At 44.6% G+C, this 271,277-nt stretch overlaps 10 protein-coding genes, 1 long non-coding RNA gene and 1 other non-coding gene across 18 annotated transcripts; 6 read left to right on the forward strand and 6 right to left on the reverse strand.

The window, feature by feature from the left end:
• Positions 1–260: 260 nt before the first annotated feature.
• Has3 (hyaluronan synthase 3) lies at positions 261–8,426 on the forward strand. The gene is made up of 4 exons (XM_034522221.2): positions 261–401; positions 3,164–3,802; positions 6,314–6,415; positions 7,473–8,426. The coding sequence occupies exons 2-4, from the start codon at positions 3,164–3,166 to the stop codon at positions 8,394–8,396; spliced, it is 1,665 nt and encodes a 554-aa protein (XP_034378112.1). The 5' UTR covers positions 261–401; the 3' UTR covers positions 8,397–8,426.
• A 5,291-nt stretch (positions 8,427–13,717) lies between these two features.
• Chtf8 (chromosome transmission fidelity factor 8) lies at positions 13,718–23,931 on the reverse strand. Its single transcript, XM_034522223.2, has 4 exons — positions 23,822–23,931; positions 17,134–17,189; positions 16,753–16,870; positions 13,718–16,349 (listed from the first exon to the last, which is right to left on the reverse strand). Exons 2-4 carry the CDS (start codon positions 17,154–17,156, stop codon positions 16,125–16,127), a joined length of 366 nt encoding a protein of 121 aa, XP_034378114.2. The 5' UTR covers positions 17,157–17,189; positions 23,822–23,931; the 3' UTR covers positions 13,718–16,124.
• On the reverse strand, positions 14,533–16,128 carry Derpc (DERPC proline and glycine rich nuclear protein). Its single transcript, XM_076915834.1, has one exon. The coding sequence runs from the start codon at positions 16,126–16,128 to the stop codon at positions 14,533–14,535; it is 1,596 nt and encodes a 531-aa protein (XP_076771949.1).
• Utp4 (UTP4 small subunit processome component) lies at positions 23,901–52,011 on the forward strand. Of its 2 annotated transcripts, none has more exons than XM_034522218.2 (17): positions 23,901–24,028; positions 24,702–24,862; positions 27,930–28,121; positions 28,704–28,788; positions 30,680–30,769; positions 34,171–34,382; positions 36,664–36,835; positions 36,953–37,044; positions 38,769–38,865; positions 40,109–40,173; positions 41,394–41,516; positions 42,475–42,631; positions 44,810–44,916; positions 46,487–46,582; positions 47,808–47,993; positions 51,096–51,206; positions 51,784–52,011. In XM_034522218.2, exons 2-17 carry the CDS (start codon positions 24,704–24,706, stop codon positions 51,898–51,900), a joined length of 2,061 nt encoding a protein of 686 aa, XP_034378109.1. In that variant the 5' UTR covers positions 23,901–24,028; positions 24,702–24,703; the 3' UTR covers positions 51,901–52,011. The 2 variants fall into 2 exon arrangements, with proteins under 2 accessions (XP_034378109.1, XP_034378110.1); XM_034522219.2 differs by having other exon boundaries at positions 23,909–24,032.
• Positions 52,012–62,762: 10,751 nt separating this feature from the next.
• Positions 62,763–142,964, forward strand: Sntb2 (syntrophin beta 2). Its single transcript, XM_034522839.2, has 7 exons — positions 62,763–63,409; positions 110,246–110,459; positions 120,392–120,602; positions 128,096–128,238; positions 133,247–133,443; positions 141,306–141,490; positions 142,611–142,964. The coding sequence occupies exons 1-7, from the start codon at positions 62,887–62,889 to the stop codon at positions 142,701–142,703; spliced, it is 1,566 nt and encodes a 521-aa protein (XP_034378730.1). The 5' UTR covers positions 62,763–62,886; the 3' UTR covers positions 142,704–142,964.
• LOC117723549 (U6 spliceosomal RNA) lies at positions 141,031–141,132 on the reverse strand. The gene has a single exon (XR_004608662.1). It is a non-coding gene; the product is annotated as a U6 spliceosomal RNA (small nuclear RNA).
• An 18,696-nt stretch (positions 142,965–161,660) lies between the features above and the next one.
• Vps4a (vacuolar protein sorting 4 homolog A) lies at positions 161,661–174,874 on the forward strand. Its single transcript, XM_034522925.1, has 11 exons — positions 161,661–161,994; positions 167,193–167,304; positions 167,400–167,547; positions 168,454–168,515; positions 168,617–168,736; positions 170,188–170,344; positions 171,294–171,442; positions 171,671–171,752; positions 171,972–172,191; positions 173,549–173,689; positions 174,154–174,874. The coding sequence occupies exons 1-11, from the start codon at positions 161,755–161,757 to the stop codon at positions 174,253–174,255; spliced, it is 1,533 nt and encodes a 510-aa protein (XP_034378816.1). The 5' UTR covers positions 161,661–161,754; the 3' UTR covers positions 174,256–174,874.
• A 1,156-nt stretch (positions 174,875–176,030) lies between these two features.
• Positions 176,031–185,431, reverse strand: Cog8 (component of oligomeric golgi complex 8). 5 transcript variants are annotated; one of them, XM_034522922.2, is made up of 6 exons: positions 184,998–185,425; positions 182,741–182,948; positions 180,935–181,762; positions 179,074–179,242; positions 178,005–178,181; positions 176,075–176,384 (listed from the first exon to the last, which is right to left on the reverse strand). In XM_034522922.2, exons 1-6 carry the CDS (start codon positions 185,390–185,392, stop codon positions 176,227–176,229), a joined length of 1,935 nt encoding a protein of 644 aa, XP_034378813.1. In that variant the 5' UTR covers positions 185,393–185,425; the 3' UTR covers positions 176,075–176,226. The 5 variants fall into 5 exon arrangements, with proteins under 5 accessions (XP_034378812.1, XP_034378813.1, XP_076771951.1 ...); XM_034522920.2 differs by lacking the exon at positions 176,075–176,384 and having other exon boundaries at positions 177,720–178,181; positions 184,998–185,431; XM_076915835.1 differs by lacking the exon at positions 176,075–176,384 and having other exon boundaries at positions 177,720–178,491.
• Positions 185,432–185,583: 152 nt separating this feature from the next.
• On the forward strand, positions 185,584–187,780 carry Nip7 (nucleolar pre-rRNA processing protein NIP7). The gene is made up of 5 exons (XM_034522927.2): positions 185,584–185,729; positions 185,835–185,921; positions 186,016–186,154; positions 186,822–186,962; positions 187,137–187,780. Exons 1-5 carry the CDS (start codon positions 185,674–185,676, stop codon positions 187,254–187,256), a joined length of 543 nt encoding a protein of 180 aa, XP_034378818.1. The 5' UTR covers positions 185,584–185,673; the 3' UTR covers positions 187,257–187,780.
• A 2,336-nt stretch (positions 187,781–190,116) lies between these two features.
• Tmed6 (transmembrane p24 trafficking protein 6) lies at positions 190,117–194,602 on the reverse strand. The gene is made up of 5 exons (XM_034522926.2): positions 193,040–194,602; positions 192,580–192,835; positions 191,599–191,725; positions 190,702–190,850; positions 190,117–190,481 (listed from the first exon to the last, which is right to left on the reverse strand). The coding sequence occupies exons 1-5, from the start codon at positions 193,090–193,092 to the stop codon at positions 190,251–190,253; spliced, it is 816 nt and encodes a 271-aa protein (XP_034378817.2). The 5' UTR covers positions 193,093–194,602; the 3' UTR covers positions 190,117–190,250.
• A 1,738-nt stretch (positions 194,603–196,340) lies between these two features.
• Positions 196,341–225,337, reverse strand: Terf2 (telomeric repeat binding factor 2). 2 transcript variants are annotated; one of them, XM_034522971.2, is made up of 10 exons: positions 224,932–225,337; positions 224,742–224,837; positions 223,630–223,760; positions 213,459–213,545; positions 211,272–211,418; positions 209,024–209,124; positions 206,282–206,542; positions 201,775–201,860; positions 198,594–198,634; positions 196,341–197,477 (listed from the first exon to the last, which is right to left on the reverse strand). In XM_034522971.2, the coding sequence occupies exons 1-10, from the start codon at positions 225,308–225,310 to the stop codon at positions 197,319–197,321; spliced, it is 1,488 nt and encodes a 495-aa protein (XP_034378862.2). In that variant the 5' UTR covers positions 225,311–225,337; the 3' UTR covers positions 196,341–197,318. The 2 variants fall into 2 exon arrangements, with proteins under 2 accessions (XP_034378862.2, XP_034378861.2); XM_034522970.2 differs by having other exon boundaries at positions 206,150–206,542; positions 224,932–225,336.
• A 36,901-nt stretch (positions 225,338–262,238) lies between these two features.
• On the forward strand, positions 262,239–268,122 carry LOC143434896 (uncharacterized). Its single transcript, XR_013104750.1, has 2 exons — positions 262,239–262,459; positions 267,501–268,122. It is a non-coding gene; the product is annotated as an uncharacterized LOC143434896 (long non-coding RNA).
• The last annotated feature ends 3,155 nt before the right edge of the window (positions 268,123–271,277 follow it).

A 271,277-nucleotide genomic window follows, 5' to 3' on the forward strand; every position in this document is an offset into this window, starting at 1 on the left:
GCCTTAACCAGGCTGCTGGCCCGGAGGTCGGCGCGGAGCAGCTGAGCCTTAGGCTGCACTGGGGGTCCCCAGTTTCTTAGAGGGCACAGAGGCTGCGACTCTCGAGACAGAGGGGCTACATCCACGACAGACTCCGGATTTGGAGAGCGCCAGCCGGTGGCCAGAAACCGGGCGCTCCCGCGGGCTCCGGGAGCCCTCCCACTCTTGCCAACTTTCCCTGCCTTGGTGCCGGAGGAGGGCGCCTTTCCCGGCGGGTCGCGCGCGATACTTAAGGCGGCTCGGCTGGGCAAGGCGGTCCTCAGTCAGAGCGCCCAGCGGCACCGTGGAAGCAGCGCGCGGAGGAGGGGCATGGAGCCGCCGCAGGCCTGCTGAACACCGGAGCGCGGGCAGCCGGCGGCACGGTGAGCGCATCCAAGGGGTGGGCGCCTCTTACGGCGACCTGGGGACCCTAGGGCTCTGGGTAGCCAGCTCAATGCTTTCCGGTGGCAGTCCCTTGCACCACGTTCTCCACCGATCCCTCCTCCCTTTCTTCCAACATCCTGGGCACCCGCAGCCTCTCCTTCTCCCTTCCTCCCTTGCGGCTCTTGTTTTGTGAATGAATTAGAGGGGGAAGGCTGTGCGGGGAGGAAGGTTAGAGTGCCCCTCCCCCCAACTCACGCCCGCAAGGGCTTCGCACCTGCGGGGACACCAAGATCTTCAGCGATCTGGTCCCTGCAGCACACGTCTGTGAGATGAATTTCTTCTCCTTGCAGGTTCAGAGAGGTCCAAGGGTGCCTAGGAGAGATTGGAGGAGCTCCAGCCGCCAGTGCAAGTTTTTGTACTGCCGTGCGTGGGCCAGCTGCAGGGCGCACCTGTCAGCGGGAGAGTTGCTGTGAACCTTGCAGCCCCTCAAAGTTTCACTGCTGGGTAGGGAGGTGTGCGTCCTTGCCCGGAGGTTTTAATTTCTTTTCGTTGTCGTACGGGACATCGATCCTGTAAAGCGCCCCCACCCTCGTGCCCTTGAATCCGAGTGCCCGTAGCTAGCCTGGGCCGAGCTTTCTTGGATCTCTTTTGAGAGGATGGAGGAAGCAGCCCAGGATATAAGATCACACTCTGGTTAACCGGCTTGGGGGAAATACAGTCCCTTCTCTGGGCAGAGAACCTCAACAAGCGCCCGGGCCAGAGCCTGACCGCACGTAGAATATCCGGCTGCAGAACCTTCTTGGGTCTTCTGTAGGGAGGTGGGTACAAAGGTAGTGCCTCTTAATTCCTGAGGGGGAGGGGGTCCGGCTCCCGGATGGAGGGGGTTGGCAACTGCAGGGATGCCGCCTTTGTTTGCAGGCACTCTTTCGCCAAGGTACCTGAGGCTCTGGGAAGATGAGTAGGGTCTGGGCTGACAGTTGTTTCTTGGCTTTTCTGTTCCTTCCCAGCTGAGTCGTGGGAAACCGGCACGTGGGTGTGGCTGTGTGGCCTTAGCTAGCGGGGTGAAGCTCAAGCTGGGTGAGGAGCGTGGCGGGAGCTTCTTTAGCTGCCTTGGACCTGACCGGACAGCCTCGGGAACTGCACCGAGGCGGGGCGCCAGGGCGCAGGTTGCTGGGCTAGCCACAGCACCTTCCTGTCCCTGCCCAGAACGAGGAGGGCAGCGTCCCCTATGCATCAGCTCTAGGGGGAGACCGGGCAGGGGACATACGCCTGGAGCTCCCTGAGCTGGGTGTGTGCAGGGAGGGCTGGGAGTCCTACAGAGGAAGCATGCGGCGGCTCCCAGGGCTGGTGGGTCAGAGCACCCAAAGGCCCGCCTTCCCGGAGATGCCAAGCTGCCAAGAGCTCTTTCCAATCTACATGGCTGGAAGAATGCGTTTGCGGATATAAGCAGTGACTGTTCCTCACCCATCCTATGTGAGGGATGTCCCTGGCAACAATGTCTGGTCCTATTGGGATGGGGCCGGTTTTCAGGGAGACCAGGATTTAAGCAGGTTTCAAAGTGAGAGGTCATTGTCTGAGATAAGGATTCTCCAATCGGGACAGGTAGCAAAGAGACAGGAAGAGAGGGCAGCCTCTCCTTCCCCCTCTGCCTCATAAACTCTACCACCTTTGGGGGCTAATGTGCATCCATTTCCAGGAAAATTACCTGAGATCTGAGAAGCAAGGGACCATCAGCATCCCTCTTAGGGACAGGGACGCTAAGTCTTTGGGCAAGGTCAGGTAGCCAGGAGGTGCAGTGGAGCTTGTCCAAACCTTGGTCTCCGATGCCAAGTCCTGGGCTCCTCTCATTAATGCACAGCTGTTCCCAACAGGGTGGGGGCTTGGAACCCCAACTTAGTTACAAATGGGAACCTACACTGTTTGAGTGGCTGGGCAGGAAACATGCAGAAGAGCCTACCAGGGCACTAGGACCAAGTGGGTGGAGCTCCCCAGCAGCCATCTCTGCAGTGCCTGCAGCAGTCCCCTATGGCTCAGTGCTGGGCTTGAAGCAGGGCTGCCCACGCCCCAACTCCCCTCTGTCAACTCTTGGCCATTTCTCTGGCCTCTCAAATACAGAAAACAGTGAAAGCCAACCCCGGGCAGTTTCTTACGGAGTGAAACAGGGAAATGATTTATGTCTGTCTGCCTCACACTCCCCTTTATGTCCCCTGCCCCTGTATTCTCCATGGACCTTTTGCTGGGAACTCTCCCCTCTCAGAGTACACTTACCCACTGGAGGTGGTCACTGTAGGCCTTGGGCTGCCCCCGGGCCCCTCCTCTCCCACACTGCCTGTAGACCTGTCTCCTCTATGCTCAGTGAACCCCCTGAAGCTTATATATTAAGAGCTTTGGGTTAGGCAGATCACCATCTACCATATCCCAGGGGACTGTCCTAGCTTTTGGTTTGTCTGTGATCAACGCTAATCTACTTCCCTTATATGTCACCTGCTTGCTCCTGAACATGCTATGAGGTTAGTTGTATAACACATTCTATACAGGTCAAATGGCTGAAAGGGTCAGACAGAAGTGTCACAACTGGGACTTGAACCCCAACAATTTAGGCTCGGAATTTCCAGAGGTCTTAGTCAAGTTCAGTAAGTGATAATAGTTTTTAATAATGCGTCATTTCTCTTGTCCTGGGCCTATTTCTGAGAATGCTCTAGCTCCTTTGATAAGAAATGCTGTCCCTGCCTGACCCATTGTCTCTTTATCTTGTTCTTAGATGCCGGTGCAGCTGACTACAGCTCTGCGAGTGGTGGGCACCAGTCTGTTTGCCCTGGTAGTGCTAGGGGGCATTCTGGCAGCCTATGTGACAGGCTACCAGTTTATCCACACAGAAAAGCACTACCTGTCCTTTGGCCTCTACGGTGCCATCCTGGGTCTACACCTGCTTATCCAGAGCCTGTTTGCCTTCCTGGAGCACCGTCGAATGCGCAGGGCAGGGCGCCCCCTGAAACTGCACTGCTCTCAGAGGCCGCGTTCAGTGGCACTCTGCATTGCTGCCTACCAAGAGGACCCTGAGTACTTGCGCAAGTGCCTTCGCTCAGCTCAGCGTATCGCTTTTCCAAACCTCAAGGTGGTCATGGTAGTGGACGGCAATCGCCAGGAAGATGCCTACATGCTGGACATCTTCCATGAGGTGTTGGGTGGCACAGATCAAGCTGGTTTCTTTGTGTGGCGTAGCAATTTCCATGAGGCAGGTGAAGGAGAGACAGAGGCCAGCCTGCAGGAAGGCATGGAGCGTGTGCGAGCTGTGGTGTGGGCCAGCACCTTCTCATGCATCATGCAGAAGTGGGGGGGCAAGCGTGAGGTCATGTATACAGCCTTCAAGGCCCTTGGCAACTCAGTGGACTACATCCAGGTAAGGCTGCCTCCCTAAGTGTGTGTGCATATGGGCACATGTGACCAGCTGGGTATACTATCCTCCAGCAATGTTAAATCTGATATAGGTCCTGGTATTGTAGCTATCCCTTACAAGGCATAATAGTTCTAAAGAAACCCTGGGATTGACCAAATCTGGGCTGGGGTCCTGTTGATAACTGGGCAGACCTCTGAACAGGTTCCCCTTAACAACAGCAAGAGGTACACGACATTGACTCTATACCAGGCACTGCTGGTGTGTGCTTCAAACATTTTAACCCTTACAGCTCTGCAGGTGAGCACTGCTCTAGGCTCACATAAATAAGGTAAAACAAGTTTAGAGAATCACTTGCCTAATGTCAAACAGCTAGTAATGGTGCAGACCAGAATGCCAGACAGGCTGCTTATCCAAGGCCTGCTTTTAGTTCTTGTATCTCACTGTTAGCAACAAGGTGACTAAACACCATAAAGAAGTTTGAGGAGGGGACTAGAGAGATGGCTCGGCATTAACGAGCTATTCTAGTGGACCCGAACCACCATGGCAGCTAACAACCTTCTAGAACCCACATGGCAGCTAACAACCTCTGTAACGTCAGGTCCAGGTTATCTGATACCCTCTTTATGGCCTTTGCACACAAATGCATGCAAGTGATGCAGACTTCTGTGTAGAGAAAACACCCATGCACAGTCTTTAAAAAAAAAAATCTTTAAAAAATTTTAAATATAATGAGTAAAAGGATCCTGCTTAAAATCACTCCACCTTTTTTGAGTTAGGACCACAAAATCCCCATTCTTCCTAGTATTAAATTCATGTCTGACATGGCTAGAGAGACTCAGCTATATGAATGACCAACTTTTTTCCAGTGTTGGCACAGCTGGAACAGACCTTGCCCAGGTCCTGATCAAGTGGTCACTGGTACCAGCCTGAAAATTCTATTAGAGTGGCAAGATTTACATAGCTTAAAATTTCAAGTAACAAACTAGAAAGAACAAAAAAGATTTAAAAGTATATATTTCAGTACCAACTAGAAACAGACAACTCTGTTGCCCAGATTCTGGTTCAGAATCCCTCACAGCCTCTTGTGCCTCCTACCCTTACCAAAGGATTCTGCCAATTGTTCATAAACGCCAACATGCACTGACCGTCTTCATGTTTAGTCTTAGTTTAGAGGGGCATTTTGTTTGTATGGAGTGGGGGTGAGGGTTATTGTGTTTTGGTTCTTCCAGACAGGGTTTCTGTGTGCATCCCTGGCTGTCCTGGAACTCAGTTGGCCTTTAAACTGAGGAGGCTCTGTGAGTCTGGCTGGAGGCTCCCTGGGACCTTCCAGCTCCAGTAGGCTGTAAGGAGGTCTGGCAGGGAGGAGAGAGGAAGCAGAGCTGGTGCTGATGGCTATGACAGTTCCCACTTAGCCCTCTGCTGCTTCTTTGTACCACTCTTACTTCGAACATGAAGAGAAGCAGACTGGGGTGTCAGAAGCAACCCTCTTATAGGCTAATGGGTGCTTACCCAAGACCCATTTTTTTTTTTTTTTTTTTTTTTTTTTTTTTTTTTTTTTTAGGTTCTGGGAATTTAGTTGAGGGCCTTATGCCAGCAAGCTTTAGTAAAAGTTTTGACGGCACAGGATTGAGTTAGGTTCATCTGCTCTGAGAACAGTGACCATAGAGCCCAGCCATGGGCTTATTAGTAAACCAATTTCCTATCAAATAGCGTACCAGGGCCATATTAGTAACCTTAAAAGGCGGACAGAAAAGGCTGGTCATGGTGGCTCACAGTTTTAATCCCAGCACTCAGGAGGCAGAGGTAGTCAAATCTGTGAGTTCAAGGTCACCCTGGTCTACATAGGATCCCAGTGCAGCCGGCCAGGACTACATAGAGAGGCCCTGTGCAGACAGAAAGGGAGGGAGGGAGGGGAAGAGGAAGAGAGACGAGGGGGGGGGAGAAGGGGAATAGGAAGTCAGCTACCATCATAATTGTTCCCAGAGCTCAGATACAACTAATAGTATTTTAGACCATGAGAGAAGGAGCTGTATTTGTAGGTAAGGTCTGATGCAAGGTGTGCTTCTTGGCAATGGCTGCCAGTTTCTGCGCTTATTCAGAGTAGGTCAGACAAGCGGAGCTGTTGGCTTAGGAGACTTGTCTAAGATTCCAAGCATAGAGTGTTTTATCTCATGGAGGGACTTTTGGGCAGGTAGACTTGTTCCTATCACAGGGCTGTCTGTTCACCAGGAGGCCAGGGGTTGCAATGAGAAAACTGCTAACAAGCTACCTATTGGGTCGCCTCCACAGTAGGCCAACATCATCTGCTGGGCTCTCACCTTAGCCTTGTGGTCCCTGAGCAGTCAGAGTCCTTTTCCTTACTTCCCTTGTTTTTCCCCTCCCTTTGTACCTGGAATTGAACAGTTAGCTGGAAGTGAATGTGAGAGGGGTCAGGCTCCTTAGGCAGTGCAGAGCTTCCTGAAGTGGGATAGGACTTGTCCAGGCCTGAGATGCTATCAGTGCATTCCCCTGCAGGTGTGTGACTCTGACACCGTGCTGGACCCAGCCTGCACCATCGAGATGCTTCGAGTCTTGGAAGAAGATCCCCAAGTAGGAGGTGTTGGAGGAGATGTCCAAGTAAGAAGTAACCAAGGGTTTCTGGGGGTTGAGGCTGGCCTTTTCTGTTTCCAAACCCAGTGGGATTTGCCCAGGAAATGAGTCTCTTGACTTCCTAGTACCTGGGAGGCACTTTCCCTAATAGTTTCTCTGGTCTTCAAGAGGCTCACTTCACTGACTGTCCAACTCAGTTCTCGCTCTTCATGAATGTGAGGGGAGGGGAGAGTTACAAAATTTGAAGAGGGAGCTGGAGAGATGGCTTAGCTGTTAAGGTCACTGCTGTTTCTGCAGATGGCTCAGGTTCAATCCCCAGTATCCACATGATAGCATACAATCTGCTATAACTGCAATTCTAGGGCATCTGATGCCCTCTTCTGGCCTCCATTGGCATTGGTGCCAGTGGCACACAGACATACATGCAGGCAATACCACACATAAATTTAAAAAAAATTTTTTTGAAAGTCCATGGATTTGGAGAAATACAGGATTTGGCCACTATAGGTAACACAAAGCACTTCCTTTTGAGATGACAGTGTAGCAAGTAGCTCCCAAGTTAGTTCCTCAAAAGTGGGAACTCAGGCTAATGAGCTATAGGCAGTATATTAAGCACACAAAGACAGGTCTTTGTCAGAGACAGTGCAGGCAATGTGTCATGTCCTCCTACAAGCTCTCCTAAGACAAGGCTCCCCATACTGGAATGTCTTAACTGGGACTAAGTGCAGGTGCCCATGTGAAGGAGGAGGAGGAGCTGGTGCTGGAGAAAGAGATTTTGTTTTGTTTTGTTTTTTGGGTTTTTTTTTGTTTTGTTTTTTTGTTATTGTTGTTTTTTGGCTTTTCAAGACAGGGTTTCTCTGTGTAGTCCTGGCTGTCCTGGAACTCACTCTGTAGACCAGGCTGGCCTCGAACTCAGAAATCCGCCTGCCTCTGCCTCCCAGAGAAGGAGGTTTTAAATGGCCACCTCAAGCTTCAGATTCCAGGGTCTAGCACTAATGACCAGGAATTTGAGCAGCAGCCTATGTAACTCAGGCTAGAAAGGCCTCAGATGAACAATGAACACAGCATCTCTGTTCCCTTACAGATCCTCAACAAATATGATTCATGGATCTCCTTCCTGAGCAGTGTGAGGTACTGGATGGCCTTCAACGTGGAGCGGGCCTGCCAGTCCTACTTTGGCTGTGTGCAATGCATTAGTGGGCCTTTGGGCATGTACCGCAACAGCCTCCTTCAGCAGTTCCTGGAGGACTGGTATCATCAGAAGTTCCTAGGCAGCAAGTGCAGCTTTGGGGATGATCGGCACCTTACCAACCGAGTCCTGAGTCTTGGCTACCGGACTAAGTATACAGCACGATCTAAGTGCCTCACAGAAACCCCCACTAAGTACCTTCGATGGCTCAATCAGCAGACTCGCTGGAGCAAGTCTTACTTCCGGGAATGGCTGTACAATTCTCTGTGGTTCCATAAGCACCACCTCTGGATGACCTATGAGTCAGTGGTCACAGGCTTTTTCCCATTCTTCCTCATTGCCACAGTCATACAACTTTTCTACCGTGGCCGCATCTGGAACATTCTCCTCTTCCTGCTAACGGTGCAGTTGGTGGGCATTATCAAGGCTACCTATGCCTGCTTCCTTCGAGGCAATGCAGAGATGATCTTCATGTCCCTCTACTCCCTTCTCTATATGTCCAGCCTCCTGCCAGCCAAGATCTTTGCTATTGCTACCATCAACAAGTCTGGCTGGGGTACTTCTGGCAGGAAAACCGTTGTAGTGAACTTCATTGGCTTAATCCCTGTGTCTATCTGGGTAGCAGTTCTTCTAGGGGGTTTAGCCTATACAGCTTATTGTCAGGACCTGTTCAGTGAGACTGAGCTAGCCTTCCTAGTCTCTGGGGCCATCCTGTATGGCTGCTACTGGGTGGCCCTCCTCATGCTGTATCTGGCCATTATTGCCCGGAGGTGTGGGAAGAAGCCAGAACAGTATAGCCTGGCTTTTGCTGAGGTGTGATATAACCTCCAATAAAGTGGGAAACGTGCAATGGGTAAGGGAGGGAAGGGGAATGGAAGAGATGGGGTGGGAGGGAGGAGGGCGTGTTGTGCTCTAGTTTCATGGCTGAAAGGACTAATCTGAAATGCAAAGAATAGTGACTGTGGTGTGGCCTGGGTAGCTCTGCTCAGCAGAAGCATGGCACTGATTCTTTAGGCTCAGGGCAGATGGACTTGTATGTTTGTAGGCTGCTTGACTGCTTGCCCTTGCACAGGTAGTTAGCTCTGAGAAAAGATTTTACTTCTTTCTGGAAACTATAGAGAACCCAGAAGTGTGCTAAACTAAGTGCTAAATTCAATCCTGTGTCAACTTCTGGTACAGAAAGCAAGCAATGACAGCTCATACAAAGTGTCCTCCGAGCCCATCTGAACAAGGTGAGGTATACAAAAAGTTCCTGTCAAATCTGGCCAACTAGTGTCCCATTTCCCTAACCTCCAATTAGCCATCAATGCATTAAGATTGTGCCTGAGAGAACAAGGCTGGGAAGCCTGACCTTTGGTCAAAAAAACAGGGTCTAAGTAATGGTGCTTTATGTAATTAATATATTCCACTCCATATCAAAACATCCCAGGGATGAGCCAAGTCACCAGGAGTAAGTACTGAGTTTGCTGGGGGTGGGGTGGGGGCGGGGTTGTTTTGTTTTGGTGCACATTACAAAGGAAAAGTTTGGCCAGTCATTGTGGTGCACATTTGTAATCAAGCACTTAGAAGAAATAGATCAGAGGTTCAAGGTTAGGCTAGACTACATGAGATCCTGTCTCATATAAAAATAGTTTGATGGGAGGATCAAGGATTGTCATGGTGCTAAAACCGTGGATGCCTTGGACTGAATGTGTTCCAACTGAAAACTGCTTGGTATTTTATGAAATTCCCAAAATTGTCAAGAGAACTTGCTAGGCAGATCAAATGTTTTAGCCATCTACCAGGAAGACTCAACCCCTATGGATTCAGAGAAGAACCCTTTAGTTATGTTGGCTCATTCATACCTGAATGCCTCTCAGATTCAGCTTGCATCTGAGGCTAAACATCCTGCTCGCTATGGCATTTTCTTCAAAGCCATGTCATTCTTAGTTGTTTTCTAGTGCGGGAGAGCAGCAGTTGCCTCTTCATTTTCATGGGTAAATTCCTTCACACGGTAGAGAATAGACTCTTAAAAGACTCACAAGGCTGTTCTCTACGTGCATGGACATAACAACAGCCTCTGACCATACTGTCTGTCATCTTAGGACTGGTCAGTCAGTACCTTGGCAGCTGGTTAGTATGTGTGACTTTCTCGACAATCATCCCCAATGGAAAGCTTTCTGGAGTTGCCCAAAAGAACCCTCAAATCCAAGTTGATCATCTTGAAGAGCATCCATTCGCAATGGCTTCTCCAAGGAAGTCTACAGCTAGGTAGTGGGTGCTCCTCCATTTGCTGCTTCAGTCCAGAAACCAAACTAGGAGCTGGAACTGGTCCAACAGTTTTCAGTCCTCTTGCACCCCTCATGGCTGCTTGATTTTCCTGTTTCTTTTGAGGAATGATGAGAAGCTTTTATACCATTTTGAAGTCAAGACCAGACTCTACTTTGGATTTGAAACCTGGGATCATGACTAATAAGCCTTTGACTTTAAGGGTTGCTTATAATTTTTTCCAAACATTTGTTTTCAGAGGGGCCAGCTAACCCCTCAGAACCAACAGCGTTGGAGAGAAGTGTACACAGGTGCTTCCTACAAAGGAATGAAGTGCACTCCAAACCACGGATGGGCAATCCCTTGTATTTCCCTTCCTCTTATGAACAAAAGGGTTTTTCCAGGTGTAGCTAACAGTTGCCATAGCACACAAACCTCAAGTTTCTAGTAAAACTGCTGGCTGATGTGAAGCCCAACTCACAGTGGTTGGGAAGCAGCAGCCATTCGTCAAAGGCAGTTGTTCTGGGTCCTTCTATTAAGAAGTGAACTATTTGAGCACTACAATGGAGATGATCAGCTAATTCCAGGGCTCAGACTAAGGGCTTGTTTTTCTTCAGCTTTTACTTGAAGGTTACAAGACAATGGAGTCTGGATAGAACTGGCCATCTACCATCAGCTCTGCTGCCTTGCACTGTGGTCAACTCTCCTCAGATTAAAGATGCAGGTACAGTAGTGAGCTTACAACATTTGACCTCGACTGGATTTCCTAATTTATTTTGTAAGTTTTCAGCAGCAACACTAAACTGGGTCTACAGCTGTATCCCTGTTTCTTGCAAGGGAAGAGCTTTATACAATTAGACTCATTTTGGTTTTTCCTCATGGACAATTTCAGTCTCTTTTGTATTATTTCTACAATAATTTGTAAATATTTATTTTTACCTGCTTTTTTATTAAATAAGGAGGGAATTTTATTTACCATTAAGGGTGGGAGGGAACCAGAAGGGAGGTGGCTTTACGTGGGATAATATTCATATCATGCTCTTGGCATAGCCACTGAGCACAATGCACAGGCCTCATGCCTCTTCTGCAAAGTCACAGTGTACAGAAGTTTGCAGCTGGGGCTCATCTTCTTCAGATAAGCCTTTATCCACTGTGCTACCTTCACCTTGCCTATGCCCTTCAAAGTCCAGGAGGTGCTCCTGTTCCTCCAGGTTGCCAGACAGGTCATAGGAACGCCTCATGAAGTATAGAACACCAGGACCCTTCTCAGAATGATCCTTCTGCTTCACAATCTCTGCCATCTTTCTCACCATTCTTACAAGCTGTAGTCAGTGCAGGTCCTACAACCAATGTCCCCTCAGCCACCCCACCCCCAGCATTTGCAGCTTCAGCTCTGTCTTGTCCTTCTGCACCTCTGGGACTCTGATAGCAAAGCTCCCCAACTGTCATTCTCCTCGCTGATGTACATGTTCTTCACTCCAGCATCATCTAGTGGGGATGCAAGCTCAAGATAATGATTGCTCTTTTTCCAGGACCATCTCTCCACTCTGGGAGTTGGTGCTGACCTTTGCCCAGCAGTAGGAAAGCCAAGTCCCTTTCTTGAATCGAATGCGCAGGAGGCTGTATGTCATCTTCTAGCACCACCACCTCAAGTGTGAGATAGAGGTGAGCTGAGGCCCTGTTGAACTTGTAGTTGCAGGATGACCCAGTTCTGTCAATTCTCATTCATGAGGCCATTGGTGGTCACCCTAGTTCATATATAAAGTGTCTAGCCAGTTCCTCTCCAGTTCCCTATCTTATTTAGCTAGCAAATAGCAAAGCTTTTGTTGTGCCAAACCACCTGCATAAGGTTAGGGCACAGTTTCATTCTTCTTGGCCAACTTGTTAGGCACCAGGTTCCCATTCACCAGCAGCACATTCTCCTCTTCTTGCAATACTCCCTTTGTCCTTAAAGGTAAAGATCAGTCTCTCAGTGGCCCTGCAGGTCTCAAGCACTGCACATCAGTGTGCTGATGCCTAACTTTTGCTCCATCTCCTCCAACAGCTTAGTCCTCTTCTCTGCCAAGACCTTCTGTAGCTCCTTACCATCCCAGCCATGGTGTTCCCAGGGCAGGGGTCATCCTCCCCCTTCTGGCTCAGGAATACCTTCCTTGTGGCTCTTCTTGAGAGGCCACGGGGACTGACATTGGATATTACAAGCCCACCCCTCTCCCTCTCCGTCTCTCTCTGTCTCTCTCTGTCTCTCTGTCTCTCTCTCTAGGTTTCTGTGTCTTCTTTTTCCCCCCTTCCCTTCTCCCTTTTGTTCTGCTCGCTCTGGGTCCCCACTCGCTGTAGGTCCCCGCTCACTCATATGAGGGCATCACATCCCATTACAGATGGTTGTGAGCCACCATGTGGTTGCTGGGATTTGAACTCAGGACCTCTGGCAGAGCAGTCAGTGCTCTAAACCACTGAGCCATCTCACCAGCCCCAAGCCCCTCTTTCTTAACGACTTTCAAGAGTTTCAACCTCAACTTGGCTGGAACCAACTGTTTCAATAAGCATCTCCTGAGCCAAATGGCCCCAGTGGTCTTCATATCTTGTGGCTGCCCAGAATACTGTGCAGTGCCATTAGACCTGAGTTCCTGTCACCCACAGCTCCACCTGTTATCCACTGTAGGTACCATTTTAGTGCTGTGTTTTGTACTCCTAATGTTGCTATGGCAGCTTGATGACACAAGATGCAGACAATGTTAGGCGACAAGGCAGCCGCTATCCTGTTGCTGGCAACCATGAGCAGCTGCTTCTAGAACTGTTGCTTTCATTGCCCTTGGAGACTGGCTTTTTTGTTGTTTTCAGGTCAAGAATTTTTTATTGCATTTATCAAAATAAAAATTCTTACATAACTGTGGCGTGTCCATTGCTATGACAAAGAACCAAAGTAAACTTTAAGGAGAGAAAGTCCACCATGGCTCATATTCTTGGTCTCCTGTCAGTTGCCTGTTTCTGGGCACACGCTGAGCAACACGGAGCCGGTGCTCAAGCAAAGCACTCATCTGGGAGCTGCAGGGAAGGAGAGGGTGCAGAGGACACCAAGCACAGAACCTACGCTCAAGACCATGTCCATAGTGACTAACTTTCCTCAGCTGTGCTTTGCCTCCCAAAGTCTAACCCACTTCCCCATTGGCCTTTAAACCATGACTCTACCGACAGAGCTGCTTCTTCCCTCATGTTCAAGAGCCACCTCCAGCCTCTATCAAAGAGAGAGCTGTGCTGGGGACCAAGTCTTCACCACGAGTGCTGCGGTATAGTTCCAATCCAAAAACACTGGGATCTCAGAACTGTGTCCTCTTGTACTTAGTAAGTCTAGCTCATTAGTTTTAAAAGGCTTAGTGGTAGAGATGGAATCCGTGGAATACAGAAGTAGAGTAAGAGGTCAGCAGGACAGCCCAGGAGTAAAAGGTACCTACTCCCAAGCCTGCCGACCGGAGCTCAGTCCTTGAGATCCAGATGGTACAAGTGGCCACCATCCCACTCCTAACTGCCCAACTTCCACACACGCTACCAGCATCATGAGTGTACACACACCACTCAAACATTTTAAATGGTGACTTAAAAGATTTCACAAATAAGGTAAGTTGTCACCGTTGCCTCAACTTGGAGAATTAAGCCATTAGGCCACCAGATAGATACGACACACGCAAGATGGCTTATTTTCTATTGTAGAAGTCAGAATCTCACACTCCTCAAATGATTCTACAAGACTGAGTGAAGGCTAACCAAAGCTTGTTCCCTCAAATGCAAGCATGTTGGATGGAAGGTAATACAGGGTTGTTGTCATATTAAAAAAAAGAAAAAAAGATAGAGTAAACTTACCCACTGTTGAACAGAGAACAAAATGGAATGACAGCAGCAACCCTCCACCCCATTTATTAAAGAAACAGTAAGAAAAGATACAATGCAGGAAAAACACCAACCATCCTTCACATCAGGCTGAACAAAGCACAGTGATTTTCCCTGTCATCCCTCCACCCCCACCCTAATCCCCCAATTCCCATCCATGTCAGTTTAAGTTTTGAGGTTCTTTGATTGGGAGTACCAGTGAGGAGGGAGCTGGATGATTGGAGGGACCGTAAATCTGGTCACCTCTAAGTCCCAGAAGAAAGGAACTGCAGGCCCAGTCAAGCAGAAATGTGGTGGGTCTGTGACGTGGGTGTCCACCTCCCATTCTGTGTTCAAGCCCCAGGGAAGGTCTGGCAGTAGAACATGACTAGGTCCAGGGTGCCCAGGTCAGAGTCACTGAAGCAGTCTGCTCACCAGTGCAGCATCACTAGACAGCAAGTGAGCCAATTCTCCAGTGGTGAGTGGGGAATTAGGACCTGCAGGCCAATGTATCCCTGAGGAAAAGTCCACGAGAACAATTCGAGAAACTATTAAGAAACAAGGGGCAGAAAGCTGTGCGACAAAAGCACAGAGGCTTCTGGAAGGCCAGAGATCCTTTTTCTTGAGGCCAGGATCACCCCTATCTGCCAAAGTCCATGTCTCACAAATAACATTTTGCCTTCAGTCAAGAAAAAAGCAGAGGAAAATGAAGGCTCATTTGAACTTGAGCCCAGCTATGTTCTTCAGACTGTAGTTCCGTATCTACTCTTTTATCTAAGAGATAGCCCCAGCTCAGAACCACAGTGCTTAAATAACAAAGTGGCCCTGAAAAAAAAAAAAGAGAGATTTAAGGGGGTAACATTCCATTTGGGTACATTGCAGCCATTGGACCCCCTGGTCTGGGGAAAGCAGCTGGATTTGAGCCAGGGAGGCTGCCCACCCTAGGAAATGGGACCAAAGTCTTGCCTACAGGGCCATTCATCCTTGGAAAGGAAGCTGGGTTAAGGCCCAGGGTCCCTGTTGGTCTTGCAAAAGGAGCTGGGTTGATACCCACAGGGCCTGCTGGAGAAGAACCCAGGTGTCCAGCAGCTGACCTGGGGAAAGGAACTTGACCCGGGCCTAATGGACCAGCAGACCTTGGGAAGGCAGCTGGACTTGGACCCTGCAGGCCAGCGGCCCTTGGAAAGTTAGCTGGGTTGGGGCCTAGTGGCCCAGAGGCTCTTGGGAAAACTGCTTGATTTGAGCCCTGGAGGCCAGCAGACCTCTGAAAGGTACCTGGATTTGAGGCCAATGTGCCAGAAGCCTGAGAGAAGGCAGTTGGGTTCAATCCTCCTGATCCTGTCCCCCTTGGAAAGACTCCAGCATTTACCCCCATGGGGCCACCTGGTCTTGAGAAATGAGCTGAATTAGGACCCATGGGGCCAGGAGCCCTTGACATGGGAGAGGGATTTGGCCCTGGAAGGCCAAGTCCTCGAGGGCTAGGACCTGTGTTTGGGCCTATGGGGCCAGGCACTCTTGTCATGGCGGGCGGGTTTGTACCCATGTTTCCAGAAGCCTGTGAAAAAGAAACTGAATTTGTCCCTAAAAGACCTGCTGCCCTTAGAATGGGGGCAAGATCTAAGCCTTGAGGTCCAGCCATTCTTAAGTTAAGACCAGATCCTGTACCCAAGAGGCCGCCTGCTCTGTTGTCCAGATTTGGGCCTGGGCCTAGGCCACCAGCTCTTGGATTGGGCCCAAGACCTGGTCCTAAGCCACATGCGCGTGGGTTGGGCCCGAGGCCTGGGCCTGGAAACATACCTGACCTAGGGGCCGGGTTTGTACCTAAAAAGCTTGATCTGAGATTTGGATTTGGTCCAGGACCCAGGCCAATTGGCCTAGGATTGGGAGGACCAGTCCCAGAGGACAAAACTCCTGCTCTCATGTTGGGTCCACATCCAGGGCCCATGGGGCCACCACTTCTAGGATCAGGACTTGCTCCCAGGAGCCCACCTGCCCTTGGGTTGGCCATAGGACCAGGTCCAGGAAGCCCTCCTAATCTGGGGTTAGGCATAGGCCCTGGGCCTGGAAGAGACCCTGTTCTAGGGTTTAAACCTGGTCCTGGTCCCAAAAGGCCTCCTGGCCTTGGGAAAGAAACTGCACCTGTGCCAGTGGGATTCATCCCTCTTGGAAAAGAAGTCATGCTTGGGTCACGAGCACCAGCAGGAAAATGTGCTGGATTTGACGCCAATGAGCCTGCTGGATTTGGAAAAGGAGCTGGATTCCTTGGAAATGGAGCCAGGTTTCCACCAAGAGAACCTGCAGCCATAAGGAAAGGATCTGAGTTCACACCCATCGGGTGGCCTGCATTCATAACAGGACCTCCGTCCAGCCGTCCTCGAGGTGGCAACGGAGCACGAGTCCAAGGAGTTGGCCGCTCTCTAGGGAAAATCCGGGGCTCTTTCATACTTTCTTGGGGACGTTGGTGATGATAGGCTTGGGGCGAGTTTTGAAAAGGATCTTGTTTTTGATGAGTGCTGTCACCAAGTACTGGGTGCCAGTCTCTCGACCAAGCTCATCACAGTCCTGCTTCCCAGGAGTGTGTTTGACAAGGACTGCAAAAGGTTTCTCCAGGTGGATGATTTTCCCATACAGGATATGATGCCCCACGATCAGCACAGGGATTCCCTTTGGCAGAACAGAAGGAGATGCCTGAGGTTGAGGGCAAGGCCATTCTTTTCAGGTGCCTTTGAAAGTTGCTTGCTTTTGGCAGCAATGCTCCAGGCACCTCCAGTCCCTGGTCTGGCTCTATCACTGTTAAAAAACCACATTGGCAATCCACCCTTGTGCCCTTTTCATTTTTTGTAGCCCCATGTAAAGAGCATTTCTACTTTTAGGACTCCTGCAGATTCCCAAAGGCTCCATTTCTCTGCTATTCCAGAAGGTGGGGACAGCAGGCAGATAGCTCTACAGACTGGCTAAACCTGGAGTAACAAACCTGAGGACAGTCCTCACGCTGGGTCCTGGGAGCACCACCTTGATGGAGCTTGCTTTACTGAGGCATAAGGCAGGGAAAGAAAAGCCCCCTCACCTCAGTGGTGTAATGTAGGTCTCCCAGGAGGTTTCCAGCTAATCCGGTGCTGTAGCGAGCCTCGATCTCCCCCTGTAGCTCCATCAGCACCCATTCTGCCAGGCCTTCAGCCCCCGTACTGCAAGCAAAGGGCTGGCGGTTACAATATTTTTGAGCGGTGAAGGATGAGTAGTGTCCTACACCTACACCACCATTAGAAGCCCAAAGGAACTCTGTTGAATACAAGTTCTCAGGAAACTGGGCAGTACTGGGAACTGAAATATAGATCTTAATATAAGAATGTATATAAGATGTACCTGAGGACCCTAATTCTTCCAGAAGAGTGTAAACCCACTATAGCTCTTAACATTCAAGCTAAGTAAAATCTTAAAAAGTACTCACCTGGAAATAACAATTTGCACCATGAGCCTTCCTTCTTTAAAAAAGCAACTGAAAAACTAGAGGAAAAAAAAAGAAAAAAAAACTTTTAGGACAGCAATAATTATAGCTAGTATTTATCACTCAATTGTGCAACTGGCACTTCCCCCTTTGAGACAGGATCTCTATGCAGCTACCCCTGAACTTTCAATGTAGCTGAGGTTGACCTTGAATTTGATTCTCCTGCCTCTACCTCTAGCTTATGTGACGCCAAGGACCCAACCCAGGGCTTCGCAAATGCTAGGCCAGCATGCTGCCAACTGAGTTTTACACTCCAGCCCAATGTGTGGCAGGAACTTAGAATTCTAAGTGCTTCCAAACATGTTACTCGATTGCCTTAGCAACGTCAAAAGCGTTAGGCTTTCTTGCTGACCCTGAGCATATAGACTACAGCCGTTAATGACAATCACTGGACTGGTGATCCACTCAGGTGTATTACAACAAATGGTAAGGCAATTCTTTCCTTTTTTTTTTTTTTTTTTTTTGAGACAGGGTTTCACTATGACTCTGGCTATCCTGGAACTGCGTAGACCAGACTAGCCTTGAACTCATAGAGATCCATCTGCCTCTGCCGCCCAAGTTGTGGGCTTAAAGGCTTGTGTCACATGCCCGGTAGTAAGCTGATTTCTAATGTGATTCTCAGCTACAGACTACCTTTCAATGGGGGTTGGGGGGGGAGTTCCTATACCTTCATATTATACAACAGCACCACCAGGTGGCAATTTGAAGCACCCTAAAAGCTTGCCGATAACTGGCTTCATTTGCTGTATCTGCCGGTCAGGGATACTGGATTGGGGAACCAAAGCTACAGTTTCTGGTTGTCTTTCAAATGAGACAATATATAGTGTTACCAGCCATGGTACAACAAGTCAACAGGTTTTATAATTGTACCCAAACTCAGAAAAATACTAATCAAGATTTGTTCTTTCTTTTTCTGCTTAAGCATAGGTCTTGCCACACAACCAAGACTGGTCTGGGACTTGGTATAGTATATTCTTAACCTCAGCCTCTAGAGAGCTAGGACTACAGCTGGCAGCCTCAGGTTTCTTTACTGGTTCTCATCACTTCGGACCTCCAGTAGGCTTCTATTACCATTTATTCCTATTTTGCAGTTGAGGCTACTGGGTCATATACAAATAAAAATCATGTATTCATATGTGATACACACTCAACTAGATATAGAGTATAGAGAGCCAAGACAAGAAACTGGGCCATCGCCGGGCAGTGGTGGCACACGCCTTTAATCCCAGCACTTGGGAGGCAGAGGCAGGCGGATTTCTGAGTTCGAGGCCAGCCTGGTCTACAGAGTGAGTTCCAGGACAGCCAGGGCTACACAGAGAAACCCTGTCTCGAAAAACCAAAAAAAAGAAAAGGAAAAAAAAAAAAAAAAGAAAAAGAAACTGGGCCATCTAGTTACTTAAAAGTCACTACTTAATTTTTTTCTTCCTAAAGGACAGAAAGAACCAAGTACCAGCAAGAATGAAAAGGAATCACAAGATCATGCAGCCACTGACAATGTGTAAGCACTGTTTCCAGCAGCACAAAGGCACCAAGATTAGAGCCATGAATAAGTGAGTCTCTATACCCAGAGGCTGTGGCTCCACCGAGAAAAGACAATAAATATACCATCTTTGAAGGCAAAGATCTTTGTGCTTATAACAAGACCATTCGCAGCACTTAATCTAAGTATTTTGAGACAAGGTCCATCTTTGAACTTCCAATTCTTCTGTTTTAACCTCCTAACTACTGGATCAAAGGCATGTGGCGCTGAGCCCTGCTTCCAGAGCACTTCCGAAGTGAAATAATTCCAATTCAAAAGGCTGAAGTTCAGGTTTCAGCTTGTAAAATGGAAAGCTACTGTACGATCATGCTCAGGTCACTAAATGACTAGAGCTAACACCTAGATCATGACTCACTAGTGTCATGACTAAATATAACCCATGCAAGACTTTAGACTCCTATTGAGAACAGCTAAGTTTTTAAATTGGGAAGTAAGCAAGTCAGCATTTGACAGTCTAGCTTGGATTATAATTCATAAAGTATGCAATACACAGATTGTAAAAGGCCAGTGCTGCACAGACATAGTTCTTTCAAATATGCTTTTGTTGACTGATGCAGTCAGTGCATGATGAGTGTAAGCTGCAAAAACAAAAACAAAAAAAAAGGTGGTCTAAAAACTGTAATAGAGAATTCACATCCGTGAACATCATATTCTAAGCATAGGGAAGATAAAAACGTACTTGGCAACCTACTGGGTCCAGGAAGATGGTTCAGCCATGCACCTGAGTTCAAATCTCCATTGCCCATGAAGACACTAAACACACAGCATTAGCATCTTCAACTATAGTGGCCTTCTGAGATAGGAGGCAGACAAAGGAAAACCCTTGAAAGCCTGAAGGTATGCAGTGTCAAGACACTGTCTCAAGGCAGAAGACAAGACCTAATGTCCTCCATATTCACACACACATATATGCTAAACACACAGAGCAAAATACTACACTTCTGAAAACTAATTTCAATTTTTGTGTGCTTTTTATCCACAGGAAATAGAGACGGAGTGGTTGCCAAGTTTTCTCAGTGCATTATCTGCTTCCTGGACAGACTTCTATCAGAATTCACAATGAACTAAGAAAAGCAATCTGACCTCTGAGTCAGGGTAGCACTTGCAGGTTCAACTGGAAACATACATCTTTATATACAGATGCCGGAAGCCTTGACTGATTTATTTTTATTGATACTGGCAAACATCTAGCAATAACTTGGAAAACAGTAATTTTGTGGCTTACAGCCTGGCCATTCTGTTACTGTACCTTATCAACCCTGTAAAATTTGTTTTATGCTAAATCAAATTAGGTGGCTTATGTGTATATAAAAAGAAATGCAAGCTCAATGTGTCAGTCCAACTTAGAGATGCCTGTATATTGACATGATTATATTTATGTGATTTGTGTATATGAGGACATATATAGATAAGAAACACTGAATGTTAAGTTCTCTTTAGTAAACTTTAAAAGTCTACTTTCAGGGTTTGAGATTTCCTGTAGCATCTAAACTATATTACTCCTTTTCTTGCTCCTTGAGGTCACCAGACAAGTGTCTATAGGGCTAAATTAAGTACTGATTTGAGAGCACAACCAACAGAGGTGACAGGAGTGTGACCATGTGTCCCAGTTAGCATACAGTTTATTCAGAAGGTCTCAAAAGCCAGATGTGGGGCTATGCATCTGCAATCCCAGCCTTTTAGACTAAGGCAGGATGGCTCTGGGTTCCTACCCAGCTACACAGTAAGCCCGTCTCCAACAACAAAGGTGGACATGAAGGATCGCCTTAAACTACACTTATCTCCTTGTGAATAGGCAGGGGAAAAAAAAACTGAAAAAGAGGTGAAGCCTACTATAAGCAGAACACCTACAATCTGAAAATATGATATGCTTCCAAATAGAAATAAAAACCATATTAGGCCACTAGTGTCAAATTTCAAGATGTCTGTTTTCCGGATGCTCATCTGCTAAGTCTATGCAAATATTCCAATATCTGAAGCACTTCTCCTGTGAATTCTGAATGCTGTTTAAACTATAACAAGCCAAATTCTGTTAGTAGTAACAAAGAACAAAAATATTACAATGACAGTTCTCTGTATGGCATCAATTTTTGAGTCTTCAGTCTCACTTCATGCTAACACTAAGAGGCAACCAGTTCTGGGATTGTCTAAGACTTGGCCCGTTAAGAAAGTAGTACAGTGTTACCAATACAAAAAGAGTTCATCTCGATACTCTTGGACTGCTTACTGGATTATCTCATTCCATTCTGACAACCAGCTCAAGTTAGGCATGGTTATCACACCCCTTTCAAATAACAGGCTTAGAACAGGCTAAGCAACTGGTCACATAGCTAGTAAGTAGTAAAGCTAGATGTGTCCTTATCCATTCCATTGTGTGGTCCAAATGCCAGCCCCTCCTCATACAGAACTTCTCTGAGACCCAGCCACCTTGCAATTGGCCTCATCCTCAGGCACAACTGAAAGCAGGCTTGTACCTTGCAATGAAAGCAGCTAACAATCCAAGCTGATACATCAAAGTAGCTAATGAAGCTATGACCTCATCCATGTTTAGGCTTTTTTTTTTTTTTTTTTTTGGTTTTTTCGAGACAGGGTTTCTCTTGTGTAGTCCTGGCTGTCCTGGAACTAACTCTGTAGACCAGGCTGGCCTCGAACTCAGAAATCCACCTGCCTCTGCCTCCCAAGTGCTGGGATTAAAGGCGTGCGCCACCACCCGGCCTATGTTTAGGCTTTAAAAGTCAAATTCAGTGCTACCTTCAGGATTCAAGATTATACCCTAAACCCTCTGCCCCTCAGCCAGGAAAAAGAGGCCATCAAGACTGAGGACTTTTTGCTATGGGTTCACTTTAATTTCTAATCAAACTCAATTCTCATCCTCTGCTCTCTAATGTATTACATATTAAAAGGATTACTGATGTCTTAGAGAACAGCCTGATCAATGACCCTTAAAATGGGAACTTCCCAAAATAAAATGTGGTGTCAGTATGATATGTATCTAACCATACACACAGAAAAACAAAGGACTGTGATACAATGATTTCAATCTAATGATACAAAGTCTTCTAAATCATGTTTCATAAATGTCCATTTTATTAGCCTGTTCTAGATTGAGTTCCAGGACTGCCAGGGATATACAGAGAAACCCTGTCTCAAAAGAAAAAAAAAAATCCATTATAATGTATCTAAACATTTTGTGTGGTCTGCTGGGGATTAAACCAATGAACAAGATAGGCACTACCTCTACCAGCATTTTTGATTTTTGTCCGTTTTAAAGGAAATATGTTCTAATTCTTCAAAACTATACTTTTAAATTTTTTCTTTAAAAAATTAGGGTAAAATGGCTTAACCATTTCAAAGTAAAAAGAGTTAAATGTTTCTTAGAATCTGTCAAGTAGAACATCACTAATATCACACTCATAACTACTGTGAATGTTTACAATGGACAAAACAGGCTATAAAAACAGGCCATCAAAGTCAACTTTGTACAACTGGAGAACAATTCAAACGCTTTAGTCAGGGCTTACCAAAATGCTTCAGGGCTTAAACTCTGGAAAGTCATTTCTCTAAATATGACAACTATTTCTCTATGTGCCTTTCTAGCAAACAAACACCTCATGAGTTTTATATATGACTGAATACAAATCATTTTTATTACCAGTGTCATGGTGGTTGTGTGACTGAAGGGGATGTTTGATCCTAATTTTCTAAGGAAACCTTGTCTCTTAATAGGGTTGTTACTAAGTCTAAACTGCCTTAAATGAGACACTTTGCTCCCCCTCCAAAATGGGGTTGTGGAGGGAAGATGGAACTGAATGCTTCCGAACTTTTCATTAGTGAAGAATGTTTTCAAAACGTGTTTAGATACTATGCAGACACGTGGTACGCTCCCATCACGTGGCAGGATTCCTCCATTGGAGGGAATCAATTACTGTTATTTGTAGACAATGGGTAGAAAAGATGGCTTCAGTCGATTTGAGTTTCTCCGGTTTTCTCCAGCTTCTGCTACTCTGCCACCCCATCTCAACCTTTCCTCCTCTTCCTGCCATTACAGCCTCCTCCTCCCAACCCTTTCTGGCCGCGCGGCAGTTGTGGGGGAGGTCCTCCTCCTTCTGGAGTCTTCCATTTCTCCTATCTCCTCCACCCTTGAACCCCCTCCCCCGCCCCCATCCTTTCAACTAGACAGACTCTAACTCCCTCTTCCCCGTTTCTCCAGCTCCCTTCAAACTATCCCAAACTACTATTGGAACCGTTTTATTAAGGTGTTTAACCCTCCATCTACCCTCCTTAAGAAACTATTCCCCACCTCACTCTTAAACTGCTTCTCTCCACGGCCCCCACCGATCTTCATATCCCTCATCCTTCTTCCAAAGATTCCTCTTTTCAACTACCTTCCTCTATCACTCAATACTATCCAAAATCGTTCCCAGTCCCGCTACTCTAGGACACCACCCTCCTCAACTCTAGGAGTCACTCCACCCACAAAGCACCCGAGATCACTTTGCAAGCACCCTCCAAATAATGTCTCCCAGCAGCTTCCTCCTCCCCACTACCACGATTTAAAATAAACGTCCCCTGAAACAAGCCTCACATTTCTGTCAGTTCCGCCCCAAGCCCCTTTTGAGCCTCCTGCTGCCATTCCGGCTACTTTCTGGGTTCCAAGTCCGCTCGATTCCAGCAGGCCTCCCGACCGGGGACTGAGCCCCTTCCCCCGCACATACCTCGTGGATCCGGCCCGCGCTGCCCCCTGCTCCGTCCTCCGCCCGCGCTCCGCCAGCCTTTCCGCCCTTTTCCTACCCCACCCAGCTCCCTCGCTCCCTTCCTTCCGTCCTTGCACAGCTCCCCGTCCCCAAGCTTCCCCGGCTCGCGGCGGGCTAGCCTCGGCCCTCGCGGCCCTCACGGCCCTCACGCTCCCTTGCCCAGCATGCGCCCCTCCCCCGCCCGCTCCCCGCCCCTCCGCTCGCCATTCTTCTCTCCGAGCCGCGCGCCCCGCCCGGCCCCGGCTCCCTAGCTGGCCGATCCTCCGCGCTCTCGCTGCGGTTCTCGCCCCCAGCCTCGTTCCCCGCGGCCTCCCGCGCCCCCCGCCCGCGGCCTGACCTGCAATGGCGGCCGCCGAGCGCGGCGCCGCGCGGCCAACGGGCGACAACCGAACCTCCCGCCGCCGTCGCCGCCGCCGCGAGCATTGCCTGCGCACTTCCGGCCTCGCGCCGCCTAGTACTTCCGGGACGGAGCTGTAGAGTGCGCACGCGCGCACGTGGGCCCGGGGCGGAGAGAGGCGAGGTCCCGGGGAGCGAGTGCCAGGCGGTAGGTGAGTTCGGGGAGCTGCCCCCGGGGGCAGCTGAAACAGTGGGTTTGGAAGGGTTGCAGTTCACCCGGGGTCGGGGGCCACCGGGCCTTGGTAGATGCTTGGTTCTGAGGCGGAGTGGAAGCTACTCCGTGGACCTGGGAGAGAGCGGAGCTGGCGGACACCTCGCGCTCTTCAGTCGCTCTTCAGAACGTGCCCGCTCTGCCCGTGGCTCCCTTGAGGGTAGACGTGTAAGAGGCGAACAAGTTCCGCTCCCAGTAGGTGTGTGTCAGGTACTAGATCAGGCAGACTGGGAGAGACCACCAACTTCTGTCGTTGCCCACCCGTGCTCTGGGTTCCCCTCCCCCATCAACCCCTTGTCAGTCTTAGAATGGGCCTGTGATTTGCAAACTCAGTAATGTTAAGGAGAGAAATTATTGGTAAAGTGCCGATTTTCAAACTCTCTTCCTCCAAGAGCTTAGAAAGATGGAGGGATGGAGTTGGCCTTTGGGAGCTAAGTTGCTGAAGCTTCCTATTGAGCTTCTGGAGACTGAAAAGTCTTGCTGGGGCATTATTAGAAATGAACTTACGTGAGAGATCATGGAACCTCCCATCCAACAGTGATGACAATAGATTGAATGCATAGGAGATTCTCCAGTTAATACTTAACAGTGACTCCTTTTGTCCCTCCAGGAATGGGTGAATTTAAAGTCCATCGAGTACGTTTCTTTAATTACGTTCCTTCAGGCATCCGATGTGTGGCTTACAATAATCAGTCAAACAGATTGGCTGTTTCACGAACAGATGGCACGGTGGAAATTTATAATTTGTCAGCAAACTATTTTCAGGAGAAAGTAAGTCTTTTGGGAGCCTGGTGTGGTATTCCTGATGTTAATTCTCTTAACTTCAATTCTACAACTTACGTGTCCTGTCTTCAGATAGATGAAGTGACTCTTCCCGCTGTGGAATTGCTTAGAACTTCTGTAGCATATCTGAGCTCCCTTAATGGGTGAAAGCAGCCCAGGGGTTTGATCTTTCTAACACTGCTTAGACATCTCCTGCCTAGGAATTGTGTCACTATATGCCACTTGAGGACCGAAGTTTGCTGGATCTTTTGGCCACTACAAGAAAAAGAATTGTTGAGATCATTGTGATTCTGGTAAAATAGCATTTCTTGCTGAAGGTCTTAGTATGCCTTCCATTTGTCAATGGAAAGTTTTCAAACATTGTAATAGCAGAAGATTTTACTAACATAGCAGCAAGCAGACTCCCAAGTTCACCTGTCTCCAGGATTGTAGATGTATTTGTCTATTTGGAAATAGAGGAGACTTTTAATTAGGTGAACTGTCTCTTTTGGGTACACATAAAGATTTGTTGGTTTTGTATGTACCAGTATTTTGCCTACATGCATATATGTACACTTCAGATGTGCCCATAGTGGTCAGGAGAGGGCATTAGATCCCCTAGAATTGGATTTAGAAGTGGTTATGAACTGCCATTATTAAGTGCTGGGAACCCTTTACAAGAACAAATGCTCTTAACTGTTGAGCCATTTCTCTGGCGCCAAAGACTTTCTCCTCAAGAACAGTAGTTACTAATATCCTTCAGGTGCAACATGCAACTCAGTTCAAAAGAGAAGTGATAGGTGGATGAGTACTCAGTACCCAGCAATCAGGCGCCTAAGATGTAAGCACTCTGTCAGTGTTTCCAAGAGTGAGTGTCAAGTACTGGTAATGAATCATATGTCAGAGCTTTTGCGTTCCTGAAGAAAGGTCAGTAAACAGTTTCTCCCTTGTATAATCAATCTGGGATTAGTACTCTTGACAGGTAGCATTAGGAGGCCTCACTGAAGAACTACTGTGTGTAGAACAGTTGCAAGTCCTTGCCCACAACAAATGGGTCACTGCTAGAAACACGACAAACATGGTTGGGTATACACCTGTTGCACAGTGTGACTTTTCCGTTTGTCGTTTGTAACCTCTATACTGGCATAGTTTGTATTTTTGCTTAGTGGCTCTTTTCACTGCTAAACTTCAAATTCTGTAAGATCGGGGGCTACATTAGCAATGTTTGTGACTCTCCTCCGGCTCTGTGTCCGGGACAAAGCTACTGCTAAGTCAGTGTTCAGGGAGTAAGTCCTCCATTTCTTCCCTGCCTTTCCTACTTTTAGCAGCTAACTAATTCAGTCTCATCTTCTGTTTTCTCCATGTCTCCTTTCCTATTGGTTAAATTGCTAGCCTCTGGCCAAGTGAAATGGATCAGTGAGTAAAGGTCCTTGCTTCCAAGCCTGAAAACCTGAGTTTAATCTCTGTAGCCCATATGGTGGAAGAAGAGAACAGCTCCTGCCAGTTGCCCTCTGACTTGCATATACACTAAGTAAATACATGTAATAAAAAGCGTAAGGAATTCTGGCACAGTCACATCACTCTCAGAGCAAGACAGCATTAGAATTAAAAGGTTAGGAGCGAGGAGTTAAGAGAGCTGTGCTTCTGTCATTCCGTTGCCTTGGGCTTTTCAGACAAGTCACTTTACCCATCTGTCTCTTGGCTTTGCAAATTCAAATAAGAATTTATTTATCTCTGAGTTCTGGGCCAGCTTGGTCTACATAAAGACTTCTATCCAGGACAGTGAGGGCTACATAGTGTGAGGCCCTGCCTCAAAAGAAAAGTAAAAAAGTAGCCTAAGTTCTGAACAAAAAGCTGGAGTGGACCGAATTGTTTTCTAAGCATCCCTTCCAAGTGAACTGGACATGCAATTGAGGTAGATGGTCAAGTGTACACACTGTCATTTAACATGTCTGCACTCATGAGTCTCTTGATGGAGGACTGTTTTGAGTAATTGGAATCGGTGGGCAGTTGTAACATAGTAGAAAATATTTGTGTGAAAAACAAACCAGCCCCAGGTGGTTTGTCTTTGGCATATTTAGGCAAGACACAATTTGATGAAAACGTATTCTGGCGATAACTTGATCCCAATTTTACCAAAGCATACATAAATCTCCTTGAGGAACAAAGTAAGCTAAATACAGAGCAGACATGACTGCATTAAAACTCTTTGTAAAGTTCATAGAGATAGGTTCTATGGGTAGACTGGGAGAAACAGGCTGAAGAGTCTGCAGGAGGATCCGATGCTGAAGAAGTCCAGTCACTCACATAGCACAGAACTCACCAGACGATTGAGCTCCTAGCCTTCTGGGAGAATAACAGGTTATATGTCCCTTCCCTTCAAGGAACAACCCTGTGTGCTAACATTCCAGGTTCCCTGGTGCTTAGTTGTGAGCACAGAGAACTCCAAGTTTGTAATAGCTTTTAGAAAATTAGATACTTCAATCAGGTGGTGGTGGCACACACCTTTAATCCCAGCACTTGGGAGGCAGAAGCAGGTGGATCTTTCTGAGTTTGAGACCAGAGCAAGTTACAGGATAGCCAGAACTGTTATTTTGTTTTGAGACAGAAAAACTGTCTCAAAAAACAACAAAAAAGAATTTTAGATACTTCATATCCAACTGGACACCAATCCAACTTTTTATGCATGGGGACTTACTGTAGCCCACCCTGGCTTCGGGTGTCCTGGCTCTGCCTCCTGAGTTCTAAGATTAGAGTTATAGAAGCCACCACACCTGCTGAGTCAACCTTGAGTATCCTAATTCTTAAATATTAGTTGAAGAACTTCTGTTGAATTAGTCCTAGTTTAAAAAAGAGAGAAATGTATAACATGTCATTTTAAGTAACTAATATTTGAAGCTGAAAGAGATGAAAGTGTGTAATAGACACAAATGTTTGATAGTGACAAACTAGTAGTTATTTGTGAGGAAATACTTTTCAGGTGCCGGTGACTGAAGAATTCATGGCAAGTTGGGAAGGTATGCTGCTCTGTGGTTTTGAATTCATGGCAGGTTGAGAAATGACGATGCTTCTGTAGTTTTTCCCAGGTCATGAGTCTCGGGGTACCGAAGCCCTGTGTTGGGCAGAAGGGCAGCGGCTCTTTAGTGCTGGACTGAATGGAGAAATTCTTGAGTATGACCTACAGGCACTAAACATCAAGTACACTTTGGATGCCTTTGGAGGACCCATCTGGAGTATGACCGCCAGCCCCAATGGCTCTCAGCTTTTGGTCAGTAAGCAACTATTGGTAATTCAAAATAGATTAGTCTATGGCCACTCAAACCTCTTTACCCATGTTTGTATTATGTAACATAGGAACTGTGGGTACCAGGAATCATAAAACATAAGGTTGGAATTGACACTGAAGCTTAAAAATTCCTGGAGGTGGGCTAGAGAGGTGGCTCATCAGTTAAAAGCATTCCTGCCCTTCCAGAAGATCTGGGATTGATTCCCAGTGCCCATACGGTGGCTCTCTAGAGTCTAACTCTAGTCTGATTATATACTATCCTAAATATCTCCATCTGGGTTTAAAGGTCTTTTATATGTATGGGCCATGGGTCTCTGGCAGGCGTGTGTAAAGCCTTGCTTCTAATCTGTGCCATGTGCAGAAATTCAGGTTGACCAGGAATATACTATCAATGTCTTGATGGTAGGTGCCCCTCCCCCTCTCACAAGCTTTTTTGGTTTGTTTTGATTTTAGGCAAGTCATAGCTTTAAAGAAGAAACAGCATATGCTTGTGTGTGTGTGTGGGGGGGTGTATTAGTCCTGTACAAAGGCTCACTTAGTCTGTGTTCTACCTGTCTCTAACAGGTTGGTTGTGAAGATGGCTCTGTGAAACTGTTTGAAGTCACCCCAGACAAAATCCAGTTTGCAAGAAATTTTGATCGGCAAAAAAGTAAGGCTTGTTTTGGATCGGGCAGTGGACAAGAAGTTATGTTTTTATGTCACTAAAGTAATAGGATATTTTCCTGTGGCTATAGGAAATGCTTTGTGTATACACTAATTTTTTTTCTGAGCACAGGGGAAGTTCTAGAAGGTGTCTCATTTAGCATAGCTGCAATTGCCTGACTAAGCAAATATACAGAAATTCAAAGTAGAAAACCAGTGTTTTGTGAAAATGAGTATGTTGTTTATCACCTGTGTCTTAGTCTGGGTTTGTGTTGTGATAAACTCCCATGCCTAGAAGCAACTTGGGGAGGAACAGGTTTATTTCAGTCTCCAGTCCCACCAACATAACTGAGACAGAAACTCACACAGGGCAGGAACCTTGAGGCAGGAGCTGATGCAGAGGCCATGGAAGTTGCTGCTTGCTTAGCCTGCTTTCTTATAGCACTCAGGAGCACCAGTCCTGGGGTGGCATCACCAACTGTGGGCTGGGCGCCTCCCACATTAATCAACAATCCAGAAAGTGTACCTCAAGTTCACCCACAGGCCAGTCTGGTTGGGACATTTTCTCAATTAAGGGTCTCTCCAAAATGACTCTGTCTTTGTCAAGTTGACATTAAATCAACAGTGTATTCAACAAAACTCCTCTTCTGTGAAATGTAAACACTTTTGCATAGAGTCTTAAAACTGACTTTTTAAGTGATGTGCTGTTTGAGGCTGATTCCACTGTGGGACTAGACTGCCTTAAACTCCCCATCCCGCTGCCTCTGTCTCCTGAGTGTGAAATTACAGGTTTGTACCACAAGAAAGCTGCCATTCCTTTGTTCCCTCTTCCTCCTGCTTTTTATGACATGGGTTCTCACACTGGCCTACACTTGCCTGGCGCTCTGTGTAGCCCTGGCTGGCCTTAAACTCATGACAATCCTGCCTCAATGGTGCAATTACCTCTTAAGTTTTGCTGGCTGTGGTTCTTAACCTTACTAGCCAATTTAAATGCCATGGGGAGTGTCATGAGCAGCTGCTGGGGTTGGGGCTCTGGGGTGTACCCGCACTAGGGTGAAGAGCAGGGGTTGACAAGTACTTTGTGAAATACTGAGCACAACAGTACTGAGGCTTTGGGGGTACTACAGCCTCTGCTAACTCTGGGTATAGCACAGAAACAACCAAAGACAGTCTGCGAACAGATGTGTATGCTGTATGCTGGTAGAACTTGATTTTAAAAACCAACAGCGATTGTGGTTCGTTGGTGCCTGTTTTGGAGAGTAGTGACCATGGTGTGTGTTCTCTGTGTCCTTTGGTAATTTTGTCAGGCTGACAAAAAACTGACCAGCACAACCACCAAAAAAAGAAAGAAAGTAAAAACATAACTACAGCTGGTTAACAATAGCATCTGTTGTGAGAAATAAATTATGTAAGGATCTGTTCTGAGAAATAAATTATCTCATTTTGTGATCATCGTCAGGCAGACATGCCTGCACAAACCAAGGTGGCCGACATCATTGGACAGTACAATCCTATGAGGGTGCCCTCCTATATCTGGTGCATCCATGTTTGTAATGCCAATATTTGTGCATGATCGTACATATGTTTGAGCACTCGTGCAAGTATGTCTCTTTAATCTGTGAAAAGTCAGTGTTTGTGCACACTGAAATTTCCTCTCGTTTACCACCACTTCATTCTCAAAAGAAAACATACTTACACATTTTCCTCATCTGTTTATACATTATTAAAGCTAGTTGTCAGATACTTTATTGTGGGTCCCAGAACAGTTTATCAACCATGGTGGCTGAGGAAACTTAAGGCTGAACTGTGCCAACCCTGTGGGTGGTTGTGGAAGGAGAGCTCAGTTAGGTTTTGTTGTATATTTAGATGGCACTTTTTATTGTTTTCTTACTCCTAAGGTCGGATACTGAGTCTCAGCTGGCATCCTGCTGGTACCCACGTTGCAGCTGGTTCCATAGACTACGTTAGCGTGTTTGATGTCAAATCAGGTGACTGTCTCTCTGTTTAGTACATTTGGGGTGTGCGTTTTGTCAGATTTACATTTCTCAGTTTCTAAATGCTGACTTTGCCTCTTTCAATGACCTGATGGCCCAACTCCTCACTAATCCCTTCACAAGTCCATCACAAATCTCGCCCCTTGTTTTCTACGTGTTTGTTCTATGTGTGTATGTCTGTGTGTCTGTGTCTGCATTTCTGTGTTACATGTGTGTATATGCCTCTGTGGGTACTGTAAGTACCGGAGGGGATGTCAGATGTTCTCCTTTATTGCTTACTCTCCCTGCTCTTTTTTTTTTTTTTTTTTTTTTTTTTTTTTTTTTTTTTTTTTGGTTTTTTGGTTTTTTTTGTTTTTTTTGAGACAGGGTTTCTCTGTGTAGCCCTGGCTGTCCTGGAACTCACTCTGTAGACCAGGTTGGCCTCGAACTCAGAAATCCACCTGCCTCTGCCTCCCAAGTGCTGGGATTAAAGGCGTGAGCCACCACCGCCTGGCTCTCCCTGCTCTTTTTGAAGCAGAGTCTTCTTTTTTGTTTGTTTGTTTTTAATATAACCTGGCAAGAAACTAGTCCTAATGATCCTCCTGTCTCCAGTTCCTCTTTGTTGGGATTGCAGGCATCTAGGGACCAGGCCCAGTTTTTACACATGTTCTGGGATCCAGCCCCCACCCCATATCCTCCACTTGCTTAATAAGCCCTAGTAACTCCTCAGCCATCTCTGGCCTCCTGCTGCTGTGTTTGATTACCACTGCTGCTTTGTAGGGGCTCTCTACCCTTCAGTGGAGGCTGGCAGCACTTTCTATAGGAGATATGACAGTAGCTTTTTTACTCCAAAATAATGACTTTCTTTTCTGGTTCTTGGCCTGGAAAATTGGGCTACTAGACACCTTCAATGTGAGCTTCCCTTTAACTTGTTAGATTAGCATATTCGTGTGTGCAAAATACAGAGACAAAATGGGTCAGACTTGTCTTCTTGTCTTTTTCCTCGGTGCCTGACTTGTGCATTTCTTTATCTGTCTATATTACACATGCCTATAACCAAAGAACTCTTAAAGGCTTTTTACAAAAAGAAGAATCCCCCTGTCCCTTCTCCCACTCCCCAAAGTAAGCCACTGCAAGTCTTAGTTGATTCTTTTAGGGTTTATCTCTGCTGTGCACAACATGTTTACAATTCTGCATTGTGATTTTTATGTTCTGTACATTGTTGATTTCAGCACTGAGTCTTTCTTTCTTCCCTTTGTACCTTGTGCTGTGAGTGTCCAAGCACATAGTCGCTTGATCCTTCCCATGTGCTCCTTTTAACTGGGTTCCACTCAGTAGTCAGCTGTTTTCATCATGGCCACATTGTGCTGCTCACAGAGGAAGTTATTCTCCTTCCTGCCTGCTTCCTGTTTAATATTCTTCTTCTCCCTCAGTTCCTGCTACTTGATCCTTGAAATCTTTCAACTGTATAAGTTGATACAAAATACATCTGAGTAGTTTGGTGGTTTTGTTTGTTTTTTCTGTCATTTCTATGTCTTTAAAAATAAGTCTCTTTGTTTTGACTTCTGGTCTAGCTTAGCCGCTTGGATCCTGCTGCACGGTGTGGGGTTGGAAGACTGGTGTTTCAGTCTTTCCAGGGCCCCTTTTGCTTCTGTGTTGTTTAGGACCCCCCCCTTCCCTGTTAGTAAGTATAATGCCATTCTAATTAGTGTCCCCTTGTGCAGACAGAGAGTTAGGCTTCTGTTTGGTTTCTAGGCCCCTTGAGCATGTGCCTCTTCCCCTTTCCTTTTCCTATGTGGACGGTTTCTTTGTTTCTTTGCTGGAAATCCAACCCAGGGCCCTCTATGCAGAGGTGAGCCCTCTGCCCCCAGGCCCTGTTTTACCCTGAAATCTTCTTTATACTTGCTAATGTCTGAATGTGTTGTGGGTTTGGGTTTGGTTAGTTGGTTTTTCTCTGGTGTCAGTTGTGTTCTGTATCTGAGCTTCTCCTTTCCCTTTCTGGTGTTTTGTTACTTCAGTGTGGGTCTTCTGACTTTCTCCATCACTCTTATTTTTTCATCTTTTCTGACTTCACTGCTTGCTAAGATACATTTGTTGTTTTTATATCTTAATCTTTGTAGTGGAATTTTCACTTAGCCACCTCCAAAGGTCTTTCCTGGTTTCAGCTGTTGGAGATTGAACCTGGGCCTTTGCTAAGCTGTGTTCTGGGACTGAGCCTCTGAGGCTGACCTTTCTTTTTTAAGAATTGTAGTTTGGTTTTTGATTGTGTGTACTTGTGAAGAAATCTGCTAGGACTGTAGTTACGGGTGGTGCTGGGACCCAAACTCCAGTCCCCTGTGAGAACAGTGAGCACTGAACAACTGCGCTGTCTCTCCAGCCCCGATCCTGACGCTCTTAGTGATAATACCTGGCAAGTGTTCTGCACCCTCCTGTTGATCTGCTTGTTAGTTAGTCTGCTTGGCTTTTCTCATTAGAGGAACCTTTCTTCCCATGTGTGCTGTTTACTCCTGTCACCGTAGCGGGACCCCAAGCATGACCTTCCCTGCAGAGGCATCTGGGTGTCCAGTCTGGAGACTTGTGAAGTCGGGACCTTATACTTTTTTTTCTTGAGTGACTTAAAATCAATCAGTTGGGTTTGTTGTTGTTGTTGTTTGTTTGGGGATCAGCCCAACCCTGAGCATTACATGTTCCACACAGAGCTGCATTCATACTCCCCCATTCTCCATCCCTGTGAGCCCTGGAAGTGCAGGCCCAGCTGGCAGTGTTCTGAGTAGTGGAAATCTGGTGTCCTCAGCACTCAGCAGTTTCACTGGACCCTGTGTTCCTTCCAGACACCCCTGCCCCAGCCTCAGTTCCCAAAGCCTTTTGTGTAAGAAATTCTTCTGTTTAGTTAATAGCTGGCCGATTACTCAGGAGATCAGTCCCTCAAGGTCCAGCAGTCTCTCCTTGGGGGCCCCTCATACTTCTAGTCTCTGAAGTACAGGGTCCTGAGCTCCTGTGGCTGTCAAAGTATAAGTCAAGGGCTTCTTGGCTTTCTTTAAGGCTAACCTGCATATTGGTTTCAAGGCACTGCTTGGTTGCCACCCCGAGTCTTTTCTCCTGACACTTTTCTCCCTTTTCTATACACAGAGTGGGGAAGTGTGGGGTATAACATGTACACACAGTTTGCCAGCTTTTAAGTGACCAGGGATCCTTCCATTCCACTTTCCCAGAAGGGATGCCAGTTCTTCTGCTCTGTCTTTCTTTCTCCCTCCCTCCCACCTCACTCCTTCCTCTTCCCATTTTGGAGTTTTAAAACAGTTCAACACAGCTGCCATTTACAGCCTAGCTGTGTTCAGACATCTAACTCCATGTATGCTTGCCTGTGTAGTTTTGAAAAACTAAAACTAAACATGTGTGCTTTTCTTGTTTTTCAGGGAGCATAATTCGTAAAATGGTTTTAGATAGGCAACACCTGGGAGTGACTAAGTCAAGGTGCATAGTGTGGGGTGTTGCCTTCCTGTCCGACGGCACCGTCATAAGCGTGGACTCTGTTGGAAAGGTGCAGTTATGGGATTCTGCTACTGGGACGCTTGTCAAAAGCCATGTCATTGCCAATGCTGACGTGCAGTCTATCGCTGTTGCTGATGTGAGTACAGTCCCAGCCCAGGTTGTCCCTGAACGGTCTTCCTGCCTCAGTTTTTTTTTTTTTTTTTTTTTTTTTTTTTTTTTTTTTTTTTTTTTTTTTTTTTTTTTTGAGACAGGGTTTCTCTGTATAGCCTTGGCTGTCCTGGAACTCACTCGGTAGACCAGGCTGGCCTCGAACTCAGAAATCCGCCTGCCTCTGCCTCCCAAGTGCTGGGATTAAAGGCGTGCGCCACCACTGCCCGGCCTGCCTCAGCTTTCTGAGTAGCTAGGATTACAGGCTTGTGTGACCAAGCTCATCTTCCAAGTCAGTCTTAAGGTCTCGGAGTCTGTCTGTCTGTCTCTTTCTCTCTCCCTCTCTCCCTCTCTCCCTCTCTCCCTCTCTCCCTCTCTCCCTCTCTCTCTCTCTCTCTCTATATATATATATATATATATATATACCTCTCCCTCCCTCCCTCCCTCCCTCCCTCATTTATTTATTTATTTATTTATTTGTTTATTTAATGTATGTGAGTACTTTGTTGCTGTCTTCAGACACCAGAAGACGGAACCAAATCTTGTTACAGATGGTTTTGAGACACCATGTGGTTGCTGGGAACTGAACTCGGGCAGGACCTTTGGAACAGCAGTCTGTGCTCTTAACCACAGAGCCATCTCTCCAGCCCCCTTAAGGTCTCTCTTTTCCCATACATTGCTTATGTGACTTAGAATGATTCATTTTTTTCTCACAACATATTTTTGTTGTTGTTAATTTAAAGCTATTTTTACATATTTCTTCTACTAAGCGTAGTTTGTATATAGTCACATGTCACCTAATGGCAGGATCACATTCTGAGAAATCTATCAGGTGATTCCAGCATTGTACAAACGTCACAGAGTGTATTTAGGCAAATACAAATAGGTAGTAGGGGAAGCTACTGCGTTGCACACCTAATGTACCAATTGTATGTGCTCTTCTTTTATGCAACTAGCAGCAGAGAAATTTAAATCCTAAACCACGTAAGCAGTGACATCATGGAAATTCATACTGTGTTTTTTAATAGAAATGTTGAACTTTGTAAAGGTATTTGTAAGCTGAGAAGATGACGCAGCAGGTAATAACACTTGTGGCAAGTAAGGAGAGAACAAACACATGCAGAACAAGTCGATTTCATTTAAGGAAATACTACCTCTAAGGAAATAAAAATACTAAGTGCCTTATTTGAAAGTGGAAGTTTTGCTTATCTTTCAAGATATATAGCAGAGAAATCCTGTCTCAAAAAGCAAAATAAAATTTAAAAAAAATAATAATTTTTTATTTTATGTATATTGGTATTTTGCCTGCATGTCTGTCTGTGTGAAGGTGTTGAATCCTCTGGAATAGGACTTACAGACAGTTGTGAGCTGCCATGTAGTTGCTGGGAATTGAACCTAGGTCTCTTGAAAGAGCAGCCAGTGTTCTTAACCGCCAGCCATCTCGCTAGCCCTTCCCCACCCCCTTTTATAATATGCGTGTTTTGCCTATGTGTGTCTCTGTTGCATCCCTTAGAACTGGAATTGCAGACAGCTGTGAGCTGACATATGGGTGCTGGGAATTGAACCCAGGTCTCTGGAAGAGCAGGCACCACTGAGCCATCTCTTCAGCCTCCCCACCCCTTTTTTAATATTTGATATGTGCGGGTGGGGTGTGGGTATATACAGGCATGTAGAAGTCAGAGGCTTCAATCCATGTGAAGCAAGAGTTGTGTAGAAGGTTGTAAGTGGCATTACAGGAGTGCTGGGAACTGAACTCAGACCCACTGACAGAGCAGTAGTGCCCTTAACCTGAGAACCAGCTCTCCAGCCCTGCAATTCTTAAAAATCTTCAGCAAGATAAAAATCTCCCACCCAAACCAACCTAGAGTACAATTTAAAGGTATGTTTACCTTTAAATTGCACCACCAGTGTCATTGCAAGTTGTGAGTGATGTTCTATGTACAGCTCTGATATCACTGGGAAATGGGAACTTATCTGATCCAGTAGATGTTTTGGAATGATACTTGGGTTTGTCATTGAATGTGTAGCATGTGACTGGCTGCATAACATAATTGGCCATATTAATTGCTAACATTGTCAGCAGGGGGCGTATTACCACCTATGTTCAAGCTTTCTCCTCTCATGGGACGCTCCTGGGAACCTCCCTTCTAATTCAGGGCAAGAGGGTTTCTGGTTTGTCTCCTGAGCTGCCCAGATAGAAAACCTGAAGAAATATTTTCCCATCTGGAGTGTTTGGTTGACATCTATCCCCTTGTGGTTTTATTTCTCAGCAAGAGGACAGTTTTGTGGTGGGCACAGCTGAGGGCACAGTATTCCATTTCCAGCTGGTGTCCGTGACTTCCAACAGCAGTGAGAAGCAGTGGGTCCGGACGAAACCGTTCCAGCATCACACTCATGACGTGCGCACTGTGGCCCACAGCCCAACAGCTCTGATCTCAGGAGGTAAGTCCTCCCCCAGCCAGCTGCTCGAGACTCTGCCAACTCCCAACTCTGGCTGTTTTCTCTTCATGAAGGACTTCTCTCACAGTGTGTTCCCTCTCTGCTGCCTCTTTGCTTCAGGCACCGACACCCACCTAGTTATTCGGCCTCTCATGGAGAAAGTGGAGGTAAAGAATTACGATGCTGCTCTCCGAAAGATCACTTTCCCCCATGTGAGTACCCCTCGAACCCTCACACCTTTTCTGTCCCTCTATCCAGTAAGACTGAACACAGCTCACACTTGTAAAGCGATCTTCATTGTGTTCTAAGGCAAGCCTCCTTGAAGACATCTGCTATGTGCATGTGTATATGACTACTGTGATAATGAGTTGGGTCTGGTTTAGGTGTTGGGAAGGTCTACTCGTGGGGATAGTACCATCTACCTCATAAGGAATACTGCAAGCCTGGTTCTCCACCTAAACTAAGCTCGCCCACCTTAAAAACAAGCTAACGAGCCGGGCGGTGGTGGCGCACGCCTTTAATCCCAGCACTTGGGAGGCAGAGGCAGGCAGATTTCTGAGTTCCAGGACAGACTGGTCTACAGAGTGAGTTCCAGGACAGCCAGGACTACACAGAGAAACCCTGTCTCAAAAAACCAAAAAAAAAAAAAAAAAAAAACAAAAAGAAAACAAGCTAACGAAATTCCCATAAAGCACAGTTACTGAGGGGAGGGGTGTTTCTTCAGAAAGGAAACTCGGGATGATGTTTGCAATTAACACACACATTTTGGAGCTGGAGATAATGGCCCAGTGGTTCCTACAAACAACACAGCTCTTTTGGCAGCTAGTGACTATCTGTACCTCCAACTCAAGAACTGACTCTGTTCTCGCCTCCTCAGGCACTGCATGAATGTGATGCACAGATAAACATGCAGGCCAAACACCCAAATATATACAATAAAGAATATAGTTTTTAAAAAATCCATGTATTTCATGTATGTGGCAGTGTCTCTTGACTCTCTGAGTGCCTCTTTATCCCTGTTTAGATCAGTGTCTATTCTCATGGATTCCTTTTCAGTAACTTCCTTAATGATTCCCTTAATTATTTGCTTGTTTGTTTTGTTTTGAGATGGGGTGTCTCTGTGTAGCACTGTCCTGGAACTGAGAGATCTCCATGTGCCTCCCGAGTGCTGGGATTAACGACATGCACGCATGACCAGCTGGGTGGTCTTTTATTATCGTCCCTGTCATTCTACCGTTGTCCATGGGTCACTCTAAAAGCTCTCATTCCTCTATGTTTCAAAAACCTTAGCTTGCTATTGTTGTCTTCAGCGTAGAGCCCTAAATTTTTGGTGTGTTTGTTGAAACCCATGTTGATATTGGACTGTCCTGTCTTGGTCAGCTTTTTCCACGGTGCTTTTGCAACTGACCTTGAGACACAATGAGAGGTCACATGCCTTTTCCTCCCTGGAACTTGTTACCTTGTTTTCTCTGCTTGACTAATCTTTACCAGTGAACTACTTCTATTCTGTATATATTCCACAAGTTAGATGACCTTTCTGCTCATCCTGTTTATCCATATTAAATCTTGTGCCATACTCTGTAACATGACTGCCTAGTCTATGTCATTTCTTTAAATAATTCTTTAGGTCAGAGGCTATTTCTGTCACCATTGAGTTCTTGATTCCTAGGACAGTAGTAGGACTTAGGATATGTATATCAAATAAATGAATTTCTGGGGTGTTTGTTTTGAGACTGGGTCTCAGTAAATAGACCAGACTGGCTCTGAACTCACAGAGATCCACCTGCTTCCGCCTCCTACGTGCTGGGCCACTGCACCCAGCTAAATAAATGGTTTTCAACAGTAGAAGAGCTGATATGCTAAGATGTTGAATCTGGAAACAAAGCAGTAGATGATCAGGTTGGCCTACTTATAACTTCTCAATTCTTGGATGCAGCGGCGTCTCATTTCCTGTTCAAAAAGAAGGCAGCTTCTCCTTTTCCAGTTTGCTCATCACTTGGAACTTTGGAGACTAGGATCCACGGCTGCAACAGGTTTGTCTGGATAAAGAGTTTTTATTTTTTATTTATTTTTTTTATTTTTATTTTTATTTTATTTTATTTATTTATTTATTTTTTTGGTTTTTCGAGACAGGGTTTCTCTGTGTAGTCCTGGCTGTCCTGGAACTCACTCTGTAGACCAGGCTGGCCTCGAACTCAGAAATCCGCCTGCCTCTGCCTCCCAAGTGCTGGGATTAAAGGCGTGCGCCACCACTGCCCGGCTTGGATAAAGAGTTTTTATTTTTGCTTTTGTGTTTTTAAAACTGAAAACGTTTTTTGTTTTGTTGTCGTTGTTTAAGAGAAAAAGGGGGGGAAAGTATAGCAAAAAGGGGCTTATGTATTCTTCACAAGTAAAATGCCGGCCTGGGAGCCCAGGTCCCTGGGTGTGAACCACAGTATCATCCAGTACACCCACACAAAAAGAAATTGGAAACGAGCTATAATAGTGCATGCCATTAATCCCAGCACATGGGAGACAGAGGCCTGTGCCAAGAAAAGAAAGAAAATAAATAAGTAAACTGGAAAAAGAATGTACAGTATCAAAATTGCAATTGAAATTCTGCCTGTAGAAAATAAGTCACACATGGTGGCAATTCCCTGAAAGTGGAAACAGAAGAATCAGAAGCTCAGGACCAAGGCAAGAGCATCCCTGAGCTTGCTGGACATGGCTAAGGTTAAGAATGTATACTGCTTTTGTAGGAGTCAGTTCACAGCACCTACACCCAGGTGGTTCACAACCACACATAACTCCAGCTTGAGGGAGCCTGACATCCTCTGCTATCCTCCAAGTGCATACACATGCACATAGACAGCTAACTAAAACAACACAAAAGCTCATAAATGCAAGCGAGAATCAGGCTTTGCCCTGCTCTGGCGGATATAAAAGCAGGCTATTGAAAACTGGGAAGATAGAAGGATGTGTAGGAGCAGTCCTGCATGCAAGCAGGCCACACAGCTCTGGGGTGAATAACTAGTTTAAGAGTAAATTCTCTTCCTTAGAATGTATTGAAATCTGCTTCTACCTAACTGCATGTCTGTGGAGTGGGGCTTCAGCCATGTCAGACACTGAGTCTTAGGGCTCCGTCTGCTGCTCTTAGCCTTTCAGATTGTGCGAGCTTACGTGGAGAAACCAGATTACCCACCCGTAGAAATTCTGTGTTATGTTGGCTTTAGAATAGAAAAATGCAGAATTTTTCTTTGATGAGAAAAAAAAACTGAGGGAATTTTCTGTTTTTAGGCAAGAATGGAGATACTCTTCCACTCTCCAAAAACGCAGACCATCTCCTGCACCTCAAGACAAAGGTGAGGATAGCGCGTACTCCCCGTCCGACGTCCAGAGCACTTCCCCTTGTGAATCTGAGTGCCTCTCAATCTATAGCCCAGACTTTGTCATCAGTCAGATGTTGAGAATTTGATAAATGAATACAGGAAGTTGGTTTTATCCTTTTGGTACTGTAAACATAGTGTGTGTTCTTGTAGCAATTCAGATGGTGCAAATATAAAACTTAAATAAGGATTTTTGGTCATTTATGGTGGCACATGCCTGTAAATTCCAACATTCAGGAGGCTCCAGGATAAGGGCCACCATAAGTCTGAAGTCGGCCATGGACAGAGATTGTGTCCAGTTTACTGTATCATCAGGATTAGCCTTAAATAGTTAGAATCCCTACCTCAGTCTCCCTCGTGCTGGGATTACAGATAGCTACCTCCACACCCAGCTTTATTTTTAACTCTATATAAACTTTACATTGAATTTTTCTTCCCCTTTGAATATTTTTCATTTTTTTATTTCTTAGAGGTATTTTTCGGGAGTGGGGTTTCAGGACAGAGTTTCTCTATGTAGCCCTAGCTGTCCTGAAACTTGTTTCATAGACCAGGCTGGCCTTGAATTCAAAGACTGCCTGCCTTTGCCTCCTGAATACTGGGATTAAAGGCATGCATCACCATATCCAACTCAAAGCAGGTCGTCAGGGACAGAAAGCACATCAGCACTCCCAGCCCTTTGTTGCGTTAATGCCTTCCTGCTTGTCTTCCCAGATTGAGGCTTTCTAAGGTACTCAGAGACCTAACATGAGTTCCCTGTAGACCCATGTTGGATTAGGAAATCAAAGCTGTACCAGTGATGTTTTCTGTCTTGCACTGAGTCATAGTACACACAGCACTGAGTGTTTAAGACTATGTATAGGCAAGGTGGGTGGTGGTGGTGGTTCACATCTTTAGTCCCAGCACTCAGTAGGCAGAGGCAGGCTGATCTCTTGAGTTTGAGGACAGCCCAGGCTACACAGAGAAACCCTATCTCAAAAAAAAAAAAAAAAAAGGCCATGTAGGCCTTTGTGGAAATTAGAGCACTGCGAACTTGAAGATTCCTGTCATAGGAACCTTGTAATAAAGTTTGCCAGCCTTGATGGCATCCTCCTCTGAGCCCAGCAGGTGTCTAATTCCAGGAGACTGTAGTGAAACAATGAGATTTTGTCTGGAAAGAAGTTGGTTTTCTCTCTCACGTTGCTTCCTCCATTTGCCAGGGCCCTGAGAACATTATCTGCAGCTGTGTTTCCCCATGCGGAAGTTGGATAGCCTATTCTACAGCATCTCGTTTTTTTCTCTATCGATTGAAATATGAACGTGATAACATAAGCCTCCAAAGAGTAAGTGAGGGGGGGCGCAGTGTGTTTTTGAACAAGAAGAAATTTCCTATATGTTTAGTTTTTTCTTAGTGAGAAGTTAGAGGGTCATTGCTGTTACAGAACCTACAGGACCCACATGGTGGAAGGAAAGACTCTCAACCTCTGCTCTCTACATACACGGACACAGCACATTTTTTAAACTTTTTATTATTTGTGTTGATGTTTTGCATGCGTGCAAGTATGTCTGTTCACCATGTATGTACTGAAGCACAGCCCAGAAAGGGGAGGGTCCCCTGGGACTGAAGTTACACTTGGTTGTGAGCTTCTGTATGGGTGCTGGGACTCTGACTCTTGTCTTTTGGAAGATAGCCAGTGCTTTTAACCCCTGAACCCAATTTCCAGCCTACGCACAGTTTTTTGTTTATTTTAAATCTTATAGGAGGTTCTGGGTTCAATCTTCAGCATTACCACTTCAATGGTAACATATTTATTGCTATTGATTTTTATACATTTTTAATTGGAATAGAATTTTCCTCCTTTCGTTCCCTCTCAGACTTCCCTCTGACCCCTTACACTCTCTCCACTCTCAAATAGGTAGCCTTTTTTTTTAAACTAGTATTGTTATATACCTGTGTGTGTACATAAATCTATAAATACAGCCTGCTGAGTCTGTTTTTGTTAGTGTGTGAATGATTTTAGGGCTAATATATTTATTGTGTACATGAAAAAGAAATAGAGAAACGTTCCTAGCAAAAATGTTATTTTATTTCCATAGTATGTTATTTCCAAGGTAGAGAGTGGACCCGTTACCATTTGGATGAAGAGAAGGGTGAATAGGCTCTAGGAAGCATTCCAGAATTCCAGGACCTTTGTGGGTCCTTGCTTGGAAATTCCAAGGTTAATGTAATGTAAGCCTGGCTGTGTCGGGTTTTGGTGTGCTACTTTCTCTCACCGCCTTTCACTGTTGATTTATCCAAAGGTTTCCAAATTACCAGCATTTCTTCGCTCTGCCCTTCATATTTTGTTTTCTGAAGATTCAACAAAGCTCTTTGTGGCATCCAATCAAGGGTCTCTACATATTGTTCAACTATCGGAAGGACATTTCAAGCACTTGCATACTTTCCAGCCACAATCAGGTGGGGATTTCTAACTGGCCAGAGGGACTTGTCAGCAGCATCTCTGCTGTGGCCTTTTTTTCTTTAGACGCCAGCGTCAGGTGCTGGTGCTCTTTGCATTCTGCAGCTGTACTCCCTCCCATGTTTGCAGTTTAAAGTAGGAGGAGATATCTGGCAGATGAAGACTCGATGAGATCCGAAATGTTCCTCACACCTACTCTTTTCTCACTGGGTTTTTGATTCCATATTTGGGGCCAGAGAAGTTTCATCATCCTTAGTTTTGTTAGCAGAGTTAGAAAGTAAGTCATCTGCATCTACAGTTCTGACCCCTACTAACCCCTAGTACTTCGCCTGCTAACCCCTTCCCTTCCCCAGGACTTTGGTGTCCCAGCATATGTATGTGGAGATTTTGTGGGCTCACTAACTTTTTGTTATGTGTTTCTATGAGATGTTTATATAAGATAAAAACATTGTTGTGCATATAGTTTTATTTGGGGTCATTTGTGGTTGTGACTTTTTTGTGTTCTGTGAGAACATAGATTGCATCACTGGGTGACTATATACACCAGCGAATGCTGAATTAACAGCACTGGGGAAGTGCAATGTTGACTTAAGTTTCTCATCCACTTTGCATTGGTAGTTGGATATATTCCATGGTCTGTCCCTTGTCCCTAGCCCTGGCATTTAGCTGCTTCTTTACCATTTAGACTCTTATCAGCCTGGATTGTCACCGTTTAAAATTAACTCATGGAAAGCTGCTTCAGTCCCAGAGTTGGGGTGCACACCTCTAGTCCCAGCACTCAGGAAGCAGGAACAGCTGGATCTCCGTGAGTTTTGAGGCCAGCATGGAATTCATAGTGAGTTCCATGGGAGCCAGGGCTACACAGAGAGCCCTTGTCTCAGCTTCCTATCCCAGTCCCCAACCCCCAAGAAATAAAAAGAAAAGCTGCTTCAGAAGGAACCTATCATTTAGGAGTCAGATGAATTAAACCAACAGTGTTTTTAATTATAAATCTTAGACTACCTTGCCCTTACATCATTTTGGTTTTTCAAGACAAGGTTTCTCTGTGTAGCTCTGGTTGTTTTGAAATTCCCTCTGTAGACCAGGCTGGCCTCGAACTCAGAAGTCCTCCTGCCTCTGCCTCACAAGTGCTCAGATTAACAGTGCCTGCCACCACGACCTGGCACCCTTACCATCTTTATCCATCCTTTGGCACTTGGTCTATGGCTTGCTATAAAGCTTTTCTCATTATTAGGGATTGTTAGACGCAGCACACATTTTAGCATATAATATTGATGTCTGATTTTTATCCCATATCTTCATGCTACAAATTGAATCAAAACTTTTTGACAAAGGTGCTCTCTAGTGTTAAGCAGAGGGCATTTAATAAATTAAACATGTGCTTCATTAAAAATGCTGTGTCTATAACTAATTTTAAAACAGTGAGTAGGAAAAAGTAGTTTGAAGTAGCTTAAAAGATATGGTTTCAGTGCTTCTTCAGGTCTGAACCACAGGTGTCTCCAGTTTTATCTTTCTAGCCTCTCTTCACATGAGCGGCAACTGGGTAAATAGTTTTCATATTTGTTTGTTTGTACCACATCTCACAATGTAGACCTAACTAGCCTGAAAACTGCTATATAGACCAGGATGGCTCTAAACTCATATTCTCTGCCTCCTGAGTCCTGGGTCTAAAAATGTGGGCCACCATGCAATAGCTGATTCAGTTTTAAAGGTGAGGAAGGTGTGATTGCCTGACATTTGAGAAGCTGAGGCACATAGACCCTAAATTTAAGACTGTCTTGGGCTACAAAGGTAACTTCCTGCCTCAAAAAAATTTTTTTTTCTAATTTAAAAATAAACAGGTTGCTGGGCGGTAGTGGTGCACGCCTTTAATCCCAGCACTTGGGAGGCAGAGGCAGGCGGATTTCTGAGTTCGAGGCCAGCCTGGTCTACAGAGTGAGTTCCAGGACAGCCAAGGCTACACAGAGAAACCCTGTCTCGAAAAACCCAAAAATAAATAAATAAATAAATAAATAAACAAACAAACAGATTAACCTTTAGAACTAATTTGCAAAACTCCAGTAAATTCTCCTGTAAATGATTTATAGCTGTGTGGGTCGTGTTGGTCTCTCCATCATCTCCAGGGCTGGGCAGGCTGCGGGTGGCTAATTCAAGAACTTGTTCTTCTGTCCTCACAGGGACCGTGGAGGCCATGTGTCTTCTGGCAGTCAGTCCAGATGGGAATTGGCTAGCTGCATCGGGTACCAGTGCTGGAGTCCACATATATGATCTGCATCATCTGAAGGTGAGCCTCAGAGTTCATAGCAGCAGTTTGAGTCATATGGGACGCTGCTACTCCTGTTAAGATTTGAGGCAGATTGGAGTGACCTGGAAATTTACTAGACTTTTTTTTTTTTTAAAGCAAGAATTTTTCCTCCTTTAGATTCCTGTTTTAGAATTCTTTAGAGCCTCAAAGCTGTACTCACATAATATTAAAGTCAGTGAGGACCATGTAACTCGGGGTTGGCGAGGGATAAGTCCATTTCCTGGCGAGGGCTGTAGTTCAGTGGTAGAGGACTTGCCTTGTGTTCAAGGCCAGTCCTCAGTCCCATAAAGCAGGCAAACAAAGACAACAGAATGATTAAAAGACAGAAACACCAGGTATCTCTGCTCTGAGGAAGGAGGGACGTTCTGCTACACAGATTCAGAGCTGGAGATCCTGACAGGCCTTCTTTCATACTTGCCTTGTATATTCAGTGTGACTTTAAGTAAGAGAACCAGAGGGGAAAGCATAGCTGGGCAACCCTTCTGACAGGTACTACCAGGTAGCAATACTGCCAGCTGTGCGTTGAATCGTACCACAGTTCTGTCCCCGGCACCAGCAAAAGGAATGTTTCTGTGAGGTGCCCACATGCCTTATAGTTAAACCCAAATGTCTGTCTGTAGGTGATAATTTTTGACAGGGTTTCTCTGTGTAGCCCTGGCTGCCCTGGAACTCACTCTGTAGGCCAGACTGGCCTCGGACTCTGCCTGCCTCTGCCTCCCGAGAGCTGTGCCACTACTACCTAACAGCAATGTCCTTTAGACCCAGAATAGAGCTGTGTTCTTAGTGCAGAGGTCTACTTGAGTACTCAGATAAAACTGCTCTTCAGTTCTCTGCAAATGCTTCATTTTGTGAACAGTTAAGCATGATTTGTTTGTTTGTTTGTTTGAGAAAGGGTTTTACTGGCCTCGAACTCACTCAAGACCTGGCTGACTACAAACATCCACCTTCCACAGTAGGCGGTTTAAAAATGTGCATCCCCACACTGAACAAAGAAGTTTTTAAATGAAATTAAGGTTTTTTGTTTTTGAAATGCCTGAACTTCCACAGTATACTTTTGCATTCTGCTTCTGAGTTCCAAAGAACAGTATTTCAAGCAGCTGACATAGGGCTTAGGGTTAGTGCAGTCGTAGAGTGCAGGGCTTACTGAGGGTTAGTGCAGTCGTAGAGTGCAGGGCTTACTGAGGGTTAGTGCACTCATAGAGTGCAGGGCTTACTGAGGGTTAGTGCACTCGTAGAATGCAGGGCTTACTTAGGGTTAGTACAGTCGTGGAGTGCTTGTGTAGCACATAGAGGGCCCTGAAAACAACTGAAACAAAACAGTAATGATAACTACCAAAAATCACTGCATTTAGCTTTCTCTTGGGGTAGGTGTGAGGGGAGTGTGGGGGTGGGGATGTGTTTGTTTTTTTTGAGATAGGGTCACACTGTGTAGACCTGCCTGGCCTAGAACTCCCAGAGCTGCCTCTGTCTCTGGAGGGCCACTACGCCTGCTCATCTAACCTTTCTTGAAGGAAGGTGTCCTATAGAGTGTTCCTTTGTCTTTTTCCAGCTTCACTGCACAGTGCCTGCTTACAACTTCCCAGTGACTGCTCTGGCCATCGCCCCTAATACCAACAACCTGGTCATTGCTCATTCTGACCAGCAGGTAGGTGATTCTAGTGCTTTCTAATTCCCTTCTGCTAGACTAACCTGGAGGCCAAGATGGAGAGCAGTTAGGAGGGACTTTCCCTTGGAGATGTTGGAGGATACATAGGCAGGTTTGTTTTGTGTGAGTGAAGCTCCCCTGTGAGTGACCCATTATTGTCCAGCAGTGCCCGTTGGCTCACAGTGCAGTTCTAGAGTTAAACACAAAGTGATAGAAGAATTGTGAAGCACACTGCTGATTTAAAATCTTGAAAATAAACTAAAAATGGATGGTTTAGCTTTATGAGGAAATCAAGCCATACTAAAGTTGACGTGTCTAAATCTCAGGCAGAGTGAGAACTTTAGTCTACAGGATTTATGACGAGGCAATTTTTAAAATTCTTGGGCTGTAGAACACATTAACTCATCAATACTGATGTATCCTCATATCTAAACTGGAGACAAGAGCATCAACCAGACCCGTGGAGCTGCTGGAAAGATTCAGCATGTCTGGAAGCACACTTGGTTAGACTGCTTTGCAAATGATGCCTCCTAAAGAGTTTATCCTCTCCTGCACACACAGCATCTAAAAATGCTTCTCACGTTCATCCTTTACCTAGACTATTGAAAAATGCTGCCTGCCGGGCGGTGGTGGCGCACGCCTTTAGTCCCAGCACTTGGGAGGCAGAAGCAGGCGGATTTCTGAGTTCGAGGCCAGCCTGGTCTACAGAGTGAGTTCCAGGACAGCCAGGGCTACACAGAAAAACCCTGTCTTGAAAAACCACAAAAAAAAAAAAAAAAAAAAAATGCTGCCTTTGTCATTTAAACTGGTACCCTCTGAGTTTAGTGGCAACGTCCTATCATGTGTGATATTGAGACAGGAGGTGTATCACAGGTTTCAAGCCAACCTTGTCTAGTTAGCAAATTTCCAGGCCAGCCAGAGCTTAATCATAAGGCTCTGACTTGAACAAAAATTCCAGGTGACTTATTGCCAGGATAACTTATTGCATATAATTTACCTTTTAACTTTTTTTTTTTTTTTTCCACCTGCTTCTGCCTCCCAAGTGCTGGGATTAAAGGTGTGCGCCACCACTGCCTGGCTAAAAAAAATTTTTTATGTGTTGGTAAAATGTAAGGCTGAATATGGTGCTTAGTGTTTACTATGACTTGTGGTTAGGAAAGGATAAAACCCAAAGGGACCCAGTTGTGAGTGCACATTTGCACTTGTTTGGTGGTGTGTTCTCCAGGTGTTTGAGTTCAGCATCCCAGACAAGCAGTATACAGAGTGGAGCCGCTCTCTCCAGAAGCAGGGATTTCACCAGCTGTGGCTCCAGAGGGATACTCCCATCACACACATCAGCTTCCACCCCAAGAGACCCATGCACATCCTCCTCCATGATGCCTACATGTTCTGCATCATTGACAAGTCCTTGGTGAGTTTGGAGACTTCTTACTTAGGAGTCTTTAGAGAGAGTAAGAGACAGAGAGAGAGAGAGAGAGAGAGAGTGTGTGTGTGTGTGTGTGTGTGTGTGTGTGTGTGTGTGTGTGTTTTGCCCACAGAAGCCAGAAGAGTGTTTCAGATCCCCTGGAGATGGAGTTACAGATGTCTGTGAGCATCCTGACATGGGTGTTGGGAATAGAACCCAGATCCACGGCAAGAGGAGCAAATGCTCTTAATTGCTGAGCTGCCTTTTCTAGCCCTGGTTTGCTTTAGGCTTTTTGAGACATGCTGTTGTTATGCAGCCTGACTGGCCTCACGTTGCATTTACAGCAATCCTACCTCTTCTTCCTAAGTGCTGGTGAAGTGACTCGTGAGTTAGCACACCCTACCTTTACTTATGGATTTCTAAGTATAAATAATGATTGATTAGCTAAGGGAGCCTCAGAATACAAACTGCCAGGGTGTTGATTGGAGGAGAGGTAATTCTGTTTGGCACACTCCCTAATTTGCATTCCTACAGTTGGTTAAGTGGTTAGCCTTTCTGGACTAGTTTTCACTGCTGTAATTAATTCTCTAACTGGCTTTCAATGCATAATCCTAAGTAGAAAAATGATTAGGTTGGCATTCAGAAGGTGACCCTCTTGAGGGAGTACGTTTGAGTTGACGACTTACTTTTAACTTTTATTCTTGGATTCCTGGGTGAAGCGGTTTTGACCACCCTGCTCCTTAGCTGAAGACATATCAAAAGTTGATCTTTGTGTCTTGTGAAAAGTCGAGCTGAGAAGCTCCAGTGTCCCTGACAGTGATTTGGATGGGGATGCAAGTGCTTTCTTTAGTTCGAGATGCTAGCTGCTGTTTTTTTCCCAAATATACATGTCTTTTCTGGGTAGGAGCTTGTTTTCCTCGGAGGCCTGTGGACCACAGCCATGGCTGTGCTGCACTTTGGGTTTCAGTTATGCCCAACACCAGCTGTTCTGCCTGTCTGTGAAGGTGGGGGTGGGACAGCGTGGGTAAGGCAGCAGATGGCTCTAAAGGAGGTGTGCACAGGAAAGTGTCACTGAATTTCATCTCATGGGCCTGTGTCCTGGGGTGTGGGAAGCAGGGCTGGCTGGCAAGTGCCTTCTGTGAGAAAGTGGAGCCATCTTTCTGTAACTCAGCCCAGACGGCTTTCACCCCAGTGATGGTGATAAGTCCTTCATGTCCTTGTCCTAAGTAGAACCAGTTCCCAAGGAAGTCAGAGATGAAGTGAATCATTTACTTGGCTGTCTCTTGAAGTGTCAGTGACATCAGTGGGGTTAGTTTATGTTATTTTCCCTGGGGGAGAACCTTAGCCACTTGACCAGTGTATTAGACTTGGTTGAGGGAGGTGTGGAAAGCACAGTGCCTGTGTAGGCTGAGAACCTGCACATGCCTGATTGTTCCTTTCTGACAGGGTGTTGCTGACAAGACTGGCCTACAGCTTGCGTGTCTTTAATCTTGCCATAGAGTATGAAACCCTTTCTTGCTTCATCCTGCCCATCGTAACCCCTTTTACCTAAAGTATTTTTACATGACCCAGGGTATATCGTTGCCTAGGATAGGTATACAGATGAAACACTTTGTGTGTATGTTTGTGTGTGTCTGCATGACTTTATATGCACCACGTAGGTATAGTGCCCATGGAGACCAGAAGTGGATATTAGATTTCCTGGATCTAGAGTTACAGGCAGTTGTGAGTCATTTACTATGGGTCCTGTGCAGGAGGAGTAAGCATTCATAATCACTGGGCTATCCCATCCCTCCAACTCCCACATGTGTTTAAGAGCTGAAGAATGCTTGCCTACCGTGCTTTAAGCTCTGGCTTAGATCCCAACACATATAAACCAGGTGTGGTAGGATACACTTTGCAAGTAGAGGTAGGATCAGAAGTTCAAAGTCATCCCTACCTCCATCATCAGTTTGAGCTCATCCTGGGCAGGCTAGGGAACCTCTCTCAAAAAAAGTGCCTAGGGTGATGGTTTAGTGGTTAAGAGCATATATAGAAAGTAATAATTTAAAACTTTTAAAGATTTTCTTTATACATGTACTTTTCCATTTATTCAAAACTAAAGAGGAAGAGCAGAGACCCACAGATGAGAACCACTGGTTTAAACTCCTGCCCATCATTCTAGCACTCAGGAGGTAGAGGCAGGAGGATCAGGAGAACTACAGTGAAACCTTGTCTCAAAACAAAGCAGCAGCAGTAGCTGGGTCTGGAGAAGCCAATGAAACTTTTTGCGGTTTTATTTTTGTGGCACTAGAGATCAAAGCCAGGGTCTTAGAAATGCTAGGAGATACAAGTCCAAATATTATGTCTCATTGGGCCTAGTGGTTCAGGCCTGTAATATCAGTTCCACAGGAGGCTGGGACAGGAGCATCACAAATTCAACGACTAAGACCAAAGTTATGGCCAGCAACTTAGTGAAACTCTCTCAAGAAATACTAAAAATAGCATGGCCATAGTGGTGCACGCCTTCAGATCTCTGCAAGTTCAAGGCCAGCCTGGACTACAGAGTGAGTCCAGGGCTACATAGTGAGACCCTGTCTTTAAAAAAAAAAAAAAAAACAGGCTGAGGGTGAGAAGTACTAAAAAATTAAAAGATTAGGGATTTTGTTCAGAAGGCTAGCCCGTGTGTGTGTGTGTGTGTGTGTGTGTGTGTGTGTGTCCGTGTGTGTGTGTCCGTCCCTCCCTAGGCTCAGTCCCCTTTGCTGAAGTCCTTGGTGAGTTTGGAGACCTTTTTTTTTTTTTTTTTTTTTGGTTTTTCAAGACAGGGTTACTCCGTTTAGCCTTGGCTGTCCTGGAACTCACTCGGTAGACCAGGCTGGCCTCAAACTCAGAAATCCGCTTGCCTCTGCCTCCCAAGTGCTGGGATTAAAGTCATGCGCCACCACAGCCCGGCGAGTTTGGAGACTTCTTAGGAGTCTTTAATTTTGTGTGTGTGTGTGTTATATATATATTGCTTTAGTGCGTATGTATGTATACATATATGTGTGTGTGTATATATATATATATTGCTTTAGTATGTATGTATACATATATATGTATATTGCTGTAGTAAGTAAACATCTCTTTTAGCCACTTCCAAATGACAAAACTGTGCTCTATAATCCACTTCCTCCGAAAAATGAATCTGATGTCTTCCTGAGGCGCACGACCCATGGGTTTAAAATGTCTAAGAAATATAAGGTAAAAACCCCTTACTGTATCCTGGTTGGTTGCTTCCCTGTGATATTAGCAAAACGTAACAACTAACAATTAGAAGACAAGTGTGTCTTCCATTTGCAAGTAGAGACCATGACTTGGGGGAGACAACAACCTTGAAGCTGTCTGTAGCTACAGCTGTGTTTTACTGTTTTTAACTCAGTGGGCTAAAGCAGGCAAATCAGACCTCCCTGTGGGAGGGACATTTGCAGTGAGCAATGATCATGGTGCTCGTGTGGGGTCTCTGTGAGAGTGAATACTCTTCTCTGTAGAACTTCTGATTAGAGAACGTTTCAAGGAATAAAAGTAATGAAGTCATTTTCTTTTTTTCTGACTAATTTCACCATCTATAAAACAATATCCTTTGACCTAATGGTACTACAGCTGCCTGGCCCAACTCACGCTCCCCAGTCCTTCTCCTTACGAGCTAACTCCACTCCAGGGCTGCCCCTTCCCACCTGTGCGTTGTCCAAGGGCACGGCAGATTGTCAGGAATTTCTGTGCTTTGAGTCTTGACCAGAGGTGGCGGAGAATGACTCCTGTTACTGTCCTCTCTCTGCAGCCCTTGCTCTTCATGGATCTTTTGGATGAAAGAACACTTGTGGCAGTAGAGCGACCCCTGGATGACATCATCGCTCAGCTCCCACCACCCATCAAAAAGAAGAAATTTGGAACTTAAAACAGGGCACTGTCTGTGTCTTTTCTTGAACTGTCTATCCTGTTTGTTTGTTTGTTTGTTTGTTTGTTTTTTCTTTCTTAAATCATGATAATAAAACAAAGTTATTCTTTAGGACTAGACATTTTTAATTATTTTCCAAAAGAATGGGCACAGATTTTCTTTCTTTGACTGCAGCAAAATGAAGGTCACTGTAAATCTCAGTAGGTCCATCCGGATGACTCTGGAAACACAGGCTCCACGCTAGAACCTGTCGTTGAAGGAGAGAACCATCTCTGGAAAGTTGTCCTCTGGCTTTCTGTGTGTGCTGCGCTAGAGCACACAGTAAAGGTGAACTCAGTGTCAATGTATATGTAGCCGCAGGAACGCTCTGGGCTAGCTTTGTGCTCATACTGCTCTTTTTGAGTCTTGTCTGTTCTTGCACTATAGTCTCAGGGGGGAAAAATAGTCCAGGCTCTCTGTTGTCCTGTCTGTACTGGGTGTCAAAGAACTGGGGTTTCACTACTAGCCTGCAGCCTATTCAAGCCTCCTAGTAGCCTTGGAGGATGCTACTAACAGGCCATAATCCACTTTCTGGTTCACGGAGGAATTCCACTGCAGCATCATGAAGAAGTGCTCCATAAGTTAGATGCCTTTGACGTCATTAAAGACAGGCTCAGGATATAAGACCATATGTCTAGCTTGAACAGGCCTGGTGCAGTCGTCAGTGGCAAACCAATCATCACTAGTCCTTTAACCTGCTATGTGCCAGCTCCAGAAGGTAAGAAAACATTGGGCAGGGATTTTGCTGGAGAGTAACAGTGAGGGTGGGGACCTGAGGAACAGTCTAGCCTGTGGGCCACCTTTTTATTCTACCTGCTTCAACATTGTTACTTCCAGTGTTCTCGACTGACTGGTTATGAATACAATCTTTGAATTAGAAGGTGAAGAGCAGTAGCTAACCTAAACCAAGCAGATTTCCTTGCATCTCAGCGGTTGTATTCTGTTGCATGCTGTGGAAACCCAGCATGTGGAGTTCTGTGTGCCTCAGGATGGAGAGCTGAAGATGTGGGTTCTGACAGTATCAGTACAGAAAGCCTTTTGCTACAATGGATCCCGCTGTCTGGTCTGGAAAGAAAAAGTGAGAATTTAAAGCAGATCTGTGGGGAACAAATTTAACAGAGGTTAAAAGAGTGCATTTACAGTTGATGCAATGAGGTTTGCAATAGTGGCTGACTTCTGCTTTGCCTGCTTAGGTTTAAGGGTAACAGGACTAGTTTAAGCACAGCTGCAACTTCATAGGCCAGTCATTTTATTAAGCTTTCATGGATTTAACTTTCTTAAATGAGCTTCCTGTTAAAAAAAAAGGGGGGGGGGCCTCTTTGTCTAGTCTATGTTAGACTGGGTTGTTGGCCTTCAGCAACTAATCCTGGTCTGCCTAGAAACATGTTTTTGAGTCCATATCTGATAGGACACACCTATGAATCCTGGCAGTTGGAGGAGTGTTAAGTCCAAGGCTAACCCTGGCTACAGTGTGAGCCCCAATCTCACAAAACAGAAAAGATACATAGACATTTCAGGCCAGCCAAGGCTGTGTAATAGTGAGACAATGTCCGCCCAAAAAATTGTGTGAGCCAAAGTTCAAAGCCTAATGTGGTAATACACATCTTTAATTTTAGCATTCGGGAGGCAGAGGCAGGCAGATCTCTGATTTTTGAGGCCAGCCTGGTGTGCATAGCAAGTTCCAGGACAGCCAGGGCTACACAGAGACACTCAAACAAAAACAGGCCAAAGTTCAGATTTTAACTTTGGATGGGAACAGAGTCAAGTCTAGGATGCCACAAAGACTGACTTCACTTGGTTCTCACTGGCTGTAGAGCTGTAAATTCAAGGAGTCCTTGTTAACTGGGGCCTAGTTTATGGCCCAACTTGCTTAACCTGTGCTGGGAATTGGAACCTCAAACAGCTTGGAATGTGTAGTAACTGCTGTGCCACAGAACTACACCCCCCAGCCCACCTGCCCATGACTGGAAACCTCTTAGACTGCAAAGGATATGCTTCTGACTGAGACGACTCAGAAGAGTGGAGTAATACTTCTGAAAGTGGCAAGCATTCCAGAATGCAGGGTTTCCAGCCAGTGATTTGGACTTCCATAAATGGTAAGGGGAGGAAGGGCTTTAGGCCTTGAAAGTCTTCCTAAGTAGAAAACTGGATACAAACAAAAGCCCAAACGGATTGGGACAAGTCAGAGAATCCAGGGTGGGGAGGGAAGATAAACCAGTGTTAAATAACATTTCAGTGCATATTTCTCACATTATGGGTATTTGTGTAGTGGAGCTGCTGGAGCCGGTCCCCTTGGCATGGATTCCAGCTTGCTGCTTTTACTTGAGTTCTACAGAGAAGTTTTGACCAGAGACTGGCCTAGATGGGGTCTTTTCTTTTGCCAACATTACTCAAATGGCTTAATAAACTCATTTCTCCCATATGCCGGCAGTAACCCGATCGATCTCTGCCATGGAAATAACAAAACTTAGACTAAGAATAAAACCTTGGAATACTGAAAGTTAGAAAAAAGGGCGCTTAATTTTTAGCATCCAAACTGTTCAGGTGGACATGATGGTGTACGGGAAACGCAGAAAGGAACATCAGGGGTTCAAGGCCAGCTTCTGCTACATACTGAGTTTGAGGCCTGCCTGCCTGCCTGGCCACATAGACCTTGTCTCCAAAACAACAAAACCTTTTGTTCAATGGCTGGTGTGTGGCGCACTGATGGAGTGAGTACCTGTTTGATATGCAGAAAGCCCTGGGTTCAATCCCCAGCACCACAAAATGAAGAAAAAACATCCAACATCAAATGGAATTTTTTTTTTTTTTTTTTTTTTTTTTATTGGCACAAGTTTAGCCTTGTGCCCAAACTGGAACTTACTCTGTAGACCAGGATAGCCTCAAACTCATCGAGATCTGCTCGCATCTGCCCTCTGATTGCTGGGATTTTTTTTTTTTTTTTTTTTTTAAATTTCTTCATACGCTTCATGCAGATGATCCCCAAAGAGACCCATGATCCTGTTTTGGATTTTTGGGCTTTGTTTTTGTTTTCTATGTCTTGAGTGCTGGGATTAAAAGTGTGTGCCACCACTGCTCCCTGTTTGTTTTCATTTTGTTTTATAAATACTTAAAGCACTTGGGAGGCAGAGATTAGTCAATCAAATCAATCTCTGAGTTCAAGGCCAGCCTGGTCTACATAGTGAGTTCTAGGTTAGCCAAGACTCCACAGGAACCCTGTGGAGAGGGGCACCTTAAAAATCTAATAAATTTTAGATTGATGTGTGTGAGTCCCTTGCCTGCATGCATCTGCACCACATTTCTGCGAGTGCCCACGGAGGCTAAAAGACCATGACAGTTACAGGTGGCTCAGAGCCACCCTGTGGGTGCTGAAAATTAAACCTGGGTCCTTTATTTTTGATAAAGGCTGAACAGTAATGACCCATACCTTTTTTTTTTTTTTTTTTTTTTTTTGATTTGAGACAGGGTTTCTCTGTGTAGCCTTGGCTGTCCTGGAACTCACTCTGTAGACCAGGCTGGCCTCGAACTCAGAAATCCACCTGCCTCTGCCTCCCAAGTGCTGGGATTACAGGCGTGCGCCACCACCACCCTGCAACCTGCGTCTTTTAAAAGAGCACTGCTCTTAACCCTCTCTAGCCCTGTGACCCTGTTTTCATCGGATTTTCCATGATGCCATTTTATTTGCCTTGACAAATATCTTGGAAAAACAGAGGAGGAAAGATGTATTGCAGCCCATGGTTTCAGGCCTCAGCCCGCTGGCTCCATTGCCGTGGGCCTGTGGTGAGGGAGAACAACATGCTGGCAAGAGCAGGTGAATGAACAAGGATGCTCACCTCATAGTGACCAAGAAGCAGAGACCAGAGGGAGAAAGGCAAGTACTTCTTAGAAAGGTATGACCCCGTGACCTACTACTTCATCACAGCACATTGAAGAACTCGCCACTCTCACGATCCCCTCCCCCCATTGCTTCCTAACAGCACCACTAGCTGGGGAAGAACCATCCTCTAACACAGGAACACTTAGTTGGTGTTCCAACTTAGCATACCAGTAACACCCCCAACCATGCCATAGAAACACCATAGGTACCACTAGGTGGCGTGGTACATTCTTGTGCTTGTAATCTTAGTACTGGGAGGTGAAGAGTTCAAAGTCATCCTCAGTGTTATGGGAAGTTCAAGGCCAGCCAGTACTATTAAGAACCCTGTTTTAAAGGGCTGGCAAGATGATTCTTCAGCTTGATGATGAATCCAATCCTTAGGACACACATGGTGGAAGGAGAGAACCAATTCTCAGGAGGTGTCCTCTGGCTTCCACATTCGTGCTCTGGTATGCACATGCCCCTCAGATAAATAAAAATTTGAAATTGCAAAATAGAATCCAGACAAGTGGCTCACACATGTGATCCTAGCATTCAGAAAACAGAAGCAAGTTCAAGGCCAGGAACAGCTACAAGTTTATAGCTAGAGTCTGGGGTTCTTGTTTTGTTTTGTTGGATTTTGTTGTTGTTGTTTTGAGACAGGAGCTCACTATGTAGACCAGGCTGGCCTTAAAGTCGCAGAGATTTACCTGCCTCCCAGAAGCTAAGATTAAAGGCTTGTGGGGGTTTTTTTTTGTTTGTTCTTTGGTTTTTTTTGGTTTGTTTGTTTTCTTTTCTTTTTGCGTTTGGGCCTCTGTTTGTTTGATGTTTTAACAAAAAACAACAACAATAACAAAAATAGGCCATGGAGATAGCTCAGGAGATGAAATGAAGCATCCATGTTGATTCAGTGGCTCCCAGAGGAGAGTGGAAGCTGGGTGAACCTGCAGGCTGCAAAGTTGTAAGGCGCTGAAAACGGTTAGAGCTGATAAGAGGAGAGTGGACATTTATTTTTAGATCTTATTTGAATTTCATGGCAAATTATGTAATTTCCATAATTGTCAATAAAAAGCACTGGTGATTTTCCGTAACTAAGTGGAGTCAACGAAACTAAACTGCTTAGCGTGCCCTTGCTAATATTTTCCTATAAGGAAAGTCACACAGTCACAAAACTGTCCCCAGCTGCTTCCCATTAGGAATGTGGTTAGCAGATGTGGGGTTTCGTAGTCCTAATACAGGAGATAGTTAATCTGTTTTTTTGTGGGGTTTCAGATGGGTAGTGATTTATCTTGGTGGGATGAATTTTTTTAAAAAAAATGTGCCCACAGCAGCTTAAGCATATCTTTCCTCAGTTTGTGTTGAATAAGAAAGATATTGTAGACTATTTCTAGCAAACGACAAAGTAAAACTACCTTAAAAGGGACAGCTGGCCTTGCTGTCTTCTAAAGGAGAATTACAGTGGATGTCGGGCTGGTAATTTCACAAGCTCTTTTCTCCCTCGGCCTCTTAGTTACTTTTGTGCCGCCTTTGCTTTTGTTCTGGAATCAGGGAAGTGACCTTCAGGCTTGCTAAAACGCTGAAATTTAGCCTGGGGCCCTCCTTCCTGATGAAGTTACACAACACCCCAGCCTTGGAAGCAGCCCCAGATCCACTAATTCTTTTCTTTGACGGCTCTTGGCAGCCTGTGTTTCCTTCCAACCAAAATGTAGCTGCAGACCAGGTCTGCTTGTCACCGAAATTAATTTCGCCATTTGTCCTTTATGCCTACAATCAAACAGTGTTGTGGCAGACTCATTCCAAAAGAAGTAGAGACTCTTAGCTGAAGAGTTTCAACCACTGGATTTTAATTTTTGCCACTGCTGAAGACCAACAGGTAAAAATAACAACGGCTGGTGCTTTCTTTGCTTGCCTGCTTGCTTTTGAGACAGGGTTTCTCTCGTAGCCCTGGCTGTCCTGGAACTCACTCTGTAGAACAGGCTGGCTTCGAACTCGCAGAGAGCCACTTTCCTTTGTCTTCTGAGTGCTGGGATCAAAGGCTTGCACCAGCCATGGTGCTTTTTAATGCTGCTCTGGGCTTCCCATTCACATACAGCACCCAAGCATCTCAGCGCCTTTAAAGGCAGAAACTATCCAAATTTTATTGAGATACTAAGGCTTCTGACATCAGCCCCTTTTGACGGGGACAGAGTTAGTAGGTGGCCACATTGATTGATCTTTGTTTTTTGAAACTGAGTCTCACCATGTAGTCCTGGCCAGCCTGGAACTCACAAACTCATCAGGCCTTGAACTCATAGAGATCTGCCCATCTTTGCTTCTTGAGTGTTGCATGGGATTAGAGGAATATGTCACTATATATGTCACTACACTGGTCCAAACAGTCACTTAAACTTCAAGTCCTTAATTATCAAGCTCTGCTTTACAATAAGAGTGGAGAGAGTGGCCACACAACCTATTAAGTTGTAAAGGTGCAAAGAATCAGGCCTGACTTGGAATTTTAGGATGAAATTACAGAATGAACTCCTTACAAGGAGCTACTGACACCCCCTCCTTTTGAAGTAATAATGAGCTCTACCTGTTCTGAAGCATAGTGAGACTGCAGTTGACAACAGAGGTGACAGGAATTACCCCAGCAGGTCCCTGTTTTAGAGGTAGGTAAAATAATATGCTTGCTAGAAGAATTCTCTACGCTTATCTCCCTGTCCTTAGGAACCCATGGAAACAGATGTGTACCCTATTTCAGATTTTATTATCCACAGTAAGTAGATTTCACCGACTACTTGAGATTTCCTAGATGGTAATTTTTGCCCTACAAGGAACCAATAACTCTCACAGGGATTATTTGAGAAGACGCTGGCACCGGAAGCACCGCCGCCAATCAGTCACAAGCTTAATGAGCTTCCTCTCTTCGAGGCAGTAGTTTGCAAGCAGTGGGGAGCAAAAATAATCTGTAGGTGGCCTTCGCCTTCCTGGAATATATAACTTAATTGGCCATTCCAGCCTAGGCATAGAATTACATCATTCAAAGGAAAAGTCTCAAAGAATTAGGGAGTCACAGAAAGCTGGAATGAGGTCTTGCTGAGGAGTTTAAGGTACCCAAGGTATTCTGAAAGCCTTGGGTGTGGATGTGTGAGGCATCACTGGAGGATACTGGCTGGGTTGAGTATCTGAGCTTCAAGTAGTTGGAAATGCAGCAATGAAGATGGATTTTCTTTCTTTACATTGGAAGCAGGAAGATCAATTTAAGGTCACTCTTGGCTACACAGCAAACATGGAGCTAGCCTGGGTTACAATGTCTGGGGAAAGGAGGACTAAGGGTTGGGGAGATGGCCTGGTAAGTAAAGCTCTTGCTGCCTAACTATGAGAACCTAAGTTCGAATCTCTAAAACCGAGATGAAGCTGAACGAAATGAACCTTGCTCCTGCAGCAAGATGAGAGGGAGAAACAAGAACCCAGGAAGCTCCTGGGCCAGCTAGCCTGGTGTATGCAGCAGCCGAGAAACGAGAAACCTGTCCCAAAGCAGTGGAAAGGGGGACTGACCTTGAGATTGTTCTCTAGCTCTGTATGTGTGCTATGGCTTCTGTGAACCTACACACATACACCCGCACACACATGCACGTGTGCGTGTATACACACAAACACACACACACATACACACCACACCAATAGTGGCAAAAGAGTTGAGGTTTCAATACCAACTAGGCCTATGCAGCAATGTCTAGGCCAAAGACACTGCTTCAAAGTAAATTAAAAAAAAATACTCTATTGCCTTCCCTGTGGGTTTAAATATTTTAAATATTTTGTTATATAACTTGCTATCTTACATAAGTGTCCTCACCATTAAACTTGTGACTTCCTCCAACTCTATTGACAAAAAGTCCTTCACACTCTTGGAAAGAATTCCCAGCACTTATAAAGGTGTCCTCGACTGATTGCCCAACCTTCCCTGATGATCACACATGCAGAAGTGTTAAAATTAGTTAAAACTAGTGCTCAGACTCTGAGGAATCCGCTGCCAAATGCTCTCTAACAAGCAGAAATTTCACATAACTCAGGCCTCTGGGGGCTCTGGCTCAGCTGGAGTCAAGCCAGAAATGCCTGTGACTGCAGGTGCACGCGGGCACATTGGGACCTGCTTGAACAGCAGGCCAGCTTTTACTGCAGCTGATTAGAAGGCCAGGGGGCTGAGCTTCCACTCACATTTGCAGCTTGGAAAAACCATACCCCACTCTTCCCAAAGATCTGTTGTAATGATCTTTTTCTTCTGATAAGAAGGCACATTTCTCGTTTTGAAATCTTTTTTCACTCCGATTCCGAATGCTTAACCCGTTCAAACGACTTACTGGAAGTTTCTGTCTGCACATGAATGCACTCTGATGGAGCGGTGCATGGCTACAGTGCGGGCTCTGGACTGTGTGTTTCCTGAGTGATCCTTTGAACTTCCCCCTTTACAGGAATTGATGCACACTCCCTCTGTTTGTTCCCTGTCTCTGCCCAAATGAAAGCACGGGAATTTTACTCTGCTGCTGGAGGGAAGAGGACATCTTGGTCCTAATGATTTTGCTGAGAACTTACCTTCTCAGCCTTGTGGTTTTTGAACTTTTTTTTTTTTTAAAGACAGGGTTGTGGCCGGGCAGTGGTGACACACACCTTTAGTCCCATCACTTGGGAGGCAGAGGCAGGCAGATTTCTGAGTTCAAGGCTACATAGTGAGTTCCAGGACAGCCAGAGCCACACAGAGAAACCCTGTCTCAAAAAACAAACAAGACAGGGTTGTTCTGTGTTGTTCAGGCTAGCTTGATAATTCTCCTGTCTTAGAATCCCAAGTAACCTAAGGACTGAGGTTTGGGATTTTAGCTACAATTCCTGACAAGAGCCTCATTTTTTTGTTTGTTTTGTTTTTAAGTGGGAGGTGGACAGCAGGCAACACTAAACCATGAAGCTGGAGAACACAATTTGTCTTTTTTTTTTTTTTTCTTTGTAGATGTTAAATCAGAGTCTTTAAATTAGTCTTTCCCATTTGTTCCTCTATCTCAGTTCCTCTACCCCCAGGGAGCTGGAAGAAAGTGGATTATCGTGTCATGGACAAGAAGATAGATACAAATAGTATAACAAACTTTCTATTTTGTTATGCTGAGGGTCCTCACACAATGCTCACTCTAAATTCCTAAGCCTGCCTCCCCAAGGCTGCTCACCTGTGGTACATATCTTAGCTGAAGGTCAGGTCCAGTGTCTAGCAGAAGTCTCTGATTTGAGGGTCAGGATCCTGGGGGAGACTCTCCAGCTGCAGGGCAAGTCAAAGTGGCATCTCTCTAGATTAGAAGAGTATTATCTGCTTCCAGTGTCAGTTCTTGGACTGTCTGGTTATCTTGAGTGAAGTCACTGAGTTCTAGTTATCAGGTGCAGCCTTGGGGGATAACTAGTGGGGATCCTGACTAAGCTATTTTTTACATATCTAAAAGGCTTTTTTTTTTTCTTTTTTCCTTTTTTTTTTTTTTTTTTTTTTTTTTTTGCTATGGTTGTTACATACAGTCTTGTAATTGGTTCTACAATTAACAAAATCACTGACTCTTTAGCTAACAAGTCTTTTATACAGTGTCTAGGATGTTCATCTACATATGCTCCGAAAAAAGTGATGGAATTCAGACTAAGACCCGCAAACTTACAAACTTACAAGACGGAACCCTCCAGGATTTGGTTCCATGAAGCTTTTCACAGGCACTACCAGGTTCCACTAACCCCATGTCTTGTTCACATTAGCACTCTGGCAACTTGCTAAGTAACTATCACAGACGGTTAAGTTTTTGTGTCCACTTGACTGGGCTAAAAGACTCCTGGATGATAGACAGATGTAAAACTTTTCTGGGTGTGTCTGTTTCCGGAAGAAATGATTTCCATGGTGACCTGAGTAAAGAAGATTGTCCTCACCAGTGGGAGCCGGCTTCATCCTGTCAGGTGAGGTCTGCCAGGGAAAGGTAAGACGAATCAGTATATTTACTCAGTGAGAACTGGGACATCTCTCTCCTGCCACACTTCAGTGCTCCTGGTTTTCCATGGACTGGGCCAGCTTTCCACTCCCATCACCCCACCCCTCCTAACCCCCCACCCCCACCTCCTCCAGTTTTCTGATATGTTCAGATTTCTACCTTGTCCTCAGGTCTTTGGATTTGGGTCCAGAGCATACCAGGCAACTTTCCTGGGGCTGCAGATGGCAGATTGTGGAATTTAGCCTCATAATCTTGTGGCTAATCTCACACAATCTTCATTAACTATATATCCATTGGTCCGTGGGGAACTCCAGCATGCTGCAGATGTCTTTGACCCTGCGCACTGTGGCTTCCCAGTGCTTAACAAGACAAGGTCCCCTCTAATTACAGGCAAGCTGACAGGTGATTTTTAAAAGCAGTGACAAAGCCTTGGATCCATGCCTTTGATCCCATGTCACTTATGCTGTGTCCTCTGCTTGTGCTGCTCCCACCAAGACTAACCAAATGCTCTTTTTTATCCTGTTCTAGGGACGTCTGCACAGTCTTTTTAACCACAGAGAATCACACCTAGCTGGTTGCCTCTGTTTTTCTTTCCCATTAGACCACAAGCTCTCTCAGCTGTGGTGCATTTTACTCAGCGTGTCTCTAGGGCCTTAAAAGGAGCCCCAGCACACCTCCGAGCGCTCAAGGGCTTTTTGCAATGAACCAATCAATGTAAGAATGAACGCGCCACCCGGCCCTGCAGGATCGCAAAGTGCCTCTCCAAGCTGACTTTGCTCTCCGTGCCCGGGCCGCTCTCGTAGAAGAGGTCAGGAGTTCGAGGAGGTCACGGGGAACCAAAGCGAAGGATTGTGAGGAGCCTTGCTGCACGAGGTGCTGCCCACCTACTAAGAGCTTTCGTTGAACCAGGACAACCTCGCCTCCCGGAAGCGGCCTCGCCGGCCTTCCCCCGCCCCTCCGGAAAGTGGGCGTGGCCCTCATGAATAATGAATCGCCGGGGGGAGGGGAGGGGTCCGCCCCCCTCGGGCGGGAAGGGGGAAGCGCCGAGGCTGCCTGACTGGAATCGGGGGAGCTGCAGCGACGGCGGCTGCGGGAGCAGGGCCGGCCATGGCGGTGTGGACACGGGCCACCAAAGCGGGGCTGGTGGAGCTACTTCTAAGGGAGCGCTGGGTGCGGGTGGTGGCCGAACTCAGTGGCGAGAGCCTGAGCTTGACGGGCGACGCCGCGGCGGTCGAGCCTGAGCCGCCGGCGGCCGCCTTCAACGGTCTCCCGAACGGCGGTGGCGGCGGCGACTCGCTGCCCGGGAGCCCGAACCGCGGCCTGGGGCCGCCCAGCCCTCCCGCGCCGCCCCGCGGTCCCGCTGGAGAAGCGAGCGCCTCTCCGCCCGTGCGCCGAGTGCGAGTGGTGAAGCAGGAGGCGGGCGGCCTGGGTATCAGCATCAAGGGCGGCCGCGAGAACCGGATGCCGATCCTCATCTCCAAGATCTTCCCAGGGCTGGCGGCCGACCAGAGCCGGGCGCTGCGGCTGGGCGACGCCATCCTGTCGGTGAACGGCACCGACCTGCGCCAGGCCACCCACGACCAGGCCGTGCAGGCGCTGAAGCGCGCGGGCAAGGAGGTGCTGCTGGAGGGTGAGCGGGGCCGAGCGGGAGGCAGCGGGTGGCGGCCTGGGCTCGCCAGCGCGCACTTTGTTTCTGCCCACCCTGACGCCTGTGCGGGGCGAGCCGGTTCCCTCCGCCTTAGTCACCAGACCTCCTCTTCTGGGGTTCCAGAGTGTGGAAAAACTGAGGCGTCCAGTGAGGAGAAAGTTGGGCAGCCACCGAAGTGTTACTTTGCCGCCCCTCAGCGAGACTCAGCTGAGATTTAGGGGGGAGCAGCAGCCGCGTGCGAAGCTCACCCCTCTTGCACGATAAGCTGACACTAAGCACCAACTACCGGGGGAGCGATCGGCTCGAGTTCTGTAGTCTCCTTTTTCCCTGCTGGGAAGCATTGCTTGGGCTCTTTCTTTAGTTACCTCGGGCTCCCCGGGCGGGCCGGTCTATTAAATCCATCCACACCGATGCCAGCAGTTTGCTTGGGCAAACCACCAAAGCGCTGGTTAATTTATGGGAATTTAACCCATCATTGGCTCTCAACAATAACCAGAGGAGATCACAGCACTTCATGGAAGGCAGAGAGCTGATACAGCAAGTTTGTGTGGTTAATGAGCCTTGTTTAACAGTGGAGGCTCACGTGTTTGAGCATTTTACTGCCAACTAGAGTTTCGCTCCTTTTGCTAGAGCCTGGTGCCAGCTTCCTCCCTCTTGCAGGCGTGCTGCCGCAGGACCAGTAGGCATTTTATAAGAATCCTGAAACGGTACCATCACACGATATGTGTGAATAGCCTTCTTTACCTTAAATGTAGATGCGATCAGTGTGCTTCGTTTCATATGAATCGATGTAACTGAAACAGAATTCAATCTCATCTCCAAAGACTCATGCATGTTGAAGGTGATGGAGGATTGTAAACGAGAAGCCAGTTGCTTGCTTTAGAAATAATTGCAAGACCAGCTTCATTTCCGCTGTTGAGTCAGTCATTCCAGGAGCATTTATTGCTGCTAGCTGTATAATAGAGAATGTGAAAGGTGCTGTCCCTGTTGTATCTCTGCGAGGGGAAATGATAGGAAATGCAAAACAACTTCTAGGGAGGAATAACATCAAGTACTTGACTCTGTAGTACAAACAAGATGCTAAGGGATTAGCATTTAAGATGCATTTGATGGTAGCACTTGGGTGGTTCACACAGCCTGTATTCAAGAGGCAGAGGCAGGCAGATCTCTGAGTTTAAGAGCCTGGTCTGCATGATGAGTTCCAGGACAGCCAGGGCTACACAGTGGGACTCTGTCAAAAAAAAAAAAAAAAAAGTCGAAAAAAGTATATGATGGAAATGGGCTTAGTCCAGGAGGACTTTCCAGGAAGTGGTGGATGTAAGTGTGCAGAGATGAGTCAGGAGAGATTCCTGGCAGGAGAACTGAAGGGAAGGGTTGAAGTTGGGGAGAAAACCATCAGACTACGGGCAGAATTAGAACTTAGTAAAATAATTTTCATCTTTTTGTTTGTTTATTGGCTAGGATTAAAGGCATGTTCCACCGTGCCCAGCTTGTGTGTGTGTGTCTGTGTGTGTCTGTCTGTCTGAGCGTCTACACATTCAGGCCAGGCTGGCCTCAAAGTGGTCATCTTATCGACTTAGCCTCATGAGTGCTGGAATTAACATGCATGTACCTCCATATCCAGTTCAGTGTTCTCTTAAATTTTTAAAAATTATTTTATGCATATGAATGTTTTGCCTGTGTGTATAGCTGTGCCCCACATGCATACTTGGTGCCTTTGGAGGCTACAAGAGAGTGTCAGATCCATTGGGACTGGAGTTAGAGGTGATTGTGAGCCTGGAGGTGGGTAATGGGAATCAAACCTAGGCCCTCTATAAGAGCAACCAGTGTACCTGCTGAGCCATCTAACCTGCTGAGCTACCTCTCCAGCCCCACTTTATTCACTTTTTTGTAAATCTGTGATACTTGGAAACAGTCAGTTTATAAAGGAATAACATGGTGCCCAGCAGTGTTGGTGAACACCTTTAATTCCAGCACTGGGAGGCAGAGGTAGGTGGATCTCTGGGTTTCAGTCCAGCCAGGTTTACAGAGTTTCAGAACAGCCAGGGCAGAGAAACTTTGTCTCAAAAAAACCAAACAAATAAATAGAGGGATGGATGGCTCAGTGGGTTAAGACCCTGTACTTCTTTTTCAGAGGACCCCAGTTCAGTTCCTAGCATACAAATCAGGTGGCTCACAAACACATGAAACTCCAGTTCTAGGACATCTGACACTTTGTAGCCTCCAACCACCTAGACATAATTAAAGATTGTTAATTTTTTTCTTTTTTTAAGTGCTCTAATTGTAAAACTGCCCCAATTTTATGTCTTATTTATGAGTCTTATTTATATCCCAGTTTTAGGTAGAGCCAGACAAGTACCCAGAAACTAGTGTTAGTGAAAGGAGTAAAAAACACAGCAAACTTGACATAGGTTTGTAAAAATAATTGTTACTTTAAATAAGTACCCTGACACTGGCCTAGGTAAGTATTTGGATATTACTTTTAGGAGAGTCAGAATATTGAATTTCATCTAGTTTTGTGGTATGCAGTAGTGATAGGTAGGTAGATCAACCCTTTATGCCATATTAAAATACAAAACAAGAGGTTCTTGTTTACCAGTGGTTTGAACTTACTGTTCATAGCTATAAAATGACAACCATCTAGTAAATGCTTCCCACTATTCATTAGTTCACTCATAGGCCTTGTGTGCTCTTAGAAACAGGTTTACAAATGGTGGCATAGTAACATTTACTGGGAGCCTTTTTACCTGGCCTGTGGCTTTATTTTCTCATTTTGTGTAAGACAAACAGTTTTTGTCTGTGTAAATGTGGGAAGTCAGTCAGTATATTGAGTTTGTGGTGTTCCATTTTTAAGCCAAGTAAAAATAAAATTGCTCAAATACAAAATCCCCTATAAGAGTCATTTAGTGAGCCGGGCAGTGGTGGCGCACGCCTTTAGTCCCAGCACTTGGGAGGCAGAGGCAGGTGGATTTCTGAGTTCGAGGCCAGCCTGGTCTACCGAGAGAGTTCCAGGACAGCCAATGCTATACAGAGAAGCCCTGTCTCGAAAAACCAAAAAAAAAAAAAAAAAAGTTATTTAGTGAGCCAGACAGACTATTTAAAATTGAGAGCTGTTGTCTCTTCCAGACAAGCTACTTTTTTTTCCCCCCTCCTTAAGCCAGAGTTTCTTGTGACCATGTTCTCCTCGTTTGGTCTTGAACTCCTGATTGTCCTGCCTCTACTTCTAAAGAGCCACAGTTATTGGCCTGTGCTACCATGCTTGGCTCAGATAGGCCACTTATAAGAGTTTTAGTATAGTGGGATGAACCTTTAGGACCAGCACTTGGGAGACAGGCAATAGGATCTCAGAGTTTGTGACCTGATCTACACAGTGAATTCCAGGACAGCCAGGGCTATATAAAGAAAGAAACCTTGTTTCAAAAAACCTGCTACAGGGGAGTCTAAGAAGGATTGCTTCAAAGCCAGCACTGGCATCCTGAGGAAACTCTGCTCTCAGGGTGCTGCTACAAGCCTATTATCCCAGCACTTGATGGGTGGGGCCAGAAGAATTGACAGCTGTTTGATGACAGACCAGAGAGGGGGAGGAGGATGGAATGGGAGGCCATTACTCCTTAAACAATTGTAAGTGATATTGTTCCTCCTTAGATTCCCTGAAACCTTGCTTTGACATAACATAATAATCTTTTGGTGGTGTGGGCAGGGAATTTGAGGCATGTTCTTGCCACCCACATGTCAGGAGCAGCCTTAGTGTCTAGTTGCCTGAGGTTAGGGAATGGTGTTAAAGGACTTTTTTTTTTTTTTTTTTTTAACCTTGGAGAGGTGAAGGCCTTGCTCCTATAGTCTCTGGTGAAACATTGTTCACATCTGTTCTTTTTTTTTCCCCCACCCTTCCTATCCCCAAGGAGAAAGGCCTGTAGTGATTTTGTCTTTGTTTGCTTTGTTGGAGACAGGATCACTACCTGCCCTGGTTGGCCTGTATAGACCAGTCTGGCCTTGGACTCAAGAGATCTGCCTGCTTCTGCATGTGCTTCCGTGCCCAGCTTCATATTTCTTCATTATCTCTTAAAGAACAACCAAGCAGTTATGTTTCTGTGCTTATGTCTTAGCTTCTCTTTGTTTTACCTGTGAGAAGCTATTTCTGAAGTCAGACACTATTACCCTCTTTCATTCTGGGTTTTAAGTCTGGGTCTCATGTAACCCAGCCTGACCTTAAACTTGATATGTAGCTAAGGATGACCTTAAACTCCTCCTGATCTGCTTCTACTTTGCAAGACATTTCTTACAGACACCCCTGCATGCTAAATGTACCCTTGAAATTATTGCCTTGATATAGGAAAGTAATTCTAATGCAACAGTCATGAGACTTCTAAGAACATTTTCTAGGAACCATAACCAAGCTATAATTTAGGTCTCCATGGATAACTTCAACTGCTATTTTTCTACCATGCACCACTGTCTGGGTGAAGGTCACTAGACTTTCCTGTCAGGTGTGTCTTTCTTCATGGAGATGAGGCATAACTGATGGCTAAGGGAACCTTCTGTCCTTCAGAGCTGACGTTAACAAACCAGTCCAGTGTTCTTGGCTTGATCAGTACATTCAGCTAGCCAGCTCAACAACAACAAACAAATCTCCTATCTGTGAGGTGGTGTTTGTTTCTGTTTTTTTGAGACAGGTTTTGTTTGTGCAGCCCTAGCTGTCCTGAAACTGGCCTCTAACTCCTTGCTAAAATTCTCTGCCTCTGCCTCCTTGCTGGGATTAAAGGCCTACGCCACCACCATTGGGCCTTGAGTTTAACTTGTTTTCCATTTTGCTGTCTATATGGTCCTTTTAAAAGGTTTATGTATTTTGAGTGTGTGTATACATACACCATAGCACATGTGTGGCAGTCAGAAGGAGCCTTGTGGGAGTCTGTTCTCTTCTTCCACCAAGTAGGTAAGGGTTGGAGGACTGTCAAGGTTGGTGGCAAGCACTGTTATCTGAAGAGCTATCTCCCTGGCGTTTCCCAGGAACTAACTTTCTGTCTGTCTGTCTGTCTGTCTGTCTTTCTTTCTTTCTCTTTCTCTCCTCTCTTTTTTCTTTTTCTTTTCTTTCTTTCCTTCTTTTTTTTTTTTTTTCTTTTTCTTTGTTTTGTTTTGTTTTTTGAGACAGGGTTTCTCTGTGTGGCTCTGGCTATCCTGGAACTCACTCTGTAGCCTTGAACTCAGAAATCCGCCTGCCTCTGCCTTCCAAGTGCTGGGACTAAAGGCGTGCGCCATCACTGCCTCGTTTAAGGTCCTGTCTTTAAAAAGTAAAAATAAATCGGGGAAAGAGATGACTGTTAGCTAGAGAGTGACTGCTAAATTGTGTAATCTGTAATTGGGGGACGGAATAGTTGACTGTGACTTCCAGAGGGAAGGGGAATTTGATCCCAGGCTTGAAGGGCAGAGCGATTCTGTAGATGGAAGTTTGAACAAAAGCCAAATGAGCATGCTGTGTAGCAGGGGATGGAGTGAGGAGCTAACTGGTACAGACCCAAGGGGAGAAAGTGAAATCAATTAGGTTTATGCAAGAGTTTGAAAGAGCCAGAGGAATTTGGATGTCTTCATTATGTCATCCAGCATTTAACCCATAGCAAACAAGCAGTAGGTGCTGGGAATTCCAAATTGGAAGTGATCCCTACTCTTTAGGCTAATAGGACAACTATAGCCTGTTGTAGTAAGTACTTTGATAGAGATGAGACTGCCCTGGAAACAGATATTTAAAGGAGACAGTGGTGATGGTAAGAAAGTTGGTGTTGTGTACATGTGTACAAACATGTATTCCTTCACAAAGCATGATCAAAGTGGTCATTTTGAGACAAGATTTTGTGTAGCCCAGTTGGCCTCCAATTTTTGATCTTTCTGCTTCAGTCTCCTGACTGGGATTATAGCCTGAATTTAGCACATGAGAAGAAATAGGAAATGTATACTAGGAGAGAACACAAAAAAGAAGGCAGAGGGCAGGTCATCAAGGCTGTGTATACAATGCTTAGTGCTGGTGATCTCAAACATTAAAAGAAAAGAAAGAAATTGAGCGTTATGAATACTTACAAATGAGTTTGAGTCTCTCAGTCTTAAATGATGACATTACACACTAAGTACACAAGGAAGTGTATGCCACAGGAAGAAAGGGTACTTCTCAAAGGAACAGGAGTTGGTTGTAGTGACCTTACTCATTTGCTGGCCTTTTCCTCCACGGTGCTGGGAGTGAAGGTGTGTGCCACCACACCCAGCTTCAGATTTTTATTTATTGTGTATTCCTGTTTTACCTGCATGTATGCCTGTTTACCATGTATGTGTAGTGGCCAAGGAAGCCAGAAGAGGGACTCAGATCCTCTGGAACTGAAATTACAGATAGTTGTGAGCCACCATGTGGGTGCTGGGAATTGAACCCAGATCCTCTACAAGAACAGCCAGTGCTCTTAACTGTCTAGCTATCTTACTGTCCCCTATATCTCTCAGTTTTTTCTTCTCTCTCTCTCTCTCTCTCTCTCTCTCTCTCTCTCTCTCCCTCTCTCCCTCTCTCCCTCTCTCCTTTTGTTTGTTTGTCTGTTTTGAGACAGGGTCTCTGTAGTCTACTAGAACTTCCTGTGTAGACCAAGCTGACAATGCAGAGATCCTTCTATCTTCAAGTGCTGGGATTAAAGGTATACACCACCAAACCCAGCTCCAGTATTTCCCTCTTAATATGAGCTGTTTGCCACATGATGATGTCATTATATCTGTCAGGAAATCTGTCTGGAAGGTGAAATTGTCATGGAGAGCATTTGAAATACAGATGTGCCCGCATTATCATCAATAATGAACTTCATCTTAATATATATTGCACTTTGAGTCACTTAGCTACTGATGCTAGAATAACCTCATGTGTGTTTTGTTTTTTTTTTTTTTGTTTTTTTTGTTTTTTTTTTTTTTTTGAGACAGGGTTTCTCTGTGTAGCTCTGGCTGTCCTGGAACTCGCTCTGTAGACCAGGCTGGCCTCAAACTCAGAAATCCACCTGCCTCTGCCTCCCAAGTGCTGGGATTAAAGGCGTGCGCCACCACCACCCAGCTCTTTCTTGATGTGATAGGTATTGCCTGAATGTAGTATGTCTGTACACCGTGTGTGTGTGTGTGTGTGTGTGTGTGTGTGTGTGTGTGTGTGTGTGTGTGTGTGTGTGTGTGTGTGTGTGTGTGTCTGTGTGCCTGGTGACCACAAGGGGCCAGAAGAGGGTGTTAGATTCCCCTGGGAACTGGAGTTGCAGATACTTGTGAGCCACCACATGGGTGCTGGGAATGGAGCTGGGTCTTCTGGAAGAACAGCCAGTGTTCTTAACCACTGAGCCTTATTTCTGTATGTTATATATGCTTTGTAACATACAGCATTAATGGATACTCACTCTTGAGAGTATGTTCAAATTGTTACTGATTAAAGATGTACTGTGAAACAGGCTTAGGTCTGGGAAGCTGCACATATGCTTAAGATAAGGGAAGGCAACAGAGTTGAGAAGCTCAAGTCCTGAGGCTTGCCTAGTACCATAAAGATAGAGACTGGATGGACTAGTTTAAAACTGCAGCCTGGATATTGGTCAGGGTGGTGGCACACCCTGGAAGTACCAGCTATCTGGGAGGCTCAGGAGGGAGGATCACAAGTTCAAGGCCAGCTAGAACTGCAAAGGGAATCTGGGGTTAGCTAAGGGGTCAGCCTTGACCTCTTAGCAAGAAAAGAAAAAGCAAACCAGGTAAGGTGGCCTATGCCTTTAATCCCAGCACTTGGGAGGCAAAGGCAGGCAGATCTCTGAGTTCAGGGCCAGCCTGGTCCATAGAGTGAGTGAGTTCCAGGACAGCCAGGGCTACACAAAGAAACCTTGCCTGCCTGAGTTGCTCGGCTGGGGTGGGAGCATGACCAACATTTCAAAGAAGTTGGAAATGGGAGAGAAAGAACTGGAGCATAAGTCATGGATTCCTAGCTTGGGAAGCTGGACAGTTGTGAAACCAAAAAGAAGAGGGAGGCTCACTGTAATCTCTGGGAGTCAAAGGTAGGTAGATTGAGACTCTGGGACCCTCTCTTAAATAACACAGAATGTATTAAAGGAGAGAAGCCCCATAACATGACCAGGAAAGAACTAGTTCGAGGTAAGAATGATAGCTTCATTTCAGGGCATGTTGCATGTGAGTTACCTTTGTGACATCCTGGTGGAAAAGGCCAGAAGCTGGTTGGAAGTACAAGTCTGTGCCCAAGAGAAATGTCAGAACAGCAATGAATATTCATGAGACATCAGGGTAGACGTGTTAATTGTGGATGAAGTCATCGAGAGTAATGCAAATGTAAAAGAAATAGAACTAGAGTAGGATTCTATAGAAACTCTGCTTCCAAAGCCACAGTAGAGGAAGACTGGGAAGAAATGGCACAGGAAGATGGGAGGGGAGCGGTCAGAAAGTGTCTTAAGTAGGGAAGAGTTGCAGCACATTTGTTCTCAAGAAGGAAAGGACAGCAGAGCGAGGGAGAGGTTGCAGAGATGGAAGGGGTGGTGCAGTTTGTTTTTGAGCCAGGAAGTGACATGATGGGAACAGAATTTAGGTTGGCAGCAGTGGATGCACTGGATGCTGTGGGAGAGGAAAGACCAGAGGTAGGAGAGACTACAGCTGCCACAGTAAAAATAATCCAAACCAGAGGTGACAGCCATGGGGTGAGGCCGAGGGGACTCTTGCCAAAGGACATAGCAGAACACACTAGGGACCTTCTCTTGCCTAGATAGCCTCTTCCCAACTGTCCCACAGACTTGACCCAAGAGTGTACTTCTGCAGCATGCTCCCCAGAAATGCTGAGGTAGAAAAAGAAAGCTATTGTTTCAAAGGAAGAGGTGACAGGGTGCAGTGACAAGGGACTGTAATGAATTTAGTTGTGAGATTTCTATCCTGGGACAGGAGAGGAATGGTTACTGGGAAGAAATAGGATAGCATGACGGATATGCTAGTCATGCCGTTCAGTCTTTGTTATAAAGCAGTCAGACTGTGTAAGTCTACTGTGTGTGACGTTTGAGAAGTAAGGTTTTGGTTCACAAACTGTACAGAGGAGAGGCCAAAGCAGGAGAATAGCTACAAGTTTACCTCAAGCCTGATCCTCACAGTGAGATCCAGGCCAGTGAGACGCTGTCTCAGGAAGAAAAGAAGCAAAGGAGGCTGGAGAGAAGGCTCAGCAGTTAAGAGGCCTGGTTGCCCTTTCAGAGGATGGGGATTCAGTTCCCAGGACCCACATGGCGGCTTACAACCACCTGTAATTCTAGATCCAGGAGATCCGATGCCCTCTAAAGAGCACTAGGTATGCATATATTGAACTGACACACACAGGCAAAAGACTTATACATATAAAAGAGTATAAAATACTTTAAAAAAAAAGGTTACTAGGCTAAGGAAATGATTTATTATTGACAGCATCTCACTGGATGGTCAAAGCTGCCCTCTAACTTGCTGTGTAGCCAGGCTGGCCTTTTTTGTGTGGTGGTGTTTTTTGGTTTGTTTAGAAACAGCATCTCCTGTAGCCCTGGCTGGCTCAAATTCACTGTGTAGCCAGGATGGCCGTGATCTCTGACCCTCCTGCCTCTCCCTTCTGAGTGCTGGGCTACAGTATGTGCTATCCTGTTAGCTTTTCCTGTCATGTCTCCTGACTTGAGGCTTTTCTGTCTTTGAGAGCACACCCTTTGCAGCAGCTTTGTTCTGGTCTTGTAATGGGACTGCCGCACTGCCAGTTGTGCTAAGGAGGCTCTGTGTTCCAAGTCTCTAAAACTGTTTTTAAATTTACATGTATTTATTGATTGATTTCTGTGTTTTATCTCTGTGTATATAGGCATATGTGTGTAATGGGGAGTGGTATCTGTGGAGTTCACAAACACCTTAGACGTTGGTTCTCTTCCACAGTGCAGGTCATCATTGGGTTTATCAGTTGGTGGCAAAGACCATCTTGCCACCCCTGGCTTTCTTCCTTTCATTGCTTCACCTTTTAGGTTTTAACTTTAGAAAAATGTTATATTAGTGAAGCAGGATAGTGCTTGTAGAGGTCAGAGGGAACCTTGTTAGTCCATTTTCTCTACCTTTACGTGGGTTCTTCACTAGCTCACTAGGCTTGTGAGGCAAGTACCTTTTACCAGCTAAGCACTGTTTATTTTTATGTACTTTTTTTTTTTTTTTTTTTTTTTTGGTTTTTCGAGACAGGGTTTCTCTGTGTAGCCCTGGCTGTCCTGGAACTCACTCTGTAGACCAGGCTGGCCTCGAACTCAGAAATCCACCTGCCTCTGCCTCCCAAGTGCTGAGATTAAAGGCATGTGCTACCACTGCCCGGCTTTTATGTACGCTTTATTTTGTCATAAAGTGGACCAAAAAACTGAAATTTTTCATTTTTTTCAAATAGCCAACTGATTGATTCAGCATTATTTATCAGTCTGTTTGTACTCTTAAGTTTGATAATTGGTGGTGGCTGTCCTGAGTGCCATATGGAGACAGATCAAAGCCATACCTGGATTCAGCTGGAATGACTGACAAACTTAATTAGTGCTGTCTGCTACCCTATGAATGACCTGTCCTTTTGTCTTTGTTTTGTCGTGCATCTTTTATGTAACTTTGTTGTAGGTCATTGTTGTCATCATCATTATTGTTGTTATTTTGAAACAGGGTATCACTATGTTGTCCTAGCTGTCCTAGAAGTCTATGTAGACAGGACTTGTTTAAAACTCTAGGGATTGACCTACCTCTCTCCCTGGGATTAAAGGTGTGCCCCATTGTGTCCCCCTGAAGTGCATCTTTTTATCTTTGTGTATATCCTGATTGTGGATTTTCTATTATTTTTCTTGTTGTTCTTCTTTTTCTTCTTCTCCTCCTCCATTTTTCTATTTGAGGTTGTTTGTTGGTTTGGTTGGTTGGTTGGTTGGTTGGTCCTGGAACTTACTCTGTAGACCAGGCTGGCCTTGGACTTAGAGAACCACCTACCTCTGCCTCCTGAGTGTAGGGGTTAAAGGTATATGCCACCATGACCCAGATGAAAAATAATAATTTCTTCTTGTTGTTGAGACAGGGTCCCAAGTACCCCAGGTTGGCTTTGGACTCACAAGGTAGCTAAATCCATTTTCTACTTGGTAAAATGCCAATGTTTTTGTGATAAACTTTCAGTCATATTAACTGCTAGTTTGTAATATTACTTTTCAATAAAAAACACTAGGCCTTACTCTTTGATCCTTGATCATATGGCCAACTAGTTTTTGCTATGATTCACAGGTCAGGTACTTAGCTTGCACCTAGAAGCACTTAAACTGAAGATGAGAGTTTCTCATAAGATAATAAAGGTGCTGTTACCAAAACTGAGTGGATGGTTGAGGCTATAAACAATAGTTGGCCACTACATTGTTCTAGAAACACCAGATGACATTAGAGATTGAATTAGAAACTATCATATTAGTGTTGAGCTTTAGAAGTCTTATAGATAGCTCTAGACAGAAAACAGAATGCTTTTGTGCAAAAAACCCTTACTGCGATAAATCAGTCTCAGCATTTATTTAATGGTACTTTGAACGTCACTTTCTAGGAATTTCTAGCAGCTTTGAAAATATTCATTGTCATCTATTTTTCCACCTAAGTCAACCAAAATTCGTAGCATTCAGGCCAGGGATATATCTTAGTTGGTAGAGTGCTTGCCTAGCCTAGACAAAGCCCTGAGTTTGTCCCCAGCACTCTGTAAACCTGGTGTGGTGGTGCACATCCCAGCACTTGGAGGTGAGGGCGGGAAGATGAGAAGCTCAGGCTCATCCTCATCTCTATAACAAGTCCAGCCTCGGTGTATGAGATCAGCCAGGGGTAAGGGGTGGGGCCGGGGAGCATGCTTAGTAGGCTTTTAAGTCAGAGATGAAGTTAGATAGAAATATTTGTTTATCAAAATAGGATATACAAGTTTATTTTAATAGAATTATCTGACTGCAGAAAACTAAAGTACACTACTTTAAACTGAAGTGCTGTGTGTTACCTCAGGTAACTCCTAAGACTGGGGTGGCTCTAGGGTTAGGTTCAGCAGAATCCAAAAGCTCAAATTATCTTGGTTGGCCACAGCAGTTCCTGTTGTGGAGAGTCTAATTTTGTATAGTCAGCTAAGATGGCACAAACAGTTTTAGGAATATATAGTCTTAACTTTTTAAAAAAACAGGATCTATTTCTGGGTAGCTCAGGTTGGCCTTTAACTCTCTGCCTCAGCCTCCTGAGTGCAGGGATTGTGGGCGAGAGACCCCACATGCAGCTCCGGCTCATCCTGATTTAGTCACTTCCTGCTTACCAGCTTTAGAGAAGGATTCTAATTAGCTCTACTTTGCCTACCTCTTAGACTATGTCACTGTTACCAAGATGATAGAGACAGTGGTCTAGGTCGTGCCAAGGTATGGAGATTGAAAGTGCATCAGACTGAAATATTAATGTGGTGACCGCTACATGAATTTATATCCACTGTAACAGTGCAGACAATAAGACTAGGAAGCTAAGAGTACTTTTATATCTAAGTTGTTATTTAAAATTTTTCTTTATTGTATATTTATATTGTAAGTTTTTAAGAATTAAAACATGGGAGCTGGGCTGAAGTGGTGCATACCTTTGATCCTAACACTTGGGGGCCAGGTGCAGACACAGACAGAACTCTGAGTTCAAGGCCAGCCTGGTCAACAGAGTGAATTCCAGGGCAGTCAGAGCTACACAAAGAAATACTGTCTCTTACCTTCCCCTCCTCCCCAATTAAAATTCAGGGATACATGGTATGTATATACATAAACCCAGATAAAACATTCATGTATATAACATTAAATATTTAAAAATTAAAGCAGGATCAGTGAGATGGCTCAGTAGGCACAAATGCTTGCCAAACAACCCTGATTGTCTGAGGTTTGGATCCCTGTAGCCCACTGGAAAAAGAGAACTGGCTTCTGAAAGTTCTCTGGCCTCCTCATTTGAGCCATAGCATGCACATTTGCTTAAATGCTTATCATATACACAATAATAATATAGGTAGAAATTAAATGATTTACTGAGAACTTACTACCCCAATCTTGGTATGCGTTATAACAAATATTTAACAGCCCATGGAGCAATGGACACCATCCCCTTTAATTATATCATCATTATTGTTTGAGACAGGGTCTCCTAGATCCAAAGATCACCCTGAACTTCCCTCTACCATCCAAGTGCTAAGATTACAGGCATGAGCCTCCATATCCAGTTGATGTGTGCTGGGAATCAAACCAAGGCTTCCTGCATGCTAGGCAAGCACTCTACCAACTGAGCCACACCACCAGCCCTGGAAATGGTGTATCAGTAGTAGTAGTTGTTGTTGTTATGGTTGTTATTGTTATAGTAGTAGTATTTTTGAAATATAATCACAGGCTGGTCCAAACTCCTTGATTCAAGTGGACTCTCCTGTCTTATATTCTCACATGGCACCATTTCTAGTTCTATGTACTTTAAATATGAGGAAACTGAGTCCTGGAACCTTAAACTACTTATTTAAAGTTACAGCACTTGTAGGTGATAGACACAAGATGCACCAGTTGCATCAGTTCTACCCATTGGTGGACAAGTGTGGATTGAGAAACTCGCAGGAGGCAGTGGATCTGTGGATTCCAGGCTAGCAATGGGTTATCTAGTGAGACTTTATCTTCAAAATACAAAATTTTAAAAAGTAACAGCAGAGTAGCCTCTCTCCAGTGGATGTCTCGTGTGTCACTGTTTTATCTGCAGGCCCTAAAACTGCATGTGGTTACCTTATATTGAATTAAGTATGAGTCCCAGGGGCTTTACTGTTTATTCTTACTTTTTTAAAATTAAAATGTTTAATTGCATGTATTTATTTTGTATGTGCTTGTACAAATGCTATGGTGCATGTGTGCTCAGAGCACAACTTGGAGATGTAGGGTTTCTTCTTCTTGGGTCTTAAAATGAACCGGGACCATCGGGCTTAGCAGCAAGTGATTTTACCTGCCAGAGCCATTTCACTGCCCCTCTCCCTTTTAAAATAAAGTATTATTGTTGTATGTGAGAGCATATGCAGTGTATTTGTACATACGGAAGTCAGCATGTTGTTTTAATATTGGAAAGCACCATGTGCATTCCTGATGCCCGAGGGGGTCAAGATAATTACAGAGAATGTGAGCCACCATGTAAATGCTGAGAACTGAACCTTGATCCTATGCATTAACAGCAAGTGTTCTTAACTGCTTGAGTTACCTCTCCAGCCTGTTTGTTTTTAACCCTGCCTGGCCTGGAACCTACTTCTGCTTCCTGGGTGTTGGGGTTGAAGACAAGGATACCATGCCTGGTGAAAAATATATATATATATTTTTTAATGACGTGTTTTTATTTTATGTGCATCTGGGTGTTTTGCCTGAATGTGTGTCTGTGTGGGGGTGTCCGATCTCGTGGAACTGGAGTTACAGACAGTTGTGAGCTGCCATGTGGTTGCTGGGACTTGAACCCCGCTCATCTAGAAAAAGAGCCAATACTCTTATTTTAATAAAGTAGTATTCTCCAGGTTGCATCTATGTTTACAAATAAATGCATTCTGAAATAAAACTGGTTTTGCTAATGTCTTGAATTTACTTTTTCTCATGTTACTGTTGTTAGCTCTGTTTTCATTGTAGTAAGGAAAAATCTACATTTTCAAAAACACTGTCTGGTGGTGGTGGCACACATCTTTAGTAGGCCTAGTCTACAGAGTGAGTTCCAGGACAGCCAGGGCTGTTACACAGAGAAACACTGTCTTGGGGAAATAAAGAAGAAAGAAAACCACTTAAAGTATATATGACATTTTAAGAGTCCTGAGGATAAATATACTGTGCATTATGCTGTTAGGCCTGTGGGAGTCCTTCTCTGCTTTTACTTTGTGGGTTTGAGGGTCAGGGTCAACAAAACAAGCACTTGTACCCACTGAGCCATTCCTCCTGCCTGTCTTATTTTTGAGACAAGAGTGAATCTTGTGTAGCCCAGACTGGCCTGGAACTTACTCAGTTTTTTGGAGGCTGTCCTTGTTTTGTCTAATTGCTTTTTGTTGAGACACTCTCACACTTTCAAGTTGGCCTTGAACTCTCAGTGAACTCTGCCTCAGCATCCAAGTCCTGGGACTGCAGGAATGAGCCTCCCTCCACAGGCTCCATCTTGGTGTTTCAGCAGTTGCTCCTGATCATTCTTTCAGGACCACTGAGGGCTCGACGTGAAAGCAGAACATTCAGGAGAGCCACAGGAAAAGCCTCTTAAAGTAATAAATTCACATTACATGTGAAGAGAGAATTATTTAATGGATTTTAATGCCTTCTCATTTTTCAGGCATTATATACAGTGTTACATTGTAATGTCAGTGTCACAGAACTAGGACTGCTGGTTAGCTCGATTAAATGAGAAACTCAGTGAATCTGAAAAGTTGCAATCTTAAAAAAAAATTTTTTTTTTTAAAGGCTTCTCTTTCGGCTGGGTATAGTTGCACAGGCCTTTAATCCTAGCAGTTGGGGAGATAGGTAAGCAGATCTCTGAGTTTGAGGTTAGTACTCTGGTCTACATATTGAGTTCCAAGGTTCCAGGACTGCCAAAATTATATATTCAGACCCTGTCTTGGGGGCGGTGGGTGGGGGGCAGGAGGGGGTATAAGTTTTTTTTTTTAGAAGTGTCAGGTGATGGTGGCACACACCTTTAATCCTGGTACTGGGAGTCAGGGGTAGGTGGGTCTTTAAAGTTCAAGGCCAGCCTGGTCTACAGAACAAGTTCCAGTACAGCCAGGGATACCCAGAGAAACCCTGTCTCAAACAACAAAAAGAAGTTATTTCTTATATGAGTGTTTGCTTGCATGTATATATGAGCACCATGTACATGCCTAGTGCTTGCAGAGAAAAGGCTGGAGAAGGGCATTAGAGTCTCTGAAACTGGAGTTACCCGTGATTATGAGCTGCCGTCTGGAGGCTGGCAACTGAACCCCTCCCGTCTTCTTCATGCTTTTGACCTCTGAGCCACGTCCAGCCTCTAACATTTAAAATCCGTAAGGTAGGCTAACTTGTGGTGCTAATATGGTTCCATCGAGGAAAGTTGGTGAGATGAAGAGAGCTCTAGGGGCTGCTCCTGTTAGCTGTAGTTTCTGCTACTCAGAACCCTGAGGCAGGAGGATTACAGTTTTAACACCTACAGAGTAAAGTCAAGGCAAGCCTGGGGAACTTAACAAGACCTTGGGTCAAAATAAAGAAGACTGGGAATACAGCTAAGTAGCAAGAGTCTTACCTAGAGTGTGCCAGCCGCAAGGTCTAAGCTCCCGTAGTACAATAAGTAATGACTAGGGAGGCGTGGACATGAAAATCCTTTAATAGGGGCTAGAGAGATGGCTCAGCGGTTAGGAGCACTCCATGCTCTGCCAGAGGTCCCAAGTTTAATTCCCAACAACCACATGGAGGCTCATAACCATCTATAGTGGGATCTGATGGCCTCTTCTAGTGTGTATCTGAAGACAGCTATAGTGTACTCATATAAATAAAAAATAAATAAAAGAAAATTCTTTAATAGTGTTTGGTAAATGCATATGTGCACAAGTGAGGTTCCCCTGCCCTAAAGGCCTAAGGTATCAGATCCCCTTGGGACTGAAGTCATACTGTTGTAAGCTACCCTATATGGGTGCAGGAAACCGGACTCAGGTCCTCTTAAGAAGCAGAGAGCTCTAGTAACCTCTGAGTCATCTTTCTTGCACTAAAGTATTAATTTCATCCATTTGAGGAAATAAATGAAGGAGTACATTTTTCAACTTGGGGTGGGGAAGGCAGGTAGTGCTGTCACTGGGTACTTTCCAGGTTTAGATAGACTGTGAACTGAAAGGAATGCTAATCCATTCACATTGTACTTACTGCCAAAAACAACGAGCTTCAAAAACCAAGCAAACAGAGGAAAACCAAAAACACCTGAGAAATTGTTCTTGAATTGTGAGAAAGAAGAATATGAACAATAACCTGGAAAGAAAGCTTAAGTCTGACCAAGATATTTATGAGCAGACTTCATCATTTAAGTAAAATTGATCAATTCTGCAGACCATTTCCCTAAGGTATTTTAGCTTCGGCTTCTTTTGGCCTGTGGTTCTGAGTGGAAGATGAGTTGCACAGGCCATGAGGTCAGGTAAGCTCACGGATTCTGGGTGATAGCATTGTTTAAGCACCAGTTCATTAGCCAAGCCAGGCTAAGGCTGACAAAACTCATAAAATTCCTACCACGTAGGTATTTAAAAATACAGACCTCCTTCCTCCTTTACACTTCATTCCCAGATGGAATGTAGCTTTAGAAGTCAGCCTTCCTCTCTGGAGAAACTGCTGTTAGCTAATTGAGGAGCATGTCTGTGCGGTGTGGCACAGGCTGACAGGCCCACAGTTCAGGACTCTCATGTGTACCTGATATTTAAGTCTTGTTACCTGTAACTTCAGCATTTACCTGAATATTGATATTTCAGTGTATCTTTTTTGTCCCCAGTCTTAGTGCCACCCCTGACCAGCAAGCTTATCAAACTGAACCATGCATGTCCTGGCAGGTTTCTTTGTAGTGTAAGTGTGAAGGGCTGGAGTTTTAGCCCTATCTCTGTTCTTCCTCATAAGGAGGTTTTTCTCATTTGCCTTACCAACTTCCACATCAGAGCAGGAGTGGCTTCTCACATCTCTGCAGACGCACTTTGAACACACATTCCTAGTGTGCTGACTAGTTTTTGCCAACCTAACAAACTAGAGTGGCCTGGAAAGAGGGAATCTCGACTGAGACATTTCCTCCATCAGACTGACTCCTTGCCGTGTGTGTGGACATTTTCTATCATTGCTTATTTATAGGAGGGTCTAGCCCACTGCAGCAGTACAATCTTTAGACTGGTAGGCCTGGGCTGTAAAATAAAACAGCTAAACAAGCCAGTAAGCAACATATTTCTGTGATTTCTGCTTCAAGTTGTGAGGTCAGTGCTCTGCGGGGTCTTTGTCTTCTGTTGCTGGGATAAAACACTGACCAAAAGGAACTTGAAAGGCAAAAAAGTTTCTGTAACTAGTCCCCCTTATTTGTTTAATGCAGTAAGAATCTTGCTTATGTAGTCTCCCCTTAATATTCTTTCTTTGGTTTTTGTTTTTCTTTAAAACAAGGTTTCACTATGTATTGCTGGTTATCCTGGAACTCACTATGTAGATCAGGGTGGCCTCAGGTTTACAAAATTTTTCTTCTTATAGTTTCTTATTATTCTATGTTAATATTCTTGTAAGCAAGATTTGCTTTGAAGTGTGAAGAGTCAGACGGGAATGGCATGGCTGCTCAGCTGTCACTGTAGAGGCTCAGCAGGCCCTCCCATCAGACACCAGACAGGCTGTATATCATCAGGTCTTCCCTATATGGAACTTCATTTATTGTCAAACAGAAAAACATGCTGAGATAGCAGTTTCAAACATCAGATTTTGCCACTGTCCCCTTTACAAAGCAACCCCTCAGGTCTTCTCTAGAATGAGTTTAAAATCAGAGACACAAAGTCTTCACTGGAATAATGCTTCATTAATCACATTTTGTGGAAACAAAGAACCTCAGGGCCATCAGCCTAAATAAACCTCTTTGGATTTAAGTTTGTGGAAGCCTAGAACATATTTGAGAGCAGTCTCAAATTGAAGGAAGGTTTTTCAGATGACCCACCAACATGTGGGTTTTGCCACATTAGTTCCTCTAGTCATCTATCTCAATTAGGTGCTCTGTGGCCTAGGCAAGTATTTCCACTCTCCAGTTGCCTACACTATTTCTTGGCATTCTGTATCTTTCTACATAATTTAAATGGAGCTTGTTTGTCCCACTAAATCAGTGGTGGTGGTGGTGACTGTGTGTCTTTCACAGGAGCTCACCTTCTGACTATTTCTGTCTTCTGTAACAAGGTCTCATGTATCCTGTAGCCCAGGCTAGTCTTACATTCCTTACCGGTACCTCCCACTCAGGTCTTACTAGTATACGATGATGATCTTGCTTTCGTCCCCTAAACTTAACTTTAAGTTGGCTAGGAGTACAGTGTAGAAGACTTCAGTCCAAAGGAGAGCCTTCCTATGCACTCCAGTTACTGTCCTTAGAGTTTAGAGGGAAATATCAAGCACTTTCTTCAGTCTGCCCTGTCCAGAGAGCATTTACTAGAATTCCTATTTGACAGATGTGTCTTTGGCCCCTTCTAATACAAGCAAAGGATCTCCTGTTTTCCTTCCCTATCATACCCACTGAGCCTTGTATGAGGTTCTGGCATCTTGTGTGGTGAGTGTGACATCACAACCTTTTATCTGTTTTGGTCTTCCATTTCCCCTTCCCTGCATCTGAAACAACACATTTTATACTATGGCTGTCACTAATTCAAACAAGCAATGTTAAAACCTGGTAACAAGAGATGGATTTGAAAGAGGAGAAAAGGAAATACATAACTTTTACTAAAACAAAAACAAAAGTAAGCTTTCTAAGGATGCTTCCTAACAATGTTTCCGTGCAACCCATGTGTTGCTAAACATAACTCATTGTACACTGGAAAATTCTGTTCACATTCTGTACACAACTGTGCTTGATTTTTGTTTTGTTCTTTGAGATTGGGTCCTTAGCTCAGGCTGGCACAAGCTCACTGCAGTCTTCTGGCTATGTTTTCAGAGTGCTGGAATTGTAGGTGCACCACAAAGCTCTGCCTCAACTATGCCTGATAAGAAGTGAGGAGATCAGGGTAGGACTAGAGAGGCAGCAGATCAGTGAGTTCAAGGATAGTCTGGTTCAAGGACAGCCAGGGCTACACTAAGGAACCCTGTCTCCAAAAAAAAAAAAAAAAAAACAAGGAAACCAAAAGATGAGACTAGCCGGGCAGTGGCGGCACACGCCTTTAGTCCCAGCACTTGGGAGGCAGAGGCAGGTGGATTTCTGAGTTCAAGGATAGCCTGGTCTACAGAGTGAGTTCCAGGACAGCCAGGGCTACACAGAGAAACCCTGTCTCAAAAACCAAAAAAAAAAAAAAAAAAAAAAAAAGATGAGAATAAAAGCTGGATATGGTAACCACTGCCTTTGGGAGGTGGGCCTGGAATGTGAAGCTCAAGGTCATCCTCAACTACAAAGTTGCAGACCAGCAGGGACTCATGAAACCTTGTTCTGACAGACAAACATGCCTGTAATCCCAGCATTCTGGAGGCTGAGGCAGCAAGTTCTCTATAAGTCTGAATCCTGCTGGTCTGAATCATTAATTCCAAGATAGCCTTGGCAAGACCCACAAAACAAATATACACATTAAATTGGCCAACATAAATCTTAGATAAAATCAAATTTGCTTTTAAAAATTTGTGCATTATGGGCTAGAAATGTGACTTAATGGTTAAGAGTACTGGCTGTTCTTCCAGAGGTCCAGAATTCAATTCCCAGCAACCACATCGTGGCTCACAACCATATATAATGGGATCTGATTCTCTTTTCTGGTTTGTCTAAAGACAGCTACATAAAATACATAAAATATTTTTTTAAAGAAATCATTTAAAGCACTGGTGGTGCACAATTTTTTTTTTTTTTTTTTTTTTTTTTTTTTTTTTTTTTTTTTTTGGTTTTTCGAGACAGGGTTTCTCTGTGTAGCCCTGGCTGTCCTGGAACTCACTCTGTAGACCAGGCTGGCCTCGAACTCAGAAATCCACCTGCCTCTGCCTCCCAAGTGCTGGGACTAAAGGCGTGTGCCACTTGGGAGGCAGAAGCAGGCAGATTTCTGAGTTCAAGGCCAGCCTGGTCTACAGAGTGAGTTCCAGGACAGCCAGGGCTATACAGAGAAACCCTGTCTCCAAACAAACAAACAAAAATCATTTTAAAAATCTGTGCTTTAAAATACTCAGAGTTTTTTAAAAATATTTTTCAAGAAAAGTAAAAGGGCATCAATTTTGTTTTGTTTGGGGGGGGGGCCAGCGTTTCTCTGTGTAGGCTGGGCTGTTCTGAGCTTGATCTGTCAAACTCAGAAGTCCACCTGCCTCTGAGTCCTGAGCATGTGCCCAGCTTGCATCAAATTCTTTTTTTTTTTTTTTTAAGAATTATTTATTCTATGTATAGGAGTGTATTGTAGCTGTCTTCAGACATACCAAAAGAAGAAGGCATTGGATCCCATTACAGATAGCTGTGAACCACCATGTGGTTGCTGGGAACCAAACCCAGGTTCTCTGGAAGGGCAGTCAGTGCTCTTAACTGCTGAGCCATCTCTCCAGCCCTGGCATCAAATTTTTTTTTTAAGGTTTTTTGAGACAGGGTTTCTCTGTGTAGCCCTGGCTGTCCTGGAACTCACTCTGTAGACCAGGCTGGCCCTGAACTCAGAAATCCACCTGACTCTACCTCCCAAGTGCTGGATTAAAGGCGTGCCCCATAACTGCCTGGCCTTTTTTTTTTTTTTTTTTTTTTTTTTTGCCTGGCATCAAATTATTAATAAAGTGTTTCCATTAACAGGCATGCACCACCATGTTGTTTTTATGCAGTATGGAGGATGGAAATGAAGGCCTTGTGCATGCTAGGCAAGCACTCTACCAACTGAGCCATATCCCCAGTCATCAATTTATATTTTAATGTATAATTTTCAAATCATACATAAAGTATACAAAGTATTTATGTACCCCTGGGTGAATTTTCACAAGCGGATATCCTTGTATAATGAGTCTAGATAACATTTTAAGGGTGTGGAATATAGCATGTGTGAGGTTGTTGGTTCAATTCCCAACTCTAAGAGATTGATGTAAAACAAGATTGAACGCATGCCCCACCCAGGTATCCACTGTCCTGCTTCCAGTACCATGAATTAATTTTGCTGTCTTTAGAAGGTCATACAAATTGGGAAGCTATAGTATTCACTCCGTGTCTGGCTCCTCTTTGCCCATGGGCGGAAGGCAGTCTGCTCTTGGGACTTGCCGCTGACTCATTCTCATTGTCACATTCCATAAGAGTGTGCCACAGTTTACTCATTCTCCTAGATCAGGGGTCTGAAATAGTTCATTTGCTACAGGCATGAAACTAAGAAAAGGTCTTTAATAAAGGAAAGAAAAATGTAATTACTCTATGGGCATTGTAGTTTTGCCTGCATATGTGTCTGTGGGCCATGCACATGAGTTACATATGGCTATGAGTCCAGTATACATGTGCTGGGGATTGAACGTGGGTCCTCTGCAGGAGCAGTGCACTTAACTGCTGAGCCATCTCTCTAGCCTTGAAGAAAAAATATTTTGAAAAAGCTTTTCCCACGTTTTTTAGGTAATAAACATATCTGGCCTATAAGAAGCACAAACATGTTTTCTCCTGTGCTTCTAGGGTGATACTTTCTATGAATATTTGTTAGTTACATGAAAAGCAGGTGCTAGGGAAACTGAGTACTTTTTCCCCCCCATGGAGGGATTCAACTTTTAAAATAACATTTGTAGCTATATGTGGCAACTCATGCCTTTAGTCCCAGGGAATCTGGTTTGAAGCCCACCTAGTCTTTATATAGTAAATTCCAGGACAGCCAAGGTCACACAGAAAAACCTTGTCTCAAAAAACCTAAACAAGCATTTGTATATTAATGCTTTGTGTGTATACATGTGAAAATCAGTTTGCGAGTTAGTTTGTTCCTAAACACATGAAGGTCTAAGGGTCAAACTCAGGGCATTAGGCTTAACAGTAAGCATTTGAGCTACCTCACTGGAGACAGGCCTCAAAGTTGCTATGTACTCTGCCCTGTTTGGGTGCTTGGTACTGGGGGATGTAGCTCCGTGGATAGTGTGCTTACTCCTAACATACACTAAAACCAGTTCAGTCCCTAGTACCTCATAAACTGGATGTGGTGTCACATGCCTGTAACGCTAGCCCTGGGGAGATGGAGGCAGAAGGATCGTAAACTCAAGACCATCCCCAGGTACTTAGGCACGTAGGGACTTGAAGGTTAGCCTGGGTTAGAGATCCTATCTCAAACAAAAAAGAAAAAACAAACTCTGTGTCTTTGTTAGGGTTGCTGTTGCTGTGATGAAACACCATGACTAAAGCAACTTGGGGAGGAAAGGGTTCATTTGGCTTAGTTTCCACATCACTGCTCATCATCAAAGGAAGTCAGGACAGGAACTAAAGCAGGGCAGGAACCTGGAGGCAGCACCTGATGTAGAGGCCATGGAATGGTACTGCTTGCTGGCTGAGTCCTCATGGTTTATTCTGCCTATTTTCTTGTAAAACCCAGAACCACCAGCCCAGGGGTGATACCGCCTACAATGGGCTGGGCCCTCCCCCATCAATCATAATTAAGAAAGTGCCCTATAGACTTGCCCACAGCCTGATCTTATCTAGGCATTTTTCTCAATTGAGGCTCCTTCCTCTCTAACGACTCTTAACTTGTATAAAGTTGACAATAAAAATAGCCAGCACACTCTGAAGAACCTGCACTTAACAGTACAGTGTATAAAAATGAATTAATGGTGGGAGGGTTTAGAGATCGCCTCAGTATAATCATGGGGTTAGTTTATTTTTTCTTTTTAATTTGCAGTGGCAATAATCTTTCCCCCACCCCAGCTTTTTTTTGGGGGGGGAGGGGGGCAGTGCCCAGAATCTTACTACCTAGACCCTGTCATCCTTAAACTTGCAGTAATCCTCCTCCCTCAGAGTGATGAATACTGGGATTACAAGTGTGTGCTACCAAGCCTTACTTAGTTTCTTGGTTGTTTCTTTTTGTTTGGGGTTGGTTTGCTTTGTTATGACAATTATTTATGTACTTGAGTGTCCATGAGTGACTATGGAGATCAGAAGACAACTTGCACATGTCTACTGTATGGTTTATGGGTGCTAGGGATTTAACTTAGGTCCTCAAGCTCAGGGGAGTCTCTACTTGCTGAGCCGACTCACCTGTCCTGGATTTTAAGTTTTTTTGTTTTTTTGAGACCAGATCTTATTATGTAGCCCAGGTCAGATTTGATCCTCTTTCCTGGAGATCCTCTTTTCTTATGGACAGTTAGCAGCCTTGCTTTGTGTATGTGTTGCATGTTGCTAGGGAGAAACCTGGGAAATTACACATTCTAGTGCTGAGCTGCACCCCAGCCTTTCTTAAAGTCTGTTTCCATAGTTTTTTAAGTTATTGTGTCATGTAAACCAGTGAGTTGGGAAGCAGATTCATCTCTGACTAGTTTTGACATGTTTTGAGATGAAATATCTTCATCAGGGGAGTGAAGATATAAGAAGCTCCTACAGGGTTACACAGTAGATTTAGCACGTTGCACCCTAGCAGAGCTGAGGTCAATTCAGAATCTTTCTTAGAAATGGAAATACGATGACAAGTCTAGAAATACCCACCTTGTTTTATTTTAGTTTATAAAAAAGTATCCCCAGACGGTGGTGGTGTGTCCCTTTAATTCCAGCACTCAGGAGGCAGAGGCTGGTGGATCTCTTGAGTTCAAGGCCAGCCAAGGCTACATGGAGAAACCCTGTCTTGAAAAGTCAAAAAAAAAAAAAAAGTATTCTTTCTTTTTCTGTGAATATGTGTGGTTGTGTGGGCTTTTGTGCCCCATATGCATACTCCTGTGGAGTAGGAGAGGCACCTGATCCTCTGGAGATGGATACAGTTGTCAACTACCGTGTGGATGCTGGGAATTGAACGCTAGTCCTCTGAAAGAGTAGTCAGTGCTCTTAACCCCTGCTCCATCTCTCCAGCCCTGGTTTATTTTCAATACAACTAAAGTGAAGTAGGGAATTCTGTGGGACAGTTATAAGCTCTGTGTTGTTTACATGTCTTTGGATGAGGATCAGTGAATGAAAGAGAGAAAAGACATGTTACTAAGGAAGTTAAGGGTATGTTTTATCAAAATGAGAAGGGACAAAAAGACTACATTGACTGGAGAATGTAGTTTTATTTTGCTACAAAGGATATAATTTACTTTAGACTGAATCTCCAGAGATGTTCTTTGAACCTTAGTTTTATTTTTTAGACCTAAAATATCTATCATGTTTCAGGTCTACTATTCTTCAGAGGATGGGGAGTGATTAAAATAGCTAACATTCATTAAGCATGCAGAGCTTGCTAGGCCCTGTTCCAAGTGCTTTCCAGCGGATGCTTCTGACTCCAAAAAAGAGATTCTTGTTTCCTCCATAAGTAACTTGAGGCAGTGGGATCTGCCCAAGAAAGAAAGGTCTGAGAGACATGCAGGCAGCCTGGCCCTGGAGCCTGTACTGTTTACTATGCTAGCTGTGTTAAGGATTCATCCCAAATATTGTTGATGCTGAAGTAGTCACGTAAGTGGGAATACATGCAACTTTGAAGAACAAAAATATGTAATGTGGACAAGACAGGGCAAAGTGATAAAAGAGTATCTATTCCACCCTTTGAATGTATCTGCAGTACGTGATACTTTGTCACGGAGGTAGCTATAGGAGGACATCCTGTATTTTCCTATGTCCACAGTGATTGTTTAGGTAAGTTCACAAAGCTCTTTCATCTATTATATTATATACTGCTATGGCTACTGAATGCCCAGTTCCTTTTACCATAAAAGAGGATAGAATTGTTTAAATTCTATGTTAAATGTTATAATTTATTGAATCAAATCTTAAGATAATCTTCCAGGACACTTTAGAGAAACAATACTTCTTTTAAAATATGTGTGCACATGTGTTTGTATGTGTATGCATTTGTATATTTGTGTGTGTTTGTATATATGTGTGTATTAGTGTGTGTGCATATGTTTGTATGTGCCTATGTGTTTGTGTGGTTTTGTGTATTTATTGTAAGTTGGAGGGTGGGGCTTTTTGCTTTGCTTCCTTGCTTCATTTTTTTGTTTTGTTTGAGACAGTGTCTTGCTGTGTAGCCCAGACTTGCTGTAGAGACCTGGCTGACTTCAAATTTGCATTGATCCTCCTCACTGTACTTCTTTGTGCTGGGATGAACCACCACATTTGGTTTTTTAAGGTGTTTTAATTGCCATTTCAAATGTAAAAGTCTATGTTAGTTAGCTTTCTAGTACTGTAAAAAGATACTTTAGGCAAATGTATGGTTTAAAATGAGCAGAAGGCTTTATTTTTGCTTAGTGTTTCAGAGAGTTCTGTCCGTGAACAATTGGCCTTGTTGCTTTAGGACCCATGAGGTCAAATACCTAGTGGTTTTTGTGGGAGAACAAAGTGGCATGTGGGAGAACAAAGCTGCTTCTTATTCTGCAGGGAAGCAGAGAAGGGGCCAGAGACCCCAGCTTCCCTTTGAGAATACATTCCCGATGACCTGACTTCCTGCCACTAGAACCATCTTCTAAAGATGCACCGTTTGTCCATTTCAGAAGTGGGACTAAGCCTTAACGCAGTGGGCCTTTGAAGTATGTTTACAATCCAAACTATAACCAGGTGTAGTGGTGCACACCTTTAATTCCAGCACTGGGTAGGCAGAGGCAGTGGAATTTGAGTTTGAGTCCAGCCTGGTCTGCAGATTGAGTTCCAGGAAATACTGAGCTACATAAAGAGAGACTGTCTCAAAAATAAACATCCAGGGCTAGAGAGATGGCTCAGCAGTTAAGAGCACTGACTGCTCCTCTAGAGGTTCTGAGTTCAATTCCCAGCAGCCACATGGTGGCTCACACCATCTGTAATGGGATCTTCTGGTGTGTCTGAAGACAGATTCTGTGTACTCATATACATAAAATAAATAAATCTTAAAACAATAAAAACTATCCAATTTGTAGCAAAATCATAAAGCTGTTTAATCAGTCTTCCATTACTCTTCAACATAAACTTGAGATTTAGGAAACAAAACAATTAAAAAAAAACCAAACCAAACAAACAAACAAACAAACAAAAAACAAAACGGAAAAAAAAAAAACAAAACAAAACGGAAAAAAAGGGCCGGCCAGTGGTGGCGCACGCCTTTAGTCCCAGCACTTGGGAGGCAGAGGCAGTCGGATTTCTGAGTTCGAGGCCAGCCTGGTCTACAGAGTGAGTTCCAGGACAGCCAGGGCTACACAGAGAAACCCTGTCTCCAAAAACCAAAAAAAAAAAAAAAAAAAAAAAAAAAAAAGAAAAAAGAAAAAGAATAAAAACAGTTCTGAATAGAAAAGGATTCCCTGTGTGGCTTCGTGTTTGGTTGGTTGTACTTGAATGTATGGCCTAGGACTAATCTGCAGGTGTTGTTAGAAGGCCTGGGGAGCTCTTGTTACTGAGCAGGAGTCCGTTAGCATGTCACATCTGTATCTCTTCAGCAGGCTGTGATGTGGGGATGAATGGGTGAGACTTGCCTTTTATATACTAAACTCTAAAAATCTACCTTTATCTACTGTCTTGTTTTGTTGTTGTTAGTTTGAGGCTGGGTCTCAGATATGTGTTCCCAGCTATCTTGAAACTGATTTTGTAAGTCTGGAACTCAGAGATCCATCTGCCTCTGCCTCCCAAGTGTTAGGATTAAAGGTGTGTGCCAACAAACGCAGCTGTCTGTTATCTAACATTGCTGACCTCTGTGTTGCAGAGGTGGTTTCAAACTGCTCAGAGGGAACTGCTTTCTGATGTTTGGGGGATACTTCATTATTTTATCTTTGTCTTTCCTTAAAGAGGAAAGGTCAAACAGCCAAAACTACCTTTCTGATATCTGATAACTCTTCAACTGATGCAGTGGATGACCTCTGTTGACCTTGACCCTACATTCTAGACTCCCTAACTACTTGGTTTTCTGTGACTGTTACTTCCTCTTTTCCTGTGCTTCTGGTTTTGTGCTGTAAACTTGTTCTGTCTTTTTCTTTTTTTCTAAAGATTTATTTATTTATTTTATGTATATGAGTACACCATTGCTGTCTTCAGACACACCAGAAGAGGATATCAGATCCCATTACAGATGGTCGTGAGCCACCATGTGGTTGCTGGGAATTGAACTCAGGACCTCGGAAAGAGCAGTCGGTGCTCTTAACTGCTGAGCCATCTCTCCAGCCTTTGTTCTGTCTTTTCTGCCTGGGCACTCTTTCTGTGACCAAGATTGATATGAAATATTTTTATGTTTTTATTTTAACCATATGTATTTGGGTGTTTGGCCTGCACATATGTCAGTGCCCATCAAGACCAGAAAAGCAGTAGATCCCCTAGAACTGGGGTTCAAGAGTGTATGAGGCACCATGTGGGTGCTGGGATTCAAACTTTGGCTCTCTGGAAGAGCAGCCAATGCTCTTAACCGATGGACCATCTCTCCAGCCCCAGTGTTTTGTTTGTTTTGTTTTTTAAAGATTTATTTTTAATTCTGCATATGTGGGGGGTGGGAGATGTGCCAGTGAGTGAAGGCACCACAGAGGCCAGAAGAAGGCACTGAAGCCCCTGGAGATGGATTTACAGGCACTTGTAAGCCACCTTATGTGAACGTGGGTGTCCATAACTGCTTGGCCATCTCTTCAGCCCCTGATAATACTTGATGGAAGGAGTGCCTAACTATTGTGCAATAAACAATACAATAAACACTTATTGAGCAAGTATTCTTTGCTAAGTACTGAACTAATTTCTGAAGCATGTAAAAATATTAAGTTTGCTATATTGGTTAAAAATGATGCTCCAAATCTGTATGGCTTTACAATTTCTAAAAATCTCTCTCAATACATTAATTCACTTAATCGTTGTAATGACTATCTTAAGATAGCTATCATAATTTTACACATGAAGAAACTGAAACCCAAAGAAACCAGATGGACACATAAGATGCACAGTCTCTTTCATGAAGTGATAACCTTTCTGAAGGTAGTACTCCCCTGTTTATGTCTGCTGTGAGTTGGCAGGGTCCAGCTGCTCTCTCCCTGTGCTATTGCCATGATGTCTTTGATAAAGAAAAGGTGCCAGTGACTATTTAGGCTCCTTTGTGCTACTTTTGGTGACTCAGAAGCCATTTGCTGCGTCTGTGGTAGATAGCCTCATAAATTAAATATTGAGCCCGATTGTAAATCTTATGTCTGATACTCACAAGATGAAATGCCATAGGATGAAAAAGCTCTGGCCCACAGGGTTTGTTATAGTAAAGTAATAGTTTGAAGGGTTAGTCTTTGACATGCCTGGTGGTAGCATGTGAGAGACTGAGGCAGGGCTATGAGTTGGAGGCCAGCCTGAACTACACACATAGATAGCAAGACTATCTTATTTTTTAATGAGTTTTTTTTTAAAAAAAACTTTATTTATTTTTATTTTATATACATTGGTGTTTTACCTATATACATGTCTGTCTGAGGGTGTCAGATCCTCTGGAACAAGAGTCACAGAGAGTTGTGAACTGCCATGTTGTTGTTAGGAATTGAACCCAGGTCCTCTGAAAGAGCAGCCAGTGCTCTTAACCACTGAGCCATCTCTCTAGCTCCAAGCAAGATTATCTTAAAGGAAAACAGCACCAACAAAAATGCAGTCTTCTGTCAGATATTATCTTAGATATATGTTTGACTGTTTGATCCACATTATTTTTTAATGTTCACTTATTTGTTTGTATGTATGTATGTATGTATGTATGTATGTATGTGAGTGTAAGTGCAGACATACATGTGTCACACCGTATGTGTGAGCTCAGAGGACAGTTTGCTGCTGGAGTTGGTTCTCTCTATCACATGGGTTCTGGAGATTGAACTCAGCATCAGCCTTCCACCAAAGGACTCTGACCTGCTTAGCCATCACCCTGGTCCCCTTTTACTTTGTGTGTGTGTGTGTGTGTGTGTGTGTGTGTGTGTGTGTGTGTGTTCTTGATGTGGTGATGGTGGAGGACGCTTGTGCCGTGGGACATGATTGTGGAGGCCAGAGAATGGCTTTGTGGGATCTATTTTTTTTTCCTTCCAGCTTTTCATGGATTCCAGAGGTTGAGCTCAAGTTTCTAGTATTGCTGTGCCAGCAGTTCTACTCACTTGAGTCATCTCTGTGGCTCGCTCTTTCTTTCTTTCTTTCTTTCTTTCTTTCTTTCTTTCTTTCTTTCTTTCTTTCTTTCTTTCTGAGACAGGTTGTTGCTGTGTATTTCAAGATTGCCTCAAACTTACTACCAGGTCCAGGTTGGACTTGAACTCTTGATCTACATGCTTTAGTCTTCCGAGTACTGGGATTACAGGTGTGTGCCAGGTTTGCCAGGTTTATGGACAGATGGTTTTTTTTTTGTTTGTTTGTTTTTTGTTTTTGTTTTTTTTTTTTTTGTTTTGTTTTTGTCAGATTCATTCATTGTTTTTTTGAGTCACAGTTTTATACAGCCCAAGTTTTATACAATCTTCTTGTTTCAACTTTTTGGGTACTAAGATTACCGACATGAGTCCCTATTTCTAGCTATTGGTTTATTTTTTGAGACAGGGTTTCCTATGTCACCCTGGCTAGCCTAACTTGACGTCCTCCTGCCTTAACCTTCAAATTGCTGGGGTAACAAATGGCTGTCATTACATCTCGCTTCTTTCTCACATTCTAAAACAGGAGTTAGATGACATGCTCACCTACTCTCACAGATTATTGTGGTAATCTTAGATAAGACCTGAGTTCTTAGTTATAAAGACCCTAGAAGTGAATTTCTGAGTCCTTACTCATGAACTGGTAAATAATCTGTACGTATGGTGATAACTGCATGCTATCTTAAAGATTGGAAAGAAAAGAAAAATAAGAATAAGATTGGAGGCTGAGTTATGTGTCCACAGGGCCCTGACTTCAGTCCAGGAGGAGAGGACAAGAAGAGGAGACAGGGGAGAAGGACAAGGGTTTTCTAATATCCTGGGCTTCAGTTTTCTTAGATTTGTGTTTGTGTGTGTGTGTGTGCGCGTGTGCTTGTGTATGACACTTTATACCCTTCTTAGTACTGGGCTTTGGAACTCAGGGCTCTGCACATGCCAGGCAAGCCTACTACCTCTATATCTTCAACTCCACAATGTACTTTAAGAGTCATTTTATTAACTTCATTAATCTTACCAAATGTGATAATATATAAGTCTATATGGAGTTTAGATCTATAGTTCTTACATCCTTCACTGCAATGGTGCATCTTTCTCCTTTTCTAGAATAATCTCCAGGAAGCAGAGGAGGATTTGCCAACACAGAGATAAATATAATCTCTGGATAAACACTCTTACGGATTCTAAGATTCTGATATTGACACAAATGGGCTGTCCAAGGACAAACTCCCACACATCCAGAGTTGGGCATGATGGTACACGTCTGCAGTCCCATCACTTGAGAAACTGAGGCAGGAAGATAGAAAAGTCAAGACCAAGCTTTATTTGCATAGTGAATTTGAGGTCATCTTTGGCTACATAGTGAGACCCATCTGAAAACAACAAAGTAGGGACTGGAGAAATGGCTCAGTTTGTTGAGAGTACTTGTTGTTCCTTTTTTTCTTTTCCTTTTTTGTTTTTTTTTGTTTGTTTGTTTGTTTTGTTTGTTTGTTTTGTTTTGTTTTATTTTTGTTTTGTTTTGTTTCCTTGAGACAGGGTTTCTGTAGCCCTGGCTGTCCTGGAACTCACTCTGAACCAGTCTGGCCTCAAACTCACAGAGATCAACCTGACTCTGCCTCCCTGAATGCTGGGATTTAAAAAGGCCTGTGTCACCACTACCACCAGGCTTTGAGGTTCTTTCTTAGGACCCAACTTTAATTCCTAATATCCACATACATCAAGTAACTCACAACGGCCTTTGACTCCAACTCTGGGATTCAAAACCTGACTTCCATACACATGTGGCATTCATGGACACAGTTACACACATAAATATATAATATATAACAAAATAAATAACTTTCTTTAAACAAACATAAAGCTACTATATAGTATCATTAGTCTGGAGCTAGAGTTCTAGGCAGTTGTAAACCTCCCAATGTGGGTGCCAGGAACTGAACTCTGGAAGAGCAGGTCATACTCTTAGCTGCTGAGTGATCTTTTCATCTGTAGAGCAAACATTTTTTTAAATTTATTTATTATAAGTGAGTACACTGTCTCTGTCTTTAGACAAAGCAAAAAATGGCATCAGATCCCATTACAGATGGTTGTGAGCCACTATGTGGTTGCTGGGAATTGAACTTAGGACCTCTGGAAGAGCAGTCAGTGCTCTTAACCGCTGAGCCATCTCTCCAGGTCCTGAGCAAACATTTTAAAAGACTTGATGACTATCGCTGATCTGCTTCCTGTGTATTTGTACTTGAAGAGTCAGTATAGATGAATGCTAAAGGTGACATTAGTTTCTAATTTGGGTAACTGGTGATAACTACTGTGTCAAGTAACTTAAACACTGAAGGTATGATTTTATAGAGGAGAATTTGGGCATCATGTAGCGTAGGAGTAACTTGGCTATGAGCAAAAGAAAACTCAACTAAGGATGACTTAAGTGTCAATGTTTTAAGAGGTCTGAAGTACATTCTTACAGGACTGGAGCAATACCTCATGATGTCATGTTTGTTTTGGTATTTGTGGTGAGTTTATTTGTATTATAGTTGTAGGCTCTGACACATCTAAAGCTGCCTTGAGACATAAACTGGAGGTAGAATGAAAGAGAAAGAGTTGCTGGTGGGATCTGTTCTCTGTATCAAGAGATGCTTTCCCAGCTGAGTTTGGTGACTCATACCTGGAATCCATCATTTGTGAGACGAAAGTAGGAGGGTCACCTCAAATTGAAGCTCACCTTTGTCTATACAGTGAGAAGCCAGGCCAGGTTACAGAGTGAGACACTGTCTCAAAGGGAAGGAATAAGGGCTTTCTTCATAAAATATCTTTTTATTGGCTAACAGCAGGCCTGCAGCAACAATTAGAGAAGTATGTGATTAGTTTCAGCAGACAGGGATGAGGATTAGAAACAGGAGCTGGGTTAGGCAGCCAAGTAGGCAATGGACACAGATTTTCAGTATCTGTAAAACCTCAGTAAGAATGAGAAGCTCTTTAGTGTTGAGCCAATATTTAGTGTATAGTCCTATACAAAACCATAGTTGGTTAATAATATGGAGGATTAATTGGCTTCAGGAAAATTATATTAGTACCTGCAAGGGCCAGCGTGGAGGAGCTGGGGTGTAGGGATGTGTTTTGTTTAATGTCTGGATTTCTGCAGATGTTAATTCAAGGAGTGTTCTTATACCTCTGAATTATAAGGTCTCCCTACAGGCTGAATGAGTAATGATACTGCAGTGTGTGGTGATTTACATTTAGCTGAGACTCTTAAGAGCATGTAATATCAATATAACAGTCATTACACAGATGATTATAATACAAGCCTAGAGATTAAGTAATTTGTTTATGGTTGGGTAATGAGTCAGTAATGGAGCAGGGTCAGGGAGAGGAGGATCTCAGGTCTCTGAGGCAGTGGTGTTTACATTCCAGAGGTATTGGAAAACCCTTTCATTTGCTTGTATCTTTTTTCCCCAGTGCTTAATGGTTTGTACCAACCAGGCTAGTATGGTGGTGCACACCTTTAACCCCAGCACTTGGGAGGCAGAGCCAGGTGGATATCTGAGTTTGGCCCAGCCTGGTTTACAGAGGGAGTTCCAGGATAGCCAGGGCTACTCAGGGAAACATTGTCTTGAAAAACCAAAAATAAAGTTTGTACCAACCATAATTCTAAGAAACCTGATCATTTATTTAAACTTCTTGGTGGTTTTTTGTTAACAGATATATATTCTTCTGTAAGAAAGATGGTTAGATAATGTGGGTTTTTGTTTGTCTATGTGTTTGTGTGTTTTATGTTTGACTCTTAATTATCACTGATATTATTATTCTGAAAATTCTCACGTAATCCAGGCTTGCATTGAGCTCACTATGTAGCCAAAGATGACCTTGAAGTTCTGATCCTTCTGCTTTTACCTCCTGAGTTCTGAGATTACAAGTATGTATTGGGGCTGGACCAGGGTTTCATGTATACTAGGTAATGTTTCTACCAACTGAGCTATATCCCCAGCATCCTCTCTGATATTTTTTAACTGGAATTCTTCTGCATGAAACAGATCATTCTTACCTGATTAGTTACTCAGTTGTTCATATCAGTACAGATTCATGGTTTTTATTTTTCTGGGTTATAATCCCTGTCATCCCACTATTAATTTTGATGTTGGAATTGTCCTACTCTTTGTTTTTATTGTAATTTAAACAAAGAAACGAATAAAACATTGTTACTGAATTATTATTTGATGTGAATTGACCAAAATATTAATACTGTTGCTCAAGAGTGTCAGTCTCAGTTGTCCTGCAGCTACATCCCTTAGTTATGTTACATAAGGAAGAGAAGGTGATCTCATCTTTGTCTTTTCTTCTCTTCCTGAACTTGGTTATTCTGCCAAATTGGTCAGAAAATCCCTAATGACAATAAAAGCCTGGCAGTTACAAATAGCAGTCCTTTTGTACAATTTAAAATGTTGCAAAGTGATTGTAGATATGGAAACTTGGATGAGTTCTTATTCCCAGTGTGGCTCCCACTGGGTGTTCAGGATGGAGTGCTTGCTGACCCCATGAAGGCAGCTATTGTGCTGGGTTAATACTGTATTTCCGACTATAGTGTATCACTCAGTGTGCTGATCTAAAACAAACCATCCGGTTTATCCAGCTAGTCCAAGATACATCCACTTAGCAGCAAAGAAAGAGGTGGATTTCCTTGCACTTAAATGGCTAGAACTTTTTTGTTTAATGGAGAACATTTTGCTTAGTATTTTCATAAGTATTTTCCACTGTTTCTTGTTGTTTTGCTAAAACATTCAATCATGTGTAACATTTTGTATCTCTGTATTTCCTATTATGTTTTACATCCCAATTTTATCTGTTGGCCTAGAATCTTTGGGGGTTGGGAGAGTATAGCTTTCTGTTTATTTATTTATTTTTTTGTAGTTTGTGTGGAACAGGGCCTCATATAGCCTTAAACTGCTCATTCTCCTTCCTCTACTTAAGTCCTGGGATGACAGGCATGGACATCTGGCTGATTCTCACAGGTGTGCCATTGGGCAAGTAGAATGGGTGACAAAGCAAAGCTGTGACATGACAAGTGCCAGGCTAGGATGGTGATACACAAAGTTCTGGGGGATCATAAACAAAGAAGGCTGTGTGCTGTCAAAAACCTGGTCCTTGTGAAAGGGAAGACAAAAAGCTGTCTTTGGGGAGCTGTCTGGATTCCCGACTCCAAGTATCAGTTTTATATATTAATCTCATTCTGTAGGTCATTTGTGTTCAGTATCTGCTGTCTTCTAGAACCATTTATATGTATTAGTATATGTATTGAGTAAGCTCTCTCAGTTATTTAGTTGATATTAGGGTTAATATTACATTTTTATGTGCTCTCCGTGGGTTATAAAAAATAAGAAAAAGAATGACTCATTGAAATGACTCAGCAAGAAAGGTGTGTTCTGCCAAGTGAGTTCAGTTCCCAAGTCCCATATGGTAGGAAGACTGAACCAACTCACATGACCTTCCCATGTGAGCTGACATGTGCACACCCAGTTGCATACAAACATACACCACACAAATACACAATAAATTGATAAGAAGAGTATATAGGTCTGGAAAGATGGCTTAGTGGTTAAAGCACCAGATGCTCTTACAGGGGACCTGGGTTTTATTCCCAGCACCCACATGGTGGCTCAGAAACATCTGTAACTCCAGTTCCAGGGGCTCTAACACCTGTAGGCATTGTATGCCTGTGGTGCACAGAAATTAGGAGCTGTGGACATAGCTCAGTTGGTAGGGTGCTTACCTAGAAAGCATGAAGGTCCAGGTTTGATTCCTAGCACTGTATAAATGTGGTGGGGTGGTTTATGCCTGAAGTCCCAGCACTCTAGAGGTAAAGGCAGGAGGATCAGGAACCCCAAATCATCCTCTGATACATAGCAAGTTCAAACCTTGTTTTGTCTCCTTTGTCGAGAGAGAGAGACAGAGAGAGCGAGAGAGCGAGAGAGAGAGAGAGAGAGAGAGAGAAAGAAAAATTGGGGGTGGTGTGGATATTTTCCCAAATTACAAAGTTTGTAACTAGTTCACATTTGTATCTAAGTTCAAATATTAAATTATGGGCTTGAAGGTATAGTTTAGTGATAGATCAGTTGTGTAGCATATGCAAGGCTCTGGATTGATTACCTCCCTAGGGTTGTAAACAGAATATTAGATTCTGTTCACTATACTGTAGTCCAGCAGTTCTTAACCTTCCTAAAGTTGCAACCATTTAATATAGTTCCTTATGTTGTGGTGACTCCACCCATAAAATTATTTTTGTTGCTACTTTATAATTTTAATGTTGTTACTGTTATGAATCATAAAAACCTGTGTTTTCTGATGGTTGTAGGCAACCCCTGTAAAAAGGTATTTAACCCCCTCCCAGGGGTTGCAACCCACATTTTGAGAACCACTGTTACAGTCCTTTGGAAGTTAATTCTGTTATGCCATGTCTGGTAATTCACACCTGTAGTCTCAGCCCTTAGACTTTAAGGCCTGAGAGTTGTGGAAAGGTCCTGTCTGGGCTGTAGCTCCATCTCTTGGGCAGGGAGAAGAGAAGGAAGACACTTAGAAAGCTAAGACAGGAGGAGGATCACTGTAAATGAGGCCAGACTAGCCTACAGTGTAAGATCTTCCCCCCACCCTCACCCCCAGACAGGGTTTCTCTGTGTAGCCCTGGCTGTCCTGGAACTCACTCTGTAGACCAGGCTGGCCTGGAACTCAGAAATCTGCCTGCCTCTGCCTCCCAAGTGCCGGGATTAAAGACGTGCGCCACCACTGCCCAGCTCAATGTAAGATCTTGTCTCAAAAACAAACAGACAAACAAACAAACAAAAAACGTAGGGGATTGGAGCAGTGGCTCAGTGGCTTAGAATAGTGGCTGCTATTTTAGAGGACCTAGGTTCAATTCCCATTATCATGAGATGGCTCACAACCATATATAATAACTCCAGTTCCAGGGGACTCAATGCCCTCTTCTGGTTTCTGTAGGCACCAAGCATGCTAGTGTGGCACAGACATACATGTAGGCAAGATATATACACAATAAAATAGTAATTAAAAATACATTATGTTTTTAAAAGAAAGTATGTGAGCCAGACGGTAGTAGCACATGCCTTTACTCTCAGTACTCAAGAGGCAGATGGAAGTAGATCTCTGAGTTCAAGGCCAGCTTGGTCTATAGAGCAAATTTCAGGACAGCCATAGTTACACAGAGAAACCCTGTATTGAACCCCATACCCCTCAAAAGAAGAAAAAAAATACTGTTCACTATATGAGTGTTTTGCCTGCAGGTGTGTATGTGTATCATGTGCAGCACCCACAGAAGTCAGAGGGCATCCAGATATTTCTGATCACTTTGTGGGTGCTGGGTGCAACCCAGATCCTGTAAAAGAGCAGAAAGCTACCTATTGGGAGGCCTAAGGATTACCTTTGATACCTCAGTTTCCCCTGTTGTATAAATTTTAACCTGAAAGAGTTTTTTGCTCATGGGAACTAAATGAGATAATATGGGAGAGACACATAGCTGAGATTCAGTGTGAATGTAGATGAGAACAATTAATAGGATGTAACCCAGGAACTGGAGCCCCAGTGGCTAAGAGCACTGACTGCTCTTCCAGAAGACCCAGGTTCAATTCCCAGCACCCACATGGTGGCTCATAACTATCTGTAACTCCAATTCCAGAGGATCTGATGCCACCTTCTAAATTCTGTAGGCACCAAATATACACATGGTCAGAGAGACATATATACAGACAAAATACTCATAAACATAAGTTAAAATAGATCTTAAAAAAAAAAAAACAGTTCAGTACCAGTTTTTTGTTCTGTGTTTGCTTGGTTTTAAGTTCCCTTACTGGGGAAGCAAATAGATCTCCATGAATTCAAGGCCTGTCTGATTTACCAGGAGTTTGGGCCAGCCAAGGCTGCACACCGAGATCCTGTTTAAAACTAATAAAACGGGACTGGAGAGATGGCTCAGCAGTTAAGGGCACTGACTGCTCTCCCAGAGGTCCTGAGATCAATTCCCAGCAAACAAATAGTGGCTGATCTGTAATGGGATCTGATGTCTTCTTCTGGTGTGTCTGAAGAGAATGACAGTGTACTCATATACGTAAAATAATTAAGTAAACAAATAATATCTGTAATTGATATAAATACTCTTTAAAAAAAGATTTAAAAAAAAAAAAAAAAACGCAGAGCAGTGGTGGCGCACGCCTTTAATCCCTGCACTTGGGAGGCAGAGGCAGGTGGATTTCTGAGTTCCAGGCCAGTCTGGTCTACAGAATGAGTTCCAGGACAGCCGGGACTATATATATGGTTTTTTTACATGTAAACCAAGAACTTGCATGTGTTCTTAGCAGTAACTTTTAAAAACTTGAATCTTTCATAGAATTTTCCTTCTCTGATTTTATTATTTACTTATTCATGTATATGAGTGCTCTGGTTTTATGCATACCAGAAGAGAGAATCAGATTTCATTACAAATGAGACACCATGTGGTTGCTGGGAATTGAACTCAGGACCTCTGGAAGAGCAGCCAGTGTTCTTAACCACTGAGCCATCTTTCCAATCCCAGCAGTAACTCTTGATAACTCCAGTTCTATAGTGTTTGAGTCATTTTATTAAGTTTAGAGAAATCTGGTAGGCTTCATGTTTTTCAAATCTGTGCTTTTAATATTTCAGCAAGAAATATTTAGGCAATTTGAAGTCCAGGCTCTGTTCTCAGCATGGAAAGCCAGGTGTAGTTCCAGCCCGAGAGCTGTCTCTCTCCAGTCAAACTTCTTACATACTCCCATTGGCTCTGCTTCAGTGAAGAGGGAAGGTCTAATCTTTTACATGATCAAAATTTGTTATTAGGTGTAGTAGCACACATCTATAATTCCCACTATGCAGAAGGCTGAGGCAGGAGGATAGCAAATTCAAGACCAGCATGGGCTATAAAATGTGGAACTCTGTCCCCTGCAAAGGCAAATGAAACAGAAACACATTGTTTTGTATGAAGCAGTGCTTTTTTGTAGAGAAAGAAGCAGGGGGAGCATAATTAACTACAGAAGTACCCCAGGAAGGCCATCGAAAGTTATAAATGGAGGCGGTGTGGGGCGTGCCTGTGATCCCAGCACTTACAAAGACAGGCAGGAAGATCATGCCAAGTTCAAGGGCAGCCTGGGGCCTGCCTACAAACGTTCGAGAGAGGATGAGGCCAGGAAGACCTGCCCTGCTGGAGGGAACAGCAGACCTGTGGCTTCTCCTGCCTCTTCCCCCTGCAAGCCTCTGAGTAACCGGAGTGACCAGAGAGAGTGGGTAGTGAGTGCCTGTGAATCAGTGTAAAAGGAAACTGTTCTTTACTTATGGAAGGGTCTGAAACAGCCATGCTTGTTGTGAGTCGTTCCAAAGGCAGAGTCACACTGGCTGTCCTCACAAGAACACTTAGCCATACAAACCAGGGTGCTTAAAATAAACTCACATACTGTAACAGTTTAAGGGAACTATTGCAAAGAACAGCATTTAAAATCTATTTAAGAAGTATTTACTTTATGAATAACCCACAGCTACTTGACCATATAAAATTAGTAGTTGAAAGTCTTCTACCAAAGAGAAATTATACAGTAAACAGACCAAAGCCCAAATTATTTCAGAGAGTTGGGGGTTTCTGTGTCTATGTATGTGAAGGTATGAAAGCTGATATTTCTCTGTTAACAGATATCTGTGCAGAACCCAACTGAGGACAGAAAAATCTTTTTTTTTTTTTTTTGACAGTTTGCAAAAACTTCTTTAAAAAAAAAAAATTAAAAAGTTCATGTTTTATTTTGAGACAGAGTCTCTCTATGTAGCTCTGGTTGGCCTGGAACTTACTATGTAGACCAGGTCTGCCACTCCAATGGTGCTGGGAGTAAAGGCGTTTGCCATTCTGTTTGGTTATAAAGGCCTCGTTGCTTGTTTGTTTGTTTGTTTGTTTGTTTTGGTTTTTTGAGACAGGGTTTCTTTGTGTAGCCCTGGGTTGGCCTGGAACTCAATGTAAACCAGACTGGCCCCAGATCTACCTGCCTCTGCCTCCTGAGTGCTGGGATTAAAAGCATGTGCCAACATGCCCTATAGGGCCATGTTTTTAAAATCCTCATTTTTGTTTGTTTTGTTTTGTTTTTGTTTTTCGAGACAGGATTTCTCTGTATAGCCCTGGCTGTCCTGGAACTCACTCTGTACACCAGGCTGACCTCAAACTCAGAAATCCACCTGCCTCTGCCTCCCAAGTGCTGGGATTAAAGGCATGTGCCACCACTGCCTGGCAATTTTTTTTTTTTAATTTCTGTTTTTTTTTTTTTTTTTTTTTTTTTTTTAAATTTCCAAGCTCACTTACTTCTGGTTTATTTGGACATATTCTATCACAGCCCACAGATTTAAAAGAAAACGTAGGGGCTGGAGAGATGACTCAGTGCTCTTCCAGGGGTCGAGTTCAATTCCCAGCTGGTGTCTCACAACCATCTGCAATGGAATTCAATGCCCTCTTCTGGTGTGTCTGAAGACAGTGACAGTGTACTCACATACATAAAATAAATAAATGAATAAAAAGAAAAGAAACCCTAAATTGTCTTTCCAGTAGTAATTTGAGATCTAAGAGAACAGCTCTGGATTGAGTCTGGCGGTGTACACCTTTAATCCTAGTATTTGGGAGGCAGGTGGATTTCTTGAGTTTGACGACATCCTGGCCTATAGTGAGTTGGAGGCCAGCCAGGAGAGGAGACAGTGGGGAAGTGGAGAGTAAGAGTGATCCTGCTGCTTCCCATGACTTGGAGAGAGCTTTGATTGCTCTGGAAAGGAAGCACATATAATAAACTGAACAGAAAATTCTGGACCTACATAGACTGCATTTGCTTCCCCCATGCACTTCTGAGCTGCAGCCCGTGCCATTCCAGAAAATGTTGAGATCCTGTCTTAGGGTATGCGCACATTCTGTTTCTGAAGATAGACCTACTCTTCTCATTAAAACCCTTCCCCTCCTGATGCCTGGCATGAACAAGCTATCTTCCAGTGTATTACTTACCTCATTACTAGGACAAAACACCTGGCTACAGTAAGATAAGGAGGAAGGGTTTATTTTAGATTATAGTTCTAGGCACAGCACACAGAGTACATCATGGCGAGGAACTGGTCATGTTCCACACTCAGGAAGCAGGAGATGACTGCTAGTGCCTAGCATACTTTTTCTCTTTTAGTTGTGGGACTCTGGCCATGGACTGATGCTGCCTACAGTTAACCTAATCCAGACAACCCCTCGCAGCATGCATGCGATGCTTGTTTACCAGGTCCTGTCATGTTGACAGTATTAACTGTCTGACCGGACTTAAATGATAAAGGGAGGAGTTCTATGGAAGGAAGGAGAGGGGAGTGTGGAACTAGGAATGGGGTTTAGAGACAATATCATATTTTATCTCATGGAGAGTCTGCATTTAATAAAGACAGGTCAGTCACATGTCTGGAGAGACAGCTCAGTGGTAAGAACACTTGTTGTCACAGAGGACCTGAGTTTGATTCCGTGTGCTTGTTGGTGGCTCACACCCATCTGTAACCCCAGTTCCCGGGATTCAGCAAGCATGCATGTATGTGGTGCACATAGACACATGCAGGCAAAGCATTCATACATGTAAAATAAAATCTATTTATTTATTTATTTATTCATTTGTTTGTTTGTTTGTTTGTTTTGAGACAGGGTTTCTTTGTGTAAGCCTGGCTCTCCTGGAACTCATTCTGTAGACCAGGCTGGCCTCGAACTCAGAAATCCACCTACTTCTGCCTCCCAAGTGCTGGGACTAAAGACTTGCACCACAACTGCCCGGCCGTAAAATAAAATCTAAAAACATTTAAAAAGAAAAAGAAAAAAAGATCTATAAGCCAGGCATTTTGCCCATGCCTGTAATCACAGCATTGGGGGGATGGAGCAGAGATATCGATCATCATAAACTCAAGGTTAGATTGGGCTGGGCAAGATCTTGTCTTAGGAAGGAGGCATTTTGTGTGTGAGGAAAGGAAGGGGGCTGATGGAGAGGATCAGAGGAAGGGGAATGTAGAAAAGGTAGATGAGGAGGATGCCGTGATAAAAGCCATATGTATGAGACTTGCTTTACAGTCAAAGATAAAGGGTAACTCGTTTGCATTAAATTCTGCCATTAGTGTCTCATGTTCTAATACTGCAAAGCACTTCTAAAGTGATTTCTCTGCTTTTAAGAAAAGAACATCTTGGTGGCTGGAGAGATGGCTTAGTGGTTAATCGAACTGACTGCTCTTCCAGAGGTCCTGAGTTCAATTCCCAGCAACCACATGGTGGCTCACACGCATCTGTAATGGGATCTGGTGCCCTCTTCTGGTGTGTCTGAAAATAGTAACAATGTACTAATATACATAAAATAAAATAAATCTTAAAAAAGAAAAGAACATCTTATATTTGTTGATTCATTGGGCAGTTTATGATCTGTTATATAGTAAATATTGTTTTTATTATCGTTTGGTTTTGAGACAGGCCTGGAGCTGATGGCAGTCCTTCCACTTGAGTCTCCCTGCTGCTAGAATTACCGGTGTGCACCGCTGCTCTTGTTGGCTGCCAAGATTGTTTTATATGATTAGTGCATTAGTCAGAGTTCTCTAAAGAAGCAAAACTGATAGAATGAGTATGTGTTACAAAGGAGATTTTTAAGATTGGCTTCCATGATAAGGACTGGATAGTCCAACAATGGCTTGTCTGCATGCTGGAGCTGCTGAAAACCCAGGAGCCTATCAGTCTATAGGTTCCTTGGCAGTTTCAAGCTGTCACTTACAGCCAAGGGGATTTCTGGAGAATCACTCATCTTCAACCCATATGGAAGGTTGAAGAAGGTGGTTCCAGGGTCAGCAGAGGATGGCAACACAGGCAGCCAAAAGGTAGATCCAGGGGCTAGCAAGGGGCAGAGGCCAGCAGGGGAGGAGCATGCAGCTTTCCTCTCATTCCTCCTCATGTATGGGCATGGGAAGGATCTCTTCTCAGCCATCTTCCTGGGGATAGCCTCACTTACTCACTGAGAGGCGACTCTTTACTTGATTCCACATCCAATCAAGGTGATACCACAATTAACCATCACAGCACCACTTTATGAGTCCCGGACATGCTCCTCACAGGATAAAATGATAAAATCTTTCTGTGGAGGAACAAATTGCCCATGTTTATCAGGAGTCTTGAGTGTTTCTCCCTGAAAAAGATGTTCATTGTAGAGCACTAGAACTAAGTACCCAATAATTAGAGAATATACTAGTAAATTATGATGTACATACAGTGGAATTTGATATAATGATTCTTAAATAATACTTAAGAGTTAGTGCATATAATATGGAAAATATAATACTAGAAAGTTTAGAAGGTGATATAGTAGAATTTTTTTATTTTATCTTTTCTTCCTCTCAGCATTTTAAATGTATTTATCTTTGGTGAAAGGATGAGGCCAACTGTGACTGTAAACGGCTACATCAGAATTTGTAACAGAAGGGAAGGGGCGGAGAGATGGCTCAGTGGTTAAGAGCACTGGCTGCTCTTGCAGAGAACCTGAGTTTACTTCCCAGCATCCATTTCAGGTGGCTTCATAGCCACCTGTACCTCCAGTTCCAGAGGATTTGATGGCCTCCTCTGGCCTCTGCAGGCACTACATAGAAGTGGTGCATGGATGGAGGCACGCACACATAAAAATAAAAAAACTTAAAAAGCTATGTGAACAACATTCTTTTCTCCTTTTCTTCCTCCCTCTTCTTCCCCCCCTTTCCTTTTGGAGACAGGCATAACTTGCTATTTAGTCAAGTCGATGACCTCATTTTTCAAAATACATAATGCAGGAATTAAATTTAAAATATGCAGAATTACATCTTTAAAACCAACATATATACAAGCACTACAATGTTTTGATTAAAAATCCTTCTCTATATTGTTACAGATAAGTGTACAGGACGGATAATGTTAATTACACTTATTATTTACTCTGTGTGTTTAGAGGACAACTTGGTGGAGTCCTTCCTCTCCTCCCACTCTGGGACTGAACTCTGGTGCTCAGGCTTGGCGGCCAGCGCCTTCACCAGCTGAAGCATCTCATGTCAGCTGTGCTTTTATCAGTTGAAAACAGGGAAGGGTTAGATTGATAGTTCTCAGGAAGGTGGGGGCCTTTTTCACTTTGCTTTTTCTTCTCACATTTTTTTTTTTCTGGATGGAACCCCAAGTCCTAGGCATGGCTACCTAGGCCCTTCCCTTGGTTTTAGTAAGTGTTGAAGACAGAAACTTAGCTTCAGCCACTTGGCACCTCACGCAGCTGCAGGCATCAGTATGTGGTTATTCTGAGGATAGTCTTTAACTATGAGGAAAAAGGTAAACTGAAAGTCAGTGGGTTGGTTGTAAAGGTGTTTCTTTTCAGGTCGTTGCCCAGGTTGATTCTATGGCAGCTGGGGAGGTCTTACAGGACACAAGTGTCAATTTAGAGGCATTAAACATTATGGATGGCTCATTAGCTGGGTGTACAGCAACACCATAATCTCAGGTGAAATTTTTTTTGAGCTAAGGTTTCATGGAGAACCTGCAAGCCTTGGTATGTATCCAAGAATGACCATGAACTTCTAATCCTCCTCTTTCTATTACTTGAGTGCAGGGACTACGGGCATATACCACCATGCTTGCTTTGTGAGGTGCTGAATCTCAAACGGAGGGCTCCATGCATTTCGAGAGAGCAGTTTGCCAGCTGCTGATCTGGCCCCAGCCCATATCCATTGCTCTTTTAATACAGTGGCCCTTAGGTTGTGTGTCTGCTTTGCTTTTGTTTTTAACATGTTTGCAGTAATCAGATTAGAGATGCTAATTCTGAGTGATCCTTAAGGACTCTTCTAATCACTGTACTTTTCAAGAGTGCTCATTTAGAATGGTTTTGTTTCCCTCAGTTGGTAGTCCAGTAGCTGGCATGGCGCCTTAAGTGTTGAAAAGCATGTCTCAGCCATTGGCATTGATTGAAAACCTTAGGAATTTCTGCCAAGTTCTCGTGACCTAATCCTCTCCTAAAGGCACAAAGCTCAAGTGTGTATTGAAATGCCTGAGTCAGCTGCTCAAGGGACATACTGGCTACACTTCTGCTCATTCTTCCAGGATGAGATAGCTCCTTGGTGACCCTAAGCCAGCTAACTAGCTTTTATTTTCTCCACCCAGAAATGTATTTATAAAAAACAGGAAGGAAAAATATGTACATATTCAAGCATCTGTCCTATATGTAAATGCTAGCATTAGAATTTTATTTCCTACTGTGATTATGCTTGATTTCAGCAGATATTGGTGTGGGGGTTTTTATTTCATTTGTTTAAGACAGGATCTCGCTGGGCAGTGGTGGCGCACGCCTTTAGTCCCAGCACTTGGGAGGCAGAGGCAGGTGGATTTCTGAGTTCGAGGCCAGCCTGGTCTACAGAGTGAGTTCCAGGACAGCCAGGACTACACAGAGAAACCCTGTCTCAAAAAACCAAAAAAAAAAAAAAAAAAAAAAAAAAAGACAGGATCTCACTGTTTAACCTTGGCTGGCCTGGAACACTATATAGACCTAGCTAGCCTTGAACTCATAGGGATCTACCTACCTGTCTCTGCCTGTCAAGTGCTTAGATTAATTTAATGATGCAAGATAATGGCTTCATCTCTTCTACTGATTAGGGTTAATTTTAAATTTATTTTCCAGCTTTCTAAGTCAGGAAGGCAAAAGAGAGGCAGGGGCTATTCACTGTGTGCCTAGAGTGTGCACATGTTTAGAGCCACTTGTTTTTTACATCCTTTCTCAGTGTCTTTGTGTCGTAGAAGTGTTGGGTGTTGATAAAACCCCATTGTTGATTGGTGAGGTTGGGGACGGGGTAGATAATGACTGACTGGCTGCTGTCAGCATTATTAAAGAATACAAGTAGTCTTCAGTAAGCCTCATACACTACCTTCCTGCGAGATTGGTGGATAAACAGACAGATGTGTTGTTCTCGAATTGTGCTTAGCGTATCCAGCACCTCCGAAAGATCACACCACAGTTGTCACTGAGAAATCTAGTTCTTCTGCATCTTGTTTTATATGAATATATATATCAAGCAAAGCTCTTTCCAAAACAAAAACCTGAAGCTTTGAAAACACATACATGATACAATTGGAAAATACACACCTGTCCTAGTACAGCATCCAAATGAAGATGCTCTTGCCGAGCTGCCTTCAAATACATGTACAGTTTATATGAAAATGAACTTCCTGTTCATCTTCCTGGTTATCTTCATGTACATACGGATACTTCAGAATCTGTAAGGCTTCTGCTGGCCAGCAGCCAGGTAAGGGATGCTAAACTGCATTCCGGATTCAAAGCAGATCTTAATGGGAACAGATTAGTTTGAAAGTGCAAGGGGATCAGTTGAGTCGGTTTTGTGCTTGTATATACTTGGACACTTTTTTTTTTTTTTTTTTTTACCACAGTATAATGTTTATCTCCCTCCACCCCATCCATGTGGAGCATTCATTTAGGCCAGGGTCCAAACCTTGTGTCAGTTGAGCTGAAATACTTGTGTAGCATAGGGAGAAAGAGATATGTAGATTTTCTGACATTTGGAAGGTTCTCATTACAAGAGATTGACATTGTTCTGAGTGTTTCAGTAGGTGGAAGCTTTAAGTGTGTCCCCTCAGCGCTGGCTCAGGAGATGCGGAGTAAAGCCTAAGGACTCTGATAGCATTTGAACTCTGTTTTTCACTTTGCTCTAGATGCTGCTTGTATGTGAATTGTGGCTCTGGCTGTCTTGGAACTCATTCTATAGACTAGGCTGGCCTCAAATCCTGCCTCCTGAATGCTGGGATTAAAAGTGTGCATCTCTACCACCCAGTACATGTATATGAATATTTTGGTTTTCATTTGATTAGAAACAAAATTACTAACCTCTTTTAATTTGTTTTTCATAGTCAAGTTCATCCGAGAAGTGACACCGTATATCAAGAAGCCATCTTTAGTATCAGATCTGCCATGGGAAGGTGCCTCTCCCCAGTCACCAAGCTTTAGTGGCAGTGAAGACTCTGGTTCTCCAAAGCATCAGAACACCACCAAGGACAGGAAGGTCATCCCTCTCAAAATGTGCTTTGCTGCTAGAAACCTAAGCATGCCAGATCTGGAGAACAGGTGAGCTGCACCTTCAAGAGCACCACACTGTCAGCCTACAAACTTGACGGTGCGCCACAGTGTCAGTGCCTGCTGTCCAGTCAGTTATCAAGAGCAAAATGACCATCTGAGATCAGAGATCTGTCTTTATTTTTGGAGCCCTAGACGGCCTCAAACCCACCATCTCCCTGCCTGTCCAGCTTCCCATTGTCTTTATAAGGAAGTTTCTTAATTGTGAGTAATGTTACAATTCAGGGGCCCCATTGTAGATCTGGGACATCAACTGGCAAAATGACTGACAAGGTCTCTTCTCTGACCTCCCTGTCTTCTTTAAAATACAAGCAATGGATGGAATAGTCTATAACTTTTCTTCTTGTTCTATAGCTATTTATGTTCTAGGATGACTTTGATTTCATTAAATTCATGTAAAAGCATGGGTTGACTCAGTGTTAGGCCAGAGATTTGGCAAACTGGTGTGGCTTTAAAAAAAAAGAAAAACTTGTTCAAAGACCTAAAGATAGGCTTTGTATAATCTGCTTTCAGTCTTACATTCTTCTCTAATCTGAATACATCAAAGTATCTAAGCAAAGTAGGCTAGACCATGGGACACAGCAAGAAACTGAAGCCAGGCTTTTCTTGTCAGGCATAGTACCACATGCCAGTAATTTCATCAATAAGCAGGCAGAAGGAGGCAGATCTCTGAGTTCAAGGGCAGACTGGTCTACATAATGAGTTCCAGACCAGCCAGAGCTACACAGTGAGAAGGTCTTTTTTGGTGGGAGGGGGTTGTAGACAGAACCTGAATGACCTTGAGCATATAAGGCTAATATTAAAACTTGTGCTTGGTGTTTTTCACATAGTATCACAACATTGTAGGTTATTTTAAAGACTTTAAAACTTGTTTACTCATGAATATGTGTATTTATTTGAATGTATGTTATGTGCCTTCAGAAGTCAAAACTGGAGTTACAGGCAGTTGTAAGCTGCCCAGCATGGGTGCTGGGAACCAAACTTAGGTCCTTTGCAAGAACGAACGTCAGGTGCTCTTAACCTTGAGCCCTGTCTTCATTCCAAGAAGTTGTAGCCTGAGGTGTCATAATTGAGGCACTTGTGGCTCTTACCTACAATCCCAGCTCCTGGGAGGCTGCAACAGGAAAATCTCTGTGAATGTAAGGCCAGTTTGGGTGACATAGTGAGTTCCAGATTATAAAATAACTAAATAAACTAGTTTCAGAAAAAAACACAAGGGGGCAAAAAGCCGTAATTCATTTAGTGCTAAGAGTCACATGCACGCCTTTAGTCCAAAGAGGATAGAAAAGCCCTTCCATTAAAAACCGCTTCTGAGGTGGATACCTATGTTGTTGCTGGTATCGCTTGAAGCTGGAGAGAAGAGCACAGTATAAAATTTCTGGGGCTGTGGGACAGGGAAAAAAGGAAGACTGAAGTGATTACTGAGAGTTCTGCTACCTTTATTATTAAGACATCTGTTAGAACATAGCAACCTTGACTTGCCTTAAAACTCAAGGACTTCATTCTCCTTGGTTCATTTATATGCTGGAAACATTTTCTAGAAACGTATTAATTTTAAGCCTGCCAATCAAGGTATATGCCTTTACTCCCAGCTCTCAGGAGGCAGAGACTGGTGGATCTCTGAGTTCAGGATAGCCATGGCTACACAGAGAAACCCTGTCTCAAAAAACAAACAAACAAACAAACAAAAACAAACAAAAACAAAATCAACAACAAAACCATTTATTTACTTTTTATGTGTGTGAGTTTTTGCCTGCGTTTATGTCTGTGCACCACATACATACTTATTGCCCACAGGAGTCAAAGAGAGTACCTGATCTCCCCGGAACTGGAGACACTTGTGAGAAACCATGTGGGTGAGGAGATTGAGCCTGGGTCCTCTGCAAAAGCAACAAGTGCTCTTAACCTAACCACTTAGCCACCCACCTCTATAGCCCCATATACTGGAAATGTTTGATAATGATCAGATTTGAACCAAGTGTGGACAGCAGTTTGGAAGTACTAAAATTATAGCAGACTCTGTGTGTGTGTGTGTGTGTGTGTGTGTGTGTGTGTGTATCGCTCAGAAAACTAGGGCAGGGTTATGAGAAGGGAAAGTGATCTTCAGGGAGATAGGAAATGGTAATGAATTCCATGTAAAAGGGAGGCAGACTGGGACTCAGTGGGGACAGAAAGGGAACCAGCTGGAGGAGGGAAAGCGGGCAACAGAGGGGAGGGAACAGTTGACAGCAAAGCATGACAATAATCATGCAAGGATGCTATGATGAAGTCCAGGACTTTCAGCCTAGCAAAAGTCAAATGCTGTATAATATTTGGGGGGAGGGGTGGCACACCCTTCCTTCCAGTCACATGATCTTGAGACTTGACCATGGCATGCTGTATGAGGCTTGGTCTTAGTGGTCAAGACCAGGGTAAAGATTTTTAGTCTTGATGCTGAAGAGGAATTTGTTCCTACTCTCACTTGAAATACACTTGAAAATGACTATCGTTTCGTAAGATACAAATGAGAAGAGACGAAAGGTTATGAAAATCAGGTGGCAGAATTGCAAGGAGCTGGTGGGGATCACTGGTAGCTTTGCTTATTTCCTGGGATGTGGGCATCCAGGTCTTCTGGAAGAGCAGACAGTGCTTTTAACCACTGAACCATCTCTCTAGTCCTGTCTGTCCCTTGATGGTCACCTGGCGATTTTCTGTTTAGATTTAATTGTCACAACTCTTTTGTACATCTTTTTTGGCCATGCGTTTTCATTGCACTAGGGTAAATTTGGAGGAATGGAGTCATGTGAAATCATATATGGTAAGACATTGTGGTGCATGCCTTTAATTCCAGAACTTTAATTTCAGCTCTCTAAAAACAGAGGCAGGTGGCTTTCTGTGAGTTCTAGGCCAGCCAACACTACAAGTGAGACCTTACCTCAAAAAACCAACAAACTGCTGGGTGGTGGTGCATACCATTAATTAATCTCAGCACTTGGGGGGCAGAGGCAGGCAGTTCGAGGCCAGCCTGGTCTACAGTGAGTTCCAGGACAGCCAAGGCTACCCAGACAAACCCTGGCTCGAAACAACCAAAAACCAACCAAATAAATAAATGGCAGGTGTCTGCTTGGTTTTAAAAGGAAAGCCCAGAGCTGAAGAGATGGCTCAGCAATTAGGAGCACTGGTGGCTCTTTCAGAGGAGCATTCACTCCATCACCCACTCACCTCACAGCCATCTGTAACTCCAGTCCCAGGGGCTCAGACGTTCTCTGAACCCCATGGGCATCAGACACACACGTGGTACAAACACATATATGGAGGCAAAACATGCATGCACATAAATTAATAAATTTAAGAAAGGAAATTTCCAGACATTCTTCCAATGACTGTGCCATTTTATGCTAAATCCAACAGCAGCCAACAGTATGAGTTTCCACTGCTCTGCGTGCTCGCCAGCATTGTTAATGGCATTGTAACACCACTGCAAATGGTTTTAACTGTTCTGGGGGGATGCAGTAAAATCTCATTGCGGTTCATCTTTCATTTTTTTTATGTAGAGTCTTCACTAAAATGAAAAGGGAAGCCACTTGCTTTTATTCTCACTATTTTACTCCTTTGATTTGGCTCTGTAAAGCTGGTGGGTGTTTATCTGTGAAAATGAGTAAGCGGACGTTACTGCTGTGCCCACCTCGAGTTTCTCCTGCCTCACCAATCTAATTAATTAATGATGTCGTCCAGTGAGAGAACATGAGCCATTCCTTAGCAAGCAGTACCATGTCCTGTAGGAATGTAGCAGTTTTAAATTTGTCCTTTGCGTTGGCTCACAGTACTTCATCTTCATTTTGACTTTTTCTAGTAAAAGGTAAACTTGAGGTTTGTGACATATAAAAATTACATGACTGTTACTAAATTTAACTCATAATTTATGTCAAAGACATAACCAAGCAGATATATTAATATAGGCTGAGCTTACAACTCCATGCTTCTATCTACCTAAATATTGATTTGACTTGTCTGATGAAACTAGAGTTGAATTTCCCAGGAGTTCCTCAGTGGTTTGACTAGAGTCCAAAATCTTTAACCTTGTAGCTGCCTCCTCATTTCTCCCGTGGGCTCAGTTCCTGGAAGACTGCCTCCATGTTTGCTATTAGCAGGGTTCTCATTGTCAATTCTCATTTAGAACAGCTCATTTCAAGCATTACTATGTTGCTTTTATCAATTTAAAGGGCTACTACAAGACTCTGCTGGATCCTGAACTCAGTTCTGCTTTCCAGTTTATTGGTTTTTTTGGTTGGTTGGTTGGTTGGTTGGTTGGTTGGTTGGTTTTAGTTTTGTTCTGTGTAGCCTCTGTGTAGCCTTGGCTGTCTTGGAACTAGCTCTATAGATAATGCTGGTCTCGAACTCACAGAGATCTACCTGCTTCTGCTTCCAAGTGCTGGGATTAAAGGTTTGTACTACCAATGCCTGGCCAAAGATACTTCATCTATTTGAGTCTTTTTTTTTTTTTTTCTTTTTTACAAGTTAGTATTTCTTACTGGGCATGGTAGTGCATGCCTTTAATCCTGGTACTCAGGAAGCAGAGGCGAGGCAGGCAGATCTCTGAGTTCAAGGCTAGCTGGTCTACAGAACAAGTTCCAGGACAGCCAACACTTCACAGAGAAACCATGTTTTGAAAACAAAGTAGTATTTTTTTTATAATTTATTTTCATTTTTCTGTATTAGTGTTTTGTCTGCATATATGTCTGTGTGAATGTTGCGGCCCGAGCTGCCCCACGTTGGGCGCCAAAAATGTCAAGAACTGCACTAGCCTACGTTTGGGGGCCAAAATGTCAGACTGCTCTGTCAGTCTTGGGACCCGCACTGCCAAAAAAGCCTTGGGGGCTAAAGTGTTAGAGACTGCACTGCCCCAGGCTGCTCAGGGTTCAGCAAGAGAGAGAGTGAGGATGGACGTGAGGAATGGAGACCAGACAGAGTGTGATTCAATCCCACTTATTCTTCAGTCTCTCTTCCTAGTCCAAGTCCCAAGTCTTGAGTTCCTAGTCCCTAGTGCCTCCAAGTTCCAAGTTTCCAATTCCAAGTTCTAGTGCCTAATGTCTAAATCCAAGTTCTTCCTCCAAGTGCCAAGTGTTGAATAATTATTGCCTGTCTTGAGTCTCAAGTGCCTACTCCCTGTGCCTAATACTTAATAATAATTTCTCTGTCTGCCTCGAGCCTTTTATATGTCTCACTTCTAAGCCACACCTTTAAGTCATGCCCTTAGGTCTTGTCTCTAAATCTGATCTCTAAGTCACACCCTTAAGTCAAGCCCTTAAGGCCGGTGGAGGTGGCGCACGCCTTTAATCCCAGCACTTGGGAGGCAGAGGCAGGTGGATTTCTGAGTTCGAGGACAGCCTGGTCTGCAGAGTGAGTTCCAGGACAGCCAGGACTACACAGAGAAACCCTGTCTCAAAAAAACAAAACAAAACAAAACAAAAACAAAAACAAAACAAAAAAAACAGTCACGCCCTTAAGCTCTGAATCACACCTTTAAGCCTTACACACCCAAGGGAAGATCTAAACAAGATCTGGGTATCTAAAACAAGATGTTATCAGAGTGTGCTCAGCTATTGTAGGCTGTTGTAATCAAGTCTCTTGTCAGGGTATATGGCTCAAGATGGCTTCAAGGATGATAACCACCTTCTGTCGGCTCCCCACATGTGAGAATATCAGATCTTGAAGTTACAGGTTTCTGAGTGGCCATGTGGGTCCTGGGAGTTGAACCCAGGTCCTTTGGAAGAACAATCAGTGCTCTTACCTGCTGAGCCATCTCTCCAGCTCCTTTTATTTATTTATTTATTTATTTATTTTTTGGTTTTGGTTTTTTGTTTGTTTGTTTGTTTGGGTTTGTTTGTTTGTTTTGTTTTTGAGACAGGGTTTCCAGCCCTGGCTGTCCTGGAACTCACTCTGTAAACCAGGCTCTCCTCGGACTCAGAAATCCCCCTGCCTCTGCCTCTGCCTCTGCCTCCCAAGTGCTGGCTCCTTTTATTGTTTTCTTACTAACTTGTCCACACTCCCTTCCCAAGAAGCCCGAGGTTTCTTTTTTCCTAAGAGCTGATGAGCCTACCTCCAAACGACTTCCCGCCCGTTCCATCGTCTGAGCTCTCCCGCTGCAGTGGCCACCACTGATTACTCAGCCATCGTCTTTTATAGCAGATCTATTTTCACTTTCTGAGAGACTGTCTTGGGACTGTATATGGTGTAAAAGATTTTTGTTGTTGTTGCTCTTTTTTCCTTCCAGGAAGTAATCATTTTGTGCTTAGAGAAGGATCTTCAGTGCTAAGTGGGTCAGTAGGAGGGGTGAGGGAATTTTCTTGCCTGTTTCTTGCCAGTGAACTTTAGCATATGTCTAAAGAATGTTAAGCTGGCCTCAGTGACAGCAATGGGGTGGAAATACATAAGCCCTTCTAGGAACGATCAGCCTGGAGACATGCAGTCTGAACTAAGAGTCGCTTCTCCCAGTCAGTTAGGTGAGAATGAGAAGGACTTGGAGTCTTTTTGCTAGAATGAGGTCATGGTGGTCATTGGCCACTGAGTGTGGGGAATTCTGTTTGTTTGAGACAGTCTCACGCTGTATCCTAAGCTGTCCTAGAGTTTGCTACATAGCCCAGGCTAGCCTCAGATCTCTTGCAGTGTTGCCTTAGCTGCCTGAGCACAGGCTCCAGCCATATCCAACTAGGTGCTTTTTGGTTTGGGGGTGGGTTTTTGTCTGTTTGGAATAGGGTGGGAATTGAACCTTAGGGTCAAGCATTCAACTGAGGTTCGTCCCAGTTTTTGTTTTTATCCTTTGAGTTATAACTCACTAAGTCAGGATGGCATGAAGTTCACAGTCCTGCCCCTCTCTGCAGTATATACTTTATGAGTCTCAGTTTCTGAGACAACCCCTAAGCATTTAGGGATTGTATAGTAAGGCCAGGATTTGGCTTTCTCCAGTAGTTTTAGTATGGGTTTCTATTGTTGTTACAAAACACCATTGCAAAAAAACAGTTTGGGGAGGAAAGCTATATGCCATCTTAGAACTTTCAGACCATCTTCCGTCACTGAGGGCAGGAACTGAAGCAGGTGCCATGGAGGAATGCAGCTTACTGGCTCTCTCCTTAAAGCTTGCTCAGCCTGCTTTCCTTTACAACTCAGGACCTCCTGCATAGGATGTGGCAGTGCCCAGAGTGGGATGGACCCTCCCACATCAATTGTCAACCAAGAAAAGGCCCACATAGACTTGCCTGTGGGCAACCTGGAGATACTGTCTCAGCTGAGGCTCCTTCTTAGCAGATGACCCTAGCATGTGTCAAGATGATTAAACCAACTAAAAGACCACTTTTCTAAATCTCTTGGCTCTTTTCCAGCTTCCCAGTCTTTGTCCTCATGACCTCTCTGAGCTTATAGAATTATTCTTTAAAATGTTTAAATTAATTTATTATGTGAATTCAAGCATGCCACAGTGTATGTATAGAAGTCAGAGGGTGACATGCAGGCATCTGTTTCTTTCTTGTAGGCATCTGTTTCTCTTTCTTGCAGGCTCTCTTACTACCAGGTGGGTTCTTCAGATCAAAGTCAGGCCATTAGGCTTAGCAGCAAATGCCCTTACCTGCTAAGCCACCTCACCATCCCGAGGTTTGGTTTTTGAAAGGCTTCCTTAGGGGAGGTACCTGATTTATAAATGATCTTACCACATGGAACCAGTTGGGTGTGTCCCAGAAGTGTGGAGGTTTCCACGGTAGTCCTGTGTTGCCTCTACTATCACAGACGTGTCTTTTAGGACAAGGTCTTCATAGTGGTCACTTTCTGCCTTCCCATTAGACCGTGGACTCAGTTAGGGTAGAAACTGGACTTTTTTTTTTTTTTTTTGTCTATGTTCACATCACTGTATCTATAACACTAGCATAGCATCTGCCATTTAGTAGGGGGTCAATTACTATGTATTTAAGGAAGGATAGACTGGAAGCCAAACCCTGACTCAGGGTTTGAGAGTAATTGTTCTTCTCCTAGAGGATCCAACTTGAGTTCCCAGCACACAGCTATAACTTCGGTTCTAGAGCATCTGATACCCTCTTTTGGTATCCATGGGTGCATACCAATACCATAAATATAAATACAAATGAAATAAATCTTAGAAGAAAGGATAGACTAAGCAGAATTTGATGAGAATAAACATTTGCCATATAAAATAACAACTTGAAATATTTGGAGCTAGGCATGGTGGTCCAGACCTGTCCTCCCAGCATTTAGGAGGATTGTCATGAATCTGAGGCCAGTCAAGGCTGCATAGTGAGACCTTCTCTCAAGTAAGTAAAAATTAGGGCCCGCAAGATGGCTCAGCAAGTAGAGCTGACTCACTAAGCTGCCTGACAATCTCAGTTTGGTCCCTGGGACTCACATGGTGGAAGGAGAAAAATGATTCCCACAGGTTATATACTCTGACCTCCACACTCAACACTGGCGTGCGTGTGCGCACACACACATTAAACAATAACATGCCCCCCCATTTTTAATACAAGATGAAAAATTAAAAATAAAAATAAATAAATAAAAATAAACTAGCAAGATAACTGCGCTTGTAAAATACTTGGTGTATAACCCAGTGACGAGTTTGAGTCCCCAGTTCCACTGATGAACTAGAAGAACAGGGATGCCTAATGAACGTTAGTAACCCTGGAGCCCACCCTTGGAACTGCTGATCTAGCGTTAGCTTAAACCACGTGTAGTGATAGTAATAGCAGTCAAGAGGCAGAAGCAGTGGGATATCTGTGAGTGTAAGGTTAGCTTTGTCTATACAGCAAGTTTCAGATCTGCCAGGAATACATAGTGAGTCTCTGTCTCAAGTAAATAAATAAATAAATAAATAACAAACATTCCAAATTTTCATAAAGAATAATATTCACTAAAAGTAATGTTCTTCTGCTATTATTCCTTTATTTCAAATAATGCATTTCAGTTCGTTGTGAGGCTTTTTATGGCTTATGCCAGAATTACCTAATTAAAAAAATTATGTGTATATGTGTTTTTCTATGTGTCTGTCCACATAAATGTAGGTAACCACACAGACATCAGATCTCCTGGAGCTGAAGTTATAGGCAGTTGTTTTTGCTGTTGTTGTTGTTGTTGTTGTCGTCGGTCGTTGTTATTTGAACCACCTAATTTGGGTGCTAAGATTCAAACCACTTGGAAGAACAATAAGTGCTCTTTAATCAGTGAGCAGTCTCTCCAGATTCTAATTATTTGTTTATTTACTTATTTACATATGTTTATTTATTGGTTTTTCAAGACAGTTTCTCCGTGTAGCCCTGGCTATCCTGAAACTCACTCTGTAGACCAGGCTGGCCTCTGCCTCCCAAGTGCTAAGATTAAAGGAGTGTGAAACTGTCACCCAGCTATTATTTTTTTAAATATCAGTTCTTTTAGCTTTGTATAGTAAGGTTCATCTATAATCCCAGCCTTTGATAGATGAAGGCCAGAGGAGTGAGTTCAAAGTCATTCTCAGCTGTATAGCAACTCAATGCCAGCATAGAGTACATGAGACCCTGTCTTTTACATATATATTTACATATACATATGTGTGTATATGTACATATGTGTGTATATGTAAATGTGTGTGTGTATGGTGTGTGTGATCCTTAGTAACATCTTACCTGCAATGTCTAGCAGACAGTGGTTTCTTTGACATGGAAATTAAGGGAAAGTGAAGTGCCCCACTAGTGACCATCCTAGTACAAGAGAAAATCCAGCTGTTAGTGCCCATTATTGTTCATCCATTTGTGGTTTTCTCTGAAATAGAACTCTGGGGGGTTAAAGTGTCTCTATTAGACAAACACAATATGAAATATGAGACTGGGTTTGCAGTTAGAATGTTAACTGTGGTTGTGTGAGGACTTCCCACCTAGCTCATTTTTCCCTTTTCTCTCCCCATACAGATTGATAGAGCTGCATTCTCCTGATAGCAGGAACACCTTGATCTTACGCTGCAAGGATACGGCCACAGCACACTCCTGGTTCGTAGCTATCCACACCAACATAATGGCTCTCCTCCCACAGGTACTGGCTGAGCTCAATGCCATGCTTGGTGCAACCAGTACAGCAGGAGGCAGCAAGGAAGTCAAGCATATTGCCTGGCTGGCAGAGCAGGTAGGTGGGAGGCAGAACAAGGTTTACTCATCCCCACTCAGAGTTAAAGTACTTCCTTTATGGCATATTTTTAGACTATTTCTATCTATACCTATCTATATAATCTCCCTCCTCTCTCCACTCCTCTGTGTGTGTGTGTGTGTGTGTGTGTGTGTGTGTGTGTGTGTATGTGTGTAAGACAGGGTCTCACTATGTAGACCAGGCAGACCTTGAACTCACAGAGAACTGCCTATCTGCTTCTCCAGTGCTGGGATTAAAGGCCTGTGCCACCGTGCCTGTCTACAGATACTCATACAGATTTTGTATCGCTCAGTTCCTGGATATCCACTTGGCAATGCTTCTATTTGTCTTTTGTTTTCCTCCCTCATTTCCTTTCTACCATTTAACTCTGGTTTCTAATCATTACCCCTAGCAGCAGAATTAACCTTCATGGTACCATTGTACTATAACTAAAAGAAGTTCCTGTTACCATTTCTCCTTCTAAGCAACATGGGATGTTTTTCATGATTTAGGGTTAGGACCAAGAGACTGAATGATGTCTCAGTGGTCAAGAATGTTTTTTGTACAATCATTAAGACAAGATTTAAATGCTAGCACCCACATAACAAGCTGAGCATTGTACATGCCTATAACTCCTTTTCCAAGGAATTTTTACACCGTTTGTTGGCCTCTGTGCACCATCTACACACACACTAAATACAGTAAATAAATACATGTTTAAATGGAAGTCTGGGTCTGTGTTAATAGAGCATAGCAGCATGCTTTGACGCTGTTGTAATAGCAACAAGCAGTCTCATGAGAGTCAATTGTAGGAAAATTTAGAAAAATAGGTTGAAGGTTGGATTTGACCCAGAGGCCATGGTTTCTCCATCCTTTCTGTAGAGTGTTTATTGGTAGTGTTCTTAGAGGCAACAGTCTGTATTTATATGCCTGCACTAAAAGAACTTAAAATATACAAAATATAGAGTTGGAGTTATAACTCCACAGTAGGGCACTTGTCTGATGCGTACAAGGTCCTAGGTTTATTCCCTAATACCAGAGGGAAAAAATATACAAAATATTTTACAAGACATTAAACAAGATTCAGTTCAGTCCATAACTGAACAATGAGAAGAAGAAGCCCATGTGGGCGCTGCAGATCACGGCTCTCAGATCCCAGGGCAGGCTCACATATAACATCGAAGCACATCCCTCGTTGTCAGCCAGCAGGAGTGAGTGAGTGTTCAAGTCCTGCCCTGTGGTGTTTTATCTCTGAATCCTGGTGCACCTGTGTGCAAAGGGATGCGGGGGGGGGGGGGGGGCGGTACAGTTGCTGCTTTTGTTCTATGTTCTCTTGCTCTGGATTTCTGCCCTCAGCCCCAGCAGAGTTCTAGATTTTTCTCAAGTTGAGGATACTTTGTTTTGTCTAAAAATGATGTTGGTTGTTTCCAAAAAAGTTCCAATTTGGTAGATCTCTGGCTAGGCCTGACAGTCTTGTCTCGTAGTTCTCAGGGAATCAAGCCATAGGACCAATTTTAGATGCTGTTAATCCTCCTTCTCTTCTTCTTCCTCCTCCTCCCTCCTCTTTTAGATGCTGTTAATCCTCCTTCTCTTCTTCTTCTTCCTCCTCTTCCTCTTTTTCCTTCTTTTCCTTTTTTGTTTTTTGTGATGTTTTGCTTTTGTTTGTTTGTTTTGTGTTGTTTGGCTTTTCAAGACAAGATTTCTCAGAGTAAACCAGGCTGGCGTTGAATGAACTCACAGAGAACCACCTGCCTCCAAGGTGCTGAGACTAAAGACATGCACTACCACACCACCATACCTGGCTTTTTTCTTTTCCCTTTTAAACTTTTGAACTTTTCAGAAAATGAATTTATTGTGTGGGTATGCATATCATGGCTCTCAGGGAGGTCAGAGGACAACTTGAAGACATTCTTCTCATCCATCATGTGAGCTTCTGAGGATCAAACTCTGATCATTCTTTGACAGTAAACATTTTTGACCAGCTAAGATGCCTCACCTATCCAACTTCTGAAATTGTTGAACATTTTAAATAAACTAAAACATACAGTAGCTGCTGGGCAGTGGTGCACACCTTTAATCCTAGCACTCAGAAAGCAGAGGCAGGTAGATCTCTGAGTTCTAGTTCAGCCTGGTCTACAGAGTGACTACCAGGACAGCCAGGACTATACAGGGCAACCCTGTCTCAAAACAAGAATAAAACATATAGTAGCCATTAGAGCATTTGTCTAGTATGTACTGTTGTTTTTCCAGAAGACTTGGGTTTGATTCCCAGTGTCCGAACAGCAGCTTATAATGATCTGTAAACTCCACCTTTGAAGAATCTGATACCGTGGGCATGCAAGTGGTATATAAACATAATGTAGGCAGAACACTCATATACATAAATGAATAGAAAAAAATAAGTTTATATCAATTCTTTATTTTTTTAAAGATGTATTTATTTTGCCTGGCAGTGGTGGCGCACGCCTTTAGTCCCATCACTTGGGAGGCAGAGGCAGGTGGATTTCTGAGTTCAAGGCCAGCCTGGTCTACAGAGTGAGTTCCAGGACAGCCAGAGCTACACAGAGAAACCCTGTCTCAAAAAACAAAACAAAACAAAACAAAAGATGTATTTATTTTTAGCCAGGGGATTGTGGTGCACACCTTTAATTGCAGCACTCAGGAGGCAGAGGCAGGTGGATCTCTATGAGTTCCAGGTCAGCCTGATTTCCAGGATAGGCAAAGCTACAGTAAAAACCCCTGTCTTGGCCTGCAGAGATGGCTCAGTGGTTAAGAGCACTGACTGCTCTTCCAGAGGTCCTGAGTTCAAGTCCCAGCAACCATGTAGTGGCTCACAACCATCTGTAATGGGATCCAATGCCCAGTTCTGGTGTGTCTGAAGACAGCGACAATGTATTCATATAAATAAAATAAACAAATCTTTAAAAAAAAAAAGAAGAAGAAGAAGAAGAAGAAGAAGAAGAAGAAGAATCTGATAAAGGCCTTAGCTGGGTAGTTGTAGCCAAGGCTATCTCTGAAGGTACAGTCAAGCCATCAGCCAGTTCGGCACTCATCTGTAGGCTTCAAGTCCCCATCTCAGAGACAGAGAGATTGACTGATTGGATCACAGGGTTTCAGGAAAAGATTAATAATATCTTTCAATAGTATCTAGTGTTGCCTGTTTATTAGAAAATAAAATTTAGAAGAAGCTGGTTGTTTAGCCAGGTGTATGTGTGTGGGTATTGAAACACAAGCGAGCTAAAGCCCCCATTAGCATCCCCATTTTTCCTAGCAGAAGCTTGGAAGTGGAGCCTCAAGGCTGTTTGTGCTGATGCCACACTGCAAATACATACTATGTGTAGCAAGCCGCACTTCAACTCCACTGAAAACAAACAATACCCTTAAACAGTAAGGCAAATGAGCAAACAATGAATAAAGTTGAGCATCCCCTCATCCTGGTAAGTAGAAGACAGTAAAGATGTTCTTTGAAAATTAAGGGCTTCACAAAAAAACAAAACAACAACAACAACAAAAAACAAAGGAAGGGAAGGGAGGAAGGAAAAAACCAAAAACCAAGGCCTTGCACCTTAGGCTTGCCTTTAGTCCTAGCTCTCGAGAGGCAGAGACAGGCAGATAGCTCTTCATGAGATCTACATAGTGGTCTCCACGGTGAATTCCAGGCTAGCCTCAGCTATATAGTAAGACCTGTCTCAAGTCACTAATACATATAAAGTGCTTCAGCTAGTGAGGTGGCTTGGTGAGAAGTGCTTGCTGTAGGAGCCCCATAAGCATGGGACACACAATGGAGGCGTCCTTTGACCTCCACACATATACACAGCACACTCACACAGACTTGAAAGCTGGGCAGTAGTGGTGCAAACCTTTAATCCTAGCACTTGTGAGGCTGAGGCAGGTAGATCTCTCAGTTACAGGACAGCCAGGGCTAACAGAAACCTGTCGCACACAAAAAAACCAACCACAGACTCGGAAGCTGGATGTAGTTGTACATGGCTATAGTCTCAGCTATAGTCTCAGGAGGCAGAGATAAAACTATCAGGATTTCATGGACAACCTCTAGATAATAGTGAGTTCTAGGCCAGCCTGGGCTACTTTCAAACCTATCTCAAACACCTTAAGTGCTCAGAGCTGTGGCTGTAGCTCAGTTGGCAGATTGTTTTCTTGGCTTACATAAAGAAAGCCCTGGGTTTCATCTCCAGCACAGTGTAATCTGGGCATATCTGCAAACCCATACTCCTGAGGTATAGGCAGGAAAACTAGGAAATTTAAGACCTTCTTTGCTACTTAGGGAGTTTAAGGACGACCTGGTTCCAAGAGACCATATCTCTAAACAGACAAAAAATTTAAAAGAACAAAAGAATCAACACTTCTAATTTGTTTTTAATGTGTGAGTATTTTGCGTGTATATATATATATGTCCGCCTGGTGCCTGAGGGGTTCAGAAGATGTTGTATCCCCTGGAACTGGAATTATACAGATTGTGAGCTGCCATATGGATGCTAGGGACTGAACACAGGTTTTTTTGCAAGAGCAGTAGGTGCTCTTAACCACTGCACCATCTCTGCAGCCCCAAGAATCAACACTTTTAACAAATTATAAATTAAACAAAATGTTTTCTCCTCTACTCCCTTCTCTCTTTCTCTGGAAATTAGACATTATTTATTGATATTAAGGGCCTAAAGTATCTTTTTTAGGAAGAAACACATTTAATGTATATAATCTGGTGTAGCCTTCAAATTTACTCTTGTAATTTGGCGGAAATTTTCATTACTAACAATAAGATTATTCGAGTAGCTCAGTTGGTAGACTGTTTGCTTAGCCTTGGGTTTGAACTCCAATACTATGTAAACTTAGCATGATGGTGGCTATCTCTAACCCTGGAGGAACCCTGAAGGTAGAAGTAGGATTAGAAGTTTGAAGTCATCCTCAACTATGTCGCTAAGTGTGAGGCTGGTCTGGGCTACCTGAGACCATAGGAAGAGAAAATTATCTTAGTGTCATTTTACCTCTTTGGGAAGATAAATTGGATGTTGTCTTCTCTATTGGGATATGAATATTATCCAGAACAGTCTTGGGACACAGGGTCAGTACTGGTAATCTAGAAACTACTTTGGAAGCTTTATGATCCAGAAAGTAAGAATCTCTTTTCTCTTTTGTTTTCCAACGTGTGTGTGTGTGTGTGTGTGTGTGTGTGTGTGTGTGTGTGTGTGTATGCGTGTATGTGTCTGTGTATGTGTACATGATGCATGTGGAAGATGGGCTATCTTAGAAATCAGTTCTCTCTTTCTACCTTTGTGGTCTTGGGGACTGAACTGTAGGATTGAAGCAAGCACCTCTTCCTGCTGAGCCATCTTCCTTGCCTTCACTGTTTGTTTTGTAGAGGAAGGATTTCTATAGCTCTAGTCAGCCTTGAACTCTCTGTGTAGCCAAAAATGACCTTTAATAGCTGGTTTAATCCTCCTGCCTTCACTTTTCAACTGCTGGCTGGGCTTATAGACATGGCCCAGTATGCCTAAGAACTGGTATTCTTCTACCAGGTTGCAGCTAGCCAGAGGTGAGACTCTTAGAAAACTAGAGTGCATTGTCCTCTCACAGGCTAGACTTCATTTCCTTCTCCTGGAATCAGCTGTAGCTTTGGCTAAGAGAAAAGAGACCCAGAAGTGTGTGTGGTGGTGCATGCCTTTAATCCCAGCACTCAGAGGGCAGAAATAGACAGATCTCTGTGAGTTCAAGGCCAGCCAGAACTACAAAGTGAGACCCTGTCTCAAAAGAATCAGAGACCCCGAGTTAAATGTTTTTAGTACACGCCAGGCACAGTGGTACATGAAAGGCTGAGGCCAGCCTAGTCTATTCTACATAGTGAGTTCCAGGGTTACATAGAGAGACCCTGACTCAAACAAAATCAAACCAAAGTTACAACTCAGAACCAAATGTCTTAGGCTTTTTCAGACTTGAGGTGTGTGTTTAAAATATTCTGCCACAACTAAATTACCTGCAGAAGTCCTTTCTTTTAAAACATGTGTTTGGATGTTTTTGCCTACATGCATGAACACTAGTGGCAACAAAGGCTACAAGGAGGGAATTTTTTTAATCCTGTGGAACTGGAGTTCCAAGACAGTGTGAGGTCCTCTGGAAGAGTGGCCAGTGCTCTTAACCACTGAGCCATCTCTCCAGTTCCCTTCAAAAGTCTTAAAGAAAGTTTAAAAAAAAAAAAAAAGTGACAGCTTTCAAGAGACAAGTGATTCACCAACTTGAATTTTCCTCAGCTTGAATTGGAGGCGGTCAGGGAACCTGGAAGACTCCACGGGTGACGGTTTTGATGATGACAAGGATTTTCTTGAACAGTCTTTTTCATTTTGGCCCTGGATCTTTGACATGTGAATAAGTAGAAGGTGGCTGTTTTCCTAGATTTTAAAACTTTTCCTAGACAACTGAGCTTTATGCAGATAAACATGTGTATATTTGAAGCCAAAATCTATACTTCGTAAATACAGTGGAGAACTCTTGCATTTGTGTTTTCCAAAATAGAAAGCAGCTCCAGGGGCATAGTTCAACAGTATAGCCATGCCTAGAATGAAGGGCCATATTCAAATCAGAGCATCAGAAAGACAGACTACACCATGGCCAACATTTACTGTTGTGCGTGTGTTTGATGTATGTGTGTGTGTGAGCCCAGTGAAGGTGTGGAGAGGTCAGAGGAAAACTTTGGAGTCAGTTTTTTCTATCTACCATGGGCTCCAAGGGTCAAAGTCAGGTTGTACGGTATATATAGCCAGCACTGTTTAAGTGATGAACCATCACATTGATCAATGGTCAACATTTAAAAGAAATAGGCTCTAATTTTCTGTAACATATAGAGTGTGTTATTTTGGAATGTATTCTATGATATTTTAAATACTAATTAATACAGATCTTGTGTGTTAGATGGCAAAGTACAATGTGGTTTTTAACTCTAGGTTGGATCTTTTGCTTTGTTTCTTGAGACAAAGTCTCACTATATAACTTACACTGGACGAATTCCTAGAGCTCTAGCTGCCTCTGCCTCCTGAGTGGTGAGATTACAGGCACGCACCACACCACACCCAGCTTCCTAACTGTAGATTTTAATCAAAACATTGCTGTACAGATTCTGCAATAGAAGACATGAATTTCCATCCTGTTCTTAAAAGATACCATACATTAGACCTGTGGAAACTTTTATTGTTTTGAACGTAACAGTGTATATTAATTAGAATCGGTGATGCTCAGTTGTTATGGAATGGGGTAAAATTGCCATTGCGCTAGATACTGCGTCTGACCTGTTAGGAGTGAGCTTTTCAAATACCATTTCATACCTCCCAACCTGTGGAAGTAACCGCAGGAGGATGATCCTGGATCTCAAGTCTGTTAGGGAGGGAAGCAAAGGCCTCAGGGTTAGGCCAGTACCCAGGTCACTTCTGCAGAAAACTTACTGTTGTTACAGTTATCTCTGATTCTGTATCTCACCATTGAAACAGGCAAAACTAGATGGCGGAAGACAGCAATGGAGGCCTGTTCTCATGGCTGTGACTGAGAAGGATTTGCTACTTTATGACTGTATGCCATGGACAAGAGATGCCTGGGCATCACCATGTCATAGCTACCCTCTTGTTGCCACAAGGTAAGACAAAAGCAAAAAAATACTCTGTCTGTGAAGAGTCAAAGTGAGTGTTGTTGCCTTTAATGCCTAAAATAGTACTGAAGAAGATAATATAGACAGAATGGTCTTTCCCAACTTACTGAATAAATTGTTTCAGTCACTCGTGGTGTGTGAAATTACTAAAGGCTTGCTTAGTCATGGAGATAATAAGGGGTTCAGGCTTTGGAGGTGGTTTTGTTTTGTTTTTTTATTATTGACTGTGACTAAAAACCACTGAAATTGCAGCAGCCTTTTGAGTAAGTGATGAAATTATTTAAACCAGAATGTGGTACAGTGGATAAACCACTCAAGTAGGCCAAAATGTCTTTACAGTGAAAGAACACATAGAAATGAACATGGCTTTGTCCTGAAGCCACAGAATGTTCCCCTCATCCCAGATGTAGGGAGTGGAGGAGAACCGTTGGGAAGGTTTAGGATGCCCTAAGGGATAGCAGCCACAACTACAAGCATATCCAAAGTTAGGTTTACTTGGGTGTTAGAGTCAGCTGTTGGTGTAACTGAAAGGCCCCATGAGATGTGCATTCAGAGATCACTTAGAAGGTTCCCTCAGTGCAGTAAACCAGAATCTACAAGAAGTCTGTGTTCTCTACTAAGCATGAAGCTACCACCATTTGCCCTTGACAGAAAGAACAAGTGGATGATAATCTGGTGGTTTCATTAAAGGGGATGAAGGCTAGTCAGACAAAGTACTGGTACTGAGAGAGGGAAGGGATGAGACTGTCTTCTCCTGTGCCCCATAGAGAGGACTGCAGGTTTCCTGTGTTGAACAACAAAAAAATTATTTTGTGATAGGCTTTCATTGTGTAGCCCTAGCTAGCCTAAAACACAGTATGTGGCCTAGCTAGCCATGAATGCATAGAGATCCACCTGCTCTGCCTTCCAAGAGCTGGGAGTAAAGATGTATTCTCCACGTGAGGCATGGTATCATTCTTTCCATGAAAATAGAGTTTAAAATTTTGCCAGGCAGTGGTGGCGCACGCCTTTAATCCCAGCACTTGGGAGGCAGAGGCAGGCGGATTTCTGAGTTTGAGGCCAGCCTGGTCTACAGAGTGAGTTCCAGGACAGCCAAGGCTACACAGAGAAACCCTGTCTCAAAAACAAACAAACAAACAAAAAATTTAGTAGCTTTCCTGGAGTTTGTCTCATTCAGAGCTAAAGCTACTCAGCCACCAAATAGAGCTACAGTGCCTCCTGGCCTTCAGAGCTAAAACAGTGTGTTCCCCTTTATTCCTCCCTACCTGGAGTGGAGAAGCATCTTACAGAAGACTGAGTTTAAGCATTGGTTTCCATGCCCTCACTGAAATAAAGCTATCTTGACATCAAAAACTATGAAATCATCTTAGAATGTCCCACTGTGCTTGATTACTGTGCTCCTCACAAAGACTGAGCTTGGGGGAGGGGGATGGCCCACACCTTTAACCTCAGCACCCAGGAGGCAGAGGCAGGCAGAGGCAGGCAGAGGCAGGCAGATCTCTGAGTATGAGGCCAGCTTGGTCTACAGAGTGAGTTCCAGGACAGCTAGGGCTACTCAGAGAAATTCTGTCACAAAAATAAAAAACAAAATCCCCAAAGCTGAGCTACTCACTGCTTCAGGAGCACTGAGTGCAGAACAGGCGTCCTACAGAACGAGAGTATGGCTCCACAGTTACAATTAGACCATAAGGTATATCTCAGCAATGTAGAACACTGTAGATGAGCCTGTGTTCTGTTGTCTAAGTACAGTCATCTCATAAACTGCAGGATCTGTCCTTTGGATGCCGCTCATCAAAGGCCTTTAGTAATAAAGTAAATGGGGCAGTTGTGTACTTAGGAGGAAGTCTGCCCAAAACCTTCTTGGTATGATGCCAAAAACACACAGATAGCCAAGCATAGCAGTACATAGCTATACTCATGGCACCTGAAAAGAGAGAGTAAAACCAAGATTTGGCTGGGCTATATGAGAGCCTATGAGAAGGAAGGAAGGAAGGAAGGAAGGAAGGAAGGAAGGAAGGAAGCAAGGAAGCAAGGAAGCAAGGAAGCAAGGAAGCAAGGAAGCAAGGAAGCAAGGAAGCAAAGAAAAGAAAAGCCACGTGAGAAAAAAAGAGAGTGAGGCATGGTGTTTCTACTTGAAAAACACCATCAGGAAAATGAAGCTAGAAGGGCTGGTAATTCTTATATAAGCAGAGACCTGAATTCAGATACTCACAACCCTGAAAAAAGCCAGTGTAGCTGTAATCCCAGTCCTGGGGAGTCAGAGGCAGGCAGTTCCTGGAGCTCACTACCTGCCAGCCTAGTGGAATCAGTGACTCCAGGTTCAGGAAAGACTCAAAAAATAATGTGAAGAATGATTGAGGAAGACACCGAAATGACTTAGCCACTACATGCATGAGTGCACACAAGCACAAACACATACACATTTGTTCTTTAAAGTGAATAGACAGGGGAAAATAGCAGAAACACATAAGAAAGATCATGATTATCTGCAAAACTAAGGAAATCCTGATAAATTAAGAGTTGACTGTGCTTCAAACTTCAAGATCAAGTAACATTAGAGTGGTGTAAATTAACAGGAGCTACAGTTTATGTTGGATTACATATTTAGATTCTTAGGAATCAAAACTCTCCCTCTCCTTCCTTTCTCCTCTCCTGTGTCTCTGTGTATTTTCTCTCAATACATGACATTTTTGGCCAATGAAGAATTAAGTAATGTCTGGATGTGTTGAAAGGAAAGACATGGATGTCCTAGGTGCTAAGTATGGATTTTGTGGTCTTTTTCTTTTCTTTTCTTTTCTTTTCTTTTTCTTTTTTTTTTTTTTTTTTGGTTTTTCGAGACAGGGTTTCTCTGTGTAGTCCTGGCTGTCCTGGAACTCACTCTGTAGACCAGGCTGGCCTCGAACTCAGAAATCCGCCTGCCTCTGCCTCCCAAGTGCCGGGATTAAAGGCGTGCGCCACCACTGCCCTGCTTTTTTTCTGGTTTTTCAAGACAGGGTTTCTCTGTGTAGCCCTAGCTGTCCTGGAACTCACTCTATAGACCAGGCTGGCCTCGAACTCAGAAATCCATCTGCCTCGGCCTCCCAAGTGCTGGGATTAAAGGCGTGCACCACCACTGCCCAGCTTGTGGTCTTTTTCTATAAGCTGTCTTTGACTGGGAGAGACATGGCTACTGTACCTTGTGGTATTGAGCTTGTGGGACTAATATGGCAAAACTGCTGAAGCTCATCTTGCATGAGCTCATCTGGCCACCCCACAAAAGTGGGGGTGGGGGACATTGGCAGTGTGTCCTAACCAATGGCTGCTCCCCAAATCCAGCAGCTGGTTTGAATTAGATCCCCTTTGCCAAATATTTCAAAATCAAATCTAGAAGGAAAGTATCTCCCTAGACTTGATATTTTGTAATGTCTGACGTGGGGTTAGCAATCAAACTGAACGTGGTACTTTCCTCTTACTTGGATCATGTGTAGAGTAATTTTAAGACTTAACTCTTTCTGAGCTAGCTCATGTTCACCTGGTAGGTAAGTTTCACAGGAAGCACTTTAGTAACTCCATAGGCAAGTCTGTAAGTTCAAATGTATCTCCCAGTAATACTAAAATGTTACTTGTGATTTTCACTGTGCTGACAGTTGCCCTGGGGGTAAATTAAAATGTTGATAATATTTTAGGGCAGTTGGTAACATGCACAGAACACACCTATGTGGGTAATCATCATGTTTCTCCAAATGGACTTTGGGTGTGGGGAACCAGTTTAACTTTAATTTTTTTTTTACTGAAGTAATAAGAACTCAGTTTGGGGGCTGAGGGGGTGCTCAGTTGGTGAGAGTGCTTGTCTTGAGCACACATGGACTCTGATTCCAGCACCCAGATACAAAGTCATCCCACACGTGTGCCTGTAGTCCCAGTGCTATAGGAGAACAATACAGGAGGATTGCTAGGACTTTCTGGCCATAACCTAACTCCAGGTTTAGTAGGAGACCCCATCTCAAGGGAATAAGGTCATAGAGCATGCCATCATAGAACAGAGCAAATGACGTCCCTCCACATAAGTACAGGCACACACACACACACAGGCCACATCCACAACACAAATTATCAGCTTTATTTATTCATCTTAATATTCTACATGATGAATAGGAATTACTAAACTGAGATACTTATACTTCATTCTGAAATATGATTTGATGAATCATGCTGCAAAGAAAAGGACTCGTGTTGTTGAGTCCTCCCTCAGCTCAGCGCCAACTGTTCCTCACGAACTTCAGTTTCCCCTTGGAAGAGGAGCTGATGAATATAGGCCACCATGCTCAGGTCCACGTCTGAAATAACCAAATTGATCTGTCACCTAAGGAAAATACTGGTGCTACTTGTTGCCTGTGATAAAATTCTGCTTTTCAAGGAAAATTATAAATCTGGATAAGGTTTCAGTGCTGCATATAAGGAGAACATGCACATTCTGAATTTTTTTGTGACGTTCATTTCATTTGACATAAAATCCTCAAAGTTCCTCCATGTGGTAGTTGATCATAGGACTTCCTCTTCTAGTCCACTGAATGGAACGTGCCATTGTTGGTTTTGTGTGTGGTGTTTTGTTTTGTTTTAGGCTGGCCTAAAATTTAGTAATTTTTTTCTGTAAGTGAATGTTTTGCCTTCATGTATGTCTGTGTATCATGAGTGTGTCTGGTGCCTGTGGAGAACAAGAGAGGATACCAGAGACCATTTTGAACTGCATCAAACCCTAGTCTTCTGGAAGAGTAGCAGGTGCCCTTAACCTGAGTCATCTCTAACCCCTGGCAGAATTATTTGCATCTATTTTTCTATTGGTAGGTATTTTCTTTATGAAAACAGTAAGTAGTGTCCTGCCTCCTGTGGCACCAGGGATTATTCTGTAGGATTAAAGGATATCAAAATATTATAATTTGGCTTTGAAATGCATTCATCTAAAAACTTGCTTGAAGGTAATGATCACTTTAGCTTTCTGTTCTATTTGTGGCCCTAGGTTGGTTCATTCGGGTTCTGGATGTCGGTCGCCCTCCCTTGGATCTGACCTGACCTTTGCTACCAGGACGGGCTCACGGCAGGGCATTGAGATGCATCTCTTCAGGGTTGAAACGCATCGGGATCTGTCGACATGGACCAGAATACTTGTTCAGGGCTGCCATGCTGCGGCTGAGCTGATCAAGGAAGTCTCCCTAGGTAGATACTTTGGTTTGTTTCGTTTCTTTCTTTCTTTGCTCCCTACTCCCTCCCTCTTCCCCCTTTCCCCCATCTCTCCCTGTCCCTCTCCCTTGCCCTCTCTCCCTCCCTCCCTCCCTCCTTGCCTTCCTTCCTGTTTGTGACAAGGTCTCACACAGCCCAGCCTGGCCTGGCACTCTTGATCCCCTGCCTCCACCTCCCCAGTGCTGCAGTCACAGGTGTACACTATCATTCCTGGCCCTGACCTTGGATTTCTGACAGTATTTAGTAGTTTTTTCAAGCCTTATCTTTATCGATATGTGCACTTTATGCCATGAGTGTACAGGTGCCCCTGGAGACCAGAGAAGGGCAGCCAAAGACATAGGATTTGCTTTTGTGGATGCTGAGAATCAAACAGGAATCCTTTATAAAAGCAAAGGATGAACCTTTTTTTAATTTTAATTTTTATTTATTTATTATATGTAAGTACACTGTAGCTGTCTTCAGGCATCCCATAAGAGGGCATCTGATCTTATTATGGATGGCTGTGAGCCACCATGTGGTTGCTGGGATTTGAACTCATGATCTCCAGAAGAGCAGTCAGTGCTCTTAACTACTGAGCCATCTCACCAGCCCAAAACTATTGTTTTTGTATGCCAATTATATAAGCTGTTAAAACATAATAGCTGTACTGGTGGTGGAGGAAAGAAACCTGGTATCTGTCTCACACAGTGTTAACCACCATACTACCACATGTTGCTTTTTTCACTGTGCATCATTTTAATCTACATTTAATAGTATAAGAACCCAGGATAAGAATTAGATGCACTGACTATAGTTAAGAAGATTTGGTGTCTAAGGGCATTTAGATACCCTTAAATACAAGCGTCTGGCAGTTTGTAGCTATGGAAGATACAGTGTTTGGAATGAGTTTCTCTTCAAAAATTTGAAAATGTCTGTCCAACACTCCTCATTTCCACTATGGACGCTCCCTCTAGTGGCTCGTCCCTACTGGTTGTTTTGTTCTACCGTGGATGTGCCCCCTGGTGGCTAGACATTATGAACTTGGTGTTTCACATATGCTCTGTAGACATACAGGCATTCCAGTTTGCCTTTCGGTTTCACGAAACAAGGGTCAGAGTGGCTGGGACTTGAGTTGCAGGTCTTATATACAGCCAGTGCCTTCAGCCCCTCCTTCCCTCTCCAGATGACTCCTACTCTTGAGCAGATTAAATGCCTGAAGGACAGACAGTATCAATCCCTATCATTCATTAAATCAGCAAACATTTTCTAAGCACTCTACTGTTTACCAAGAGCTAGGCTTTATAATGATAGAGATAAAAGTAAATAAGACCTATTTCCTGTCCTTGACCAAAGAGTTGTGAGAAGAGTATAGAACAGCATCCTGTTGTTCTCGGTAATTAGTTTGTTGGTGAGACTAATAGGGTGGTTTTTCTTACAGCATTAACCAGGAATGCTATCCCAGCCTTTCATATTTGGTGTTTTTATAAGCTTCTGCTTACCAATGAGCATAAATTCGTGACATTTTCCTCCAGTAATGTAGTAATCACCTTAGGTGTCTTCTATTTGTGGTCCTAGGTTGTTTCATTCAGGTTCTAGGACCTACTTCCTTCAAAGTTGTCCTATAATGCTCAAAAGAGCCAGAGTCAGTCAGCTTCTCTCCCCTTCTCTCCCTCCCTCCCTCCCTCCCTCCCTCCCTCCCTCCCTCCCTCCCTCCCTCCCTCCCTCTCCTTCATGCACTGTCTCTGTCTCATGCTCTGCTGCTATAGGGTCAGGTCAAAGGACTCTCCAAAAATACTGAAATTCCCTAGAACTACAAGTTAACTAAATAACTGATCCCAGAGTAGTAGAAGCAGAATTTGTAGACGGTCTCCATCCTCCTAATAATACCAGTCTTTGGTTTTAAGAAATGCAAAGTGGAGATGGGCAGCGGAGCTCAGTATCACCATGGAGAGGCTTCGGATTCGGTCTTCAGCACTACAAAAAGAATAAATAAACAGGCATGGCTGGGAAGATAAAGTGCTCGCCACACTACATGAAGACCCAGGTTCAATGACCAGAGCCCATGTAGAAATCCAGCTGTGCTGGCTTGTATGTGCACTCCCAGCGCCGGGCAGGTCAAGACAAGGATCCCCAGGACTCACTGGCTGGCCAGTCTAGCTGAATCAGTGAGCCCAGACCAACATGAGACCTTGTCTCCAAAAAATAAGGTGGATAGCACCTGGGGAGGAATAATTCCTAAGGTCTTTGCTCTGGTCTCTATACACATGTACCTGTGCATGCACCCACACATGCACACAAACATACAACATGATTGACATTCATTTCAGTGTAACACTGATTGACTCCTGGCTTTAGTATGTTACCTTAGTGTGTCTTTCTATTCAGTAATGCCCTGTGATGTGGAAAAGCCAATGTCCTTTCCACTTATGAGTGTAAGACATAGTAACCAGAGCAGTGGAATGAAAACCAGATTTGCGGGGATGGTGAGTGTCATAGAAGTAAAAGAAAGAGGTGTCAGGGATGAATGGGGGAACCATCGGCTGGTGTGCATTAGACTGACATTAACAGTGCTTTGTGAGGCTCACCAAAACTAAATTGTTTTTAATTTTTCAGCTAACATAATAGCTAAACTAATCAATTTCATTGTGTATGTGCACCACATGGATACAGTGCCCATGGAGGCCAGAAGAGGGCTTGGATCACCTGGAACTGGGATCAGACATGGTTGTGAGCTGTCCTGTGGGCCCTGGGATGGAAACAAGAACAGCCAGTGCTCTTAACTGAGCCATCTCCCCACCAGTCACCATGACATTTTCATGCACACACATCCATGTTCATCCACCAGCACCCTCTCGTCCCAACACTCCTCCTCTTCTCTCCTCAAACAGTCCCTGCCTTAGTTAGCATTACTATCGCTGTGCTGAGACATCATGACCAAAACAACTTGGGGAAAAAGGATTTATTTCATTCACAGTTCCAGAGAACAGTTTATCACTGAGACCAGTGAAGGCAGGAACCTGGAAGCAGGAGCTGATGCAGAAGCCATGGAAGATGATGCTAACGGGCTTGCTCCCATGGCTCGCTCAGCCTGCTTTCTTATGGAGTCCAGGACCACCAGCCTAGGAGTGGCACCACCCACAGTGAGCTGGGCCCGCCCCCATCAATCACTAATTAAGAAAATGCCCTACATGCTTGTCTAGGCCTAATTTTATACAGACATTTTCTCAGTTCAGGCTCCAATTTGTATCAAGTTGTCATAAAACTAACCATTACAGTCCCTCTTCTGGGTTTATGTTTTCTTTAATTTATTGTTTGTGTTGGCTGTGTGTATGTACAGGTCTGTGGGTGTCATAGGTCAACCATGGGAGTTCCTCAGGAGCCACCCACTTTGATTTATTTTTAATTTTTGTTACATTCATGTCTTATGTATGACATGTATGGGGGTCACATGCAGGAGCTAGTTCTCTCCTTCCTGTGGGTCCCAAGGGCTCAGATCCTCAGGCTTGGCAGCAAATTATTTTACATGCTGAGACATCTTGGTGGCTAACTTTGCTTTGGAGATATGACCTGTCACTGCATTGTGGGGGCTCATTGATTAGGCTCTGCTGGCTGGCACTGAGATTACAGATGTGCAGTACCACACCTGGCTTTTGGGGGGTGGAAAGGAAGTTGGGTTTTTGTGTTGTTTTTTGGTTTGGTTTAATTTTTTTTTTTTCAAGATAGAGTTTCTCTGTACAGGTCTGTGGGTGTCATAGGTCAACCATGAGAGTTCCTCAGGAGCCACCCACAGACAAGGCTGGCCCTGAACCCAGAGATCCGCCTGCCTCTGCCTCAGAAGTACTGGGATTAAAGGTGTGTGCCACCTGGCCTAGCCCACACCTGGTGGTTTATATGGGGGCTGAGGATGTAATTCAGGTTCTTGTGCTTTTTACCAACTTAGCCATCTCCCTGGCCCTACAACATCATTTTTGTTTTTTTAAAGTTAGACTAAAATTGTTTCCTTTTGTTTTCTGAGATAGCTTTTTCATAGCCAGTGATGGCAATCAACTCCTGATTCCTCTCCCTCTGCCTCCTGAGCACTGGGGATTACAGGCATGTTCCATCACACCCTCTGAAAACAAATACTAGAAATACATGAAGAGGAGCTGGAGAGATGGCTCAGAGGTTAAGGGCACTGACTGTTCTTCCAGAGGTCCTGAGTTCAATCCCTAGCAACCACATGGTGGCTCACAGTCATCTGTAATGGGATCTGATGCCCTCTTCTGGTGTGTCTGAAGACAGCTACAGTGTACTCACATACATGAAATAAATCTTTAAAAAAAGAAAAGAAAAGAAATACATGAAGAGGCATGAATGCCGAGCCAAAGTGAGGAAGGGCTTCTTTTCCAGCACGGTTCTTTGTTCTGCTGGGCCCTCTGGTCCCCGGGAAAGGCCAGGCTCCAGAGGCTGTCTGCTCTTAAGGTTAGCCTTCCATGAATTTTTTAGGTTAGTGGTAGCTGACGGTGGAGTTCTCAAAGACCGAATGTTTGTCAATTATGCATGAGGACCTGGGTTCAATCCTCAGCACCACATAGGCCAGATATGATGGTGTATGGCTGTAATTCCAGCAGGTTCTAGTTTCCTTTCTGTTGCTGTGATTAAAAACCCTGACCACAAGCAACTTTAGAGAAGAAAGGATTTACATGGCTTATACTTCCAGGTCACAGTCCATCACAGAGAGAGGTCAGCACAGGAGCCTAAGGTGAGAACTATGGAACACTGTAGGCTTGCCGGCTTGCTGGCTTGCTCCCAGGTTCAGGCTTACCTAGCTTTCTTGTACAGCCTGGATCCTCCCACACCAGTCATCAGTCGTGTCCCTCACAGACATGGTCACAGACCAATCTGATCTAGGTAATCCCTTAATCAAGACTCCCTCAGATGACTCTAGACTATTCCAGATTGACAGCTGAAGCTAACTAGGACACAGCATTTGAGAGGTGGACATGGGACACCTGAAATTCAAGGTCATTCTTAGCCACACAGACCAGCATGAGCTACACTGAGACTAAAATAAAACAAGGGGCTAGAGAGATGGCTCAGTGGCTGCCCTTGTAAAGAGATAGATTCAGTTCCTAGTATCCACATGGAGGCTCACAGCTATCTCATTGCAGACCCAGAAGATCCAATGTGGTCCTCTAGGCACTGGGCCTGCATGTGATACACAGATAAATGCAGACAAAACATTTATCCACATAAAGAAAAATAAATAAAGCAAAAAGTATAAAATAAAATAGGGCTAGATGGCTCCGTGTGTGTGAGAACTGCTGACAACCTGAATTCCATCTCATTATCCACTCGGCAGAGTAAGGGAACAGACTCCCAAACTTGGCCTGTAACTTGCACGTGCCCACTGTAGCTTGCAGGTGTGTTTGTGCAAGGCACACATACCACAAAATAGATAAATACTCAGTGTCTAGACATAAACATACTCAGCATGGTCTTCCCTGCTCCTTTTTAAGGTTGAGGTAACTATAAACAAGGCTCTGCTTTTCAAAAGTCCTTCTTCTCATGTACGTTTGCTTTGCCTCCTTCTCTCCTGAGGCAACACGGTTCAAACAGAACATGTGGGAAACCTCGGGACCTAGAAATGTAGCTCAGTGCTTTCCTACCATGTGAGAAGAATCTCACACAAGTCTGGTATGGAGTTGATGGCTTCTCTTTCCTGGCTGTGACTCACCTGCCTGCATGACACCTTCCACAGCCAGGACTGTAAGAACTTGAGCTATCTTGAACTAGATTAGAGCTGACCCTGTAGACCCCAGTCCCCTCACTACACTCTGGCTTCAGAGATGTTAGTAGGACCACACTGTGGGTGCCTCGGTTAGAGTACGCCTGTTTCCCTACCGCAGTCATTTGTTTACAGACAGTGCTGATGTCACCCATGCTTGCTCCTTGGCCACTGGGTTCCTTTTCCGAGGATAACTAACGGTCTGTTGTGGACGCTCACTTCACATGGTTCAGAGAAGGACACCACCACTGTTGATCTGTTTTTCTCCTTCCTGGTTTGTTAAACATACAGCTGCATTAACTCATAGGATTTTTTGCATATACAGTGAGAGAGTATGTTGGCTACATGGGATGACCTGCTTGAAGAGCCATTCTTGTTAAAATGGAGAAGAAGCAAAACTCAGCTCTGATCTTTACATATCACTCGGGAGCCCAAGCTAGCCTTAGGTTGTTGATTCTCCAACCCCAGCCACTTAGCTAAGTGTTGAGATTACAGGCATATGTGCCCACACCCAGTGGCCAGAGTTTCTGTTTTGATTTAGATGTATCTTTGTTTGGTTGATCTTTTAATTTTTTTTATTACATTAGTTCATGAGACTATCAGAGGACAGAGGTCAGAGGACAATTTGTGAGTCTGTCCTCTTCCTCCCATCGTGTGGGTCCAGGGATGGAATAGACTTGGTAGTAAGCACCATTTACCTACTGAGTCATCTTGCAGCCCAGTTTTGTTGGGGAGGGAGGTTCTGGCAGTGTTTGTCTTGTCCTATTTTCTATGGTACTGGGGATTAAAGCCTCTTTCCTGCTAGGTGAGCACACTACACTGGGCGGCATCCCCAGCCCCAGTTGTATTGTTTGAACAACAGCCACCTCATGACTTACTGAGCATAAACTTCTAATAGACATTATCTCCTTCCCAGATCCCAAACCAAAGCGTGTTACAACTCTGAAGGGCTCTCTGCCCTTGCTCCTTCCTCTTGCCCAGGCTCTGAAGTCCAGGCTCACATCTGCCTCCCAAGCACTGGGATTAAAGGCGTGCACTACCCCCTCCCGGATAGTTGATCTTTTCTTTGGGGTTTATCTGAATTCCTATCCTAGAAACCTTTTTCTGACTTCAGCTTCAGCTCAGTTTTGAGTGTGTGTCATTGTGTTTTATATAGTCTATTTCATACAGTTAGATATGTATAAAGTCTTTGAGATTAGAGAATGCCCCTTTGCCTCCACCTCACTGCATACAATTGATATCCAGTTGAATGGAAGTCAAGAAGAGTTAGGCTGTAGCCTACCTCACCTCAGTTAAGATGCTGACTTGGGCCAAAGTAATCTTAGGGGGTGGAGCCTGTGCTCAATTGTTCAGAACAGAACATGTACCTACTCTTGCAGAGGACTTGAGTTTGATTCCCAGTACCCACATCAGGTAACTCACAGTCAACTGTAACTTCAGCTCCAGCAGCAGCACCCGGGTCTTCTTGGACACTGCATGCACATGCACATACTCCACACAGATATATACACATATAATTAAAAACGATACCAGGGGTGGTGCCGCATGCCTTTAACCCCTGCATTCCAGAGGCAGAGACAGGTGGGTCTCTGAGTGCAGGTCAACCTGGTCTCTGTATCCAGTTCCAGGATACCCAAGGCTACACGGGAAGATCTTGTGTCACAAAGAAAACTTGGCCTGGCTTGTGTAGCCCATGTTTATAATCCTACCACTTGAAATAGGTAAGCAGGAAGATCAGGAGCAGTACGTAATTACATACCAACTTGGGGCACATTGGACACTGTCTCTAAATAAAAATAACAACGGGCCTGTGTACAATATAAATCCACTGTTTCATGAATTTCCATGTCATCCTTGCATGGGAGCATGTTAATCTTCCCTGATTTATCCCAATTTTAGTATTCATGCTGTCAAAGTAAGTGCAGAATAATAAATCTTTTAAAAATTTTATTTTAGAAAACTTTAAGCAGCTTAGGCCTCATATATTCTCAAGAAAAGGTTGTTTTTCTTGCTTGAAACCAGAATAATCCTTTTCTACTTGATAACTCAAATATGATCTTTATTCTATCTGAGTTTTTCTTGTCTTTGACAGGCTGCACCTTAAGTGGCCAAGAGGTCAGATTCACCGTCCACTACGAACATGGGTTCACTATCACCAGAGACAACGGAGGCACCAGCAGCATATTGTATCGATACCCCTTTGAACGGCTGAAGATGTCTGCTGATGATGGAATCAGAAATCTTTATTTGGATTTTGGTGGCCCTGAGGGAGAACTGGTGAGAATGGGTCTGAAACTGCGAGCACGGTGATGGGGATGTGTCTGCACGAGCGTCCTGTCTCTCACGTGGCTTCTGCTTTGCTTCTTGCTTGCCTTCCTTTACTGTGCTGATTGAAGGCTGGGCATGTGCTTTACCTCTGAGCTGCATCCAGCCCAGCCTTTCACTGTGTTTTACCTCCTATGGAGAAAGTTATGGCCCGGCATTTGACATTCCATTAGTTTTTAAGTTTTGTCTGAGAACTAACTGGGAGATAGTAAAATATTTGCTCTACATGTATGAAGACATGAGTTTAATCCCCTCCCCCGAAAAATCTACCTTGAAAAAGCTGGCTGTGTAGCACACGTGTGTAACCCCAGCATCGGGGAGGCCAGGACATACATGCCTGGGCCTTGTTGAGCATCCAGCCTGGCTTTTGTGGCAAGTTCTAGGCCAGTGAGAGACCCTGTCTCACAAAAGCACTTGAAGAGAGCCATAGCAAAGGCTCGGCAGGTAAAGGCCATCACCACAGCTCATGATCTATGGTGGATTCTCCAGGAGAGAACCAGCTTCTATAAGCTGTCCTTTGATGTGTGTGCTGGTACTCATGTAGACACACACACCAGACATAAATAAATAATTACAAATACAGCTCAGTTCCTAGACTGCTTGCCCAGCATGCACAAAGCCCTGTGTTTGATCCCATGTACCACATAAATCTGGGCATGCTGGTGCCTCCCCATAATCTCAGCACTTGAAGATCCCGGTGGGCGGATCAGGAATTCAAGGTTATCCACAGGTATGGATAAGCTCTAGGTTTGCCTGGGCTATATAAGATTGCCTTTTTAAAACAAAATAAAAATAAAACAAAAGTGAGGCATCACATCTAAATGTATTTAATACCATTGTTTATAAAGTGTGTATAGGGCTGGAGAGATGGCTTAGCAGTTGAGAGCACTGGCTGCTCTTCCAGAGGACCTGGGTTCAGTTCAGCACAGACATGGCAGATCACAACTGCCTGTAACTCAGGTTCTTGTGGATGTGACTCCCTCACACAGACATATATAGGACAAACACTAAATGTACATGAAAGAAAGGAAAGGAGAGTGTTACAGTCACGACTCATGTCTCTTTCCCACAGACTATGGACCTGCATTCTTGTCCAAAGCCGATTGTATTTGTATTGCACACGTTCTTATCTGCCAAAGTCACCCGCATGGGACTGCTTGTGTGAGCAGCAGCAGCGAAGAAAGCGTTGACTGTCACAGGAAGTATTTCCACCTCACAAGATGAGAATATAAAAAAGCAACAACAGAGAAGCACAAACAGAAGCCCTGCTCCCTCCATCACAGTGCCTTCCTGAGGACCTGCAGACCACTGCTGGACCACAACAGGGTTTTAGGAAGGGCCGACCTTTCCCACACAGCCTTGGTCCGAAGTTCTCGAACTGTAACAAGCTCCGCATCAAAGCTGTTGACTTGTCGTCTTATTTCATAATGTGACCTCTGAGTAATTAGGTTTATTTCCTGGTATGAAGCCTGGCTCTTTGGGTTTCTCTTCCGACAGAAACAAATAGTGAAAAGGGATTCTCCCTTTGTCTCTGTAGGAATCATTGGGACATAGCCTTGAGCTCTTCAGAGGATAATTGTCGCTCCCCAGGTGCTAGTGTGCAGCTGCCGCCCCTCAGGCAGATCCCACACAGGCCACTGCACCGTGGTGTCACTGTCTTCACCTTGGAAATCCTTGAGAGTTATCCTCCACCTACCCTGGCTCTCGCTGGCCCACCCTGCCCCACCCTCCCCACCTGTAGCACCAGCTCTGCCACCCATAAGTGCTGCCTTTAGGACTCAGAACTTGCACAGTCTGGTTGTCTTTGCCTTTGCTCCCCTTTTTGTGGTGTCCAAGTTGAAAAGCAAGTTGGAAACTGCTGCTCTTAAAGAGGAGTTTTGCTTTCTTTAGTTTATATTGAGTTTGTATTTGGTAGGAGCCAGGGGATGGTCTACAGTTTATTTTGAAAGATCCTCACTTTAAGCCAAGCCATTTCTTACTGCTTACCAAATGTGCCTTTGGTTAGTGTCAGTGAAGCTTTATTAGGGACGGTTTGGATGACTAGGTCTCACTGCCATTCCCCGGATCCCCCCAGCTTCCAGGGGTCATCCTTGAAGCCAGTTCATTAATGGCGTCTTTCAGTGGTGATTTTGTGGGTCAAGTTAGCTTTGCAGCACAGATGCCATATCGAGTGGCACAGGGCACTGTGAGGCCAGGAGAGATCCTGGCACTGGTCTTTTGTGGCTCCAAAGTAAGGACAAGTCACCTCCAGCTCAAGGTTTAACATTGGCTTCCTAACATACCCTGGGTGGGCAAGATGACGAGAGAGAGCATGGTAGTCACCTGCATTTTGCTCAGCAAGGCCAAGTGTTGCCATGATTCAATGTGAGTGTGACTGGAAGATCTCCTCAGTTGGAAGGGAGAGAGACATCTAAAAGTGTTTGAAACATTCTCTACATAAAATATCAAGATTTGCACAGCCCCTGAATCTGAACAAAAAGGAAATATCAACTTAGAGTTTTCTAACCTCTCTGAAAACATGTCTAGAAACAGCTCTCATTTTCTAGATTTCTCTGGAGTGCTACACAAGGATATGACACTTCAAATGGGGTAGAGGACGAAAGGAAAGAAAACACGAGTGTCTGCGCAGAACCTGAGCTGCTTTGTTTGACAGGGTAGCCAGAGGAAAGAGCAAATGCCCAAGCAGAGGTGTCACCCCACTGTCCTCCACTGTCTGTGAGTCAGGCCTCCTGTTCTGCAGTCAGACTAACAGGATCCAGAGCTGGGGAGAAAGTCATAACCCTGAGATTGCTTCCATCCATGATACTTATTCAGCTCAAAGGAAACAAAAGAAATGTCCCAGCTCTGAGCACAGAAAGCAGAGTGCTCCAGCTCCTGCCTCACTGAGCTAGGGCTGTGAAAGGCGGGACCACCAGGAAGGCACTTCTGCCACCCTGTTCTTAGAAGAGCTATAAGCGGGTGTGCTGACAGCCAGGTAAGGTGTGCACATGTTCTGGCTGAGGATGGTGGCCCACAGGGTTTTTAATACTGCCATTTGAGTCTTGTAAATTGAAGGCTTATGGGTGATTTCTTTGTCATTAGCAGCCCCAAGAGCAAGGTCCTAAGCTGCTTGTTCCAGAAGCTGTAGCAGCCAACCCCCGTCCCCAGGCAGGTGGTCATTAGGAATTTTTCAGACCACAAGTGGAATGCTTTTTGTGAGTGTGGAACGCCTTGCTACAAACCTATATTATCAGTTTTGTACTCAAATGCCAAAATATAGCAAAATATTTTAAAAAAAATAACTAAAAATGGGTATCATTGATAATTCACCTCTCTTATAGAGTCAGCTATATTGTCTTTTCTTTTTCATCTTGAGCAATGTTGGGGCTGTTGTGGGTTCCCGGTGTCAAGTGGGCAGGAAACTGCAGAGCACTTCCTGTTAAGATGGACCACTTTCTAGGCATCTTTGCATTCCACACAGACCCAGGCCACCCCTTATGATGAGAACTCTCCTCCCCATAAGAAAGAGGACTAAAGGAAGCTGATGTTGTCAACAGGCCTTGCCTAGAAATTGGTATCAAATATTTTATATAAAGGAATGCTCGTGTGTATATGCCATATTTATTAATAATTATAACTAAAGTCACCAACTTATAGACAGTTTCAGGTTAAATACTGGGACACGTATGGGCAATCAGAAGTGTTACTTTAAATGCCATCTGCCTATTTTGAAGCCATGTTTAGCACTTTTTAGACTAGGGTAAGTCTGATAGTGCCTGGTGGGTTTTTGTCTTTTATTTTTGTCTGAACTCTTAAAGTTTGTTACTGGAAATTATTTGCATGGTAAGAGAGATTGAATTATTTATTTTTTATATATAGAACAATCTCTCTAACCAACAAATAGCTCACATTGTTACTGATTTGTTTGTTTTCCTAACTTTTTCTCCTGGACAGAACAGTAGCAAAGCTTTGTTCAGCTGAATAAATGCACTTAGCTGATAAACCAAAATGTATTCTTTCAAAACAAGAAATTATCTGTTAGCACCCCCCACAAAAAATTAGGCTATTCAGAATTTGAACACAAGTACCCCTCACCCCTAGAAAAGAAAAGTTTTACTATGAGTGGTTTTGATAAACAAAATCTGTGGGGAAAATTACCGATTTCTTAAAATTTTATAAGAAACTCAAAGTCTTCTAGTTTAAATGCATGTGAATTTGTTTTCAAAACCGTGGAAGAATCTACCCCTGTGTTTTAATGCAAATCACCGCCAAAGCTGCTATGCAACTTCCTTAAAAACCCTGCCTGCCAAAGAAGTGAGCCGGGGAGAGTGGGAGACTCCAGTACTTCCTGTTCTTTTGTATGTTTTCTTGGACACCTACCTGGACCCTATTTTATTATTCTCACTGGTTCAAGCTATTGATTGTACACGATATTTAAATGTGCAAATATTCTGCTTCCATTCCCACATGGCTGCTGGCAGCTCTAGGTCCAAGAATGAACTGGCTCCTTAGAATGTTGGGTCAGTGGTTAAGAGGGCTTGCTGCTCTATCATGAGGACTGGAGATCAGATCTCCCAGGAAAGGAAGAAATGGAGGGAGGGAGGCAGGAAGCAAGGAAGCAAGGAAGCAAGGAAGCAAGGAAGCAAGGAAGGAAGGAAGGAAGGAAGGAAGGAAGGAAGGAAGGAAGGAAGGAAGAAACTTGTGATCTCTAATGAGAGGGTCAAATGCCAGGTCATTTAGGTCTTAAAAGCACATTGCTCTGGACAGATTTTAATAGGTAGCACTACAGCGTTCGTCTGAGTTTACTTTGGAAGTTACTCCAGGTTTGTCAGGCACAAGGACTACGCAGCAAGACTCTGTCTCAGAACAACAACAAAATTCTAGTGCTTGGGAGCTGCAGGCAAAGAATTCAGATGAGCTGTGTACTCAGTCCAAGGCCAGCTGGGTTACATCTGATCCTGTCTCAGTACAACAGAGCAATGGGAGAGCATGCAAACTTTAGTTGAATCCACACCCTTGTTTTAATTACTTAGTAATCTAGAATGATCTTGACTCTACATACAATCCTCACAAGCTGATGCAGTCCACACTGACCATCTTTAAGCTCCTTCTTCCACTGTCTAGATAGTCACTAAGAGTGTAATCATGGGTAGAAATCCTGCTGGATGTCAGGATTGTGCGTATTCAGTTGACACAGTTGTGCCACACCATAGTGATGGAAGAGGAATTTAGTCGCGCTAGGATTGACTGCCTAAGCAGCTGCTCTGAAACCTGTTTTTTTTTTTTGAAAATATGAGATGGCCTTGAGGTTAGCTCAGTAGCAGAGCATGTATAAGGCCCTGGAATCCTCTGGAACACCACTAAAAAGAGACAGAAACCCATGTCCAGCTAATCAGTGACACAAGTTGGTCAAAGGTGAGAATTTCAGTTCGGGGTTCAGAAACAACAACTAGCCACAGGGAATACATTATTTTCTTCACTCTTTCTAGCAGTGGCCAAGACAAGTAGGAAAAAGAAAATGGTTGTTATATTAACTCATAAGAACACAAGTTCTTTCTTTTTTAATCTTAGGCATTGAAATTGACCCAGAGCCTTGGGTACGCTAAGCATACAGTCAGTACCATTAAGCTATATATTCATAAATTCCTAGCCCCTTTGATTTCAGAATGAAAGATTTTGGTTTTCTTCTTGGTTTTTAGACGTACTCTTATATAAGGTAGACCAGCTTCTAACTGCTGATCTCCTGCCTCTAACTAAGTGCCAAGGATCACAGCCGGGCACCAGCTTTGAAATGTCAGCTTGAACTTCATTTCTGCCACCTCTGTTTTTCCATCCCACTTTGTGTGACTGGATCAAAGCATTTTCTGAGGTTTATTTTTGTTTTATGCATGTAAGCATTTGCCTACACATGCATCATTTGCACACCTGGTGTCTGAGGAAGCAAGAGGGAGGCTTCAGATCCCCTGGAACTGACATCAGAGAGGGTTATGTGACAAATGTAGGTGCTGGGAACTAAAGCCCAGGTCCTCTGCAGGTGCAGCCAGTGCTCTAACCACTGCGCCATCTTTCCAGTCATGGTTTGTGAAGTGCAGTCCAGCCCTTGGGAGGTCTGTGAGGCAAGGGAAATGGGGAGTTCAAAGTCATCCTCAGCTTTGTAGAAAGTTTGAGGTCAGCCTGGGGTCATGCATAAGACTCAGCTCAAGAAATTTTTGTGTGAATTTAATATATAAATATGCCATTTGCAAATTATTCTTTGCCCAATTGTTTAGATGCATATTTCTAAATCTACCATATTTCAAGACACATTGGTTTAAAGCAAACACAAACAAAAGCTTCGCGCAGTTAAACCCTAGAATAGATGTTCCCTTACTCCATTACAGGACGGGAACCCTGGTAGACTTCTCGCCTCAGCCTTGCGCTGACTTCACCTCCATGCCTTGTTGTGACGGGTTCATCCCAGTCATGGCTGTACTCTCAGGTCCTCGTGGCTCCATCACCCTTCTGAAGCCACAGAAGACTGTAGACACACAAAAGGTTCTGTGGGAATGTAAACATTTGAAACTTGGAGGATGGTTCATGGTAGGTATATCCCTATTTTTCATTCAACAAGCATTTTGTGATAGAAGCTTCTGCATCAGGCTTACTGAATGATCAAAAAGAAACTTCTAGGACCTGCGAGATGTCTCTGCAGGCAAAGGCGCTTGCTGCCAGGGTTAACAGCCTGAACTCAGTGTGCCCAGAATCCACGTGGTGGAAGCAGAGAACTGCCTGGCAAAAGTTGTCCTCTGACCACCCTCGTGCTAGAGCACCCAGCCATAGTACGTGGGATGTGCCGCAGGGAGACACTCCATGGACCCAGTTAGCAACCCTCTGTTGCCCAGTCACACTGAGCCATCTCCTTAGTAACTATTCTTTCTCTTCTTGTATGTATGTAGTTGTTTTACCTGCATGGATGTGTGCTACATCTGTGCAGTGCTTGCAGAGGTCAGAAGAAGGGTCCAGATGCCTGGAACAGGACTTACAGATAGTGATGGGCTGCTATGTGGGTGCTGGGAACAGGACCAGGTCCTCTGGCAAAGCAGCCTGTGTTCTTAATTCCAGCAGCCACCTAACATTCTTCCCGGAGTGTCAATGGACATAGCTTGTTCCAGCAAACGATTGTTTGAAGGCATGTTCAGGCCTTGCCCACGTCAGCATGGGACGATCACCCAAGCACGTTAAGGAAGCTAGAGCCTTCATCATACGTCATTTTTTAATGAAAACTTAGACTTTAATTTGGGAAGGAAAATACTGTAGGTCCCTCAATAAGATATATCATAAGATGCAAAATTAATCTTTATTGCCAACAGTAGATTAATAGGGGGAAAGCCTCTCTCAAGCCTCTTTCTTTCTTTCTTTCTTTCTTTTTTTTTTTTTCTCCATTTTTATATATGTGAGTACACTGTCACTGTCTTCAGACACACCAGAAGAGAGCCTCATATTCCCATTATAGAACATTGTGAGCCACCATGTGGTTGCTGGGAATTGAACTCCGGACCTCTGGAGGAGTAGTCAGTGCTCTTAACCACTAAGCCATTTCTCCAGCTCTTTTATTTTTTTAAATAGGCAGCAAAATTTATTTCTGAACATTGCTGGCCTGTTCATTTCCATAATTAGGATTTAAGCGTCTTTGGAGAGAGGGCGGTTTTGTTTGTTTGTTTGTCTTTGGGTTGGGTTGGGTTGGGGTTTTTTTGTTTGTTTGTTTGTTTTGAGACAGATTTTTCTGTGACTGTCCTGGAACAGCTCTATAGACCAAGCTGGCCTTAAACTCCCAAGACATCTGCCAGCGTCTCCCTGGGATCAAAGGTATGCAACACTACTGCTGGCTGCATTGGCTGCATCTTCTTTTCTTTTTTCTTTTTTCTTTTTTCTTTTCTTTTCTTTTTTTTTTTTTTTTTTTTTTTTTTTTTTTTTTTTTTTTTGGTTTTTCGAGACAGGGTTTCTCTCAGTAGTCCTGGCTGTCCTGGAACTCACTCTGTAGACCAGGCTGGCCTCAAACTCAGAAATCCGCCTGCCTCTGCCTCCCAAGTGCTGGGATTAAAGGCATGTGCCACCACCGCCCGGCTTGCATCTTATTTTCTTAAGGTCCTTATACACATCAGAGCTGGACTGTTTCTCCATTAATAAGCAACCAAATTGCATGAAAAATTAGCAAGAGTCCATATGTGAAGGGATGGCTCAGTGGTTAGAGCACCTGGCTGCTCTTTCAGAGGTCCTGACTCCAGCACCCGCATGGTAGCCCACAGCCCTCTACAGTTGTCCTATGGGATCCAGTGCCCTTTTCTGGTGTGCAGATGTACATACAGACAAAACACTCATAGACATGCAATCCATAAATAAGTCCTAAAAATGAGCACAATTGCACTTACTCAGGAGCACACTGGCATTCAAACTCAGTGGACAGAGACCTACAGAAAGTGAGCCAGGTCGGCTGGATTTTCCTGTGGTGACAGCTCCTTTCAATGTATCTTGCTTTTTATTGGCCTGTCAGGTCAACTTTTCAAACACGTTTAATCATTCCCTGAAAGCACCTCTCTCTCTCTCTCTCTCTCTCTCTCTCTCTCTCTGTGGTGGGGATGGCAGGAAGATGTAGTTGCATGGTTCCCTCCCCTTGTTGACAAGTGTATTAGAGTGACCTGTGAGAACTGGGTCACGCCTTGAGTGTCTTGCTCTAAACCTGCCCTTTAAAGTCAGGTGCTAAGGACTGTATATTTATCAAAACCAGCAGATAATACTGCTGCACACCTCGTCCTTCAGGACCAAAGAAGGGCTTTCCTTCTGCTGAGTCCTATTAACAGTGGGCATTTTCACATCTCCTCACTGCTGTTTTCTGCATTAGTAGGATTAGGGAGAGAGAAAAGCTGAGGTCTGTGGAACCCTAGTCTCCAAGATCCTCACTTACTCCCAGGCACTGGGTTCAGATCTCCCTCGGTACGGGATGGCAGTGTTATTGCTAGTCTGTTTGGGCAAGGTAAGCATGCAGGCCCCAGTGCCCCAACAGTCCTTCTTCTTGGTGCCAGATCTGAAGTCTTAAAGAGCATAACCTATTTTATTTTTCTCCTGCGCACACTCTGCTAATACCCACGTATATGTATTCTTTCTCGAACTACTTGTTCTTGTTAAGTGTAATGACTTAGAAAGCTAGCTTAGCTCAGCTGGAAGGATGCTTGCCTCGAATACAGGAAGCCCTGAGTTCTATCCACAGTACCATAGAAAACCAGATGTGGCTGGCCACATCTGTAAACCCAGCACTCATTTGGAAGGTGGGAGGCAGGAAGAAGTCATTCACAGTTACACAGTAAATACCAAGCTAACTCAGGCATGTGAAACTGCCCCTCAAAACAGACAAACACAAAAACCTCAACAACAAAAAAACCTATTTGTACCAATTGATTGTTTTGGTGTTGTTTCTGGTTTTGTTTTGGTTTTTCTTTTTAGAATCCTTTATTTAAATAAGACCTCCATTCAAGTCTTATTTAAAATTTCTCAAGTCTTCTGGCTACCAAATCAAAGACCCATGACATAAAGAGCAGTATGTGTTATTTTTTAAAAAGCTTTATGTGTATTCTCTCAATATAGATGCTTAGACAACACTTCCCTTGGGTTGCACGTCGACATATAGCATTGTATATTACAATGAAAATTTGTAACTTAAGGGTACTATATATATATATAAGTATATATGCCTTTGTAATCTTTTTATTGTAAATAAAAAGTTGCTTTTAGACATTGTCTCTTGTGTTTTAAAATGTGGGCCTAGTTTCAGACTTACAGGAAAGTTTCAAAGATGTCAGAGAATTGGGATGGTGGCTGGAGTCTCGCCAGTCGAGGCTGAGGCTAGAGAACAGCTGAAAGCTTGAAATACATGTTTCAAAAACCTGTATCCTTCCACCACCTTTCCTAATTATTAGTAATTTTCACAGTGTCCCATTATCTTTTGTTTGTTTGTTTCTTTGTTTGTTTTTCGAGACAGGGTTTCTCTGTGTAGCCCTGACTGTCCTGGAACTCGCTCTGTAGACCAGGCTGGCCTCGAACTCAGAAATCCACCTGCCTCTGCCTCCCAAGTGCTGGGATTAAAGGCATGCTCCACCACTGCCCAGCTGTGTTCCATTATCCTGTTTTGGCAGGCACTCTGTTACCCTTAAATTCAGGAATGTCTATCTTACTACAGAAGGCATTTTGAGTGGCTACATCTGACCCTCTGAAGCCACTATTCCCACTTCCCTGTTCACCACTCCGCTCCTCCACCCTTACCCCAGGACACCCCACTGCCTCTTTCTTGGGATCTGAAGTTTCAGTAGTAGTGAAGGTGGACACAGAAGCAATGGCACAGTTGGAAAACAAGAGGATTGATTGATTTATTTAGGTTTTAGCTGTGGGTGGCTGGGAGCCATCATGTGGCTGCTGGCTACAGATTCAGGTCCTCTGCAAGAGCAGCACATGCCCTCACTGCCAAGCCATCTCTCCACCCCAGCAACCTCACTCTCAAAACTAGGTTTGGAGGCAGGCACAGCAGACCATGCCATTCATCCTAGCATTCAGGTGACAGAAGCAGGAGGATCTCTTGAGTTTGAGGCCAAGCCTGGTCTACAGAGTGAGTTCTGCACCTGCTAGCGCTACACAGTGAGACCCTGTCTTAAAAATAATATAGTAAGTGTTCATTGATAAAATTCTCAATCAATAAATAAAGATGTATGTTAAGCCTTTTGTTCTCATGGACCTAGCTTTGGTCCCTGTCTTCACTTAACCTAGCTAGGCCCTTGCTTTGTACAGTGCTGGACGTCAGCCTGGAGGGCTCACTGATGCTTGGCAGGCGTCCAGCACTGTCCTCCATACCCAGCTGTTCTGTTGTTGTTGTGTTTGATACAAGGTCTCTGGGGACCAGGTTGACTTCAAACTTGTGGTGATCTGCCTGCCTCTGGTATTACAGGCCAAGTGTTAAGAGCATTCATCTCAGGATGAATCCTAGGACACTGATGTTTTCGTCCTCTCAGTGGGTTGTATTGGCTACTTGAGGTGGCTCACTGGTCCAAGCTTGGGTTTATGATAAAAGCCAAAACACTCTTAGAACTAGCAGAATCCGCCAGGCAGTGGTGGCGCACGCCTTTAATCCCAGCACTTGGGAGGCAGAGGCAGGCGGATTTCTGAGTTCGAGGCCAGCCTGGTCTATAGAGTGAGTTCCAGGACAGCCAGGGCTACACAGAGAAACCCTGTCAAGAGCTAGCAGAATCCAATCTAGGACAGAGAGCTCTGAGGAGGAAGAAGAAAATGGAATTAACTGTGCGCTTTCTAGTCATTCCTGTTCTGCTGAAGGTGAAGGAGCTGAGCGTCCAGTATATCTGCCCCAGGGAGAAAGAATGTAAAGTTCTCAAGTCTAAACATGTGTTGGCAGCCCCCCAAAACTTAAATTACCTCCTGTTCTCCCCTCGTCCTTTTTCCCATCCCAGCCCTGACTCCATACCCCAGGGTGTCTCCCCATCTGAGGTCAGGCTGTCACCTGAGGTGACACCTGTGCCTCCGAAGCAGCTATGTAGGACGGAGTTTTCTTGGAATGTGCTGAAGGTGATGTGTGTTTCCTGGGTCCTGGAAAGCTCTCTGGACAACAGGCTCTGAGAACAAAGCAAATCACCAGAGAATACCAGGTAGGCCAAACCAAAAGAATACAAACAGCCTGTGGGCCTCCAAGGCCACACTTGTCACTGACCCAGCAGTGTCCTCTCAAAATTCATATGCTAAGTCTCAGAATGTAATTGGAAGGTCTTCAGGGAGGGGATTAAGTCAGAATGAAGCTTTTAGAGTAGGCTCAAGGAGCTAGGGAGATGGCTCAGTCATTAAGAGCGCTCACTGGCTGTGCCTCCTGGAGGACCCAGGTTTGATTTCTAGTACCCACATAGCAGCTCACAACTGTCTCTAACTTTAGTTCCAGGGGATCTGGCAACCTTTGTACCCATGCACATAAAAATAAAATTAGATAAATTGTTTAGAGTGGGCTCTATTCCAATATGGCCTCTCTCCTTGTATGATGAAGAAATGTGGACCCAAGGAGGCTAAAGGAAACTTTCCTGTCAGTGTCTGAAGTGGTCAAAGTGACCTTGTTCTTGCAGTTGTTCTGTAGACTGTAAAGGCAAGTGCTGATGTGGAGGGATTACTGACCATCTCCCTCCTTTGAAGGTATTGAAACAGAGAAGGAAAACAGGCCCTGGAAGGCAAGGAGGATACCAGTTAGAAGCTAGTCGATGCAGCGTCCAGCAAGACTATTTGTATAAACCTGCTGCTGATAGGCAAGATGCAGACACTGGGCATCTCCTAAGTGATAAAGATTCTAAGCCCCCAGAGTCCTCTGAGTCTCTGGTATTTCAAAACAGTCCTCTGAGGCCTTGGATTTGATTGACCAGTGCATACGAGTAAAGGAAAACCGCAGGAGAATGCAGCAGAGAGAGGCCAAAGAAACACGCATGCTCACCAGAACCATGAGAAGATGACATTTCTGTTGCTAAAGCCACTTTGGAGCCAGATGCGACGGTGCACACCAAGCTAATCCTAGCTCTTAGAAGGTAGAGGCAGGCAGATCTTTGTGAGTTCAAGGCCAGCCTGTTCCATACAGTGAGTTCCAGACCAACCAGAGCTATGCATAGTGAGTCCTTGTTACAAAAGCACACACATTCAGTCTGTGATATTTCCTTCTGGTACCTTTAGCCATAACACCACCTCTTTCTAATGACAGGGACTTTTAAATTTTGCTTCTGTTTTCGATTTCTGAGGTGTGTGGTATCGTGTTGTTGCCCCACCTCTCTCACAAGCTCATTCTGTAAGTTACTATGATTGCTTCGTCCAGTAGACAGTGTCTTGTGCTTGACTCCTGGTGCCTATCCAAACAGCAAATAAAGCCCCCACCCATACCCACACTCACCTCCACCCAACAGTCTATGGCCACCCAACCCAGGACTTCTGGAAGAGCAGCCAGTGCTCTCAACCACTGAGCCGTCTTCTACCACTGAGCCATTTTCTCTTGGCTCTCACCGATGATTAATTCGCTCATGTGCATCTTCTGGTAAATTCCATCATAGACAAGCTGCCCTGAGGCCCTTTTGCTGGTGACCAAACGCAGGAATGATACTCTACCTGGTTATTGTGGAAGGTGAAGTTCAGGTGAGGGGTGGGCAGATCTGATGACCACGTTGTCTTCACCATCAGTGCCTAGATGAGGACATTTGGGAGGAAACTGAGAAGCCGTGACAAAATGAAGTGTGTTCCTATCCTCCAGACCCTGCAAGGCCCCTTCCTGTCCCAGTGTCCACAGGGATGCTCCCTCAGACCCACAGCAAGGCCTGCTGGTCCCCTGACTTCATGTGCAGTGAGTACCCCATCTCCCCCATACTTTTGCTCCACAGTTGCCCATGGCCTGTCTTATTGCCTGAAATAGCCATCTGAAGTCAGTAACAGGCACCCTGTTCTAGCAGACTGCGGCATCCAGCCTTGGACCCTCAGCACTGACTGACAGACTTCTCCATCCACTTTCCACTTGCTAGGTGTGGTCATTTCTCCATTTCTCTTCTGATTAGTACCTTTCCCTCTGGAGTCTTCCAGTTCGGCCACCTGGAGCCCCTCACATTGCCCGCAGCTGAGGACTGGGAAGAAAAGCCCAAAGCAAGCTGTGTACACATACAGAGGGTGCCAATTATTGCCCGTCTTTCCCTCAGCTGCTCACTTTGGCTCTCTTGACATGACTTTAAACCACTTGCCCTAGTACCTGTGGGAAACAGTTCTGGCTGAAGTCATTGGTACCTTCCCGGTCGACCTCTGCCTTCCGGACTGCATCAGGTACTATGGTCCCCACCCTGTATCAAGTCTCTCTCACCACCCAAGACACTCCTCTAGCTGTGTTCTCTCTCATCTTTCCCATGTAGATGCATGGTATGGGGGTTATGTCCTATGGCCTCACACATGTGAAGCATCCATTCCTACCTCTGAACACCCCAGTACTCTTTACTTTTTATTCAGAGATAATCTCTCTAAATTGCCCAGGATAGCCCAGTCTGGCCTTGAACTTTCAGCCCACCCACAATCTTCCTGATAGGAGTGTAGATGTTCTAAAGACACCTGTGCCTTTCCTGTCTGTTACCAGATTATTGAAACAATGGTCTTCAGATTATTGAAACAATTTTCCTGAGAATCTCATGCTGAAAGGACAAAGCTGGAACTAACTGGGGTTGGGGGACCAGGGGCATAGGCGTTTATCTCTTCCCAGGGAGAGATGTCACACAGTTCTGATGACTCCAGAAACTAGAGGCTAGACAATATTGGGCGGAACCTGATCTGGACCTGGGCTACTTAGCTATGCATAGCACTACTCTTTATTTAAATCTAAGCCCATGTCAGTACCAGAGGATGGACTCTCAATCTCTCTGTCTGCTCTTCCTAATGTGGCCACCAGATGTGTGTTCCTCCCTCTGATTTTCTACGATTACCTCTCTGTTTAAGTGGCTGTTAAGGACTGGTGGCCAAGCCCAGCTTGTTAGTAGGATTCCTTTGAGTTCCGGGTTTATGTTTTTAAATGACCAATACTTGACGGCTTAAGTTTTTGTTCTACTGGTTTTTGCAGTAGTGGGGATAAGCCAGGACCTTGTGCATGCTAAGCAAGCACTCTGCCATTGAGCTGCACCCACAGTTTCAAGGTAGGATAGGACAGGGGAATTATGGGACCATGAGAAGGAAAAAGGATTCCTTTCCCTGGAGTCTGATTGAAGCCTCTTCCTGCCTGAAAAGCAAGAACAAGTTCTGGCATAGTTAATAACATTCACTGTTAAAAAAAAAGAAAGAAGGAAGGAAAGCCTGCCAATCAGTCTCCATATTCCTCTGTATTTAGACCCCTTATATGGCATGAGCAATGATGTCTGACTGTATTTGACCTTGGGTAGAACCTCTTTCTTGCCTTTCCCCAGACAACACCCAGTAATCTTTGTTTATAGTACAGATGTAACCCTACTGCTGGGGGTCTTATCTGTGATCATGTCTGATGCTTTCAAGAGCTGCCCTGTGGTCTCCATAGATTCCCTTGTCATCTTTTAAAGATACTTTAATCCCCACCAAAAATCATATATATGACCACATAAAAACCAGCTGTGACTCTCTGATGTGAAGTCTGTACCCACACTTGAGAATGTATATAACTTTCTGAAACTTTTTTTTTGGAGACAAGGTAGACCAAGCTGGCCTAGAATTCACAGAGATCCACCTGCCTCTGCCTCTAGAGTGCTGGGAGTGTATACTTCTCAGAGAGAGAGAGAGAGAGAGAGAGAGAGAGAGAGAGAGAGAGAGAGAGAGAGAGAGAGAGAAACAACAGCATTCATGTATTCATGTGGAGGTCAGAACACAACAACTTGATTCTTTCTTTCCATCATGGGTCCAGTGGATGGAATTCAGGTCATCAGGTCACCAGGCTTGGTGACAGGTACCTTAACCTGCTGAGCCATCATGTTGGGTCAGCAGCTCTTTGAGAAAGCCACACTCATGTTCTCAAGTGAGTTCCTCCCCTCTGAGTATGTCACTTTCTCATGCTTAAGCCTGCATTTGCATATTCTTATTGTGGGCCTGAAGAGATAACTTAGTGGTTAGTTGCTCTTGCTGCTCTTCCAGGGGAAATGAGTCCAGTTCCTACCATCCACATGGTAGCTCTCAGCTTTAAAGGGTCTGACATTCTCCCCTGGCCTCCATGTTTGCCCCTTTGGCCTCTGTGAGCCTCTGTGAGCCCTGCTTAGTTGATTCTTTGGGCCATGTTTCCTGATGTCCTCAACCCCTCTGCCTCCTACAATTTCTTCCCCTTTTTCTTAGGGGTTCCCTGAGCTCCAAGGAGAGAGACCCAGTGGGGATTTTCAATTTGAGCTCTCTCTCTCTCTCTCTCTCTCTCTCTCTCTCTCTCTCTGCCTAGTGTTTGACTGTGGGTCTCTGCCTCTGATCCTATCAGCTGTGGGAGACGCCTCTCTAATTATGATTGGACTAGGCACCCATCTATGAGTATAGCAAAATATCATTAGGAATCATTTTATTGATTTTTTTTTTCTTTTATCCTAGGTCCCTGGGCTCTCCAGTTTCTGGTTCTTGGTCATCCAGGCAGTGTTGGGCATGTGCTCCCTCCATGGCTGGGACCTCAAATTAGACCAGTCTTGGTTAGCCACGCCCACAAGTTCTGTATCTCTGTTGCCCTTTAACATTGCTGGCCTTTTGGGCAGGGCAAGTTGTAGGTCGAAAGTTTTGTGGCTGGATTGGTGTACCAGTCCTACCACTGGAAGCCTTGTGCAGTTACAGAAGATGCTCTGAATCCTATATTGCTAGGAGACCTCGCTAGGGTCACCCTTATAGAATCCTAGGGGTTCTTCTGCCCTATACTTTCATATCACCCCCAACTGCCCTCTAATTCCAATCATCTTTCCCCACACTCTTTCTCTCCATCCTTCCAAAAATAAATCTTTACTAAAATCTTTATGTTTTTTGAGGGCCCTAACTTTGTCTCAGAAGCTGACTAGTCCTAAGTAATAATAATAATAATAATAATAATAACAATAATAATAATATATAATAATATATAATAATATATAATATATAAATAATAATATATATAAATAATAATATATACTAATATATTATTATTATTTATTTATTATTATTATTATTTTGCATTGACAGTATTATTTTGCATTATTATTATTTTGCATTGACACCACAATTCCAGTTTGGTCTGACTCAAGGAAACAAAGTCTAAAGAACCCCCTAAGGTTGCTGAGGGTGACAGTGGGAAGCTGTGCCTCCTGACAGCCCAGAATACTGACAGCCCCATTGGATATTTTTAAAAATGATTTATTATGTACACAGTGTTCTGCTTACATATATGCCTGCACACAAGAAGAGGGCGCCAGATCTCATTATAGATGGTTGTGAGCCACCATGTGGTTGCTGGGAGTTGAACTCAGGACCTCTGGAAGAGCAGTCAGTGCTCTCAACCTCTGAGCCATCTCTCCAGCTCCCCACTGGATATTTTTTTAGGGATATTTCAAAAGTCCCTCAAACTCAAAGCCTCCTGATTCGCTGCTGGTCCTTCCCGACTCTGTGCTACATTTGCCTCTAAGTAGCCCAGCAGCAGAAGGAATCTGTCATCCCTGCCAGCTCTCCCTGGAGCCTATATCAGCCCATCTCTCCATCCTTTTGGTCAGGTCCAAAAAGACAAAAAAGGTTATAGTGGTGTCTATTAGCATACCAAGTCGAATGCTGGTCCCAGGCTCTCTCAGCATTGGAAAATACCTGTTACAGAGACCAAGATGGCTCGCAGCCTAACCTGCTACCCTAAACTTTTCCAGCTCATGGCCTTCCCTCTCCTAACCTTCTCATCCTGTATAACCCTTTCTGAGGGTTAGCCACACACTCTCTGAGCCTCTTGGCTTTCTCCATTTCCTCTGTCTGTCTGTCCTCCCCTCTCACTCTCCACCCCAGTTGCTTCTCTCTTGGTCAAGTCCAGTCAGCTGGCCATGTTCAAGCTACTACTTTCCCTCCCTGATCTGGATTCTTCTGGATGCCTCTGGCTACGCTCTCCTTCATTTCTTCCCCTCAACCATACCTTGGAGTGGCCATGTCCTCGGCTTACACAGTTAGGACTTACCTTCTCAAACCTCTCCCTTTCTTCTTCCAGAAGGCCCCCAAATCCCTCCCTATCTGGATTGCCACAGCTACCCTTGCAGGCTGTTTCCTAAATTAAGGCTAGATTTATCTATTTAAAATGAGAGAGAGAAAGAGAGAGAGAGAGAGAGAGAGAGAGAGAGAGAGAGAGAGAGAGAGAAGAGAGAGAAAGAAAAGAAAGAAAAGAAAGAAAGGAAGGAAGGAAGAAAGCAAGCCAGCCAGCCTATACCGACCCCTTGGTGTGGTGTGTGGTGCCGGCTATAATGCCAGCATTTGGGAGACGGTAATGGTAGCAGGAAGATCAGGAACTCTGGTCATTCTCAGCTTTATTAGGGACCAGGAGAAATAGTCTTGCTTTTTCTTTTTAATATTTTTTAAAAGTTATTTTATTTTGTGTGTATAAGTGTTTTGTCTGCACACATGTCTGTGGTGTCTGGTACCCACGAAGTCCAGAAGAAGGCCTCGGGTCCCCTGGAACTATAGTTACAGACAGTTGTTAGCCACCATGTGGGTGACTCAGGTTCTCTGGAAGGACAGCCGGTATTCTTAAGCACTAAACCATCTCTTCAGCCCTTGGCCTTGCTTTTCCAAGCTCAATATCATTTTTAGCTTCATATAAAGATTAAGGGCAAGCCTGGACTACAGACCCTTTCTCAGAAAAAAAAAAATATAGGACAGCTTTGGACAGGCCAGATGGCATAGCATATAAAAGGTGCTTGTCATCAAGCCTGCCAACTTTAGTCTGATCTCCAGAGAGAACTGACTCCTTTGTCTACACACAGGCACAAAGGCAGGCAGGTAGGCAGGCAGGCAGACAGACAGACACAGACCACTAAATGTAATGTTTGGTTGGTTGATTGTTTTTTCTTTTCTTTTTAAAAGATTTATATTTTTTATGCATATGAATACACTGTAGCTGTCTTCAGACACACCAGAAGAGGTCATTGTATCCCATTACAGATGGTGTGAGCCATCATGTGGTTGCTGGGAACTGAACTCAGAACCTCCAGGAGAGCAGCCAGCGTTCTTAACTGCTGAGCCATCTCTCCAGCATCTTTCTAGTCCCCTGACTGGTTTCTTGAAACAGGGTCTCTTTATGCAGTCCTGTCAGTCTTGGAGCTTGCTGTATAGTTTAGGCTGTCTTCAAACTCACAAGAGGTCCTCTTGCCTCTGGCTCCTGAGTGCTGGTTATTAAAAGTATGTGCCACCATAATATGGTCTTTATTGTAGCTATGAGGAAGAAAAGAGCCAGAGGCATCTGAAAGATTCCAGAGCTCAGAAAGAAAGTAGTGGACTGAACACGGCCAGCTGACTGGATCTGACTGTCCAAGAAGTAGAAGCAGAGCAGAGAGTGAGAGATGAAGACAAGGTCGAGAGCACAGAGCTGAAATCACAGGGTTATGAGGAGGAATGAGTAGCTGGGGGAGGGAAGCCCAAGTTTAGGGGAGGGGAGGAGCTGGCTGGAGGCTAGTGTGCGCCTTTGCTATGCTCATAGGCACCACAACCAGCCATTTCCACCTCCCGCCAGGGCAAAGGGAAATGGTGATACAGGGGAAGCAACTTCACAAGTTCCCGAGGAGTGCTGGCTTTCCTCTAACTGCCAGAATTGCGGGGAAATGGAGTTTCCTTTGGACCTGACACAGTACTATAGCGAGAGATCTTGTCTGAAATCAATCAATCAATCAAATCAATCAATCAATCAATCACAGGGCATGGTAACCCATACCTTTAATCCCAGCACAGGCAGGCAGTTCTCTGAGTTCAAAGCCAGCCTGGTCTACAGTGTGAGTTCCAGGACAGCCAAGGCTATACAGTGAAACCCTGTCTTTTTTTTTTTTTTTTTTTTTTTGGTTTTTTTCGAGACAGGGTTTCTCTGTGTAGCCTTGGCTGTCCTGGAACTCACTTGGTAGACCAGGCTGGCCTCGAACTCAGAAATCCGCCTACCTCTGCCTCCCAAGTGCTGGGATTAAAGGCATGCGCCACCACTGCCCGGCGAAACCCTGTCTTGAAAACAAAACAAAACAAAAATAATAAAAACTATCACAAAACGGACTTTAGAGTCATTCCATCGTAACAATTACCAGGGATTGAACCCACAGTATGGCATTCACTGTGTATACCCTAGCTCTTTCATTAAAGCCAGACAAGGGAAATACTAATTAACATACTCTATTAAGTAGCCGGAAAACACAGCTCCAGGGAGCTTACTTTTTTTGGTTAGGTAAGTGGGGTACAGATTCTATTTGTTCCCTCTGCCCTGCCCCTCACTCTCTTACAAGACCTCCCTCGGTCGCCCCCGCCCCACCTGGGTCCTCCACTCTGCCCAGTACTCCCGTCTTTGCCCTCGTCCAGCCCCGCCCCTCGCCCAGACCTATCAGGCTCCGCCCCTGTTGGTTCCACCCCTCACTAGGCCCCGCCCCTCCCCCAAGTTTTACTCGCCTTTGGGCTAGCCCTTCACGGGGATCCCAACAGACCCCCCGCCCCTTCAGGCCCCGCCCTTCTTAGAGGAGCGATGCCTGCAGTTGCGGGCCATGGCCGCAGAGCGGCAGCCGCGTGACTCCGGCTGGGCCGCTCTGGGCCGCTCTCCTCGTTCACCCTCGGACTCGGCTCCGACTGCCAGTGGCAGCTCTGCCCGCTCCGAGAGCCTATCTGCCGGGCTCCTAAGCGGCGGACCCACCACCTCGGCTCCTCCGGGCCGGACCGAGGCCGCAAGCAGCACCGCGGGGTGTGGGGCGGACCCAGGATATGAAATGACAACGTCAACCCTCCAGGTACTTGGGTGCGGCGCGCCGGCGGAGGCCGAAGGCGGCAGGGCCTGCGGGCCGCGGAGCGGGCGGGCGGTGGCCTCCTCGGAGCCCGGCCTGGCGGTCCCAGTCAGGCTGCCTCGTCCCACCCGTGCTGCAGCCTCTCTTGCGCTCGGAGCCCGAAGGGACGTCTTCACTGGACCCCGGCCCAAGCCGAACCGGCGGGCGGGAGCCCAGAACGCCCAGCCCGGGGCTGAACTGCCGCCTTGCAGCAGCGCCGCCTCCCCCTGAGCGCGCCCGGGTCCGGCGGGTCGCTCCGGGAGAGGCGTTCACTTGCTCCTGCCGGGCGCCCTGGCAGCCCCTGAGCTTCTTCCAACGAGCCCCCGGTTTCTCTGCCAGCCACCCTTCATTCATTCCCTACGTCGTGCAGGGCGATGCTGGCTGGGGTGGCGCCGCCCGGATGAAGGAAAGGCTCTTTCTAGATCCGTCAGAAATCGTAAACATGTTCAGGCATCAGGCTTGTGTTTAAATGCCACTCACTAACGTGTCTTGGTTTTGGATGTTGGAATGTTGGATTTCCTCATCACTAAAATAGGCAGTGCCCTTGTAGGGTGGTTGTCAGACGGCCTAAGACTGAATAATTCAGGAAAAGCATTTGTAACATAGGTTCAGCATGTCATGTTCTCGCTAAGTCTTTGCTAATAAAGTAAGCGTTTGGGCGGAACCAGGTTAGACTTTATGAAGGAAAGGACTTTAGCCAGAGCATCAAAGAATGAGTGGTATTTACATACCTGGTGTGCGTATGTGTGTGTGTGTGGGGGGGGGGTGGCTGCTCCAAGAAATACAGGAGTGGGAGTAAATTGGAGTACAAGGTTTGAAATTAGATAGAATTCAAAGCCATAACCCACCATTCACTGCAGAAACTGTTCTGTTTGTTCTAAGGGTTAAACCAACTTCAGTCCACCTGCCTGGTCAGAGTTAACACTACCTGTGAACCAAGAATATTTATCCAACTTTTAGGAAACAGCTTTACGAGGAGATAGCACTCGTGCTATAACGGTCATCTATTTCAACTGCACCATCCAGTGCGTTTAGAGGTTTGAATCATCACCAAAGAAACTTTGTGCCCTTAATCATTGTTGCTCAGCCCTTCTGTCCCATGTAGCATACTCTGTCTGTGGCACTGCCTATCCTAGACACTTTATTTGTATATTGTTGTTGTTATGTATGTGTGCATATGTTTGGTGCGCATGTGTATGAGTGTGCTAGTGCCAGCACACCCACTCCCATCCCACTGCCCATGTGGAGGTCAGAGGTTAACACTCAGGCATCAGCTGTCTTCTGGATGTTGGACTCGGGCTGTCAGGCTCGAGTAGGAAGCAGATTTTTTTTTTTCCCCCAGAATCCCCGTTATTCTTAGACGTTTCATACATGTCAGCAATGTGCCTTGGTTTTGTGTACTTTCAACTCCTTCCCCACACCCCTCAGGCACCGCCAGTACAACCCCTGTTCCTGTGTCCTTGCTCTCTTTTGTTTATTAATACACCACTATGTCTAGTTAGTGCTTCTTAAATGCTGATTGGTCTTAGTTCATCTTGTGCAGGTAAGCTTCTGTTCACATCGCCCCTCTGCATCCTCTGGCTCTTTCCTCCCCTCTTCCAGCTGTTTTCCTTGTGCCCTGGGGACATGGGTTGATAAAGTCTCACTTAGGGCTGAGCCCTCAACAGAGACTCTCATTTAGGACTCTCTGCATTAACTGCTAGCCATTGAGAGGACAGAAGCTTTTGTGGCCTTGATTATATCTGCAGATAGAAGTATAAATATTTAGAAGGCATTTCAGCACCATGTCTTCTAATAAAACAACAGTAGTAGGCTCTTCTCTAGGCCTGTGATCCCTAAGGTTTACAGTGCCAGGTCTGAACTCTCTCCTATACAGCAGGCCTCAGATCCAAGCCAAATACAGTTGAGTGCCCCCATAACCTTTGTTCCATTGTTGGACCAATGAGCATGGCTTGCCTGGCAGGTCAGTACTGTGGCATGCATGGTCTTTTCTCCCCCAGAGACTAGCACCATGAAAGGCAGGCAACAGGTCAGTTTCTGCTTGCTTTTTGTTTTGTTTTGGGGACAGGGTTTCTCTGTGTAGCTCTGGCTGTCCTGGCTGTCCAGAATGGCCTCAAACTCAGAGATCCACCTGCTTCTACCTCCTGAGTGTTGGGATTAAAGGCATGTGTCACTACCAGTTGGCTGAAGTTTTCTTTTCTTGTTTGTTTGTTTGTTTTTTGAGACAGGGTTTCTCTGTGTAGTCCTGGCTGTCCTGGAACTCACTCTGTAGACCAGGCTGGCCTCGAACTCAGAAATCCTCCTGCCTCTGCCTCCCAAGTGCTGGGATTAAAGGTGTGCACCACCACTGCCCGGCTGAAGTTTTCTTTAAATGGATTCATACATTCTCTGTGTGGTTCTCTGTGTCTGACTTGGTTGGCTTAATATAATATCACAGTCGTTTACATTGTTTAAATGACTTGGGGAAAGGGGCTTTCAGGCTTCCATGACATAATTTGAAATTCAGATTTTGATGCCTATAAATAGAGTTTTATCGGATGATATCCTAGCTCATGTTGTCTGAAACTGCATTTGTGCTCATGAAACCTAACATACTTGCTGACTGAGTTTTTACAGAAATTCTGTCAGGTTCCTGGGAGCACACATTTGTTACACTTTCCTTCATCAGCCCAAATCTGCTCTTGGTGTCACTAGAGATGTGGCAGGGCTGGCAGTTTAATTTGTCACCTTACCTCCTGTTATGCAAAACTGTTTCACTCCTTTAAAACTAAGACCTTCTTAGCAAGTGAAAGACAGCATTGGTTGCCAGAAAAATGTAGTGAGCCAGTAGGAGCTCTCATAGTGTTTAAAAGAGATGAGACAGGCCTGCTGTGCTCTATGGGGATAGAGGAACCTCACTTATTGTTCTGAGCCAACTCTTTGGTTTTTTATTTTTATGCATGTTTGCCTGTATGTGTATATGCACCTTGTTGCATGCCTGATGCTTTCAGTGTCCAGAAGGAGGTGTCAGATCCCCTAGAACTGGAGTCACAGAAAGTTGTGAGCCACCACATGGGTGCTGGGAATCAAACAAGGTCCTCTACAAGAGCAGCAAGTGCAGCCATGCTTGGTGGTATATGCCTTTATCTTAGCACCTCTCTGGAGGCTGAGGCCAGCCTCATTTACATTTGGAGTTCCAGGCCAGTCAGAGCCACAGAGTGAGACCCTGTTTCAAAACAAAACAAAACAAAACAAAACAAAACAAAAAAAGAGCAGCAAGTTCCATTAACCACAGACTCATCATTCTAGACTCATACTTACTTTATTTTGTTGGGGGTGTTTTGCCTGCCTGTATGTCTGTGCACTAGGGTTTTGTTGGGGGTGTTTTGAGGGTATGGGGGTGCTTTTTCAAGACAGGGTTTCTCTGTGTGGCCTTGATTGTTGTGGAACCAGCTCTGTAGACCAGGTTGGTCTCTGACCTGCCTCTGCCTCCCAGGTGCTAGGATTAAGTTATGTGTCACCACCCCCACCCACCCCCAGCCAGCTATCTGCCTGCCTGCCTGCCTGCCTGCCTGCCTGCCTATCTATCTACCTACCTACCTACCTACCTACCTACCTATCTATCTTCTGTTGGGGAGGCTAGAAGGGGCATCAGATCCCCTAGCTGGAATTCAAACCAGATTTCTCTACAAGAGCAACAAATGTTTATAATTGCTGACTATCTTTTTGCCTTATTTTTAACTGTTATACATTATTTGTTTGTATGTGTTGAGGTCAGAGGACAACTTTGAGGAGCAGTAGGCTCTCCTTGTATGTGGGGTCTCCTCAGGAATTAGGTAGGTGTCTCCTTCCTCCATGGGTTCTAGGAATTTAACTCTGGGCTCCAGGTTTGCACAGCCAGTGACTTTACCTACTGAGCCATCTCAGCAGCCCTCCAACTCTTCCCACTGTACTTCATTTTAAAAGGGCAGATCTAAACCAGACATACAGAATGGAAAGTCCAAAGAACTGAGGGTGTTGATTGTGGAGAAAAGAAGCCACCAGGACCAGGTCCTGTCTCCATGGTTTATAAAGAACTTCGGAGGGAGACAAGCATGCTCACCTGCAAGATGGGTCAGCTGGCCATGCTGTGCGTAGGCAGCAAGGATCAAAGCATGTCAGCCGTCCACATTCTCACTTTTCTTGTTTTCTCATTCTAGTGAGTTCCTCTCGTGTAGCCTATCCACTCACCCCAGCCTGGCAGTCTTACAGAGCTGTCTGTGTGCCTTTCTTATGGATGAGAATGGCTCAACAAATGCCCTGGCCCTGCCAAGAGCTGGTCAGGAGGTTGTTGTTTGCCGTGGCTAGAGTGGGGTCTGCAGTGGCATCTGCCTGCCAGGCGGCTAGTGCCACACCAGATGGAGAATTCTGGCCAGGCTCTGTGGATTTAGGAAGCTGCAGTTTTTGAAACTGGCTTGTATGGGGCCTCCAGTTGAGCTCAGAGTGTGGGCCTGCAGGGATTGTGAGTGTCTCAAAGGTGTCACTCAGTTCTTAGAGAGCCAGCAGGCAGTTCCCTCCACTGGCACCTTTGTTCCTGGAGCTACTGGTTTATAATGTGGCTGAGCCTCCCTTCTCAGGCATCAGCTTTAGGCAGTTCAAGAAAACTATTGTCTTCTGCCCCTAGAGTGATCTGGACAGTAGAGAAGGCTAGAGGTAGCTTTGAATCTTTCTGTTGGATTGAAACTGTCAGGTCCATGAAGGGCTTTCTTAACTGGCTGCATTTTGGAGGGGAGGGAGGGGAGGGGAGGGGAAGGGAAGGGAGTCTGGACCAAGTATGGTTTCTGGCTTTGCTGAGCAAGTCCCTCTTTCCCTTGGAGCACTGAAATTGACTGGAATAGACTCGGACTTGTTCCGTGGGCCTGCCTTTGGAGCCCCAGCCCCAGACATTAATGTCAGTTTCCATTAGCCAAGCTCCAGAACAGGATGGAGGAAGGGGTGGCTTCTGACTGTTGAGTTCCCTAGGAAAGCCAGCTGTCTTTTCAAGCTCTTCTAGTTGGTTGCAGGAAAGTAGGGCAACGTAATGGCCTGCAACCAATAAACCCACAGACCTGGCACTAACTCCCATCTTATCTCATCCTGCTGCCTGTGACTCCAAAGGCTTTTTGGATCCCTTGGGGAGCATTGAGCTCTATGCCTTGCCTTTCCAGAAAGCCATTGATCTGGTGACAAAAGCCACAGAAGAGGACAAAGCCAAGAACTACGAGGAGGCACTCAGGCTCTACCAGCATGCTGTGGAGTATTTCCTCCACGCCATCAAATGTGAGTCACTGTTGGGGTCACCTGGCCGCAGTGTCCTGGAAGAGGAGGGCAGGCACATGGGGCTCAGGGAGTCCACTGGGTTTCTTCTTTTGCAGATGAAGCACACAGTGACAAGGCCAAGGAGAGCATTCGAGCAAAGTGCATGCAGTACCTAGACAGAGCAGAGAAGCTCAAGGACTATTTACGAAACAAAGAGAAGCATGGCAAGAAGCCAGTCAAAGAGAATCAGAGTGAAGGCAAGGGGTGAGTGTCCTGGAGTGTACAGCTCACGGGGCCAGAGTTCCCAGGCACATGTTCCTATTTCATGGGGTTGCTGTCATTCTTGACGCTAAAGCTGCCTTGGACTTTTCTGTTGCACCCTTCTTATGGGGTATGTATCTACTTGTGATCATAACACCAGCAGCTGCTTTCATTAAGCAGAAAGAAAGAACGTCTGATTTCCCAGAATGAAAGACAGATTAGAAAGGGACAGGAGACGGGTAACCAGGAGGGTTTGAAGATGGAAAAGTGAAGGCTGGGCAGCAGCTGGTTCTTGGCATGAGAACACAATTCCCCTTTAACAATTTTTGTTTTGTGTTGTTGTGAGACAAGTTTTCATTATGTAGTTTTAAATTTATTAACTTTATTTAATTTTAAACTTCATGTCTTCTTTGCCCTTTGAATTCTCTGGAGTGAGGACTCCATGTTGTCTGTTTTTGAGTTCATCTGAAAAAACCTCTGACAATTATCCAGCTTAACTTGGTGTTAAGTTCAGCTGAAGCGGGGTTGGGGATTTAGCTCAGTGGTAGAGCACTTGTCTAACAAGTGCAAGGCCCTGGGTTCGGTCCTCAGCTCTGGAAAAAAAAAAAAAAAGTTCAGCTGAAGCACATTGCCCTCATTAGCCCTTAGGAAAGGCAGCTGCCAATCTTACTCCTTTAGTGGAGAATCAAGAATGGGTTATGAATGTTTTCTGAGGGATTTGGCACTCACATTTAGATAGCTCTTTGCTTGTCCCTCACCAGTGCTCAGCCAGCAACACTCGCACAAGTGCATATGCACAAGTGCACACACACATGCATAGGCACATGTGCTCCTAGAGCTGGCCTCACTCACAGAGCCTCCTTGCTCCCATAATGGAGGGCCAACTTGATCTTCTGTTTCCTTTCTTAGTAGTGACAGTGACAGCGAAGGGGATAATCCAGAGAAAAAGAAATTACAAGAACAGTTGATGGGTAAGAGGCCTGAGGCCCGTGGTAATAGAAGGGATGTGGCATGGGTTCTTTTTCGGGTCTACTTGTGCTCATGGGTCAGTCTGGGGTCCTCCTCCTTGCAGGCGCTGTTGTAATGGAGAAGCCCAACATACGGTGGAATGATGTAGCTGGACTGGAGGGGGCTAAAGAGGCTCTCAAAGAAGCTGTGATTTTGCCAATTAAATTCCCACACTTATTCACAGGTGAGAATGTAGCACAATGCATATCTTTGATCCCAGCATTTAGAAGGCAGAGGCAGGTGGACCTCAGAGTTCAATACTAGCCTGGTCTACAGATTAAGCTTGACAACAGCCAGGGCTATTCAGAGAAACCCCGTCTTAAAAAATAAAAGTAAGTAGAATGTAGTCACTAGCCCAGGAATAAACTACCAGCTTTATTCCTAGCTTGGGGTTCCGCCCTTAGCATCTCAGAACAGAAGGTAGACAGTCTCATGTTCTAACAAGACAGCTCACAGAGCATAGATTCTGGTCTTGCTGCCTGTTGTATCTGTCCTGCTCAACACAGCCATCTATTATGTGACTTGTTGGGTTGTTTATTTTTTCCTTTTGCTGGGATGGAACATGGGACCTAGGCAAACAGTATACCCCTGAACCTGATGTTTTTGTGAGCTGGGAATATAGCTTGAATGGTAGTTCTACCATGTGTAAAGCCCTGGGTTTGGCTCTCAGCATCACAGAAGTTGGATGTGGTGTCATTCCTGTGGTCTCAGCACTTAAAAGGCAGGATGATCAGAAGGTTGGGGCCGTTCTTGGCTAAATTATGAGATTCATAAGACTTGAACTTGGAGTAGACCATCTCAGTGAACAAGCAGAGTCAGGAACCAGAGTTGGCCAATTCCCTTGTCAAGGACAAGGTAAGATGAGGTCTGAATTCCCAACAGGTGTTTGGTTCTCTTGGGAAATCAGTAGTTTTTATGTAACTCTCTTTTCCTGTAGTGACTGTGACTAAAGGCTTTACACTTGATTTTTTTATGTAAATTTTATAACTTTGTTTTTGAGATTTGTTATTTTATGTGTATTGGTGTTTTTGCCTGCATGGTTTGTCTGTGTACCATATTTGTGCAGTTGCCTTGAAGGCTAGAAGAGTGCTGGGTCCCCCGAAACTGGAATTACAGTTATGACCTGCCTGTGGGTGCTGGGATCAAACCCAGGTCTTCTGGAAAAGTATTGAGTGCTATTAACCAAGCCATCCCTCCAACCCCACAGTTTGATTGTTGTATGTGTGGTATGTTCATGCATAGTTCTCTATGTTTTCCCATGTGTGGGAATGCATGTGTATATTCATGTATATGGAGGTCAGAGGATGATGTCAGGTGTCTCTCTCTCAGTTGCTGTTCACCATATCACAGACACATGGGGTTGTTGGGGAAGCAGAGCTAATACTTAACCCCAATACTTGATGATTCAGCTTGTCTAGCCAGCTTCCTCTAGGGATTCCCTAGCTCTGCTCTCCAAACACTGGGGTTATAGGCAAGCCACCACTCTTGCCTGGTATTTTCAGGTGCCGGGGGCTGTAGTTTAGTACTCATGCTTGTAGGACAAGCATTCTCCTGCCCTGCCTTCAGCTCTTTAACTTTCCTTTGTTCCTTTTTCACCATCAGGAAACAGCTGAGTTCTGTTCATTCTTATTACAGGCAAACGCACTCCTTGGCGAGGTATACTGCTCTTTGGGCCCCCAGGCACAGGCAAGTCCTACCTGGCCAAAGCCGTGGCAACAGAAGCCAACAACTCCACCTTCTTCTCTGTGTCCTCCTCGGATCTGATGTCTAAGTGGTTGGGGGAAAGCGAGAAGTAAGTCAGCCATCAGCTATGCTACAGCAGCCTTGGCAGCTGCTGGGAGTCCAGCTTCCTGGCTCCTTGGAAATCATTTCCCAGAGGAGCTGCTGTTGGATCATCAGGGGTAGTAGTCAGAACAGGCTCTTACTTCTTGAGATGCTGTCCTGAGACACATGTCTGGAAACTTGGAAATGATGAGGCACCCCTGTAATCCTAGCACTCTGGATACAGAGGCAGAAGGATTACAAGTTCAAGTTCAGCCTGCTCTGTGTAATTGGACCTTGTCTCAAAGCAAATAAAAAAAGAAAGGAGCTAGGGAGATGGCTCAGGGTTCAAAGGACCTGGGTTCAACTCTCAGCACCCACAACAGCCAGTTCACAACTTGTGTAATTCCAATTCCAGAGAATCTGACACCCCCACACAGACATACATACAGGCAGAACACCAATGTAAGTAAAATAAAAATAGGGAAATGAACCAATTCTAAGTATGTATCATTTCTTTTTGGTTTTATGAGACGGAATCTCGTGTACCTCAGGCTGGCTGCAATCTACATCAGTAGCAGCAGAGGCTTACCTTGAACTTCTGATTCTCCTAGCACTACCTTCTCAGTGTTGGGGTAACAGACATGTGTCACCACATCTATAGTCAGTTGTATATCCTCTTTGGGGGCATTTCATGGGTTTAGCTTATTCCTCAAGATGACCTCCATTCTTTGATATGAATCTGAGTCTCAGAGAAAGGCAAAGAGCTAATGAATGGGGCTCCCCTCCCAAGATTTGAGGCTGATGCCAAAGCAAGTTCTTGATTCACTACTGTTTGAGGACTTGTCTGCCCTGTTTTTCCTGTTCCATTTTTTTAAAAAGCCTTCTTGTGGGAGAGGCACCAGGTCTAACCACTGGGTCTCAGGGTGGGCATATTTGGGTGGAGTGTCTAGGTCTTGACCCCTTTCTCATTCCCACAGGCTGGTCAAGAACCTGTTTGAGTTGGCCAGGCAGCACAAGCCTTCTATCATCTTCATTGATGAGGTGGATTCCCTCTGTGGGTCACGGAATGAAAATGAGAGTGAGGCCGCCCGAAGGATCAAAACAGAGTTCTTGGTCCAGATGCAAGGTGTGTGCATGTGCTTTGTCACTCTGACTGTCTTCTACCTAAAAGCAACCCAGGGCTCCATTATGTAGCTGCATTGGAGGAGAGAGGATTCCGAGGCCTTTGCCATGTCACCTTCCCATTCCTCTGAACAAGTGGTGCTGTAGGTCTCTACAAGACATGGTTTAGTTTCCCATGGGGTCTGGCTGCTCCTGCAGGCATCTTCAGTCACTTGTCTCCCATTCTCCACAGGAGTGGGAAATAATAATGATGGGACTCTTGTTCTTGGTGCCACAAACATCCCCTGGGTGTTGGATTCAGCCATCAGGAGGAGGTGAGTCTCCTCTAGAAGGAGTCTGTTATCTTTTCTAGCTATGGTCAGTTTGTAACTAGCCATCTGCGCTCATTTCTCAAGAATCTTCCCAAGTCTGCATGTCAGAGCCCTTTGGTAAAGCTGGGTATTGGGCCTGGACCACTCATTTCAATATGCATGCTCCCTTCCCACCATTCTGCGATCAGCTCAGCTTTCATTTCATGTCATGCATCTTTCCAGGTTTGAAAAGCGAATTTATATCCCATTGCCAGAGGAAGCGGCCCGTGCCCAGATGTTTCGGTTACATCTGGGAAGCACACCTCACAACCTCACAGATGCTAACATACATGAGCTGGCCCGCAAGACAGAAGGCTACTCAGGAGCAGATATCAGCATCATTGTGCGGGACTCCCTCATGCAGCCAGTCAGAAAAGTACAGTCAGCAACACACTTCAAGAAGGTGAGTGGCAGCAGTGGCTTAGGCAGTGTTACTAATCATGAGGTGTGGGTAGCCTCTTCAACTTTCTGGCTGTTCAAGGGACATTCTCTGTGGGAGAACCAAGGGTAGGTATTAAAGTACCCTTTTGCTCTAGGACTGGAGCAGTACCACACATCCTGCCTGCCGCTACTGCTGGAGTATAATGCTTTTCAGCTATAGGAAACAGAAGATAGGCAGGCAGCATCATGCTGGAGGGCAGAGTGCACACAACCAAGCACTTGACAACCAAGCACTTGCACTGTTTCAGACACAGTAAATGGAAGGGGGACTTGCCCACTCATTCAAGCACATCTTTGCTGAATGTCTGCTGTGGGTTGTTCTGTTTGCCAGCCCTGTCCTGGGTGTATGGAAGGCAATAATGGAGACAACCAATGAGAGAAATGCTAATTCTCCTTTAAATAGTGGGTACCTGTCAACAGAGTGTCATTAGGAGTCTCAGAAGTTTGGAGGGGCGAGCAGTTTGAAGACAAACCACACCGGTCGGTGGTGGCGCACACCTTTAATCCCAGCACTTGGGAGGCAGAGGCAGGTGGATTTCTGAGTTTGAGGCCAGCCTGGTCTACCGAGTGAGTTCCAGGACAGCCAGGGCAACACAGAGAAACCCTGTCTCAAACATTTATGGGATGAGTCTTGGTGGCATTATTGTGGAAGATGAAATATTTGGGGCTACAGGAAGATTCGGAGGCCAGCAGCTGGAAGATCATACTGTCCATTCACCTCTGAAACCAGATCAGCCCTCTTGGACCTCTTTTGTTTATCGGTTGTTTAGTTGTTGCGTGTGTGCACACATAGATCATAAGGAGTTCTCTTCTACTATGTGGATCTGGGAGATCCAACTCGGGTCATCAGGCTTGGTCACAGATGCCTTTACCTGCTAAGCCATCTTACAGGCTACGTACATTTGTTTCTTAAGATGGTTCAGTTAGTCCAGAACAATCTCAAACTCATCCTATAGTTGAAGATGACCTTGAATTCATATATCCTGTACTTGCTAAGATTACAGGTGTTTGCCAGGGTTTCTTGTTTGACTTGTTTTAAATACTGTGGGGGTAGGGAGGGCAGAATACAAAGGTTCCACAGCATGTTTTAGAGGTAACAGGACAACTTTGTGATGGAACTCAGGTCGCCAGGTTTGCATGCCAAGTACCTTTAAGCACTGACTGAGTCATCTTTCCGGCCCTCAGACTATTTTAAAGGTGCTTTTCCCTCCTCCAACTTTGATGACTAGAGCCTCAGTATTCCCTTCAGCCATCCTTAGCTCCTGATGTACACACTGCCACCAAGAACAGCCAGCCTCATGGTCTCTGCTTGGTTTCAGGTTTGTGGCCCTTCTCGAACCAACCCTAGTGTTATGATTGATGATCTTCTGACTCCATGTTCTCCAGGAGATCCAGGGGCCATAGAGATGACTTGGATGGATGTCCCTGGTGATAAACTCTTAGAGCCTGTGGTCTGCATGGTAAGTGACCCAATGGGAGAGAACCACAAAATCCAGAACGAAGATAAGCATCTTCCTATTGTCCTGGCTCACAGCCCTCCCAGAGCCTTTGGGATTGTAGGTTCTTGCTGAGACCCTGAGGGTCTTTAAGAGGAAAAGTAAAGTCAAGCCACTAATTATCATTCCAAGGCCTGGCTTTTGGTCCAGAAGGAAGCCAGTGAAAATCTTTTTTCACTCTTACCTCAACAGTCTAGACCTCTCCTAGTTTTTTCAGCTGTAGCACCCAGTCTCTCCCAGCAGCTGTCTGTACTGCGGAGTGAATTCAGTAAGGAAACTACCGATGGGATGGGGTGGGATGGGTGGAGCTGTGGGTGAAGTAGTCTTTCAGATGGAAGGCAGGCCTCTTGTCAGTTAGACAGCACGACAAAAGGAGAGTGCTGAGGCCCTGGAGTCAGCCTTTCTCAGCTGCATGCTTGTCTTTGCAGTCGGACATGCTCCGGTCTTTGGCCACTACCCGGCCCACAGTGAATGCAGACGACCTCCTGAAAGTAAAGAAATTCTCTGAGGACTTTGGACAGGAGAGCTAAAGCTTCATGTTGCTAATGAAATTGGGAGTTTGACTGGAGCAAATTGATGGGACTTCCTACACCAGTGGCCAGGCAGGGCCTGACGTCGTGAAGTCAATAGTATTCCCTCAACTGCCTGGCTGCCAACCTAGTAGGATGAAGGAGAGGCCTCCGCAGCTGCAGAGATGCTTCACCATGTAGGACACCTGACACTGGTTCTGCATACTTCACTACTGGATGCTCACACTCCTTGCCCTGATCTGTTTTTGTCTAACTTTTGTTCCCCTAAATTAATGCTGCTTTGATTTCTGTCTTGTTTATAAATAAAGAGAAAAACCATCTGGAAAGTGTTAAGGAGTGGGAACCACCAGGCCCCTGCTCTCACTCCTTTCCTCTTAACTTTGGCTACTTGTGAGCTGACTGTGAAAGTAGGAAAAGCCAGCCCACCCTCCTAAGCTTGCATCTGGAGCTTCAGGTCCTCCTTGCAGGAGCTCATGGCTTCTGTGCACACAGTGCCATTTCCATCAGGAGAGATGGCAGGCAGGCAGGTCTTCATCGCTGCCTTCCTTCACTGAGAACTGAGCCCAGCCTCTGCTGGTCCTGTCCTGGAGAAGTCTAATAAACCCTTTTCCCTTCTTGAGCTACTGGAGTCTTCTCATTTTTGATTCTAGTATGGAGTTCTTTGAGAGGAAACCTTACTTCAGGTAAAGCTTCTGGATTGTGCTCTGCTTTCCTTAGCAGGGCAGGAAGCAGGGGTGCTCAGAAGGCCTGCAAACCCCAAGGCTCAGGCAGACCCTACCTCCTGGTCCTCTTGCTTCCAGCTCCAAAGGGCTGGGATTATAAGAACGACACCGTTAGGTCTGAGTTCCCATGGGACAACCTAGTTACTACTGCTAAACAGATGCCACCCAGTTTACAAGGTCCCCAGATAAGGTAGCCCTGAAAATGCTGTGTGACACAGATCACAGTAACCTCTAACAGCTGGTAGTAGTCTGTACTTTACTTCCTGATGTTAGGAGTCACACCCAGGCCCCTCCACTTTAAGTACTGTTCTACCTGCAGCTATATGTGCTCCAGCTAGAAGTTAAAAACGAAAGGGCCAGAATCTGTAGCCAAGATTATGTTGGCCTTTTACTGTTTGCTTTGCTCTGATTTAAAGTGGCTACCGGTAGAAGCTCTGTTTAAATTTTAATTATGTCTCTGTGTAAGTCTGTACAGAGAACAGTGCCTGTGGGGCCAGGAGGAGGCCCTCAAGTCCCTGGAGCTGGAGTTACAGGTGTAGTGAGTTGTCTGAGGTAAATGCTCAGAACTGAACTCGTGTTTTGCAAAAGCAAGTACTCTTTAACCTAACTGCCTAGCCATCCCTCCCATATTTGAGCTTTTTTTCTTAAAATAATCTTAACTATGTACCTTTGGGTGGCCTCCCTCTGCCAACACAGTGCTGGGATTAAAGGTGTGCCACCACACCCAGACTTTTAAGACCCTGCATTTTAAAACAACTTTCAAGTCCAGCAGTAGCGCAACCACCTTCAGCCCCAACACTCAAGAGGACAGAGGCAGGTTTGAGTTTGAGGCCAGCCTGGTCTACAGAGTGAGTTCCACAACAGCCAAGGCTACACAGAGAAACCCTGTCTCAAAAACAAAACAAAACTTTCAGATATCTGGACCACTTTATCAAGCATTGGCTGTGGGGGTAGAGTATACGCCTGGAGAAGTCATTTGTACCGAGAATGTTTACCTGCCCGTTCCTCTCCATGTGAAATTGTCAGGAAATAGCCACTCCTTCTTCAAGGGGATATTTGTACTCATGCTATAATCGTATTCTGTCAGATCTGATTTCAGGGCAAGCATTTCTATCATCTTCATCTCAGCCCAGCACACACCAGCAGTTCACTGTCAGATTGGAACCAATTCCAAGTTGAAGCACAAGAAGATATAACCTTAATCTTAGCCTGCATGCTGGTCTTCCAGATCCTCAATTCAAGGGGAGCTTCAGTCATTCACCTCCATCCAGTGGAGATTGGTAAATGTCCCACTGTCCATTTTGTCGATGAACAAGCAGCCCTGCAAGTGATCCATCTCATGCTGGATGATTCGAGCTGTCCAGCCACTTGCTGACCACACCACTGGCTCTCCTTTTGGGTCCAGTCCTGCAAAGGAAGTTACAGGCCAGCTGAGGTGAGGTTTTGCTAAATTCATGCTCAACCTCCTGTTCCTATTTTCTGTTTCCTGCTATGGCTATGCCTATTTATATCCTATCTACAGAGGCAACATCCAAGAGTAAATGGAGACAACAGCCTTATCCCTCCTAGAAAGGATACCTCCCTCAACTTTGTTCAGTGCCAACTTTTTTATTCAGCGTGATTCCCAGCTCTATTATAGGGCAAGGATAAGAAATCATCAAAACTCTTTCCAAGTGCTGTTTATCAAAGGTATTTCAGCTTGGCACTGTAGTAAATAATAACCATATTCCATAAAACAATGTGGACTTTAGGCATGGAATGGCTTGTTGGCCTAGTCTGGGTAAATCTGGGTCCCACTTTTTTACACAAGCCTCCACCATGACAGATAAACTGGAAAATCGTGTGTGCAATAGAGACACACGTAGATGGAAATCTATATACCTACCTAGGCGAAAGGGGACAGACAGACTCCATATCTAAGGAATCTACCCAGCTGGCACCCTGCGACCCATCTAAGTGGGTCTGTCCTGCTCTTCAGGAGTACCGTACGTCAGCCCCGACTTCCGTGTACTCCCGAGTGCCGCTGTGTTTGCACTGTCTCCAGCCAGAGAGAGCAAGACCACCCTGCTGCCCACGTCTCCTGCACCTGAGATCTGCACCGCCTGAAAGCGAGGCACACACGCCAGAAAGCCGGCCACACTCTCACAGCCCTCCGGGAAGGTGACTAAGCGGCTGTCCAGCACCCTCAGGCTGGGGTTCACCAGCACCCGAAGTGGGAAGGGTTCCATCTGACGCAGCTCGCGCAGACGCGGTGAGAAGGCACGGAAGAGCGTGTCCGGGAACTCGAGCGCCAGCACTTGCAGCGGCACCCCCAGCTGCGGCGCACTGAGGCCCACACAGCGGCGCCGTCGCATCACCTGCACCAGCTGCCCCACCAGCCGCTGCAGCTCCGGCCCCGCCAGCTGCTTGGGCTCCACCGGGGCGGCCACGGCGCGCAGCACCGGGTCCCCGACCTGGCACACGCGCGTGTACGGCGGCTGAGGGGCGCCCCACACGAGGCGCCTCAGGTACCGCCAGTAGGAGCGCGTGCGCGCCGGCCCCTCTAGGCCGGCCCACGAGCTGCAGTTCTGCGCCAGGCTCCGCGGAACCCACGCGGGCAGCAGCAGCCTGCCCGGCAGCGCCATGATACGGGGAAACGCCGCGACACGTCCTCCCGCTAGCGCCAGGGACGCCAGGAAGCTGGGACGCGTATTTCCCACGTGACTTCCGGGCGCCCATCACAGGGTACAGCAACCAGGTGGCGACAATCGGTCGGTTTTTATTAAAGCTGCCAAGTACCACAGGGCCCCACCCCGTTATCTCGGCCACACAGGCGCCAACTGCACCTTCCCGCTGCAGACGCCGCCGGCAGCGCCGTGTCCTCAGCGCTGCTTCCCAGCCCGCGGGCAGGGAACGCTGCCTATGGCTCCTCACTCGGTGGCTCGGCCGGCAGCGGCTCCCCCTCCACGGGCTCCTGAGGCAGCGATTCCCCTGGTTCTCCCTTCTCTGACCCACTCTCGCGGGCCGCTGAAGTAACAGGCTCCAGGCTGCGCTGCTCCGCAGGAAGCTCTGGAGCTGGTGCCACGAGATCCGGCACTAGCTCCTGGTCATCTAAACAGAAAACCGTCTCTCTCTTAGGCAAGATAAAGGCGAGAGGTTCCTGGATGGCGCTGATGTTCACGTGTCCAAGGTTTCCGTACTTGGAGAGCTGGGTGGGTGAAATGCCTGACCCAGATGGTAGGAAAAACGAAATGAAAAAGAAAAAAAAAGTTATTAAATTAAATGCAGAGATGGGGGGCGGGGCGGAGGGAGGGGACACTCAGAGTAAAACTCAGACAAGACACAATTACATATTCCAAACACAGCAAGAACATCTTTACTTTTGGGCGGTTTTGGTTTTTTCCAGACAGGGTCTCACTGTGTAGCCCTGGCTGTGCTGGAACTCTGTAGACCAGGCTGGCCTCTTAACTCAGAGATCCTCCTGCCTCTGCCTCCCAACTGCTGGGATTCAAGTTGTGCCATGCTGGGGGCATCTCTGTAATACAGAAAGCAGTTAGTTATATTGGAGCCCCATTGTAAGGGTGGGCTGGGCCTGAGCCAGGAGACACTCTAAACACTAGAGTCCAGGGACAGATCCCAGCTATTTGGGAGGCAGAGGCAGAAGGATCTCTTGAGTGCAAGACCAGCCTGGTATACCAACTGAGTTCTAGGATAGCCAGGGCTACATCCTGAAATCCTGTCCAGTCTCAAAACAAAAACAAGGGCTAGACAGACATGGCTCTGGTTAAGAGCACTATCTGTTCTCCTAAAGGTCCTAAGTTCAATCCCCAGCAACCACAGGATGGCTCACAACCATCTGTAATGGGATTTGATGCCCTTTTCTGACACACAAACAGGTGTGCATTCAGATAGAGCATTCACATACATAAAATAAATAAACCTTTTAAAAAGAAAAAACAAAAACAATAATAAAAGCCAAGCAGTGATGACAAACACCTTTAATCCCAGCACTCAGGCTTACAGAGTTCCAACAGACAGGGCTTCACAGAGAGACCCCCCGAAGAGAAATCCCATATCAAAAAACCAAAAACAAATTTTTAAAACTCCCTTTTCTTACCTAACGTCTGGGCTATCTGAGCTGGTGGGAAAAGGACTTGAAGACAGCGGTTCAAATAAGGAACAAGGTCTTCCAGGAAGGCAGTGCAGAACTGGACAAAGATCTCATGCTCCCCACTGCTGAACACAGCCTCTTCAGCACGATGGAACGCCAGGATTGTTCTGGTTACCTACAACAATGCCAAAAATCAACCACAGAGGAAGTCCACTGCTGCTACTACCTGGAAGGGCACAAGCTTGCAGCATGAAGAAAGAAAGTTCATCCCAGCAGGGAGGGGGCTCCTTTAATCCCAGAGGTAAGGGGCAGAGACAGGCCAAGCTCTGTGAGCTCCAGGCCAACCTAGTCTACAGTGCAAGTTCCCAGACAACCAGGGATACAACCAAGACACACAAATCCTGTCTCCAATGTCTTGAAAAACCAAAAAACCAAAAACCAAACCAAAACAAGAAAACCACCTTTGTTCCAAACAATGCATTTGGAACTTATTGAAACAATGTGCTTCATTGCTATCTTGTTCAAATTCAGCATGGTGGTCAATAGACACAATTGTGTCAATTTCACTGGTGGATTTATGACCTAATGGTTTGTGTTCTGGATGGTTTCCAGTTCTAGTAGATGGAGTGTAATAAATAATTCAGAAGAGATGCTCTCCTGCTGGTCTCCAGGAAGAAACAGCCATGTTGTGAGCTGCCTGTGGTAGATGGCCTCTAGAAGCTGAGGGCCTCAGTTCTGCAATTTTTCCAGTGCCACGACAACTGAAATGAGCTTCTAAGGGAACCCAGAACTCTAAATTCCAACAGAAGCCTGGACCCAGCTGACACCTTGAATACAGCCTGTGAGACTGAGCATAGAACTCAGGCACTGCACCTGGATTCCTAGCTCATAGACAGTAGCTGATCTATATAAGGGATTTTAAATCCAGCAACATGGCTACTCTGGCTGGAATACTCATTACATACCTTTAATCCCAAACAGTGAAGGTAAAGCTAGTCTGTTGAAGGAAATACCCATGTTTGGAATTGAGTGGCAGACAAAGTGACAAATCAGAGAAAGATCTGACAGAACAGGATATACCCAACTCTCACAAGAACAAAGAGAGTCTACTTAAGAGAGCAGCGGCTACGGGAGGGGAAGGGAGAAGAAGGGAGAGGGAGGGAGAGGGGGGAAAAGGAGGGGGTAAAAGAGAGGGAAAGAGGGCAGTTTTACAGAGTGGTACAGAGACAGGTTACAAAGAGAGAACAAGCTGTAGAACAAGGAGTCAGATTAGAATACATTGCCAAAGTTAGTATGAGGACAAGCAGAGCAATTCAATTAGAAGCTGAGAGAAGCCAGTTTGAATCAGTCAATGTGAAGAGGAGTTTTGAGCAGAACAGCTGAGTTGACCAGCCAGCCAGCCAGAGTTCACAAAGAGCTAGAAAGGGTAAGTGTATTCAGCAGTAAGTCCAGAGGCTGAAAATATTCTAGATCTAGATAAGGGCATACAGCTACTAGAAGCTTCCAGGACTAGGCCTAGGTTAACAGATGTAGACAGTAAGCCTCAGAGAGGACAATTACATCAGGCAAATTTTAGATACTTTTGCCGATACATCTAACTGTTTGAAGCTGCTGAATTCCTGGGAGTTTGGTATCGAGCAATGGACTGTACATGCTGATTGACTGCCACAGGTACTCTACTTCATAGCTTCTTGCAGGATCACCCCATAAAGGGTGAACTATCATCAGAGGTGCTCTACCAGAAAAACCTTTAAGATCACAGTAAACCTCTCCAAGTAGGCAGGCACCATGGTTATATGACTGGTTTCATACAGTAGCTTGGCTGGCTGCTAGCAAGGGCAGCCCAAGGTAGCAGAAAATTACTCACCTTGCTAAGGGCATCCTCCAAGGCCCCAGTCACGTCCTGTGCTAGGGCCACGGGGCAACAGAGACGTAAATCATTGAAAGCAACCAAAATGTTGTTGAGGAAGCAGGCAAGAGGTGGGAAGTCTAAGAGCACCATCGGTGGCTGCAGCGTCCCTGGTTGTGTGGCTGGTACTGTAACAGGCATGTTACTGCTGCCCAGGATGGTTGCGGCTGAGATGAGGGTGTATGAAGTCATCTCATCCTGGAATTTCTCCACTGCTTCCTCAACTGCTTTCTGGAAAGTGCTGATTGCCACTCTCTGGAAAACAGGAGCCAACTGGCCACGGAAATCAGCCCCTACCCGGCTAAAGGACAACCCAAAGTACATGCACTGGCCAAGCAGAGAGTCCAAGCGGCCACCTATACCCCGGTAAAGGTCGGTCTCTAGCACCTGCAGGAACTGTGAGATTTTCTGCAGCACCCATCCATGGAAGATGGCACTCTCATTCACAGTGTACTCGCCCATGGCAGGTGGCAGCAGGGGGTCCTCATCTGAGAAGATGGCACGGTACTGGGTGATGATATCAAAGAGATGGACCCGGCAAGCCTCAATGGTTTTTGTGATATGGAAGTAAGGATCATCATTAGGGATGGCAGTCAGGATGGAGCGAAGCCAAGCATCCCTGGCCTGAAGAAATTTCACCCTCAACTCAGCCTCCGTGAAGACATCCATGCGTCGAAGATAGCCAATGACACGAAGGCAGGCTGGGAGCTGGATGTTGGTCCTCAGTTGTTGGATCAGCTGGCTTAGCATCAGCTGCATGGACTGGCGCACTTCATTCACAATGCCCTGACAATAAACAGTCGGAACACTCTAAGAAAAACACTTAGGAACCCATCCTATTAGCCCTGGACACTGGAAGCCAACATTCTTATGGCTTTCCTGACAGATAACATGGATTTCTAAAGCTGACACCTGTAGGTTTACAGAGATCTGCTTACATAACTAGTTCTCCTGCTCAAAAATCTCTTAAGATTTCCTATCACAATCAACAAACTACCATCTATTCATCATGATCTCCAGGCCCTGCCTGATTCTCCAGCTTCATCTGCTTCCTAATGCCTCAGGCTTTCCTATTACAGTCCAATTAACAGTGGTTGCTTTGGGACCCCTGACGCATTCCAATCTCTTCCCATCTTACCCTGTTTTGCTTCTCCTACTTCTCACTTTGCTGTCTCCCCAGATCTTCAAGTCCTGGTTCTTGCTCATCATTAAGGTCTTGGAAAGGCCGTTCCTGACAATGTCAGTGAAGCAGAACTCTAGTAAACCTTGCCAGCTCTCTACCCGTGTCCCTAGTTCTCTTTGTCTGTTTCTGAGACAGAACTTCATCTAGCTCAGCAAGCTTGCCTCAAACTTACTAAGCCGCTAAGGATGGCCTTGAACTCCTGATGGACCCTTCTGTCTCTTCCTTCCAAGTACTGAGTTTACATACATACCCTAACATGCCTGGCTGGCTTTCTCTGGCTTATTTCTTCAGACATTTACCAATCTCTGCAATATTGTTATTTATCAATTTTCAATTATATTCTCTAGAAGCTTCAAAGAGAACCAAGGCCTTGAATGTTTTCTTCACAAGGTATTCCTCGTAACTAAGTCAGTGTCTGGCACATGAGTATATTTGAGTGCACCAGTATCTTCTGTTCTGCTTACCTACCTGGCAGAAAATGATATGAAATATGCAAAGGTTTCTACTTAAAAGTTTAGTCACAGTCACAGAATTAAGAACTATAAGACCATCAGCTTGAGGGCCCTGGGAAAGCTGGCTACCTGGATAACAGGGATGGAGGAGTATTTCCTTTCCAGTCTCCGTACATAGGCTGCAAGCTCCAGTGCCTCTTCATAATAGCTGTTTCGGACACAGGTGTCCATAAGCTGGGGAATCTCTAGAATCTCCAGGATTTCTGTGTGCCGGTTTAGAGTCAGGGTGTTCATCCGGCGGTTGGAGCTGATCTCCTCAGCTTCCTTCACGAAGTTCCTAGAACCAATCAGGAAAATGTATTTCCTCATTGTTCTGCACAGTAGTTACCAAGCACTTACTCACCTTGAGCTAGACGGTTTACCTAGTTTATTTAAAATCTTCACCCAGGGCTGGCTGTGGTGGGGTACACCCATGATCCCAGCCCTCCAGAGGTTGAGGCAGACCAGCCAGGGTTACATAGTGAGACCCCCTCACTTTAAGCCTACAACTCCTATTACACTTGAAATAACTTTGAACTCACAGTTTAAGAAACTTCTCAACATCACATTATTAATTGATGGCGTGCATGGGAGTCATCATGATGGCTCAGTGGGTAAAGGTGCCTAGTGCCTGTCAAAAAGCCTGCTGACCTAAGTTTGATCCCCATATCCCTCACAATGGAAAGAGAGAATGCACCCCTACAAGCTGCCCTCTGACTTTCACGTGAACATGGTAGTACCCCTCCCTCCATGTAATTTTAAAAATGGCTTGTAGATTTGGATTGGCTGCATAGACTGTCACATTTGGAACTGAACTATTCAAGGTCTCATGAAGGACTGTTATGGCAAGGTACTTGGAGTCTCTGAACTTGTTTTTTCATTGGTGTGAAAGTTAGAGACAGGCAAGATGACAGGTACATAGGACCTTACACAAAGTATGGAAGGCATATACAAATTCTTTTTTTTTTTTTTTTTTTTTGTTTTTTGTTTTTGTTTTTCGAGACAGGGTTTCTCTGTGTAGTCCTGGCTGTCCTGGAACTTACTCTGTAGACCAGGCTGGCCTCAAACTCAGAAATCCGCCTGTCTCTGCCTCCCAAGTGCTGGGATTAAAGGCGTGCGCCACCACCGCCCGGTACAAATTCTTTACTTGCTGAAATTAAGGCTAGAGAAGTGGTTCTGCGATCTGGTTGCTCTTGCAGGGGACCCCAGTTTAGGTCCCAACATACATACCTATTGGTTCACAACCACCTATAATTCTAGTTCCAGGGTATCTGACACCCTCTTCTGGCCTCCTTGGGCACATATGGTGCACAGACATACATGCAGGCAAGACACTCATACACATTTTAAAATAGCTATTAATATTTTCTAATAGAGCACTAACCACCCTATAAGCCACACTCTTGCCCTGAGATCCCTCAGGTCTTAATGTTATATGCTGCTAATGCTGCTATCTAACTTTCCTTCTCCCACTTTTCTTTTCTTTCTTTCTTTCTTTTTTTTTTTTTTTTTTTTTTTTTTTTTTTTTTTTTTTTCGAGACAGGGTTTCTCTGTGTAGTCCTGGCTGTCCTGTCCTGGAACTCACTCTGTAGACCAGGCTGGCCTCGAACTCAGAAATCCGCCTGCCTCTGCCTCCCAAGTGCTGGGATTAAAGGTGTGCACCACCACTGCCCGGCTCCGGCCCATTTTTCTATAGTAATTCCAGAAACTAGCTTTACAAAGTCCTGAATCTCTTTTCAGATATACGGGGTACAAAACCTGTTTTGAATATCCAAGCCTCCAAAGAAAAACTGACCTGCTGGATAGCAGAACTAAGTGTATTAGACTGAGAATATAGAAAGGAAAATTTTTTTGACAACCTACACTGCCTCTGAATAGGATTTGTCAGCTTCCTATCGATAAAAGTTTTGAAGCAGAGCGCCTCCAGCCAACATTTATATAGGGTCAACTATGTCAGGTTTGTTTTGATACAATGTCTCATGTAGCTCAGGCTGGCCATGAAGTCAATACTCAAGACTAGAATGATGACCTTGCGACTCAAGTGCTGGGATCACAAGTGTCAACAAGACTGGCTGAATTTTTACTATTGAATACAACAGCCTATGAGGGAGTAGTGGAATCCTGGCTTCCAATTCTGACTTGGAAACTTACTAGCTGTGTTCTTGGACAAGTCACTTCACTTGGACTTCCTCGTCTGTCAAATGATGACCATACCTACCTAGATGGCTGTTGTGACGTTTAAGTGAATTGATAAGGCAATCAGGAGAGAGCTCTGTGCACTACGTGTGGGTCAGCTAGCGTCCTGTCAGATACAACTATGCGTCTCTCAGCATTAGGCCAGCCGCACCTGCAGCTCTGCTGGAAGCTGGGCAATCGGTCCAGCAGGTGACCGAGGGACGCTTCCACGTCGCCAAAGAGACGGTGTATACGCTCAGTGCACTCAGCACCGCGAATGAACGTCTTGTAATTGGCGAAGGCCAGGTCGCGCGTCTGCTGCAGCAGCTGGGCCCGCTCCTCCGCCAGGCGCTCCGGTTCGCGTCGCAGCCGGTCCAGCCCCGAGCCGCTCAACTCCCGGAGGTAGCGGCCCACATCAGGTTTCTCTCGCCATTGAGCCTCAGGGAAGCGGTCTCGGAACAGCGACGCCAGGAGTCCTTCATCTTCCACCTCCCCTAGCGCAGCTGCTGTAGCTGTCGTCGTGGCCGTAGCAGTCGTAGAGGGCTGGAGCGAGACAGCAGCCGCCATCTTTCCACGGCACCGTCACTTCCTCTCCAGACCCGTGAGGGCGCTGGTTTTGCTCCTGGAAACGGAAACAGTTGGGAATCACTTCCTGTCTCTATGGTTTCTCATCTAGCCGGTTTTCTGTCCCTAGAAGTCCGCCAACGTAGGTGGCGCTAGCTCAAAGAACACGTAGAATTAGGCTAGAGAGACACGCTTTGGCGTGCTCAGGAAGTGGGCGGGGGTAAAGTGACTTCCGCTTCCGGCTCTCCAGGCACGAGGGTCCCGGGAGCCAAGCTAGCGGAAAAATGAGGCCTTTGACTGAAGAAGAGACCCGGGTAATGTTTGAGAAGATTGCGAAATAGTAAGAACCCGAGAGGCGGATGGGGGGCGGGCGTGGCGGGAGTGGGGATGCGGCACTGGGTCGGGACAGTTCCTGTTCAGCTGCTAGTCTTCTTTTTGCCCTCAGCATTGGCGAGAATCTACAACTCCTGGTGGACAGACCCGACGGCACCTACTGTTTCCGGCTGCACAACGACCGAGTGTACTATGTGAGGTGAGGTGGGGTTTGGTGCTGTGTGTGTCGGGCTAGAGGCTTGCATCCATCAGTGGCGGTCACCGGGTGGTACCTTCCTCCCTCGCCCCTGCAGTGAGATGATCCTGAAGCTGGCTGCCAACATCTCCGGAGATAAGCTAATGTCACTGGGGACGTGTTTTGGGAAGTTTACTAAGACCCACAAGTTCCGGTTGCACATAACAGCTCTGGATTACCTTGCACCCTATGCCAAGGTATGTATGTAGGACTGGTCTCCATTTTGCCATCCAGAATGAAGTCATGGATGACGGCCAGGTTAGAACACAGATTTTTGTTTTGTTTTTCGGGACACGGTTTCTCTGTATAGCCCTGGCTGTCCTGGAACTCACTCTGTAGACCAGGCTGGCTAGAACTCAGAAATCCGCCTGTGTCTGCCTCCCGAGTACTGGGATTAAAGGTGTGTGCCACCACTGCCCGGTTAGAACACAGATTCTTTTCCATCGAGTTTCTGACAATGCCAGCTCAAGGAGATATTTTTAGGTATTACAGTTTGGGCATGTTTAGGAAGGCTTATGGCCCTGAGAGGGCCATGGAGCCGCATAGCCTAGTTGTCTACAGGAAAACAGGCCTCCACGGTGTCATCTGGGTATCAGAAAGCAGAGACAAGTGGCAATGGCATGGATGATCCTAGGGTCCAAAAAAAAAAAAAAAAAAAAAAAAAAAGGTTAAGCTATTATGTAAATTGTTTATAGCATGAGCATTTTGATGTAAAGAGGAACTCTCCATGGTGAAAGATCAAAAATTGGGGTCCAAACAACATGTCCATCTCCCCGCCTCTGCTTAAACACGGAAGCAGCCGCCAATCCACCTACAGGGATATAACCTAGCATCTTTGTCTCTTGGTTTTTAACTCTATTTCAGTATAAAGTATGGATAAAGCCTGGAGCGGAGCAGTCTTTCTTGTATGGAAACCATGTGTTGAAATCTGGTCTGGGTCGGATTACTGAGAACACATCTCAATACCAGGGAGTAGTGGTTTATTCCATGGCAGACATTCCTTTGGTGAGTAGCTACGGTAACCAATGCAGAGTACCTACTGAAAAGGATGTTTCAGTCAGCACCTCTGAGACTGACTTCTTGGCCCCCTTCACATTCCTCAAAGACATAACTGTTTCAACATAGTTTTTGTTTTGTTTTGCTCTGTAAATGAGTTAGTGTCTGTTCTTTCGATTTCAGGGTTTTGGGGTGGCAGCAAAGTCTACCCAAGACTGCAGAAAAGTGGACCCCATGGCAATTGTGGTGTTCCATCAAGCAGACATTGGGGAGTACGTACGCCATGAAGAGACACTGACTTAGGATGGTCATCCCAAGAACATTTTGCTGTGTGAGAGGACTTAGCTCTGTTTCCTGTGTGCAGGCCATCATGTTAAATCTGGATGCCACTGAGATATGCAGCTTGGATTCTTATCAACAGAAGTAGCTCAAAAATAGGGTTTCTGGCCCTCTAGAGGCAAAAGCAGGGTGGGTCACAAGTATAAGGCCGGCTCAGGCTACTTGGCAAGTTCAAGACTTGCCTGGGCTACATAGTGAGACTTGTCTCAAAAAAAAAACCAAACCAGACCCTGTGAGTGTCTGAGTAAATAGAGTGTTTCTGTTTTGTATCCGCGTCACCCTTGTTTGAATCAGACTTGCTCTGAGTGATGGTTACTTCACTGGGATAGGAGTAATCTTACTGTTATCTGTGATAACGCTGTTTTCCAGGCTCATAATAGCACAGTAGACTTTCTATTGTTAATTAATGTTATTAAAGGTAGAAACAGCCATATAAGGATAGTGGTTTTACATATGGAATTTAATAAATTTTAATGGTTTTACATTTATTTTTTTACTTTATATGTGTGAGTGTTTTGTTGGTGTGTATATATGTGCACTGCATATGTGCCTGGTGCCCAAAAAAGTCAGAAGATGGCTTCAGATCTCCTGGAACTAGAGTTACTGGTTGTGAGCCACTGTGTAGGTCCTGAGCATTGGACCCAGGTCTTCTGAAAGAACAGCACTGCTCTTAACCACTGAGCTATCTCTCCAGTTCCTAATAAATTTAATCGATGCAGTTTATCTAATTTTCTTTGTGCTATGTGGTGTGCAGTGTGGAAGAGTCTGTATGTGCTAAGTGGTGTGCAGTGTGGAAGAGTCTGTATGTGCTAAGTGGTGTGCAGTGTGGAAGAGTCTGTATGTGCTAAGTGGTGTGCAGTGTGGAAGAGTCTGTATTCAAGCCTCAATTCTGCCACTTGCCAGCTGTGTGGTGTTGGACAAGTTACTCTGCTTAGAGAAGCTTCATTTTCTTCCTTTGTTAAAAGAAAAACCATGAAACTGCTTTTTGGTGGTGCACATCTTAAATTCCAGCATGGGGGTTGGGGCGGTTGGGGCAGAGGCAGATGGTGCTCTGTAGGTTTAAGGCCAGCCTGGTCTACATAAGGAGATCCTGGCCAGTCTTTAAAAACAAACCTAAAACCCACAGAACTGAAGCAACACCTCTAGTTGTCAATGTAACAGTAGAATTCAGAGTTGAAAATAACCGTTGTAAAGCATCTGACATAGGATCTGGCAGATAGCTCCAGGATGGCAAGGGCTGTGTAGAGCTGCCCTGTCTCACAACAAAATTGTCCTGCTCGTGTCTGAGAGGATCTCTTCTAGCCTGTCCTCGTGCCTAAGGCAGGAAGACCCCCTTCCCACAGAATAGCAGAATTGGGTGTTGTGTATTGTGGGTTTTTTGTTTGTTTTATTTTGTTCTGAAATCAAAAGTATGTAAAATAAAGAAGATGCTTTGGGGGGAAAAAAGCCAGGAAAGTGTGTGAGTATATTCTACTTGGATATCAGTGTCCTCAGAGGCCAGGAAACAGTTGGGATTCCCTGGAGCCTGAGGTAAAGGCAGTTGTGAGCTGCCCATTGTTGACACTGGGAACCAAACTCCAGTCCTCTGAAAGAATGCTCTTTAACTGCTGAACCATCTTCCCTGTCTATGCTGAAGTATTTTTGTTACTTTTTTTTATTGGAACAGGTTCTAACTATGTATCTTTGACAGACTTAAAATGTACAGTATAGCCCAGGCTAGCCTCAAACTCAAAGAAATCCATCTGATTCTGAACTGCTGGGATTAAATGGGTGTGCTACCATACCAGGCTCAACTCCCTCCCCCACCTCAACACCCCCCTTTTTTTTCTTTTAAGACAGGGTTTCTCTGTAGCTCTGGCTGTCCTGGAACTCACTCTAGAATAGGCTGGCCTCTTAACTCAGAGATCTGTCTGCCTTCCAAATGCTGGGGCTAAAGATGTGCCCACCATGCCCAGCTTCAGAACAACTTCTTAATAGACTATGTGTTTTAGTCACTTTAGGGGACATTGTTATTTTTTGAGACAGGGTGTCCCATTATAACTAAGTTGGTCTGAAACACTATGGGGCCCAGGCTGTCTTAGCCTCTCAAGTGATGGTATCATAGGTCTATCACCACACCAGTTTCTAAAGGTAACATCTTAAAGTAAAACATTTCCAACTGCCGGGCGGTGGTGGCGCACGCCTTTAATCCCAGCACTTGGGAGGCAGAGACAGGCGGATTTCTGAGTTCGAGGCCAGCCTGGTCTACAGAGTGAGTTCCAGGACAGCCAGGACTAAACAGAGAAACCCTGTCTCGAAAAAAAAACAAAAAACATTTCCAACTGCTGAAGGGCCCTTTAAACTCCAAAAAGTTGTCTTTGTCTTGTTTTCAACTCTCCTTTCAGAGCTCTTAACTTTGAGATACGGTCTTGAACTGGCTGAGGCTGATCTTAATGCTTCTTCCTCAGGAGTGCTGGATTTCAGTCCGATGTATGTGGTGCCAGGGATCAAAGCCCAAGCTGCATACAGAGCAGGTACGCTTACTGAAGCTTCATCCTCAGAACCCCCTTCCAGCGTTCTCTACTAACTTCTACCGGCAACCAGTGAAGGTTAATGGACAGCTGTATAAAGATCAGGTTTTTAGCCTGAGGATGTTGTTACACACCTTGCCAGCAGTGGAGATGCAGAGGCAAGTGAATCTCTTTAGTTTGAGGTGTGTTGAGTCTACTCAGCAAGTTCTAGGCTAGCTAAGGCTACATATTGAAACCCTGTCACAAAAAAAAAAAAAAAAAAAAAAAAGGTACTTTTAACTTTTGGCATTTAATACATATTTTAGGATAATCAGCATCAGAACTCACTTTTTATTACTGCCATTTGCCTTTATTGATGGGCACAAGGAAAGGGGGATTTAAATTAACTTTTTTCCCCAATAACTTTCCAAAGCCCATTTGATCAAAGCTTTGACAACTATGTTATATGTTAGCATCTTGGCTTCTTTATGTCAGTAGTTGAGACAGTGAAAAGACGTTTCAAGAAATAGAGCTGAAGGACCCCGGAAAGAACAATGGCAAGGCTCTGAGCTGTGGACCACCAGTTCACATAGGTGTAGTTAGACTGCAGGAGGAAAAAGTCAGCCACCTTCCTCATCCTGGCAGAGTTGTAGAAGCGCCACATGTGGAAAACATGGTTCTGCACCTTTCGAGTGCTGTCCTGTGGGAAGAAGGAGAGCCAATCTGGCTGCTGTTTGGGTCTCATCTTGCCCTGTGGACTTGATGACCACCCATTGTCTGCCCAGGCCTTGGTACCGGAGGAGCGCCATGTCATGCTGCATAATGATGAGCTGAAAGACTCAGCTCTTTTTGCCTATTTGGTTTTTATTATGAGTCCTCCCTCATTCAGGTGACACCCCCAAGAACACCAATACCATTACCTCGATGGCATCCAGAGTATCATTCAGCTGTTTTCTTTGACTCTGCTTATGATCCATCTCGGGCCCCTCATAGAAGACTCCGAAGTTGAGATACACTTGTATAGAACTGAAGCGATTCTGCTCATTTTTCAGACAAAGCTTATAGAAACCTGTAGGAATTCCTAGATCTCATTACCAGGTCCTCGGTGCTCCACACTGTCTCACACTTCCCCATAGACATAACTGTTCGCCAGTTTATTTTATTTTTTAATTTGAGGCAGGGACTCACTAAGTAGCTAAGCGTGGTCTTGAACCCAGAATTCTCATGCCTCAGCCTTTGAAATGCTGGGATGAGGGTCATGCACTACTACTTTTAGTTTGTTCTCTGGTTTCAAATTACTACTACAGCGGCTGTTTATTTAGGAAGTAACAAGCCCATTTTTGATGCAAAGTTCTTACCAGCAACTAAATATTACAACTACATTTTGCTAAATGATAACTCCTATATTAGATTAAAAATAGTTTTTCTCTTCCAACACTAATTCCTACTTTGTTTTTTGCTTTGTCTTGAGATGGGGGTCTCATTATGTAGCTATGAAGACCAGTGTGGTGGTTGGAGTGAAAATGACCCCATACGCTCATATATTTAAATGCTTGGTCTCTAGTTGAGAGAACTATTTTGGGAAGGATTAGGACATGTGGCCTTGTTAGAGGAGGTGTGTCACTGTAGGTGGCAGGGTATCTCTGTTTAAGAGTCCTGGCTGTCCTGGAACTCTGGAGACCAGGTTGTGGAGGTCCACCTGCTACTCCCTTCAGAGTGCTGGGATTAAAGGCTATTGCCACCACTCCCCAACCCTTATTTCTCAATTTCATAGAAATGTATGACGATTAGTATAGCTTTAGGAGATGCATACATACCCTTCTCTTGTGTAGCAAAGTTAATCTGGCCTCGTACATCCTGGGAAGTGTCAATAAGGAAACCCTGTGGGGTATGTGCCGTGGCAACAATGTGTCGGTCATGTGACATTCCGAGAGTGCGCTGAACCTTCCATCACCATGAAAAAAGAGAAAAGGCCCTACTACATCATTCAAACACCAGCAAGGTGGTAAGACTGATGCTGTATCTCAAGTATGAGGCCAGTGCCTGGGCTACATGAGACCTTGTGTCCCAGAGAGCCCCCACAACCAAAAAAAAGGCAACTGAAGTTACCTCTAACTTTAATATTAAGCTCCTTGGGTGGCATAAGCCCCTTTGGGTGTACTTGCCCAAGGGATACGCACCTTCCAAAAAGAAATAGAATTGTCTGGTTGCATAGACAAGCACTGAACTGGTTATTCTCCAGGTTGCTAGGATTAACACAAGCAGGAGACCTGACACTGTTCCCACTCCATCAACTCAAGTGATTTCATTTGAAATCTAGTATGGGACTCTTACTTCTCTGTCTCTGTCTCTTTCTGTCTCTCCATCTCTCTCCTTTCTTGACAGGGTTTCTCTGTGGTGCTGGCTGTCCTGGAACTCACTCGTAGACCAAGCTGGCCTTGAACTCAGAGATACCCCTGCCTCTTTAGTCCTCTGCTGGGACTAAAGATGTGAGCCCCACAATTATATGACTATTTTAGCAAGTGTTGTCTTTCCTCATATCAGAGGAAAGGTGAAGGTTGCCTCTCCTGAAGGAGCAAGGTTTTGTCCATTGGCTTGTACCTTCTAGTTCTAGACCAACCCATATGTTTTAGTTCCTGTTGCTGGCTATTCTATTCATCCAAGTCTCACCCAGAGTTGCTCTCTGAAGGTCCATTTGATTCACAAGTGGCAGCCACAGCCTCATAGAGAACCAGACCTTGGCTTCATCAAAAGCCTGGCTTACTTTATAAAAGGTATGGCCAGAGGCCTCCACGCACCTCATAGCTGAAGTAGAGGTAACCCATCTGGTTAGCAAATTGCCAGAAACATTCTGTGTCTCCTGGCTGGACCACAATGGCAAAGTCATTTCGATCAGCTCCACGGAAGAATGGCTGGTCCTTGGAGCCAGGTAGTGGATCTGTCTCTTGGCTCTTAGCAGAGGTCACTAGGCTTAGAACCACCAGCTCAGCCACAAGGAGCAAAGGGAGCATGCTGCCTTCCGTGGAGTCTTCTACAGGTGAGTTGCTCACAGTCCTGCAGAAAAGAAGTCAGACAAGCATCTGGCTAATCATTAATCCCACAAGCCAGTTGGGACTGCAATACAGGTGCCATGCACTACAAACCCCTCCCCCACCATGTTGGCCCACAGAAGGATTTTGCTTTCATCTCAAGTAGCTTGCCAGATCTAGATAACGGGCAAGAGAAAAGTACTTAAGCAGAAGAGAGCTATCCATCCACCTGTCCATCCTTGGAGGTGTTTTCTCAGTTCTCGATTCCTGTAGATTAAACATGTGGCAAGTTCATTTGCAGCCATTGTACATAGTGACAAAAGCTGGCTGGGACGAGGTCTCTCTTATAGCAAATGGCTAAGTGCCACTGACAGCCTTATTCAACACCAGGGTGGCATCTGGCTGACACATTTCCTGGCCTAGAGCAAAGCACAGAGCATAAATAGATACCAAAGACATTTTTCTCACTGATGGGGTACAGTGCAGGGTCTCCTATGTAGACCAGACTATTCTTTAAATATTTATTTTATGTATTTTATGTATTTTATGTCTGTATGTACATTGACACACCAGAATAGGGCACCAGATCCCATTGGACTAGTTATAGAGGGTTGTGAGCCGACACGTGTGTTCAATTCTGGTCACCCAGGACCTCCAGAAGAGCAGCCAGTGCTCTTAACCACTGAGGCTCTCTCCAGGCTGGTCTTGAACTCAGAAATCTGCCTGCCTCTGAGTGCTGAGATCAAAGACATTTGCCACCACACCCAGCTACATAAAAATTTTAATATATTAAGTACTGGCTACTTTTCTGTCAACTTGACATAAGCTATACTCATCTGACAGGAGGGAGCCTCAATTGAGAAAATACCTCCTCAAAAAACCAAAAAAAGAGAAAGAGAGAGAGAGAAAGACAGAGACAGAGAAAGAGAAAAAAATACCTCCATAAAATCAGGCTGTAGGCAAGCCTGTAGGGGAATTTTCTTAGTGATTGATGGGGAAGGGCCCACTCCGCTGTGGGTGGGGCCACTCACAGGCTGCTGGTCCTGGGTTCTAGAAGAAAACAGGTAGAGCAAAAACTGGAGAAAAGGTTCGTAAGCAGCCTCTGCGTGAGCTCCTTCCTGCAGGTCCCTGCCCTGCTTGAGGTCCTGTCCTGGTTTCTTTCAGAGTTGAGCTGTGATGCGATTCGATGTGCAGAAACCAAATAAGCCCTTTCCTCCCCAAGCCACTCTTGGCCCTGGTATTTATCACAGCAATAGAAACCCATCGTAAGGGTGAACAAGGTGGTCCAGCCTCCACTGACTCTCTCCTGCCTGGTCGGAAAGCTCTGAAGTTCTCCAAACCCTCTGAAAGATGAAACCTTCCCTCTTCTTTACTCATGACTTCTTTGGCACCCAGGAGGGAGTGCCAAAATCCACTTTTAAACTATTATTTATTCCAATTCTAAACCTATTACACATCCCAATCCCTCATGCCCTGCTCGTGGCTTCCACGCCCGCTGTGGCGGGCACTGGGCTCAGCATCTTACCATGCTTACTTTCACCCTCGCAGCACTGCCATCTACTGTTAGTGTTGGGGACACACACAAACCTGAGTAGCTCATGGTCCCACAGGAATAGTTGGCATAGCTGGAGTCGTCACGTTCTAAGGTGGTTTCTCAAATGGTTAGTTTCTAAACTCTGACTCCTGTAACTTTGTGTGTGTGTGGTGGTGGTGGTGGAGGAGGGTGTAAATAGGATCTCACAGTGTAGCCCAAGATGGCCCAGCATCAGCCCAAGAGGCTAACTTTTTTTTTTTTTTTTTTGTTTTTCGAGACAGGGTTTCTCTGTGTAGCCCTGGTTGTCCTGGAACTAACTCTGTAGACCAGGCTGGCCTCGAACTCAGAAATCCGCCTGCCTCTGCCTCCCAAGTGCTGGGATTAAAGGCGTGCGCCACCACCGCCCGGCACATTTTTTTTTTTTTTTTTTTTTTTAATTTTAGCCAGTCTATGATGGTTTGGGTAATAGTCGCAGGCATTTAATACTTGGTTCCCAGTTGGTGGTACTGTTTGGATAGGTTTATAAAGTATAGCCTTGCTGGAGGAAGCATGCCACTAAGGATGCGCCTCTCCTAGTTTCTCTGTGTATTTTAATGAACTTTTTTTGATACTGGGATTCACGCTATCCTGGAGTTCACTCTGTAGATCAGGCTGGCCCGTCTCTGCCTCCCAAGTGCTGGGATCAAAGCCGTGTACCACTATGTCCTGCTCTCTCTCTGCTCTGTGCTTGTTCAAGATGTGAACCCTGAGCTTCTGCTCCAGCTGCAATGTCTGCTGCTTGCTGCAATACCTTCCTGCCAGGATGGATTCCCTCCCCTCTAGAACCATAAGCCCAAGTTAACTCAAGTAAGTTGCTTGGGTCATGCTGCTTTACACCGACAGAAAATAAATTGATAAAGTCTTTAGGAAACAACTTACAGAACGGGGCAGTGGTGGCACACACCTTCATGTCAGCACTCGGGAGGCAGAGGCAGGCGGATCTCTGTCAGTTCAAGGCCAGCCTGGTCTACACAGCGAGTTCCAAGACAGTCAGGGTTACACAAAAAAACCCTGTCTTGAAAAGCCAAACCAAACCAAATAAACAATAGGGAAGGGCTACCATTCTCCTCAGTTGGTACAGTACTGAAAAGTTGCCATATGGGGAGGGGAAAAGGGGAGAGAGAGAGAGAGAGAGAGAGAGAGAGAGAGAGAGAGAGAGAGAGAGAGAGAGAGAGAGAGAGAGAAAGCATTAAAGCAAAATTAAAGCAAACAAAAACCACTAAACCTATCTATATTGGCACCTTTAAACCAAGAATTTCCCAGAATTCATCCCACTGGCTCCAATGGACATTGTCTCCACACCTGGGAGGCCCGGTGGCTCTTGGGAAGTTTTTAAGTCAGAGAACTCAGGACTACTTCATTCATTCCACATCTCCAGTCAAGTCCCACTGCCAGCACTGTCCTGTCAGGAGCCCTGTATGAGCACACTTGTCCCGTGGACATGACACATGCTGACTAGGGTATTTTGCCTCTCTAATTCATCCGTCTTACCCACCTCCCTAGAATGAGCCTTCTGATGATGGGTTTGAGGTAAGAAAGCAGGACTCTAATCAGGGCTGCAGGGAGGCCACCACTGGTGACAGCTACAACGCACCGCACCAAGCTGCTCTGGGTCTCACTACCTGTGGCTTCTCATGGTGGCTGGTAAGACAGCCGGAGTATCAAATGCCAGATACGGCTGACAGGGGCTAAAGCGCACTCTCCACATGTCAATCAAGTTAAAGACAAAACCAGAAGCTTCCACATGTCTCTAAGTTTGCCTTTCATTCACACAGCAGACAAAGTCAGGATCCTTTAGTCCCTAGATAAAGTGATACCTGGGGGAAAGGGACAAACAGAAGGAAAGTCTGTTACAGCACGTGTGGCTACATCCAAGGGCAACAAAGTGGCTTTGTACCAACTCAACAGCAGCCCAAGCTGAATCCACGCTGCGCTGCCATGAACCAGCTATAGAAACTTGAGAGAAGCAAGACTTTAATGAAGAATGCTACAAGTAGGAACAAGTCATTCTCATATTTAAAAAAAGATTACAGAAAACACTTTACTCAATTTTTTTCTTTTTTGTTTTTGCTAAAAAGACAGTCTGTAAGGATGTCTGAGAGACAGCAAGCACGACACAGTACAAAAGGAGGAGGGTATGTCAGAGTTTGGGGCAAGACATGAACAAAGCAAGACCAGGGAGGTGTGGGAGAAACTGTATCACAGAGTTAGCCATTATACTCAACAAATGATTTTTAAGCTTTAAAATTCCAGCATAAGGAAGAGTTCTGAGAAAGGAATGGGTAGGGGAGTGGGGGGTCTAAGCTTATCTACAATCACCATTTAACCAAAACCCACTCGTCCGACCCCGTGAGAGGTGAACCCGCATGCAGCCCAGCACTTGTCAGCACGGTGCCAAGGCAGGCAGGTCCAGGGGTAGACACAATTGGCTGAACAGTTTTTTAAAAGGAATCTGATTCCATGGGGACTGAAAAATCTCATCTGGGCTCAACACATGGAATTCCTTTGTACTTGAGTCAGAAGCCAAAACTCAAAGAGGCTTAAACTCATTCCCGATAATGCTCACATTTCTGGTTTTCACAGGTCATGAGAGCATATGTGCTCCTAATGGATTCCACCATTTCTTAGAAGATTGGATGGATTACGAGGGATTCAAATTGAAGCAAACCACTAAAGGGAAACACTAATGATATTCTGGCACTGCACAAGCTGTGTGCCTGCCTGTCGCCTCTGCCGCGGCCATGGGCAGGCCTGGCCTTGCTTCTTGGCTCCATGATCTCCATCAACAGTGACGGGAGTGTCCCAGGACCTCCCAGGACAGAAGGAGGTTGCCACAATTCTCATCTCAGTCCAGCTTCTGGAAGAGTCATCAGAGCATGAGGGACGATGGTTGAGAACCATATTCTTGAGAGTCCTGTGGCTATGAAACCCTTTTTCAGTTCATGCCAAGTTTTTTCATGGTCCGCCAGCGATCCTTAATCATCACAGCTGTTCGGTTAACAAAGGGGTAACTTTTAGAAATGGCGGCCCAGTTGCCTTCACCGTACTTCTGCACCCCGTCCTTCACCCACTCGCTCTCTTCGATGGTCCACTTCTGCAAAAGAAAGCCAAACGACTTGTCACAACGTGTTGCCACTTACTCTTTCCCAACATACTAATCAAATCAAACTCAAAAATCCTGAGCATGCTCTGCACCCAATAGCAAGGGTAACAACAAGGTACAAGCTGAGTGTGGTGTCACAGCACAGGGAGGCAGAGCAGGTGGATCTCTGTTTCAAGGACAGCCAGAGTTCCATGGAGACACTGTCCAAACTACAGTACAAAGAGCAAACCAACACTGTAGGTCTAGACAGTAATTATCGATGTTCTGACATATCATTCTTTATTGCTAATCATGGTATGGGCTTGGACAGACAGCTCAGAGGTCAGGAGCACTTGATGATCTTGGAGAAGACCCTGGTTTGGCTTCCTATATTTGCATGGTAGATCACAACCATCTATAAACTCTAGTTTAAGGAGATCTCATGTCCTCCTCTAGCTCCCTGGGGCACTGTATACACATGGTACACAGACATACATGAAGCCAAAACACACAGGAAAAAAATCCCCCCAAACTAAAAAAAAAAATCTCCAAACTCTAAAACCACTGGAACTTAAAAGTAAGGAAAGAAGTAAACGGAGCAGGGCGCAGCTCAGTGCACAGTGCTCGCCAGGCGAGTGTGAGCCCTGGGTTTACCTCCTGTATCAAAAATCAAAACAACAAAATCCAGAGTTTGAGCCTAGCTGGAACTACCCTGAGAGGTCTTTTTGGCAGGTGCATGGGTAAACTGCGCCTGAGAAGGGGACTTGTTTTACTGATTCTTGTAAAACTCACATCAGAAAACACTCTTAAGGGAGGGAAGCAACAGTTAGGAGAGTGCATGGCTGTCTCCCCAGAGGACCTGGTCCCAGCATCCACATGGCAGCTCACAACCATCTCTGGCCTCTCAGACACCAGGCAAGCACATGGTTCACAGACATACCAATTTTGGCTTCCAGCACCAGTACCAGGTGGCTCTCTCTCAGTCATCTGTAACCCAGTTTTGAAGGATCTGACTCTGGTCTGGATGCTATGAGCAGTGCAGTCACATGTGTAAGCCCCCACACATACATAATTCAAAACGAAATCTTAAGTGTAGGCAAAACATCCACACATCAAGTTTTAAATTACCTGCTTTCTTGTTAAATTGGATGACTTGTCTTCACTTGGTGCTGTTGGAAAACATGTAAAGTATATTCAGTTTAGAGTTTACATGAAGAAAACATAAGAGTATCCCCAAAAGCAAACTCGGTTTAAATTTTGAAAGCAGCTGGAAATGCAGCTCAGTGGTAGTGACTGTCTAGCTTCAAAAGGCGGAGCTGGATTCCCAGAACCATAAAACCAGCAAGCAACGGATTTCACTACTGTTGAGAATAGAAAGGACGTCACTGAAGAGTGACCCCTTTTTGTCCTTTGATTGCAGTCACCTGAGGCTCTGAGACCCTGTACAAAGAAACGCTTTACAAAGAGGCTGCCAATAAATTCTGTGGGATTTTGTTTTTTGTTTTATTTCAGACAGGGTTTCTCTGTGTAGCCTGGCTGTCCAGGAACTCACTCTGTAGACTAAGCTGGCCTCGAACTCAGAGATTCACCTGCCTCTGCCTCTGCCTCCCGAGTGCTGGGATTCAAGGCGTGCACCATCTCTGCCTGACCAACACATTATGATTAATGACGAGACTTCAAGTTCTTTACCAAAACTATTATTTTCTAAATCCACTGAGGAACTAACACATAAAAAAGTTCAGTGTACAGCTCAGTGGTAGTGTGTCTGTATAATATGTACAAGGGGCTAAATTCAATGGCCAAATCTCAAAATAAAAATTTAGGGCTGGAGAGACAATTCCTATTTCAGAGTCACCTCAAGTTTGGTTTGCAGTCCCTGCATCAATCATTTGTAACACCAACCTTGAGGGATCTGACAGCTCCTTCTGTATTTTATCACTGAGGTCACATGCACAAGTCCACACACATATACATAATTAAAAATAAAATCTTAGAAAGAATTACTATACATGGGTATCTCTCTCTCTCTCTCTCTCTCTCTCTCTCTCTCTCTCTCTCTCACACACACACACACACACACACACACACACACACACACACACAAATTCTCATTTACAACCTGTTGATAACTACTGTTCAGAAATACTTTACTGTTTTCTGGCTGGTGAGATAGTTCAATGGGTAAAAATGCACCTGGCCAAGTCTGATTACCTGAGTTCAATCTCCAGGGCCCACTTGGCAAAAGAAAACCAGTTCCCCCAATTTCAATCCATGGCATTTTTTTCTTAACCTCTCAATATGTAGTCTTGGCTGGCCTGAACTCAGAGAGAACCTCCTGCCTTTGCCATAGAAATGCTCAGATTAAAGGCATATGTATGTCACCAGGCCCAGTCTAGATGAAGGTATTTTAAAACTTTTTTTTATTACAATAGAATATATTTTCATTTTCTAAGCACATGTGTGTGCACACTCAAATCAAGGCTGGTGTGTGAGAAAGCTGGTACTCTACTTCGACTGTGTGGCTTCTGAAGACTCAACTTGGGTCCACTGGCTTGGCAGCTGGCCCTCTTGGAGGGTAATTCTTTTTTTTTGTTTTGTTTTGGTTTTTTTCTGTTTTTCGAGACAGGGTTTCTCTGTGTAGTCCTGGCTGTCCTGGAACTCACTCTGTAGACCAGGCTGGCCTCGAACTCAGAAATCCGCCTGCCTCTGCCTCCCAAGTGCTGGGATTAATGGCGTGCGCCACCACCGCCCGGCTTGGAGGGTAATTCTTAAGGACAAAACCTTTGGAATTTGGGAATTATTGTTGCTATTACAAGTCTTTACAACCCTACAAATGAAGATTTAGCTCTTATCTATTTCTATGAGAATGTACAATATGAGTCTGGCAGTGGTGGTGCATGCTGTTAGTCCTAGCACTTCGGAGGCAAAGGCAGGTGAACCCCCATAAGTTTGGGGCCAGCCTGGTCTATAGATTGAGTTCCAGGATAGCCAGGGCTACACACAGAAACCCTGTCTTGAAAAAAAGCAAAACCAGGGGCTGGAGAGATGGCTCAGAGGTTAAGAGCACTGGCTGTTCTTCCAGAGGTCCTGAGTTTAATTCCTAGTAACCACATGGTGGCTCACAACCATCTGTAAAGGGATCCGATGTTCTCTTCTGGCCTGCAGGCACAGATGTAGGCAGAATGATACACACACACACACATCATTATATATATACATATATATATGTGTGTATATATTAGGCAGAATGATACACACACACATATCATTATATATATACATATATGTGTGTATATATGTATATATATGTATATATACACACATATACATATCATTATATATGTCTATATATAATACACACATACATACAAACACACACATATATATACATATATATATAATTTGTGAGTTCCCCCACCCAACAAAACAAAACCAAACCAAAAGCAAACCCAAAATAAACACAACAAACAAAAAGCAGACTACATAGTAGGAAAGAGTCTAATGCAAATGCCAAGATCGTCAGAAGTATACAGAAAGTAAAATGTCCTGTCCTGTACACACATGCACAGAAACTGGTAAGACAACTTCTTCCCCCACCCCCTCGGATGGCGATGTAGCACAGCACACACACAAAAGAGGTTTTTATTTAAAAAATACAGGGGCCTGGGAGACGGCTCAGCAGGAAAAGGCACCACTGCCAAATGTAATAACCTGGATTTGATCCCTGGGACCTAGGTGGTGGGAGAGCCCTGCAAGTTGCCCTGACTCCTCCATGCACACACGCTACCTCCACACCCTGAACAATAAACAAACAAACACACAAATAAAATGTAATTACTAGTTTTTTAAACACAAGAGACCTAGCACTCAGGAGACAGAGACAGGTGAGTTCAAGGCCAGCCTGAGTTTTATAGAGTTTCAGGCCAACCAGGGCTATGTACTGAGAGGCCCTATTTCCAAAACAAATAAATAAACAAAAAGGAACAAATAGGTGTGCTGGTGGATGCTTCCAATCCCAGAGGTTTGGAAGCAGAGGCTCAGGAGTTCAAGGTGAAACTCTGTCTCACCACCAAGAAAACAAAAAGGACCAACGCCTGGAAGGCTGAGATATGAAGATCCTAAAATTAAGACCAGCCTGGGCTAGCAAGACCCTCTTTGCAAACAAAACCAAGCAATCTGATTCCAAATGAGATCAGGGAGTCACTGTCTAACCAGGAGGCAGAGGCTTCTGCAACACCAACCTGACACTCAACACATATCACACTTCAGCAAGCATCTGCAAGAGGGCAGAAAGAACCTGGGGGCTTACCCTGAACTTCAAACAGCTGGTCCTCTTCCGTCCAAACTTCTTTTTCTTCAAGCCCGTTAGGGCTGTTCCACTTGTCTTTGGATGCTCTAGGGGAAAACACTGAGAGTGAGCCAGGAAACACTCTCTCCCCTCCACCCACCACATGGAACTCAGCTCACTTTCAGAACATACTTGGGATTTACCATGCAATGCTCAAATTCACTGTCATTTGTCCAGGCATCTCCATACATGGACATGTCCCAGCATGCAGGGCCAAGTGTCAAACTGGGCACTGTGTCAAGTCCAACACCACACTGCCATCTCCCTCAAAACTTTTAATTTTCTCCTTTGTTTAGTTCTTCATTTTGTTTTTAGATAGGGTGGTACTCTGAGCTCTCAATCCTCCTGCCTCACCCTTCAGAGTGCTGGGATCCTCAGCAAGGTATCCATCAACACAGCCAGTCTTTGGGGCTCCTTTAAAGATCTCAGCACGTCTCCAACTTTGAAGGTGCAAGCTCTTCCCTCCCCTTTGCAGGGACACCCTCTACTCCTGTATTTACACTGACTTTGGTAGTCTACTTACTCCTGGAGTCAAGCTCAAGTTCAGTAGCCTGTTCTCCCCACTACGGCAACATCACAAAAGTGTATAGATTAGGCACAGTGGCCCATACCTGTAAGAGTACTTGGGAGACTGTGATGGGGAAATCACAAGCTCAAAGCTGGGCTGAAATACATATACTTGACTATTTAAACAACAAAAGCAGCACACTTCCTCTCTATGGTCTACGAAGCCAGGACATCTCCTGCCTTGTCTACAGCACATGCTACACCTACAGCAGTGGTTCTCAACCTTCCTAATGCCGAGACCTTTTAATACAGTCCCTCACGTCGTCGTGACCCCCAACCATAAAATTTTCGTTGCTATTTCATGACTGTAATTTTGCTTCTGTTATGAATTGTGAATATCTGAGATGACCCCTGTGAAAGGGTCCTTCAACACCCCCTCCACCCCCCAAGAGTTGAGAACAACAGGTTGAGAACTGCCGACCTACAACACCCAGGCTGCTCTGCTCCTATGAGTTACTTACTACCCCACTAGAAGTCTCTTCCTGGCTCAGGAAAATTATGTCTTTCAATGCCATAAAAATCAATCTTTTTCCTTTGTTGGCAGGGTTCAGTTGCTCAAACTGGCCATGAATGTGCTACATCATCAAAGAAGATCTTAATTTGCCAATCTTCTAACCTCCACCAAGGGCTCTAGTAAGAGGCCTTTTATGGCTGAGGACCAAACCAAGGGGTCCATGCGTGCCAGACAAGCACCCCATCAACTGAGCTTCATCCTAACCTAAGCCACCGATCCCAACACAGAAAGCCTCTGCTCCTTCTTATCTGTCAGTCTGAGGCCACACAGCGCTAGTTACACCATGGCTTAAAATAACAAAGCTAGTCAAGACAAGCCCCACCCCCCCTTCCTCTTTTGTAGATTTCCTAATTATCAAACCATGTAGCTGAGACAAATGATAGACAATGTGTATCCTGCTTAATTTGGGTTAAATCTAGAGAATAATTTACTTGAAACAAAGTGACATTTACAAGCCTCTTTCTTTTCCGTTTTACTGCGGATCACTATCTACAGACAGACAGGTAACAGGTTACTAAGTTCTCTACTTTCCCAGCCCTCACAGGAAGTCAGCTTGAGCCTTGGTTCCTTGCCAGTCTCCATTCCCTGGAACTGCTGCTCTGCCCTCTCTGCAGACTTCAAAGACTGGTTGTTAGGAACCTGTCTCCGGCTCTCAGCACTGCCTGTTGTACAGATGATTCAGGAGGGATTGCCTGGAGCCTACACACCCGTGTAACATGCCCTGTCACTGCAGCTGCCCACTTCTCCCATGTGGAAGGGTCCTCCTAGCTGTCAGGTAGCTGTGTGGCTCAGGGAAAGTCAGGCCATTTCTGGATCCCTATGTTCCTCACTGATTAAGTTTCATGAACAGTGGTCTAGCAGGGACTTGTTAACTAGCCTGTGGCTGCTGGGTTTTGCTCTTGAGGCTTTGGTCCCTCTTCTCTTCCAAATGAACAAACCTTAACTTCCCATTGGCCTACATACATTTGGGGGATGTCAAACCTTAAATATAAGAATCCCTTTTATGTGATCAATAAACTCCACGAAAATATCTATCATGTAAAGGTGCTTCAGGGGTAGAAAAAGTCTAGGTTGTAATGGCCTTGCCTTTCAGGCTCTTTCCTCTACCTGCCTTTCCCTGAGTCTTTCTGCCCCTGGTTTCCCCAAGCTTTCCCTGGTTCCCTGTAGCTGTCACCCGCTTCCTACCCTCCCCTCTGTGATGCCTCACAGGCCTGGGAACATAAAGTCTGTAACTGTGACCCTCAGTTTAAGAAGCTGCCTGACTGGGCGGTGGTGGTGCAAACCTTTAATCCTAGCACTTCGGAGGCAGAGGCAGGCAGATTTCTGAGTTCGAGGCCAGCCTGGTCTACAGAGTGAATTCCAGGATAGCCAGGGCTACACAGAGAAACCCTGTCTCGAAAAACCAAAAAAAAAAAAAAAAAAAAAAAAAAAAAAAAAAAAAAAAAAAAAACCGAAAACAAACAAATAAACAAAGGAGCTAGCTGCCTGCCTGCAATGTCCTCAAGATCCGGCAGCTCCTTGTGCTGCCCTCTCAACACTAACACCAGGGTTTCCACGGCCACAGACAAGCAGCGGCACTGCCAGACTGCTCTCCACAATCCACCTGCTGCCTTCCTGCTCTCTCAAGGCCAGCCCCACATTTGTTCCACAGGATGCTGTCCACCTAAGACTTGTATGAGCAGGCTCAGGAACTGCCCCCAAGCTCCCAGGGTCCCTCACACTTCCTCAGGAAAGACTCATGGGACAGTGTTCTCAGCTTTGCAAGCCTTGCTGTTGTCTGTCAGCACTCCTTGTTTCCCAGCCAGAGTACCACATCAGCCATGGACAAGTCCTACCTGCTGGATGTGGCTATGTCGTTAAACTCTACTGCAGGAACAAGTGGCTGGTGGCTTTCTGTCCACCTTAACCCTTACCCCCTTACCGCAGTGTACCCATCCCGCTTCATACCCCGGACATACACAGCACTGGGTATGCCTGCAACCTTCACAGACTCCGACCTATCATCCTACTGCATCCTGCATGTACGTTTCTTCATCTGCTCACGGCAGGCAGTGTCTACAACTCACAGGGGGGTTGTGAGGTATAAATGGGTCACATATCAAGCAAGGATGAAGTGTGAAGGGCTGCCAGTGACTTGTTTCTGAATGTAAGAGTACACACAGCCCAAGGAAATCATGTAATCACATGCCATAGCCTTTCACAGTGCAGGTCAGAACAGGGTCTCCAAACGATCACAATACACAAAAGTGTGAAGAGATGGCAATGGCCTTGGGAGATCAGTGTGGCACAGGACTTACAGCAGGCACAGCTACACAAGAGTTCATGGAGAAGGGGAGAGTTTCAGAAGAGAAACTGGTATATGTGGCTTCAGCTGCTGTGTCAACATCATGCAGCTTAAACCCCAGCTTTAGACCCCAAACACCCATGTTTGCTACTTTCAGCTGTGTGACATCAGGTGAACTAGTAACTTTTCTGAGCCTTCCTCATCTATACAATAGGGCTAACACCATCTCACGGAGTGAGCACAGCAGATTCCATAAGCTAACATATGGAAGTGCTTGAGCCCAGAAAACACTGAAGTTCCTCTCCCCTTGGAAGCACCAATGGAATTGACAGGCAACAATGGAAGGTGACAGTCCACTGTGGGAATGAGAGGAAGTGAATGTACAGCAGGAGAAACAGCATGTTCAGAGAGCACAAGCAAACCAGTGCCTAGAGGGTGGTTCCACACAGGCACAAAGGGCAGCAAGACTCAAAACCTGGGCTGGGAGTCACGATGGCCATAAAATTAATACAGTTAACATATTCTAACCACTGACCTACAGCAGCTAGCAGAAGATGGCAGATTAGAAAACCTTTGCTGAATTTGCTGGGTCTCAAATGCTCATGAAAGGTATACAACTACTCACTGGTCTTTCATAAATAGCAAGTATAATGAGGCCCAACTCAGACAAGTTTCACAAGTAAGACTGGTATTTCATCATTGAGACACTTGGGTCAACAGGCAGAAGGCTTAGAAGCCTTCCTTCCTTACTCATGCCCTAGGGCAGGGCCCTGCAGCCTCCAGCAGGCTCCAGAGCAGGCAGGGACCACCTGCCACACTGTCACTCCCTGCTTCAGTCTCTCTCATTCTAGCAGTCTGAGCAGCCTTGGTGGAATAGCTTAGCTGAAGATTACTTCATTCATGGAAGTAAAACCAGGCCCAACCAGGCCCGCCAACCAGCCCCCAAACTGCTACAAAGAAGGTCTTCATACTTGGGGTTCTTCTCCTCTGTGTGGGGTTGGCTGAGAGCTCTGGACTTGGACGGTGATGCTGACATGGCCTCCCGGGAGGCGTTGAGGCCTGGGCTGGGCTCAGTGCTCTGGCTGTCCTCCTCCAACACCAACCTGCTTATTGTCATGCGATTGTTCCTGGGCTGGCGGTCTGAGCCTCCCTCACCCTCAGCAGGAGCTGAACTTTCATTTGCATCTTTCCTGGGTCTCTTGTTTTTGTGGGTTGGTGATGATGGGGATGCTAGATTAGGAAGTACCAGATCTTTCTGGTCCAGTTTTGCAAAAGCCGCCTCTGAGTCTTGTGCAGTAGACAGAGCTTTGAAAGCTGCCTTCAGAGTCCTGACTCCGATGGTGGTTGGAGGGGTCCGAGGTTGTCTGCAAATAAAGCACACACAAGACAGTCAGTCTCCTCAGTGTGCAAACACACCTTAGAAGGCAGGACTTTTGCCGGGCGGTGGTGGCGCACGCCTTTAAACCCAGCACTTGGGAGGCAGAGACAGGTGGATTTCTGAGTTTGAGGCCAGCCTGGTCTACAGAGTGAGTTCCAGGACAGCCAGGGCTACACAGAGAAACCCTGTCTCGAAAAACCAAAAAAAAAAAAAAAAAAAAAAAAAAAAAAGAAGGCAGGACTTTTGTAAAATATAAGGCTTCAAACAGAGGGCTCCTCAAGATTGTCAAAATAAGAACAAGCCAATACAGAAAACATGGGGGAAGACAGGCTTCTTCCTTTAGACAGACAGCTCTTGTTTATAAAGCCTTTCACTTAATGAGCACAAATCTAAGTTGTATCAAATTTAAATTCCAAACAGGAGAACCTTGCAGGAACCATGGTCACCGTAGTCTGTGTGCTGTCAGCCCATTTAGTCTGTAAGATCAAAGCAATGTTTTGCATCATGTAAGAGCTGAGCAGTGCCTGCCAACCTCATATCTACTTGGGCAACCAACTGAAGGTGCTACAGTCTCACTGCAAATCTCCACTTCCTGCCATCCTGGTCCAGCCCTCATATGAGAAGCAATGAGTAGGTATATTCACAGTATACTTAGAAGCAGCGTCTTGAGAAAGTGGTGGGCCATGTGGTCTGGAAGCAATGTGACCAAGTTTTACAAAAATTTTATTGATTCCTGGGAACAAGTGAGTTTACAGTAAAATCTGTCAGGAAAGGGCAAACTGGCAGCCTGAAGGCCAACCTCCACTGATATGTGTGCCATACTGTCTAACACATGCAAAGTTGTTGTTTAAAACCAACATTCAAAGGTTGGGAAATCTAGCTCAGAGGTTCAGAGTGCTTGCTGCTCTTGCAGAGGACCCAGGTTCAGTTCCCAGCACCAACATCAGGTTGCCCATCATCAGCTCTGTGTAAACCCAGCTCCAGCTACTCAGATCCCTCTCCTGGATCCCACAGGAACCCATATGCACCATGCACACACATGCACACACTCAAAATAAAAAACCGTGTCCAAAACTTGACAACTCTAACCATAAAAAAAGAACATTTCACACACACAAAATCTGAACTCATTGTGGAATGCTCAGACACTCTTCACAAAGTAGCAATTGAACAGGAAACCTTGTCTCTCCTTGTTAGTGTCCTGCATTGGAATGTCTTTTTTTTTTTTTTTTTTTTAAAGATTTATTTACTTATTTTATGTATATGAGTACAGTGTCACTGTCTTCAGACACACCAGAAGAGGGCATCAGATCCCATTACAGATGGCTGTGAGCTACCACGTGGTTGCTGGGAATTGAACTCAGGACTTCTGGAAGAGCAGTCGGTGCTCTTAACCACTGAGCCATCTCTCCAGCCCCGGAATGTTTTATTTTAGGACCCATTTGGCCCTCTGTATTTCAAGCCAGGGTGCTATGATTTAAATATGGTTTCAGTGAGTCACATGTTGACATTTAACTCCTGGTTTAAAGATAGAGCCCCAGCAAGTAACTAGGCTAATCCTAAAAGGCCGTCAGGACACAGCCCCCTAGATTAACGACCAATGTACTCAGGACCAGGGGAGACAGACAGAGACAGACACACATACTCCTTCACCATCCGCTGGCTGCCAACAAGAAGGCCAAAGGCCATCCTACATATGGACCCTCACACCTCTAAAATTATGGCTATATAAAAATGTACCAGGGCTGGAGAGATGGCTCACCTGTTAAGGTTAGGCTCACAACCAAAAACATAAAAACGTTCCCTCTACCCCTGCAGGAATCTACCCTTTGGTTTTCATGTTAAATTACCAGACTTGAGATTCAGACTTGTCTTCCCTTCCTTCCTTTTCTTTGACATCTGCAACCAGTTCTTTTCATTTATTTTTGAGACAGGTCTCACTATATATAGCTCAGGCTGGCCTCTAACTCAGAGCCTCTTGCCTCTGTCTCCCAAGTGCCGGAATAAAGCTATGTGCCACCAGAGGCAGGTAGATCTGAGTTCAAGGCCAGCTTGGTATACAGAGGAAGTTTCAGGACAGCCAGAACTACACAGAGAAACCTGTCTTCCCCCACCAACTCTCCCCACCCCCTCCCAAAAGCTATGTGTCACCATGCCCAGCAGCTATCCAGTCAGGCACTCAGCTCAAACTGAAGTCCTAACACATGAGAAGCTGAAGGAGTATTGCTGAGTTCCTGGCTACAAAGTCAGATGGGGTGGAGGTAGAGGGGGCTGACCCACAAGTTACGGGTGAGGCAGAGAAGTAAAATCAGAACCTTTGGGGAAGTGCCAATCGGGACCGTCACAGACCACAGGCAGCTAGTTTCATTTCCTAGGCCATGTTCTCTGCCTCTCAAAGTGTGGTATGCCAATAACCTGGTAATGTCAGCAAAATGTCTCCCCCACAACCACAAAAGGGCATCCTCACCTTGGAGGCTCTCTGAGTGGTTTTTCCACTGGCTCTGGGTGCTTTTCTTCCCTCACTGTACTTGAAGCAGCTGATTCAGATTTCAAAGCTTTTTTAGCCATCTAGGAAAGGAAGGGAGTCATCAGAAGAGGAAGCCATGAAAGCTCACTTAGTGTCTGCTTCTTTCACCAGTCACACCTGACACATAAGCAATGCATTTACAGATCCAATCCAGGCACTGGCTGGAGGACAGATGGGAACAGCATGAATCGGGGCACCCTCAGACTTCTCTTCCTCATCTTGAAACAGAACAGCAGCATGGCCACAGCAGCCCCTCCACAGATGGCTAGTGCACTGAGAGCTCTTATGCTGCACCCTTGTCCTTCTCACCTCAGTCCCAATCCAGCTCCTGGTTTCCCAGTCTCTTTTGGAGTCTTCCCTTACTTCTTAAAAAAATATTTATTTTCACATATATGTGCACATGCTTGCCTGAGTTCATGTGTACCACACGCTCACAGAGGCCAGAACCTAACCTGGATCCTCTGCAAAAGCAGCAAATGCTCTTAACCCCTGAGCTATCTCTCCAGGCCCCTCCTATTTTGATTTTTTGAGGCAGGGTCTCGGCATACAGTTCTCGATGGCCCAGTACTCACAAGATAGACCAGACTGGCCTTGGACTTGCTGTGCCTTTCCTGCTTGTTTCCCAGGTGCTGGCATTATAGGGATGTGCCACACAATGCCTGGGTCAAACAGGTTTTTAAAACTTAGGGTAACTTTTAGTTTGTGTATATAATTTTTATTAACTCTATCCCCACAAATGTTTTGTCTTACTGACAGCTATATGAAAACCATTACTAACACTACACAGGAAGCTCTAGGCAGGACATTCTTGCCTAACTCTGTCCTTCTGTTTTCCTCTTACTCTACGTGTTAGACTGTTCCATTCATTTCAGATACAATTCTATCCTCATGTAAGCAGAGTATGCCCCACGCACTGCAAATGTAAAGAAATGCATTGGCGCCTAGCATCCAGATACTTCCTGCAAACTAGCCCACCTACCTGCCTTACAAGTGATGGAGATTTGTCAAACAGCTGATAGAATCTATCACTGACACTAAACTACTAGGCCTTAAATCCACCATTACAATAGGCAATTTCTAACATCATCAAAATCCCCTACTTCACTCCCTCTTTTTTGGGGGGTGGGTGGGGGGGTGGGGTGCTGAAGATCAAACCCAGAAACTTTTTACATAACTGCCTTACTGTACAGAACAGTGGTGTGCTTCACCATGCCATCTCTTGAGTTCAACTAAAGGCTGTCTTTGTAAGACCAGTACAGCACAGTGGCCCACACTTTTAATCCTAGCACTCAGGAGGCACTATCATAAAGGTGGATGTATGTGTGTTCAAGGCCAGCCTGGGTTACATATCTTTCCAGGCAAGCCAGGGGTACATGGTAAGACCCTATCTCAGAGGGGTGTGGGTAAGGCAAGAGAATCACTCTGCAGTTAAGAGTGCTGGATGCTGGGCTGGAGAGATGGCTCAGTGGTTAAGGGCACCGACTGCTCTGCCAGAGGTCCTAAGTTCAATTCCCAGCAACCACATGGTGGCTCATAACCATCTAATGGGATCGGATGCCCTCTTCTGGTGTGTCTGAAGACAGCTACAGTGTATTCATACAAATAAACTAAATAAGTCTTTAAAAAAAAAAAAAAAAGTGCTGGATGCTCCTGTGACCCAAATTTGATTTTCAGCACCTATATGGAGGCTCAAAACACTATCTCCAGCAGTCTCAGGGGATCTGACACCTTCTGGCCTCTACGAGCATCACACAAATGTGGTGCACAGGTATCTGTACAAGCAAAGCACAAAATGAGAAGGGGGGGGGGGAACCTCTCAATTTGGCTCGTGTGGACTGTGTCACACTTTCAGCCTCTCCTTCCCTACCTCACACACCAACTCCCATCACCTCTCAGCTCAGACTCCGCTGCTGTAGGAAACTGCTGTAGGAAACGCGTGGATTATAAGAGAATGTGCTACTTTAACTATGATCCTGGTCACATGTAACAGGATATAAACGCAGGTAAAAGAAACCAGGTAAGTCCCATGTGCCACAGGCAGGAGCTCATCTTAGGCCTCTCACAGGCATTCAGGGCTATGCATATAACCCAGTCTCTGTCACACACTCTTTTCACTTCTAAATTTCCATTCCCACTCATGCTCAAGGACCCAAACATGACTATAGGAACTGAGGAGGACAAGGCACACCGTGAGGAGGTAAGGCTCTGTGTCATCCAGGTGGCTCTCCAGGAAGCGCAGCATCTTCTGCTGGAAGATCTCATAGGAAAAGTTCTGGATAACAGGGTGGGCCAAGTTCTTTTCCCGGATAATGCTCAGGAGATCAGTTCTTAGCTTCTACATGGAAGATTGACAATTGCAACAGGATAAAGAAGAGAACAATAAACATCAGGGCTGAGCTGGGACAGTACACCACCAAAACATTTGTAATGCTGTCCAGCAATTCAAAGGACTGTTGACTAGCCGCGGTCCAGCCATGCTGGGTTACTATGCAGCTAGTGATGAAAAGGGAAGAGCAGCTTCACTGTGTGTTAATAGAAAATCCCTTGCTATAGGATCGAGAGGAAGAAGTCTAAGTGTTCAAATCAGTGTAGAATCTGTCTGTGTCCTGTCTGCAGACGAAGGACACAATGGGTTTATGTGCACACATATCAGACTTGCTGGTAGATGGTATCTCTGAAAGGGTGAGACTGACAATAGCTGCCTCTGAGAGCAGCAACAGGCGAAGGCCAGACAAGGGAAGTTTCACTCAGCTCTTTTGTCACTCCTGGCTTTCTTACAACTTAAGTTTTATTATTATATATATGTATATGTGTGTGTGTGTGTGTGTGTGTAATAGCACAAGTGTGGAGGTCAGAGGACAGGCAGGTCTTGGGTCCTGGGGATGGAACTCAGGTTCCCAGGCTTGACGTCAAGCACCTTTATCCAATTTTACAGACCCTTAGAATACTTTTTGAATTTTGTACTACATACTAGCTCTTCAAAAATCAAGGGACTTTTGCCAGGCATGATGGTACTTGAGAGGTAGAGGCAGACAATATCTGTTAGTCTGAGGGCAGCCTGGTCTACTTAGTTCAATAATAGCCACAGCTACATAGAGAAACCTTGCTTCAAAACAACAAAAAGGGATAAAGTGGGCTGTGCACGTGTCTGGTGCAGGGTTCACACCCAGACATGTTAGATAAATGCCTTACCATTGAACAACATTCCCCAACTAAAATTTACATTTATAAAATAATTTGTGGGAAGGGAACACAACTGAGGATGTAGTTCAAAATGACCCCACCCTTTTGACAGGAAATGGAGATATTAAGTCCTTCCCAAAGTGGCCTTCCAAGCCTGCAGGGCTAGCTAGCGTTTATAGTCTCATACTTTTTGTTGAACATCTGGTTATCAACTACTTAAATGTTCTATCACAAAGCCAACAGAACAAGGAAGATAAGTAGCTTGAAAAAAACTGAATCTTGAAAGGCCAGTCTCAGATACTGAAGCCAGAGTCAGAGTCGCCTTAAATATAAAAACAGGACCTGAAACATGTTCAAGCAATCTAACTGTGTGGCATAAACTAGCCTTGAACTAGCTATAGCCCAAGGCAGTCCCCAGACTTGCAGTCCTTTTGCCTCTCTGAGTGACAGAAGAAGGAGAAGCAGAGCAGTAAGAGACATGTGGAGGGACCCAATGGCAGAGAAGTTGGGTTGAGCTAGACACTACCTGAGAGATGGCCCAAGCAAACAGGCCAACAGCCTTATACTATGCAGATGTCTCTGTGTATTTATTATTAAAACCCCAAGTGGGACCCCAAAAGCCCCATAAGCAAAAGCTCTGAGAGCTTGGAATCAGACAAGATGTTGGGTTTTTTTTTTTTGTTTGTTTGTTTGTTTTTGTTTTTTGTTTTTTGAAGACAGGGTTTCTCTGTGTAGCCCTGGCTGTCCTGGAACTCACTCTGTAGACCAGGCTGGCCTCAAACTCAGAAATCCACCTGCCTCTGCCTCCCAAGTGCTGGGATTAAAGGTGTGCGCCACCTCCGCCCGGCCGATGTTGGGTATTTTAAAAGTGAATACTTAGATAATTTCTTCTTCTTCCTCCTCTTCCTCTTCTTCTTCTTCTTTTTTATTTTAATTTTTTATTTTTATTTATTTTTTTTTGGAGACAAAGTCTCACTCTGTAGTTTTCTGGCTCGCCTAGAATGCACTATGTAGACCAGGCTGGCCTTGCAAACATCTACCTGCATCTACCTCCCCAAGTGGTGGAGTTAACAGTGTGTCTTACCACATTTGGGATAGAGGACATTGCTAACAAAGAACCCTTCTTCATTACTGCTCCACAAAAACCAGTGAGAAGGATTAAGTCACAGGAATAAAAATATATCAAATTTACCTGAGTTGTGGGGTCCTTGGACATGTATTTTTTCAAAATTTTTGAAGCCTTTTCAAACTCTTTGTTTTTGATACAAATAATGACAGCCTATAAAAGGGAGAAAAATGTAAAAGTTCAGTAATGACAATTGTCATTAAAATATCAAATACCAAAACACACTCTGCTGAAAGGCTAAATCTTATAACTACCTATGAATGTTTTCACACTATATCAAATTCCTGTATTTAAAAGCCAACATTATTGTTCAAGTACTATCAGGAATCATACATGTAGTTTTTTGTTTGTTTTTAATACTTGAGTCAAAAGTGTATTGCCTGGGCTACAGACTCTTAGCCAAGCTGAGCCGGGCTGCCTCAGGAAAGAGAACAGAGAGGAGTTATAGCAGAGTCTCAGAATTTCAGGTCTATGGAACAATTGATCCCAATCCTTTTTGGGAACAAGAGCTTTGATATGGGTTGGGGCTCAGCTAGAGAAGACATAATGTGGGGATCTGCTGACCAGCCAAGAGCCAGGTAGGAGCAGACACTCCCATCACAAGAGGAGAGAGACCCTGAGAAAGCAAACACAGAAAAGGCAGCGGTGACTGGGCCCCTGAGAGGACACTTTTACATGCTAGCAAGTACAGCCATGCAGGGCAGATGGAACCCGTGTCAAACACCCATCAACAAGCAGGCATGACCATAAATTCTTAGAAGAGGCAAAATTAATCATCTTTTCAGATGACCTTGCTTATGTACATATCATTTCAGAAGAAATGGTATTATACTTACTTAACACAGCTTTTATTTTTTATAAACCATAACAGTTCTGTTAGGTCTAACTACATTTAACTTGTACACAGAAAAACTGTTTAGAGGATATGGCATGAAATATTAACATGCCCAAACGTCTGTATCTGCAAGAATACTAAACTAATACCCTCCTCCATGCCCACTTCCTAAACTCTTCTTTTTGCTATATTGTGTCTTTACACAAAATATTATAAAAGTGGCACTATTTCTTACTTTAGGTAGAGTATCATAATCACATAAAACTCAAATCCTCCTGCCTTAGCCTCCTGAGCTGAGATTACAGACACTGGCCAGCAGACAGAGCCCTGAACCAGCTGTGTCACTTCACACAATGTGAGTCCGTGAGCTGTGCTGAGCTGAGCTGTGCTGAGCTGAGCTGTGCTGAGCTGAGCTGAGCTGAGCTGAGCTGAGCTGAGCTGAGCTGAGCTGAGCTGAGCTGACCTGTGCTGCCAGGCTCCATCTTCTTGCTGCTGAGCACAACTGTATTGTTTGGGACATATTACAGTTTATTCATTTATCCACTCAAGAACAGTTGGGAGGTCACAGTTTTTGGTCATTATAAACAGACACGATAAAACAGGTTTTATCATGTGTGACCAACTCTTCAACTCTGACGTAAATACACAGGAGTTGGATTCTTGGAGCATACTTGTTTAACAGGGTAAGCGGCAGCCAAACTCTTATGGTACAGAATAGGTGTACTACTTAGCATTTCTATCAGCAGTGTGCAACTGTTTCAGTTATCCACACCCCCCTAACATTTGCTAATGACCCCATGGGGTTCACAGTTCCTGGAGGTACTACAATACCAGGCTGATGGGTGGAAGGGCCTAGCCTATCATCCAGCTCTAAAAATCCATTTAACATATTGTCCTTAGATGGAGGAGGAAGTTTCAAATACTAAACTGTTAAGATCAAATACTACAGCCAGGTGGTGGTGGTGTACACCATTAATTCCAGCACCAAGTAGGCAGAAGCAGGCAGATCTCAGAGTTCTATGCTAGCCTGGTTTACAGAGTAAGTTCTAGAACAACCAGGGATATACAGAGAAACCCTGACTCAAAAAATTCAACACCCCTCCCCACCCCTACTATCCCCCAAAAGAAAAGAAAAAATAGACTTTAGAGGCAGGAGAGATGGCTCAGTGGTTAGAGTGCTTGCTACTTTGCAGAGGACCAGAGTTCTGGTCCCAGCACCTGTGCCAGGAAGCTCACAACTGCCTATAATACAAACTCCAGATCAAAGCTCCTTTTTGGCTTCTGTGGGTACCTGGCACACAGTATATATTCACACATTTCATTTCATTCATTAATTCATAGGGTTTTTTTGTACTTTGTTTGTTTGAGATAGGAGTCCTCTGTGTAGCCCTGGCTGTCCTAGAACTCACTCTGAAGACCAGGCTGGCCTCAAGATCCACCTGCTTCTGCCCTTTGAGTACTGTGTGATCAAAGGCGTGCACCACCACTGCCTGGCTTATATTTTTAATTAAAGATGTTTTAATTTTTAATTTTGTCTGTGTTTTCCTACATAGATCTATGTGCCCTGTGGAGACCAAAAAAGGGTGTTGTTGGATCATCTAGGACTGGAGCTATAATGGCAGCTGAGTAGGTACTGGAATTGAACTCAGAACCTTCACAAGAGCAGCAACTGCTCATAAGCACTGAGCCTACTTTCCAGTCCCCACATAGTAAAACAACAAACACATGTGTTAGCCATTTGGGAGGTGGAAGAAGCAGAAGTAGATCAAGGTCCATCTTAGTTCAACAAAGAGCCTAGGTTATAGAATATCATATAGCAAAATAAGATAATATAGTTTCACTGTTTAAATGTTACTAAATCACAGGGCTAGCTCAGTGGTTAAGAACACATGCTGATCTTGCAGAGAAACCAGGTTCAATTCTCAGCACCCACATGGTAGCTCACAGCCGTAACTTCAGGTCCAGGGGATCTAATGATCTTCTGACCTTGGTGGACACCATGCATGCACATGGTCCATAGACATACACGCAAGCAAAACACTGATACATTTAAAAATGAAATAAATCTCAGGACCAGAGAGATGGCTCAGTGATTAAGAGCACTAGTTACTCTTCCAGAGGACCTGGATTCAGATGGCAGCTCACACCTATCTGTAACTCCAGTTCGAGGGGATCTGACATCTCACACAGACATATATGTAATCAAAACACCAATGTACGTGGGTGCACACAGACACAGAGACACAGAGACACAGACAGACACACACACACACTCAATTCACTCACACAAAAAACCCTAAACTTAAAAACTTGACCAAAGGCCGGGCGGTGGTGGTGCACGCCTGTAATCCCAACACTTGGGAGGCAGAGGCAGGCGGATTTCTGGGTTCGAGGCCAGCCTGGTCTACAGAGTGAGTTCCAGGACATCCAGGGCTACACAGAGAAACCCTGTCTGGAAAAACCAAAAAAAAAAACCAAAAACCAAAAAACAAACAAACAAACAAAAAAAACCTTGACCAAAGCCGGGCAGTGGTGGCGTACACCTTTAATCCCAGCACTTGGGAGGCCGAGGCAGGTGGATTTCTGAGGCCAGCCTGGTCTATAGAGTGAGTTCTAGGACATCCAGGGCTACACAGAGAAACCCTGTCTGGAAAAACCAAAAAAAACAAAAAAACAAAAAAACAACAAACAAACAAACCAAAACAACAACAACAACAACAACAACAAAAAACAAACCCTCAAATGGCTATTATTAGCCAAGCATGGTAGTATAGACCTTGAATCATACCAGGTGAATTTCTGGGTTCAAAGCCTATCTAGTAAGTTCCAGGCCGGGGCCTCAAATAGTCTCAAAACAACAACAAACAAACAAACAACTAAACCAACCAACCAACCAAAGCACTTTAGCTCAGTGTGATAGCTCACACTTGTAACCTCAGTGCTTAGGCTACAGAATGAGACTATTGTCTCAGGAAGAGGGAGGTACATAGGTTTGGACATACATACATACATACATACATACATAGTTATTTATATATCATAGCTAAAAGTCTCTTGTCAGATATGACTTACAAATATTTTCTTCCAGTTCTGTTTATCCTTCTATGTAGTGTTTCCCCTCAGAACAAAAGTGGGTTGTTTGTTTGTTTCTCAAGACAGGGTTTCTCTGTGTAGCCTTGGACGTCCTAGAACTTATTCTGTAGCCCAGGCTGGCCATGAACTCAGAGATCTGCCTGCCTCTGCCTCTGAGTGCTGGGATTAAAGGTGTGCCCCACCATGCCCAGCTAGAACAAACGTTTTAACTTTTGAAGCCCCATGTATCAATTTTTCCTCTTGAGGATTTTTTTTAAAGGCTTATTTACTTTTATTCGTGTATATGAATGTTTTGCTTGTATGTAAGAATGCACAAATTGTGTGTACCTGGTGCCCATGAAAGTCAGTAAAGGGCACAGGATCCCATAGATGGTTGTGAATAGCCATGTGGGTACTGAACCAAACCAGGGTCTTCTGCAAGAACAAGTGTTTTTAACTAAACCATCTCTCTAGCACCCACCCCAACCCCATTCTTTGTGTCCAGGTAAGACTCCTTTGTAATGCAGAAGGCCCTTAAACTCCTGTTCTCCCTGCCTCCACTCCTACATGCTGGGTAGCAGACATGCAGCACTTAACTGAACCTGACATGCTAGCTAAAACAACCTTCTTTTATGCTTTCTTCAAGTGATTCATGGTTTTAAGTTGGGTGCAGTGACCAATGCCTTAAATCTTTGCACTTGGGAGGTAGAGGCAGGCATTTGAGGCCAGTCTACATAGCAAGGTCCAGGACAATCAAGGTTACAGAGTCATCCAGTCTCAAAAAAAGCAAAAACCACTAACAACAAAAGTTTCATGGTTTTATATTTTACAATTTCTTTATGATTTATTTTGAATTATTTTTTGGTATGAACTGTGTTCATGGTCATGACTCATGTTTGCATAGTAACATCCCATTGTTTCAACAGCAACTGCTGGAGACTGTCCTTTTTCATTTAATGCATTTAGTGATTGAAACGCTGTCATATTGTCAAAGATCCATCTGTCACATGTATGGCAAGGGCTTCATGTTCTCTCACTTACTCGAACGAACGCACACACGGATGCACGCGCACACACTCTCTAGCACACTCGCTCACTCACTCACTCACTCACTCACCTACACCCGGAACCAGGGTCTCCCTTACCCCACTCATCCCTGTCTGTATCTTTTGTTCTGGTTACTTTAGTCCATTTGCCTTCTCTTACATGTAACATCAGCTGATGAGATTGCAATAGGAACTGGATTAACTAGAACAAATAGAATCTTAGGGACACTGAATCTTCCAACAGCCAAATGTGGTGGTGCTTGCTTTTAATCCCAGCAATCAGAGAAGAGGCAGGTGGGTCTTTTGAGTTCCAGGCCATTATGGTATACAGAGTGAGTTCCAGGCCAGCCAGAAACAGCTACAGAGGAGACCCAGTCTGCACCCTGCACCCCACCCCTGTGCTTTGCCAGTTATCACCGCTCAGCACAGCTGCTACCAGAGCAGTACTGCCTGGGGCCAGAGCAGGAGCTAAAGGATAAAGAAAAAGAAAGACAGATTTTCCTTCTATTATCTCAATCAATGGGAAAGTTCCTGAGGCCAGAAACAGAAGGACTTTTGGGACTTTTCTGTTCATACCTGGAGTACATGTCCAGGTGTTCAGGATGCCTAACTGGAGTCCATTCTAGATAACACAAGAAGAAAATGGTAACCACTCCGCACTAGTCTTGGTCTTCTTCTCCTGCCTCACCATTTACACATCCGACTCTTCAACAGCTGTTCCGCACTGTGTGCATCAATAAGGAGAAGCGGCTCTGTGCTCTACTTGCCCAGAGCTGGAACACAAGCCACCCATAATTTAATTTGTGAGACAGGACAGCAGATGTGAATACTTTCAAAACTGAAGTCTATGCTGTGAGCTTGACTTTATATGTTAATTTCCTACAGCTTTCAGGAAAAGGTCTAATTCCTTCTCTCTTGTATTTATTAAGATTCTTAGACTGTAACCCTCTGAATGGTCTCTGGTTAATTTAGACAAATAGGACATTATAAGCAGACTTTCAAAACAGGTAAGATAGGTTTATAATGGGAAAAAATGCCAAACAACTAAAGCTGACACAAATAAGAAACCATAAGGCAGCAGAAAAAAAAAAAAAATAGCAGCTGGGGATAGTGGTACACACCACCCAGCTCTGGGAGGCAGAGGTATGCGGATCTCTGAGTCTGAGGTTACCCTGGTTTACAGACGATTTTCTCTTTCCTGCCTTCTTTTCCATTTTCTTTCTTTCTTTCTTTTTTTTTAAAGACAGTCTCTTTATATCCTGGCACTTACTATGCAGACTAGGCTGGCCTATGGAATTAATGTCAATCCTCCTGCTTCAGCCTTCTGACTGCTGGGATCAGAGTCTGAGTGTTTCCAGACACTGCTTCATCTTTGACTTCAGCCTTTCCCTTGGGTGTTGGCACTGGGGACTCATGTGGATATGGCGGCAGCAAAGTGTGAGCTGTGGAACTACACCATGGCCTTAGTCTTCAATATTGTCTCATTGTTTACTGTGTATGTCCATGGATGTGGACCAGAGCATGTGCTATGGTGCTCATGAAGAGTTCAGGACACGTTCTAGTTGTTTCTCCCCTTCTACCATGTTGCACTAGGCTGGGGTGTAAGGTGTAAGTTCTGGCTGTCAGGCTTGGCAGCAGGTGCCCTCACCTGCTGAGCCAGCACTCTCTTTTTTAGATAGGATCTCATTAAGTTTACCATGCTGGCCTTGAACTTCCTCCAGCCTCCTAGAGAGCTAGGACGTACAGGCCCTCATTAGTCCTACTCTCACATCAAACCTTAAGAAGCAAAGTCTCATTTTTAAAAAGCTTTATTTTGCTCCCAGCACTTGGGAGGCAGATCGGGAGGCAGTCCAAGACTAGCCTGGTCCACAGATCAAGTTCCAGGATATAGGCCTGGAAGACAGCCAGGGCTATACAGAGAAACCCTGTCTCAAACCCCATCCCCCAAATTATTTTATGTGTATGGGTGTTTTGTCTGCATTTATGTCTGTGCACCAGGTATGTGCAGTGCCTGAGAAGTCCAGAAGAGGGCATCAGATTCCCCTGGGACAGGAACTACCATAGATTGTGAAGCACCATGTGGACAGTAGGGTCCTTTGGAAGAGAAGCCAGTGCTCTTAACCAGGGCACCACTCTTCCCTGACCAATAAACAAACTTAACAACACCCCCACGCCAAACAGTCTCACTACACAGAAGAGGCTGGCACCTGTACCTGCCCCTGCCAAGTTAGTGCTGGGATTAAAAAAGCACACTACCATGCCTGGCTCAGCGGGTAAAAGAGTTTGTCATAAAAACTGAAGAGAATTGGTTCAATCACTATACCCTATGTAGAGAGGAAAAAGACTTCACAAAGTAGTCCTTTGGTCATCATACAGATTACCCACATGTACACACACAGACATACTTATTGATAAAAACTTTATACAAGGAATTGCCATGTTTTAGAAACTTGAGTGTCCTCTGAAAGAGCCTCAAGACCTCCAAAAATTTCTGAACATGAATTGAGAAGTTCTAACTTAGTTTACTAAGTTAAACATTTTTTTTTTAATTACCCACAATCTTTCTTCCACCTTACTGAGGCAGGGTCACTCAATCAAACCCAGAGCTCTCAGATATAGCTGGCTTCCTCAGTTATCCTGGAGATCTCATCTCTGCCTTCTGAGGCTGGGTGATCGCACCTCCATGCTCACCAGCATTGACATTGGGGAGCTAAACTCCAGTCAGTGCTGAGCCGATGAACCATACCCCAGTCCCCGTTTTAATACTTTTTCGAGAAAGGATTTCTCTGTGTAGCCCTGGCTGTCCTGGAACTTGCTCTGTAGACCAGGCTGGCCTCGAACTCAGAGATCTACCCACCTCTGCCTCCAGAGTGCCTTGACTAAAAGCATGCACTGCTACCACCCAGCATATTTTAGTACATTTTAAAATAAATTATTTTGCCCACTGTGATAGTAAATGTCTTTAGTCATAGTACTTGGGAGGCCCAGAGGCAAGAGGCAGATCTGAGTTCCAGACCAGCCTGGTCTAAATAGCACGTTCTAGATCAGCCAAGGCTACACAGTGAGACACTGTCTCAAAAACAAAATAATAAATTACTCTAACAATTTACAGAGCTTAAATGAACCTAGGCACTCCACAGTATTTTCTAAGATACCAACTAAGAGACTCTAGGACACTAAATGAGAAACTCAGCAATTTCAGAAAATTTTCAGTTATTTTGAAAGGAGGATATCAAAGCAGCTGTGGCCCAGGCTCTAAAGTCCTCTGTGAGTCTCACCTCCTGCACAATCCCATTGCAGCTGATACCCCACAGCTGTCTACAGTGACACAGTCCCATGTGTACACTACCCTACAGCTGGTCCACAGTCTAAGTCCTGCTATTAGCCACACCAGATGTGGATCAGAACTTTCAGACCCTAGACAGGATCTTCTTACCTGAGGCTTGCTTGCAACTCAAGACCCTCCCACCTAAGCCTCCTGAGTACTGGGATTTCAAATAAGCATCAACATTCCCAGCACCAGCTGAGTCTCCAAATGACTGCAATCATGTTTATTATTCCTGTAGAGCTAAGGATTAATATAAGGTCTGTCACACGGGAGGCACAGAGACTACCACCAAGCCCCAGCACCTCCAGCTGACAGTTTACTATAACTGTATTTAAGAAAACCTGAGTCAGAGCTGCCCCGGTAGGCCACTGGCCTCCTGAGCTTCGGCAACTCAAGGCTAACTGTCACTGTTTCAAGCTGCTACATCTTAGAGTACTGTGTTATACTGAAGTGACAGTGACAATACAGGATAGGAGTGTAGCTTGGCTATTTGCTACTATTACAGCAGAATTGCTGTTGTGAGCCTCAATGTAGGTGGTGGGAACAGAACCTGGGTTCTTTGAAGGAGCAGTCAGTGCTCTTAACCACTGAGCCATCTCTCCAGCCCCAAGGAGTTTAGGCTCACAAACATTACAAACAAAATGTAGAACATGAATGTAATAACTTAGCTGGTTGTGTGGTGTAAGCAGCACTGAGGAGGCTGAGGCAGGAACACAGAGGTGATGGCTACTCTGTATACAGTAAGACCCCATTTCAAAACAAATCCTCCAAATAAACAAAACCAGAAAGAGACCCATGTACTTAAGTAATAAAATTATAATGTGCACATGCCTACAAGTCTTATACTCCTCTACAAGACAGGTCAGATGACAAAGCTACAGTCCTTATTTCTACAAGGGCTGCACATGTTACTATAACCAGGTAACACTTCTTCCATTCAGAACAATCTGAGCTATTCTCAGAGTACCCCTGGGATTCTACTCCATTGCTAAGGATTTTTCTGGCATTTCCCCCTCAACATAACTTGACTTACCTATACTAAAAACCTACAATGGATTATTCCTCTTTGAACTAAACACCAATTATCCAAGCATTCTTTGAAAGACTAACCAGTAGTTCCTACTCCAGGACCTTACCCAAACAAATGTCTGTTTTCTTTAAAACAGAATATTTGAGTATCCAGTATAGAGCTTGTGAAACAGGGTTTCCTCCCTCTACCCCTAAGACCTCGCCCTTTGCAGAAGTTCTCTTCGTCTGTTAGCCTTAACTTTCCTGCCTCTTCCACCCCAGCTATGTGCATGCTTCCACACCCTCAGCTTTGATTACTGAAGAAAACCAGAGCCACTTCTGTTCTTTTTAAAGCATTCTTCTTGAAGCCAACTGAGCCCCGACATTCCTAGACACTCCTTAGCTTTGTTATTCTGGAGTATTATCTGTGCTATGCCTCTTCCCTGGTTGACTCTGACGCTACTCTAGTGCACGGAATATTCCTTAGTCCTCCCTTCGGCCGTCAAAAAACTCAGCTCCACACTTCTCAAGGTCCTAACCATGCTCTGGCTTATTACAGACATATGGCGACCAAACCCAGGACCACAGGTACTGGGGGAGGGGGGAGAGGGGGCTCTTCCCAGCGCTCCTCAATAGTACAATAATGTCCAGAACAGCAGTCTCCAAAGTCAACCCACTTCCCAGTGCAATGCTCGCTCCTGCCAAGGCCACACAGACAACCAAAACCACACAGCTATCTATACCCTCCATGCCTAGGGGACATGTGAAGAGATGACATGTCACTTGTGCGCTCTCTCTCTCTCGCTCTCTCTCGCTCTCTCTCGCTCTCTTTCTCTCTCTCTCCCCACCTGCTCTTCCCTCTACCCACACAGAAAAGATTCCACAATGAGTCCTCAAAGATCCCTGATTTCTGTTAGACAAAAAAATAAAGTAGTAAATCTGTCTTACAGCCTCTTTGACCAGTTTTCTGCTGGATTCAACCATTGAGTCTGTCAGTGTGAACTCCGTTTTAATCATCTCCAGGACATTGATAGCTGATTCCAGGGGTGTGAGCTCAGCCTCCATATCAAAGGAACAGTCTAGGACAAAACACAGTTTCCACTTTAAGCTCTTTGCTATGGAGCAGCAAGCATGTCCAAAAAGTATACACGGCTATCTATGAAAGCATGCAAACACCGTAAGACTCATTTGTATAAAGAACCATGCAAACCAGACATTTAATCTCAGCACTCAGGAGGCAGAGGACAGAGGCCAACCTGGTCAACACAGTGAGTTCAACAGCTATGGCTATGTAGTAAGATTCTGTCATTTAAAAACAAACAAACAACTAACAATAATATAAAAGGTCCATACAAACCCAGTTATATTTGCATTTATTTATGTACTTGATATATGGTCCAAATTCAAATCAACATATTTCTTTTTTTGTTTGTTTTCAAGACAGGGTTTCTCTCTGTAGTCTTGGCTGTCCTGGAACTCCCTCTTGTAGCCCAGGCTGGCCTCGGACTCAAGAGATCTGCCTGCCTCTGCATGCACCACTACACCTGGCTTCAACGTATTTCAAGTGATTTCAAGTGACTATCTTTCAATACTTTTTAACATAGCTCAATTATAACATATATGTTTGCCTCCAAAATCCAGAATAACACATCTTCCACAGATACAAGTGGCAATTTGTTAAGCAGCCGTCAAGTTCAACTTGTGTGTCTTCGGGACAGGGGACATAGTTAAGTTCACACTTAACTATGAGGGGGAAGAGGGAGAAAGATGTGCCCTTATTGATGTAACTTACTTGTAGCAACAAACATGGGTGTGCAATTAACAGGTGGGAGAAAACAAAACAAACAAACAAACAAACAAAACCACATAAAACCAGCCAAGGAACTTTAACTGGAGAGAACTAGAATTAGAGAATTCAACCACCGTTGAATGAAAAAGCCCTCCGCGGTGAAAACAGTAGTGCACTTTAACCCGGAATCTTTCAGTTCCGGATGTTAAGTTTGAAAATAACAAAACCCTACGTAAGTAAGCCCAAAAAAGAACACAAAAAATAGCCATACCTAAATTTTCTCCTTCTTCAATGCGCGACAGACACTGCATAACCCGCAGCAACCGGGACACGGTATGCTCCTTCCCCAAGGGCCTGACAAGCAACGCTGGGAAAGAAGACATGGTTGGCTCCGCGAGCCCGGGACCCCAAGTCATGCCCCCACAGACCTTGTCCTCCCTGCGGCCCGGGTCGGCCCTCACCCTGCATGATGTCCCGGATCTGCCTGAAGTCTCGGTACCGGCTACTCCTAAAGGCCCGCAGCGCCTCGTGGAAATAGAACTTGAGCACCCAGCGGTTGACCGCCTCCTCCAGCCGAGCTTCCCCCGCGCCCCGCTCTGCCGTGCCTCCCAGTCCCGGCTCGTGCCGCCCCCGTCGAGCCCGCCCGCCGCTGCGCGATGCCCGCCGGCTCGCCGCCCGCCCGCCGCTGTCGCTGCTCCCGCCTCCTCCCGCCATCGTGTTCGACCGCCGCGCGCCCTCCCCGCCCTCCCGGCTGGGCCGTTTCCTTGGCTGTGACGCCATCGGGTCACGCACAACGCCCGGGCCGGAAGCAGGGCCCGCTGTCCCGGCTCCCGCAGCCATGATACCGACGGGGTTCCAAGCCGCCCGCGGGCTTCTGGGAGGGAAAGGACCGAGATGGAGGGGGTCCGCCCACCTCCTCGGCATCCGTAGTTCCCGCTGTGCCTGCTGCAATGCTTGCTGGGGATTGAAGTCCACACAGCCCAGCCAGGCGGGCTATTTTGAAGGCTTCGCTGCAGACTTGGGACCCTGTGAAGAATATGAAAAATAAGAGCATGCGCAGTGTTAGACATTTGGCAAATTGTGAAAAGCCGTACAATAGAAAAAAGTTACTTTGTTTTGAGACAGAATCTCACTATGTACCCCTGCTTGGCTTGAAACTCAAGACATAGACCTCGAATTCCACCTCTGCTTTGCAGTACTGATATTAAAAAACAGTGCCAACATGACCAGTCTTTTTTCTTTCTTAAAAAACATGGGTTGGTTCTGGGAATCAACTCAGGTCCTCGCCATTCTAGAGCAAGCACTTTTATCAGCCGTGCACTGTCCCCAGACCCCAGTAAAAATTTATTATAAGACAGACCCTGCAAAGTTGCCCAGGCTAATTTTGAACTCACTTCAGAGCCCAGGTGCAACAAGGCTTTGGAGCCACTCTCTAAAACAGTCTCTAGCTGTGGTAATCCAAACTGCTTGGTGATCCCAGCCTGTTTGTCTTACTTAACAGGAACTAAACTATCTGCCCTCACTTCCTGACAGGTCTGCTTGTTATTGTATAAACCTTGAGCAAGTTACTTCCTCATTCATGTAACTGTTCCCCTTTCTGTCAAGCGTATATAATAGAGGTACATCAAGGGGATTGTATTAAAATGAGCTGAGTTACTATTTCTGGTTCCTGTAGCTCCTGGTTCAACAAATATTGTGTGTGTGTGTGTGTGTGTGTGTGTGTGTGTGTGTGCGCGCGCGCGTGCGCGCGCGCGCGCGCACGCACAGAGATCCAAGGATAACTTTTAGAAGTTGGTTTTTGCCTTTCATTGTGTGTGTCCAAGGGATTGAAATCAGGTCACCTGGCTTGGTCTTTGGCAAGCATCTTCACCCACTGAACCATCTTGTTGACCTCGGATTCCAAGTGCTTTTCAAGAAGCCATTTTGATGAATTCATCCAGTGCATGCTTGGAAAATCTAATTTGTTCAATGAAAAATCTGACTTTAAGGTTGGTACAGTGGTTCCTGCCTTTACACCCAGTGTAAATGTTATAGCTCTGAGGGGGGAAGTATCCTGGCAGTCAAGAGCCAAGGGACACCACAAAGTCACAGGATATCAAGCTCAGGCGAGAAGCAGCAGGATATTGAGCAAGAGACTGTGTTTATATAGGGTTTCTTGGGGGTGAGAGTGCAGCGTTCCAAGGTGAGTTTTCAAGTCCAGAGCTTGAGCTTTTGACTCTGTAGGGTAGGGGCTGGCTGGCTCCAGCCATTCAAGCAATTAGAGAGTTCTGCGGATGGAACTGTTGGTTTGAGATCCTCAGGGGTGAGGTCTGACTACTGTTTTACAGCTCTTCTCTGGCAGGGGAAGGTTTCCCTAGAAAAAGCATTATAGCTCTGCTTTAGCAAGGGAAGGGTTCCGCAGTGAAGGTGTTACTGCTCTGGGAGGTATCCTGTCCATCAGGGGCCAAAGAATACCACAAAGTCACACTGTACAACAAACCTCACACAAGAGATGTACTGGGAAGGAAAACCCCCAAAAGGTCTTAAAAGCCTCTGCTTGGGATTTTGTGTCCTTCATTATTTGGTGAGTCCTTCTTTAATATAGCTGGTGGTTTGAATGGGTATGGCCACCGTAGATTCATGTGTTTGAATGTACTATTGGGAGGTGTGACTTTGTTAAAGGAAGTGTGTCACTGTGAAGGCAGGGTGTTGAGGTCTTAAATGCTCAAGCTACACCCAGGGTGAAACACGTCCAGTCTCCTCTTTGCAGATCAAGATGTAGAACTCTCAGCTCCTTCTCCAGCACTGTGTCAGTCTGGATGCTGCCATGCTTCCCACCATGATGGTAATGGACTGAACCTCTGAAACTGTAGGGCAGACCCAAATTAAATATTTTCTTTTTTAAGAGTTGCTTGTCGCTACCCACGTCCGACCTGTGGAATAAGGCAACAGCAACCGTGTTCTTCTTCAAGTGGTTTATTCAGCTATCCCTGTACAGCATACTTCCTCTCTCTTCCTTTCCCCGTGCATCCCCTTATAAGCATTGCCTTAATCCTATCAGCAGCTGCCACGAAGTCACTGGTGATTGGCCATTCTCAATGATTCGAGGTGGGGTGATCGGGTAACCACACCTCTCAGCGCATACAACTCCATATATGGAGTTGTCTTTTCTCACAAGCAATGCCTATGCCAAGTGCCACCTTATAATGGCAAGAGCAGAGCCGCTTCCCACGGTTGCTTTGGTCATGGTTTCTTTTCACATCAATAAAACCCTTTAACTAAGACAGTATATGCATGAATTTAGGAAGTCTCAGTGTCAGGGTCCCATATGGGCCCTCTAATGGCCCAGTATGTTAGTCATCCTAGAGTCCTTCCCTTACTCATCCCTTCCACCCTATTCCCCACTTAATCCTCTCACTCCAGTCTCCTCCCTCTCTCCACAACAACATACTCTACTTTTCCTTCCTTGCAAAATCCTCATCCCCAAGTCCTTTATTAGGTACCTAACCCCTGTGCTTACATGGACTATAACACCCATAAAAAAGGCTTAAAAGCTAACCACTGCCGGGGCAGTGGTGGCTCATGCCTTTAATCCTAGGACTTGGGAGACAGAGGCAGGCGGATTTCTGAGTTCGAGGCCAGCCTGGTTTACAGAGTGAGTTCCAGGACAGCCAAGGCTACACAGAGAAACCCTGTCTCGAAAAAACAAAAACAAAACAAAACAAAAAGCTAACCACCACATAAAAAAGAAAATACCCATATTTGTCTTTTTGGGACTGGGTTACGTCAGATGGATGATCTTTTTTCTTTCTAGTCCCATCATTCACTTGCGAATTTCATAATTTTTAACAGCTGAATAATATCCCACTGTGTAAATGTACCGGATTTTCTTTATTGAGTCATCTGTTGATGGACATCTAGGCTGTTTTTAATTTCTGGCTGTTATGAATAGAGCAACAATGGAGTTTGATGAGCAAGTGTCTTTGTCAGGATGTACAAGTCCTTTGGGAAGATGCTCAAGAGTAGTGTGGCTGGATCAGGAGGCAGATCAATATTCCCAGCTTCCTGAGGAAACCACCACACTAGTTTCCATAGTAGCTACACAAGTTCACACTCCTACCAACAATGAATAAATGGCCCCCTTTCCCTGTGTCCTCACCAACTTGAGCCGTCATTTGTTTTATTGATCACAACCATCCTGACAGATGGAAGATAAAAATCTCAAAGCCGCTGGGCAGTGGTGGCACACGCTTTTAATCCCAGCACTCAGGAGGCAGAGGCAGGCGGATTTCTGAGTTCGAGGCCAGCCTGGTCTACAAAGTGAGTTCCAGGACAGTCAGGGCTACACAGAGAAACCCTGTCTCGAAAAACCAAAAAAAAAAAAAAAAAAAAATCTCAGTCACTCAGTCCTTTTAATTTGAATTTCCCTGATGGCTGGGGATGTTAAATGCTTCTTTTTAAGATTTCTCTGCCATTTGTCTCACAGCTTTTGAGAGCTCCTGCTTAGTTCTGCTCCCCATTTTTTAAAACTTGTTTTTTGTTTGGGCTTTTTTGTTTTTGTTTTGGTTTTTGTTTCATTTTTGTTTGTTTGTTTTTGAGACAGGGTTTCTTTGTGTAACCTTGGGTGTCCTAGAACTCACTCTGTAGACTAGACTGGCCTCAAACTCACAGAGATCTGTCGTGACAATTTTGGAATTTTGGTTTTTTAAAAAAAACAAAACTATGAGAATGTGTTTTTGTTCTTAATCCCAGGTGTGGGATGTGCTGGCAAGTAAGTGCAAGCAGGAGAAGGAGGAGGAGGCCTTCCTTCTTCCACTGTCCTTATGTAGGCCTCCGGCAGAAGGTATAGCCCAGATTAAAAGTGGGTACCACACTTGAATCGAAGCTGTGCTTTATGTGGAACTTGCTCTGTCCCAGGCTAGCCTTGAACTTAGAGATCTGCCTGCCTCTGTCTCCTGGATTAAATGGATGTGCCATCTTGCCTGGGCATAAGCTTTTCATGGCCACTATGCTTCAAGGTCTGGATTAAAAGTTTGTGTCTTCCTTCCTCAAGATCTAGATCACAGGCATGTCCTCCATTTCTGGATTGTAGTTCATGCCAGATACAGTCAGGTTGACAACTGGAAATAGCCATCACAATTTATCCCTTGTCAAGTTAAAACAAATTATATCTCATATCCAAATGGAAACAATAATCAGGTCATAAATTCTTCTAACATGAGGTAACTATCCCACGTATAACTATAAACACATTGTAAATTTAGAATAGGTCAATGTTCCTTGGGAAACATCCTTTTTATAACAAAATAAGACAGAAGCACTCATGTCACTTATAATCCTTGTTTCTGTAATGGGTCACATACCCTTAGCTGGTATTTATAACTACCTTCCTCAGCTACCCATTCTGTATTCCCTCCACCCTTTGCAAGCACCTCAGCAGGTCTTGGCTCTTTTCCTGGAGGAGTGACCCACACCTTCATTTCTGATGGGTTTGTGCCCTTTGTCATCCTGCTTGGATTAGGCCGTTGTAATTTCCCATTGACTTTAATCACATGACAAGGTAGTACTAAGAGATGCCCTAAAGGACCTCCTGCACTCCAGACATAATCCTTCCTACCTCCATTGTGGAGAGGCAGTCCAATTTCCCCATGGTAACCTGGATCTATCAACCTCCTAACACTGATATTTCTTTCTGTAGGACATTATAAGCCCAAAATGACCACGGGGAAGACTAAGCTTCCAGTTCAATGGAATGTTTGTCATGGTTCCTGGCAGGAGAACTCCTTGCTCTGAAACTAGAACTTCTAGGCCAGCAGAATTTAGGGTTGCAGGTACAAGAAGCAAGAAGTTTCCTATGGGTCACTAGGAGTGGTAGTAAGTGGAATTATTCCCTTTTCCACCCCTTGATTCCTGGACCCATGAGTCCAGGCTATGGGAGAAACTGAACCATATATTGGACTTTGATTCAAAGCATATTCTGCCTTTTGGAGAACTCTGTCCCACCCCTCCAGGTTCCTGCCACCTAACTGGTGCTGTAACTGTTGTCTTCAAAAGACCATTTCATCTTTCTATCAGGCCAGCTGCTTCAGGATGGTGAGGAACATGGCAAGACCAGCAGACTCCATGATCATGGGCCCACTGTCACACTCCACTGGCTGTGAAATTAATTCCTTTGTCAGAAGCAATACTGTGTGGAATACTTTGATGGTAGATAAGGCATTCTGTAAATCCACCAATGGTGGGTTATGGCAGAAGCATTATGTGCAGAAAAGGCAAATCCATCATCAGAATATGTATCTACTCCAGTAAGAACAAAACATTGTCTTTTCCACGGAGGAAGTGGTCCGAGGTAGTCAACCTGCCATGCGGTTGCTGGCTGGTCACCTCGAGGAATGGTGCCATATCTGGGGCTCAGGGTTGGTCTCTGCTGTTGGCAAATGTGGCATTCAGTAGCAGCTGTAGCCAGGTCCGCCTTGGTGAGTGAAGTCCGTGTTGTTGAGCCCAAGCATAACCCCCATCTCAGCCACCATGGCCACTTGTTCATGTGCCCATTGAGCAGTGACAGGGACGGCAGGGGACAGAGGCTGGCTGTTCACAGAATGGGTCATAGCCACTTGGTTACTGAACTCATCTTCAGCTGACGTCACCTTTTGATGAGCATTTACATTGGACACAGATATCTTCACATCCTCAGCCTATTATAATAACTACTTATGATCACCTTGCCTCTGGCAATTCAGTGCTGCCACCTGGCCTCTGTTACCTTGGGGGCCAATTAAACCCATTGCATTTAATTTATCCAATTGAGCCGCAGGATCTCCACCCTAAGGTCTGGCACAAGGCAAAGGGCAACAACAAAACTCTTCAAATGTGCTGGTGCCCTCTCACCAGTTTTTGTCTTACAGGATTCATGAAGGGCATGTCTTCTGGGCCTTACAGTTGGGGAGGATTGGGTTTTACACAATATACCCACTCTAGTACCACAATTTCCCTGAGCCTGAAAATCCCTTCATCAACACTAAGCCAAAAAAAAAAAAAAAAAAAAAAAAAAAAAAAATCAAACCTCTCCAACCCCTTTTTAGGACTCCATCTTTTGATAAATGCTTCAGCCAACCATTCAAACAAACTTCTGACACCTTTTTTATTGTGCGTGTTTCTATGTTAAACCTAGAATCTAGCCCAGGCTGGGTTCAAACCTCCCATGCTTTCATTTCTAAGTGCTAATATTCCAGAACACTGGAGCTGTTCTAACTTTTTAAAAGTCCTAGTGTCACATGGTTGTCTGTTATTATTGTCATCTCTGTTATTGTTGTTACTTGTCTGTTATTATTGTCATCTCTGTTATTGTTACTTGCCTGTTATAATTGTCATCTCTGAGGCTTACTATGTCAATCTGCTACCCTAAGTCTAGTCCTGGAAGCTTCTAGCTTCCATACAATCTTATCTAGGCCTAAAATGTTCTCAGCCTCTGGGTTTTGCTGCTGAATAAGCTCACCCTTTCTAGTTCTTTCTGAGCTCTGACTGGCTGGTTCAACTCAGCTGTTCTGCTCAAATCTCCTCTCAAGGCTGATTGATTCAATCTGCTCTCTCTCTCTCTCTCTCTCTCTCTCTCTCTCTCTCTCTCTCTGTGTGTGTGTGTGTGTGTGTGTGTGTGTGTGTGTGTGTGTGTGCCTCTCCTGAATTGTTCTGCTTGGCCTCATACAAACTTTGGCAATCTGTTCTAATCTTCTGGTTCCTTCTCATTCTCTGGCTCATTGTGTCTTCACCTGTGTTTAACTTGTCTCTCTCTGCAAACTGTCTCTGTACAACTGTCCCAGTAAAACTGCCTTCTTCCTTTTTCTCTGAGCTTCTCTCTTTCTTAAGTAGCTTCCCTTTCCTCTCTTCTCCTGAGAGTTGGGCGTGTGCTATTCTGTAAAATCTCTATTTTCTGCCACTCAATTAGACCTCGCTTTCAAACATGGGTGCTTCCTTCTACAAACTAATTTTACCTTTGTGGTTTGAGATTAAAGGTGTGTGCTAAGGGCTGAGGCACACACAACTAGAAATTGTTTTTTCCAGTAAACAACACAATCCCTGGGTTCACAGTGTGACCAAACATCCTGCAACAATCTACCACAAATACCCAGAGAAGTCTAGGGAGAACTACTTTGTGGAATTCGGTTGCTTCATGAGCTCCAGTGTTCTCCAGCAGGGGGCAGAGTGGTGCAGGGGAAAGGCCACCATTGCTGGATTAAGAACAGGCAGACCTTAGATCTCTGCTTTACTGGATTGGGTAAAAATTTAAGATTTGGGAGTCTAATTTTTCCCCATCTACTTGAGATGGCCAGTCTACCAGAAAACTTATACAGCTGTAGGTAGGGTACAAACATGAAGTACGTTTTTTGTTGTTGTTTTTGTTTTTCGAGACAGGGTTTCTCTGTGTAGCCCTGGCTGTCCTGGAACTCACTGTGTAGACCAGGCTGGCCTCGAACTCAGAAATCCACCTGCCTCTGCCTCCCAAGTGCTGGGATTAAAGGCGTGTGCCACCACTGCCCGGTAAACATGAAGTACATTAATGCCTGCAAGTACTACTGACTTCCAGAACAACCAACAATGCTTCTTTTTGGTTTTGCCGATATTTAAATGTAACTGTGTGTATGTGTATTTGTATGTATGCAGATATGTATGTGCCTGTTGGGAGCCGACTTTAGCAGAAAGCGGCTAGATCAACTTTGCAGCCATCTGGAACCATATACCCTGACAAAAGATTTGGTTTTCAATAGCCTACAACAGCTGAAGCACACTCTGATATCCCACATATTTTGTGTTGCTGTTTACTGGCCACAGCTGCAAGGTGCACGTGGTAGTCACGCCTGCAAGGCATGCAGTTCACGTGCTGTCCACGTGCTATCTACACCATACATGCTTATAAGGCGAATGTGTTATCCAACACCTGCAAGGCACGTGGTATCCATGCACCTACAAGGCACGTGGCAAAAGCCTATAAATAGCTCAGAATTCCCTTCAATAAATGAGACTTGATCAGAATCTCTGTCTTGTCTCCATTCTTCGCGTCTCTTCCCCTTTATCCCCACTCTCTCTCTCGCTAGACCCTGACCCTTGGACCAGAATGGGCAGTACGGGCTGCAACATGTGCCCATGTGTGCACAGTGTGTGGGTAGGCCTGAGGTTGACATAGGAATTGTTCTTTTACTTTTATTTGTTGTTTTTGCTTTGGAGACGGGATCTCACTATGTAGCCTGGCTGGCCTGGAACTCTCTATGTAGACCAGGCTGAATTTGAACTCACAGAGATCTGCCTGCCTCTGCTTCTCAAGTGCTGGGATTAGAGGCATGGTAACCTGGCCCTAGCAGTTTTAGAAGTTACTAATACCCATTGTCAGGGAAGCTGCTCTAAGACAGGCACTTCCAGCGCCACTGAGGGTGGGACTGTCAATCCATACAACCTTTAAAGAGAGAAACTTAGAAAAAGAACAAGCCATGATGAGCTACACAAATTCCATTTTTAGAAATTATTCCCGGGGGAAGAATCATGAATGGGCACCACAGTTTAAGGATTTTCATCAGGGATCACATAATTTAGAAAAAATACAATGGAAAGGGTCTGATAATAAAATCAGTAGATAAACCACGGTGTGGATCATACTTAGGAATCTTATTCTGTGATTTAAAAAATGGCATCCTTGTCAAACTAACTAACTAAACTGCTCAACAATTATTTCATGTTTAATATGTAAAAGAAAAAGAATACAGCTTTTGGTGGTAACATAGACCATGGATATCAACATAGCCTTTGACTGCAGTAGGGCCACAGACACCAACATGGCCCCTAGTGGCAGCTCACAGACATCATCTTCATGGCTTCAGGTGGTGACACAAACCACAGACATCTATCTACATGGCCTTCAATGGTAACACAGCCCATGCACATCAACAAAACCTCTGCCAGCAACCATGACCACAGTCCCTAACATAGCCTCCATGTTCATAGGACAGACTATGAACATCTACCTGGTCTTCCATGGTAGCATGGTCCTCTGTTGGGTTACCTTACTCAATCTGTGTGAAGATGTGTCTCTGTATTTTCAGTTGTTAATTCTGTACAGGCAGAGAATTAAGTGCTGGTTGGTTGTAATAAAGATCTGACAGCCAATAGCTGGAGCAGGAAGTGGAGGGCAGAACTTCTGGGCAGACAGAATGTCGCAGGAAAAGGAAGCAAAAGTGAGAGGTTTGGGTGTGGACGGAGGAAGGACATGGAGGGAAAGGAACAGACACTGACCACAGTGGAGCAAAGTATAGCACTAGTCACGGGGTGGTTGTACACTAGATAGTTGGGTTAAGTTAGATGAGGTAGCTGGGAGACTGCCCTAGTAAAGGCCTGAGCTTTAAAATATTGGAAACCCCCATGTTATTTATATTTCTGGCCGGTAGAGAAAGTCCCTGCTATAGGCCTCGGGCATTGACATGGACTCCAGACCACAAGCATCAATATGAACCCCATCACACTTGGAGCAGCTGCTGGGACCGTGGACACCAACATGATGTCTGAGAACAGCACAGACCATGGAGACCCTTCAAGGATGTCCAATCCAGAAAATGAATCATTCTTCATCTCGGGCAAGGGTGACCGTGCAGCTGGGCAGTGTGCTCTGGAGCTGAGAGTCTGTGCAAGCTCCAGGCTGTAAACCACCTTTCTGACCCTATTCAACAATGACGTCTTTCCCGGCCGTCTGTAGCTGGAAGCCCTCTCTCACGCTTGTCACCAACATCGATATCTAGTTCCATCTCTCTCCTCCAGGGATACACCAGTTCACTCCTCTGTCTTTCCCACCTCTCCATCATGTATTTGTTCACCGGCATTGGAAATGGCAGTGTGCCGTCACACTGTTCCCCTCCCCTCCCCCCAAACAACTTTACATGCAAATATTCATTGTTTATAAAGAGTCCTTGGTTTGGTTCAAGGTTTCTGGTTTCTGACACATTATAAATACTGAACCATTACTGTGACTCACCCACAGATATCCTGCTGTTGCCCCAAATCAGGGTGATCTTGCTGCTAGCCAGGGCGTCCAGACAGGTTTTGTGCAAGCTCCAGGATGTTGCAGCTGCTCGGCTTCCTGTGGTCTGATGTCTGCAGCCCTGAGGCTCCTGAGACTCAGCTGGACTGAACCTTTGTGCTTGTAGCCTGCAGGCAACACCATTGCCCTGTGTCTTCCATCTCCCAGCAGGGGAGACTAAAGCCCCAGACCAGGCCCAGGGACCAGCCTGAGCACCATATCCTGTAATGATGTCTGCTCTTCCATGTGCTCCAGAAGCTTATAGATGGAATAGATGCTGGGGTGGACCAAATCAAGACACTGAATCTGGGCTGAGATGAAAGCCAAGTTGATCAGCCCAGTGAAAAGTTAAAATTAAAAAAAAAAAAAATTCAGGAGGCAGAAACAATCAGATTTCTGTAAATTTGAGGCTAGCCTGGTCTACAGAGTGAATTCCAGAATAGCCAGGGTTACATAAAAAAACCAAACCAAACCAAAACCATTACAAGGGGTGCTGGAGAGATAGCTCAGCCATTAAGAACACTGGTTCCTCCCTGCCTTCCCAGGACCTACATGGTAACATAGACACCATCAGTAACTCCAGTTCCAGAGGGTCCAAAGGCCTCTGTGGGCTCTGCATGCACATAGTGCAGGCATACATGTGGGATTCACACATATGCACACACACAGACACACACATGCAAAACATTTTTTTTTAATGCTGAGATTTTTTTTTAGTTCGTTTGTTCGAGTTGCTTGCCTAGCATGCATAAGTCCCAGGATTGCAGAAAACTGGACACAGGAGTACTCCGTTTAAACCTTTTATCCATTTAAAAAATCCACATTCAATTTAATTATTGAGAGACAAAAATCTCACTACATAGCCTTTGTTTTGGGTCCCTGAGATTAGAACCCTGGACCTTGAACATGCTAAACACAATCTCTACCAACAAGTCACATTCCCCGACCCTAAATCTGATTCTAAATTCAAACCTGCTTGATAGCAGTAAGATAGGATGACAAGGGATTTGATTAGTGCCCTCTGTTCTTGAAGTTCATAAAAACGAATCTCACACCGAGCACGGTCTTCTGTCTGGCTTGTTTTGCGTGTTGTCTTTGAGATCGATCCACGTGGCTTCTTTTTATAGCTGAGTATTGTGTTTCATTGTGTGAAAGAAATTTACCCCTCCATTCTCTCCTTGATAGACACTTGGGTTGTTGCCAGTTTTGGACAATTAGGAAAAAGATTGCTATGAAGATGCTAATTCAAGTTTAAAGAAAAAAATGTACACGCCAAACTTTTAGACATTAACTGTATGTAGACTGCTTTCGGAGAGGGAGATGTCATTTTAGGTGCCAGTTTCTTTTCTTTATTGGGGAAAAAAGAAAACAAGGCCAGATTCATCTCCCCAGTCTTTACATCAGCCAATGTTTTACTTTTAGCCTAGTGGCAGTGGTGAGAACACACTTGTGGATGTTGATGTTGGTTTTTCGAGACAGGGTTTCTCTGTGTAGTCCTGGCTGTCCTGGAACTCACTCTGTAGACCAGGCTGGCCTCAAACTCAGAAATCCACCTGCCTCTGCCTCCCAAGTGCTGGGATTAAGGGCGTGTGCCACCACCGCCCGGCTGGAAAATATCTTCTATCTGGGTATAGATGGTTAAGAGCAGGTTCAGTTCCCAGCACCCACATGGCAGCTCACATTAGGCTGTAACTCCAGCTCTAGGAGATCCGATGCCCTCACACAGACATACATGCAGGCAAAACACCATTCATAAGATTAACCATAAATAAATCAATTACTTTTAACAAAAGAATGAAAAAGATTTCTATCAACCACTCTGTGGTTTATCTCTAAAACTTAAACTTGTTTTAAAATTGTGTGTGCATGCTTTCCTTGTAAGTAGAGCTGGCTGTGGAGGTCAGTGGAGGGTGCTGGCTCCCCTGGAGCTGCAGAGATAGGTGTTGGGAGTCCTCTGCAAGAACAGTCTGTGCTCTTTAACTGCTGGGCGTCTCTCCAGGCCTTCTGTGCATTATATTTTATTCTCATAGGTTGTTGTGGCTTAGCAGGTAGTGGCAGGAAGCTTACTAGAAGTTCAAGATCAGCATGGACTACATAGTAGGACTGTCTCAAAACAACAACAACAACAACAACAAGCATGGCCCAGAGGTGCGGAGCACCTGTCTCCTGTTGCTCTTGCAGAGCACCTGAGTGACCCCAGAACACCCACAAAGTGGGTTTCAACCATCCCTAACTTCAGTTCCAGAGCATCCAGCACCTTCTTCTGACCTCGCAGAGTATCAGGCAAATACATGGTTTACATATACACATACAAGCAAAAACACTCATACCCACAAAAATATGATAAAAAATGTAAAACTTTTTTTTTTTGTTTTTTGTTTTTTTTTTTGAAACAGGGTTTCTCTGTATAGCCCTGGCTGTTCTGGAACTCACCAGGCTAGCCTTGAACTCAGAAATCAGCCTGCCTCTGCCTCCCAAATGCTGAGATTAAAGGTGTGAGCCACCACTGCCCAGCAAAACATTTTTATAATAATAATAATATAATATAAATAAATACTAAATAAATATAAGCATTAAAATAATAAAAATATAAATGGAGTCAGGCGTGGTGGCACGTGCCTTTTTAAAATTCTTTTCTCATTGAAAATTTTTTTCACACAACATATTTTGATCATCTTTTTTCTTCCCTCAATCCCTCCTAGATCTTCCCCACCTTCCTGCCTTCATTTTTCCTTTTCTCTTTCTCTTTCAGAAACAAACAAAAACCCAAGAAACAAAAACAAAACTCCCCACAAAACACACCAAAAAAAAAATGAAAATCAAAATAAACAAGAAAACCAATAACACCAAAAAAAAAAAAAAAAAAAACCTAAAACAAAGTAAAATAAAACAAAAAGTTCATAAAGATACTATTGACTTTATTTCTCCAAGGCTTGGGGTTGATATACAATGTAAAGCTCCATTGGAGAAAACTCGTTTCCCTTTACCATAGGGCATCCATTACAGATAGCTTCTTGGGTTAGGGGTGGGATCCTGTCCACTTCTTTCAGTATTGGGACCCTGTCTGTCTTGGGATTACAGGCCCAGGCCTTTAATCCTAGCTTTCTGGAAAGAGAGGCAAGTGGATCTCTGAGCTCGAGGCTAGGTCAGTCTGTTCCACAGAGAGAGGACTTGTCTCAAACCACCAACCAATGAACCAACAAACAAATAACAATAAATAGGGGGCTGGAGAGATGGCTTGGTGTTTAAGAGCATTTGCTGCTCTGACCGATAACCTGAGTTCAGATCCCAGCACCTTCTGTGGGAGGTTCGCATCTGCCTGTAACTCCAGTGCCTGGGGATCAGAAGCAGCCTCTGGCTTCCATGGTCATCTCCATGGTGCCATGGTCATGAGTACATACCCACAGGGAGACACATATCTACATACACATAGTAAAAAAAAAAAAAAAAAAAAAAAACTTTCAGGTTGGAGAGATGGCTCAGTGGTTAAGAGCACTGATTGCTCTTCCAGAGGTCCTGACATCAATTCCCAGCAACCACATGGTGGCTCACAACCATCTGTAATGGAATCTAATGCTCTCTTCTGGTGTGTCTGAAGACAGCTATAGTGTGTTTACATACATAAAATAAATAAATTTTAAAAAATCTTTCAAAAGCAAACGTGTGTGTGTGTGTGTGTGTGTGTGTGTATCTGTCTGTCTGTCTGTCTGTCTATACACAGGTAGGTGTGGAGGCCAAAGGACAATTCCAGGAGCCAAAAGGCTCGCTCACTGGCCTGGAGCTCACTAACTAGGCCAGGCGGTGAGCATCAAGAATCCACCTCTTTCTGCTTTCTCAGCACCTGGATTTCGGTCACACCCAGCTTTTTACAAGGGTTTTGGGGATCTAATTCAAGGCTTTGAATTTGCAAGGCGAGCATGTCACTAACTGTTGCCCTGGCTCTCAAACTATACAGTTTGAGCTTTCACAGTCTTTAAAAAAAGACGAGGATGAGCGAGAGGCTGAATGTGAGGCGTGTGAAAGGCACTTTTACCACCCAAGCTCTCTCTCTCTCCCCCATCCTCAAGACTCAATATGTAGCCATGCTTGGCCAGAAATTCACTATATCAACAGGCTGAACTCTGCCTTAAACGACAGGCTCAAAGTGGCTTTCACTGGCCTCAAACTTACTTTGTAGCCAAGGACAGCCTTGGATCTCCTGATCCTCCTTCGTCCAACATCTCATGGCTGGTATTATGGACAAGCATCACCACATTGGTTTTTTGCGGTGCTGGTCTGGAACCCTGGGCCTTACATATGCTAGGCAAACATTCTACTGTCTTGGCCCCATGTGTAACCTTTTATCTAACCTAACTCTGATGTTTGAGGATGACATAAAATAGGGTTCAGGTGCATTTTATTCCTCTCTGGGTATCAGATTCATTGAACTTCATAAAAAAAAAAAAAATCACCTTCTGGGGCTGACAGACCCACACTGTTCTTGCAGAAGACCTGGGTTCAGTTCCCAGTACCTACATGGTGCCTCACAAACTGCCTGCAAATCCAGTTCCAGGCAATCTGACACTTTCTGGTCTCCATGGATACCTGCACATATGTGATACACACCAACTCATGTAAGCACACGCAACATACACATTAAAAAAAAAAACCCTCATTTTCTGAAATGCCACCTTCATTATGGATTAAGAGGCCCAGGTATAGATCTGTTTCTATGACTACAGAAATTAGAAAGTTAATTGAGTATGTAAGAAAAAAAAGTGAAGACTAGCAGACTAAACAGCCCATGGACCTTTAGTAATTTAACTCCCTTGGATCCCTGGACTGGCAGGAGATCAAACAGGATGGCACAGGAAAGCAGCTAGACCTTCTGACCCAGGAGACCTCAGGCAGCAGTAGTAATATTTTTTTCCTTTTGTTGTTATATTTCAAGTGTCGCGGAGCACATGGAAACAACACCCACTTGGGGCAGGAAATGCCAGGGAAAGAGCCCAGAGGACGTGACATTTGGGTGGGTCATGAGTGACGGTGAAATCTGTCATCTCTTTTTATGACTGCAATCTGCTGTCTACGATGCGTTTCCCACCCGGGTTTCACCTTCATTACACCTTATCTGATTTAGAAGGGCCCAGAGGGACTGTGTCCCGCCCCCTCCCAACCCCTCGCCTCAGAAGATCTAGAGCCCATGCCGGCTCTGGGTTTGTCAGACTCAGCTATACTTCGTAAAGGCCTGGGCTGGGCCTTTAAATTTTTCTGTAACTGTAGTGCCACAGGATTCCTGAGTATCACCCACACACGGCTCCCTCCCTGAGCCCCAGCTGGCTGCCAACACCCACACCAACAAACTAACCCCCAGCATCACCGCCCTTGGCTGTGTCGACACTCACACCCCCCACCCAGGTCAATCTTTGCTCTGGAAGAAGAGCACAGGGTCTTGGCGCTGTGCAGACACCCTGATAAGCACCTGGTGAATAACTTAACCTGTGAGTAACGACAGGAAATTAGGAAACAGAAGCTGCCCTGTAGCAAGAAAGGGGAGGATGGATGGCTGTTCACACAGTGGTCTGTGCATCGGATCATGGAAGTGCCCTTTAGTATCGAGATTCCTGTTTCCTTCCCTGACTGGGAGATGAGAATGGGGCTCACAGAAGGCAGCTATGAATTTCCAGTGAAACTCCCTGTTCTCGATGTCCCAGCAGGTTTGGAAATGGTCGTATTACTAAACACCTGGACCCATTCTTCATTAAAAAGATTAAATTGAGTCAGGTGTGGGAATCCATGCCTGTAATGCTGGCACGTGGAGGACGTGGCTGGAGGATGGGTGGGTTTCAGGCAATCCAGAGCTACACATAAAAACTTTTATTTAGATGTGAGTGTGCGCACGCGTGCGCATGCCTGCATACACAGACACATATAGCTCACATTCACACACACACACACAAGAAAGGATTATTAATGATAATTAGCAGAGGAAAACTGAAACAGAGGGAAGTTTCTTGTGCCTTTATGTCTTTTCATGGTGTTAAAAATTTAGCCTCAGATTACTAGTATTTTTTTTTTTTTTTGGCTGGAGGTGGTGGCACATTCCTTTAATTTCTGCTTTTGGCAGATCTCTCTGAGTTTGAGGCCAGCCTGGTCTACAGAATGAGTTCCAGGACAGCCAGGGTTACACAGAGAAACCCTGTATCAAACAAAACAAAACAAAATCAAAAAAAGAAAGAAAGAAGGAAAGAAAGAAGGAAAGAAAGAAAGCGAGCCATTATAAGGTAAGGATGTAGCTCAGTTGGCAGAAGGCTTACCCAGAGTACATGGATTCCATCATCAGAATCACAAAAACCACAAAACCCTTGCAATCCCATCCTCTAGAGATGGAAGCAGAAGGACCAAAAGTGAAAGGTAATCCTTGGTTTCCAGTGAGCTTGAGGCTACTATCCAGAGTCACAGAGCCTTTGTCTAAAACAATACATACATGCATACTTACATACACATTTATACCTTGAGAAAAATTCAATATATCCTCCGGATCCTGTGAACTGTTTTCCCTCCAGCAGAGGGCAGCAATGATTCTCAAATATCCCTGACATCAGTACTAAGCTGCAGATTAGCGTCCACAGGTTTCCAGTTCCAGGCCCAAACACCATCCACCAGATCATAAGGAAAATGAAAGACAATCACAGAAAGCTTTAGATGCCGGAGGAACTGTTGAATAAAACATTTTCCATACGGTTCTCTTATTGATTCCGAAAACCTGTTTTTGCCCTAAAGCTCAGTTTTCTCATCTGATAAATTAATTCTATGCATTTGCTGAAATCACTTTTTAAAAGCTCTTTTTGCATCTGTTAAAAAAACAAAGAACAACAAAACAAAACATTTTAAGCTGGATGTGGTGGCACACACCTTTAATTTCAGTACATGAGAAGCAGAGGCGGGCAGATCTCTGAGTGCCAGGCCAACCTGGTCTACAGAGCAAGCTCCAGGACAGCCAGGGCTACACAGAAAAATTATGTCTATAAAACACCAAATAAGCAAATAAATAAAATAAGACTTTAGCTGGGTGTGGTAGCACATGCCTTGCTGCATTCAGAAGGCAAAAGTAGGCAGATCTCTCTGAGTTCAAGGCCAGTCAGGTCTACTCAGCAAGTTCCAGGCCAGTCAGTACAACGTAGTGATAATCTGATTTAAAGAAAAAACAAACACAAAATCAGCATCTGGAAGAAACAAGCCCCAGTTCCCTCTGACATTAAGGCTTATCAAATTATCTGTTTGAGAGCCCTCAACTGATCAGGATGTTTTATTAGCAGTTTATCTTTAGAATACTATTTTTGGGGGGTGGGGTGGGGATGTTGGCATCTACTCAGATCACTGATGGAGAAAAAAGAGCCCTTTCAATCTATAAATGTTTAGCACGTGTGCAAAGGTCGTAGCTCTAGTGTTCAGGAGCCACACCCAGACTTACAAAAGGATCTTGAGTGGGCTCGCCAAATTAAACAGCCAGCACTTGTAGAGAAATAAACAGAAGTTAAAACTTAACCACAGCTGTTTGTTCTCGCCGCTCTGTTCTCCTCAGTGGGAGGGACTGAGAGAGTGAGAGGAGCTCTGGTCACTCTAACAAGAACCTGAGCCTTGCTGCCTCCTCAGGAAACGCTTTCGATATACGCATGCGCATTCTGTACTGCGTCTTTTATACGTGTGGCGTTTGTTCTCCAGCTTCCTTCATGCCTCAACAGCAATGCCGTTTTTTTACAGATGGCTAAAAAAAAAAATCATAATGCTATCTCCTCTTCGTGTATACATGTGTATGTAGGTGTATGCGTATATGTGTGTGCATGTGTGTGTGCTGCGCACGTGTATGGGTGTGTATATATGAGTATATGTGTGTATATATGGATATATGTACGGGCAAGTGTGTGCGTGTGTGTGCACATTTATGGGTGTATGTGTGTCTGTGTGTCTGTATGTGTGCATACTCGTTTGTGTGTGTTTGTATGTACAAGTGTGTGTGTGTACATGTGTGCATTTATGTGTGTATGTGTGTGCAAGTGTATGGGTATATGTGCGTATATGGATGTGTGTGTATATGTATGGGCTGGCACTAGGAACAGAACTCAGGGTCCATTATATGCGAGGCAATTGCTCTATTATTAAGTACATCCCCAGCTCTTTTAAATTATATTTTCTATTTTTTCTTGAGACAAGATAACACTAAGTTATGGGGGGGGGGGGGTCGGGAGAGGGGGCTTGAACTCTCTCTACACCTAGGCAGGCCTTGAACTTGTGACTATCCTGCCTCAGCCAGTCCTGTAACTATAATTTGATTCTATTGGGATGTCTTGAGGAAAGAGTGATGCTGTAAAGGAGTCTTAGTTTCCAAGATTACACAGGAACTTGGGTTAGATCTCTGGGAAGGAGACCTAAGCATCCAGAATGGTCCTCTGGATGAGATAATTAAGACAGGCCTAAGAATCATCTGGAATTGCTGTGGTCTGCTCTCTGAGATCTCATGCCAGTCCAAAATGAATTTCACTACACACTGTACTCATTAAAAAAAGAGAAAGAGGTTTGTTTTTATTTTGGGGTATATGAGTTTGTATGAGTGTATACCGTGTACGTATGTGAGTGTAAGACCAGAAGAGGGTACCAGCTCTGGAGTGACTCATGCCTGTGAACTGCCAGAACTGTAGAATTGTAGGTACTGGGAACAGAGCTTTGGTCCTCTGCAAGAGCCATCTTAACTACCAGTCCACTTGACTACATTCTGATTTTTTTTCTTAATTCTTTGCTCCTGTGTATGAACTCTTGAACATTTAATTGTGCACACAGGTTAGAGAACAGCTCCGGTGTTAGCCTAGCTGGCTCTCTAGCTTTTAGGGACTCCTTCGTTCTTCACCTGCATATGGTTGTAGAAGTTCCCAGAGGGGCACTACTGTACCCCACTTTACTTGTCTTCCTGGGCAAGCAGTTTCACATACTGAGGCATCTCCTCAGCTCTGAACTAAAACCATCACAAAACTTTAACCACAGGAGGGGCCACACGTGACCTTGTTCTGAGCATTTCCTGTCCCTGCCAGCTTGCTGACTGTTTTTTCCCAAACACTGGCTCACCTCCTTTATTCTCAGTCAAGGGCATTGCTTTGAAATGTTACAGTGTCCTGTGCCCTTCAGCTTGGGCTTGGCATGAGGGCCTGTGAATTCTTTCATCTGAAACCTTCTTTGGTCTGCCAGGCATACACAAGTCAACAGTCCATCTCTATTCTAGAACCTGCTGCAAACTCACCTCCCTTGGAAGCCTTCCCTGCTGATGCGACCTTTCACCTTTTTGCTTTCTGTTCTGTGCTACAGATGCAAAGAGGTAGTGGAGATATAACCTGGGAAGGACCCTTATACTGTGTTGCATGGGTGTTAATTCTGGTTCTTTCCATTTGGGGCAGTATGGCTTTATGAAGCAAGCAGGGGCTCTAGAATCTGTCTAGCATGCACACCTGGGAGTTCTCAACTTCATTCTCCTGTCCCCTGTCACCTTGGAGATAATTCTTCCTTCTTGCTGGCTCTTGTCTTCTACCTCAGCTTCTCCAAAAGTGGAAGAACAGGTTTCTTTTACCTTCCTAAAGCACAATAAAGCCCAAACCACCATCCCATTGTGTTCTTGGCGTTCTCATCTGTCAGTGGAGGATAATTATAGTCCTTTTCTCCTTGTATTCTTGTAGGGATGAAATAAGATCAGGCATGCTTCCAGAAGTGGCACCTGGCAGGTTGCTTTATACTGGGTTGCTCAAAACCTATTCCAACTACAATTCCTTGGTAGCTGTCTTCTTGGGCTGCAGAGGCCACCTTTCCCATAACTCCCGAAGCGATGGCTCTATTTGTGTTTCCCTTCCACGTGTAGCGGGAGAAGGAGGGAGGGAAGCACCTGCTTTGTTGGCACTGATGGAGGCAGAAGCAATGGTATTCTGGGAACAGGAGCTCTGACGACAGCTTAGCAGTTCTGAAGTTTCTGGATAGAGGCTACGCTGTCATTTGCTCATCAGCTGGTTCTACAATATTTTAGGAATCATTCTCGGGTATTTAGTCCAGAGTCTATTTCTTCAACTTTCCCTTATAAATTAGCAAGAGAAAAAAGAATATCTGTCAACTGCAACTGAGGAAAAAAACCAAATCAATTGTTATTTTAAAACTTTGTTGAGGATGAATGAGATAGGTTGGGGGTAAAGGTCCCTGCCACTAAGCCTGATAACCTGAGTTTGATCCCAAACCCACAGAGTATCAGGAGAGAATCAACTCTCAGAAGCTATCCTCTGACCTCCATACTGCACACACACTGCACACACACAGAAAAATATTTTAAAAATTATTTGTTGAAGACTTAGTGATTTAAAAGAAAATCATATTTCAGAAAAGAAAAAAACATATTTGTATTTATTGACTTGTAGGTGCATGTGCCATGGCACATATTCGAGGTCAGAAGGCAACCTTCAGGGGTGAGATCTTTCTTTCTTCCATGTGTGTAATAGGGATCGGGCCCAGATGTCTAGTCTGGCTGTGCCCCTAACTACTGAGCCATCTTACCAGCCCTTCAAAAAAAGAAAAAAATTAAAATAACTACTAGATAGGGTCATACTAAGTAATTTCTAAATTATTAACGGCTCATAGAACTTTTATTTCCTTTTTTTTTTCTTGGTGTTTTGAGGCAGGGTCTCACTATGTAGCCCTGGCTGTCCAGACCAGACTGCTTTCAAACCCACAGAGATCCACCTGCCTCTGCCTCCTGCCTGAGTGCTGGCATTAAAGGCATGTGCTTCCACTGCCCAACCACCATGTCTGGCTCTTAATGGTAGTTTTTCCTGTGTACTTATTAATTTATTTTCTTTTATGTGTATGGTTGTTTCACCTATATGTGTTTGTGCACCACATGCATGCAATAACTACATGGCCAGAAGGGGGTGTCAGATCCCCTGGACGTGGAGTTACAGATAGTGGTCTGCCACGTGGCTTCTGGAGGCTCAACCCAGGTTCTCTGGTAGAGCAGTCAATGCTCCTAACAGCTGAGCCATCTCTCCAGCCTCTTAATGGTGGGTTTTCAATACTATACTGTAAGTCCTAGCTAATGAAAGAAACAGTAAAAGGAAGTGTATGGGTATACAGAGGAAGAAGAAGAAAGAAATCAAACTGTGTTTACAGATGCCATAATTATCTATGCATAACATTGGGAAGAAGATCATGGGAGGGGCGTCCATGTTCCTGGGTAGGAAGACTCAACATTGGGCTGAAGTTGCTGCTCAGAGACAGGGTACCTATCTAGTGTGCCACAATCCTGGGATCCATCTTAGAAAAAAAAGAATTAAAAAGGCTTCTCGTAGGTTCTGCCCAACAGAATACCAACAGAAGTTATTTTGGAGATATTGACAAACTGACTCTCTTCTTTCGTTCTGTTTTTGAGAGACTTTTTTATTGTCTACTTTACTTTATTACTATTATTGTTTGGTTTTATTTTGTCAAGACAGGGCTTCTTTGTGTAGCCTTGGGTGGCCTAGAACTAACTCTTTAGACCAAGCTGGTCTGGAACTCACAGAGATCAGCCTGCCTCTGTCTCCCAAGTGCTGGGATTAAAGGTGTGTGCCACCGCCACCCAGCTGTTTATTTTTGAGATAGGGTCTCACATCGCTTAGGTTGGCCTTAAACTCTATATGCAGTTAAGGCTAGCCTTGAACTTCTGATCTTTCTACTTCCACCTCAGTACATGGAGCTGCAACTCCCAGCTGGGATTACAGGAGTGTATCAACCGCATCTCCCAACAAGCACTTTCTTATCCAATCCAGCAACTGCTCTCCATAGTGGTTACCCCAAATCTATCCACAAACATTGAGAATACTTCTACTCAAAATTCTCAGAACTTGGGAACAACCCAGGTTTCTTTCAGGAGGTTAAACAGACAAACTGTGCTGTATAGCAGTAGTTGTCTAGACCGCTTTGGCTCCCAGCCAAACACGTCAGTTAATTTTTGACATGCGGCGACTGGCTCAAAGGCTGGGGGCACTCCTAAACCTTCCCATGCTAGCAATCGCTCCCTTCCCATACTCCTGAGACTCCCTAGTCTTCCCTAGCTACCCCAGGCCCAATCAGGGGAGTGACCACTTGCCCGAATTCTTACATGGCTGGTTGGCTCTCTTTCCTGCAGCTCTTATGTCCATTCTTTTCCTACTAGTCATGATGTTTCTCTATCTTCTTTTCTTCTAGTTCCTAGCCCTAAAGGTCCTGCTTCAGTCTACCTGCCCACTATTGGCCATTGGCTCTTTATTGATCTATCAAAAACCAATTGGGGACAAGGACAGTGTTTGGACACTCAGATTCCCGATTTTGGGGTCCAGATTAATTCAAAGCATTAGAACCAATCCCCAACAGTGATGTATCTAGATCCTGGATCAGTGCCAAAAAGAGACACACTCATCATGAACTGCAAAAGCGCAGTACTAAGAGAAACAGGACAATCTGAAAGATCTGTATACCACCTAACCCCAACTGGATGACATTATATGAAAGGGAAAAACACCAGTGACTGTCAATGTCAAAGATAAGAAAGATGAAGATATAAGGCATGGGAGATTTTTGGAGCCATGAAACCATACTGTATTATATCCTCAAAAGGGTGGCTGCATGCCATCGTATGCATGTCAAAATCTGCAGGGTGCACCAGTAAGCCAGGCATGATGATGCATGCCTGTAGTCTTCAACTTGGAAGTTGAAGACAAGAAAGAGGACTAGGAATTAAAGGTCAGCCTTGGCTATCTATCAAATTCTATGCTAGCCTGGGCTACAAAAATTTCTATCTCAAAAGACAAAAGCAAAAAGAGAAACAAAAAACGAAGCAGAACACTGGGAATGACCCTAACAGAAACTATGGTCTCTGGGTGAAAATGATTTGTAAATCTAGGCTCACTAGCTGTAGCAGACGAACTACTCCAGTGTCAGAGGCGTTGAGTGGAGAGGGGTCTATACTTCCTGGTTAAATTTATAGTTTTATGACAAGGTACCTGCCTAATGTGTGAAGCTTCAGGCTCAGAACCAAGTACCAAAAACCAAGTCTTCTTTAAAAAAAAAAAAAGGCAAAAATTACTTGTATAAATTGCTTTCTTCTCTGAGCACTACTAAAATGATTCTGGGAAAAAAAATAGTTTAAGAGAGAGGAAGAAACAACAAAGCTTGTGATGTGTTAGTTGCATCTTAGTGGTTCCGAGGGCAAAAAGGTGCTGGTAACTGTTTAACAAACAGTTCTCAGAAATGCAGTGGAGAACTGCCTAGGCCAATTAATATGGTCTAAGTACATCCACCACGAATGACTTCTAAGAGACGATGTTCAACATAGACCTGAGCAAAATTGGCTCTACAAGGTCTAAAATTATCTACCCGAGGCTGGTCAGATCTCCATACAAACACAACTTTAACGTCTAGTCTCTGGGAATCAGTCAAGCTCCGCCTGTGGTCTACTCTGCTCAAGGGCAACTAGTTGGGCTAGCAGAGGAGAAACAGTAACACGGAGATGCCCTTAATAGCTCCTGACTCAGGCAGCCCAAAGAAAAACGGGAATTCTTTTGCACACTTAAGCATTCCAGAAGCATAGCAGAAGTGGAGTTGCGCATATTAATGAGGATTGAACCATTGAAAGGGAGCAGGAGAGATGAATATTTTACAAGTTTAAAGGTCTAGCTGGGCATAGTGGCACATGCATATAATTCCAGCACTTGGAAGGTGGAGGAGAGAGGACCAGGAATTTGAGGCTAGCCTGGGCTACAAGAAAGCCTGTTTCAAAACAAACAAACAAACAAACAAACAAACACAAAATAAAATCTATGTGTGGTGGTACACACTCAGAGAGACGGAGGTAACAGGATAGCTACAAATTTGAGACAGGCCTGATTTATCTAGCAAGTTCTAAACCAGCCGGTCAGGAATACATAGTGAGACCTTGCCTCAAAAAACAAAAATAAAATAAAATAAAATAAAATAAAATAAAATAAAATCAAAAGAAAGAATGAGCTGAGCTGGGCGGTGGTGGCGTACGCCTTTAATCCCAGCACTTGGGAGGCAGAGGCAGGCAGATTTCTGAGTTCGAGGCCAGCCTGGTCTACAGAGTGAGTTCCAGGACAGCCAGGGATACACAGAGAAACCCTGTCTCGAAAAACCAAAAAACAAAAAACATAAGACATAAAACAACAACAATAAAAAAAGAAAGAAAGAAAGAAAGAAAGAAAGAAAGAAAGAAAGAGCTGAATGGTGCACGCCTAAAGGTTCCAGCACTCAGGAGGCAAAAGCAGGCAGGTAGGTACAAACTCTGAGCTAAAATTCCTGGCTGGGTAAGTCTTTGGTCTTAATACTTCACTGTTCTGCATCTCAAATTCCTCATCTTCATAAGGAAACATTGTTATGAAATGTAATGCGGCGAGGGGGTATTCTTGGCCCGCCCGAGACAAGGTACACCTCTGAGAAATTATGAGAAACCATGCAACAGTTCTGGTGTAAAGGGGGTTTAATGGGGGAGGGAGAGGAATGAAGACCTGGGGAAGGGATAGAGAGGATGAGCGAGCGGATGTGTAGACAGACAGACTAATAGGAGCAGAGCCACGAGGGCTGAGAGGAAAAGGGGGGCGGGGCAGAGAGGGAAAGAGAGAGGGCACCTTCAGAGAACACAGAGATAGAGATCTGGAATGGCTGGGGCACTTTTATCTCTGCACACACCTGGCACATCTGGTGGTGGTGGCCTGCAGGTCATGAGGGTTAAGCAGTTGCTAGGCCCCTGAGGCCAGGCCAGCGGAATCGCCTGCACGATAATAGGCATTGGATAAGCTTCAACATTAGGTTTATAAAGCATCTGGACATGTCTAGCACATAGTAGGTATAATGATTAATCTCCACTACCAAGTTGATTGAATTTGGAGTTGTTTAGGAGACACTTTAGGAGATAGATACTCCAAGGGCCGGGGTATTGCTCCTCAAGACAAGGTCTGTGTAGCCCTGGCTGTCCTGGAACTTGAGATCTCCTCGAACTAACAGAAGTCCTCCTGCTCTGCCTCCCGAGTATTGGGATTAACGGCCTGTGTCACCACGACTTGGCAAGGACACTCTTCTTTGAGTTTTGTTTTTTTTTTTTTTTGTTTTATGTTTTTCATGATAAATAATCCAGAGTTTGGGAAATTTACATGGCATTTGATACAGTTTGTGTAATAAGTAGTAGTATATTTTTTTTTGTCGGTTCCCAAAGGGGATCGATTCCAGGACTACTAAGAAACTAAAACCCATGGATGCTCATAAACTGGCAGCGTATGAGTACCTACTGTGCACACATCTTCCGGTGTAGCTCCTTCTTGAAAGGGAGAGATAAACAAACGGGTACTGTGTAAAGACCTTCATCTGCAACACTCTAATCTTCAGAGAAGTCCATTCCTTTATTAACCATTAATTACGTCAAAAGTTGGTAATACAAGAAAAATAATGGCAGGCTTTTAAAGAGGGCGATTTAATCACCAAACAATACACATGACTGTAAGTTTGTTATATAAAGCCATGGGTTTGTTTTTGCTTTGCTTTGTTTTGCTTTGTTTTGCTTTGCTTTGTGTTTTCTTTTCCCAAAACTGGTTGACTTGAGACCACAAGCAGACATTAATCCTAAGGCTGTAGTTCACAGCTCTGGGAACCTTCTGGAACACAGACACTCACAGAGAGTGTAGGCTGCAGGCAAGCTCCTCTGTCACCGTGTGCCACTTTCATGAGGTGGCATGAATAAATCAAAATGATAAATCACAGAAGCGCTGCAGCCCTTCCTTCCCAATGGGCAGCAGAAAGGGAGCTGGGAGGAAAGGCAGAGGTGTCTGAGTTCAGCTCTATTCTGGACCTGGTCTTCCCTTTGTCCCCCACACTGATGTCCCCTGTGAATGAACTTGGCTCCGTTGCCTTCATACCAGAATAGGATGGGTCAACGTAGCTTGGAAAGAGGAACTCATATTTTCTGAACTGATTCTCACTTGACAAGATTTCAGATTTAGGAAAGATCTGTCTAGCCTTTGATAAACACCCAGGATGCATATGTGACTCAGAGACTGAACTGACTTCCTTCTGTCCTCTTTCATCTCACAAGACGTGCCCTGGCTTTGGTTCACAGTTGCCCTGCGTGGCAGCTGGGAGGGTGCCCTTTCTTCCTGCCCAGATTCACAAACAACAGGGTCTTTCCCATAAGCTGAAGTCCCAGGTGCTTGAAAATATTGCAAAAATACTTTCTCCAGTTTTTTTTTTTTTTAAGTTGCAATCGTATCTACCAATTTCAGATTAGAGGATGCATTCACATAATTTGAAATTTCAGGAAATACAGAGTATAAAATGAAGTTTTTTCCCCCTATCTTTGTGGCTTAGTTCCCTTCTCTAGATCTGATAGTTTCTAGGATGTCTTCTGAGTTAGAGATTTTTACACACACTTAAAATAACACATTATAAATAAAAAAATGAGCTCTTCAAGTTCAGGTGGTTTGTGTCGAAACCTGATCATCTGAGTTTGGTCACCGAGGCCCACTTGGTGGATAGTGAAAAGTGACTCCTATAAGTTGTCCTCTGACTACATGTGCACTGTGACATACGTTCACCCTCAAAATAGATAAATGAAATAAAAAACATTTACGTATGTCTTTTTCTACTTTTTAAAAAATGTTTTTGAGACAGTGTCTCTCTATGTAGTCCTGATTGTCTTGGAGCTCACTCTGTAGACCAGGCTGGCCTTGAACTCACAAAGATCTGCCTGCCTCTGCCTCCCAAGTGCTGGGATTTAAAAGTCTACACCACCATTCCTGTTCTTTCTCTACCTCTTATGCTTGTATTACTTATTGATAATACTGGATTATATGGAAACAGTTTTTATTTTCTCTCTTTCCATTATAACAAAGGCACCATTACTTATTTAGTGGGTACGGGGCTTGCCTTAAGACCTAGGGAATGCTTAGTGCTAAGTGCTTCTGGACCCTTCTCTTAATCCCTGATTGCTACCTTTGTGTGCGGGGTGGGATTGGTGTGTTTTCCCTTCGTTCTCCCAGTTGGATTTGTGCTTAAAATGAAACAATCAACAACTCTTCTAGGGACAGGAGAGGTGGCTCAGTGGTTAAGGTAGTTTCCTGATCTTTCAAAGACTAGAGTTCAGTTCCTAGCACACAAGCTGTTGTGTGACAAATATTTTCTTGGGGAGACTTAAGGTGCGTGTCTACTCACCTCAGGCAGGGAGGGCATCATAGGCCAAAGTCCAACTTTGTGAACCCTGAGGGTTTTTTTGTTTGTTTTTTGTTTTGTTTTGTTTTTGCTTTTTGAGACAGGGTTTCTCTGTAGCCCTGGCTGTCCTGGAACTCACTCTGTAGACCAGGCTGGCCTTGAACTCAGAAATCCACCTGCCTCTGCCTCCCAAGTGCTGGGATTAAAGGCGTGTGCCACCACCGCCCGGCTCAAACCCTGAGTTTTATTGGAGTGACTTAACAGAAATATGAATGAGGAGTTTCTTCAATGGTAAAATGAGCCAATTCAAGCCAGGTTAGGTTATATTAACAGCAGGTTTATTGGGAAGCTGCTCTTGGGCAAGTTCACTAGCCCTGGGGATTGAGGCCAGAGGAGTCTCTATAGGAAGGTGGGGTGGAAAGGGCATGCAGAGAGAAAAGAGAAGGAAAAGGAGAGAGAAGGAGAGAAAGAGGAGGAGAGAGAGACACTAAATGTCTAGATTATATATGGAGGAGCCTCTGGAGGAAGGGCAGTCCAGTCTCTGGGTTGGAAAGTTCAGGGTTGGGGGCAGGGTATATGCCAGGTAAGGACTGAGGTATGCTGGGAGAATCTGGAGGCCAGGTCTGCTTTGATATGTAAAATATACACCTCAGTCCCTCAGTCTGGAGTTTGATACCAAACATGTTCCTGCTTAAGGAGTTTACCTTCAGGATAGAATGTTTTAATCTGGGACTCAACAGGAACATAATAACACAACTGCGACTTCAGCTCCAGGGCATCTGACTGCTGCAGGTACCTTACATACATGTGCTCATACATACCCATGTGCTTAGACACAGCATACACACATATACATAAATAAGAATAAGGTAGATCTTGAAAAAGTTTTACAATTTAGGGCTGGAGAGATGGCTCAGTTGTTAAGAAAAATGCTTTTTCAGCAGTTATGGTGGCCCACAGTTTTAATCCCAACACTCAGGAGGCAGAGGTAGGCAGATTTCTGTGAGTTCAAGGCACGGTCTACATAGTGAGTTCTGGGACAGCCAGAGCTACAAGTGCAAAAGGGCAAAAACAAACAAACAAACAAACAAACAAGTAAGCAAACAAACCATCCATGCCCCTTTTGGTGAGGACCTAAGCTGGATTCTCAGCCCTTACTCCACCTCAGGTGGCTTACAACTGCCTGTAACTCCAGATCCAGGGATGTCTAATCATTTCTGATCAGGACCTCTGTGCCTGAGTACAGATGCCCATAGAGAGGCAATACATATAATTAAAAATAATAATTAATCTTAAAAAAAAAACAAACAAAGACAACTCTTCAGATGAAGTTGGTGGCCACAAATTTGGGGGATTTCAGGGTGTTTTGGTAAATCCCTGAGTCAAACCCGGCCTCCACTCACACTAATAACAAAGAATAAAACGGGAGGAGGGGGGGACTGGAGGATGAAGGAGAAAGATGAATTTTTTCCCCCTCCAGCTTCTAACAGAGTTTTCCAAACAATCGAAGTAATTAAAAGTTCTCAGAAGTGGCCGCTGGTGCCCTTTTCACCGAGGGAATGTGGGCCAAGCATGATATATTAAAAGAGAGGGAGCTACTCCATTGAAGTTAAAAATAATCCTCTGTCACATGGCTAATTTGTTGGAATGCAGCAATAAAGGGCATTGGGCAGAGGCAGAGCGGGATGCAGCTGGTAGTTTGCATCAGGCACAGTGCACATCCTGGGGACTGTGTTTGTGTTTGCAGAAAGAAAAACAAAAGTCATTAAAAAAAAAAAAAAAAAAAAAAAAAAAACCCAACCAACAACCAACACTGTCTCAGCTGACTACACACACACACACACACACACACACACACACACACACACACAAGAGGCAGGAAGGAGAGAAAGTGAGTTCAAGTTCAGAGCTGTGACCTTTGGGCTTATCAGTTGAGTGGGTGAGAACCGGTCACCTGTGCTGGCTGGAGATTGAGTCATTAAAGGAAGGCCTTCTAGTTTCTCTGCCTTTGAATTTATTTCAAAGGAATACATGGCCCCAAGGAAACCTTTGATCCTGAATTCCTGGGAAAACCAACCTATAGTGTCTTGAGAGAAAAAGAACTCAGCCCTGACAAATCATGCTTCGTAATGTTGGAGATTTAATGTTTGTTTTTGAGCCTTAGGGATTGAACCCTGGGCGCTGGGCCACCGAGCTGCAGCCTCGGCTCTCATTTTATTTATTTATATTTATTCTGAGACAGAGTCTTGAAATACTGTCCAGCCAACCTTGAAATCACTCTAGCCAAGACTTATAATTCAAACTTACAATTCTCCTGTCTCAGCCCCCTAAATAAAAAGAGTTAGCACAGTAGAACTGAGAGGGAAAAATGTTCTTAGCATGACTCTTGTGTTGGTCATAGGATCAGAGGCATTGACTTGCGCGCAAGGTCGTTCAACTAGCAAACCACAGCTCTATAGTCAAAGGCGGAGCTTTAGCTAGCCAGGGAAGGGGTTAGGGGTGTAAAGTTCACAAAGCTCTTATGTCAATTTAAATGTTGGCACTGGAAGCTAGAGGGCCCTCAGGCAAGGTGCTAACTTTTCCCAATGTGAGTTTACTATCTATAAAATGATTGGAGAAATAGGGCTTGTGATGTAGCTCAGTTGGCAGAGTGCTTGCTTGCCCAACGTCTTAGTTAGGGTTTCTATTGCTTCAATGAAACATCAGGTCCTAAAAGCAAGTGGGGGCGGGTTGGGGGGGGGGAGGGTTTATTCGGCTTACACTTCCAGATCACAGTCCATCCCTGGAGTAAGTCAGGACAGGAACTCAAGTGGGATTGGAACCTGGAGATAGGAGCTCATGCAGAGGCCATGGAGGAGTGCTGCCTGCTGGCTCACTAAACATGGCTTGCTCAGCCAGCTTTCTTATAGAACCCAGGGCCAACAGCCCAGGATGGCACCACCCACAATGGGCTGGACCCTCCCCCCTTGATCACCAATTGAGAAAATGTCTTACAGCTGCATCTCATGGATGCATTTCCTCAACAAGGCTCCTTCCTCTGTGATAACTCTAGCTTGTGTCAAATGGACACACAAAACCAGCCAGTACACCTAGCAAGTGCAAAATTCTGTGTTTCATTTCCAGCACTTCATAAACTTGGTGTGGTGGGCATTCCAGCAGAAATTCAAGGTTATCCTCGGCCAAAGAGTGAGTTTGAGGCCAGCCTGGGGTACATGAAAACTTGTTTTGTTTCATGTATATATGTATGTATGTATGTATGTATGTATGTATGTATGTATGTATGTTTGGTTTTTCAAGACAAGGCTTCTCTGTGTAATATAGCCTTGGCTGTCCTGGGAATCTATTTGTGGATTATGCTGACCTTGAACTCACAGAATTCCACCTGTCTCTGCCTCCCGAGTGCTGAGATTAAAAGGCATGTACCACCATGCTAGTTTGTTTTATTTGTATTTTAAAAAAAGATTTTATTTATTTTATGTATCGGAGTACACTGTAGCTGTTTTCAGACATATCAGAAAATGGCATCCGATCCCATTACAAATGGTTGTGAGCCACCATGTGGTTGCTGGGAATTGAACTCAGGACCTCTGGAAGAACAGTCAGTGCTCTTAATCTCTGAGCCATCTCTGCACTCTTTCCCTTTTTTATACAACAAACAAACAAAAATAAGACCATCATGTAGGATTGTAGCTGTACCTAATTAGTGTCATTCAAAAGATCCCTCCCCGGTGGCACATTCCTGCTCTCTGCCCCAATGTTTTATATTCTTGAATCACACACACACACACACACACACACACACAGTCTTAATTTTTGATATGCCTAAAATAGCTCACTGGCTGAGCCACTTCCTAACCTCCATGTGGCTAATCTACCTTCCAATATTCCCAATTCATCACTTACTAAAATCTATATTCCATCTCAGCTGGCCCTGGACCCAGTTTGACAGCCCTCTTGGGGCTACTCTTCCCTGGCTCCTATATGGTGACTATGTTCTCTGTCCTGCACCTTCTCAGATCTGGCGTCTTGGTTCTCCTTCTCCGACATGGCGGATTAGTTGCCTGGAAATCCTAGAGGTCCCGCCTCTGTCTTCCTGCCCAGCCATTGGCCTTGGGCAACTTTAACAATCAAAACCAACTGGGGACAGGGTTCCTTCAGTGTCATAAGGACATGTGGATTCCCATACAATTTTAGAGACTCAAATGAACATAATACAAACAACAACCAAATCCACAACCTAGAATGGCTAAAATGCTTGTAAAATTCTTATCGAAGTAGTCAACCTAAAAGAAATTCTTAATGCAAGGCAAATGAAGGCTGGCAAGAAGGCTCAAGAAGAAAGATACTTGCCTCCAAGCCCAAAGACTTGGGTGTGATCCCTGGAACCCATGTGGTTAAAGAGGAAAACAAACTTCTGCAAGTTATCCTTTGGCCTCCACACATAAGCATTAGTGCAAATAGGAGAAACACACACACACACACACACACACACACACACACACACGTAATTAAAATAAATAAAAGGTTAGTAGCTATTGTCTAACACATATTTCTGCACCATCTGGTTCCAAATTTGTAGTCCATTTGTTTTGTTTTGTTTTGAAGATTAATTTGCTTAAAATCCTATTTATTGCGAGTGGGATTCTGTCTCCCCCTCCCACCTCCAACAATGGCCCCTTATATATAAAGAATGAGGCTGGAAAGTTAGGATAGGCTCTCCGTTCTCAGTTTAGCACAGACACCTCCAACATTTTTGCATTCTATCACACTCACATGTCTGGTTCTCCCTCCAGCCGCATGCCTTCTGGCCTGCATTTATTTCCCAAGCTTTGGACAAGCAGAGACAAGGCCAACATGAAGAAGCCTGCATGGCTGCTTCAATTTGGCAGCCAGATCTCCTCGAATCTTCTCAAACACTTGATCTATTTCCAAGCTCATAATGGACACCACTAAAAAGGGGACTCAATATCTAATGGGAGTTTGGGGTTCGTAATCTGAGCCCCCTCTGGGAAGTGAAGGCCGAGTTCTCTGCACTGGCTTCCAGTGCTAAGAGCAGAAACTACTCTGGATAGCTCATGGAAAATTGAAACTAAAACTTTGTGTCACCAGACCAGATTCCACATAGGACCAGATGCAGTGTTCACCAAGGTCCTCAAGGACACCTTTTACTCCGTTAGCCTTCTGCTTTCCCAGTTCCACTCCTTACCCACTGGGTTCCCCTGACAGAAATCCATGCAGCAAGTGGAAAGCTCCATGGTGACACTGCCATAGAGAGCCCTGTGAGTCCAGAACAGCCAGGAAGGGAATGGCATCCTCGTAAAGGGAGTGGGGAGCATGTTCCATATTCCCAGCATTGCTGAGAACATCCTCTGGACAGATGGCCTTTGGATGGAAGATGCTTCTTTTCACTCCCTGTGTGTCCTGCTGTGTGGTGGGTCCCCAGCTAACACTATTCAGTGTTCTTCTACACATAGAGAAGGGAGGGCATCAGGAGAAACTGGGTCTGAGCTGTCCAGTAGCTTTCTTTTCCTGAGGTCTGAGGATTAAGAGATTGGGAAGGGGGTACAAGAGGGTAACCCAGTGGCAGAGGATTTACTTATCATGTACAAGGCTTTAACACTAAAAAGGGCTGAGAAGGATGCTGAGGGTGAAGGAGGGGTACAACTTCTTCACTTTTCTCTGGTACATCAATCCTCAGAACTTCTGGTAAAAAAAAAAAAAAAATCTGTTTAATTAGGATGTAAGATGCCTACTTGGCCACACACTGCACCAAGTTGTCTAACCTATAGCCTTTATCAGACAAACATTTTCTACTCTTTCTCAATGGACTCAGGGTCTGCTAGGTTCTTAAAGCTGTATTTACAACAGGCTGACCCCAAACTTGAGACAATCCTCTGGCCTCCACCTCTCAAGCGCTGGGATTGCAGGTGACTGTCACCATTCCCAGCATTGAGGCCTGTCATTTATTAAATCCCATCTGCAAGTGAACCAGGAGCACAACTACTGGATCCAAGGACCTACAGAGTCACCCTCTCTTCCTTCCCTGAAAGTCCCCAGCACTAGCTGCAGGGAACACTTTGCTTTGGGGATTGCAAGGGACAACAGAGGACCACAGCTGGCTCTGAGGGAAGTCCTGAAGGAGGCCAGAAGGCCACATTTACTCACAGCAGCAAGTGAGAGAGCTGGCTTATTTCATGAGGTGGGGACCGAAAAACAAAGGAGAGAGCCACGTGGTGGGTGTGGCATCCCTGGTATTTTTCCACAGCTTTGCTCTGACTGGATCAGAGACACAGTTGTCCGCCACCTCTGCTGTTCCACTCTCCGGCTTTTACATCTACCCCTGGGAGAAGAAATTGTTCCACCTGCACAGAGCCGTGCAGGAGGTTGGGCACACAGACCAATCTAAAGATAGTTAATAGGAAAAGTTTGGAAAGAAATGAAAATACACAGAAAAGGATAAAGATGAAAGTTAAAACCAATAGAAGCTCTCAGCTCTGGGATAGCTACTGTTAACTTCCTTTACTTTTCTTTAAAGATTTATTTTATGAGTAAGAATGTTTTGCCTGTAGGTATGCATATGTGTATGTGTGTATGTATGTATGTATGTGTGTATGTGTATATATGTGTATGTATATATGTGTATATGTGTGTATATGTGTGTATGTATGTATATCATAGGCTTGCCTGGGGACACTGGAGGCCAGAAATGGGTGTAGGATTCTTTAGAACTTCCAGACTGTTCTACATGGTTGTGAGCCACAGTGTGGGCGCTGGGAACTGAACTCAGGTGTTGTGCAAAAACAGCAAATGCTTTCATCCCCTGAGCCAGCGCTGCAGCCCCTATTTTATTTTGTCTTTTTGAGACAGGATATCATACAACCTCAGATTCACTAAGCAGCAGAGTATGTCTGTGAATTCCTGACCCTTCTGACTCTCCCTCCCTAGTGTAGGAGTATAAGTGGTGTAGCACCATGGCCAATCAACATTTTGATTGATCACTGTCTTTTTGTTGTTGTTGTTCTATATAGTTTCAAATTTTTTATTATTCCTACATAGGCAACTAGTCCAAAAAATAGGAAACTGTGTGTGATATAGAAGATGAACATGGCGTATTCCTAAATCTCTTCTCTCTTCTTTTTAAAAACAGGATCTCATCATGTAGCCCAGGCTAGCCTTGAACTTTCTTCAGTCTCCTGAATGCTGGGATTATAGGTTCATGTGTACCCACAGTCTGCCACAGTCTCTTAATATTATTATGTATGTCCTCTATAAAAAAAATTTTTTTTTACAACTTTCTTTTCTCTTTCAGGCTTTAAAAACATTTGAAATTACTAGCACTCATTTGAGAGGAAAGGACTAGCTTTTTCACGATTATTGGAGATAAAGAACGAAGGTTTCACTGGGCCTGGTGGTGCATGCCTGTAATTCTAGCACTCAGGAGGCAGATGCAAGTTAGATTCCTTGAAGCAGGCAGGACAGCCAAGGCTGGGGATGGGGGCAGGCCCTTCTTCAAACAATAACAAAGAAGGACTGAGGTTCCCAGAGGTTGCCCTTAGTCATATTTGACCCCTGTTTGTGTGGCCAGACCCTGGGAATAGGACCCCTTGGGAATAAGTGAAATATTTTTTAACTTAGCAGACAGCTGTGTTAAGAAAAGGTAGAGAAAGAAGTGACAAAGACCAGGACATCTCCCTACCCATCACATCCACACTTCCCAGGGCCTCTCTGGCTTCAAGAATCTGATCATGGGAACTGGTGAGTGAACAAAGAGTCGAAGAAAATTCCTTATCAGCGGGAGAGTTACTTGATTCAATGTTTTTCCTAATGTAAGTTGGGACAATAGGGGGAAAGAAAGAGAAGAAATAAAAGGTCATTTTCTTTGGCTTCTTTTAATGAATCACCCCCCATGTCATTACCCATCCCTGGTCAGGAAAAGCTTGAGTTTTTTCATGCCAAGAAAAACAGCAGGCAGGAAGAAACAAATTATGACCTTGTTTGTGTTTTGTGTCCTAACTATTTGATTTATAGGCCTTGATCCAGTGATTATGGATGAAAGAAAATATTTCAGTGCCCCAACCGTAACCTGAACTTAACCAGGGGTGGGTCTCATGTCCATGGCTAAAAAGTTATGAGACTGAAATGCTTTGAGAATAAAGGATCAAAGTTTGGGGTCGTCTGTAGGCATTTTTAAAGCTACTCATAAGGTCAAATTCTTTTCTCACACTCCAACATCACAAAACTTTCTTTATAGAGTTTGCTGCCTTCCAGAAGCTGCTCATTTATAGACCCAGTAAGTAGTTAAGTACCTACTGTGTATCAAGCACCAGCTCAGACGCTGAGGATCCACAACGAGTCAGAAGAATATATCATGTAGTCAGGGATAGGGGAGGGGAGGGAAAACAGAGGATGCATCAGAGAAAGACAGGAGAGCTACTAAGAGGAGGCGACAAGTCTTGGCTTCACTTAGGTGCTGACACTGGACCCACGACGGAATAAATGTTTGTGAGGTTGGGGGGTAAGGTAGGTGGCTATCCGCTAAGACTGGCTCATGAGTTAGGCCTGATGATATTGATGATGGTATAGATCCGAGTAACTAAGGCTTATCAAGGCCTGAAATACACAGCAAGACCTCGTTGCAAAAACAAACAAACAAACAAACAGACAAACACACAAACTCTACAGGCAAATCTTCTACCATAGAGCTATTATGTCCTCAGCTCTATCGAAACATTTCTAAAATAAGTCATTAAGTAAAAAAAAAAAAAAAAATCATGGCATATATTGTATGCCGTTCACTACATTGTAACAAAAAAAATCACAAAATAAGCATATTTGTATTTTCTTGCATTTGCATAAGAAGCTTAGAAAAGAAACATACAAAACTAACATGCCTTAATATTCACTACAAATTTTTAAAAACTAAGATTAGCGTAATTCAAAAACATTAGTATTCTGCGTGTCAGGCTGTGCGAACTCGCTTGAATGCACTGCCACTGAGAATATCATTTTGGTGATTTCCAACACAGCAAATGCTTATGCCTTTGACCTAGAGGTCTGATTTCTTTTTGTATGTCCCATAATGATGATGTAAGATCAACGTTGCTAACTTCAGTATTGTCCGTGCTTGCAAAAGACTGGAAGCAACCAACTTCCTACCGGTAGGATATAAGTTAGGGTATATTTACAACTATGAATACTAGAATTATGCAAAGCTGTGCTTCTGTGCCAATGAACTAGGCAATCTCTTTCTATCAGCAGGGAAACCTTTGGGTGTGCATGTTGGGCCAGGAATTAAATACCTCTTTGCATGCAAGACACATATGCTCTACCATGGAGTTATTGTAAGAAATATCTGACCGCTGTTGAAAATAGACCACTCCAGACCACAAGGTTCTAAGGGGGAAGAGGTTTATTCAGGGGAAAGGGCAAAGGTGGGGAGAGGAAGATGGTAGAGGCCGGCCATGACCACGTGGAGAGAGAGGAAGGTGGGGGAGGGGACAGAGAGGCAAGAGGGTAAGAGAGAGAGTCAGAGAGGAAGAGAGCAAGAGAGCAAGAGAGAGAGGAGGGGGCAAGCAGCCCCTTTTATAGTGGATCGGCCTACCTGGCGGTTGCCAGGTAACTGTGGGGAGGAGCATACCTGGCTGTTGCCAGGTAACTGGGGAGGTGGAGTTTAGACGGAATACTAACAGTTATACCTGCAGCTCTGTCTAAACATCTGTAAGGTAAGTCAAAAACAAAAACCCCGTGTGTGATGATTGTGTGATGTTCACTATCTTCCCTAACTAAAGGTCGTACAGTGAGCATTATTGTATTTACTTTCATTTGTGTTAAGAAGCTTAGAAAAAAAAAAAAAAAAAAAAAAAAGCCGGGCGGTGGTGGCACACACATTTAATCCCAGCACTTAGGAGGCAGAGACAGGCGGATTTCTGAGTTCGAGGCCAGCCTGGTCTACAGAGTGAGCTCCAGGACAGCCAGGGCTACACAGAGAAACCCTGTCTCGAAAAAACAAAAACAAAACCAACCAAACAAAAAAAGCTTAGGAAAGAAACACACAGAACCCATGTATGATGGTCTGGACTGGGTGAGTGGAAAGGGAAATTGGGTAAAAAAGGTGACAAAGAGACTTCACTGTATGGCTTTCAACTTTTATTTCCTTTTTCTTTTCTTTTTCTCCTTCCTTTTTCTTTTTGGAACTAACTTACTAAGATCAACATTCTGTTATAAACAGATAAAACTGGTGCCCGATTCTTTATACACAATAAGAAACTTATCTTACAATTTAATTATTTTTTGTGTACTGGCGTTTTTCCTCCATGTGTGTCTGTGTGAGGGTGTCAGGTCCCCTGGAACGGGAGTTACAGACAGTTGTGAGCTGCCATGTGGGTGCTCAGAATTGAACCCAAGTCCTGTGGAAGAACAGTTGGTATTCTTAACCCCTGAGCCATCTCTCCAGCCCTCCAAATAAGGTTTCCTTTAGTAATGGTTTGCACTTAGTGTTTATAAAGACAAAGATTTTCCCTTCTACTAAATAAGACATTTTGAGCCTATGATTAAATTTCTCTGAATGCTGTTCCTATGCTTCCCCATTGGATAATACCTTTGTTTGCTAGAGACGGTCTTAATAGTAAAAATAAGATAAAAATGTTTAAAAATCTTTTTACAAATATGTATTCATACTTGGGACATTCCTGAAAAACTACATAGTAATCGTGGACTGTATTTTACTGGACAAAAAGTTAAATCTACTTAAAATTTGTCCATTTTAAACCATTTTATCGTGTCTTTGATCTCTAGTACTTTAGACCAATAATTAAATAAACATCTTTCACTAATAAATTTCATGTAAGCCTCTAAAAAGTAAAGACAATCGGGTGATTTCATTAATGGAAAAACAAAAAACCTCCAGCCTCAAAGGAAAACTTGTACTTTCATATTTCCTTTCTTTGATTTTCTTGTTTTGAGACAGTGTCTCACTATGTTACCGTAACTGGGCTGGAACTCGATGTGTAGACCAGGTTGGCCTTGAACTCCCAGAGTTGTGCACCGTCTATGGAAGCCCATTTTTATATTTCTTTTTTCTTTTCTTCTCCCTCTCCCTCTCCCTCTCCCTCTCCCCCTCGCCCTCTCCCTCTCCCTTCCCCTCTCTCTCTCTTCTTTTTCCAGGTTTCTATGTACATCCCTGGTTGTTCTGGACCTCACTCTGCAGGCCTTGAACTCAAAGCCTCCCAAGTGCTAGGACTAAAAGTGTGCCCCATCCCCCACCCTTGGCTCTTCTTAAACACATCCGATGTCTTTGATAATTTTGATATCAAATATAATGCTTCTATGCTACGAATGTGTTAAAACTTTAATAGCTACTGTTGTTGGAACTTGAGCAGTAAGTATGGAGAGATAAAGGTTGCAGATCCAAACTCAGAGTTATCTTGAACTATCTTAGTCTTTTAAATAGCCAACCAATCACCTTCCTGTTTATGTGATCCAATACTCTTACGATCGAAACTCAAAAAACAACTTAGGAGGATCGACTTTAAGGAAATCTGTAACAACTGATGAGGGCCTGCCTGTCTTTGCTCTCTGAGGCCTTCATCACGAACTTCCCAGCTCCTCTGCTGATTGTTCCAGCACTGACTCTTCTATTTACACTCTAGAGGCTTGGAGCTGCTGAGTCACAGCCCCTACGGCTGAGTCTCTGCCCGCCCTCAAGGTCTCTATTGCAGGCTTTTGCCAACAGCCCTGGGCTTTGTTCTACAGATGGGGCTCTCTCTGGTTCTCCGCTCTCTCCCTCGGTCTCCCTCCCCCCTCTCTTTCTCTCTTCCTTCATTAAGTTATTTACTTTACATCCTGATCAAAGCTTCCTCTCCCTCCTCTCCTCCCATTCCCTCCTTCTCACCTTCCCCCCCAACCCCGCCCCTCCTCCCCTTCTCCTCAGAAAAGGGGAGGCCGCCCATGGATATCAACTGACCTTGGCATAACAAGTTGAAAAGTTGAAGAAAAACTAGGCACATTTTCTATTGAGGCTAGATAAAGCAGCCCAGTTAGGGGAAAGGGATCCAAAGGCAGTCGATGTGATCAGAGACAGCTGCTCCGCCCACTTTAGGAATCTCACCAGCTACCCAGCTGTTACATACTTGTAGAAGGCCTGGGTCCATTCCATGCATGCTCTCCGGTTGGCAGTTCAGTCTCTATGGGCTCAGGTTAGTTGATTCTGTAGGTTTTCTCCTAGAGTCCTGGACCCCTCTGGCTCCTTCAATCCCCACACCCCTTCCATAGGATTCCCAAGCTCTGCTTAATGTTTGGCTGTGGGTCTCTGCATCAGTTCCCATCAGTTGCTGGGTGAAACCTCTCTGATGATGGTTATCTTAGGCTCCTTTCTGCAAGTATAGTAGACTATCATTAGCAGTGCCTGGGTGGCCTCCCTCTCATGGCACAGGTCTCAAGCTGGGACAGTCATTGGTTGGCCCTTCCCTCAGTCTACCCACGTCCCAGGGATCTGTCCTCTCTTTTGTGGCTTCTAGTTTGGAACTCTGCTCCTTCTCCCTTTCCCCCTGATAAGGCTCTTAGTTTTCTGAGAACCCTTTTCCCTGTCCTGTAATTCCAGAACTGGGTTGGGTGTTCTTCCAGGCTAGGAACTGACTCCCTTGTCTGAATCCACTGATTTCCTAAGATGCTAGAATCTCAGTTGTAATTATGGGCACAAAGACATGTCTGCACTCTCTCTTTTTCCAGGCCCATTTGAGTTACTAAGCATTTGCTCCCCGGTGGTTGATGTTCCTGGTTACACAGCTTTTCTTCATCTTTCCTGTGACCTGTGTTTCTCTGGCAGAGACAGAATGTTCTTCTCCCTACTTTAACACTCCTTTCTCTCTTTGTCTGCTGTTGCTGAATGTTCTGGGCCCAGTCTAATGTCATTAGGCTCAACAGTAAGTTGCCAAGTAGGTTGGTAAATGTATCTGTTCAATGTTACTATGTCTCATAATATTAAAAATAAAATAAAGTACAAGGAAAAGTAAGAAAGAAAAAAGAATGTTAGAAGGGCTGTAAGAATGAAAGCATCTTTAGTGGGGGATGGAGAGATGGCTCAGTGGCTGAAGGAGCTTCCTGTTCTTACTCAGGACCCGAGGTTGGGTCCTAGTGCCTATGCTGGGTAGCTCATAGCCACCTGTAACTCTGGTTTGAGGGGATCTGACACTCTCATCTGGTCTCCAGTGACTCCCATACACATGTTCACATCCCCACACATCCATGATCAAAAAATAAAATCCCTAAAAATGATATTTTTAATAAAGAAGGAGTTCTGTATAAGACTTTGTTCAAAGTTAAGATGGCTGGGTGTTTCCAGAATAGAAAAAAAATAAAGCTAAAGAAGCTTAAACAAGGTACAAAAGTCTTAAGTTACACAAGAAAGGTAGAGGATAAGACCACAAGATGATACATGTATAATAATTAAAGGTTATTAAGAATATCTAAGGTCAAAGTTCAATCAAACTTCAACTTAAATCAATAAAATTCTCTTGTTGATTTCTTCTTGGTAGCATTTACAAGTACCATCTTAAAAATGAGAATATATCTCTAATCAGATTTATTTTAAATGTGTTTGGTTTTGTTTTGTTTTTTTTTTTTTTTTTTTTCGAGACAGGGTTTCTCTGTGTAGTTCTGGCTGCCCTGGAACTCACTCTGTAAACCAGGTAAACCAGGCTGGCCTCGAACTCAGAAATCCTCCTGCCTCTGCCTCCCAAGTGCTGGGATTAAAGGTGTGGTCCACCACTGCCCGGTGGGTCTTTTTTTTTTCAAAGGTTAACTTATTCTATTCATATGACTACACTGAAGCTGTCTTCAGACACACCAGAAGAAGGCATTGGATCTAATTACAGATGGTTATAAGCCACCATCTGGTTGCTGGGAATTGAACTCAGGACCTTTGGAAGAGCAGTCAGTGCTCTTAACTCCCCAGCCCCATGTGTTTGTGTCTTGTTCAAGCTTTTAGGTATCTAATAATAATATTTGAAGGCTTATACCTATATGGACAGAAAGGCTGAAAGGGACACTATTTAACTCTTGTTCTTAGCTCCCAGGGAACTCTAGGCCATATCTTGAAAGATGCTGAAGCTCTGGAAAGTCATCTGTCTTCTTTGTTCAGAGATGCCTCAGGATTCCTCCAAACTGGATTCTGACCATTGTACATTCTGCTAAGAGGAGAGTCAACACAAAAGCCTATGCCCTCAGTGCGATGCCCTCAGTGTGTCTAAGGAGAGCTTTCGTCAGTAAGGCCTTAACTCATCCTCAACTGAAACTATACAATTAGTTTATAAAAAAGAAAAAAAAAAAAAAAGAAAGAAAGAAAAAAAAAAGAAAAAAAAAGGCTTATGGGGGTTTGGAGAGACGAACACTTGTTACCCTTGCAAAGGACCTGGGTTCAGTTCCCAGCACCCACAAGGTGGCTCACAACTGCCTGTAATGCTGAGATTCTGAGAACCTCACACATTCAGGCAAAATACCAATATCCATAAAATAAAAATAAAGAAATCATTAAAAGAATAATATAAAATGGCTACAATACTAAATTATCCTTCAAGAGAGATGAAGGATCCAGGCCTAAGGCTCTCCCCACTAAATAAACCCTGATTGTGGGTTACTGATAAGCCAGGTAGAGAATAGAAGCCTCTCCAACTGCAATTAGAGAAGACTCTTGCTTTTCCTATCTGTAAACAAAATATTGTTTGCATAATCCTGTTAATGCTGCTAATGTCTCTTTTGCTTTACAAGGTCTACAAAATGAGACCAAAACCACATCAAACACCCTCACCCTGTTGATGGACAGCTTTGGGACTGAATTTCTGCATCTTGCAGTACAGGGTGGATTATATTCTTCAGACTCTCGATAGTGACCCAATTAATCTTTGGACCCTGTGTTTTTGACTTCTCTGTTATGATCTCAGCAGTGGGACTATTAATCTTTGGACTTTGTGTGTTCAGCCAATTCTTAATTTTATTTACTCTTGTTGACAGTCAATCCACACTTAGCTGATCCTGTGGCAATCTAACTCTGCCCATCTGGGTCTCCTAGGTTGACCTTCAATGCCCAGAAGTCAGCAACAGTGGATACCCTAAATCCTTTATGTGTCCCAGTTTCAGCAAAAAGTTTCCAGATTGACTTGAGGTTCATCTCCTGAGTGATTTTAGGGTCTCAACTCTTTAGGGAACGTGTTAGAGAAGAAGATGGATATTGGTAGGCATGGATGGAGGCTTCGCTGACATTTGGACCTTGTTACTCATAGTCTGAAGCTCCTCTGTCTTCTGTCTGCCCAGTGGCTGCTCGCTGGCCTTTATTACTGCAACTGCCTGCTTCCTAATTAAAAAGCACGGTTTCCTACTCTTGTCCTTTTAACTTTTGTGTCGTAGAGAACAAATTCTTTTATCCAGAACATCACTAGAAGTCATGTTGACAGCATCCTTTCCCAGAATTTCTGATACCGGAGACAGTCGTCCCCCCCCCCCCCCCCCCCCCGCTCCCATGAAGATGTTACCCTTGTCCATTAGGAAAGAGCTACAAGAATGCCAACTACTCCCTTCTCCACCTCTCTGTGGGAACAAGACCCAGGATTGTCAGCCAGGGCATTTTGTAATGCTCCTCTATTTGGGTTAAATGGAGATAATTTACATTTTAGGACTAACTTGTTTCTCTAGATTCTTGATTTATTAACTTTGAGTAATGGCCAGGCAGGAAAGATGTTTACCAATCACCTCTCTTTAACTGATTAAACCCTAGCAATGTCCGACTGCCTCCCCACCCCCAGGGAACTTTCTAGCTCTATGCCACCCCTTTGGTTATGAAATTGTAAGATGTGGCTGCCACCCTGCCAGGTGGTCTGGATGCTGTGAGCCCTGGCCGTGCTGATGTCCACCTGTCTTTCTATGGAATTAGTAACTCTTCTAATAATCTCTAAAAGGACAGTCTGTCTCAGAGCCTCCTCTGAATCTGAAACCCCAAACCATTTACTGGGAATCAAATCAAGAGCTTTGTCTGTGCCTGGCAAGTGCTGTGTTACTGAGCTACATTCCCACTTGCTTTCGGTCATTTTGTTTTTTAAGATTTATTTATATTATTTTAATTATATGTATGGGGGGTATATGCACTTGAATGCAAGTGCCCACAGAGGTCAAAGGTGTCAGAGGCCCCTGGTTGCAGGCAGTTGTGAACCACCTGATATGGATGCTGGGGATGGAACTCAGGTCCTCAGGAGCTCTGATTCCCAGGACCCATATGGTGGAAGCACAGAACCAGCTCCTGCTTGTCTGCCTTTCATAGTACAAATGTAATTAATTAATTACATTTATTTGCTTATTTGGCGTGTGTGTTAATGATGAGTGTGAGTGAGTGCAGGGGCACGCCTGTACTAGATGGGGCAGGCATTTGATTCTCTTTCTACCATAGCTCTGGGGATCAAACTCAGGAGCTTGGGTTTGTGTAGCAAGCACTTTTACCTGCGGATCCAGCTCTCCCTCCTGGTTATTGATCTTCTGTTGAATTGTGAGAATTCTTTAGAATCTATATACACACAAGTACCTTACATCGAATATATGACTTCCCAACATTTCCTTCCCCTGATCCCCTCCTTTTCTTTTGTTTTTGTTTTTCTCTGTGTAGCCCTGGCTGTCTTGGAACTCACTCTGTACACCAGTCTGTTCTAGAACTCACAGACATCCTCCTGCCTCTGCTTCCCCGGGTGCTGGGATTAAAGATGTGTGCCACTATTGCCCAGACATTTCCTCTCTTTTTATGAGTTGTTTTTTAGTTTTCTTGAGAGTATTCTTTGAAGAACTTTTTTTTTTAAAAATAATTTTGACAAGGTTGGGTCTATGAAATGGTCTAGCAGATAAAAGTGCTTGTGGCACAGTCTTGATCCCTAGACCCCATAGTGTAAGGCGAGAACTCACTCAGTGTACACCATACGCCCACAACCATACTCACAAATCATACATCACTCTCACATAAAATAATAATGAATGTAATATTGACAAAGCTCAAGTTATTTATTTTTTATCTTGACCCTGTGCCTTTGTTATTGTATTTGTTGCTCTTGCTTTTAATTGTTGTAGTTGCTTTGTTTGAGAGAGAGACAGAGAGACAGAGACAGAGAGAGACAGAGAGAGATGCAAACACCTCTCTATCTGCATGTGGAGGGTAGAGGTCAATGTTAGGTGTCCTCTGTTTTTCCTGACCATATTTATTGAGACAGGGTCTCTCAGTGACCCTGGGGCTTGTTGTCTAGATGAGAATGGCCGGTTAGTGAGCACCTAGCATCTGTCTGTCTCCTCTCCTCAGTGCTGGGATTATAGGTGTGTTCCCATAGGGTCTGTCCTTTTACGTGAGTTCCAACCTCAGGTCCTCATGCCTGCATTGCCAGCGCTCTACCCACAGAGCCACCTCCCCAGCCCATTTCCCTGTTTCCAAACTTTGAGTTAACACAGTTGTGTCCTCCCCAGCCCATTTCCCTGTTTCCAAACTTTGAGTTAACACAGTTGTGTTTACTTTTTCTTATATTATATTTAAGTCTTTGATTATGTTTGGACTTTAGCTTAATGGCTTTCTCAGAAAAACTTGTAGCAAAAAGTTTAATTATTAGTTTGTCCAGTCACCATAGAAGGCCACCTTTCCTCATTATTGTTTCCATGACTGATTTGAAGGGACATTTCTACCCCATTTCTCTTCTAGTCTAGTTTTTTTCAGTGCTAAGAATGGGACCCAAGGCTTGACCACTGCTAGTTAAGAACTCTATTGTTAAGTTCTATTCTCACCTCAATTTTTTTTTTTTTTTGTATTTTTTTAAGTCAGGGACCAGAGACTTGGATCTCAAGAACCCACATGATAGAAGGAGAGAACAATGCCCACCAGTTATCACATGACTTCTACACATGGGCCTATGATATGTACATACACACACAGAGACATAAATGTTTAAGAATTAAACAAATATTGTGAGACAGGATGCAATTACTTGAACATGAGTTATTCCCCACAGGTTCGTGTATTGGAGCACTTGGTCCCGGCTAGTGGTGCAATTTAGGGACGTTGTGAAAGTGGTACCTGAATAAGGAAGTAGGCTACCAGATTATGAAACAAGGCATTCCAGGGAACAGGGATTTCTCCTGGAATTCCATGCACTGAGAAGAAAAAGGCTGAAGCCTTTCACTAGTAACGGGAAAAGTGTGTGTTGGCTAATTATTTGCCAATTTGACACAAGCTATAGTCATCTGGGAGAAGGGAGCCTCAATTGAGAAAATGCCTTTGTAAGACTGGGCTTCGGGCAAGCCTGTAGGGCATTTTCTTAATTAGTGATTGATGGGAGAGGGCCCAGCCTACTGTGAATGGTACCATCCCTGGGCTAATGGCCCTGTATTCTGTAGAAAAGCAGGCAGAACAAGCCATGAGGAACAAGCCAGTAAGCAGCACCCTTCCATGGCCTCTGCATCCACTCCTGCATCCAGGTTCTGGCCCTGATTGAGTTCCTGTCCTGACTTCCTTCAGTGATGGACTGTGAT

Source organism: Arvicanthis niloticus, chromosome 18 (genome assembly GCF_011762505.2).
Source record: "Arvicanthis niloticus isolate mArvNil1 chromosome 18, mArvNil1.pat.X, whole genome shotgun sequence".
Lineage (NCBI taxonomy): Eukaryota > Metazoa > Chordata > Mammalia > Rodentia > Muridae > Arvicanthis > Arvicanthis niloticus.

Excerpts from the sequence above, each read along its gene's own strand:
- Has3 (XM_034522221.2), top strand. The coding sequence starts at position 3,164 with ATGCCGGTGCAGCTGACTACAGCTCTGCGAGTGGTGGGCACCAGTCTG. Across the intron at positions 3,803-6,313 it reads ACTCAGTGGACTACATCCAG|GTGTGTGACTCTGACACCGT; the intron begins GTAAGGCTGCCT and ends ATTCCCCTGCAG. Across the intron at positions 6,416-7,472 it reads GTGTTGGAGGAGATGTCCAA|ATCCTCAACAAATATGATTC; the intron begins GTAAGAAGTAAC and ends GTTCCCTTACAG.
- Derpc (XM_076915834.1), bottom strand. The coding sequence starts at position 16,128 with ATGAAAGAGCCCCGGATTTTCCCTAGAGAGCGGCCAACTCCTTGGACT.
- Chtf8 (XM_034522223.2), bottom strand. The coding sequence starts at position 17,156 with ATGGTGCAAATTGTTATTTCCAG. Across the intron at positions 16,871-17,133 it reads GTGCAAATTGTTATTTCCAG|TACGGGGGCTGAAGGCCTGG; the intron begins GTGAGTACTTTT and ends CTTTGCTTGCAG. Across the intron at positions 16,350-16,752 it reads ACCTACATTACACCACTGAG|GGAATCCCTGTGCTGATCGT; the intron begins GTGAGGGGGCTT and ends GTTCTGCCAAAG.
- Utp4 (XM_034522218.2), top strand. The coding sequence starts at position 24,704 with ATGGGTGAATTTAAAGTCCATCGAGTACGTTTCTTTAATTACGTTCCT. Across the intron at positions 28,789-30,679 it reads AAATTTTGATCGGCAAAAAA|GTCGGATACTGAGTCTCAGC; the intron begins GTAAGGCTTGTT and ends CTTACTCCTAAG. Across the intron at positions 46,583-47,807 it reads TTGCTCATTCTGACCAGCAG|GTGTTTGAGTTCAGCATCCC; the intron begins GTAGGTGATTCT and ends TGTGTTCTCCAG.
- Sntb2 (XM_034522839.2), top strand. The coding sequence starts at position 62,887 with ATGGCGGTGTGGACACGGGCCACCAAAGCGGGGCTGGTGGAGCTACTT. Across the intron at positions 120,603-128,095 it reads TTGCCTGGCTGGCAGAGCAG|GCAAAACTAGATGGCGGAAG; the intron begins GTAGGTGGGAGG and ends CCATTGAAACAG. Across the intron at positions 133,444-141,305 it reads GATCAAGGAAGTCTCCCTAG|GCTGCACCTTAAGTGGCCAA; the intron begins GTAGATACTTTG and ends TGTCTTTGACAG.
- Vps4a (XM_034522925.1), top strand. The coding sequence starts at position 161,755 with ATGGCCGCAGAGCGGCAGCCGCGTGACTCCGGCTGGGCCGCTCTGGGC. Across the intron at positions 167,548-168,453 it reads AATCAGAGTGAAGGCAAGGG|TAGTGACAGTGACAGCGAAG; the intron begins GTGAGTGTCCTG and ends TTCCTTTCTTAG. Across the intron at positions 171,753-171,971 it reads GATTCAGCCATCAGGAGGAG|GTTTGAAAAGCGAATTTATA; the intron begins GTGAGTCTCCTC and ends GCATCTTTCCAG.
- Cog8 (XM_034522922.2), bottom strand. The coding sequence starts at position 185,392 with ATGGCGGCTGCTGTCTCGCTCCAGCCCTCTACGACTGCTACGGCCACG. Across the intron at positions 178,182-179,073 it reads TCAGATAGCCCAGACGTTAG|GCATTTCACCCACCCAGCTC; the intron begins GTAAGAAAAGGG and ends CATCTGGGTCAG. Across the intron at positions 176,385-178,004 it reads GCTTCCTGCGGAGCAGCGCA|GACTGGACCCAAAAGGAGAG; the intron begins GCCTGGAGCCTG and ends CTTCCTTTGCAG.
- Nip7 (XM_034522927.2), top strand. The coding sequence starts at position 185,674 with ATGAGGCCTTTGACTGAAGAAGAGACCCGGGTAATGTTTGAGAAGATT. Across the intron at positions 185,922-186,015 it reads GACCGAGTGTACTATGTGAG|TGAGATGATCCTGAAGCTGG; the intron begins GTGAGGTGGGGT and ends TCGCCCCTGCAG. Across the intron at positions 186,155-186,821 it reads ACCTTGCACCCTATGCCAAG|TATAAAGTATGGATAAAGCC; the intron begins GTATGTATGTAG and ends ACTCTATTTCAG.
- Tmed6 (XM_034522926.2), bottom strand. The coding sequence starts at position 193,092 with ATGTTTAATCTACAGGAATCGAGAACTGAGAAAACACCTCCAAGGATG. Across the intron at positions 192,836-193,039 it reads ACACCTCCAAGGATGGACAG|GACTGTGAGCAACTCACCTG; the intron begins GTGGATGGATAG and ends TCTTTTCTGCAG. Across the intron at positions 190,851-191,598 it reads CTTTGCTACACAAGAGAAGG|GTTTCTATAAGCTTTGTCTG; the intron begins GTATGTATGCAT and ends GAATTCCTACAG.
- Terf2 (XM_034522970.2), bottom strand. The coding sequence starts at position 225,310 with ATGGCTGCGGGAGCCGGGACAGCGGGCCCTGCTTCCGGCCCGGGCGTT. Across the intron at positions 213,546-223,629 it reads GAAAACTGGTCAAAGAGGCT|GCTGTCATTATTTGTATCAA; the intron begins GTAAGACAGATT and ends TCCCTTTTATAG. Across the intron at positions 206,543-209,023 it reads CCACTCAGAGAGCCTCCAAG|ACAACCTCGGACCCCTCCAA; the intron begins GTGAGGATGCCC and ends CTTTATTTGCAG.